This window comes from Parambassis ranga, chromosome 16 (assembly GCF_900634625.1).
Source record: "Parambassis ranga chromosome 16, fParRan2.1, whole genome shotgun sequence".
In the NCBI taxonomy this organism is placed as follows: Eukaryota; Metazoa; Chordata; class Actinopteri; family Ambassidae; genus Parambassis; species Parambassis ranga.
Window position 1 is genome coordinate 19,167,777 of NC_041036.1, and position 257,884 is coordinate 19,425,660.

The following is a 257,884-nucleotide window of genomic DNA, read 5'->3' on the forward strand; positions in this document are numbered from 1 at the left end:
ATTTTACTGTTTTGAATTTATTTTTTTAGTATTTAGGGCCCGAGCACCGAATGGTGCAAGAGCCCTATTGAAACCCTTAGGATTATTAGGGCCCGAGCACCGAATGGTGCAAGAGCCCTATTGAAACCCTTAGGATTATTATTAGGGCCCGAGCACCGAATGGTGCAAGAGCCCTATTGAAACCCTTAGGATTATTTTTTTTTTTTTTTTTTTTTTTTTTTCCCCCTCCGAGATCGCATTTTTGGAGGCCTTAACATGCCCAAAAACTCACCAAACTTGGTAGAAAAATTCATTCGCCCGAAAAATTTTGAAATTTGCTGACTTTTGAAATGCACATATAAAAATGGCTCTATAGCGCCCCCAACGCGTAGCCCCTCTGGCCGGTTTGACACAGGATTATGAAAATTGGCACACATATGTATCACCTCAAGACGCACAAAAAAGTCTCTTGGACCCCCCCTCCAAACCCAACAGGAAGTCCGCCATTTGAAGGTTTGTGGCCATTTTTGGCGATGTGTGACCCTGCTGCCAAACTTTTCACGCCTCGCATACTTCAACGGATTGAGCTGAAATTCGCCGTGTCCACTCAGGACACCATAGGGAATAGACGCATTCCAAAACTCTTACAAAAGTCTTACGGTGTGGCCGGGGCGTGGCCTCAAAGTTTGACCATTTCTGAGGACACAGAAAGTCTCTATAACTTCTTCGTTTTCTGTCCGATCTGTACGAAATGTCACATGTATGATCAGAGTCTGACCCTAAACACATCTATACAACAATATTGAGGCTTTGACAGAGCGCCACCTACTGGCTACACAAAATGTTGTGTTTTCATAGGTTTTTCTGCCTGCCCCCCTGGCCTGTTTTGAGTAGGGTCATGAAAATTGGTACACATGTGTATCACCCCAAGATGCACAAAAAAGTCTCTTGGACCCCCCCTCCAAACCCAACAGGAAGTCCGCAATTTTGAAATTTCTGTTAATTTTTGGCGATTTGTGACCCTCCTACAAAACTTTTCACGCCTCGCATACTTCCTCCAAATGAGCTAAAACTCACTGTGTCCACTCAGGACACCATAGGGAATAGACGCATTCAAAAACTCTTACAAAAGTCTGATGGTGTGGCGGGGGCGTGGCCTCAAACTTGACCATTCGCCATTACAAAGGAACTCACTGTATTTATTGCCCTAATGCGTAGCCCCGCTGGCCAGTTTGACACAGGATCATGAGAATTAGCACACATGTGTATCACCCCAAGACGCACAAAAAACTCTCTTGGACCCCCCCTCCAAACCCAACAGGAAGTCCACCATTTTGACTTTTGTGGCCATTTTTTGCCTATTTGTGACCCTGCTTCAAAACTTTTCACGCCTCACATACTTTGTGCAATTGAGCTGAAATTCACTGTGTCCACTCAGGACACCATAGGGAATAGACGCATTCCAAAACTCTTTCAAAAGTATTACCGTGTGGCGGGGGAGTGGCCTCAAAGTTGACCATTCGCCATTACAAAGGAACTCGCTGTGTTTTATGCAGTACTACCCATATACTTTATGCAATGTGGACAAAATCTTACAGTACTGCCATGGAGCCGAGTCTAAACAGATATATATGCTAATAGGATGATACGGTCATAGCGCCACCTACTGGTAGCAGGAAAGTTTGGTTGTAAACATGTGTTTGTTGTATATCTGTGGAAATGAGAGGAGGAGAGCATAGCACAGGAGAGTATAGGAGACGCGAGCATAGGAGAGAAGACTGCGATGACCCCACGGATCGCAAGGTGCGCGAGGGCCCGCAATGCTGCTTGCAGCTTTAATTTTTTTTTTTTTTTTTTTTTTTTTTTCCCCCTCCAAGATCGCATTTTTGGAGGCCTTAACATGCCCAAAAACTCACCAAACTTGGTAGAAAAATTCATTCGCCCGAAAAATTTTGAAATTTGCTGACTTTTGAAATGCACATATAAAAATGGCTCTATAGCGCCCCCAACGCGTAGCCCCTCTGGCCGGTTTGACACAGGATTATGAAAATTGGCACACATATGTATCACCTCAAGACGCACGAAAAAGTCTCTTGGACCCCCCCCTCCAAACCCAACAGGAAGTCCGCCATTTGAAGGTTTGTGGCCATTTTTGGCGATGTGTGACCCTGCTGCCAAACTTTTCACGCCTCGCATACTTCAACGGATTGAGCTGAAATTCGCCGTGTCCACTCAGGACACCATAGGGAATAGACGCATTCCAAAACTCTTACAAAAGTCTGACGGTGTGGCCGGGGCGTGGCCTCAAAGTTTGACAATTTCTGAGGACACAGAAAGTCTCTATAACTTCTTCGTTTTCTGTCCGATCTGTACGAAATGTCACATGTATGATCAGAGTCTGACCCTAAACACATCTATACAACAATATTGAGGCTTTGACAGAGCGCCACCTACTGGCTACACAAAATGTTGTGTTTTCATAGGTTTTTCTGCCTGCCCCCCTGGCCTGTTATGAGTAGGGTCATGAAAATTGGTACACATGTGTATCACCCCAAGATGCACAAAAAAGTCTCTTGGACTCCCCCTCCAAACCCAACAGGAAGTCCGCAATTTTGAAATTTCTGTTAATTTTTGGCGATTTGTGACCCTCCTACAAAACTTTTCATGCCTCGCATACTTCATCCAATCAAGCTGAAAATCACTGTGTCCACTCAGGACACCATAGGGAATAGACGCATTCCAAAACTCTTACAAAAGTCTTACGGTGTGGTGGGGGCGTGGCCTCAAAGTTGACCATTCGCCATTACAAAAGAACTCCCTGTATTTTTTGCCCTAACGCGTAGCCCCTCTGGCCAGTTTGACACAGGATCATGAAAATTGGCACACATGTGTATCACCCCAAGACGCACAAAAAAGTCTCTTGGACCCCCCCTCCAAACCCAACAGGAAGTCCGCCATTTTGACTTTTGTGGCCATTTTTTGCCTATTTTTGACCCTGCTTCAAAACTTTTCACGCCTCACATACTTCATGCAATTGAGCTGAAATTCACTGTGTCCACTCAGGACACCACAGGGAATAGAAGCATTCCAAAACTCTTACAAAAGTCTTACGGTGTGGTGGGGGCGTGGCCTCAAAGTTGACCGTTCGCCATTACAAAGGAACTCCCTGTATTTTTTGCCCTAATGTGTAGCCCCGCTGGCCAGTTTGACACAGGTTCATGAAAATTAGCACACATGTGTATCACCCCAAGACGCACAAAAAAGTCTCTTGGACCCCGCCTCCAAACCCAACAGGAAGTCCGCCATTTTGACTTTTGTGGCCATTTTTTGCCTATTTTTGACCCTGCTTCAAAACTTTTCACGCCTCACATACTTCATGCAATTGAGCTAAAACTCACTGTGTCCACTCAGGACACCATAGGGAATAGACGCATTCCAAAACTCTTACAAAAGTCTTACACTGTGGTGGGGGCGTGGCCTCAAAGTTGACCATTCGCCATTACAAAGGAACTCCCTGTATTTTTTGCCCTAACGCGTAGCCCCGCTGGCCAGTTTCACACAGGATCATGAAAATTAGCACAGATGTGTATCACCCCAAGACGCACAAAAAAGTCTCTTGGACCCCCCCTCCAAACCCAACAGGAAGTCCGCCATTTTGACTCTTGTGGCCATTTTTTTGCCTATTTGTGACCCTGCTTCAAAACTTTTCACACCTCACATACTTCATGCAATTGAGCAGAAATTCACTGTGTCCACTCAGGACACCATATGGAATAGACACATTCCAAAACACTTCAGAAGTATTACCGTGTGGCGGGGGAGTGGCCTCAAAGTTGACCATTCGCCATTACAAAGGAACTCGCTGTGTTTTATGCAGTACTACCCATATACTTTATGCAATGTGGACAAACTCTTACAGTACTGCTATGGACCCGAGTCTGAACAGATATATATGCTAATAGGATGATACGGTCATAGCGCCATCTACTGGTAGCAGGAAAGTTTGGTTGTAAACATGTGTTCGTTGTATATCTGTGGAAATAAGAGGGGGAGAGCATAGGACAGGAGAGTTTAGGAGACAAGAGCATAGGAGAGAAGACTGCGATGACCCCGCGGATTGCAAGGCGCGCGAGGGCCCGCAATGCTGCTTGCAGCTTTAATTATTTTTTTTTTTTTTTTTTTTTTTTTTTTTTTTTTTTTTCCCCCTCCGAGATCGCATTTTTGGAGGCCTTAACATGCCCAAAAACTCACCAAACTTGGTAGAAAAATTCATTCGCCCGAAAAATTTTGAAATTTGCTGACTTTTGAAATGCACATATAAAAATGGCTCTATAGCGCCCCCAACGCGTAGCCCCTCTGGCCGGTTTGACACAGGATTATGAAAATTGGCACACATATGTAACACCTGAAGACGCACAAAAAAGTCTCTTGGACCCCCCCTCCAAACCCAACAGGAAGTCCGCCATTTGAAGGTTTGTGGCCATTTTTGGCGATGTGTGACCCTGCTGCCAAACTTTTCACGCCTCGCATACTTCAACGGATTGAGCTGAAATTCGCCGTGTCCACTCAGGACACCATAGGGAATAGACGCATTCCAAAACTCTTACAAAAGTCTGACGGTGTGGCCGGGGCGTGGCCTCAAAGTTTGACCATTTCTGAGGACACAGAAAGTCTCTATAACTTCTTCGTTTTCTGTCCGATCTGTACGAAATGTCACATGTATGATCAGAGTCTGACCCTAAACACATCTATACAACAATATTGAGGCTTTGACAGAGCGCCACCTACTGGCTACACAAAATGTTGTGTTTTCATAGGTTTTTCTGCCTGCCCCCCTGGCCTGTTTTGAGTAGGGTCATGAAAATTGGTACACATGTGTATCACCCCAAGATGCACAAAAAAGTCTCTTGGACCCCCCCCCTCCAAACCCAACAGGAAGTCCGCAATTTTGAAATTTCTGTTAATTTTTGGCGATTTGTTACCCTGCTACAAAACTTTTCACGCCTCGCATACTTCATCCAATCAAGCTGAAAATCACTGTGTCCACTCAGGACACCATAGGGAATAGACGCATTCCAAAACTCTTACAAAAGTCTTACGGTGTGGTGGGGGCGTGGCCTCAAAGTTGACCATTCGCCATTACAAAAGAACTCCCTGTATTTTTTGCCCTAACGCGTAGCCCCGCTGGCCAGTTTGACACAGGATCATGAAAATTGGCACACATGTGTATCACCCCAAGACGCACAAAAAAGTCTCTTGGACCCCCCCTCCAAACCCAACAGGAAGTCCGCCATTTTGACTTTTGTGGCCATTTTTTGCCTATTTTTGACCCTGCTTCAAAACTTTTCACGCCTCACATACTTCATGCAATTGAGCTGAAATTCACTGTGTCCACTCAGGACACCACAGGGAATAGACGCATTCAAAAACTCTTACAAAAGTCTTACGGTGTGGTGGGGGCGTGGCCTCAAAGTTGACCATTCGCCATTACAAAGGAACTCGCTGTGTTTTATGCAGTACTACCCATGTACTTTATGCAATGTGGACAAAATCTTACAGTACTGCTATGGACCCGAGTCTGAACAAATATATATGCTAATAGGATGACACGGTCATAGCGCCACCTACTGGTAGCAGGAAAGTTTGGTTGTAAACGTGTTTGTTGTATATCTGTGGAAATGAGAGGAGGAGAGCATAGGACAGGAGAGCATAGGAGACGAGAGCATAGGAGAGAAGACTGCGCTGACCCCGCGGATCGCAAGGTGCGCGAGGGCCCGCAATGCTGCTTGCAGCTTTAATTTATTATTTATATTTTGTATTATGTTTAATTTTTACACTCAAATTTCTCAGATTTGATAAGTACTGTAACTATAATATTACCACGATTGCAATATTTGTAGTATTTACAGCATGTATGACAAAAATATTCATAACAATACAGGTGTCATTTAGCTAAAGCTGTTAAATACTATTGTTTTTTTATATATAAAAATCATTAGGGTCCATTTGGAATTTAATGTTGGCAAAAAAAAAAAGAAAAAAAAGCTGTGACTGGGAACCTTCATCAGATATGAGAGGTTCCACCTGGTGCAACGTCTAATGAGGTAACAGGTGAGTAAAGCAGAGCAAAAACAACACCTGCGATGCAGCGAAGCTTCTCAACCATGTGCACCACTCACTCTGTTAGAGGCTTTGTGGGAAAATATTATTTTTTTTTTTAAATAACAGCTGCAAAGAAACATCAGATGTGCCTGCACAATACCGCTGCAAATATGTCATTATATGACACATCAAAAATCATGATCATGCACACAAAGTGTTTCTGTTTAAAATCGGGCTACATGACATGTACACTATGTAACTGCAGATCAATGACATTGATTATTGATTTTTGAAACAATGAACCTCCTGCCTTCTGCAGGCGAGGTCAAAGGTCAGGGACAGTGACAGCCAAAGGTTGCTTCATGCCTGCTGACCTCAGTCTGCAGTGAAGTCACTGTTTCAGAAGCTCAACATAATGCTATAGAAAAAACTCACAAACAACACGTCCAATTAAATCAACAAGTCCTCCATGTGATGGTGAGGTGTCAAACTCAGTCATTATGTGATAATGAGTAAACAAAGCTTTACAGTATGTGACAAAAAGATGCAATTATTTATTCAAATTATGATTGCAGGTGTTTATTGATCTTCACAGAAGGAATAGTCCCGAGCTGCTACACCTGCCAATTAGATGCAGTCTATTTTTTGCTCTAACAATGAGTGAGTAGTGTGCACAGCACTGAGAAAATGACAGTTTTATGTTCATATTTAGGGCCTGAGCACCAAATGGTGTGAGAGCCCTATTGAAACCCTTAGGGTTCCTTTTTTTTCTCCATCTATGATCGCAAAGTTAAAGGCCTGAAGATGCTCAAATGATTTTTACTATACATTTAGCTCATTATATGCTTCAACAGTATTTCAATGTGACATGAAACCGGTTCAGGTTATGCACACCTGCGAATAAAACGTGCTTTGTTGTATTGATGGGACTGTCATATGCAAACACAGAGTTTTCCCCAGGAAACGCTGCTGTATCTCTCTGCTGATGCACTTTACTGCTACTGTCTGTGCTGTGGTTTTAGTGGGATATAAAACATGCCACATATATATAGCACAGGCTTTTCACTTGATAGTAAGTGTTGCAGTAAATAACACTTAGTGTTGATCCTTTATTACTAGAAGTTGTGAGCATCCATGGATGGATGGATGGTTTTGCCATCAGGGAACACTGTTTCCATGAAAGGGTGGACATGGTCTGCAACAACGTTAGCTGGGTGCTACGTGTCTTGTTGTCCAAAGTATGCTGCTTTCTTAGTGCATCCTGGTGCCATGTGTGTCTGTGTGTTCTACGTGTTCTGCTGTGTGCAGTAGGGTTCGATAATCTGTGCATCAGGTTCACTTCATAACCTTCGCTTGCTGTAGATTGGTCATGTGACTGTAGCCAGGGAAAACTCGGCGGTAGAGAAAACAAACATCCAAAACATCATGGCAGCGGCAGGTCGAGTTATATGATGAATAATACTGGCTATTTTTAGAACCAGTATCTTGAATTAATAATAAAAATGTGCAGTGATAGCAGTAGTAGTACATCATTTCACTCACTCACTCATTATGCTGATATGTAATATGAACAGCTCTCTTTTCCCTATGAATGTGCACTTATTTAACCAGAAAACCCAGGAGGACAATAGCAGCAGACATTTTGCTTCAAGTGAAAACTAGAAAACTACCCATAATTCTATGCAGTGGGGGACTGAGAGCTCTAGAGGACCTAGTGTGAACAGAAAGAGGACTGAGGCCCCAACAAATCTTAACTGGACCAGAAAGAGAACCCGGTCCAGAGTGTGAACACAAAAAGACCTAAGAACTTTTTCTGGTGGTCCACTTAAAGAGGACTGACTTTGGTTCTTTTACTGAAATGGACCAGGTGTGAAAACACCCTTACACATCACTGTTTGATCCTTTGAGTTTGAGTCTGACAGCTGCCATGGTAACCAGATAATCAGTCTCATGTACTCCACCTGCTCACAAAGCCACAGCTGATCTGAATCACAACTATGATCAGAGTGCAGTGACCAAAAAAGCTCGTTTTACACTTCCACCTCTGACTTCCTGTTTGAGTAAGACAAGAGCATCTTTAAGAACTTGGCCAAATATATATTTGTAGTTGTTTTTTTTTACATTCTTAACAACCATGATCAGTGGGAGGTAGGACTGTTTTTTATTTTCTTATTTTTATATATATATTTCTTTTTTTATTGTGTGTTTTATATGTGTGTTGCTATTTCTTCTGATGGACTGTTTTATTTTATTTTAATGCAATTTATTTTTGTCTTATGATTTTGTCAGACACTATATTGTTTTTTGGGTTTTTTTTAATGATCTTATCCTACAGGAATGGACCACAGAAAAAGAAAGACAATTGCTCACCCTGTCATCTGGTGCGGTCAGCTGGTTTTTGTCCGCAACAGCCGGTGGCCTCATGTCTCAGACAGACACACACACTCCTGGCTCAACAGGCCGCTAATAATAACCACACACACACATTCAGATGGCTCAATCAAAAGTCAAACTGGACAGTGTGGTGCATTGTCCATCATTAACATTAACTGCAGATGATGAAGACATTTGAGGTTAAAGGGTCTTTAAATGGTTAAGATTTAGCGCAAACACCTCCGTGTGTATTGATAAGTTGTGATGATGCTTTGTGGTCGATGTGAGTCATTGTCCTCTTGTTGTGTGTTCTTGGGTGTGGCCTGTCTGCATCTAACTTCGTTTCTGCTCACTGATTAGATTACAGTGTGGGCATCTGCTAGCAGACACACACACAGACATCAGAAGGAAGTGAGCCGCCTTTCCTCCTATGCTGCATGTACAGCTGAAAATGTCCTTACGAAGAAACCTGCTTTGGATCCATTGTTATGGCGATGATGATGTTGTCCCTGGCGACATCAAGTGTGGCTGTTGTTTCCTAGAGATACATTTCAGATGAGATATCAGGGTCACACCTCGTGCTAATATTGACCTCGTGGAGGATCGCTCCTCATGTCCTGCAGTCTCACTCATGCTGGATTACTGAAGCAACTTGCAGCTGTCATTAGCAGATTGCACACTGGGGTGCAACTTCTGTTCTATTTTCACAGAGCCTGGTGACCGGTGCTTTGATAGTGGTGTAATGTTGTTGGAGATAGACACAAGTGTTTGATCACTGGACGCTGGGAGGAAAGCATCTGAGAGAAATAAGCTTTTTATTCCTGGACTAGGTTCAGTAATGAGATCAGTGATCTGGTAGATGATATATAAAACACAGTTTGGTCACTACTTGAGATTATTAGCAGGATTTTATGTCATGAAATATTTCACATGGTACACACAGTGAGTCAGAGGCAGAAGTGAAAAACTCAAAATGTGTAAAGCATGACCTTTTTTTAGTCAGGTGAAGGCGATGATTATCTGGTTACCATGGCAGCTGTCAGTGGGTGGTTTACATGTTATAAGCAGAAGGATCTGAGTGACTTTGAAAAGTGACTGGATCAGAGCATCTCAGTATTGGTCTGCAGTAGTCAGTACCAATAAAAAATGCAGTCCACCCAAAAGGGGTGGAAAGAATGAACTAGCTCAAACTAGCTCTGAACAGTTCCTGCTGAACTAGACTATGGAAGAAAACAGTCTGATCTGATCAGGTTTTTTTGGCATCGCATGAGTGGTCATCCTCAATCTGGTCAAGGGGTTTTGTTTTATTTTGAAAGTTCTTCTGACTGTTTTACTTCCTTTTGTGTTTTACCTCCATTGTGATTGTTGGCCCTGCCCTGATGTGTTTCACCTGTGTTATGTGATCCCTCATGTATTTTAGTCTCCCCTTTGTCTCTGTCTGATCGTACTGTGTTCAATGTAATCCTCTGTTCTTGTGTGTTCCTTGTGTCCTTTAGTTTCAGTTTTGCCTTGGACTCTTTAGTTTGTATTTAGTCTATTTTGTATTTTCGCACCTGAACTCTAATACAGGTCAGGTGTGTGTGCATCACTTACCTAGTGAACACATGGTACCAGGATGTACTATCAGATGAAGGTGATGCTTTGGACAATGTTCTGCTGATATGTAGCACCTCACTAAGCATTGCTGTGGACCACGCCCACCCTTTTCATGGAGACAGTATTTCCTGATGGCCTCTTGCAAAAGAATAATGCTTCCAGCCACAAAGCAACAATGGTTCAGGAACGGTTTGAGGAACACAACAAAACCAGTTCAAAGAGTTGACTTCAAAATGACCACTAATTTCTCAAGACCTTAATCTATCCGTAAAGTTCTGGGATTTAAGGGTTCTGCTGCTAAGATGTTGGTGCAGATACCACAGCACACCTTCAGAGGTCTAGTGGAGTCCATGCCTTCATGGGTCATGGCTGGACTAGCAGCAAAACCAGGGGGCCAACACAATATTAGGTCCTAAAATATTGCTAATGGGTGTACATCTAGTGCTAAACATCACCTATTCATCCGAATCTGGCTCGATAATGATGGTTGGCATTTCCTGGAAGTCTCAAAACAAAACCGATTTATTTATTAAATAGCCCTATTAAATTAGCCCTCGTAAAAATCCCAAGTAGAGCTAAACTTGATGCCCTATCAGTAAAATCAGCTGCTAGTAGAACCTGCTTACTTGTGCTGTTCCACTGAATAACGGATGGGCTCTAAAGTGAACAAGTGAAAGCACATCCTCCTCTACTTCCCCAGTCTATCTCTGCAGCTCCTCCATCATCCACACTAATAACATCAGCACTAAATCAATGGAGATGGAAGGATGCTGGCAGATGGCTATCGGAGCACGCATGCGTGCTCACATCCCCATCCCCATCCCCAAAGACCTAAAAGAGGGTAATGTGTCCTTTAATGGACTCACACAAACACCCCCACCCCTCACCCACCCACCCACATTGATCAGAAGTGACCAATCAATATTAGATCAATGTTTGTGAGAAGTAGTTTTTTTTAAAAAATTAGATTATTTATGTTAAATGGATGCCTTTGGGAGAGAGATTTAGAACAGAAGACATGAGACCAGGATTTTTGGAACAATCAAACCTGAAAAAATTGTTTTTTGGTACCTAGGCTATGACACACTTTTGTGATTCTGTTAACAGGAGGCACAAAGTTTCCTGGCTGTTTGGAAATGGCAGCTTGTAGTGAATCTTTAGAGCACAATTAGTGATTGTATAGTGAGGTTCCTGTGTATGGAAGAGGCCTGTTGATGCTGTGGAGAATAGGAGCATGCCAGACAGCTGCCGTAATACCATTCCAACACTTGCGCCTTGTCAGGGTGAATACAGCCGGTTTCCTTCCTCATTGGGTAGAGGAGGCGAGCATACCCGCTAAAATAGCCGTCATTGTTTGTGAACACTGACTAAAGAAAGACAAGGACGAGGGGACGGGGGTGGATGGAGAAGGTGGGGGTGGGGATGGGAGGGAGAGGAGGTGAGGTCACACATTGTTCTCTTTCTTGCTTTTCTCTTCGCCCGTCTCATGGGGACGGCCGTTGGATTGCGGAGGGCCTCGGCCAGCTCTGCTTTGTGGACTCGCCTGCTTTGAGGTCAGGAAAGCTGGGATGCTGCCAAACACTCACACACACTGACATGCACAGAGCTTTACTGCCTCAGTATAAACCCCTCAAAGGAAACAGAGATGGATGTTGCTGGAAGGCTGTAAGCAGCTGTTATCTTGAGGATGCAACTGTATTTTGAGTCAAAGACGTGTTGTTTCAGGGCTGCCTTCAGTCACTGCAAATTTAAAACAAAAATGTTTAAAGGTAGGGTAGGAGATTTTGAAAACTCAGTGAGAGTCCACCAGATTTTGAAAGTAAACACACGCCCCTTTCTCTCAGAGCTCACCTGAAGCCATGCCTCCCAACCAGTCTGTGACTTCGGCCATCATGCACATACCTCTCTGGTGCACACAGAGCAGGAAGAGAGTGACAACCAGCCAATACTCGCAGGGGCGCCTCGCAGGATTGGCTGATGTTTTTAGCGTTTTATAGCTTCCACAGATGATTCATATTCTTTGGTTTAATGTGAAACTGCCGAACTAATCAGTTGCTATCGGATTGTAAAGACAAGTTACAATAATTTAACAAAAAGTGCATCAGAATGAACCTTTAATATCATAGTTTACACCATATTGGAATGTGCTTTTATGTATGACTTAACATAGTTTATGGGTCAGTCAAATGCCTTGAAAACATGTACAATTGTTGGTTTTCCTCATAACTAGTACACACCTACTCTGTTTTTTCTGTGTATTACAAAATAAAGTAGGTTGGCTTCCACCCTATACCACCATGGCTTTTTTTGTTTTTGAAGAAGAAGAAGAAGAAGAAGTTGTGACTGTTAGTACTGCCTTATTTTTCACTTGCGGTTGGGGTTACTAAAACAACATTATTAAAACAAAACCATAAGATTACGTTAGATTAGGAGATAAGGTTGTCATTCTGGCTGTCATAAAAATGACTTGTGTCACTCAATATTTGTCTGGGACAAAATGTAGCTGCAGTGCATGACTGAAAGTTTAATTCTATAATTGTGGAACTTTGTGATGCAATTGTGGCTAAATACTGTATTTATAATTTATGATTTTCTTTGACATATACAACCCTAAAAGTTTAGAAAATTATACCAGAACTTTTAAAAAAATCAATCATCATCTAAAATACATTTAGCATCTATTTACACTAACACAGTGGAAGGAAAAGAGGAATTAAACTCATGTTTGTGCAAGTAAATAACACAAAGACACAGAGCAGTTTTTTAGATGGTAAATGTACCACACTTTAATTGTTCTTTTTCCTACAGATCTTTGCTTATCTAATCATAATCAAAACATTCCTCCTACATGTTAAACATGCAAAGATGAGTCACATGTCACTAGCAGAAACAGCAGCTCTCTCTCTGATGAAATAGCAGCTCTATAAGTCGTCCTACCATCCCGCTCTCATTGATCCCCATCAGTCAGTCAAACCAGATTAGGCGACTATCAATAAATGCTTTGACTTTCAAATGACATCCTTTGTTCCCTCCTCATGCACAAACCCCTGCCACAACATGCACACTGAAACCAACAAACCAAAAAAAAAAAAAAAAACATTTAGCATCGAGCATGTCTCGATGAGAATTGGCACATTGGTGGTTAGCGACACTGAGGAGCGCACCAAGGCACGACTTTGGTTTTTATATTAAATGCATGGTGAAGAAAACACAAACTGCTTTAACTCCTCACTACACCTCATGCCTGTTCTTCTCCAGATGACCACAGTTCCCCCTCAGCTTCAGACTCCTCTGAGTGGATCAGCTCCGCCCCCACATTTCTGCGCAACGCCTGCTTCACTTCCACATTCACCTCCTCCTGCTCTTTCTTAGCTTTAGATGAGTCAACTTCCACCTTAATGTTTCCATTTACCACATTCTGGTTTTCCAAATTCCCCCAAACTAGGCTTTCAGCAAATCCTAGGTTCTGATTGGTTGGCTCAGCTGCCTGGAAAGAGGCAGCTGCCCATCTGGTCATCTGGTCATCCTGCCCATCTGGTTGATGGGCAGCACCACTCTCCAAGGAGGACACCCAGGAGTCGATCTTAACGGCAGAAGGAAAGTAACCATGGATGCTGTCGCCAGCTTCCTCTTTCACTGCAAAGATGTCGTTTTCGTCATGCATAGAGTCTGGAGAAATCTCTGGAGGCTCTTCTTGATGGGTCATCACATCCTCATCATCACACTTTTCATTCCCATCTCTGATTTCAAATCCCTCTTTTGGTTTCTCCGGGACTTCCCAATCCACTGCTTCTGGGGCTTCAGGAAAATCACTAAAGTCTGAAACTGGATATTGTTGAGACTCTGTGTTTGTTTCCACAGGTGCAGCCTCTTTCCTCTCATCTGAGTTGGCCAAATCCTGCAGGTCTTCCTGAACTTCTGGTAAGATTCCATCAGACCTTGTGACAAAATCCCCAAAACCATCTTCTGTGACATCAGGGTGTGTCACCGTGGATACATTGTGGTCATCCTCTTCTTCTCTTTTCTCTGTATCTTCTTGATCCTCATGCTGGCCCGCAGTGTCTGCTTCATCGACTACTGATGATGGATTACTGAATATCATTTGATCTGAATCTAAACGTTCATGGTTTACCCTCATGTCAGGCTCACAGGAAGCCCTGTCCTCTGTTTCTGTGTTCTCAGCTTCTTCTTCCTCGTTCATCTCCTCCACAGAGTGGCTCTGCAGATGCATTATCCTCTCATTGACCTGCTGCAGTGAAAAGTGAGTGCTGTAGCTGTCTGTGGACAGATTTTCTAGTTCCTGCTCTACAAGTCTGTCGGTGTCCAACTCTTCGTTGTAGTCTACATTTGTGGGTATCACAGGTCTTGTATGTTCTTCAGTCTCCTCCTCTGAGTGTTCCTCACTGACTTCTTCATCATCCACCAGCGTAGAGCGCTCACTTCCAGCTGCTCCTTGGCCATCATCCCTGTCTTCAAAATGAGTGTACCCCATGTTGTACTCCTCATCCATTGTTACCCCTTCAGCATCCTCGCAGAGATCCTCCATAGTTCCGAATCTCTTTGACGCTCCAGTTTCCATCTCCTTGTTTTTCTTGTCCTGCTCCCCTTCGCTGGACTCGCTCTCGTCCATGTGAGATGCCTGAGTGTTTGCATCAGTCTCGTCACTTTTGTATCGAATCAGAGGACGGGTATCGGCGACAGTGTTATCCTGAGCATAGCTGTCACTCTCCAGCTCAGTCCTCCACGACACAGAGACATTTTGAGAGTCGTCTTCATCGTCACCTTCTTGCCACTCTTCCTCATGTTTTCCTTGTACGACAATCTGTGAAGAGTCCACATTGTCATCATGATGTACTTCCTGCTTAGTCTCTGGTTCTTTTGGTGATATGTCCTCCTCCGGTTCAGCATGTTGTCCTTTTTCTTCATCCTTTTTGACACCTTCATCATTCAGATCAACCTTCTTCTCTATAACACTATCCCATGTATCCATCTCCTCACCATCAGGGTACAACTTATCTTCAGCACTTGCTCCTAGCATAGAGCAGCTCACTTCTTGTCTTGTCTCGGCTCCACCCTTATTAGAAATGTCTTCATCTAGGTTGTAATCGGTCTCTTGGTTAAAAACACTTTCTACAGGCTCCGACTCTGGACTGCTAGGTCTGGATTCAAAGGTTGGTTCGAGCATCGCCTCAGTCTCGGAATCTGAGCTCGCCTCCTGCTCCACCTCTTCTTCTGTGTGGTCCTTCGTTATCCATGTTTCAATAGAGGAATGTGTATATTGCACATCCTCTTGCTCAGAAGCTGCATCAGATTCATCTGAGATACCGCAGGCCTCCTCTGGAACCTGATGGTGGCTGACTTCAGGCTCACTGCTGAGGCAGGATTCCTGGCCTTCTAAAAAGATTCCATCAGGCCTGCTGACAAAGTCCCCAAAACCATCTTCTGTGACATCAGCGTTTGTCACCGTGGATACGGTGTGATCATCCTCTTCATCTCTTTTCTCTGTATCTTCTTGATCCTCGTGCTGTCCCACAGTGTCTTCTTCAGGGACTACTGATGAAGGATCACTAAATATCATCTGATCTGAAGCTAAAGGTTCATGGTTTACCCTCATGTCAGGCTCACAGGAAGACCTGTCCTCTGTTTCTGTGTTCTCAGCTTCTTCTTCGCCTTTCATCTCCTCCACAGTGTGGCTGACTTCAGGCTCACTGCCGAGGCAGGACTCAAGCTGATAACTTACCACTGACTCAACAATTTCACCATTAATGTTGTTCCAAGTTCCTTTTTTGCCCTCTGAAGTTGCTTCGGCCTCTTGTTCATTGGGAGGTGACAGAGGCTCGGCACATGTAACCTTCTCTTGAACCTCCTGAGGTCTGAAACTTTCCACAGCCCCATCCTGCAGGATTTTTGGATAAGGGGTCTGCCATGACTTTGATGCAACGACACAAGCAGGTTTCTCTAAAATCTTGGGAGTTACATGTACATTTTCAGGCCTTCTACTCCAGACTGGCGTAGCAGTTTTCAGTGGCGGTGTGCAGACAGATAAGAGGGGAGCAGACTTGTGGCGAGCAGACAGCAGGTCGTTCATTTTAACCCTCTGAGGACTGAAAGCTACATCTGCAGAAAAGGAAGAACAGAGCTCGTAAATACATAATGAACCAATGTAATGTACTACTAACAGCATGCGGCATTCTTTTTGATATCCTACCAAATTGGTTCTATAAACAGTTTTGTACATTGAATCTTATTTAGAAAATGCCATAGAAACTATTATTTAACTGTAACTGTCATCATAAGATTATTATGATTTACATACAATTTATAGAATACGTTTATTTTTATAAAATATTTATAAAATTGATTAGATTGTAATGATTACAGTAACACTAAAACTGATTAATATTGCTTATTTTTATTCATTTTTATAAAAATTAGTTTCCAAACTAGACCTCCTTTTTTTAAAAAAAGTGTAGAAACAAAACAGTGTTTTAACGGTGTATGTTCTTGATAGAGTTTGGGGACTAATGGGGAGATATTGATCGTCGTTCCCTTTCACTGCTGTCTAAGTTACCGGAAGGCAAAGCCATATGGCTCAATAACCTTCGGGGCCCGTCTTGTGTGGCTTGCATTACAGGACCTAAAGTGCCTGCCTCAGCTTCCCTCACCAATCCCCCCCACCCATTTCAGTGAGAGTAATGAGATGACAAATTGTATCAAACACTGTGAGAGGCTTTTACTTATAGTAAACAAAATAACGCCTTTAGAAAGGAGGGTGTGGATTTATGTGACACATTGTGGTTTTAAACAAGGCAGCAGCTAGGTCAGTACCAAGTTGTTTACTTTAATTACCTGTGATGGAAATGTTTCTTGGCTGTTTTAACAAAGACACATCCCCCTTGAGGCTCTCACCATCCAGCAAAGCTCTGCAGAGACAGACAAGACAGACCATCACCTTCTGAAGTTGCACAGCTTATACGCAGATTGTGATATAGATGAGTTGCGGTGCTGCAGACGCAATGCTGTGTGTGAAGTGATACTTCTGCTGCCTCAGACGGAAGTCTGTTGTCATGGTAATGAAGAAAAGGGCCAGCCATTTAGGAACCATCTGCAGCACACACACCTTCCACACACACACACACACACTCATGAACACACCCATTGACAGCACATATTGCAAGCAGCCCATGCAGCACTAAGACCACTGTTTCCATTCACACATGTGGACAACAGCAGTCTCCATTCCTACACATACTTGTGTATTGCAATTAGTTATTTTTAATGCAATTCTTCATCATATGGCTGTTTTCCACATAATTAATGATATTTTGCTATCACAGTACTTCTCCATGCAGTGAATGACATTGAAATTTGTCCTCTATTCTTGCCCTCCCTCCACCTGCTCCTCTGTGCTGTTATTCTAGACTCCCATAGCTCATAAATCGGTGGCTCTTCAATGAAAGGTGGGGGGTCAATTACTTTGAGGAGTGGGGGAGCAGCAGAGTGAGAAAGGAGACGCCACTATAAGGGATAAGTTACTCTGTCCAAGGCAATGCAGGCTGCTGCTGTCTCAATGAAGTGACCACATAGTCCAGACGGCTGCTCCTGCTGTTGATGTCTCTTTGTTTGTGTGAAGGGCATTGGTCTACCATGTTACAGCCTCTGAATGGGTTAAACTAATGGCATAAATTACACTTGACAATGGAGTGGTGATAGTTCAGCTGGTTGCATGTGGGGTTTTCAACCAAAATTATTTATTGAAGTGTCACTTTGCAGATTTTTAAGTTTATCTGCAATGCTTACATCTGTTATTCCACCAAGAACCATGCATAGGATATTATGGATGGGATACAGTGTATTAGATGACTTGAAGAATGTACAGCAGCTGATAAAAGACACAACAGATACATTTGTCTTATATGACAATATAGCCAGTGGGGACAATCCAGAAACTGAGCTGCTGAGAGAAAACTGGTGGTTCATTTTTTTCAAACTGCTTTTGTTAAACTTAAAGAAAATTGAATAATTCTGCTTCCAATGCCTGTTTTTGTTGGGACTACTGTTGGGCTCACTCAAAACTAGCCTACTAGAAAGCCCATTTGTGTGTCTCAAATTACTGGTAAATCTGCAAATCTACCATTTGATGAGCTGGGAAAAAAGCATTTTATTGGTTGACTGTCAAATCAATCTAATCTAATCTAATCTCTGCTGAGTGGTTGTTACAAATATGTGAAGTAATTTAAATACATATTCTCTTGCTGTATCAATGAGCTGACAGAAACAGATGCATTACTTTTGCAATACATGTCACAATGTTCATCTTGCAGTAGTGTGTGTGTGTTTGTTATTTTTGTAGCAATTGTTATTATATATATATTTCTACTGCTGTTATCTTTACATATTATCTTTCTGCTCTTATTTCTGCAACAAGCAATTTCCCTGTTGCTGAACATGTTTTATCTTGTAAATTTAGCATAATATTTTCGTGAAGTGTGCTTGCACTGACGTAAAGCTGCCATCAGGACTGCATACCTGTACGTTGCTACCTCCAGGCCCAGAGACATCTTCATCTGCAAGAGGCCTCTGTTCTCCAGGACAAGGTGTTCAATCTGCTGGTCCACCTTGTCTCTCTCCGCCTCCAGACCCTCCAAGTGCTCCTGCACAAAACAGGAAGTGGAACAGGAAAAAGGAAGTGGTTAAAACAAGCAAGAAAGAAATTCTCATGGGAGAGTGAAAGAAAATAAAAGTAAACACTGTTTTTTTTCTGTTCTTTTGTCTCATATGTGTGTGTTTTTACTGATCTAAGGAATTGTTATAACAAGTTACAGCCATCTAAGGCAGCATTGCTATAAAAAAAGCTTAGTTTGGGTGCTTCACCCCTTGGACCTCGCTGTGACCCAGAACTAATCCTACCCTATAAATATGCAGCCCCCATCCCTTTCACACCCAAATGTTTTCAGTCCAACAGAATATTAAATGAGGACAATTAAGTAGCAATGTCCCAGGGGGGAAGAACCCTATAGTCTCTATACATAGCCTTGAATATGTTTTTAATAATTTGATCTTTGGTCATACTCTATGTATTGGCACACGAAACTTCATACCTAAACTGAGTTTCAACCACCCTGTGGTTTTGTTACTTCAGTCTTCTAGACCTCAACTATGACATGGAACATTTCATTATCATGATCTTGTGGGGAGCATTTGTACACAAGTCAGACGTTCCTCTTTTTGAGCCTTTGACTGCACCAGTGAAGCCAAAAATAAAATGTCAAAGTACTTACAGAACAGTACAGATGGACTGATGCCAAACTAAACCATACAGTATGTGCACAAATATACAACGTGCTAAACAGTCATTCCCCACTGCCTCAGTAACATTTTTTAATGATACAGAGGCATACATTACTTCACTGACCTGGAGAAGCTTGATCTCATGGCTGTGTGTGTCTCTCTGCTGAGCTACAGCCTTCTCCAGATGTAGCCTGACATCCTGAGCTGAGGCGATCTCCTTCTCCAGGGCTTGGAGCTTCAACAGGCTCTCACGCTTCTCCTGTCCGACTTGTGTAAGACGGCTCCTGGCCTGTTCAAGAGACTCCTCAAGATGCACCAGTTGGCCCTGATAGGACTCTGCTGCCTCTTGCCATGCTCTGGTGGCCCTCTGAGAGTACTCATGCCCCAGCTGGAGCAAGTTTGGTGTCTGGTTGCACCTTTGAGCTGATGTGTGAGGCACTATGGTTCTGGAATGTGTCAGTGTGGCCTCTAAGTGGGCCACATCCTCTTGATGGTTTTGAATTAGGTGATTCATCTCGTGCTCCAGCTGACTGACCTTCTCCCTCAGCCATATCTGTGCTCTCTGCTCCTCTTCCAGCTCCTTCCTGTTGTGAGCCATCTTCGTCTTGGCCTTCATATGTGCTTGAGCCTCCTTCTGTCGCTGCAGGTCCAGGGCATGAAGCTCCTCCGTCAGCTTACTCACTTCCATCTCTGTGAGAACCCTGTCCCTCCAGGCTGCTTCCACTTCCAGTCTTGCCTGCCTCAGCTCTTCCTCCAGGCCCTTCCTGTGTGTCAAGGCTCCTTGGCTGTTGTGTCTCATAGCTTTGATCTCCTTCACAAGCAGCATGTTTTCCTCCTCTAGCAGTTTGACACGATTCAGGTAGCTCTCCAGGCGTCGGTTCAGGTCCAGCATCTGGTGCTTTTCCTCACCCATGAGGTTGTGGGGGGAGATTCTTGGCATGCTGTGAAGCTCCATGTCTGGATTTGAAAACAGAGAGATCTAGCCAACTGAGACCTCACACTCAGAAGTACACTGATTGGGATTTGGCCCTGTCTCTGTGTCCAGGCCTGAGTCAGAGAGTGTCTGTGTATGAGAGTTAGGCTCTGGCACTGTGACTGGAAGCAAGAGGCTTTCCTTTCATACTAGCCTAAATGAAGGGGCCGGGCACATGGACAGAATGGGAGGAGGGATGGTGAGGGAGGAGACTGAAGGCTCGAGACGGAGGGGAAAGGATATGAAGCAGGATGGGGGAGGGAGAGTGGGATGAAGGACGGAGTGTTAAAGGAGAGATGAGGGAGAAGGGAGGAGTAGGAGGGGCGGAATAGATGGGAAAATGCAGACAGTGGCAGTGATGTAATGGTCCGGATTCACTCTTTTGTAACTAGGATGTTTTCAAGTTTAGGATGCTGAACCAATGAGAACTCATTCAAATTATTATGTATGTTATCATATCTTTTAGTGTGCTGTTTGATAGGGGAAAACTGCTACTTTTGCCATTTGTTAAATGAAAGCTGTCTTTTACCAAGAACAACTTACCTGAAAAATGTAACATTTCAGGTACAAAAAAAAAGCAAAGATATTTTCCTGTCAATCAAGTTGTTTTGTTTTCACCCAGTGGTAAGTTTCATTATTGTGCTTAGATTTGGTTTTAGATCACGGTGTTGGCATTAAAAACAAGAGGTAACATAACATAAACACGTTTAACAAGTAAAACGACCTTTGGCCTCTTATGTTCAGTTTTCAAGGACCTCATATGACATTTTTCTGGAGAGGATGGACTGGCCGGGTTTCATCTCACAGTCACGGTATTACTGGGGTCTAATACACTGATCATGACACTGTTATGAGAGAAAGTCAAGATTTGAGCAGGGTAATAGTCCTTGTACCACACACAGATGGAGGATGGATTTCACTTTTTTTTTCTTGTTAATTTTAGTTTTAAAAAGTAGATCTGAATGGATAAGAAACACTAACAACCTGTAAGTTCCAATCAAATATACCCCCAGTAGGCACATTGTTGTGACATGTAACGTGAGCATCAGTGTAATTCTTTCCCCTATTTAAGCGCAACATGTGTAGTAATTGTGAGTAAAACTGTGTGCATGGTTTGCATGCACGTATATTACAAACAGCTTTCTCAGTCAAAAGCAGAAGTTGGTCATATTTAATTTATGATTGCCAAAGTTGGCAAGTCAAGGAAACAGCCACTTCTCTTATTATAATGTTCTGTGTTTAACTGCAGACTACTTCTCTCTCTGTCACTCAGATCAGACTCAGAGTGACTGCAGCAATGGCCGAGGAAGAGCTTAACTACGCTTCAGTTGTATTCAAGAAGAAAAACTCATCAAGACCAGAAGGTGAGTGGAACTTTGAAAAAAATAAAACAAGTCTCAATCTTTGTTTTTCACATCAGCATTAAGCTGGAACTCTAATCCAGCACTTTGCAGATGGTGAACATTTTACTGTAAATTCAACATAATCAAACTGTCAATAACAATTATGAATTCCAAAATAAAAGCCCTTATAAGTACTTCACACTACTTTCACACACAGCCGTGTTTGTTTTGAGTGATGATATGCAGTAGAACTGATCACTGCAGAGTTGACTGTGCTTACCTAAAACAACAGGAGGATGATTAATCAATGCTTTCCCATTAAAGGCCAGCTTTCCCTCTTTTTGGGGTAGGCATGTGAGAAAACATTATCAAGAATTAGAAGTAATAAATTGATTGGCCTGTGTATTTATTATTATTTTATTGTTTCTGATTTCAAATGAACTTTTGTTATAAGAACTACACATTAAATTAACATTTCAACCTTTCAGTTAAAAAAGAGGAAGAAACTGTGTATGATCAAGTCAAAGTCCACAATGATGGACGAACTGGTAAGATGAAAATAAAAAACTTCTTACTTTGCTTAAGTGCACCTTTGAACCAGTTGAATGTACATCTACCCACAAGACTTTTTCACTTCTTATTTATGTACTTATTTGTTTAGCTAACAAATTGATTAATTACTTAATTATTTATGCCACATTCACTTTTTCAGGTCTCAATATGAACATTACAAAACATTTCATAAAGCCGCATGACTTTTCAGGTTTTGCAGCTATATGATAGTGGCTGAAAATAAATGGTTAAACTATATTACCCTTAATACATGCTGTACATTAACTGATCGATACACAAGAAATCTGATACTAAGGTATGTGCGCCTCTAAAATACATTGTAAGTCCTGCTATGTTTATTTTATTCTTCACTTTTTTTGTTTTATTTTATTTTAGTTTTTTTTATTTATCTTTTTTTTGCTACTGTAATACAAATAGAAAATGTTGAGAGGTTACGATCTACACACTTTATTGTCGACTGATTTATTTTGTTGTTCACTCTCAGCAGAACTTGTGCCAGAAAAGAAAGCAAACAGCAGATGTTTCCAATATCAGCACTTGGCCTGTTGTTTGGGGACGTTCTGTCTCGTTTTGCTGTTTGGTATCATTGCATACGTCATCTACAGTAAGTACGCACAACAGACAGTCCCTGCATGTAACGCATCCTAATATTTCACATAAATAAATTGTGGCCACGAATTATGTATAACGTGCACACAAAATACTAATTTTTGGCCTTGAAATAGTATTTCGTGGAACAAACAGCTATTAAAGCTGCATGTACTCTTGGGTTCCTCATATTTAAAGACACATTTTGATAATGTAACATTAATCAATATTGTCCACATTTTTATTTAATTATTTGTTTAATTGACCTGTATCTCAGATTTGCTGGACTTATCTGCTCTGATCAATTGTTGCTCCAACATGCTTATAATTAAACATTCTTTGTAATAAAAGAAAAGACCTCTTAATTAATTAGTACACACACACATGAATTAAACAGGAAGGGACTTTTTCCTTCCTTTTTGATAAGTACAAAAAAAATAAATAGGAGAAAAAGAACGCTGCAATATTCCTCATCCTTATAAAGCTGTTTTTTGCAGTTGCTACATTAAAGCCTGATGTAACTCAGCTGGAAGAGTTAAAGCACAACCAAACAGTCCTGATCACAGAGAATGAAAACTTGAAGAGGGACAACAAAAATCTGACCCAAGCCTATACTGTCCTAGACAACAAGGTCACAAACCTGACTGCAGAAAACAAGAACCTTCAACTGAAGAACCAGCAGCTGGAGATGGACAAAAAGAACCTCACAGCACAACTGGAGAACAAGGAGACAGCAGAGATGGAGCTCAACATCAGTCGAGCTCAGTGGTCCTATGATCAGTACTGTAAGATAAATGATGGTATGTTCAGATCTGAATAATTATCAACAAAGATAACCAATAATAATATCAGCATACAGAGATGTTGGTTATTAGTTGGCCTCTGTTGTTTCAGAAACAAATCGGGGTTGTCAGGATGGCTGGAGAAGGTTCTTTCAGTCCAACTCCATCTGTTATGCTGTTAATAACGCTGCACCTTCTGATCAGAGAAGCTGGGAAAAAGCTCGAGAAGACTGCAGAGGAAAGGTTTCAGATTTGGTTGTTGTAGTTAATGACGCTGAAAAGGTAACTAGAAAACACATGTATATATCTGACAGTCTATATGAAATGAAGTCCTTACATCACAGTTTGTTTATTCAAATCAAATATTAAGTGTTCCTGATAACTTTCTCTCTGTTGTCCTCAGAAAAATGTCACAGAGAACAGTTGGCCCATAGATGGAGTAGATCATGGATACTGGCTTGGTCTGAGAGTTGAAGATGGGAAATGGAAGTGGGTGGATGGACATGATCTGACTGATGTGTAAGAGACACATTCATGAACACTTTGAAGTGTAAAAAGTATCAGACTTTATTTAACTGTCATGTTTATTCTTCAGCTCCTGGATACAACAACATCCTGCAACTGAAGGTCAATGTGCAATTTCTTTCCGTAATGGATGGAAATCAGTGAGCTGTACTGAGAAGAAACCATGGATCTGCAAGAAGAAGGGTTTAACTCTTTAAAGACTGCAGTCAAACTGAAAAAAACCTTAAAGCATTGTCTGTAAATATAACATCTGTGTAAGTTTAATATCGGTGATATATAGACTGCTGTGTCACAGTGTTATTGTATTCATAGCATAGGTATCAAAATAGATACCTGTGTTAATAAACACAATGTGTACATGCTGTTTGTGTTGTGACTGCTGACAGCAGCATGAAAGACAAACAGTGGCAGGCTCTCAGTGTTTATGATATTATTGAATAACTTTGAATCTTCAGAGCTGAACTTTGACACTTTGTGTTGGAGCAGATTGATGAAGGGACCAACAGGACTGATCAGTGTCCTGTTTCATAGAAACATTTTACATTGTTGCTGCCAGCAGAGGGCGCTGCAGGACATTCAGTCTTTAGTATTTCTATCTGATGGAAAAAAGGATTTTAATATCACTTCATGTTATATCTGTAAAGAAGATAATCTTTGTTTTAGTGAATAAAATGCTGCACTTTGTTGCTGTTTGTTGCTTCTTTAAAGTAATGTTTCAGAGAACAGGAAGAGTGTAGGGTTTTTGCAAACTAGTCATTCATTTTACTACTTCATTCAAAGCATGTGGTAGGACTGCACTGCTTCCAGAAGGTTCTTCCTGTTTTGCTGAAAATGCATGTTGTTCTCTACAGGCTCAGATCACTGCACGGTTCTTGAAGCTGCTGTGTGAGGAAGGTGCTGTCACTTTTGCATACTAGTCTTAATCAAGGGGCCAGACACATTGGCTGGATGAGAGGAGGGTTGTTGAGGCTAGAGAGGGAGGGGAGATGAGATGAAGGACAGTATGTAGAGATGAGGTAGAAGAGAGCAGACAGCGGCCAACCCAGTCACTTTTTTTCAATGGTGATGATTTTCTCCTTACACTTTACCACAGATGTTGGCTGTTTAATAAAAAAACTGTGTTATCTCTGCAAGTAACTACAGATATAACAATAAAAAATGTAAAAAAAAAGTTATTCATTCAAGAATAATAAAGGGAAACAAACAAAACACCCATACAAAAAATGTAAATGTTAACAGTAATGCTAAAAGAAACTGCATCAAAGCTGACAGTGGGTATGGCCTTAGTAAGAAGAGGAAGAAATGTTTAATGCTAGACCAGATCAAGACCAGAGGGGTGCAGAAATGAGAGAGAAAAGGTCAAAGGTCATCACAAAGCTGCCATACAGCTGCCATCTACTGATCAGACCACAGACCACCATTCATGGTAAAAGTTTTGCTGGAGTTAAATAGACAAAAACCAACAAAGACAACATTATTAACATCAAGAAGTACAAGACCACTCTTCAGAGCATCACAAATCCACAGAGGAGAACTTTAAGAAGCACTAAGTAACCTTTTAGAGAGAGGCATGTAACGTGTTAATATTCAATAACACTCTAATACACACAGATGCATACATACAGGGTGGAACTAACACATTCTCTGAGGTGTTAAATAACACACACACAAACAGAAGTCAGACAGTTTGATATATATTGTAGTGTTTGCATAGTGCCAATTGTAACTTGGTCTTTTAGAAATGATCTTTTTTCATAAATCATTGTCATAGTCAACAGAATGTGCACGTCAATGCTATGGAGCTGTTAGGATGTGTCAACGAGATCACGTGGACCTGTAGAGCAGTCATGATGGATATGATGGTTCTCATGGGGATTTGCCTAAACCTAGAAAATGGTTCATTATAGTCCCACATTAAGAAGAGACATTGTTATAAGCTAACTGTGGAGTTATGACATGGGTCAGGATGGGGTGAGGAACCCAATGGCCAAATAGGGGGGGACCTAAGGCAGGGCCTCACTACAACTGGTTAAAGTATGATCTTGGCAGGAAGCTGTAGTGATGCTTTGTATGGCCCCCATAGCATCAAAGAGGGGATTGTATAAGAAATGTCTGATGTTCAGTTCTCCCTGACACTACAAGCTGTTTTTTTTCTTTCCTGGTGCTAAATTTAATTTTCATCCAGGGTCAGGTTTGGTTTTTAATAGTGGATTTGGCATGAAAAACTGGTCAGGTTAGGCATTAAAAACATTAAAAACACTGACATAAAAAAGAAAAAGGGTCGCACTATTATTGACGCTGTCAGGGTTCGTCAGGAGGAGGACACAAATGCTGAGGCACAGGGCGGTTTAAGAGTTCAACAAAAGGTCTTTATTCAAAGATGGGAGGGCAAAAAGCAAAAACACCAAACTAAAAATCACACTTCATGTGGCAAAACTCCAAAGGCAAAAAGCAAAGTCTCATAACAAAACATCACAGCAGGTTCAAAAATCGTAGCATGACAATATTACCTAGGCTTGATGTCGAGACAAACTAGCAGAGAGTGCAGGGAAGACAAAGACTAAGCCCCGTTCACACTGGGGAAAAAATGTGGCTTAAGCAGGATTTGGCCGCATCCAGATCAATCCAGATGTGTTTTTTTCCTAGTGTGAACACCTCCAATCCAGCTGAATCCAGTTTGATTTCAAGCCGGCTAATATGGCTAATAATGTGGCTAGCAAATCCGGCTAGCCACATTATTAGCCATATTACGAGGCGCCACCTAGTGGTTTGGAGAACAGCAAACACGCTGGATGAAGCCGGATTGAGTGCGGACACAACTGTGTGCTAGCCAGATTTGAAAATAGGTCTGAACGCATCCAGCTTAAAGGCTGCCTGGGCTCAATCCTACTCTAGCTGGAATGACTTTCTCCAGTGTGAACGGGGCCTAAATACACAAGGGCCAGGGAATGCAACGAGACACAGGTGACACACATGAGGGCAGGGCAGGCAATCAAACAAGGAGGGAAACCACAGGAAGTAAAACTCAAGACAATGCACAGGGGGGACAGGACTACCAAAGTAAAACAGGAAGCACAAGACAAGACAAACAAGACACAAGGACTAAACAAAAACCCAGAGAAACCAAACACTAGAACTACAGGAAAATAACAATAACTAAACACAGATTAAACTAAAAACCCAAAACAAGAAAAGAAAACCAGAATTAACAGCAGGCCGTGGAGGAGGCCTTCTACACTGATCATGACATTGCAAACAGTCAAGGCATGCTTTTAAAAAAACAAACGAAAAGAAAAGAAATGAGCTTTTGCTCATGTTACACAACATATCTGATATGTTAATTGCCTTGAATTCCTGTAAACACAAATCCAAAGCATCATAAATCTCTCTGTAATACAGTAACACTGTGTACATAGTTTGCATATACATGTCATTCAGTATCGGATGCAAATGACTTTCTCAGGCAAAAGCAGAAGTTGGCCATGTGTAATTTAAGAGTGCCAAGGTCAACACAACAGAGGAAACATCAATCCACTTCTCTCTCTGAAAATCAGATCAGACTCAGTGACTGCAGCAATGGCCGAGGAACAGCTTAACTACGCCTCCATTGTGTTTAAGAATAAAAACTCATCACGATCAGAAGGTGAGTGAACCTTTTAAGAACAACATTCCATCGTCCTGTGTTTTTATTTGACTGTTTTTTTTACTGATTTCTTGAACTACACGCTAATTAACATGTTAACCTTTCAGTTAAAAAAGAGGAAGAAACTGTGTACGATCAAGTCAAGGTGCAAAATGATCGACAAACTGGTAAGATGAAAAAAAAACACTTCTTACTTTGCTCAAGTGCACCTTAGAACCAGATGAGTGTACATCTACCTATAAGACAACTTTTGCATTTGTTTTGCATTGATATCAACATTAATGTCATTATGTGAGCCTATGAAATAAAGTGTTAATACTGTACTTGATGAAACCATCATTTTACAGTTACATTAAAACACATTGATAATGATTTCATTTTTTATTATTTACATGACATGTTTTATATGTTTTCCCTTTTCTCCATTGGAAGAGCTTTGATAACATGCTCTAAGTTCTTGTTTTTGTTAAAGCGAACAGCTGACAAGGTGTTTTGACCCAGCACACACTTTGTAGTTGATTTTCTGTGAATCTTTTGACTGTTGTTTTAGTTTAAGTGCTGAACGAGAGTGAAACACAGCGAATCATGATTCATTCCCCTGAGGACACTGGGTGCTTTGTCCAGCTCACATTGTTTGAACTCTGTGTCATCAGGAGGAACAGATAAGCTTTATGAGATCATACACATGTAAACAATCCGGGTAGCAACAAATACACATTTTTATTTTTTTTTTGATGACACTCGACAATTTTTTTTTCTTTTGATTGAACACACGTTGCATTGAAGTACTTTAGGTACTGAAGTTACTGTTGTGGAAAAATCGTTCCAATACTTTGCTTGATATGGCGCCATTTTTTCAGTTTTTCTTTGGGGACAAAGAAAAGGTTGAGCCTATGCGCTCCTTGAGTCAGACCTAGTGAGTTACCTGCCTTACCCTGTTATTACAGTGTATGACTATGTTCAGTTAAGCTCCACAGTGTTACACTGATATTTGATTTGATTTTTTTCTCTACTATGACACAAATACTAACTGCAGTAAAATTCTACACACCACCAAGCTGCTAAATCTTCATTATTGACGTGTTGTTCATTCTCAGCAGAACTTGTGCCAGACAAGAAAGCAGATGGCAGAAGTTTCCAATATCAGCACTTGGCCTGTTTGGGGACGTTATGTGTCATTTTGCTGTTGGGTATCATTGCACTTGTGAGCTACAGTAAGTACACACAACAGGCAGCGCATGTACTGCTATCATGCATTTATTTGTAATCATAGATACTTAGTATAGGTATGTAGTAAACAATATTTTTTAGAAGTTTTCTACACAAAATATTCCACAAAGAGACACAAAATAAAAAGCATTCATTCCTTCATTTAAATCTGCTCTGTCCAACTGTTATACTGGCCTTATAATTATACATCCTTTATAAGACATGATTGTGAAGTAATCAGCACACACACATACAAATTAGAACAGGCAGGAAAGAAGTTTTATTAAATGAACAAAAGCAACGCTGCATTATTCCTCATTCTTATGAAGCTATTGTTCATTTTGCAGTTGCTACATGGAATCATGATGTAACTCAGCTGGAAGAGTTAAAGCACAACCAAACAGTCCTGACCACACGGAATGAAAACCTTCAACTGAAGAACCAGCAGCTGGAGGCTCTCAAGGACAATCTGACAGATATCAACACCAATCTGACCACAGAGAATGAAAACTTGAAGAGGGACAACAACAACCTGACTGCAGGAAACCAGAACCTTCAACTGAAGAACCAGCAGCTGGAGATGGACAAAAAGAACCTCACAGCACAACTGGAGAACATGGAGAAAGCAGAGATGGCGCTCAACATCAGTCGAGCTCAGTGGTCCTATGATCAGTACTGTAAGATAAATGATGGTATGTTCAGATCTGAATAATTATCAACAAAGATAACCAATAATAATATCAACACACAGATGTTGGTTATTAGTTGGTCTCTTCTGTTTCAGAGAATCGGGGTTGTCAGAGTGGCTGGAGAAGGTCCTCTCAGTCCAACTGTTATGCTGTTAATAACGCTGCACCTCCTGATCAGAGAAGCTGGGAAAAAGCTCGAGAAGACTGCAGAGGGAAGATTTCAGATTTGGTTGTTGTAGTTAATGAAGCTGAAAAGGTAACTAGAAAACACATGTATATATCTGACAGGCTATATGAAATGAAGTCCTTACATCACAGTTTGTTTATTCAAATCAAATATTTAACCCTCAGGCTTCACTTTAATTTACTACCCAAAAATGGAAGGGGGCATGTTTTTGTTTACTTGAAAGAGTGTTTGTATGTCTGTGGATGGTATATACTGAAGTAACTTAATCAGACATTACATACATAAGTTTTAACACCAACAATGACTACTGCAAAGACACATGAAACAGCACACAGATGCATGCACACACACACACACACACACACGTATGCACACACATGGACACATACACACGTGTACAAACACATGCACACACACTTAAAACAGCCTACTGAACACAATCCAAAACACATCCACAAAACACAAGGATTTTATGCATAGGAATATAATGGGTTAATGGCTGATTTTTGTGGTGAACAGTAGAAAATGTCAAATTTAACTATTTTTTTCAAAAATGAAACCCTTACATCAAGAAATGCATGGTTATATGTTGTTATAGTTATGATATTAAAAAATGTAGTATTATAATAGGAGTTAATGGGACCTACGTGGAAAATACCATTTTAAACTGCTGCTACACAAAAACTAATAATGCATCAAACTCAATATTTTGGCTCATCTTTGTCATATCCATGACAGATATAAAAATAATGCCTCAGCCATCTAACTTTTGTTTTGTGGAAAATGACTCATTTTTTGTGTTTTCTTCATAAAAAATTACTGTGACATCAAGTAATCAAACTGGCATTTAAAGGGTTAAATTCCTCAAAATGATTTAATGTTTGGTAGTTTTGAGCAGGGCTGAAGTTGTTTAACATATTTATGCAGAAAAAAGTAAGAAAAAATATTAATCTGTTAATTTTTTTATAGCAGTTTTTTGGAAGTGGACTTTGTTGTCCCCTAATGACACAAAAGGGTAGTAAATTTGTTTCACCATGTTCTGGTGATGTATTTGAAAAATTTAAATTGGAATTCTAAAATGTGTCTAGAGAGAGTCTTTGTTACAAAAAAGTTGTGCCATATGCACCAACACAGATAAAATGGTGGCCAGGTAAAGAGGCAAAAATTACCCAAATGGACAAAAAAGTCCCCAATGACGCCTGAGGGTTAAGTGTTCCTGATAACTTTCTCTCTGTTGTCCTCAGAACTATGTCAGTTCTATCAGTTGGCCCATAGGAGGAGTAAACCCTGGATACTGGCTTGGTCTGAGAGTAGAAGATGGGAAATGGAAGTGGGTGGATGGAAGTGATCTGACTGATCTGTAAGAGACACATTCATGAACACTTTGAAGTGTAAAAAGTATCAGACTTTATTTAACTGTCATGTTTATTCTTCAGCTCCTGGATACAACAACTTTCTGCAACTGAAGGTCAATGTGCAATGTCTGTTCCTGGTAATGGATGGAAATCAGTGAGCTGTAATGAGACAAAAGCATGGATCTGCAAAAAGAAGGGTTTAACTCTTTAAAGACTGCAGTCAAAATAAAAAAGACCTAAAGACCTGTCAGTAAATATAACAACATAAGTTTAATATCTGTGATTTATAGACTGCTGTTTCACAGTGTTATTGTATTCATGGGTATTTAAATAGAGCGAGGCTGTGTGAATACACACAGTGTGTAAGGTACATGTTTTAACTGTAAAGAGCATAATCTTTGCTTTGCGTGAATAAAAATGTTTCACTTTGTTGCTGTTTGTTGCTTCTTTAACACTTACATATTGTTCACATTCTTTCCTTCACCGTGGGCTCCAGACCAAGAACTCCCTCATAATAGTAATCTATACAAAATTCTGAAGCGCAGCTCTATTTAGAATGTATGAATTTTAGGGGTGGAACGGTTCACTAAATCGGTTCGGTTCGTATCACGATTCTGAGGTCACGGTTTTCGGTTCGGTTTACATTGTTGAGGTTTTTTCTACTTTTAACACTCTGCAAATACCAGATGAGCATAAAATACACATCCTATTTATCCAACATTCAACATATTTAAGAATCAGTTCAGTGTTTCCATCATTATATCAGGTCAAGTCAATTTCATTTCTTTTTAATTTCTATATAGCACCAGATCATAACAGAAGCTATTTAAGATAACCCTTCCTATAGAACAGGTCTACACCTGGTTCCTTTATTAAACAAACTGAACAGCTCATGTTATTTATTTTATTTGCACGGCAGCAGTCATTTCTGTCTGCGCTGCTGTCTGTGCAGAGGCCCGATGTGTGTACACACAGAGACACATGCACAAACACACACCATCGGACAGAGAGCGTGTGTTGCTTTGTCCACCGTTGACATAGTTGGATAGACTGAACTCTATAACTATGCTAGGCTAAGCTAACAGTAATGATGCCTGTGTTTTTATTTTATTTTTGTCATTGAAATATGCTGTGAATGCGTTGAGGCGGGGGAGGAGCTCACGGTCGCTGCTTGTCGAGGACAGTAGCCTGGCTGCAGAATGATTTCACATCAGTCTCCAAAAGTCACCAGAGAGAGTCACTAGTTGCTTTAGATAAAAAAAAAGTTTGGAAAGCTGCAAATGTACATGAATACATGGATGATTAATAATGTTTCAAAGAACAGGAAGTGTCATCAATTCAGTAGAGCATGTGGTAGGACTGCACTTCTTCCAGAAGGTTCTTCCTGTTTTGCTGAAAATGCATGTTGTTCTCTACAGGCTCAGATCACTGCACTGTTCTCACCAGAGCTGCTGAAGCTGCTGTGTGAGGAAGGTGCTGTCACTTTTGCAGACAAGGAGTCAGACGGAGTTTTTCCAAGCTCCATTTAAAACTACTATTTGTACAAATGTCAACATTTGTAGCATGTGTACAAAAATATAACAATATAAACTGGGTTTTGTGTGTTTTTAGAATTATTTGTAAAGTAAATAAAATAAATGGAACACAAAGTAACTCCAAGTCACTTGGAGTTACTTTGTGTCGTTCAAGTTCCAGAGCAGTGGCGGTTTTGGGCAGACCGGGCGGTCGCCCAGGGCGGCATCACACAGGGGGCGGCACGAGCAGTTGGAAAAAATTTCATCTGTTTTCTAGGTATGTTATAGATCACTGTATGGAGAATTGGCAAATTAGCGCCCCCTGCAGCTGCAGGCGCCCCGATGCTGAGAAGCTGCCATACAGAGGGGGACAGCTTCACCTCTGGGTCTTCAAACGGAATGGACAGGGAGAGAAGGAGGGAGGTCTCACTCTGTCCTGATAGCATGCGTCACTGCGTGTTTGTGTATAGCAGCGGGAATGGTCGAAGGAGTGAGAAGTCTTACCGTTAAGATCATTAAACAACACGGAAGTTTTGGGGCTAAACCGGACAGACAGCAGAGCTGCAGGCAGAGAGACAGAGGACTGAGAGTCTGATGCTGTAGAGTTTTCTTGAGCTGCTCATCCAAGCAGCTTCATCAGTTCTAACTGTTTGGTGGGGAAACATGGTTTATATGTGGTTACAGACCTATGTGGGTGGGTCTGGGTAAAAACTTATAAAAAAAACAATAGCACTAAATGTTTCCATACTTACCTGTGATGTTCTGGCTGACTGGGCCAGGTGTGTCTAATGACTGGCTAACGACTATGAAACTGCCGGAAGTGGACTGGTTTGCACTGCATTGTATGTGGTAGAAAGATGATGTCTGAGGCCACCACCTCTGGTTTTTCCAGTTTAACATAGATGGCTTCCTTGACTCCTCTTTCAAACCACATTTCCTCCCTGTCTAAAATGTGAACATTGTTGTCCTCAAAGGAGTGTCCTTTGTCTTTGAGGTGGAGGTGAACAACATAAGTTTAATATCGGTGATATATAAACTGTTGTTTCCCAGTGTTATTGTATTCATAAGTACTTAAATAGAGTGAGGCTGTGTGTGTCTGTGCTGTGTTAATAAACACAATGTGTACATGCTGTTTGTGTTGTGACTGCTGACAGCAGCATGAAAGACAAACAGTGGCAGGCTCTCAGTGTTTATGATATTATTGAATAACTTTGAATCTTCAGAGCTGAACTTTGACACTTTGTATTGGAGCAGATTGATGAAGGGACCAACAGGACTGATCAGTGTCCTGTTTCACAGAAACATTTTACATTGTTGATGCCAGCAGAGGGCGCTGCAGGAGTTTTAGTCTTTAGTATTTCTATCTGATGCAAAGAGGATTTTAATATCACTTCATGTTATATCTGTAAAGAAGATAATTAGTGAATTGAAAAATTTAGTGAATAAAATGCTGCACTTTGTTGCTGTTTGTTGCTTCTTTAAAGTAATGTTTCAGAGAACAGGAAGAGTGTAGGGTTTTTGCAAACTAGTCATTCATTTACTACTTCATTCAAAGCATGTGGTAGGACTGCACTGCTTCCAGAAGGTTCTTCCTGTTTTGCTGAAAATGCATGTTGTTCTCTACAGGCTCAGATCACTGCACGGTTCTTGAAGCTGCTGTGTGAGGAAGGTGCTGTCACTTTTGCATACTAGTCTTAATCAAGGGGCCGGACACATTGGCTGGATGAGAGGAGGGTTGTTGAGGCTAGAGAGGGAGGGGAGATGAGATGAAGGACAGTATGTAGAGATGAGGTAGAAGAGGGCAGACAGCGGCCAACCCAGTCACTTTTTTCCAATGGTGATGATTTTCTCCTTACACTTTACCACAGATGTTGGCTGTTTAATAAAAAAACTGTGTTATCTCTGCAAGTAACTACAGATGCAACAATAAAAAAGTGAGTTATTCATTCAAGAATAATAAAGGGAAACAAACAAAACACCCATACAAAATATGTAAATGTTAACAGTAATGCTAAAAGAAACTGCATCAAAGCTAAGGCCATACCCACATGGCCTTAGTAAGAAGAGGAAGAAATGTTTAATGCTACAGAGACACTAAATACAATGCTCCAACATTCTGTTTTATAAGAACTCCAATTCAAATTGTGTTCATCATATGTTAGTGTGCTGTTTGATAGGAGATAGAGGCTACTTCTGCCAAGTGTGTTATGTGAGGTGTGGGGTTTTAATAGGACCCAGGCGCAGACAAAAATAATGTTCAATAACGGGAGCTTTATTTAAAGCCAACACAAAAACCAGTCCTGAGGAGCAGGAGAACTAAAGGAGGGCTACTGAACACAGTGCCGGTCAAAAATGCAAAAAGTACAAATAAACATAAAACAATAACAAAACCAAACCTGAGGAGGGCAGAAAAACACGGAGGAAGAAGGAGGACGATGAGACGGTGGAAGGCAGGTAATCACAAGACAAGCAGGGACTCACAGGGGGTTCACATGGGGAAGAACTGACAAAGACAAAGGGAAAGCACAGGGTTTAAAAAGAGGAGAGACGACACAGGTGAACACAATTAGGGAGGAGCAGGTTTGACCTCTGTCATTGTCTTCAAAGGTAATGTTACAAAGTACTGAGTTATTTTGTTATTGACGAAATACTTAAGTTACAAAAGATTTATAAATAAATTCTTTGAAAATCCTTCAACGTGATTTCCTGGATTTTTTCTCCACATTCACAGTTGTAGTGTACCTATCATGAAAATTACAGACCTCTGTCAAGAGTTCAGTCAAACTTGTTGACTGAGATATAAAAACACAAACTTTGATCATGAAGTACTTTGCAAAACATGGTTTTCCAGGACTGTTTCATGGAAAGGAGCACCCGATGGACAAGCCCAGCTGCCAATGTCCTTCAGGGGCTGTTGGCAACATACAAGATCACAAAGAAATAGCTAGACAAGCTAGAAACAGAGGCAGTCTCTGCTCTCTGGATGCAGACGCAGCTCATGTATAAAACTTCCACCCCAGTGATACAATTGTGAAGATGCAAAGGGGACAGTTACAGAAAGATATTACCACTTTAAAGACAAATAATAGCTTAAGGAAAAGTAGAAGTGTTGATCTGGAAGACCCCAAGCCAGCATGCAGTTACCTGTCAAAAACACAGTGTGATTATATAAAACTCAGGACCTAATGAAGGTGATCCAGTTGTGGAGGAAACAAATGGCAGTAGAACAGATGGGGCCAGAGTCCATCTGCAAGACCAGAGGGGTGCAGAAATGAGAGAGAAGAAGGACAAAGGTCATACAGGGTGGAACAAACACATTCTCTGAGGTGTTAAATAACACACACACACAAACAGAAGTCAGACAGTTTGATATATATTGTAGTGTTTGCATAGTGCCAATTGTCAATGTCAATGTCAGTTTTATTTATATAGCACATTTATAAGGGCGTCGCTTAACATTAAAATACATAAAATAAACTCAAACTGATAGAATACATAAAAGAAACGTAAAACACAATAAAACAAAGATACAATCATGAAACATAAAATCCCAAAGAGCTGCCAATACTCAGGCAAAGGCCAAGGTGAATAAGTAAGTCTTAAGTAGAGATTTAAAAGTGGTGAGGCCATTTGCCGACCGCACAGCTAGAGGCAGAGCGTTCCACAGAGTGGGAGCCACGACTGAGAAGGCCCGGTCACCTCTAGTTTTTAAAAGAGATCGGGGGACCTCCAGAGCCATTTGGTTAGCAGACCTAAGAGCTCTGGAGGGCCGATGCAATACCAGGAGGTCTGATAAGTAGTCCGGGGCCAGCCCATGCAAGCACTTAAAAATGAATAAAAGAATCTTAAAATCAATTCTGTGCTTCACCAGTAGCCAGTGAAGTGAGGAAAGCACTGGCGTGATGTGCTCGCGCTTTTTTGTCCCAGTGAGAAGGCGAGCCGCTGCATTTTGGACCAGCTGCAGACGGTGAAGCTCTGACTGTCAAATTCCAATATATAGGGAGTTACAGTAGTCTAAGCGAGAGGTTATAAAAGCGTGGATGACTTTCTCTAAGTCACTCTGACTAAGGTATGGCTTTACCTTAGCAATAAGCCTTAGTTGAAAGAAACTAGCCTTGACCACTGAGCTCACCTGCTTGTCCAATTTAAAAGCACCATCTACAATCACCCCGAGATTCCTAGCATCAGTTTGTACACTCAACAAAAATATAAACGCAACACTTTTGTTTTTGCTCCCATGTTTCATGAGATGGACTTGAAGATCTAAACTTCATTCCAGATACACAATATTACCATTCCTCTCAAACATTGTTCACAAATCTGTCTAAATGTGTGATAGTGAGCACTTCTGCTTTGCTGAGATAATCCATCCCACCTCACAGGTGTGCCACATCAAGATGCTGATCTGACATCATGATTAGTGCACAGGTGTACCTCAAACTGCCCACAATAAAAGGCCACCCTGAAATGTGCAGTTTTGTCTCACAGCAAAATGCCACAGATGCCACAAGCATTGAGGGAGCGTGCAATTGGCATGCTGACAGCAGGAATGTCAACCAGATCTGTTGCTCGTGCATTGAATGTTCATTTCTCCACCATAAGCCGTCTCCAAAGGCGTTTCAGAGAATATGGCAGTACATCCAACCGGCCTCACAACCGCAGACCACGAGTAACCACACCAGCCCAGGACCTCCACATCCAGCAGGTTCACCTCCGAGATCGTCTGAGACCAGCCACTCAGACAGCTGCTGAAACAATTGGTTTGCATAACCAAACAATTTCTGCACAAACTGTCAGAAACCGTCTCAGGGAAGCTCAACTGCATGCTCGTCGTCCTCATCGGGGGCTTAACCTGACTCCAGATCGTCGCCGTAACAGACTTGAGTGGGCAAATGCTCACATTCGATGGCGTCTAGCACGTTGGAGAGGTGTTCTCTTCACGGATGAATCTCGGTTTACATTGTTCAGGGCAGATGGCAGACAGCGTGTGTGGCGTCGTGTGGGTGAGCGCTTTGCTGATGTCAATGTTGTGGATGGAGTGGCCCATGGTGGTGGTGGGGTCATGGTATGGGCAGGCATCTGTTATGGACGAAGAACACAGGTGCATTTTATTGATGGCATTTTGAATGCACAGAGATACCGTGATGAGATCCTGAGGCCCATTGTTGTGCCATACATCCATGAACATCACCTCATGTTTCAGCAAGATAATGCACGGCCCCATGTTGCAAGGATCTGTACACAATTCTTGGAAGCTGAAAATGTCCCAGTTCTTGCATGGCCAGCATACTCACCGGACATGTCACCCATTGAACATGTTTGGGATGTGCTTGACCGGCGTATACGACAGCGTGCACCAGTTCCCACTAATATCCAGCAACTTCGCACAGCCATTGAAGAGGAGTGGACGAACATTCCACAGGCCACAATAGACAATCTGATAAACTCTATGCGAAGAAGATGTGTTGCACTGCATGAGGCAAATGGTGGTCACACCAGATACTGACTGGTTCTGAGTCCCCAGACCGCCAATAAAGCAGAAACAAAATGCACATTTCAGGGTGGCCTTTTATTGTGGGCAGTTTAAGGTACACCTGTGCACTAATCATGATGTCAGATCAGCATCTTGATGTGGCACACCTGTGAGGTGGGATGGATTATCTCAGCAAAGCAGAAGTGCTCACTATCACACATTTAGACAGATTTGTGAACAATGTTTGAGAGGAATGGTAATATTGTGTATCTGGAATGAAGTTTAGATCTTCAAGTCCATCTCATGAAACATGGGAGCAAAAACAAAAGTGTTGCGTTTATATTTTTGTTGAGTGTATGTTTGGCGCCAGTGGGCCAAGGGAGCTGGCATTGACCTGGACTAGGTCGGGGCGACCAAACAAGACAACCTCAGTTTTGTTTTCGTTTAATTTCAGAAAGTTTAGGTCCATCCATTTCTTAATATCACCCATGCAGTTTAGCAGTGATTGGAGGGAATCTTTGGCAGAAACTCTAAGGGGCAAATACACCTACACGTCATCAGCAAAAACAATGGAAGGGGATGCTGTGTTTCCTGAATATGGACCCCAGGGGTAGCATGTAGAGAGAGAACAACAGCGGGCCCAGAACCGACCCCTGGGGCACCCCGCAGGTCAGAGGGGCCACTGAGGAAGAACACTGCCCTATCTGAACTGAGAAGGATCTGTCTGTCAGATAAGATTCAAACCACTTTAGGGCAGTGCCTTTTATGCCGACATAGTGCTCTAAGCGAGCCAAGAGAATCCTATGGTCTACCGTGTCAAAGGCCGCTGTCAGGTCGAGGAGAATTAAAATGGCACAGTTGCCAGAGTCAAGGGTTAGTAAGAGATCATTAAAAACTTTTAAAAGAGCAGTTTCAGTGCTGTGGAGAGGCCTAAAACCAGATTGAAACGGTTCACAGACATTGGCTGTTTTTAAAAATTCTTGGATTTGAGTAAGAACAGCTTTCTCTAAAACCTTTGACATAAAAGGGAGCTTGGAAATTGGTCTAAAATTGGTTAAAACCAAGGGGTCTAGGCATTTCTTTTTTAAAAGAGGCTGCACCGTGGCATGTTTAAAAGAGGATGGAACAGATCCAGAGCTCAGACACAGATTTATCAGAATCAGAATCAGAATCAGAATCATGTTTATTGCCATGTAAGTGAAGGGGGTTCACATTACTAGGAATTTGCCTTAGTGATTGGTGCATACAAAGAACATATGACAATTAACATGCAATAAGATAAAAACTAAGATAAAACTAAAACTAAGATAAAATTAAGTAAATAAACTAAAGTAAGGCTAAATGTACATGACAGACATGGCGTAACAGACATACAATGAACAGAACATAAAATACTGTGCAGATGAAATGGTAAACATAGACCCTTATATGATCGAATGGAACAGTGTAATAATGTAATAATGTAACAGGTACCACATGGATCGGTGAGGTGGTACTCGTGTGCAAGTAGTGCAAGATGGAGTAAACAGTGCAAATAGTCGTCATTGTGCAGTGACTATACTAAAGTGACCTTCTGAAGACAGTGCAGAGCAGTGCATTAATTACAGTTTAACAGTCCAACAGCAGAGGGGAAGAAGCTGTTCTTGTGGCGTGAGGTTCTGGTCCGAATGGACCGTAACCTCCTGCCTGAGGGGAGTGGCTCAAAGAGTCCGTGTCCAGGGTGAGAAGGGTCAGCTGTGATCCGACCTGCACGCCTCAGAGTCCTGGAGACGTACAGGTCCTCGATAGATGGCAGGCTGCAGCCGATCACCTTCTCAGCAGAGCGCACAACACGCTGCAGTCTGTGCCTGTCCCTGGCAGTGGCCCCAGCGTACCACACTGTGGAGGTGAGGATGGACTCAATGATGGCCGTGTAGAACTGAACCATCATCAATTTATAAATTGTAAGCTAAAAGTGTCAACTGTGCAGAAGACCTCTTTAAAAAAGACGGGATGGAATGCTGTCAGATTGGCAAGTGGCAGGCCGTAAATGTTTAACAATCTCAGTGAGGTGAGATAGTGACTTGTAACTTGGTCTTTTAGAAATGATCTTTTTTCATTTGTTAAATCATTGTCATAGTCAACAGACTGTGCACGTCAATGCTATGGAGCTGTTAGGATGTGTCAACGAGATCACGTGGACCTGTAGAGCAGTCATGATGGATATGATGGTTCTCATGGGGATTTTCCTAAACCTAGAAAATGGTTCATTATAGTCCCACATTAAGAAGAGACATTGTTATAAGCTAACTGTGGAGCTATGACATGGGTCAGTATGTGGGGTGGGGTGAGGAACCCAATGGCCAAATAGGGGGGGACCTAAGGCAGGGCCTCACTACAACTGGTTAAAGTATGATCTTGGCAGGAAGCTGTAGTGATGCTTTGTATGGCCCCCATAGCATCAAAGAGGGGATTGTATAAGAAATGTCTGATGTTCAGTTCTCCCTGACACTACAAGCTGTTTTTTTCTCCCCTGGTGCTAAGTTTAATTTTCATCCAGGGTCAGGTTTGGCTTTAATAGTGGATTTGGCATGAAAAACTGGTCAGGTTAGGCATTAAAAACATTAAAAACACTGACATAAAAAAGAAAAAGGGTCGCACTATTATTGACGCTGTCAGGGTTCGTCAGGAGGAGGACACAAATGCAGAGGCACAGGGCGGTTTAAGAGTTCAACAAACTAAAAATGGCACTTCACGTGGCAAAACGCCAAAGGCAAAAACCAAAGTCTCATAATAAAGCATCACAGCAGGTTCAAAAATCGTAGCATGACAAAATTACCTAGGCTTGATGTCGAGACAAACTGGCAGAGTGCAGGAAAGACAAAGACTAAATACACAAGGGCCAGGGAAGGCAACAAGACACAGGTGACACATGAGGGCAGGGCAGGCAATCAAACAAGGAGGGAAACCACAGGAAGTAAAACTCAAGACAATGCACAGGGGGGACAGGACTACCAAAGTAAAACAGGAAGCACAAGACAAGACAAACAAGACACAAGGACTAAACAAAAACCCAGAGAAACCAAACACTAGAACTACAGGAAAATAACAATAACTAAACACAGATTAAACTAAAAACCCAAAACAAGGAAACAAAACCAGAATTAACAGCAGGTCGTGGAGGAGGCCTTCTACACTGATCATGACATTGCAAAAAGGTGTGCTTTTAAAAAAAAGAAAAGAAAAGAAAAGAAATGAGCTTTTGCTCATGTTACACAACATACCTGATATTTTAATTGCCTTGAATTCCTGTAAACATTCAGTATCGGATGCAAATGACTTTCTCAGGCAAAAGCAGAAGTTGGCCATGTGTAATTTAAGAGTGCCAAGGTCAACACAACAGAGGAAACATCAATCCACCTCTCTCTCTGTGAATCAGATCAGACTCAGTGACTGCAGCAATGGCCGAGGAACAGCTTAACTACGCCTCCATTGTGTTTAAGAATAAATACTCTTCACGATCAGAAGGTGAGTGAACCTTTTAAGAACAACATTCCATCGTCCTGTGTTTTTATTTGACTGTTTTTTTTACTGATTTCTTGAACTACACGCTAATTAACATGTTAACCTTTCAGTTAAAAAAGAGGAAGAAACTGTGTACGATCAAGTCAAGGTGCAAAATGATCGACAAACTGGTAAGATGAAAAAAAAAACACTTCTTACTTTGCTCAAGTGCACCTTAGAACCAGATGAGTGTACATCTACCTATAAGACAACTTTTGCGTTTGTTTTGCATTGATATCAACATTAATGTCATTATGTGAGCCCATGAAATAAAGTGTTAATACTGTACTTGATGAAACCATCATTTTACAGTTACATTAAAACACATTGATAATGATTTCATTTTTTATTATTTACATGACATGTTTTATGTGTTTTCCCTTTTCTCCATTGGAAGAGCTTTGATAACATGCTCTAAGTTCTTGTTTTTGTTAAAGCGAACAGCTGACAAGGTTTTTTGACCCAGCAGACACTTTGTAGTTGATTTTCTGTGAATCTTTTGACTGTTGTTTTAGTTTAAGTGCTGAACGAGAGTGAAACACAGCGAATCATGATTCGTTCCCCTGAGGACACTGGGTGCTTTGTCCAGCTCACATTATCTGAACTCTGTGTCATCAAGAGGAACAGATAAGCTTTATGAGATCATACACATGTAAACAATCCGGGTAGCAACAAATACACATTTTTCTTTTTTTTTTCTTTTGCATTGAAGTACTTTAGTTACTGAAGTTACTGTTGTTGAAAAATTGTTCCAATACTTTGCTTGATATGGCGCCATTTTTTCAGTTTTTCTTTGGGGACAAAGAAAAAGTTGAGCCTATGCGCTCCTTGAGTCAGACCTAGTGAGTTACCTGCCTTACCCTGTTATTACAGTGTATGACTATGTTCAGTTAAGCTCCGCAGTGTTACACTGATATTTGATTTGATTTTTTTCTCTACTATGACACAAATACTAACTAAAGTAAAATTCTACACACCACCACGCTGCTAAATCTTCATTATTGACGTGTTGTTCACTCTCAGCAGAACTTGTGCCAGACAAGGAAGCAGATGGCAGAAGTTTCCAATATCAGCACTTGGCCTGTTTGGGGACGTTATGTGTCATTTTGCTGTTGGGTATCATTGCACTTGTGAGCTACAGTAAGTACACACAACAGGCAGCGCATGTACTGCTATCATTCATTAATTTGTAATCATAGATACTTAGTATAGGTATGTAGTAAACAATAATTTTTAGAAGTTTTCTACACAAAATATTCCACAAAAAGACACAAACTAAAAAGCATCATCTGTGACCTTCACTTAAATCTGCTCTGTCCAACTGTTATACTGGCCTTGTAATGATACATCCTTTATAAGACACGATTGTGAAGTAATCAGCACACACACATTACAAATTAGAACAGGCAGGAAAGAAGTTTTATAAAATTGACAAAAGCAACGCTGCATTATTCCTCATTCTTATGAAGCTAATGTTCATTTTGCAGTTGCTACATGGAATCATGATGTAACTCGGCTGGAAGAGTTAAAGCACAACCAAACAGTCCTGACCACACAGAATGAAAACTTGAAGAGGGACAACAAAAACCTGACTGCAGGAAACCAGAACCTTCAACTGAAGAACCAGCAGCTGGAGGCTCTCAATGACAATCTGACAGATATCAACACCGATCTGACCACAGAGAATGAAAACTTGAAGAGGGACAACAACAACCTGACTGCAGGAAACCAGAACCTTAAAATACAGAACCAGCAGCTGGAGATGGACAAAAAGAACCTCACAGCACAACTGCAGAACATGGAGACAGCAGAGATGGCATTCAACATCAGTCGAGCTCAGTGGACCTATGATCAGTACTGTAAGATAAATACTGGTATGTTCAGATCTGAATAATTATCAACAAAGATAACCAATAATAATATCAGCACACAGAGATGTTGGTTATTAGTTGGTCTCTTTTGTTTCAGAGAATCGGGGTTGTCAGAGTGGCTGGAAAATCTCTCAGTCCAACTGTTATGCTGTTAATAACCCTGCACCTCCTGATCAGAGAAGCTGGGAAGAAGCTCGAGAAGACTGCAGAGGGAAGATTTCAGATTTGGTTGTTGTAGTTAATGATGCTGAAAAGGTAACTAGAAAACACATGTATATATCTGACAGGCTATATGAAATGAAGTCCTTACATCACAGTTTGTTTATTCAAATCAAATATTTAAGTGTTCCTGATAACTTTCTCTCTGTTGTCTTTAGAGATTTGTCACAGATCACAGCTGGCCCATAGGAGGAGTAGATCATGGATACTGGCTTGGTCTGAGAGTTGAAGATGGGAAATGGAAGTGGGTGGATGGACATGATCTGACTGATCTGTAAGAGACACATTCATGAACACTTTGAAGTGTAAAAAGTATCAGACTTTATTTAACTGTCATGTTTATTCTTCAGCTCCTGGATACAACAACTTCCTGCAACTGAAGGTCAATGTGCAGTTTCTTTCTCTAGTAATGAATGGACATCAGTGAGCTGTAATGAGAAGAAACCATGGCTCTGCAAGAAGAAGGCTTTAACTCTTTAAAGACTGCAGTCAAACTGAAAAAGACCTGAAGACCTGTCAGTAAATATAACAACATAAGTTTAATATCTGTGATTTATAGACTGCTGTTTCACAGTGTTATTGTATTCATGGGTATTTAAATAGAGTGAGGCTGTGTGAATACACACAATGTGTAAGGTACATGTTTTAACTGTAAAGAGCATAATCTTTGCTTTGCGTGAATAAAAATGTTTCACTTTGTTGCTGTTTGTTGCTTCTTTAACACTTACATATTGTTCACATTCTTTCCTTCACCGTGGGCTCCAGACCAAGAACTCCCTCATAATAGTAATCTATACAAAATTCTGAAGCGCAGCTCTATTTAGAATGTATGAATTTTAGGGGTGGAACGGTTCACTAAATCGGTTCGGTTCGTATCACGATTCTGAGGTCACGGTTTTCGGTTCGGTTTACATTGTTGAGGTTTTTTCTACTTTTAACACTCTGCAAATACCAGATGAGCATAAAATACACAGCCTAATTATCCAACATTCAACATATTTAAGAATCAGTTCAGTGTTTCCATCATTGTATCAGGTCAAGTCAATTTCATTTCTTTTTAATTTCTATATAGCACCAGATCATAACAGAAGCCATTTAAGAAAACCTTTCCTCCAGAGAGAGTCACTAGTTGCTTTTGATTAAAAAATAAAAGTTTGCAAAGCCGCCAAATGTACATGAACACATGGATGATTAGTAATGTCCATCCATGATGCCCTGCTCTGGCTCGTGGGTTAGCGAACAAGTTCAGTTAAGTCCATAAATAAGTCTGTCCATCAATGACAGGCTGATTAACGTAGTAGCAGTAAGAATACTGCTCACTGTCAGCTGGTTTATGTGTTAAATACAGGGTAAAAAGTGGGGATGATTATTTTTCATCCATATTTATCATCCATTCAGCCTCTCTTCACTCGATGCCCACAGCCTGGACCATCACACAGGTATCAAAATCACTAGTTGCCCAAAGTGTTTACAACCTTTTATGTTGCTTTCTGAAATCTGAAAGCACTATCATTGCTAACAATGAATTATATTTATGTATAAAATGCAGCCCTATTGTAGTACAGTGAAATATTTTTGTTTTGTCTGAATAAGCAAGGACATATGATCATTTGATTCAGTACAACTCTGCTCTAGTTTACATGCCCGGGGAGTTATTCAATGTAGAACCGCCACATGGTATGAGGGCCTAACATCCAAAAGTTATTGGCATTTGCCAGAGAAGAAGGCATTTCTATGGAGGGCCGCACACCCCCCCCATGTGCTAGCCAGAGGTACCCTGCCATTAGGTACTAGGATGGGATCCTCAGGCCCATTGTGAGACCATATAACTGGGATATTTTAGTCATTGAGATCTAGAATGTGTTTTTAACAGTGTATTATGGCATTAACATTGATCATATTTTATAGTGTAAATCGAGGCCCACAAGCTTTAGTTTCCTTCAGGTATACATACATCACATACAGGTGATGAAGGGTTAAATATGTTTCTCTCTGGGTTACAGTGTGTCAGGCACTCTGCAGGGGGGGGGGGTAGTTTTATTGAAAGTCTTGGCTTTTCCTGTTTTATTTTGTAGTTTTAACATTGCCTCTTGTTTCAGGTGTCTTGTCTTCCCGTCCTTGTGTGTGGCCCCCCCCCCTGCTGATTACCTGCCGGCCCTAATGTGTCTCACCCGTGTCCTAGTGGGACAAAAACAACCTCAGATGAACAACAACATAACTTTTTTGTGCCATTATTTACATATGTAGTAAAATCAAGTCAAAGAAAACAAACATGTGGTCGACACTACCCTCCATGATTCAGCAGCTTGTAGCTCCACCTTTAGCAGCAACAACTGGAAGTAATGGTTTCCGTTTATTTTTCAGTTATTCTGATGTAGATTAGCTGCTGAGCTTTGGAGCTTTGTTCTGTTGTATGAGCCAGTTTCCACCAAGCTTTAACAGTCAGACAGATGGACTCACATTTGTCTCTAGAACACTCTGGTATACAGAGGAGTTCATGGTCCACTCAATGACTGTGAGGTGTCCGGATCCTGTGGCTGTAAAACAAAAACTAATCATCATCCCTCCACCACCGTGTTTGACAGTGTGTATGAGGTGTTTCTGCTGAAAGTAACGAGACCTGATTATGTTTTTACACAAAAAAGGAAAAAAACACATAGAATTCAAAGAGAGAAGGAAATAACTTATTTTAATGTTTGGTGCCTGATGAATAAATACTGTTTGTTCACATGTTAGTGGTGTTTGACTTTATGGGAAAAAGCTGAAAGCAAACTGTCATCATCTTTAAAGCAGAACTAAAAACCACACATCTGTGAAATATAAAGTGGTCAGACTGCAATCTGTAATGTTTCACTTTTAGCCTTCTTCTGTTCAAGATTGTTTTCAGACCTGTTTAATTGTGAACTTGATTAATGTTTCAAATTGAACAGACAAAAAAAACAACAATGGCTGCTTCTTCTGCAGGTAAGACACTTTAAACTTTACACATTCAAACTTTACAGTGTTTTTATCTTTTAGTGGAACAGTGCACTGTTTGTCTTTTCAATCACAGATGTTTTGAATTTGATTAAAGCTTCAACATCAATCTTTTCTACATCATTCATCATATTTCACATGACTAATAATAATGGATTATTGTATTTATTTATATATAGTTTTACATAGTTATTTGAAGTATCACGATCCCAGGCCAACTCCTGGGTGGTTCCTTTTAAACAAGTGTGAACTTGTATTCAAAGTGTAATTCAGCTACATTATTTTGATGCCCCATATGAGACATGCTATCTATACATGCATCTATCCAAAGTGTGTTAACGCTACAACTGCATACAGAGATGTTGGTTATTAATTGGTCTTATTTCAGGACAGCATCTGGGTTGTCAGAAGAAATCTCTTAGTCCAACTCTTACGCTGTACCTCCTAAACAGAGAAGCCGGGAAGAAGCTCATGGAGACTGCAGAGAGAAGATTTCAGATTTGGTTGTTGTAGTTAATGAAGCTGAAATCACAGTTGGCCCATAGGAGGAGTAAATCCTGGATACTGGCTTGGTCTGAGAGTTGAAGATGGGAAATGGAAGTGGGTGGATGGAAGTGATCTGACTGATGTGTAAGAGACACATTCATGAACACTTTGAAGTGTAAAAAGTATCAGACTTTATTTAACTGTCATGTTTATTCTTCAGCTCCTGGATACAACAACTTCCTGCAACTGAAGGTCAATGTGCAACTTCATTCCAAACCGAAGGACAGAAATCAGTGAACTGTACTGAGAAGAAACCATGGATCTGCAAGAAGAAGGCTTTAACTCTTTAAAGACTGCAGTCAAACTGAAAAAACCTAAAAAAAAGACTGTCTGTAAATATAATCTAAATTATTTTAAGACAATTGAATTATATCATTTTATGTCTCCTTTAATATTCTTTTTTTTAAAGAAATGTACTTAAATAGAGTGAGGCTGTGTGTGTCTGTGCTGTGTGAATATACACAATGTGTACATGCTGTTTGTGTTGTGACTGCTGACAGCAGCATGAGAGACAAACAGTGGCAGGCTCTCAGTGTTTATGATATTATTGAATAACTTTGAATCTTCAGAGCTGAACTTTGACACTTTGTATTGGAGCAGATTGATGAAGGGACCAACAGGATTGATCAGTGTCCTGTTTCATAGAAACACTTAAATTTTTGCTGCCAGCAGAGGGCGCTGCAGGACTTCTCAACAACATGTTACCTTATTATAACTATAGTAAATTTCTAAGCACAGATCTATTCACATTTTAACTAACATGAATACATGGATGATTAATAATTAAGTAATGTTTTAGAGAACATGAAGTGTGTTTTAGAGTCATGCTTATTACAAACTAGTCATTCATTAGTACATAAAACACCATGCATGCACCATCTGCAGAGCAGAAGGTGCATGTGTTCCATGCTCATCCTGACGTCATGTTTTGTTGCAGTGTTTGGTTATTTCCCGGTTTATTTTGTTCTCCTTTCAGATCACTTCCTGTCCTGTTCCGGTCTATGTGATTACCTGTAGCAGTCTGACATAATTCAGCTGTGTCCCATTGTCTGTGCTGCTTTGTGTATTTATCATGTGTGTGTCCTCTCAGTTGTTGACAGTGTCAGGCTCAGATTGCTGCACTGTCCTTAGCACTTTGCTCATTTAAACATAAAATAAGAAAACTATATTTATTTTATTTACAGTTCATTTCAAGATGGAGAATACTTTAAAGAAAACAAATGCCTGTCTAAAGACGTAGATGTAAGTCTGACTGAATATTGATGATTTGGAACTTTAATTGTGGTTACTTCAATAAAGAAGCACAACGAATCTGATTCAGATTGACGAATCTGTTAATATACTTCAGCAAACTGGTGGACATTGTGCTGATGATGTAAGGAAATATTGTCCTTTAAATAGACCTGTCCACTTTGTTGGAAGGAATTGTGCCTGTGGAACTTTGCTTATGCCTCATCTCTGATTGCTAAGGGGTGTTTTACCCTCTTTGGCCTTAACTGTGGAATAACTTCATCCCCTTTAAATTCCCACTGCTGTGTTGGTTGGTGTTGGTTGGCCACATTCCAGAGTGTGGCCAGTAATTCTTAAATTGTTATCCAGCCCTGCATTCACTACAACTCTGAGCTACAAATCTCTGACCACCAACTGTTACTTTTAGATGTTGTTTTTCTTCTACAAAATTGGGTCAGTAATTTATTTTATATATTTTTTCAGCAGTGTATTCTAAAAAGTTGGTGCTGTCTGTTGGACACACCAGTGGACTGCCAGATTTTGGCACAGTACTTGAGATCTGCTTAGTGGATGGACATATATTTTTCATTATTGAACTATTCACAGCTGGTTTGTTGGCACCCAGCATTAACACAACCACCTTCCCCTGACTGCATACCTGGCTGATGGGAAGCTTCAAATCATTCCAAAGATATTTATGATACAGTAGGTATCTAATTCCACTCTTACTAATAATATGTTCTCAATTATTATTCAAGACTATCTCTGCACTGTTAATGTATAAAATTATGCTGAATGTCACACTGCACCCTGTCGTGGTGGAGACGAATCACTGATTCAACGCCTGTCTTGTAGAAGTATTTACAGGTTATTCCCTGTACATATGAAATATGTAATAGAGTGGAGAGATAGTCTCTTCACTCAGAGAACAAGGGTTACACCGTAACAACACTTAAAGTTTAGTTCACACTGTCAGATCCTGTTTCTGGCTCCACATTAGACACTGCAAGCTTAAGTTCACAAAGTGGTGCTTCATCAGTGGAATGACCTGATCCATTTGTTGTTCCTTCTTTCTGTCATGATGTTGAACTTCAGCTGAAGGCAGCAAATGTTGCATAATGCAAGGGTGGGGACAGTGATGGAAAAAGTGTCAAGACTTAAATACTAAAAGACACAATATCCAAAATCACTGCATATCCATGGAAAGACCATTATGAAGCTAGAGTTCACCCTTATCCCATGGTTACGAGGTACCACGGGTTCACCACTTTCCTGAAGGAACAGCTGCCGCATGTGTTGACACTGCACCACATGCAGCTCCCACATAACTGTTTGGCGAGGCTGTGCAACTTGTTCCAAACAGTCCTCGAGTTCTACAGAGAGTCAGTGACATGATGTTGCACTGACATCCATTATGTTGCTCGTCTCTCTGAAACTCCAAGGAGGACACTTGTCCATTCAAAGGCCTCTGTCCGCAGTTTCTTGCCAAGCTGGAATTTGGTATTTTCTCAGTGAAATAATTTTCCTTAACTAACCAAAGATTCTTATTCTTATTTGTAAGGGAAAGCCAAACATTCATTTTTGGAATAGGCTGACATCTTCTACTTAAAATCAGGTGCTAGATGAGCTGCTCATCTGCTTCCTTACACTGATCACTTGAAAGCAGTTTTTTATATATATAAATGCTGATGGCGAGTTGTAGCATTTAAATAACAATAGGCAGAAGTAGCAGCTTTCCCCTATCAAACAGCACACTAACAGATGATGAACAAAAGTATTATTTAAACTTGAGTTCTCATTGTTATGAAACTTACTTTTGATACTTGTGTATTTAGATGTTTTCTTCAAAGGCTGCTATTAAAAAATAATGCTGATTTGTTTTTTTGAGTTCCCGAAATGTAAAAAATAATTTAGATTTTCTTTCTCTACATAGATACAGAGTGTTATACATACATACATAGTGTTATGGCACTGTTTCCTGGTGCTGGTGTTCTGCCAGCCTCAGAGGGTCTCACGAGGAGGACATCAATGGTATGACAGACTGCATCACAGAATACATCAAATTCTGTGAGGACACAGTTATGCCCACCCTGGACGGTTTCCATTTTTCCTTACAACAAGCCGTGGACCTGAACACTCTACTCAACAAGAAGAAGAGTTGCCTTGAGGTCTGGAAACAAGGAGGAGCTGCGGAGGGTGCAACACCAACTGAGAGACAAGCTGAGGGAGAGTAAGGACTCCTACAGGAGGATGCTGGAAGCCAAATTCCAGCAAAACAACATGAGGGAGGTGTGGACTGGAATAAAGAAGATCACAGGATGTGGGGGGAGAGGGAGACTGACTGATGGCAGCAGGAAGAGAGCTAAAAAGCTTAACATGGTGAGGAGAAACACAAGGCTGCAGGCCCTGATGGCATCAGCCACAGGGTCCTGAGGACCTGTGTCAGCCAGCTGTCTGCAGTTCTCCAGCATCTCTACAACCTGACCCTCTGCCTGGAGAGGGTGCCACTCCTCTGAAAGACCTCCTGCCTGGTTCCTGTACCTAAGAAGTCTTCTCCATCTGGCCTCAGTGATTACCGCCCAGTTGCCCTCACATCTCATGTGATGAAGTTGCTGGAGAGGCTGGTGTTGGCTAACCTTGGGCCGCAGGTGAGATCTTCTCTGGACCCTCTGCAGTTTGCCTACCAGCTGCATCTGGGGGTGGATGATGCCATCATCTATCTGCTGCAGCGAGCTCACTCACACCTGGATGGTGGTGGAGGCACCATGAGAATCACATTCTTCTCTAGTGCCTTCAACACCATCCAGCCTCCATTACTTGGTGAGAAGCTGCTGCTGACGGGTGCTGGTAGGTCCACTGTCTCCTGGATCACTGATTACCTGACAGACAGGCCACAGTTCATCCGGCTGGGTGGTGTCCTGTCTGATACGGTGATGAGTGGTGTGGGAGCCCCACAGGGCATTGTGCTTTCTCTGTTCCTGTTCACCTTATACACCTCAGATTTTCAGTACAACTCAGAGTCATGTCACTTACAGAAGTTTTCTGATGACTCTGCAGTTGGTGGGTGTATAAGTGGTGAACAGGAGGAGGAGTACAGGAGGCTGGTGGACAGATTTGTGGAGTGGGCTGGAGGGAATCACCTGCTGCTTGATATGGACAAGACTAGAGAGATGGTGATTGACTTCAGGAAGAAGGGAACAACATCACAGCCCCTTTGTATCCTGGGTAGGATGTGGAGATGGAAGAGGAGCATAAGTACCTGGGAGTGACCATCGACAGCAGACTGAGCTGGAGGACCAACAGCACAGCTGTGTACAAAAAGGCCTGCAGCAGACTTTTATACCTTCATTCCAAATTCTAAATTGCACACCTTTGTTTCTGTACCTATGTTTTATATATGTATTTGCTGTAAATAATGTTTATACTGTTTATTTCTACTGTCGATGTATGTTTTTAGTATGCTTGAGTGCCTGTATTTTTATTTTTTATTTTAGATACTTTAATAATCCCAGAGGGAAATTGTTTAAGGGTGCTGCCAAGCAGTGTCATATAATGACTAGCAAGGCGCTACACCAGTGAGTACACTGGAGGTAAAGTGCCTTGCCCAAGGACACACAACAGTGACTAGGGAGGAGTTGGGATCTTGCTGCTGCAATAGCAACATTTCCCAGCTTAGTATTTATATTCTATTCTATTTCTTGTTTTTTTGTAGTTCTCTGTTTATTCATGGTTCCTATTATTAGTTCTCTAGAGGAAGCAACCACCTGTCTTTTTACATTATTCTGTGGTTTATCTGCAGAGTACGTTTAGCTGTGTGAATCACATCAGACTCAGAGTGACTTCAGCAATGGCCGCGGAAATTGTGTTGAAGAATAAAAAGGCATCAGTATCAGAAGGTGAGTGAAACTTTTAAGAACTTTCAATCGTTGTTTTTCACATCAACATTAAGCCGACACTAATCCAGCACTATGCAGATGGTGAATGTTTTACTTTAATTTCAGCATTAAAGTAAAAGTTGCAAAAGGCCCCACCTGACTGTTTGATCATGTGCAGTATAGGAACTAATATCTCATCAGAAAGAGCCCATTAATTATTATCTGCTGCTTGTGATCACCAAGCATGTCGTCTTCCCAAATGTGCACATAAATGTAACAGAGTGGTTTTTTGTTTAGTATTTTCAATTTATGCAACCCTCACTAGAAATGACAACATACCTGTTCTTACTAAAAAAACAGGAGGAAGAGTAATGAACTGCTTTCCCCCTTTTTCTGCAAGGAAATATATATCCCTCATCATTTTTCCTCAACAAGCTTAATTTTACATAAATTTTGTTAATATGATTTTAAAATTTTTCATAGGTCAACGGTACACTGTGGGCAAATTTTACCCCCTAATGTGTTGTTTGGGGACAAAAACGTCCCCTAACTTTAACAGTTTTATAAATATATTAGATAAATATTTTTTTGAAATTTTTTTGCATAGACCTTTTAATTAACTTCAGTTCTAATCAACAGTAGTGAAAAAATCATTTTCCCCCAGGATTTTAACCCTTTAATCACCAATTTTATAAGGGGTGGTTCTGAAAATTGAAAAAAACACACACAAAATGGCTCATTTTTAATAGAAAAGGTGAATGTGGACTGGATTCTTTTTAACCTTTATTACAGTCTTGGTCATGTCAAACATCAGTAAAAAAATTGACTTTATTGCATTATTAGTTTTTGCACAGCACTGGATTTTCTTTTTTTTCTCCCATTTTGTCCCATAGACTTACATTATAAACACACTTTTTTTGACTGCACAGCCATGGCACTGCTCATGTAGTGTAGTTTCTGGCTTGTATATGGAGTTATAGGGAGTATTTTAGCACATAATTGTGTGTCTACACACTGTGTGTGTATGTTAGAGAGGAAGAGAGCCATTTGCACACTGATCTTGTTGTCTGTGAGTACACACAACCACAGAGTCTTCATAGTAAACAAAAACAAAGAAAGTGTTGCTATGCATGTGTGGCCCTTTGATGTCTACAAGTGCAGACTAAACAAAACAAAAAGGCAAGTGGTCTTACATGTAACCATGTGTGTGTTTTTTTCAATTTTCAGCACCACCCCTTATAAAATTGGTGATTAAAGGGTTAAAAACCTGGGGGAAAAAGATTTTTTCACTACTGTTGATTAGAACTGAAGTTAATTAAAGGGTCTATGCAAAAAAATGTCAAAAAAAATATTTATCTAATATATTTTTAAAACCGTTAAAGTTAGGGGACGTTTTTGTCCCCGAACAACACATTAGGGTAGTGTTTGCGAACAGTCCATGAGGGATATATGCGATTAGTCATCCTGTGTTTTTATTTTACTGTGAATTTCTTGATCTACACACTAATTAACAGTTTAACCTTTCAGTTAAAAAAGAGGAAGACACTGTGTATGAAAACATCAAGGTGCGCAATGATGGGCAAACTGGTAAGATGGAAAAAAAAATGCCTTACTGAAGTGCAGCTTAGAACCGGCTGAGTGTACATCCATAAGACAGCTTTGCCACATTTCTTAAAATAGATTGTTAAATAAAATGTTTTAATTTTTTATTACTTACATGAAATGTCTTATGTGTTATTCCTTTACTTTGGAAGAGCTTTGATAATGTGGTCTAAGTTCTTATTTTTGTTAAAGGGAACAGCTGACAAGGATGATTTTTGTTGGAGGTGACCTTCTGGATCTTTTTGGTCACCATCCTGAGATCTTTGATTAGGAAGAAGTGGACAATATCTGGTCTCAAAATTACTATTTATTTTTAACAATGCAGAAGCCAGTTCTGAGTCACACTAACACATCTCTCGGTTGTCCAACATCAAGAGAGGAGAACAACGTGCTCCTATTTTACACACACCTTTTATCCTATCTTGGGATCCCCAGTGGGTCCATACACTCAGGGGTACCATAAAGTCACATGTCCTCCCCCAGTTCTGCACCAAATGGGGTCAGCTCAGCTGCTGTTTATTTCACCTTATTTAGTCAAACCTGAGAGTCAGGAGCAAAGCAGGAAGGAAATGGAAGGAAGGAAATATCAACCAGAGCTCTCTCCAAAGAACAGAAAACAACTGACAGAGGGAGTGAGTTACCAAACTGGGCTATATGAAAATTCCACACTTCTTAATACATTCAGTATATATTAATTTTCTATAAACTACACAAACACTAACAAAACACATTATAAAGGATAATCACTTGTAGATATTAATACACATGCTTCATGGTAATTAGTTGCCTGCTAATAATTCTTTCAAAAAATTAATCACGATTATTTATGGCATTTAGCCGATAACGATTAATTTGAAGATTAATTGACGACAATTGCACTTATGAATCTCTGCCTGTTGTTTTAGTTTTATTTAAGTGCTGTCAGCATTCGTTCCCTGAGGACACTGGGTGCTTTGTCAAGTGCACATTGTCTGACCTCTGTGTCATCGGGAGGAACAGATAAGCTTTATGAGATCATACAAACACAATCTATCTGGGTAGCATCAAATAGACTCACACATTTATTTTTTTTGACAACACTCAAGGGCTTTTTTTTGGATCGAATACACATTGCCCTGAAGAGTCACTGTTAAAGCCAGGTTGAGCCTATAGGCTAGTCAGACCTAGTGAGTTACCTACCTTCCGCTGTTATTACAGTGTATGACTATGTTCTGTTAAGCTCCGCAGTGTTACACTGTTATTTCAATTGATTTTTTCTCTACTATAACACAAACTGCAGTAAAATTCTACAAACCGTCTTATTGGCTGCTAAATCTTCATTATTGACGCGTTGTTCACTCTCAGCAGAACTTGTGCCAGAAAAGAAAGCAGATGGCAGAAGTTTCCAATATCAGCACTTGGCCTGTTTGGGGACGTTTTGTGTCATTTTGCTGTTGGGTATCATTGCACTTGTGATCTACAGTAAGTACGCCCAACAGGCAGCGCATGTACTGCTATCATTCATTTATAGTCATAGACTGAATGCAAAACAAACGGCTATTGTCTCTCTGTGTACTCTCAGGCTTCTTAATCTGAAAGACTTTTTGCAAATGTACTAGTACACAATAATATTCAGAGGTTTTTTACACAAACATTCCATAAAAAGAAACAAACTGAAAAGCATCATCTGTGACCTTCACTTAAATCTGCTCTGTCCAACTGTTGGCCTGATAATTATACAACCTTTATAAGAAATCATTCTGTAATCAGTGATCAAGTAATCAGCACACACACATTACAAATTAGAACAGGCAGGAAAGAAGTTTTATTAAAAGAACAAAAGCAACGCTGCATTATTCCTCATTCTTATGAAGCTAATGTTCATTTTGCAGTTGCTACATGGAATCATGATGTAACTCAGCTGGAAGAGTTAAAGCACAACCAAACAGTCCTGACCACACAGAATGAAAACCTTCAACTGAAGAACCAGCAGCTGGAGGCTCTCAATTACAATCTGACAGATATCAACACCAATCTGACCACAGAGAATGAAAACTTGAAGAGGGACAACAAAAATCTGACCCAAGCCTATACTGTCCTAGACAACAAGGTCACAAACCTGACTGCAGGAAACCAGAACCTTCAACTGAAGAACCAGCAGCTGGAGATGGACAAAAAGAACCTAACAGCACAACTGCAGAACATGGAGAAAGCAGAGATGGAGCTCAACATCAGTCGAGCTCAGTGGACCTATGATCAGTACTGTAAGATAAATGCTGGTATGTTCAGATCTGAATAATTATCGACAAAGATAACCAATAATAATATCAGCACACAGAGATGTTGGTTATTAGTTGGTCTCTGTTGTTTCAGGAGGAAAGTGTCAGGGTTGTCAGAATGGCTGGCTGCTCTCTGGGTCCAACTGTTATGCTGTTCAGAACCCTCCACCTCTTAATCAGACAAGCTGGGAAGAAGCTCGAGAAAACTGCAGAGGGAAGATTTCAGATTTGGTTGTTGTAGTTAATGAAGATGAAAAGGTAACTAGAAAACACATGTATATATCTGACAGTCTATATGAAATGAAGTCCTTACATCACAGTTTGTTTATTCAAATCAAATATTTAAGTGTTCCTGGTAACTTTCTCTCTGTTGTCCTCAGAACTATGTCAGACAGAACAGTTGGCCCATAGGAGGAGTAGATCCTGGATACTGGCTTGGTCTGAGAGTTGAAAATGGGAAATGGAAGTGGGTGGATGGAAGTGATCTGACTGATCTGTAAGAGACACATTCATGAACACTTTGAAGTGTAAGAAGTATCAGACTTTATTTAACTGTCATGTTTATTCTTCAGCTCCTGGATACAACAACTTCCTGCAACTGAAGGTCAATGTGCAGTTTCTGTCCCTAGTAATGGATGGAAATCAGTGAGCTGTACTGAGAAGAAAGGTTGGATGTGCAAGAAGAAGGCTTTAACTCTTTAAAGACTGCAGTCAAACTGAAAAAACTTAAAGGACTGTCTGTACATATAACAACATCTACATAAGTGTGATATATATAAGTGTGATTTATAGAGACTGCTGTTTCACAGTGTGTTTTAAACATGTTTTTTGTGCTGTGAATATAAAATGTGTGTACATGTTGTTACTTTAAAGAAGATAATCTTTGTTTTAGTGAATAAAATGTTTCAATTTGTTGCTGTTTGTTGCTTCTTTAACACTTGTCATGAGTGTTTTGTTCATTGTTTTGTATTCATTTTGCTTTTGCTTATCATTTTTAGATTATTTAGTATATTCCTTCCTCTTATTTATTATTATTTTGAGATTATTTAGCATTTTCTTTCCTCTCTCTCCCTTCTGTCGTCTCCTTTCTTCTCTTCTCCTCCTGTCCTTTTTGCTGTTCTTCCTCCCTCCTGTTCTCTGATGCGCTTTGTAGTTCTGTCATGATTTGTAGTCCTGTGTTCCCTGTTTCTTCCTGTTGCGTCTTTACTTCCTCCTGTTTTCCTGCCTCTGTGATTACCTGCTCCTCCCTGATTGTTTCCACCTGTGTCTTGTCTCCCCACTTACGCCCTGTTGGCGGTATTATTCTACGGGCAAGTCAGTGTCCAATCGGACCATCGAGCGATATCACAAGGGGCTCAAATATCCAATTGTAGAGCCTTGTGCCTCTGACGTGATGTATCAAAGATGTCTTCTGAAGACAAGAGAAGTATCTCCACTAACTAGCTGAGTCGTCTACACATTGTCCTCATTGGATCATTGTTCCTCGTCCTGTGTAGCGGTTTACCTGTCGTCGTGTCCTCAGTGGCGGTTTTGGGCACGGGAAGACCGGGCGGTCGCCCGGGACGGCATCACACAGGGGGCGGCACGAGCAGTTGGAAAAAATATCATCTGTGCGGCGGTTTTCTAGGTATGTTATAGATCACTGTGTGGAGAATTGGAAAATTAGCGCCCCCTGCTGCTGCAGGCGCCCCTGATGCTGAGCAGCTGCCGTGCAGAAGCTGTGAGAGGAGGGGAGGGGGCGCGGGGGACAGCTGACCTCTGGGTCTCCAAACGGAAAGGACAGGGAGAGAAGGAGGGAGGTCTCACTCTGTCCTGATAGTATGCGTCACTGCATGTTTGTGTATAGCAGCGTGAATGATCGAAGGAGTGAGAGGTCTTACCGTTAAGATCATTAAACAACACGGAAGTGTTTGCCAAACCGGACAGACAGAAGAGCTGCAGGCAGAGAGACAGAGGACTGTAGCCTGATGCTGGACTGAGAGTCTGATGCTGGACTGAGAGTCTGATGCTGGACTGAGAGTCTGATGCTGGACTGAGAGTCTGATGCTGAAGCTGTCAGCTGGTTTATGAGTTAAATACAGGGTAAAAAGTGGGAATGATTATTTATCATCCATTCAGCCTCTCTTCACTTGATGCCACAGCCTGGACCATCACACAGGTATCAAAATCACTAGTGTGTAAATCACAACCTTTATGCTGCTTATTAAAATCTGAAAGCACTATCATAACAAAGAACTATATTTATGTATAAAATGCAGTCCTATTGTAGTACAGTGAAATATTTTTGTTTTGTCTGAATAAGCAAGGACATATGTTTGATCCAGTCCAGTTGTAGCGCTCTAGTTTACATGCCTTATGTTAGTTTAATTAAAAATAAAATAAAATATAGACAATGGGGAATTTATTTTTATACCATTTATCATCATATTATCCATTTTGCAACCTGTCATGTTTTGTTTTCTGTAATGATTGTGCATGTTTGTTCCTCTATCTCTCCTTCATCCTCTCGGTCCTGTCTCCCTCTTCTTCTCCTCCTCTACCCGGCCGACTGTCAGCAGGAAGGTTCTTCCATATGAGCCGGATCCTGCTCAAGGTTTCTTCCTGTTAAAAGGGAGTTTTTCCTGACACTGTGGCTCTTAAGGGGATTCTGGGTCTCTGTGAAGCGCTTCAAGACAATTTCTGATTGTAAAACGTGCTATATTAATAAAACTGAATTGAATTGAATGCAGCCTTCCCCCTTATTTCCCCCTTTTTTTTGGGAGGGGGGGGGGTCTCACCCGGGGACCGCACTGCGTGTCCTCCTTGTCCTTTCGTCCTCCTGGTTCTTGGTTAGGTTTGTTATTTTGTGGCCAGGTGGGTTAATTTCTCTCAGCTGCTGGGGAACTTATCTTGTTGTCTACCTATTTAAACAGGCAGGTGGCTGTGCTCCTGTCTCTCCTCTTCCTGTGTGGCAGAAGCCAAATCCTTGCACTGGCAGGTGCTGCTGTTCTGATCCTGATCTGCATTGTCGTAAGCTTATTGGTCCTCGTTCGTGGATTGTGGGTCAGGAAGTTCGAACATAGCCGCATCCACACCTGCATAAATCTGAGTTTCTGGATGTGGTAACTCACGGGAGACTTCTTGGTGAACAGGGCAAGATTTATTTTATCTTCCACAACAGTGACACACGTCTCTTGTCAACACACAGCACAGTGACTCTTTTTTAACAACGGGCTTCAGTTCTTCTTCTCTTCTGTTTACACCCAACTGGTAACAAGTCTACCAACCCCACCTAGTGGACAGGCAGCGAATTATACAATTAACCCCATTTTGCACATTTTACTACATACCTTCCCCCTTAAGCATTTACCCTACATCTTACAGGAATATTGTAAATGTTTTGGTTAAACTCTTTAACAATGCCAACAATACCATTTATACATTTGCCTTAACTCAACTGAAAGTCTTTAAGGTAACTGGGCAATTTAGTTTCCCTTTTTGATTGTTTCCTCACTGGAGTGGTAATAGTGACACTCTGTTGTTCAGTCTCTGAATTGCCTACAGCTACAATAGCTGCCGGCTCCTCCCACTTGTCACCACTAAGAACCACCTCCTCAGCTTCCAGCCATGCTTCATTCTGTTCTTCTGCCTGACTGGGCTGAACAAAGGCAGCCTGTTGACTGTTGTTGCCTTCTCTTGGTCTCTGATGATGAGTGTGAATTTGATCCACATGTCTCCTCACCACTCTCCCATCACCCAGCATCACCTTGTAGGACACTGGTCCAGTCACAGACTCAATAATTCCTAGGATCCATTTGGGTCCTAGACCGAAGTTCTGGGTCAGCACGGAGTCACCTGTTTTGAACCACTGTCCCTTTGCCTTTTTGTTGTGATCTTTAATTTGCCTCTCTTGTATTTCCTTCACCTTCCTGCTTAGGTCAGGGTGAATGGAATCCAGGGTGCAATGTAGCTTCCTCCCGAGAAGCAGCTCTGCTGGAGATAGACCTGTTGTGGTGTGAGGAGTCACTCTGTAGCTAAATAACACTCTAGCAGTGTGCCCTCTGAACATTTATTCATCATTCTCTTGAATGTCTGTACACCTCTCTGCTAATCCATTGCTGGCAGCATGGTAGGGTGCAGAGGTCACATGACGGATACCATTCTTTCTTAAGAAGTCTTGGAATTCAGCGCTGGTGGAACAAGTGCCATTATCAGACACCAGCAACTCAGGCAGTCCATGGTTACTGAAACTGGTACGCAGGCACTCAATTGTGGTGGCTGAAGTGGCAGGAGTTCACTGGGTACACATCCATCCATTTTGAATGTGCATAAATAAGCACAAAAAACATTTTTTCTATAAACGGTCCACATGATCCACATGAATGCGGCTCCACGGTTTGTCAGGCCAATCCCAGGGGTGTAATGGAGCTGGTGCAGGGATGTTGCGGTGTTCTTGACAGGTTTTACAACCCTTTACGTTTCCTCCACTTCTTTGTCCAGCTTTGGCCACCACACATAACTCCTAGCCAGTGATTTCATCCTGGACACTCCTGGGTGGCACTGATGAAGCTGCCTCATAACATGTTCTTGACCTGGCTTTGGCACAATCACTCTCGAGCCCCATAACACACACCCATTCTGGATGCTGAGTTCCTGTTTCCTCACCTCATAAGGGGCAAACTCCTCCCCTTGTAGTTTGGATGACCAGCCATTGTTTACCACTTCCCACACCCTCGAGAGTACAGGATCTTGGTCTGTCCATGCTTTCACTTGATCAGCTTGGTCAGAGCTCTCCAGCATGAGAACTCTCTCTTCCAGCCTTTCCACTTCTGCTTTCTCTTGTAAAGGAAGGTGACTCAGAGCATCTGCATTGCCATGATACTTCCCTTTCTTATACACTATTGTGTATTCATAGGCTCTCAAGGTTACCGCCCACCGTTGGATTCTGGGTGAGGCCATCTGTGGTACGGCCCGCATCTCACTGAAAAGTGACAACAAGGGCTTGTGAGCTGTCACTATAGTGAATTTCCGACCATAAATGTACTTTTATTTCAAACATCACTGCTAGTCCTTCCTTATCTAGTTGGGAATAGTTCTTCTCAGCCGTGTTTAATGTTAGTGAGGTGAATCCTATGGGTCTCTCAGTTCCATCTGGCATGTGATGTGACAACGCAGCACCTACTCTATGCGGTGATGTGTCACATGACAGCACAATGTCCTTCTCTGGGTCGTAATGCACCAGCACTTCAGCAGACTGCATCATTTCTTTTGATCTTTCAAAAGCCACTTTTTGTGACTCTCCCCACTGCCACTTTACGTCTTTTTGCAGAAGTTTGTGCACTGGGGCGATAACAGTTGACAGATTTGGCAGGAACTTGTTATAATAATGTATGCATTTGAAGGTGGTGGTGCCTCTTGGATGGCTTTCACCTTCTCATGGACTGGGTGCAATCCTGTTTCATCCACTTTGTGACCCAGGAACATCACTTCCTCTTTCATGAATAAGCACTTTGCCCTTTTTAGTCGGAGACCAGCTTCCTGTAGCCGTTTCAGTACCATGGCCAGAGTCTGTAGATGTTCTTTATCATCTTTGCCTGTGAGGAGGATGTCATCTAGGAAGATGGTCACATGAGGAATGCCCTGCAGCAGTCCCTCCATGGTCCGTTGGAATATCGCTGGACTTGATGAAACACCAAAAGGTAACACTTTGTATGTGAACAACCCTTTGAGTATTTATAGTCGCATACTTCTTGGCTTCCTCATCTAATGGAATCTGATGATAGGCGTGACTCATATCCAACTTGGTGAACTTCTGTCCACCTGAAAGTGTAGCAAACAGGTCCTCAATTCTGGGGATTGGGTATTGTTCCAGTTTTGAGATCTGATTTACAGTCAATTTGTAATCCCCGCACAGTCTTACTGTGTCATCAGGTTTTAACACTGGGACCACAGGTGCTGCCCACTCAGCATGCTTTACTGGTTCAATAACCTCCTGGGTTAGAAGACGGTTGAGTTCACCCTCAACTCTTCCTCTCATGGCATATGGGATTGGCCTGGCTTTAAAAAACCTGGGTGCTGCTTCCTTGTCCACATATATTTTTGCTGGCGGGCCTTTGAAACTCCCCAGTTCCTCTTTGAAGACTTCACTAAACTTCCCCAGTGCTTCCTCCAAGATCTCTTCTTTTCTCTGGTAAGTTTGGGGTTCCGTGCTCCCCTAGACCCTCTGGGGTCTCTTCCTGGACGTGATGGAGCTTGAGTACTGAGTTCCACTGTAACCCTAGCCTCCTAATCCAGTACCTGCCTACCAGACTAGGGCCTGAACCTGCTACAACTACCACCGGTAAGTCTTTCACTAGGCTTTTGTGCTGCACCTTAACCACAGCTGCTCCCAAACTTTTTACTCTGTCCCGTCTATGTAAGGAGTCTCACTCGACATGGGCGTAGCTTTGGTGTCTCTTTTCCCCCTAAGGTTTTGAATACCGAGTGGTTCATTACTGTAACCCCACAACCTGAGTCCATCTCAAACTGTGTGTCTATCCCATTAACTCAACGTCTCTATAAATGGCTCTTCTGCAGGTACATCCAGTTCATCTATTTTGTACAGTGTGAACATGAATTCATCTGTATCAACACCATCTTTGTCATTGTTCTATTGACTTACATAATTTGCTCCCTGAATTCTCCCCTGTTTGCCTGTGTGTACTCCACCCCTTCAAGTCTTTGAATCACTAGTCAAGCCCTTGGACCTACACACTTCCTACACACTACACCTACACACTTCATCTTTATTGGCTGTTTCAATGGCCTGGGCGAGCTTCAGTGCTTTGTCGAAGGTCAAGTCAGGCTCTAACAACAGTCGACGTTGTATACGGTCCTCCCCAATGCCACAGACCAGTCTGTCACGTAACATTTCTGCTAACTTGTCTCCATAGTTGCAGTCTTGTGCTAATTTCCTCAGTACAGCAACATATTCCATGACTGTTTCTCCATACTTTCTGTTTCTTGAATTAAACTTGAAATGTTGCACAATCTCGCTGGGTTTGGGGTTGAAATGGTCCTTTTAACAACTTTACGAGTTCATCGAACGTCTTGTCTCCTGGCTTTCCAATCCAATCCATCTTTATTTATAGAGCACTTTTTAAAAGACAACAGGGTCAGCCAAAGTGCTGTACACAGCCTATCAAGTGTAGAATAATTGACTAATAAAATAGAATAAAATGAAATAAAATAAATATAAGTTTGATAAAGCATAGGGATATAAAACCAGACAATAAAAGCACCAGCCAGGAGTAAGAACAATAAAACAAGTAAAAGTCAACAACTCAAAGAGAGTTAAAAGCCAGAGTAAAAAGATATGTTTTAAGTGATGACTTAAAAACCATAAAAGAATCAATCTAAGGTGCAAAGGCAGTTTGTTCCACAGTTTAGGACCTGCGACAGAGAAGGAGCGGTCCCCCCTGAGTTTTCTCTGCGTTTTTGGGACGACCAGGAGAGACTGGTCAGCTGACCTTAGAGAGTGAGCAGGGCAGTGGGGCTGGAGCATGTCAGACATGTACTGAGGGGCGAGACCATGAAGGGATTTAAAAACAAATAAGAGAATTTTAAAATCAATGCGAAAACGAATCGGGAGCCAGTGCAATGACTTTAAAATCAGAGTAATGTGCTCTCATTTCTTAGTCCCAGTTAAAAGCCGTGCAGCAGCATTCTGTACAAGCTGCAGTCGTGCAAGTGAAGCCTGGCAGAGCCCATAATAAAGTGCGTTGCAATAATCTAACCGATTCGTAATAAAAGCATGAATTAAAATCTCAAAGTGATGCAGGGAAAGGAACGCTTTGGCTTTGGCCAGTTGCCTCAATTGAAAAAAGCTCGCTTTGACAGCTGCACTGACCTGAGCATCAAGTTTCAGGTTGGAGTCCAATTTTACACCAAGATTTGTCACTGTGGACTTTTGATATTGTGTCAGGACACCCAAATCTACATCAGCAGCAGAGGCATCACCGGGCCCAAACAGTATGACCTCTGTCTTAGTGTCGTTAAAATGTAGCAGATTTGCTGACAGCCAGGATTTAATTTCCTCAACACAGTCTAAGAGTTTTTGAACAGAATGAGTTTGGTTTTGTTTTAAGGGCATGTAGATTTGTGAATCATCTGCATAAAAATGGAAAGAGACACCATGTTTATGGAGAATGGACCCAAGAGGAAGGAGGTATAGGGAGAAGAGGAGGTGCATAGCACTGGGAGAGACGAGCCAAGCTCAAACACATCGACTTCAAAGCTGGAGTAAGACAATGTCGGAGTGAGTTGTTTACAGATATATTTATCTTTGTAAACAGTCGCTATGCCGCCCCCGCGGCCAGTTGTCCGAGGGGAGTTGAAGAATGTGCAGTCGGATGGTAAAAGTTCGCAGAGAGCACTCGACTCACCGACAGACATCCAGGTCTCTGTGATGCAGAGGAAGTCCCAACTCATTTGTAGTAAAGAAATCCTTTAAAATGAAAGTCTTGTTGGCTAGCGATCTAGCATTCACAAGGGCCACCCTGACAGCGGCAGGCTCCGGTGCTTCTGCCGCCAGTGGAGCACGAGGAAGAGGCCGCAGGTTGTGGAGGTTCACCCCGCGCCGGACCAGGCGACAGGGAAGACGGCGATTCACTGGCCCTCCATCCAAGCCGACCACTGGGAAGAGGCTAGATTTGATCGGGTCTCGGGAGCACCAGGGCACAAAACGGTGACAGTTACTACACTGGGTGTTTGGATTCCTGTTTTGGGGTATTTTTATTGTCTTTATTTTGGGGTTATTGGTGTGTGTGTGTGGATGGGTGCTCCTATGTTGGCATGTTGTCGATGTGGTTGGGCCCCTGTGGTCTGTGATTGATTTTCTTTTGTTTGCTGTACAGGAGCTGTGGCCCAGCGGTGGTGGTTCCCCTTCCCGTTTGGAGTGTAGTGTCACAGGTGTAGTTTGATCCCTCGGTTTGTTCCTCTGCCCCGGTGAGCCTCAGTCTTGTCAGTATATTTTGCGGGGCCATCTCAACCCATCTTATTTGCTAAACTGGCAACTTATATTATAATTAGTTTTAAACATGGTCTGTGGATCTTACTCTTCTTGTAATTAAATAAATCTTCTATTTTTGGTACCTGATCCTTGCCCTGCGTGTGATTCTAACCTGTGTCCTTTTCTTATTTCCTGGTTTGAGGCCCTCGCCTCCCTGGGTGGCGTTGTTGGCACCCTTAAATACCCTAAATAGCCTCCCCCCTCCCTCCTGAGCTCCGTCACATTCATTTCTGTGTTTTACTTTTGTTCTTGAGTCAAAGTCCTTTTTTCGTTCTTAGCATAGTTACTGCCTTTTGATGCACTGTAGTTGTGTCGTTTTTGCCATGGCTTTGAATAAAGCTCACCTTTAGTTTTCTTCAACTGTTGTCCTGCATTTGGATCCTCCTTTTACCACCACACACAACAACACTTACATATTGTTCATATTCTTTCCTTCAGTGTGCTCCAGACCAAGAACTCCCTCATACTAGTCTATACAAAATTCTGAAGCACAGATCTACAGTATTTAGAATGTATGAATGTCTCTGACATGAACACATGAATGATTATTTATTCAGTAATGTTTCAGAGAACAGGAAGTGTGTGAGGTCTTTGCAGACTATTCATCCATTCTCTAGTTTATTCAAAGCATGTGGTAGGACTGTACTGCTTCCAGAAGGTTCTTCCTGTTTTGCTGAAAATGCATGTTGTTCTCCACAGGCTCAGATCACTGCACTGTTCTCACCAGAGCTGCTGCTGAAGCTGCTGTGTGAGGAAGGTGCTGTCACTTTTGCAAAAAAGAAGTCAGACGGAGTCTTTCCAAGCTCCATTTAAAACTACAATTTGTACAAATGTCAACATTTGTAGAATGTGTACAAAAATATAACATTAGTTTGTTTTTTTGTGTAATTTTAGAATTTTTTGTACAATGCTTATAAATATATATTTTATATTATATATAAAATAAAGGCAACACTTGAACAACATAAGTAACTCCAAGTCAATCATACTTCTGTGAAATTGTGCAGGGGGCCAACAACCCAGCAGCAGGACTGCTACCTCCTCCTTTGTGCAAGCAGGAGCAGGAGGAGCACTGCCAGAGCCCTGCAACATGACCTGCAGCAGGCCACTAATATGCATGTTTCTACTCAGACTGTCAGAAACAGACTCCATGAAGCGTCGTGCACAAGTGGGGCTTGTGTTTACAGCCCGACACCGTGCAGGGTGATTGGCATTTGCCAGAGAAAGAGGCATTTCTTTGGAGACACAGCCCTCCATGTGCTAGCCAGAGGTACCCTGACTGCCATCAGGTACCAGGATGAGATCCTCAGACCCATTGTGAGACCATATGCTGGTGCAGTGGGCCCTGGGTTCCTTCTGATGCATGACCATGCTAGGCCTCATGTGGCTGAAGTGTGTCAGCAGTTCCTGCATGATGAAGGCATTGATGCTATGGACTGGTCCGCCCGCTGACTCAGTGAGAGTCAGCCAGATTTCGAAAGTAAACACACGCCCCTTTCTCTCGGAGCTCACTCTGAAGCCACACCTCCCAATCACACTGACGCGCATTACCTGAAGACGAGCTGCGGTCTGTCACTCCGGCCATCATGCACGTACCTCTCTGGTGCGCTCAGAGTGACAACCAGCCAATACTCCGCTCAGGGTCGTCCCAGAGGATTGGCTGATGTTTTTAGTGTTTTATAGCTTCCACAGATGATTCAGATTCTTCGTTTTAATGTGAAACTGCCGAACTAATCGGTTGCTATCGGATTGTAAAGAGAAGTTACACCAAATTAACAAACAGTGCATCAGAATGAAATCTCCTACCCTACCTTTAAACAACTGTCTGTAAATATAACAACTAACAACAAGCCGTGGATCACCAGCGACCTGAACACTCTACTCAACAAGAAGAAGAGTTGCCTTGAGGTCTGGTAACAAGGAGGAGCTGCGGAGGGTTGATGCCGTCATCTATCTGCTGCAGCGAGTTCACACACCTGGATGGTGGTGGAGGCACCATGAGAATCCCATTCTTCTCTAGTGCCTTCAACACCATCCAGCCTCCATTACTGGGTGAGAAGCTGCTGCTGATTGGTGCTGGTGGGTCCACTGTCTCCTGGATCACTGATTACCTGACAGACAGGCCACAGTTCGTCCGGCTGGGTGGTGTCCTGTCTGATACGGTGATGAGTGGTGTAGGAGCCCCACAGGGCACTGTGCTTTCTCCGTTCCTGTTCACCTTATACACCTCAGACTTTCAGTACAACTCAGAGTCATGTCACTTACAGAAGTTTTCTGATGATGGGTGTATAAGTGGTGGACGGGAGGAGGAGTACAGGAGGCTGGTGGACAGATTTGTGGAGTGGGCTGGAGGGAATCACCTGCTGCTTGATATGGACAAGACTAGAGAGATGGTGATTGACTTTAGGTAGAAGGAAACAACATCGCAGCCCCTTTGCATCCTGGGTAGGATGTGATGGTAGAGGAGTATAAGTACCTGGGAGTGACCATCGACAGCAGACTGAGCTGGAGGACCAACAGCACAGCTGTGTACAAAAAGGCCTGCAGCAGATTTTTATACCTTCATTCCAAATTCTAAATTGCACACCTTTGTTTCTGTACCTATGTTTTATATATGTATTTGCTGTAAATAATGTTTATACTGTTTATTTCTACTGTTTTCCTTGCCACAGTGCTCTTAGGGGGGTTCCTGTGAAGCGCTTTGAGACAATGTCTGATTGTAATATGCGCTATATAAATAAAACTGAATTGAATTGAATTGAATTGTTGATGTATGTTTTTAGTATGCTTGAGTGCCTGTATTTTATTTTTTTTTATTTTAGATACTTTAATATTCCCAGAGGGAAATTGTTTAAGGCTGCTGCCAAGCAGTGTCATACAATGACTAGCAAGGCGCCACACCAGTGAGTACACTGGAGGTAAAGTCCCTTGCCCAAGGACACACAACAGTGACTAGGGAGGAGTTGGGATCTTGCTGCTGCAATAGCAACATTTCCCAGCTTGGGATAAATAAAGTATTTATATTCTATTCTATTGTATTCTATTCTATTTCATGTTTTTTGTAGTTCTCTGTTTATTCATGGTTCCTATTATTAGTTCTCTAGAGGAAGCAACCACCTGTCTTTTTACATTGTTCTGTGGTTTATCTGCAGAGTACGTCTAGCTCTGTGAATCAGATCAGACTCAGAGTGACTTCAGCAATGGCCGCGGAAATTGTGTTGAAGAATAAAAAGGCATCAGTATCAGAAGGTGAGTGAAACTTTTAAGAACTTTCAATCTTTGTTTTTCACATCGGAATTAAGCCGACACTAATCCAGCACTATGCAGATGGTGAATGTTTTACTTTAATTTCAGCATTAAAGTAAAAGTTGCAAAAGGCCCCACCTGACTGTTTGATCATGTGCAGTATAGGAACTAATATCTCATCAGAAAGAGCCCATAAATTATTATCTGCTGCTTGTGATCACCAAGCATGTCGTCTTCCAAATGTGCACATAAATGTAACAGAGTGGTTTTTTGTTTAGTATTTTCAATTTATGCAACCCTCACTAGAAATGACAACATACCTGTTCTTACTAAAAAATCAGGAGGAAGAGTAATGAACTGCTTTCCCCCTTTTTCTGCTATATATATAAATGAGATTGGTCGTCCTGTGTTTTTATTTTACTGTGAATTTCTTGATCTACACACTAATTAACATTTTAACCTTTCAGTTAAAAAAGAGGAAGACACTGTGTATGAAAACATCAAGATGCCCAATGATGGGCAAACTGGTAAGTTGGCAACAAAAATGTCTTAAGTGCAGCTTAGAACCAGCTGAGTGTACATCCATAAGACAGCTTTGCTACATTTCTTAAAATAGATTGTTAAATAAAATGTTATCACCATCCTGAGATCTTTGATTAGGAAGAAGTGGACAATATCTGGTCTCAAAATTACTATTTATTTTTAACAATGCAGAAGCCAGTTCTGAGTCACACTAACACATCTCTGGGTTGTCCAACATCAAGAGAGGAGAACAACGTGCTCCTACTTTACACACACCTTTTATCCTATCTTGGTATCCCCAGTGGGTCCATACACTCAGGGGTACCATAAAGTCACATGTCCTCCCCCAGTTCTGCACCAAATGGGGTCAGCTCAGCTGCTGTTTATTTTACCTTATTTAGTCAAACCTGAGAGTCAGGAGCAAAGCAGGAAGGAAATGAAAGGAAAGAAATATCAACCAGAGCTGTCTCCAAAGAACAGAAAACAACTGACAGAGGGAGTGAGTTACCAAACTGGGCTATATGAAAATTCCACACTTCTTAATACATTCAGTATACTTGAATTCATTTTCTATAAACTACACAAACACTAACAAAACACATTACAAAAGATAATCACTTGTAGATATTAATACACATGCTTCAGGGTAATTAGTTGCCTGCTAATAATTCTTTCAAAAAATTAATCACGATTATTTATGGCATTTAGCCGATAACGATTAATTTGAAGATTAATTGACGACAATTGCACTTATGAATCTCTGCCTGTTGTTTTAGTTTTATTTAAGTGCTGTCAGGATTCGTTCCCTGAGGACACTGGGTGCTTTGTCAAGTGCACATTGTCTGACCTCTGTGTCATCGGGAGGAACAGATAAGCTTTATGAGATCATACAAACACAATCTATCTGGGTAGCATCAAATAGACTCACACATTTATTTTTTTTGACAACACTCAAGGGCTTTTTTTTGGATCGAATACACATTGCCCTGAAGAGTCACTGTTAAAGCCAGGTTGAGCCTATAGGCTAGTCAGACCTAGTGAGTTACCTACCTTCCGCTGTTATTACAGTGTATGACTATGTTCTGTTAAGCTCCGCAGTGTTACACTGATATTTCAATAGATTTTTTTCTACTGTAACACAATGACAATCTGGAGTAAAATTCTACAAACCGTCTTATTGGCTGCTAAATCTTCATTATTGACGCGTTGTTCACTCTCAGCAGAACTTGTGCCAGAAAAGAAAGCAGATGGCAGAAGTTTCCAATATCAGCACTTGGCCTGTTTGGGGACGTTTTGTGTCATTTTGCTGTTGGGTATCATTGCACTTGTGATCTACAGTAAGTACGCCCAACAGGCAGCGCATGTACTGCTATCATTCATTTATAGTCATAGACTGAATGCAAAACAAACGGCTATTGTCTCTCTGTGTACTCTCAGGCTTCTTAATCTGAAAGACTTTTTGCAAATGTACTAGTAAACAATAATATTCAGAGGTTTTCTACACAAAACATTCCATAAAAAGAAACAAACTAAAAAGCATCATCTGTGACCTTCACTTAAATCTGCTCTGTCCAACTGTTATACTGGCCTTATAATTATACAACCTTTATAAGACATGATTGTGAAGTAATCAGCACACACACATACAAATTAAAACAGGCAGGAAAGAAGTTTTATTAAAAGAACAAAAGCAACGCTGCATTATTCCTCATTCTTATGAAGCTAATGTTCATTTTGCAGTTGCTACATTAAATCCTGATGTAACTCAGCTGGAAGAGTTAAAGCACAACCAAACAGTCCTGACCACACAGAATGAAAACTTGAAGAGGGACAACAAAAACCTGACTGCAGGAAACCAGAACCTTCAAATACAGAACCAGCAGCTGGAGACAGACAAAAAGAACCTAACAGCACAACTGCAGAACATGGAGAAAGCAGAGATGCAGCTCAACATCAGTCGAGCTCAGTGGACCTTTGATCAGTACTGTAAGATAAATGCTGGTATGTTCAGATCTGAATAATTATCGACAAAGATAACCAATAATAATATCAGCACACAGAGATGTTGGTTATTAGTTGGTCTCTGTTGTTTCAGGAGGAAAGTGTCAGGGTTGTCAGAAGGGCTGGCTGCTCTCTGGGTCCAACTGTTATGCTGTTAATGATGCTCCACCTCCTAATCAGACAAGCTGGGAAGAAGCTCGAGAAGACTGCAGAGGGAAGATTTCAGATTTGGTTGTTGTAGTTAATGAAGCTGAAAAGGTAACTAGAAAACACATGTATATATCTGACAGGCTATATGAAATGAAGTCCTTACATCACAGTTTGTTTATTCAAATGAAATATTTAAGAGTCCCTGATAACTTTCTCTCTGTTGTCCTCAGAACTATGTCACCAAGAACAGTTGGGTCATAGATGGAGTAAATCCTGGATACTGGCTTGGTCTGAGAGTTGAAGATGGGAAATGGAAGTGGGTGGATGGAAGTGATCTGACTGATCTGTAAGAGACACATTCATGAACACTTTGAAGTGTAAAAAGTATCAGACTTTATTTAACTGTCATGTTTATTCTTCAGCTCCTGGATACAACAACTTCCTGCAACTGAAGGTCAATGTGCAGTTTCTGTCCAAAATGAAGGATGGAAATCAGTGAGCTGTACTGAGAAGAAACCATGGTTCTGCAAGAAGAAGGGTTTAACTCTTTAAAGACTGCAGTCAAACTAAAAAAACTTAAATGACTGTCTGTACATATAACAACATCTACATAAGTGTGATATCTGTGATTTATAGACTGCTGTTTCACAGTGTGTCTTAAACATGTTTTAAAAACAAACAAGCCTGTGTTTTGATCATTGTTCTGTATTCATTTTGCTTTTGCTTATCATTTTTAGATTATTTAGTATATTCCTTCCTCTTATTTATTATTATTTTGAGATTATTTAGCATTTTCTTTCCTCTCTCTCCCTTCTGTCGTCTCCTTTCTTCTCTTCTCCTCCTGTCCTTTTTGCTGTTCTTCCTCCCTCCTGTTCTCTGATGCGCTTTGTAGTTCTGTCATGATTTGTAGTCCTGTGTTCCCTGTTTCTTCCTGTTGCGTCTTTACTTCCTCCTGTTTTCCTGCCTCTGTGATTACCTGCTCCTCCCTGATTGTTTCCACCTGTGTCTTGTCTCCCCACTTACGCCCTGTTGGCGGTATTATTCTACGGGCAAGTCAGTGTCCAATCGGACCATCGAGCGATATCACAAGGGGCTCAAATATCCAATTGTAGAGCCTTGTGCCTCTGACGTGATGTATCAAAGATGTCTTCTGAAGACAAGAGAAGTATCTCCACTAACTAGCTGAGTCGTCTACACATTGTCCTCATTGGATCATTGTTCCTCGTCCTGTGTAGCGGTTTACCTGTCGTCGTGTCCTCAGTGGCGGTTTTGGGCACGGGAAGACCGGGCGGTCGCCCGGGACGGCATCACACAGGGGGCGGCACGAGCAGTTGGAAAAAATATCATCTGTGCGGCGGTTTTCTAGGTATGTTATAGATCACTGTGTGGAGAATTGGAAAATTAGCGCCCCCTGCTGCTGCAGGCGCCCCTGATGCTGAGCAGCTGCCGTGCAGAAGCTGTGAGAGGAGGGGAGGGGGCGCGGGGGACAGCTGACCTCTGGGTCTCCAAACGGAAAGGACAGGGAGAGAAGGAGGGAGGTCTCACTCTGTCCTGATAGTATGCGTCACTGCATGTTTGTGTATAGCAGCGTGAATGATCGTAGGAGTGAGAGGTCTTACCGTTAAGATCATTAAACAACACGGAAGTGTTTGCCAAACCGGACAGACAGAAGAGCTGCAGGCAGAGAGACAGAGGACTGTAGCCTGATGCTGGACTGAGAGTCTGATGCTGGACTGAGAGTCTGATGCTGGACTGAGAGTCTGATGCTGGACTGAGAGTCTGATGCTGAAGCTGTCAGCTGGTTTATGAGTTAAATACAGGGTAAAAAGTGGGAATGATTATTTATCATCCATTCAGCCTCTCTTCACTTGATGCCACAGCCTGGACCATCACACAGGTATCAAAATCACTAGTGTGTAAATCACAACCTTTATGCTGCTTATTAAAATCTGAAAGCACTATCATAACAAAGAACTATATTTATGTATAAAATGCAGTCCTATTGTAGTACAGTGAAATATTTTTGTTTTGTCTGAATAAGCAAGGACATATGTTTGATCCAGTCCAGTTGTAGCGCTCTAGTTTACATGCCTTATGTTAGTTTAATTAAAAATAAAATAAACCATTTATCATCATATTATCTATTTTGCAACCTGTCATGTTTGTTTTCTGTAATGTTTGTGCATGTTTGTTCCTCTATCTCTCCTTCATCCTCTCGGTCCTGTCTCCCTCTTCTTCTCCTCTCTCTCCTTCATCCTCTCGGTCCTGTCTCCCTCTTCTTCTCCTCTCTCTCCTTCATCCTCTCGGTCCTGTCTCCCTCTTCTTCTCCTCTCTCTCCTTCATCCTCTCGGTCCTGTCTCCCTCTTCTTCTCCTCTCTCTCCTTCATCCTCTCGGTCCTGTCTCCCTCTTCTTCTCCTCCTCTACCCGGCTGACTGTCAGCAGGAAGGTTCTTCCTTATGAGCCGGATCCTGCTCAAGGTTTCTTCCTGTTAAAGGGAGTTTTTCCTGACACTGTGGCTCTTAAGGGGGTTCTGGGTCTTTGCTTTAAGACAATTTCTGATTGTAAAACGTGCCCTTATTTATTTATTTATTTATTTATTTATTTATTTTTTTGGGGGGGCTCGCCCGGGGAGTAATTCAATGTAGAACCGTTGTGGCCAGGTGAGTTAATTCCTCTCAGCTGCTGGGGAACTTATCTTGTTGTCTACCTATTTAAACAGGCAGGTGGCTGCGCTCCTGTCTCTCCTCTTCCTGTGTGGCAGAAGCTCGCAGCAGTAGCCTGCAACGGGGGCTGTGGTGGACGCGGGCCCGTGGTGCCTTTGCACCCAGGTATGCTCAGTTCGTCCTGTTTGTTTACCGAGATGAACTGAATTTAATGCCGCGTGACATGCGGCGGGGCTGCGCTCCTCTTTTGCCTTGGTTCCACCTGTGGCGTTGGCGCGGTGAGTTGACACACATTCCTGTAATCAATGAGATCTCCCTGTGCTGACGGTGCTCTCTGATCTGCTGCAGTGGTGGTGGCGGGACTGGCGCACCGGACATCAGCGTGGCCGCGCAGCGCGGTGTGGATTTCCTCTCCCTCTGCTTCATCCTTGCACCGGCGGGTGCTGCTGTTCTGATCCTGATCTGCATTGCGTTCGTGGATTGTGGGCCAGGAAGTTCGAACATAGCCGCATCCACACCTGCATAAATCTGAGTTGCTGGGTGTTTGGATTCCTGTTTTGGGTTAATTTTATTGTCTTTATTTTGGGGTTATTGGTGTGTGTGTGTGGATGGGTGCTCCTATGTTGGCATGTTGTCGATGTGGTTGGGCCCCTGTGGTCTGTGATTGATTTTCTTTTGTTTGCTGTACAGGAGCTGTGGCCCAGCGGTGGTGGTTCCCCTTCCCGTTTGGAGTGTAGTGTCACAGGTGTAGTTTGATCCCTCGGTTTGTTCCTCTGCCCCGGTGAGCCTCAGTCTTGTCAGTATATTTTGCGGGGCCATCTCAACCCATCTTATTTGCTAAACTGGCAACTTATATTATAATTAGTTTTAAACATGGTCTGTGGATCTTACTCTTCTTGTAATTAAATAAATCTTCTATTTTTGGTACCTGATCCTTGCCCTGCGTGTGATTCGAACCTGTGTCCTTTTCTTATTTCCTGGTTTGAGGCCCTCGCCTCCCTGGGTGGCGTTGTTGGCACCCTTAAATACCCTAAATAGCCCCCCCTCCCTCCTGAGCTCCGTCACATTCATTTCTGTGTTTTACTTTTGTTCTTGAGTCGAAGTCCTTTTTTCGTTCTTAGCATAGTTCCTGCCTTTTGATGCACTGTAGTTGTGTCGTTTTTGCCATGGCTTTGAATAAAGCTCACCTTTAGTTTTCTTCAACTGTTGTCCTGCATTTGGATCCTCCTTTTACCACCACACACAACAACACTTACATATTGTTCATATTCTTTCCTTCAGTGTGCTCCAGACCAAGAACTCCCTCATACTAGTCTATACAAAATTCTGAAGCACAGATCTACAGTATTTAGAATGTATGAATGTCTCTGACATGAACACATGAATGATTATTTATTCAGTAATGTTTCAGAGAACAGGAAGTGTGAGGTCTTTGCAGACTATTCATCCATTCTCTAGTTTATTCAAAGCATGTGGTTGGACTGCACTGCTTCCAAAAGGTTCTTCCTGCTTTGCTGAAAATGCATGTTGTTCTCCACAGGCTCAGATCACTGCACTGTTCTCACCAGAGCTGCTGCTGAAGCTGCTGTGTGAGGAAGGTGCTGTCACTTTTGCAAAAAAGCAATCAGACGGAGTCTTTCCAAGCTCCATTTAAAACTACAATTTGTACAAATGTCAAGATTTGTAGCATGTGCACAAAAATATAACATTAGTTAGTTTTTTTGTGTAATTTTAGAATTTTTTGTACAATGCTAAAAAAATGAAGGCAACACTTGAACAACTAAGTAACTCCAAGTCAATCATACTTCTGTGAAATTGTGCAGGGGGCCATAGGAGGGCAACCACCCAGCAGCAGGACAGCTACCTCCTCCTTTGTGCAAGCAGGAGCAGGAGGAGCACTGCCAGAGCCCTGCAACATGACCTGCAGCAGGCCACTAATATGCATGTTTCTGCTCAGACTGTCAGAAAAAGACTCCATGAAGCGTCGTGCACAAGTGGGGCTTGTGTTTACAGCCCGACACCGTGCAGGGTGATTGGCATTTGCCAGAGAAAGAGGCATTTCTTTGGAGACACAGCCCTCCATGTGCTAGCCAGAGGTACCCTGACTGCCATCAGGTACCAGGATGAGATCCTCAGACCCATTGTGAGACCATATGCTGGTGCAGTGGGCCCTGGGTTCCTTCTGATGCATGACCATGCTAGGCCTCATGTGGCTGAAGTGTGTCAGCAGTTCCTGCATGATGAAGGCATTGATGCTATGGACTGGTCCGCCCGCTGACTCAGTGAGAGTCAGCCAGATTTCGAAAGTAAACACACGCCCCTTTCTCTCGGAGCTCACCCTGAAGCCACACCTCCCAATCACACTGACGCGCATTACCTGAAGACGAGCTGCGGTCTGTCACTCCGGCCATCATGCACGTACCTCTCTGGTGCGCTCAGAGTGACAACCAGCCAATACTCCGCTCAGGGTCGTCCCAGAGGATTGGCTGATGTTTTTAGTGTTTTATAGCTTCCACAGATGATTCAGATTCTTCGTTTTAATGTGAAACTGCCGAACTAATCGGTTGCTATCGGATTGTAAAGAGAAGTTACACTAATTTAACAAACAGTGCATCAGAATGAAATCTCCTACCCTACCTTTAAACAACTGTCTGTAAATATAACAACTAAATTAATTTAAGACAAGTGAAATATAAAGACTGATGTTTTATAATCTTTTCATGTCTCCTTTACTTTAATATACATATTTAAATAGATTGAGGCTGTGTGTGTGTCTGCTCTGTGTGAATAATGTGTACATGCTGTTTGTGTTGTGAATGAAAGACAAACAGTGGCAGGCTCTCAGTGTTTATGATATTATTGAATAACTTGAATCTTCAGAGCTGAACTTTGACACTTTGCATTGGAGCAGATTGATGAAGGGACCAACAGGACTGATCAGTGTTCTGTTTCATAGAAACATTTTACATTGTTTCTGCCAGCAGAGGGCGCTGCAGGACTTCTCAACAATGTTTCCTCATGATAACTATAGCAAATTTATAAGCACAGATCTATGTACAGTCGATCTAACATGAATACATAGATGATGAATAATTGAGTAATGTTTCAGAGAACAGCAAGTGTGTTTTTAGAGTCATGCTTATTACAAACTAGTCATTCATTCATTCATTAAATAATACATACAACAGCTTGTCCATGTCCCACAGAGTCAGCAGGTCTGCAGAGCAGAAGGTGAATGCGTCCCATCCTGCTCATCCTGACATCATGTTTTGTTGTATTGTACTAGTATATGTAGCATATCATTATTTCCTGTTTTATTTTGAAAGTACTCTGCTTTGTTCTGCTTCACTCCCTGTTGTCGTGTTTTCTGTCTGTGTGATTACCTGCAGCAGTGACAGATGATCCCTTTTGTGTAACTTGTTGGTCAGTGTCAGGTTCTGATTGCTGCACTGTCCTTACCAGAGCTCCTGTATGAAGAAGGTAGTTTCACTTTTTCATGCATGGGGCCTTTCCAAGCTCCACTAAAGTCCAGCTGCCAACAACCAAACTGTGCTGTCATCATCTTCAAAGCAGAGCTAAAAAAGCATGCACTTCTGTGAAGTATACAGTTTTCAGGCTTAGATGTGTTTGACCTATTATGATGTGTTTAAAATAGCTGAAGACAAACTAACTCTCATACAGCTTTAAAACAGTAGCTGTGTGCTGGCTGACTGTTAGCAATGATCATCCTACCTGTCTGCTGTGATTAAACTCACTCTAAAGCAGCGGCTCTCAGTTATTTTCTGTAGTATCTCCCTGTATTTTCCTGTAAATTAGGGTTTCACAGTGGTACTATCCCCCAGGTGGCATTTTGAAAAAGACAGCTAAGAGGGGGGATGCGTAGGGATGCGTACTGTTATTCATTACAATGTATATCAAAACATACTTTGCTCATTTGAACTTGAAACAACACTATGTTGTTTTTTATTTACAGTTCATGTCAAGATGAAGAATACTTTAAAGAAAACAAACTCCTGTCTGAAGAAGTAGATGTAAGTCTGACTGAATATTGATGATTTTGAACTTTTTAATTCTGGTTACTTCAGTAAAGAAGCACAGTGTTTGTGGTGTCTATTGGGTAGTAGCCAACCTTCCTATAAGAATTCAGTCTACTTTATCATCTATTTATGTGGTTGTGTTGTGCAAAACAATTGACTTAAAATAATCATATGGATACCGCAGGGTTCTAGAGCATTAGGTATCTTAAAGGTTGCTGGATTTCAAGAATCCTTTAAAAGTTGTAGAAAAGTTTTGTAGATTTAGTCTGATATTCAACAATATAGCCTAAGAAGTGGGGTTTTAACTTTAAGACCAGAATTGTTTGACGAATCTGTTAATATACTTCAGACTTGTCCACTTTGTTAGAAGGAATTGTGCCTGTGGAACTTTGCTTATGCCTCATCTCTGATTACTTGGGGGTGTTTTACCCTATGTGACCTTAACTGTGGAATAACTTCATCCCCCTTTAAATTCTTAGACAAAACTAACGGACCCAGACCATTCAGCCAAACTTAAAAAAAATGGAACTATAGGTGGCACTGCTTAGATTTCTTCCACTGTTGGTTGCTCACCACATTCCAGAGTGTGAAAAAATCTGGCCAATAATTCTTGAGTTGAAAGACATTGTTGAATTGTTATCCAGCCCTGCATTTACTACAGAAACTCTGAGCTACAAATCTCTGACCACCAACTGTTACTTTTAGATGTTGTTTTTCTTCTACAAGATTGGGTCAGTAATTAATTTTATATATTATGTTTTCAGCAGTGTATTCTAAAGGGTTGGCGCTGTCGGACACACAGGATGGACATATATTTTTAATTATTGAACTATTCACAGCTGGTTTGTTGGCACCCAGCATTAACAGTTTCAGTTTTGCTTCAGTTTGGCCTTTGTGTTTGCTTTGTTATTTTTGTTATTTATTTTATTAATGCACAGTCACCGTTTCGTCTGCTGTCTCTTCCTCAGGCCTGGGTAATATTAATGTTGCTTCCCCTCATCCATTGGGCTAACCCGGGGAATGTAACAATTCACAGAGTAGAATCCTCTTAAGAGGAAGTAACAAAAATACAACCCCAATTATTTACAGGTAAATATTTTTGCCTGTTTTGTTTTTGTACCTGAAATGTGACATTTCTCAGTTTAGTTGTTCTTAGGAAAAGAGCTTACTGTGCTGTTTTACATATAACTAAAAGAGGAGTTTATTCCTATTCTGTGCAGCGAAAGCAGTTACTGTATAGAGGATGAATATAGCAACAAAATGGACGAGCTGACACTGTTGATGGGAAGGAACAGGGACTTTTCTTCATCTTGTGTGTTGTGCTTCACGGAGACCTGGCTTTGTGAACAGATACCGGACTTCGCGCTGCAGCTGGAGGGATTCCAACTCCTCCGAGCGGATCGCCACAGGGAACTCTCCGGTAAAACCAAAGGTGGAGGTGTCTGTTTCTATATCAACAGTGGTTGGTGTACTGATGTGACTGTGATCTCCCAGCACTGCTCTCCTGCTCTGGAATACTTATTAATTCACTGTAAGCCATTTTACTCTCCACGTGAGTTTGCTTCATTCATTCTGGCCGCTGTTTACATCTCGCCCGGTGCGGACGTGCACGAGGCTCAGCGTGCACTCGCGGATCAGATCCTGTGTTTGGAGCAAACATATCCGGACTCCTTAATTATTGTCCTTGGTGACTTTAATAAAGGAAACCTGAGGAAAGAACTCCCGAAGTACAAACAGCTGATCCAATGCCCGACCAGAGAGGAGAACATACTGCAACTTGCACTTACTTTAGTTTATGTTAGGTTCAAACCCCAAACATTTGTATTACACAACCTGTACAAAAGAGACACAGAGAGTTAGATATCTTTTTACTTGCAAGGAGAGTGACCAGAGACTGCTCAGTTACAATCTCCCACGCCACTCTGAGCAGCTCTGGGTTCTCCAAGCCTTTTATTAGTTGGGAACGCCCTAATACATAGTTTACTAAGGGAAAAAGGGTTCATGTATCACAAAGTTTGTCTCAGCACTCCTTATCTTAGTTTCGTTTTACAATGTCCTTGAACATCTTTAACAAGCTCTGTGTGAAAGTGTGTGTGTGTCTTCTTCGGCCTCTGTTCTTTCTCCAGTCTTGACCTGTTGTAAAGTGGTTAAGCTGCACATACCATGCTGTATAGACATGTCAAAGTTCAACTAGGTTAAGCATACCTTCAAACATAAACACTTATGTGATTTAGGTTAACTCAAATATAAAACACTCATGTGATTTAGGTTAACTCAAATAGAAGCATAAATCAACAGGTTAAATGATACTACACACAGCAAGATACTTAAATCATTAGGCACACATAAAGAGTAAGATGTAACTCATATAACGACGTAAGATGTAACTCATATAATGAAGTAAAAGTAGGATAACTTATGTACATTGATTCCAACAGTTTATTTACTTAATTTTATCTTAGTTTTTATCTTAATGCATGTTAATTGTTATATGTTCTTTGTATGCACCAATCACTAAGGCAAATTCCTAGTAATGTGAACCCCCTTCACTTACATGGCAATAAACGTGATTCTGATTCTGATAACAAGTCTGTGTTTTAAATAACTGTTGGCAATAAGTTTTTTTTTATATAAAAGCTGATGGCGAATTGTAGCATTTAAACAACAATAGGCAGAAGTAGCAGCTTTCCCCTATCGAACAGCACAATAACAGATGTTGGACAAAAGTGTTATTTGAATTTGAGTTCTCATTGTTATGAAACAGAACTGGATTAGTGAACTTCTACTTTTGATACTATTGTCCGTAGTTTTCACATGTTGTAATGTCTTTCTTTTTCTAAAATTCAAAAATCTGAGAATGTTGGAGCACTGTACATAACCTCAAACTTTTTTTTTATTTTTTCTTTGGAGTGTGAGTGTTTCTTTTTCGGAACTGGTTTCTCCATCTCTCATAAGTTGCAGATACATTTTGGTCCATGTATCTGTTTTTGGTATTTGGATTTTTTCTTGGCTGATATCAAAAAATAATCTTTATTTGTTTTTAATTTAAATAATAAAATGAATATTGAAATATGAGGCATTTTACTTATTTGGGTTTAAGGAGAGTTCCCAAAATGTAAAAAAAATTTTGATTTTCTTAATCTACATAGAGATACAAAATCGTGAAGAGGAAGAAACGATCATTTTTTTTCTATAGGTTTTTCATATCTAGAGACCGAACGTTGTTGTTCCGGATGTGTTTTCTTCTTCTTGTATTTAATGGAGACCTGCTGCCTGCTAGAGCATTGTAATTGTATTGTATTGTACATTAATTGTGTGAGGGTCAGTTCCTGACCCCCAGTAACCAAATTTTGTAATTTATATTTTAGTACTGCTGGAGGTCGTCAACAATATGCCTCAATTGCCTCAATAACAATTTAGAAAAAAAGGCACTCAAGTTAGTGTGAACCCTTTAAGTTATGATTGCCAAAGTGGACACAACAGAGGAAACAGCCACTTCTCTTTTTACAATGTTCTGTGGTTTAACTGTAGGGTACTTCTCTCTCTGTCACTCAGATCAGACTCAGAGTGACTGCAGCAATGGCAGAGGAAGAGCTTCACTATGCTTCCATTGTGTTTAAGAATAAAAACTCATCACGATCAGAAGGTGAGTGAACCGTTCAAGAACAACTTTCCAACTTTGTTTTTCACATAGACATTCAGCCGGAACTTTATTCCAGCACTTTGCAGATCATGATCATTTTACTGTAAATTCAATATTAAAGAGAAAGTTGCAAAAGGTTAAGCTGTCAATAACAATTATGCTGTGTGTGAACTTTCAAATTAAAATCCAATAGAAATAAGGGCTTTTTATTTAAGAGTTGATGATGATTTCTTTAACCACAACCAGCTCCACCTGACTGTTTGATCATGTGCAGTATAGGAACCTCTGATCAGAAAAACCCCAAATTATCTGCTGCTTGAAATTTGCACATAAATGTAATAGAGTGGTTTTTTGTTTAGTATTTTCAATTAATGCAAACATCACTAGAAATGACAACATAACTGTTCTTAATAACTGCTTTCAGTCTGCTTACAGGCCAGCTCCCCCCTTTTTCTGCTATGATATATATATATATATATGAGATTGATCATCCTGTGTTTTTATTTTATTGTTTTTGATTTCTTGAACTAATTAACTAATTAACATTTTAACAACTGTTCATCTTTTTTAAACTGTCAGTTAAAAAAGAGGAAGAAACTGTGTATGATCAAGTCAAAGTGCGCAATGATGGACAAACTGGTAAGATGAAAAAAACACTTCTTACTTTGCTCAAGTGCTTTGTCATGATCATGATTTGCTTGCCCTTGTTTTCTCATTAAGTTGTAGTCTTTGGTTATTTTTGTTGGTTTTTGGGTGTGACTGGGTTTAATGATGTGTTTCTGGTTGTTTTGTTGTTTGGTGTTCCTGTTTTATTATGGCCCTCGTTCTCCCTGTACAGTATATATTTCCTCGTGTTTTTCCCTCCTTGTGATTGCCTACCCCGCTGATTGGGTTCACCTGTTCCTTGTTGCTTTTGTCTATTTGGGACCTGTGCTCCCCTTTGTCTGTGTCGCGTTGTCTTGTTACCTTGCATGTGTTCCACTACCCCTCATCCTTCCCTCGTTTTTCTCTGTAAAGCCTCCAATACACTGTGCGATTTTGGGGAAGTCTGTGTTTAACACCAAGTCACATGGCTACAACGGCACTGCTCACACTACACGCAACTTCAGGTGCTTAGGTGTTCACATTGAACCGGAAACTAAATATGTCTAACCCGGAGGGGCGACAAACAACATGTCAGAAATTCAACCAATCATCCAATCGCTGTTCGTGCAATGTTAATCGCCTCTCGTGAGCCCCAGTACACTGTGTGAATAAAGACGCACGACAAAGCTGAAATTCGGCCCGACCTCCCAAAAATCGTAAGACTCAAAATTCAGGTCTCAGCTGTATTTTGAGTTCAAGTTTTGGAATTTATCTCTGTTAGTGTTTTTGCTTGTGTTGTTTTGCAATAAATCAGCAAAATAAATCCAAAACCCTGATCCAGCGCCATCGGTGTCGCAACGTCATCCTCTTCGGGGCCGCTTGTAGGCGGGCTCCATACAACACCACCTGTTCTGGAGTTTTCCTGTGCTTCCCTGGGTGGAGTATCTGCCAAGACTGGAGTTCTTTTACCTTGGAACTGTCCTGGCACTGACTTGTCCCAGCCTCGGGAGCAGTCTTGCCTTGACCCTGATGGACCTCCAGCTCAGGTTCCCGGCATGACCCAGAAGGATCTTCAGCTCTAGTGACCTGTCCTGTCACTAGAGGATCCAGTGACCCGTGATGGGCCCCTGTTCCCAAGTTCAGTGTTACACTGATATTTTATTTGACTTTATTGCTACTATATCACAAACTGGAGTAAAATTCTACACAGCTTCTTGTTGGCTGCTTAATCTTCATTATTGACTTGTTGTTCACTCTCAGCAGAACTTGTGCCAGACAAAAAAGCAGATGGCAGAAGTTTCCAATATCAGCACTTGGCCTGTTTGGGGACGTTTTGTGTCATTTTGCTGTTGGGTATCATTGCATTTGTGATCTACAGTAAGTACACACAGCAGATAGTCCGTGCATGTACAGCTATCATTCAGTTATTTGTAATCATAGACTGAATGACGATTGCAAAACAAACAGCTATTATCACTCTGTGTACTCTTTCTTAATCTGAAAGACACATTTTGCAAATGTAAACTGAAAAGCATCATCTGTGACCTTCACTTAAATCTGCTCCATCTGTTGGAATTATAATTATACAACCTTTATAAGAAATTATTCTGAAGTAATCAGCACACACACACATACAAATTACAACAGGCAGGAAATAAGTTTTATTACATTGGCAAAAGCAACGCTGCATTATTCCTCATTCTTATGAAGCTAATGCTAATGCTAATTTCACAGTTGCTACATTGAATCATGATGTAACTCAGCTGGAAGAGTTAAAGCACAACCAAACAGTCCTGACCACACAGAATGAAAACTTGAAAAGGGACAACAAAAACCTGACTGCAGGAAACCAGAACCTTCAAGTGAAGAACCTGCAGCTGGAGGCTCTCAATGACAATCTGACAGATATCAACACCAATCTGACCACAGAGAATGAAAACTTGAAGAGGGACAACAGAAATCTGACCCAAGCTTATATTGTCCTAGGCAACAAGGTCACAAACCTGACTGCAGGAAACCAGAACCTTCAACTGAAGAACCAGCAGCTGGAGGCTCTCAATGACAATCTGACAGATATCAACACCAATCTGACCACAGAGAATGAAAACTTGAAGAGGGACAACAGAAATCTGACCCAAGCTTATATTGTCCTAGACAACAAGGTCACAAACCTGACTGCAGGAAACCAAAACCTTCAAATACAGAACCAGCAGCTGGAGACAGACAAAAAGAACCTAACAGCACAACTGCAGAACATGGAGAAAGCAGAGATGGCGCTCAACATCAGTCGAGCTCAGTGGACCTATGATCAGTACTGTAGGATAAACACTGGTATGTTCAGATCTGAATAATTATCAACAAAGATAACCAATAATAATATCAGCACACAGAGATGTTGGTTATTAGTTGGTCTCTGTTGTTTCAGGAGGAATGTGTCAGGGTTGTCAGAATGGCTGGCTGCCCTCTGGGTCCAACTGTTATGCTGTTAATAACCCTCCACCTGTTAATCAGACAAGCTGGGAAGCAGCTCGAGAAGACTGCAGAGGGAAGATTTCAGATTTGGTTGTTGTAGTTAACGGCAATGAAAAGGTAAGAAGAAAGGTAGAAAACACATGTATATATCTGACAGGTTATATAAAATGAAGTCTTTACATCACAGTTTGTTTGTATATTTAATAAAATATTTAATTGATCCTGATAACTTTCTCTCTGTTGTCCTCAGGACTATGTCAGAGAGAAAAGTTGGCACATAGATGGAGTAAATCCTGGATACTGGCTTGGTCTGAGAGTTAAAGATGGGAAATGGAAGTGGGTGGATGGAAGTAATCTGACTGATCTGTAAGAGACACATTCATGAACACTTTGAAGTGTAAGAAGTATCAGACTTTATTTAACTGTCATGTTTATTCTTCAGCTCCTGGATACAACAACTTCCTGCAACTGAAGGTCAATGTGCAATTTCTGTCCCTAGTAATGGATGGAAATCAGTGAGCTGTAATGAGAAGAAAGGTTGGATGTGCAAGAAGAAGGGTTTAACTCTTTAAAGACTGCTCTTTAAAGGACTGTCTGTACATATAACAACATCTAGAAGTGTAATATCTGTGATTTATAGAGACTGCTGTTTCACAGTGTGTTTTAAACATGTTTTTTTGTGCTGTGAATATAAAATGTGTGTACATGTTGTTACTTTAAAGAAGATAATCTTTGTTTTAGTGAATAAAATGTTTCACTTTGTTGCTGTTTGTTGCTTCTTTAACACTTGTCCTGAGCCTGTGTTTTGATTATTGTTTTGTTTTCATTTTGCTTTTGCTTATCATTTTTAGATTATTTAGTATATTCCTTCCTCTTATTTATTATTATTTTGAGATTATTTAGCATTTTCTTTCCTCGCTCTCCCTTCTGTCGTCTCCTTTCTTCTCTTCTCCTCCTGTCCTTTCTGCTGTTCTTCCTCCCTCCTGTTCTCTGGTGCGCTTTGTAGTTCTGTCATGATTTGTAGTACTGTGTTCCCTGTTTCTTCCTGTTGCGTCTTTATCTCCTCCTATTTTCTTGCCTCTGTGATTACCTGCCCCTCCCTGTTTCCACCTGTGTCCTGTCTCCCCACTCTTCTTAAGCCCTGTGTTTCCCTTGTTCTTGGTTGGGATTGTTATTTATTTTTTTGTTTTACTTTTGTTCTTGAGTCAAAGTCCTTTTTTCGTGCTTAGCTTACTTCCTGCCTTTTGATGCACTGTAGTTGTGTCGTTTTTGCCATGGCTTTGAATAAAGCTCACCTTTAGTTTTCTTCAACTGTTGTCCTGCATTTGGATCCTCCTTTTACCACCACACACAACAACACTTACATATTGTTCATATTATTTCCTTCCTTCCTCATACTAGTCTATACAAAATTCTGAAGCACAGATCTACAGTATTTAGAATGTCTCTGACATGAACACATGAATGATTATTTATTCAGTAATGTTTCAGAGAACAGGAAGTGTGTGAGGTCTTTGCAGACTATTCATCCATTCTCTAGTTTATTCAAAGCATGTGGTAGGAAGGTTCTTCCTGTTTTGCTGAAAATGCATGTTGTTCTCTACAGACTCAGATCACTGCATTGTTCTTACCAGAGCTGCTGAAGCTGCTGTGTGAGGAAGGTGCTGTCACTTTTGCAGACAAGGAGTCAGACGGAGTCTTTCCAAGCTCCATTTAAAACTACACACAGAGGTAAATGTTCACTTTCACTTTCTAAAGATTCTTTAAAATCACCTTTTTGTCTTTGATGAACCCAGCACTGGTGGATGTGATCAAGAGTTATTCATTCAAAAAATATTATAAGTGTTATGTGTATTTTTAAAATTATTTGTATTGCGGCATAAATTATGGCATTAACAATGATCATATTTTACCAATATAGTGTCAAATCAGGGGCCACAGAGCTTTAGTTTCCTTTGCATATACAGGTGATAAGGGGTTAAATATGTTTCTCTCTGTGTTACAGTCATGTTTAAAATGTAGTACCCCCTCTTAATTGTATGTTTTTTTTGTCTAAAAAGATGATAAAGATCACCTGATTGTGAAAACAAACACGTGGTCAACACAGTACCCTCCATGATTCAGCAGCTGGTAGCTCCACCTTTAGCAGCAACAACTTGAAGTAATGGTTTCCTGTTTGACTTCATCAGTCTCTCACATCATTGAGGAGGAATTTGGTCCATTCTTCTGATTGATTCAGTTCATTGAGGTTTTTGGACATTTACTTATTCACAGACCTCTTAAGGTCCCACCACAGTGTTTCAGTGGGGTTGAGGTTTGGACTTTAACTGGACCACTCTGGAACCCTGATTCTTTTATTTTCCAGTCATTCTGATGTAGATTAGCTGCTGAGCTTTGGATCATTGTTCTGTTGACCCCATTTCCACCAAGCTTTAACAGTCAGACAGAGGGACTCACATTTGTCTCTAGAACACTCTGGTATACAGAGGAGTTCATGGTCCACTCAATGACTGTGAGGTGTCCAGATCTTGTGGCTGTAAAACAAGAACAAATCATCATCCCTCCACCACCGTGCTTGACAGTGTGTCTAAGATGTTTCTGCTGAAAGTGACGAGACCTGATTATGTTTTTACACAAAAAAGGAAAAAAAACACATAGAATTCAAAGAGAGAAGGAAATAACTTATTTTAATGTTTGGTGCCTGATGAATAAATACTGGTTGCTCAGTTGTTTTATGTTTTATGGGAAAAGCTGAAAGCAGACTCTGTCATCATCTTTAAAGCAGAACTAAAAACCACATGTCTTCAAATATAAAGTGGTCAGACCGCACACATTCTGTTATGTGAGTGTGTTTCAGAGGAGATTGAGGAAGATGCTGACTATTATAATGCAGCTGCATGCACTGTGGAGAAAAGGGAAAGCACTGCAGGTACATTATGAAGGCAGTGTTCAAAAATGTGTTATTGTTTTGTTACAGAGTGACATTAATGGAAGTTGGACATGTGAGTGTTGAACAAACACTTCCTTTTCTTCATACTTCAAAGGTCTTTCTGGCTCTTTTAAATGTTGTTGAGATGTTTCCATTAAATTCTTCTTTTCCTGTCAGATCACAAGTTTCCATCCTTCAGTGGCTCTTTTCCAAAAATAACAGTGTGCTGGCTGACGCTGTTAGTAATCATCGGCCTACGTATCTACTGTAAGTATGAACTCAATAGTAACTCTATGGCAGCTGTGACAAACACTTGTTCTGTAAGATCCCTGATTTAAAACACAATTCATCTAACTCCTAGCTTGAGTCAAACTTGTTGTTTTTATGAACTTGCAGCCTGTCAGCTCACCTCCAACATCTGACTCTGTGTTTGACTGTAGTTACCTCTGTCATTGCTGCAACCAATGACAAGCTGATCACAGAACTCCACAACCTTCAACTGAAGAACCAGCAGCTGGAGATGGACAAAAAGAACCTAACAGCACAACTGGAGAACAAGGAGACAGCAGAGATGGAGCTCAACATCAGTCAAGCTCAGTGGTCCTATGATCAGTACTGTAAGATAAATGCTGGTATTTTATTTGACTTTATTGCTACTATATCACAAACTGGAGTAAAATTCTACACAGCTTCTTGTTGGCTGCTTAATCTTCATTATTGACTTGTTGTTCACTCTCAGCAGAACTTGTGCCAGACAAAAAAGCAGATGGCAGAAGTTTCCAATATCAGCACTTGGCCTGTTTGGGGACGTTTTGTGTCATTTTGCTGTTGGGTATCATTGCATTTGTGATCTACAGTAAGTACACACAGCAGATAGTCTGTGCATGTACAGCTATCATTCAGTTATTTGTAATCATAGACTGAATGACGATTGCAAAACAAACAGCTATTATCACTCTGTGTACTCTTTCTTAATCTGAAAGACACATTTTGCAAATGTAAACTGAAAAGCATCATCTGTGACCTTCACTTAAATCTGCTCCAACTGTTGGAATTATAATTATACAACCTTTATAAGAAATTATTCTGAAGTAATCAGCACACACACACATACAAATTACAACAGGCAGGAAATAAGTTTTATTACATTGGCAAAAGCAACGCTGCATTATTCCTCATTCTTATGAAGCTAATGCTAATGCTAATTTCACAGTTGCTACATTGAATCATGATGTAACTCAGCTGGAAGAGTTAAAGCACAACCAAACAGTCCTGACCACATAGAATGAAAACTTGAAAAGGGACAACAAAAACCTGACTGCAGGAAACCAGAACCTTCAACTGAAGAACCAGCAGCTGGAGGCTCTCAATGACAATCTGACAGATATCAACACCAATCTGACCACAGAGAATGAAAACTTGAAGAGGGACAACAAAAATCTGACCCAAGCTTATATTGTCCTAGACAACAAGGTCACAAACCTGACTGCAGGAAACCAAAACCTTCAAATACAGAACCAGCAGCTGGAGACAGACAAAAAGAACCTAACAGTACAACTGCAGAACATGGAGAAAGCAGAGATGGAGCTCAACATCAGTCGAGCTCAGTGGACCTATGATCAGTACTGTAGGATAAACACTGGTATGTTCAGATCTGAATAATTATCAACAAAGATAACCAATAATAATATCAGCACACAGAGATGTTGGTTATTAGTTGGTCTCTGTTGTTTCAGGAGGAAAGTGTCAGAGGGGCTGGCTTTCTTTGAATCTTCAGAGCTGAACTTTGACACTTTGTATTGGAGCAGATTGATGAAGGGACCAACAGCAACCAAAGTCCTACAGCCTACAGAGGGCGCTGCAGGACTTTTAGTTTCTATCTGATGGAAAGAGGATTTTCATATCACTTCATGTTATATCTGAAAAGATAATGATTCTTGTTTTTGTCTATTACACTCAATGAAAATGTTGTACTTTGTTTTCATTTATAATTACCTCGTTTAAACTGTCAGATAAAAGTTGATGTTTGTGATGAAAGTGACAGACAGCGGATGTAAAGTCAGGTGGAGCAGCAGGAGAAGATGCTGAGGTCACACTAACCTCATTACAAGAACAGATTTCCTCTCACAATATCTCAACAGGAGCTCTAACCAAAAATAAGTTGGTCCTGCATGTTCCTCTGGATCTGTCTCATTCTGGTCTCAAACTTTTTAAAAAAAGCTTTCATTTCATTGCAAATTTAAAATATATGCAAGTGATGAAGGTTAAAATATGTGTCTGTGTGTAAGTCATGTCTTACATCATCTATCTATGAGCATCACGTCCAGAGCTGTTTACTTGTCCACACGTGGAATCTTCCATATTAAAGTGTAACATAATAATTTAAACTCACTAACACTAAGTTTCTCACAAGCGCACAACCCGTCCCCCTTCTTCTGCACTGTCTAACTGCTATTTTAGTTAATGAAGCATAGTATTGATGAAAGTGACTGTTGTGTGTTAACTCTGTGATCTATTGAAGCAACAGGACGTGTGTTAACAAACTTCCTTTGTGTAAAGAATGACAAAAAAGGCAGCAATATAAATACTGTGGTGCTCCCTCACTTGGGAGAGATGCAACAGGTGAGAGTGGAGCCTAAATACACACCAATCAGCCACATTAAAACCACTTTACATGGGTCAGATGTCATTAAGCACCTACCTAAAGTTGTCTAAGCTAGGACAGTTTGAACCAGAGAATCTCATTGCTTCTGTGGCTGCAGACCAGTCATAATGTCTGTGGTGATCCATCCACCACAGAAAAGACCCACAGTCATAGACAGTAGATGGGCATGAGTGCCAGACATGGACCACTGAGCAGTGGAATCCAAAGATGGCTGCAGGACGCACTGTTGGAGGACAGAAGTCAGGGGCAGAGGGATGCTCTGCTGGTACATGTATCACCTACATAAACATGCTGAAGACCACATGCAGCCCCACATGACAACAGTTAGGTGTTTTTAATGCTGTGGATAATGAGGTTTTAGCTGTCTTCATTATGGTCTGATGATATAGGAATTTTAATTGCATCCAACTTAGGTTATGACAGAAAGAAAAAACAATGAGTGCCCCATGAAGTCCCATGTGTTTTTCTTTGTTGGCTTCATTTTTGCTAAATCAATAATGGCATGGTGACAAACTAAGCCCCAGCATATGATGACCTGGGTTATATTACGTTTTTATACACACACACAAAATCCCATGAAGAGTTCCCAACTTGTGAACATGATTGTATATGCATCCATCCATTTTTGTGGTTTAGTCTGCTTTATTTAATGTTTGTTTTCATGGCTGGTCACTAATAAATGAGTCCTTTTGATCATATTTTATTATGGCAAAGTTGAAAGTAAACTCTGTCAACATCTTCAAAGCAGAAGTAGCTTCTTTAGATTCAATTTTCAGACTGTTCCAACCAAAACTACACATATTTACACTCCCCCTAAAAAAACAATACTTCAATTTCCTTAAAAAACAAAATGGCCGTTCTTTCCAGTTGATTAGTCTTTATATGTTTTATCCACAGTAGCGGTCTCCAGTCCAATGCTGGTCAACCCAAAAAAAGATAATCCACATAAAAAAATGAAACAAAAAAGACTGATCACTTTTCCCTTATGGTATACCAGCAAACAGAAAAACCCAACAAAACTAGAGCAATCTCATTGATCCTTTTGCAGCTCCCTGTCAGGGAATCAAACCCCAGCCTTCCGGGCGGAAGGCAGCGGTACTATACACTGCATCATCCAACAGACCTCGCTGTGTTTGCTGTCTGTGGAGATGACATGTGTCATCTCCGTGCATCCCCAGGGCCGTAACCAGAGCTGTGAAATCGAGTCACAATGGACTTGAGTCTAACTTGAGTCACTAATTTTATGTCCTGAGACTTGTCTTGATAAAATGTAAAAAGACTTGCAACTGCCCTTGGACTTGACCCTTATAACTTGAAAAGACTCTTTACCCAAAACCTGAAAGAGAGAAGTATGTTATTGTTTTGTTTATTTAGAAGTTAGCACGTGCTAATCAATTTGTTTTATTCGCAGTGCAGCACAGTCTCTCTCCCTTATGCACACCTATGTAGGCCTACGTGTGTGAGAGCACACAGTGCGAATCCAGGAATCCAGGAGGAGCTTGCAACAACTTTGCAAAAATGAGTGTGAAATGGTCAACAACAAACGAAACACACCGTGACGCAACAACTTCCAAGTTTGTTCATCATTTCAAAGAATGTTCCCGTAACAAGCAGTTCATGTGAGGAAACCCACCAACATGTCAGACCTGAAGCTACTCTGTAGTGAAGAAAGGGCTATAATTCCTCCAAACCTTTCTGGTTGACTGAGCAGCGTCCTACAAAAAACATTGGTTGCTGCTGTACAAGGAGTCACAGATGATACCGACAGCAAAGGTTCACATACCTCTGCAACTTACACATCTGTAACATTGGGTCATTTTCTTAAACAAGGGTCATATTTATGTAGAAATACAGGAAATTCTAAAGGGTTCACAAACAAGCAGCACTGGAAGTACTGAGCCACTCTCTGATGCAATTGACTTTCTCATTTACTTCCACTCTTGTGAGTTCCAGAGGAAACAACCACTCCTCTTCTCATCTTACAATGTTCTGTGGTTTAACTGTAGGGTACTTCTCTCTCCAAATCAGATCAGACTCGGAGGGACTGCAGCAATGGCCGAGGAAGAGCTTAACTATGCTTCAGTTGTATTTAGAAATAAAAACTCATCACGATCAGAAGGTGAGTGGAACTTTGTTTTTCACATAAACATTAAACATTTGCAGATGGTGAACATTTTACTGTAAATTCTAAATTAAAGCAAAAGTTGCAAAAGGGTTAACTGTTAATAACAGTTGCGCTGTGTGTGAACTTTCCAACTAAAAGCCCTGATCAAATACAAAGGACCTTTTTTATAGGGTAAGAGCTTAAATTAAGAGCTTAACCACAACCAGCTCCACCTGACTGTTGTCATGTGCAGTATAGGAACTAACCTCTGATCAGAAAGAGCACAAATTATTATCTGCTGCTTGTGATCTCCAAGCATGTCGTCTTCCTAAATGTGCACATAAATGTAACAGAGTGTTTTTTTGTTTAGTATTTTCAATGTATGCAACCATCACTAGAAATGACAACATACCTGTTCTTACTGAAACAACAGGAGGAAGAGTAATGAACTGCTTTCCCATTAAATACCAGCTTTCCCCCTTTTTCTGCTATGATATATATGTATATATGTGAGATTGATCATTCTGTGTTTTTAATTTAACCTTTCAGTTAAAAAAGAGGAAGACACTGTGTATGATCAAGTCAAAGTGCGCAATGATGGACAAACTGGTAAGATGAAAAAAAACTTCCTACTGTGCACCTTGGAAGTCACAGACTGGTTGGGAGGCGTGGCTTTGGGGTGAGATCCAAGAGAAAGGGGCGTGTGTTTACTTTCAAAATCTGGCTGACTCTCACTGAGTTTTCAAAATCTCCTACCCTATCTTTAATAATAATACTACCTGACATGCATTTTATTTTATTTCATTTTTTTCTCTACTACAACACAAACTGCAGTAAAATTCTACACACCTTCTTATCGGCTGCTTAATCTTCATTATTGACGTGTTGTTCACTCTCAGCAAAACTTGTGCCAGACAAGAAAGCAGATGGCAGACGTTTCCAATATCAGCACTTGGCCTGTTGTTTGGGGGCGTTGTGTGTCATTTTGCTGTTTGGTATCATTGCACTCATCGTCATCTACGGTAAGTACGCACAACTGACAGTCTGTGCATGTACAGCTATCGTTCGTTTATTTGTAATCATTTGTTATTCACAATTGTAAAATAGCTAGTAGTGAATGTACCCATAAACAATAATATTCACATTCACACGTTTTCTATAGACACACATAGACATAGCTCTGTCCAGCTGTTGGCCTTATAATTATACATTCTTTATAAGAAATCCGCACACACGTACACAAATTAGAACGGCAGGAAAGAAGTTTTCTAAAATTGACAAAAGCAACGCTGCATTATTCCTCATTCTTATGAAGCTAATGTTCATTTTGCAGTTGCTACATTAAATCCTGATGTAACTCAGCTGGAAGAGTTAAAGCACAACCAAACAGTCCTGATCACAGAGAATGAAAACTTGAAGAGGGACAACAAAAACCTGACCCAAGCCTATACTGTCCTAGACAACAAGGTCGCAAACCTGACTGCAGAAAACCACAACATTCAACTGAAGAACCAGCAGCTGGAGATGGACAAAAAGAACCTAACAGCACAACTGGAGAACAAGGAGACAGCAGAGATGGAGCTCAACATCAGTCGAGCTCAGTGGACCTATGATCAGTACTGTAAGATAAATGCTGGTATGTTCAGATCTGAATAATTATCAACAAAGATAACCAATAATAATATCAGCACACAGAGATGTTGGTTATTAGTTGGTCTCTGTTGTTTCAGGAGGAAAGTGTCAGGGTTGTCAGAAGGGCTGGCTGCTCTCTGGGTCCAACTGTTATGCTGTTAATAACGCTGAACCTTCTAATCAGAGAAGCTGGGAAAAAGCTCGAGAAGACTGCAGAGGGAAGATTTCAGATTTGGTTGTTGTAGTTAATGAAGCTGAAAAGGTAACTAGAAAACACATGTATATATTTGACAGTCTATATGAAATGAAGTCCTTACATCACAGTTTGTTTATTCAAATCAAATATTTAAGTGTTCCTGATAACTTTCTCTCTGTTGTCCTCAGAACTATGTCAGTTCTATCAGTTGGCTCATAGGAGGAGTAGATCCTGGATACTGGCTTGGTCTGAGAGTTGAAGATGGGAAATGGAAGTGGGTGGATGGAAGTGATCTGACTGATCTGTAAGAGACACATTCATGAACACTTTGAAGTGTAAAAAGTATCAGACTTTATTTAATTGTCATGTTTATTCTTTAGCTCCTGGATACAACAACATCCTGCAACTGAAGGTCAATGTGCAATTTCTCTCTCTAGTAATAAATGGAAATCAGTGAGCTGTAATGAGAAGAAACCATGGATCTGCAAGAAGAAGGCTTTAACTCTTTAAAGACTGCAGTCAAACTGAAAAAAATAAAGGACCGTCTGTAAATATAACATCTACATAAGTTAAACTTTGACGCTTTGTATTGGAGCAGGTTGATGAAGGGACCAACCAGGTCATCAGTGTCCTATCTAAAAGGAACATTTGTTGCTGCCAGCAGAGGGCGCAGAGTCACTTCCCATCTACATGTTCATGAGCTTTTTGTCTTTAGTATTTCTGTCTTATGAAAAGAGGTTTTTCATATCCGGTCATGTTATCTGCCTGTAAAGAAGATAATGTTTGTTTTAGTAAATAAAAATGCTACACTTTGCTGATGTTTGTTGATTCTTTAACAAGTGCTTTTATCTACCAGCAAATGTAATGAGTTTGCCTTATTTTTTAACAACAAAGTTTAAGGCCTTAAAACAACATCTAGTGGAAACTCGTCTCCTGTGTGTCAGGGGTCGTCAGGAGGGAGGACACAAAATGCAGAGGCACAGAGCGGTTGCAGCTAACAAAACACTCCTTTATTCAAAGCCAGGAGGGCAAAACAATACAAAAAATCAAAAATCACCCTTAGCGTGGTAAAACTACATAAACAGGCACAGGGCGTAAAAAGGCAGGAACAAAAACTTAACAAGAACAAAGCAACTACCTGGAGCACCCCGAGGTCAGGCAGAAGTGCATGGCTTGGACAAGACTTAGAAACAAACCTTACACCGGACGAGACGAACTAGCAAAGACAGAGGGGAAGACACAGACTATATACAAAGGGACCAGGGAAGACAACGAGGCACAGGTTGCACACATTAGGGCAGGGCAGGTGATCACACAAGGAGGGAAAACACAGGAAGTAAAACACAAAACAATACACAGGGAGGACAGGTGTACGTGTACAAGCATATAACCTTTTAAAATGTTTTGTGTGTTTTCAGTAACTTTAGCATTGATATTCAAAGACATTTAGTGTATTTAAATTCAATCTAAACAATATGTAAGGCTTTAGGAACTGTGTTAATTGCTTTTTTTGCTAATATGGTGCAAAATAAAGGGTCAAAGAAGACCAACGAGCTTAAGTTTCCTCCAAATCACATACAGGGGATGAAGGGGTAAATATGTTTCTCTCTGTGTTAGTGCTGTCAAGACAGACAGACAGCAGACAAATTCAAATAACATTTCCATAGTGGCAGTGCAGCAGCCACTAAAAAAACAACTCTTTCAACATCTTCAAAGCAGAACTTAAAAACCCCATGCACTGGTGAAATATAAGTTGGGACATTTCTAACATTTCACCATTAGATTCGATGTTTGGTCTTTGTATTGGTGCTGAATTTGAAACCCAAAACCAACAATGGCTGCTACTTTTAAAAACCCAAATGTTTCTTCTTCTGCAGGTAAGTAACTTCAAACTTCATACATGTTTTCTCCAAACATGGAGGTGAGGAAACCTCAGTCATACTTCCATGCATACACGATATATATATTTTCTCTTTTTTGGCTATATTTTTGCTAAATAAATAATAGCACAATGAAAAAAAATGATATGGTGTTGTTCATGTAAAGTAATTTGCCTAATGTTACGACCCACTGTATGATCCAACCATTTATAGAATGTTTGTACAGTAAAGGAAAAAACTGAATTAAAGGAGGAAGAGGAAGAACTTTTGAACGTAACTGTATATACATCTACCTGATTTTGAGGTTTAGTCTCCTTGTTTAATGTTTGTGTTTACCTGTTAAGAGCTGTTTTGTTATTGTGTGTGATTAATTATGTCAACATCTTTAAAGCAGAAGTTGCCTCCTTAAGCTCAATTTTCAGACTTTAGTTTGATGGTAAAGCAGTGCACTGTTTGTCTTTTTAATGAGATGTTTTACATGACCCACAGAAATGTATTTAGATTAAATGAAGAGATCGTAACACTGGATCTGTACATGTTTCAGAGGAAACCCCGGAAGAAGCTGAATATTATAATGTAACAGTATGCACTGGGAAGAAACTGGAAGACACTTCAGGTACACTCATCAACATTGAAGTTAAATGTGACATTTTGTGAAAGTTTTGAAGGAAACGTTTTGTTTGTTCTTAAAATGTTTTCTCTCAGATCAGAAGTCCTCCTCCACTTCATGTGTTCTTTCAGTCGCTGTGTGCTGGCTGACTCTGTTAGCAATCATCATCCTACGTATCTACTGTGAGTAAACTCACTCTAAAGTATCTGTGACACTGTGAACAAACATGTACATACCTCTGCTCTGATGGACTGATTCTTATTTTCAGGATCTCTTGACTCACATTTGTAGAGGTTGCTGCATCTTTATGTATGTTTGACTACAGTTACTGCTGTCATTGCTGAAGACAACATGAGGCTGACTGCCGAACTCCACAACCTTCAAATGAAGAACCAGCAGCTGGAGAAGAACCTCACAGATCTACTGCAGAACAAGGAGACAGCATGGAAGGAGCTCAACATCAGTCGCTCTCAGTGGACCTTTGATGTGTATTGTAGGAGAAATTACAGTATGTTCAGATTGAAATCATTTTTAAACAGAAGTATCCAGTTTCAGTATATCAATAATACCGTGTAGAGGTGTTGTTTATTAGTTGTTTTTTGTTGCAGGAGGACAGTGTCATGGTTGTCAGAGCGGCTGGGAGATCTACCAGTCCAACTGCTATGTTGTTATTAACCCCGAACCTTCCAAACAGGGAAGCTGGGAAGAAGCTCAAGACGACTGCACAGAGAAGATTTCAAATTTGGTTGTTGTGGTTGATGAAGCTGAAAAGGTTAAAAAAAAAAACATTTTCCGATTAAATGAAATGTATAGACGTATTGTCTTCCCCTCACAGTGTGTTCATTCAAGATAAATATCTAACTGTCCTCAGACATTTGTCAGCAATCACAGCTGGGTCATTAGAGGAAATGATGGATACTGGCTTGGTCTGAGAGTTGAAGATGGGAAATGGAAGTGGGTGGATGGAAGTGATCTGACTGATCTGTAAGAGACACATTCATGAACACTTTGAAGTGTAAAACGTATCAGACTTTATTTAATTGTCATGTTTATTCTTCAGCTCCTGGATACAACAACTTCCTGCAGCTGAAGGTCAATGTGCAGTTTCTGTCCAAAATGAAGGATGGAAATCAGTGAACTGTACTGAGAAGAAACCATGGATCTGCAAGAAGAAGGTTTTAACTCTTTGAAGACTGCAGTCACCTGCAGAAGGTTAGAAGGGAATGTCTGTAAACATATCAGCAGGTCATTCAGTTAAAACAATGTATGAAGACTTCCTCAAGTTTTTGGTCAACATTGCAGGTCATGAAAAGTGACACAGCAGGAGAAGATGTTGCAGACACTAACCTCAGTAAAAGAACATAATCCATTGGTAGTGCAGGGCATGTTTCTCCTGATGTGCTTACAGCTGTGAGGAGAAAGGAAGAGAAGAAAGAACACTGCAGCCCTGAAACAGTCTGAGCATCACTCAGAGAAGCTCAATGGAAATGTCTAAAGAGTCCTAACTATGTATGTCCTGCATGTTCATTTAAACCTCTGTCTCACTCTGGTTAGAAAACATAGACAGCTTAAAACACAATATGTATTGTTGCACTGTTAATGATCATGTTTTTCTAACATACTGTAAATATTAAAGGTCACAGAGGAAAAAAGAGCTTTAGTTTTGCCTATATGTTTAACTCATATGCAGGCGATGAAGGGTTAAATACGTTTCTCTGTGCCCTGTCTTACATCTCCTTATATTCCTTCAGTCTGCTGTTTAAATGTTTGAGTTCATCATCACTGATCACTAACTACATGAATGCTGTTTGTTCACATGTTAGTGCTGTTTGATCTATTGTGGGGAACCATTTTTGTAAGTAAGTGCAGCAGCCACTCACCAAACAACTCTGTCAACATCTTCAAAGCAGAACTAACACCCACATCCTTCTGTGAAATATGAAAGTTGGCACACCGCTTTCTTTTCACACCACCCAGTCGGTCCATGTATGACCTGGGTACCACAATTACAGTGGCTGCACTTTGTTGCTGTTTTTCATGTATAAATTCTTCATTAAAACTGGCAGATCAACATTTAGGTTCATGACAAATTAAATAATACAACAAATAAAATAAATAATTGTCTTTATATGCTGCTAACAAGAGCTTCAAAGGCTTCCCATCTGTGAATGAATGGTCTGTTTTTAAAATTCAAGACAGACTAATACATGAACACTGTCTGCTCACATGTTAGTGCTGTTTGATCTATTGTGGGGAAAAATGCATGCAGACTGTTGGAGCTTCAGAGTAGAACTAAAAACCACACACTGATAAATATAGAGGTGACTGACTGTACACAGTAACATTCCTCCTTTAGACTTTAAATTGAGTTCATCTAGATTGATCCTGAACTTAAACAGGATTTAACAGACAAACAACAACAATGTAGGGAATAGTATCTTATGTCCAGACTGAATAATTATCAACAAAAATACCAATAATAATATCAGCATACAGAGATGATTGTTGGTCTCTGTTGTTTCAGGGGGACAGTGTTCATCTTCTCAGTGGGCTGGGAAATCTCTGGGACCTGATCAGTGTCCAACATGTCACATTGTTGCTGCCAGCAGAGGGCGCTGCATCACTTCTCAAAAACATGTTCCAGAGCTTTTTCAGATTCAGATTCAGACAACTATATTTGTCCCCGAGGGGCAATTTAAGGCATAAGTGAGCAGCTTGACATATAAAATACAATAAAAATAGATACAAAATATAAAATATGAAGTATGTACAGGTTGCCATGTTATGTCTATCCAAAATGTCCTTAAACAATGTAAACATATAGATAAAGTGAAATGTAAGCAGAAACCAGTTGTTTCAGGGAATATATATGCAGTTTAAAGCTGAGGTAAAATAGGTAATAGGTAATTTTTGTCATATGTTTCAATTAAAGCATCAAAAGACATGCAAAAAAATAGAATGGTAAATCCATGAAAATGATCAATGATATCAATAATAAAGGGAGCCATTAATCCATTCATTATAAAGAGATGAAAGTTAAAAACTTACAGTATGGGTGAGAGTGAAGAGTCATTTAGAAGCCAGTGCATGCAAATGTTTGTGTCCATAACACAATCACAGCACATGTGTAAAAATATTATAAATTCTAATTCTAATTCATTGGGAGCAGTTAAAGAACGTGCAGTGTATTTCAGATGAGTTCCTTCTTCTTTTTTTCGCCAGATCCTTCCTTCACTCAGTCTGTGCTACCACCTGCACCGTGCTGGCTGACATCATTGGTGGCTTTCTCCCTACGTATCTACTGTAAGTGTAAAGTCAATTCCTTTATGTGTCCGTCAGGCCCTGTTAAAGTGATTTTGGTTCCTCCATCATCTTGTATGTTTGATTAGACATACATCACCTGTTATTGCTGCAAACAACTTAAGGCTGACTGCAAAGTTTCAACAAATGGACAACCAGAGTCAGCTCCTGGAGGGCAAAATCAAGATGATGCCTGCAGACACCCAAATGAAGCAACTGAGGAGACAAACCAGCAGCTGCAGACAAAGAAAACATACGAAGAAAGAAATAACTGAAAATACTGACTGAATATGAATCTAACACAGTATGGTTGCGCCTGCGTCCTTTACTGCGCCTGCGCGAAATGTTTGTCCCGGAAGCACTGTGGTTGTTTTGGTGGCTGCCACCAGTGTAGTCATTTGACAAAAGGTAAAACGAAACTTTAAAGTCGCCAGTTTTGGGACCTGGTTTGAAGACGCTCATACGGAATACCCTCATTATGCTTCGTCCGAGCTGATGAAATGAACTGTGTGGCGATAGAGAGGCAGACATTTGGTTAATTTTGGTGAAGTACGGTAGTTAGCAGTTAGCTAGCGTGGCCAACCTGAGAGGTTGTCACTTTGTCAACAAGTTTTGTTCAGCATGGACTGCACGGCGCTGGAGCTCGATGCTGTCAAATTTGCCAAAACAGCTGTAACCTATGACCAGAATGGAAAATATAACGAGGCTGTATTTTATTATAAGGTAGGTGGCTAACTGTCAGCTGCTACCTGTCAAAATTAGCGTTCAGCTCTGCTTGCATTGAAGTTAAAAATCACTTTCAGTTTTATGAATGATACATAGTTACGTCCCATAGTCTATTAAGAAATGTCTACTCTATTTATAATCTTACAGTATATTATTATTATACATATTGTTGTAAACCGCTGATTTCACAATTGCTACAGGAGGCAGCCCAGGCTTTGATATATGCTGGCATGGCAGGGTCCAAACTGGAGGGAATCCAGGACAAAGTGAATGAATATTTGGATCGAGTCCAAGCCCTCCACAATGCTGGTAAGCTAACAGTATCAGATACACTGCTTTTCATACCTGTCACTAGTGCTCTTTCTGGGAAAGTACAAATGAACAGCAACTGGAGTAACAAAGAATTTACTGTTTAAGGTGATCACAGCTTCCTATAGTTTGTCAGGCCTTGCCTTGATTATTTTTATTTGTCATCGGGAAGTTTTCTGTTGCTATGTAGTCAAATTAGGCTTCCAATTACTAATACTTTCCAGATCCAACTGGGGGAAAATAACACAAACAAAAGTTAACACATATGTTGTGGAAATGTCTGTCACTGTTGATTCATTTAAAGTCAGTCACTTGTGTCAGCTAGATGACATATTACTAATATATATTACTCTATACAGTACAGGTTAAAAAGGAGAGGAAATGTTTGTTCTTGAAAATTATTACTCAGTGGGCCCTGAGGGCATAAGTTTCTCGGCTGCTGCTTGACTGCTTTTTTCCATGACTATCCTCTCAGTATGGATGGATGTGTGTGTGTGTGTGTGTGTGTGTGTGTGTGTGTGTGTGTGTGTGTGTGTGTGTGTGTGTGTGTGTGTGTGTGTGTGTGTGTGTTTAACATGGGTGTGACCACAGACTGTGGGAGTGTCCTGTTTTGTTGGACACACAGTGGATGACATGTGCATGTATTCATGCATTTTCTGGCCTATGTAGACCTATAACTCTATACTTTCTCACCACAGTTCAAATATTTAACTCATTGACAAAAGTCAAGTCCTAAAACAATGAGATTTGAATCACCAACTCTGAATCAGTGAAGTTATTTGTAAGCTTTTGTATCAGGCTGTTCCGGCACAATTTACTGAATACAAGAATATAGGCAGAGCTTTGGGTTCAGTCATTATTGTGGCAATTCGGGTCAGTCAGAACTACACTAAAGGAAACCTGCCTCTATTCCAATTTTACATTTGACCAGACCTTATTAGCCTCAGAAGCTAATCGCTAACCTTTGACTCCAGTCCAGGCAGAGAAGATTGACCCACTGAAGTCAAGGCAGCAGGTGGATCTGGAGCGTGCTCACTTCCTGGTCACTCAGGCATTTGAGGAAGATGAGAAGGGTAATGATGATGAAGCCATTGAATTGTACACTCAAGCTGTGGAGCTGTGTATCAAGACAGTAGGTATCCTCTCTGTTTGCCACCACACACAGTAACTAATATGTTCTTCCCGTGTATTATTCCTGATTTTTTTCCACATTTGTGCCTTCTCTGTTTTTGGTGTAGTCCAATGAGACATCTGATCAGGCGCTGCAGACCAAACTGAAGCAACTAGCACATCAGGCTTTAGACAGGTAAAATAAGTATTATGGATAGATTTAGATTTATAATGCATACATTAGTTCAAAAAGTTGTGTTATTTGACCCCACAATGTACCTTTGTTTATCAGGGCGGAAGGTCTTAAAGAATCCCAGTCCAAATCCGCTTCAGCCCAGACTCAGGACAGGACAGGGCCCTTTGGAACCAAACCTAGCAGCTGTGCCGGTTCTGGGGGTCCAGTCCGCCAGTTTTTCCCCCTCGGGCCTGACTTTTCCCTGCAAGACCGACCACAGCCCCAACCTGTCCGGGCAGTCCAGTCCAGTGAGCCCCAGGGTCAGCGCTACACGTCCGAGGAAATTGAGGTGCTCAGGTGAGATGGATAATAAAATGAGGTGATGCTATGTCAGAAAAGCCCTTATAGACTCTTAAACCTCCTACAAAAGACAACATTGATTGACAAGTTCTCATTTTACTAGTAGAGAAGTGTTTTAACAGTTTTATTGCTGTCTTTAATCTTCAGGAGTACATCTACTATCAATGGCATAGCCTATGTGCCCTTCATGAGTGTGGACCTGAAGGAGAGATTTGCCTTTCCTGTACCTTTTTCGTGAGTTTATTTATCATTATCAGTCAGTTTTTATAATGGTAGGAGTATCCAACTGCCCTGATCTGTATGATTTTACATTTCAAAGTAAAATTATCTACCTAATAATTTTTCTGGTACAGTATCTTTTGCATCCGTCATGTGGTATTGATTTCTAATTGCACATAGAAAAAATGTGAGTGATTGAGTGGACAGTATAAAGCTTCATTGCTGGGGTTTTAATGGCTTTTGTATTGACATCTTGCTTTTAGTATACAGGATAATAAAAAACTATATAGAGAGTCAATTTAAGGCTAATATAGCACTGTACCTGTTTAATAAGTGATGAGATGAAGATACCTAACACACAGCTTCTGACTGAATATTTTTTTTTATTCCTCTCAATAGGGACAAAACTGGGAAACTGGCTTTGTCACCTAAACAGAAAGCCATCTTCTCCCGCTGGGTCCGGCCAGACGAGATCAGCAATAACCCCACCATGATCATGTCCGTGTCCAGCTTCAGCATCAAACAGGTCAGCTGTCATTGAATCCAGGCTTTACCTTTTAAACTAATAATTGATTGTCAGCTAGTCTCTCACATTGTAGCAGTTTTTATTCCTTGATAGATGTTTGGGTCATTATTAGAATTTTTCTGGCTCATATTAGCACCCTAACTGAGATTTGTTCCTGTGATGTCCATTCGTGTTGTCCAGACAGTTGTGTCTGACTGTTCATTTGTGGCATCCCTGGCTATCAGCGCGGCCTACGAGAGGCGCTACAACAAAAAACTCATCACCAGGTACTGTCTTCTGTTGTTTGTTGTTGTTTTTTAATGCTGGTACATAATTATGTGGCTTTCTGTCTTGAAGCCCCCAGCATTTCACACTGTGAAAAGAAAAATATTTACTTCATAATATTTCTAATACTTGTTGAATTATTTAAAGAATTAACATAATCATGCAGAAAACCAACTGAAAGGGAAAATAAGATGTCAGAAACAGAAAAAAGTCACATGTCTCTTCATGTCTTCTAGCCTTCTGTGGGCAAATATAAGATCTTATATTGTATGAATAAATATAAAATGAGCTAGGATTCAAATCTGAGACTTTAGCGTGTTCATGTTATTTTGTGTTTCAGCATAATCTACCCTCAGAACAGACGAGGGGAGCCAGAGTATAACCCCTGTGGGAAGTACATGGTCAAGCTTCACATCAACGGAGTTCCCAGGAAGGTAAAAGACAAATATCTATGTGTGTAGCACAAAGCATACAGTCCTAGATTGTAGTACCAGTGCATGGACATTCTGCACACATGATGCAAATAGCATTAATATTTGTGTCTCTCCAAGCCACTTATTTTGTTAACCTGTCGCTGTTGCAGGTGATTATAGATGACTTCCTGCCAGTGGATCGTAATGGAGAGTTGCTGTGCTCCTATTCCAGCAACAGGAACGAGCTCTGGGTCTCCCTGATAGAGAAGGCCTACATGAAGGTGATGGGTGGCTATGACTTCCCTGGCTCAAACTCGGTGAGTGATGATGGCAAAATGAAAATATTTTAATCTAGCTTTTTTTATCTGCTGCAGGACTGCTCTCTATCATAGAGACTGAAGAAGTCTTCTAAGAGTCTCTGTATTTGTTTTGTTTTCCAGAATATTGATCTACATGCACTCACTGGCTGGATTCCTGAACGCATCGCTATGCACTCTGACAATCAGTCATTCAGCAAGGATGACACCTTTCGCATGCTCTTCCAGAGGTGAACAAATTATTCTATTTTATGACTTCTCCACTATGTTTCTTCTCCTTGCTGTGTTCATTCTCTCTCTCTCTCTCTCTCTCTCTCTCTCGCTGTATATTTTGCATCATTCCCTTCTTTCCAGGTTTCACAGGGGTGATGTTCTCATCACCACGGCAACAGGGGTGATGACAGAGGAAGAAGGGGAGAGATGGGGCTTGGTGCCAACGCACGCCTACGCTGTTCTCGACATCAGGGATTACAAGGTTAGTGTTATTAGCATAGCATTAGCATGTCATCATAAGCAGTGTGGAATCTGGCTTTATGACATTGGGAACTCAGTGGTTTGCCGAAGGCTTGTTTCAATGTTTTCAATAACTAATATTCCTGCCCTTGACCTGTATTCAACCTCTTGTCTGTGGGTGTGTGTCGCACTTGTAGGGAATGCGTTTCCTACAGCTGAAGAACCCCTGGAGTCACCTGCGGTGGAAGGGGCGCTACAGTGAGCGAGATGAGAAGAACTGGACACCTGAGCTGCTCAAATACCTCAACTTTGACCCCAAGACAGCACAGAAATTTGATAATGGTATACACATATTTTATTTTTCTAGAATAATAAAGACATCACTTTTAATGAATTCTACCACCCTTTTGCTCCAGGTGTTTTCTGGATTGCATGGGAGGACCTTTGTCAGTACTATGATGTCATCTACCTGAGCTGGAACCCTGCACTGTTTAAAGACTCTTCCTGTATTCACAGGTGTGTGTGTGTGTGTATTTCTCATGTTTTAGGGACATAAATGTGTGCACAGTTCTATACTCAGATACTTTATTTGAACTGTGACAACACCTAATCGAGTTAAGAATATTGCTGACTATAATACCAATAATACTCAGTGTCAAGTGTGTGTGTTCAATCTGCAGTAGCTGGGATGGAAAGCAGGGCCCAGTGAAGGATGTCTACAGTCTGGCTAACAATCCCCAGTACAGGCTAGAGGTCCACTGTCCAGCAGGGGGAGCTGCTGTGTGGGTGCTGCTCACCAGACACATCACTGACAAGGTAAAGCAAAGCTGTGAGAGACTGGCAAAGCAACATCGTGGTACATTTGTATTTTTCATTCTAATGAATTTTCATTATTTATTTGTCCAGGATGACTTTGCACAAAACAGGGAGTTCATCACCCTGGTTGTTTACAAGACAGATGGCAAGAAGGTTTACTATCCAGGTGAGGTTGGACAGATGCCTTAGTAGACAAACTTTTTCTCTTTGCCTCTGAGCAGTGGGATTTGTGCTGCAGAAGACTGTGACAGCATGAGTTTGATGGCAACACTCTGCAGGCCTTTATCTCCTTAACCTACAGTCGCATGCAGCAAGGTCAGATGCCACAAAGAAAGATTAGTGGAGTGCAGACCCCAGTTTTCCAGGTGCATTACTCAAGTTACAAAGACTAGAGGCTTTAGAAGAAAATTGTCACTCTAAACTAAAATAAAGCTTTTACACAGGAAGTGTCTTTTAGGATAAAGTCTTCACTCACCTGTCTTCCTCCACAGCGGACCCTCCGCCTTACATTGATGGCATCCGCATCAACAGTCCCCATTATCTGACCAAGATGAGACTGACCAGTGCAGGAACACACACCTTTACCCTGGTGGTTTCCCAGTATGAGAAACAGAACACCATCAACTACACACTGCGGGTGAGAGGCTAGAGGCTTGTTTATGCTCATATACATGCAAAGTCTGTGTGTACATTACTGAACATGGTACAAGTTCTGTACACTAATACACAAACATTCCTATCTCATACCACATCATCCCATGAAATGTGTAGGCTGAAGTTAGTGCACAGCACGTGTGACCTGGTTATATTTTTTTTTAGTTATTTATAATTCATGGACTCCCTTTGCCAACTGCTGTGAGGACTGTGGAAAACTCTTCATAGTGTAGGCACTCATTAAAAATCAACATAGTCTTTGTGCTGCTGTGAGCTGTGTGTTTACAGTGTGTGGATAAATTCTATGTGAACATGTTGTGGCCACTGCAGCTTCTCCCTCTCTCTCCACTAGCTTTCTCTCCCTTTCACTACCAAGTCAACTATAAACATGATTTCCCCTCGGCACAGATCAGTGTTTCTCTTTCACTTAAGAATAACTGACTGAACTCTCGCTGAGTTTTTAGCAGAGATCAAAGCAGGAGGCAGGAAAATGTGATTCTCCTTTGCAGAAAAACACTGTAATGAATGAAGCATTTTGTGAGCAGATAATCATGAATAAATTAATAGCTTTGTGCTACATTTAGTTTTACAGCTTCGGTGATGATGAAAAGGCAATATTTGATGCTTGCTTCTTTTGTTCTTCTGTTCAGAACCTCAGATTATGTTTACTGTGTAAAGTAATTGGGTGCCATTTTCTGTTCATACTGTAGGTGTATTCTGGATGCAAATTCACCTTTTCAAAGATCCCAAACCCCTTCACTCACACCAAAAGGGTATGTACAACAAACAAACAGTGTCTGTGATTAGACCTGTAAAGAAGGGTTGTCTAACTCTTCTTCTGTCTCCAGATCAATGGCCAGTGGAAGGGGCAAAGTGCTGGTGGTTGTGGAAACTACAAGGATTCATACAAGCACAACCCGATCTATCAGATTAACCTGGAGCGACCCGCACCGCTGCTCGTCGAGCTCCGGGGATCTAGGTCAGACTCATGCCACAGCCATCATAACAAATCATCTGATTCAGTATATTAAGATTTTGCTTTAACCATTAAATCCTGTTATAATCTCCTAATTGCGTTAAAATCATCTGACTTTTGTTGATAGGTGGTGGAACGACACAGCTATAAAGCATTTGCTTTGTGTATATCACTTGTATTAACATTCTGTGTCACTGGAGTTTTTAAAACTTGTATTAGCATTTTATTCCACTTCATTTGAAGTGAATGTGGCCGAGTTTTTAAAAGACTCTGCAGCAGTGGGATGACTCAGTGGGTTAAAACGTAGCATTAAAACATAATGAACCTCTGGCACCTGCTCTCTATCTGTCTCTTGCCTCCTCTCTCTCTCTTAAACACACACATTAGGATGACTCAGTGATTGCAGTGTGTATAATACTTAGTTCTTATGACCTTTAACACGATCTGCCATTATGTTTGCATAATTATTTTCTAACATTAAATAAATGACCAATCGAAATACTGTAAATTCACTGTCATGTACACACTGTAAAAAAGGTCAGGAATGTGTCAGTTACTTCCATCATAGTAAGCTTGTTGTGGTGCGGAGCTGGGCTCAGCCGTAACAAGGTTATTATCTCTGCGTCTACAGGCAGTACAGTGTTGGTTTCGAGATGGTGATGGTGTCAACCATTGGTGATCCAGGCCCAGCTGCCTTCCAGAGGAAAAGCAGTGGAGATTACAGGTATGTCAGAGAACCATCGCAGTGACAGGCACACAGGCTACCTTAGTGCAGAACGCAGGCAGAGGTGGTGCATTCTTAGGTGTGATCTGATGGACTCTGCCCTGAGGTCTTGGCACAGAAACTCAGTTCACTCTCTGGTCATCAGAGCAGTAACATGAAATGAATTTCTGATTATACAAGTATCAATAATTGATGAGAAATGACAGATTTCAATGCGTACAGAGAACAGAAGGACATGTATAATTTTAAAATACCCAGAAATGCACGTGAATCATGCTGAAACTGCAGAGAATAACACCACTGTCTGCTGTCTTTAAATGGATAGTGTTCTTGTAGGGCACAACATATAAACACATTGACTAATCCTACACATTCTTGATAGTGTGTATTAAATATTTGATTGTGGCCTTGGCCCAGTATCTACTAAAGGTGATCTTCTATTTGGACGTGGTCTGATGCCAGTCTTGTAAATGCCTCAGATATTGATCAAATGCTGGTCAATGCACTGATCCAATATCATGGGTTTTCAGCATTAGCCAGTTGTTGACATTTTGCTGGCAGCCAGTGCAGCAGCAGTCTATGTTTATGTATGCAATGACTGGTTCAGTGTTGACAATTTTAATAATGATGATAATGAAGATGCATTGTGCAAAACAGCTCTTTTCTTTTGTTGTTTTTTACAACTGTGAAATTAAGGAAATTGCTATTTTTTTCTACAAAACTTCAAAGACCGACCCTGTTAGTGTGTTCCACTGCTCCTCCAAGCAGCTTCATCAGTTCTAACAGTTTAGTGGGGAAACATGGTGTAGCTCTAATTACCTCATACTTATCTGTGTTTGCTGACTGACTGTGTGGTGTGTCTAACGAGTGGCTATCAACTATGTGACTACAGGAGGGGGACAGGTTGTTCTTGCCTCACTGTTCGTGAGTCACTGCACTGGACTGCATATATGAAATTATAAGGAGCTTTGTTCTTCAGGTGAACCAGTTTACGTGTTGTTAGTGTTGTCATGGGTTTAAAATGGACCGGGATGTCATGGTTGTTAAAAATCCTGCAGAGTTTCTCTGATCCTCCTGACACGTATGGGACGACAATATTCTTTTTCAGCCTCCCTTTTTCTGTTGTTGGTGGGTCTTATTTTTGTGGCTTTGATGAGTGCCCAGTTGGGAGAACCACAAGGTTTCAGGGCCTTCCTGATGTGGTGTTGCTCCTTCTTCCTCCCCTCTGAGCTGGTTGGTACAGTTTGTGCTCTGTGCTGCAGGGTCCTGATGACTCAAAGCCTATGCTCCAGTGGGTGGTGTGAATCAAACAACAAGTACTGGTCTGTGTGTGTGGGTTTCCTGTACACTTCCACATTTAGGCTCCTGTCCTTCAGTCCAGATTGTTGTCCCCTGGTGTCCTCCCCAGTGAACTTGATGTTGTTGTCCTCTGCGTTGATGTGTTCTGTGAACATTTCCACTTCATTTTGACCCAGGTGTCACCCACACATCTAAACCAGTGGGTGGGGGTGGTTCCAAGAAAGGAACTCAGGGCTCTTCTCTCCACTCCGTCCATGTAGAGGTTGGCCACAATTGGAGACACAGGTGATCCCATTGCACAGCCGTGCTTCTGTCTATAAAAGTTCCCATGGAAGTGAGTGGTGTTGTTCAGGCAGAGGTCCAGCAGGTCACAGATGTGGTCTGGCATGAGGTTGGTTCTTTCCTTAAGTGTGCTGTCTTGTGTGAGACGTTTCCTTACCATCTCTGTGGCTTCTGAGGTTGGGATGCAGGTGAAAAAGGTGACGTCAAATGAGACCATGGTGCCATCTGGGTCCATTTGGATCTTCTTCACCTTGTTCACAAAGTCCTGAGAGTTGTGGATGTGGTGTGGGGTGTTTACCGCCAGTGGTATCAGGATTTCAGCCAAGTGCTGTGTTTCCCACAGATCCACCCACTGAGGTCCTCCACCACATATAAACCATGTTTCCTCATCCAAACAGTCAGAACTGATGAAGCAAGGCCAGAGACTTCTCTTCAACCGTCTGAATGAAAATGACCTGATGACTGAGAATCTTCATCAACAAACAAACACTTAAAAATTATGTTTATGATTTCTCTGCTTTAATTACATGTCAGTTATTGGCTGTCAGACGCAGTCCACTTTATCAGTTATAAGTGTATCTATCTCAATAAGTGTATCCATTTTGACTGAGTCATTAAGACTAGAGCTGTTCTTGTGACCGTCTCCACAGGAATTTCATTACTAATAAGCATGACAAGAATGTCAAATAGGTCAGCCACGTGTGTCTGGAGATAAAAATGTGCCTTTGTATATGCTGTCAGCTCCCCTCTCTGTATAACTTTAGTCACAGTAATTGAAGATGAGACGCAGCGTAGCAATCTACCAATTAGTCCCTTCATTTGTGGTGTTCTAATCTCCAGTGAGACCGAGATGCTGATGTTATGTTCTCTCTGTTTATAGATGTGGTTTCTGCTACTTGGAGTTAGACCACGTCCCCGCAGGCATCTACAATGTCATCCCCACCACCTTCCTGCCCAAGCAAGAAGGACCCTTCTTTTTGGACTTTGCCAGCACTTCACCCCTCAAGGTCTCCCAGCTCCAATGAAGGCGGAACTGGAGAGAATACAAGTCAGAGATGGGGAAGGAAGTACACTTTGAATATTTCTGTACTATGGATAAAATCCCCCAAGAAGCCCAGAATATGACAGCTGGTACCTTCTCTCACAAAGGACAGCATTTTTTTTTTCAAAATAGCTATTATGAAGAATTAAATTATTAATTAATAGGCACTTCAGTGTAAAATAAACCCCACAAAGCACTGGGGTGTGAGCAAAACCCTTCCACCTAGAATTAAACAGCCGGCAGAGTTTATGAATAGCAGTAGCTTTGTTTACAACAATAACATCAACACATTGATGATATGAGCACATCCTGGACTCAGCAGGAAGTAATGGACTGCAAACTATGTTGCCAAGGCTGCTTTAGATGCAGCAGATTCTTCTTCTGTTTTCCCCACAGTGAGCATCTGTAATTTTTGGGTCTCATATTCACCATATGGATGGAATGTTAAGATGTCCACACGCTTGTTAAAGAATCATGCTTCAGGTCAGGAGAGGAGAAGCTCTCAATCATGCATTCAGTGTAACACTAAAGTGCAAATAGTAAAATAAGTACGTGAAAAATAATACTGCTTAATTATGTAATCATTACTGCACAGCTTTAGAAGACGTTGCCACAAAACAAAACATGACATAATGAGACTTCAAATCGAAAGTTTTTTTATCATCTGATATAGTTGGAAGGTACAGTTAGTTGATGACCGTGAAGGTTTTCTTATCTCAGGAGTAGTGCAGCAGAGCAGCACCACAGGGAATCCAGTATGGCAGCAGTTGAATGATGTCACTACGTGTTGTCTGTGGATGTGACGGCTGAGTTAGAACCATCAGCCTGATTTCACTGACCGGCCTCACGTACTCGAGCACTGCTTGAGACCGGTATCGCACACCGTACAGTATGTGTCATACCTGTGTGAGTGTGTGTATGTGTGCATGTGTAAATATTTGATTGTCAACGTTTTACAGGTTCAAAAAAAATGAAATGTATTGCCAAGTACTCATATTCTGTTTATTTTATTTTTCTTTCAAGTCCTGCACTTTTTTATGGCATTTTTCCACAAACAAAATATATACAGAATAATACTTTCAAAGCAAGTAGCAGCAAGATGTTTAAAGTCTTCAGTGTTTCTTTTGGGCGACTCCACCCATCAGCAGCCTGTGATGTACTGTACAGATGTAGCTGCTATACTGTATGCTGCTTATCTCTGCATAGCTTTGCTGTTGCATCACAGAACTCGGCACATTGTAATTGCAACCTTGGAAGTACTTTGCTTTTAGATTTCAGTGACTGATTTGTATCTTTGAAATGCATCACGAGTCAGATGTCTTGGAGGTAGTGGTGCCAACTGGACTATCTCCATGACAACTGACCATCAGATAATGGAGAAAAAAATGTAAATGCTTGTATTGACCTTGAGTTGCTGCAGTCCTCATCCCCATTCGGTAAAGAGATATCGCACAGAAAAGCAGTAAATACATATGTGTATTCGGCCCTTTCTTTACACAAAATATGATTTAATCATCTAAAATGTTGACCTGTACAGTCTTTCACAATGGTTTTTTATTTACAGACAGACAGGGGCACTGAATGTGAACAATATGCTTTTACAATATAGCACACAAAGCTATATTTAATTATCTTGTAGTAGTTCCACTTTTAGGTGAGTCACAATTTAAAATGTTTAATTTTAAATCGTGACTCACCTAAAAGTGCAACTACATCTTCCTGTTTCTCTGCCATTATGTCATGCGTAATGGAAGCTGGTGTGCTAAAATTGTAGACATGATCAGCTGAGAGAGCAATATAGCTTTAAATATCCACTGCCAATCACCTTACCTGTTAGGAATTCATAATTTATCATTGTTAATATTGAGTCCTTTATGTTTAAATTGCAGCAGGACAATCTTGCAGCAACCTGTTGAATGAATGACTGATGATGTAATGGTTGCAGAAGTTGCACTAAATGTTGGGTGTGTGTTTGGAGTTTGAATACATCAAAATATGTCTGCTTCACGTCTGGTTTATTTTCTGTTTTCAAATAATGACACAAGAAGCTGGTTCTTATTAGATCTTATTCACAGACAGTTCACACAAGTTTGATAAATGCTTAAAAGTGTTTTCTGGAAAATGACAACAAAGTAATTAGTGAGTAAGAATAAAAAACACAAAGGTTTGGTCTAGCTCTGCCATACTTTTACCTAGAGATGTGATTTAAGGTCCAAAAGGGCCGGCGGCCTACGTTTTTTAAGGAACGTTTGTGTTTCTTTTTTTTAAAACATTTTCTAGGTAGAGCAGGTTACATTTTAGGAAGCTTTTGGAGTGCAAAAAAGTGATGTCACCCACTTCACCCTTCAAAAAACACACAAAAAATGCAAACAACAGTAATTTGTGGCCTTATGGTGTACTTCACACACATAATTATACATCTAACAGTAGGGACTTTTGTTTAATCCCGGTCTGGGAGGAGATCCCTCAGGACAACATCCACCGCCTCATCAGGAACATGCCGAGGCACTGTAGGGAGGTCATACAGGCCACACACACTACTGAGCCTCATTTATAATAATAAAACAAATTTCTATATATTTAAATTCAAATACATTTTAATGTAAAAACAATGTCAAGAAACGGAACAGCGTCACAGGTGTCTTTCTACTGTGTACTTAAAAGTTCTTAAAAAGAAATAATTATAAGAATTAGGCTTAATAAACTTTTTTTTTTGTCTGGCAGTCGGTTTTCTGAGGCCTAAAATAACATGTTTCCTTGACCCCTAACTCATATTAACATCATGAGACCAGCAGCATGAGGGGTCAAAGGTCAGAGGCAGCTGGTTATATGAGGGCAGTAAAGCCATTTCCTAATTTACAAGCAGGAAGAGAAATATTTTCTGTTCTGACCTTTTAATCAGAGCAATAGAATAAAAGGATTTTTAAAACCATTCTGTTCACACAATAAACAAACAAAGCAGAGGATGGCCATGGAAAAGTAAAGTGTGAGTGAACAAGTGAGTGAGTGGCCTGTTGAGGCACATGTGAGGAAACAACATGCAGTCTCAGTAATCTGCATTCCTAGGTCACTGTAAAAATGAGAAGTAGTCTGAGCATGTAAACGTATTTAGAACAAGGTCTCTTTGTGTTAATGCAGTCTTTCTTATAAGCTAAATGTGATGACTATGTACGTCCTCAGCTTCACTTAACATGCCAGATAGTGGTTGATGCTAATGCAATTCCAACTGGTCGATTGTCGATTGAAGTCAGATTGCTTAATGACCCTTTCTAATCGTCCAAATCACCAAGCGAGACATCATGCTTTTAATTTAAAGGAACAGTGAGCGTTTCTTGGAGAGTGAGCCGTAACCTTCAAAAGACCCTGGAACCAGAGTGATTCAATTCAATTCTATTCTGATCTACGTATAACTCTTTTTACAATCACAAGTGTCTCTAGGCGCTTCACGTAAAAAGAAGAGCCTGGAATCCCAGCACTGCAGTAAGCACTGGAAGACGAAGACTGGAAAGGAAAAACTCCCCTTTACCAGGAAGAAAGGACTGAGCAGGACTCATAAGAACTGATAGCAGGCCGGGTAGAGGAGTAGAAGAAGAGGTAGACATGACACACTACTACAATGAATACTGGACACACAGTCAGTCGATATTGGATCATAGGTCGGCCTGATGAGAGTGAGGAGGGGAGAGGAAGAATAGGAGAGAGGAGTTGGGGGAATAGACCACCACCACCACCATAAAGTTGGTGGTGGTGTTGAGTAGGTGGGGGAATTATTTAGTGGATCATGTTTGTGACCTCCAGCAGTGTAGGCCTATAGCAGTGAAGTTATGATAAAGATTAAAGACTTAGTCAGCCTGTTCTACCCATGGCTGTATGTCAAGAAGTGACTGCATCTATACCTAACTTCTCTACACACTATAGTTTAGACTAGATATACACCTTACTAAACAGAAAGGTTTTAAGCCTGGTCTTAAAGGTGGAGGTTGTTTCTGCCTCCTGAACCAAAGCTGGTTCCATAGTAGCGGTGCCTGATAGCTAAAGGCTCATCCTATTAAACTTTTATGAATTCTAGGAACCACAAGTAAACCTGCACTCTGCGATCTAGAGTGTTCTAGTGGGAACATATAACTATCAGGTCCTGCAGATATAATGGAGCTAGTCCATGTAGAGCTGTAGGCTAAAAAGAATTTTAAAGTCTATTCAGAATTTTAGCCAGTGAACAGAAGATAAAATGGGAGAGATATGATCCCTTTTGCTGATTCCTGTCAGAACTCTAGATGCTGTGTTCTGGATCAGCTGCAGGCTGTTGATGGAGTAATGTGGACATCCAGACAGTAATGAGTTGCAGTAGTCCAGTCTAGAAGAAACAAAAGCATGGACGGGATGCTCCTAATTTTACGGAGGTGAATGAAGGTGGACTTGTTCAATGTGAGGGATAAACGACATGTCTCGGTTTAAGATAACTCTGTGGCTCCTCACAGTCGTACTCGTACTAATGCCATCTGGAGACAGAATGTTATCAGATAATCTAGATGTTTAGGTCCAAAAACAATGACCTCAGTCTTGTCCGAGTTTAATAGTAAAAAGTTGGAGGTCATCCAGTCCTTTATGTCCTTTATGTCCATGCCTGTAGTCTGACTAGCGGCTCCAGTTTTTCAGGCTTCATGGGTAAGTACAGCTGGGTATCATCAGCATAACAATGAAAGTTTATGCCGTGCTTCTGGATGATGTTTCCTAGAGGGAGCATGTAAAGGGTGAACAAGATCGGTCCGAGCACGGAACCCTGTGGAACACCATGATTAACCCTTGTACATGAGGAGGAAACATCATTAACATGAACAAAGTGAAATCTGTCAGATAAATGTGAGTTAAACCAGCGCAGTGCTGTTCCTGTAATCCTAATCTTGTGTTCTAATCTGTGTAGCAGGATACGATGATCTACTGTGTCAAAGGCAGCACTAAGATCCAGTAGAATGAGTACAGAGACGAGTCCACGGTCCGATGCCATGAGGAGGTCATTAGTGACTTTAAGCAGGGGCAGCATCGAGCAGACTGTTCCTATGCAGGTGGTCATTTAGCTGACTTACAACAGCTCTTTCAAGTGTCCTAGAAATAAATGGAAGGTTGGAAATTGGTCTATAGTTTGCTAAGATGACTGGGTCAAGTGAAGGTTTTTGAAGTGAAGGTCTGATCGCAGCAGTTTCAAACACCTGTGGACAAGTTGATCTGATCTAACAAGGAAGTGCCAATTAGAGGAAAGACTTCCTTGAGGGGCTTAGCTGGGATGGGGTCAGAGATGTAGCATGTAGTTGGCTTAGATTTATTAATGCTGGAGGTCAGATGAAGAAACGCATGAAGTATTCACAAGTGATGCAGGGATACAAGGCTCAACAGAGCTGTGGCTCTTTGTCAGCCTGGCTACAGTGTTAGGGAGAAAATACAAGTTGTTCTTCTGATTCTTGTGTACTTGTAATTCTGCTGTTCTGGCTTTATGAAGGGTCTTTTTAGGTCTTGTCATTAAACTGTCTCTCCAGGCCCTCTGATTCGACTGATTTAGAGGAGTACCACTTCTTCTCCATCCGTCTCGATACCTGCTTTAATTTTCTTTAAGTTTTAATTATACCACGGAGCAAGATGATTTGTAACCTTTTTTTAGTGGTGCAACCATGTCTGAAACTGTGTGTAGTGTGGCTGCAGTGTCGTTGCAAACGATCAATTTCTCCCGGAGTAATATTTAAATCAGTACGTTCTGGTGTACTGGTGCACGGTGCTGAATTAAAAAAAAATAAAATAAAACCTTTATTAGTCCCACAATGGGGAAATCGATTAAGGCAGCCCAGCAAAGACACACAACAGTGACTAGGGAGGAGTTAGGATCGAACCACCAACCTTCCGGTTACTGGACAACCCTGCTATACCACTGAGCCACTGCTGCCCAAAAGGAGCTGTGATGGGATTACATCCCTAAATCAGTACAGTATTCTCAGAGAAGTGTCTGCTATAAACAATTTTTGTTGTGTGCTGTTTGTTCAAAAGTTATGAGTGGTCTGTAAGGAGAGGGTTTTGAGGGGGTTCCCAGTTTTAAAGCCAAAGGTGAGAACCAGATCGAGGGTGGGATTATGACAGTGTGTGGGTTCATTCACCATCTGTGAAAAACCTCTAGGAGTGATTGTTACGATCCTTTTGATGGAACTTAAGGGTTTTAAGGACAGTAACACAAGAACATAATTGAGAGTAGTCCGTGTATAGGCAAAATTAATGTTTACCATTTTTAATTTAAATAACCAAAATTACGTTTAATTAATAATTAAAAAATATATAAAAAAAAAAAAAACATGTGAGAGATGTAAACCAGCAGTTATACCAAACAAAACCTAAAAGAGGAGATACAATAAAACCATACCTAAACTTATCTGAAAACAACCAATCTAAGAAAGTTGTCTTTGGAGATCAAAAATTATAAATCAATTACACATTTTTAGAAATTATTGGGAGGAAAAACAAGATTACTTAGTCAGCATTTCATTTAGGATACTTAATAAGGCCATGAAGAAATACGACATGTTACATTTCAACTTTAAATCATTTCCACAATACAACAAAAATCAAAGTGCATCGTTGTCACCTTTGCAACACTGTACAACAACCACCGTGCCAGCAGATGAGAATTATATACTTACCGTATCAAGTAAAAAATGAAAAAAAAAAGTTCAGTGACTCAATAATGTGCACTTAAAGATCGCATTCATTAACATGTGCTTACATTTATTATTTACTAGTAAGTCATTTGTTTCAGGAAACAGATGAAACACACCTTTCAGTTGCCACCATGACACTTAATATGTATTTAATATGTTTTGTAATGAAATGTCATTTTTTGTGTTTAAATATTTGAAATTTGTACATTTACACAGTGAATGCTAGTTGATTTTTGGCAAAAATAACATTTTAACCCCTTACACTTAATGTCAAAAAATAAAGTAGTCATTTATTGTTATTTATCTCCACATGTGAATTTTATTCAGCTTTATCTGTTGAACTTAACAGGACATCACCTCTGCATGTTTTACTGCATGCTTTGTGCCATTAAACAGTATTATACTTTATAGAGCAGATCCAAGTTAAACGGTTATATGCTGGCTACTAGTGCACATTTGCAAAGCCTTTTTCAGCTTATGGCGAAAATGATAAACTAAAACAAACATGAGACAATAATTTACCCAGTTCTCCATTCATCACCTATAATCAAGTGCTCTTTATTTCTCAGTCCAAATGGTGCATTGTCCTTCATAAAAGACACGGCGTCACATCGCTGCCAAGATGCAAAGGAAATGTTTATATATATATATATACACACACCAGAATGTGGTGGCAGCTAGCTTATTAACAGTTTCTCAAACTCCTTTGACCAGGACAACAGTCTGCCCGCGCTCCGTCTTCTGCGAACAGCTGTCTGCGCTTCTGTCGCCTCGGGGGCGTCTCAGGTTCAGAAAGCTGAAGCGCGACTCCAGGCTGAAGCTCCTCTTGGTGCTGAATGCAGAGCTGCTGCTGCTGCTGCTCCTGCTGCTGCTGCCCCTGTTGCTACTGCCCCTGTTGCTGCTGCTACTGATGTTATTGTTGCTGGCCGGAGCGTTGTCCAGATCCTCCTCTGCACCTTCGGCCCGGTCACCTGCAGCACAGGACAAGCTCAGTGAACTAACAGGTGGACAGACAGACACAGCTTGGAGGTCATTTCCTCTGTGCGGAGGACTCTTACACGTGAGGTGCTCGGCATGCTGTCACTTTGACTGATATTCTCTATTGGTACAGCAGGTGTGAGGCACAGGAGAGTGTACGTTTTACCCAGAATAGATTCCCAAGCATCATCCATCTCACTTCTATGTGGCTTTCCCCTGTGCAACCGCACGTGCTGCGGACAAATGGACTCATTTCTAGCCTATTTTTTCATGTGATTTCTTCCACACATTTTGTTGTGCACGGCTATGTGAAACAATGCAGCCCATTTTATTAGTAATCTATTTATACAGTAAAACTGAATCACAGATTACAGTTAAAGATCGAATTACTATAGGAAATCTTTCCAGGCTCATGCCATAAGACTGTACAACACCTCATCTCTGTGCCAGAGATAACACGGACTCACTGCTGTAAGGGACACATTCTGCACAAGGTTTAGGTTTTTAACTTTCAAATTGCACACTGTTGTTCTAGTATCATATCATTTCATATCTTCATACCAAACTGCACAATCCGATTTAGACTTATGTATACCTGCACTACAAATTGCACATTTTTGCTTCTGCACCTATGTTTTGTTTTTTATCTTGCTGTAAATAATGTTTATACCGTTTAATTTTTACCGTTAGGTTTATTTTTTAGTTTGCTTGAGTGCCTGTATTTTGCTGCTGCAATAGTGAAATTTCCCAGCTTGGGATGAATAAAGTATTTAGTATTCTATTCTATTCTCCATTACATCCCCTTGTGAAAACTGCATTCAAATATTTCCCACATTCTGTTTGAAAGAGCAAAGAAATGTTTTAATGCCACAGCATTTCCTTTAAGAAAGCTTTAATTTGTATAGAGAACCCAACCAAGGTATGCCATGATACTATGTAGTCCCTGCTTTAACCAAGTGACCCTATAAGCATTTCACATGCACTTGAAGTGAGGAGTGGTGTTATCAAGAAGTTCAAAGACAGTGAAACAGAATGAGGCTGGCAGAAAAGAAAACATTTGGGAGACAGAAATGTCTAAAAGAGCTGGGAACAACTGCCAAGATACTTAGTGAATGTAGTCTGGAACTGAAGAGTCACTAGAGTCCTGCACTGGTATGGACTGCCAGATTGCAGACCAAGAAAAAAATCCATGTCTGCAGAAAATACACCTCTAACCCAGACTGATGACCCTGGAGAGGGTTTTGTTTCTGTGTACAAGCTAACATTATGTAAGCTTCCTACATAAAACTATTATGTTTGAAAAATGTGTTTAAAAAAGTATTTGCTTGAGTAAACAGAATGTGGAATATATAAAAAAGAATTACATTTTCATTTAATCAATTTTGTCTCTAGTGCAGCACAGATTTAATTATATTTAGCAGCCATGATTCCTTCAAATGTAAATGTACCCTTGGATTGCAGTAGTGTTTGTAAAGGATCCTATCCCAGCATTCATTGTGTACTGCTGAGTAACTGCTGCAGTTACAGGCCAGATGACAGAGCATACAGTCTCACTCTTTGACACACAAATTATAATATATTAGAAAGACAAAACACTGAGGTCGTCACGGCATCCAAAGTAACAAACAATGACACGAATACAGCATGGCCCAATACGAACAATGAGCCTCTGTTGCTACTGTTGCCTCCAGGTCTGGTTGTGCTGACTGAAAATTACATACAAGCAGCATAGGAAATACTTATTATATTTCAAGATCTGCCATGCTCACATGGGTTTCCTTTTTATGACAATAGTTTTTTTGTTTTTCTGATCATATCCCATACATGAGCCTTCTTAAAAAAATACCTTGTTAGGCCACTCATTTTGCTTTGTGGTACATTCCGGTGTTTTTATTATCATTCTAAAACATATAGTTTACTACATTAATTTAAGTTTCTTGTCCTTACCTCTCTCCAGGTCACACTCAGGCGACGACGCCCCGCTGCACTCACTGCGAGGTCCGAGCACCGGAGAGATGAGGCCGAAGTCGGACAGCGACACGGTGCTGGGGAGATCCAGACTGCAGGGCCTAGACAGAGGAGCCGGAGAGGACGTGGAGGAAGAGGACGAGGGAGTTGGCGAGGGAGATGAGGAGGAGGACATGCAGGAGGAAGAGGAGCTGGCGAAGGGGCTGGGCGACAGGAGGTCCTGAGGGCTGCTGGGAGACGAACCCAGGCTGCAGGTGGACCGAGTCTCAGAGTCCTCTTCGGACATGATGCTGCCGCCGGCACACGGCTCGTCATCAAAACACACTGATGCCACTGCAGGGGGGGAAAGAAATGGAAAGAGGACGGATGAGCAGGAAAGTGGACATGAAGTGTCTCATCATGTTTAGACGAGGTGTTTCATTTTACCTACATAATTCAGAGCACACGAGCACATGTCTTATTCTCAGCAGCACATCTGCTCTTAACATGAAAGTGGCAGAGGCTAGACTGCTGTTACCATGGTGATGTTAACCTAGTATTCTATAGGCAGTATTGTGACATGAACTTATAAATGTATATAAACATTAACGATACACAGATATTAATTATACATATCAACACTGTTGGATAATTTGAATAAAGAACATTAAGTGAAGTTTATAAGTCTACAAATACATAACATGAGACAGGCCTAAAGTGAAATCTACTTCTACATATTTAAACCGATGGAAGTTTTTCTTGTTTACACCATCAGCTCTCCTGTTTACTTAGAAACCCTTTAAAACCATGGCCTTGATCAGATTTTCCAGGGATTATAACCAAGTATTGGAAGAAGCTGACAGGAGTTCAGTGTGTGTCCCTGATTTCTCATCCAGATAGACTTATATGAATAGTTGCTTGTTCCCAGCCAGGACGGCAACAAACATCAACAGCAAACCTTTGAAAGATGTCTGAATGTTCCTACACTTGTTTTAACATTAAGAGAAGCACCAGCTCTGGGACTTATCCTCATCACAGCCACCCCTGACATTTAGAGGGTCACCAGGTGAGCGGCTCTGACTGCAGGCAGACAGGGGAGCAACACGCTGGGAATGTTTGCCCTTTACTAATTGGCCTCGAATCGTCTGCTGCACACTTCAAAAGGCAGACAGATACCTCACCACGATTAGAACTAACATTCAACTGCACTCACTGGAGATTCCGTCAGACTCCATCTTAAAGCTGGAGATGTCATCCCCAGAAATGCTGTCTCCCTCGGCACCGACTCCGCGCCCCCGTGGGCCCATGGCGGAGCTTCGGCGACGCTCGTGGATCTCGTCTGAGATCATCTCCAGGTTCCGGAGGGCCGCCTTGTACTCGCCTTTGGCCTGAGAGAGCTTGGCCTGTCGCTCGTCCACGTTCTTCTTCAGGTTCTGCGGGAAAGACAGGAGAGGAGGATGCTTGGGAGGGCTTCAGATCAGTGATGTTGAGAGCAGACTTGCACTAAAGCTAAAGCTCTGTATTACAGAGGTGACCCTCAGAAGAAGAGAAAAAAGTAACTATAGACAAGCTATTTGATCAGGATCAACACTGTGGGATCAATAACTTTTGAAGACTAGTGGTAAATTACAACTGAGTAGTCATCACGTACCTCCAGCTGCAGGTAGTACTTTGCCTTCATCTCAAAGTAGGGCCTGTGGAGGAGGAAGAGAGGTCAGGTAAGAGAGAGAGAGGGTGATGAGATCAGAGGGGAAATAATACAGAGCAAACCAGAAAAAAAGTGGTACCCACATCATCTCCATGGCAACCAAGCAGAGGAGAGGGAGATAAAGGGGATGTGATGTTGGATGAGCAAATGATGCAGAATGGATTAACACCCTGCTGAGGCGATGCGCAGCAAGGCTGCAGCTCAAAATACAGTTAGAGTTGGTCCAATAAAAAAAAAAAATAAAAACAGTTTGAACTTTTAAAATTCAGACTGTTTAGGTGGTGAGAGGTTTATTGCTTAGAGGGCCGAGAGCAATAAACTGCAACGTTCATCGATGTTGCTCCTTTGGGTTTGTGGTGCAGATGAATAAAAACTAAATTATTTTTTCCAGCTTATAAACTGCTTAATTTAAATAATATCTATATAATAAATCATTTGAAAAAAATCACCTCCATGTGAAGAAATCCTGACACAGACACTGTTTAATGTGTGAATTTCCGGTGGCAGCTGTATCGGTTATTCTTTTCAGGACAAGAGCTCGTGACTGTATTTCACTTTTGCCGACTTCCCCTTCAACACCTGACTGCTTTTTTAATAAAACAGACCACTACACCATGTGGTTGCTACTGAGCCCTGTAGTTTCACCGCTATAGAAAGCAGCCGCTTTCAGCTGAATAGAGAAGTATACACACAGATTTAATCTTAAGGGACAAAATCAGTTGGTAGGGTTTTTGCATTCAGTTCAAGATAAAAGATTCAAAATAAAAGGCTTTAATTCTTCATTTGCATTTGTCAGTCGTGTGCTGACAGTCTGCTTTAGAGGCTCAGCAGCTTGGGGCCCCCGCTGTGTCCACGTGCCAGTCCAGCAATGGACACACAGTCCAAACATACAATACATCCTGGCTTGTATTGTGCATTTAGATCATCAGTCATATTTTGAAATTGTGCTGGGTTCTTACTTAGATTTGTTGATGGTGCGTTTGAGTTTCTTCTCCAGCTGCTTCATGCGACTGATCGCCGCTGTGTATTTGGCTGCCGTCTCCTTGTGCACCAGCTCACTTTTGGTCTTAGTATGCTCCGCCTCCATCACCTATTAACAGCCAATCAACACTCACTGTCAGCCACCGCTTTATTTTCAGATCACGATAAAGATTTTATAGACATTTTTTTTTTAAAATTATACCCGCTGTGTGGCGTGGTTCAGCATCTCCTGCCAGGCTGAGTCGAACTGCCGATTGTCTTCCTCCAAGAGCCTCTGCTCAGCCAGGGAGATGGTTTCCTTCGCTGCCCGCAGGACCTCAGTGGCTCTCTGGAAATCTTGGGTGGCCTTTTGCGCCTCCAGCTGTGCCTGCAGGATAAACAAAGAGACAGTCATCGTCTCCATCGCACACCAAAAGCCTGAATTTACACCTTACAATCAGTGCAAGGTCACACACTGCTACAAATGTGCACCTGAAGGTTTCTATTTACAGGTAAATAAATAGAAATTACAGGACTGAATGTTAACACTAAAGCTCTTTGCCTGAGCGGTGTTACATAAGATGATGCTGACATCACTTGTCTGCTTCACGTGAATCTGTACAGCCGAGAATTCACATGCATGCAGGTTCACGGTGTGGATGACCGTGTTACATGTGGAAGCACGGTCACTGCAACATGTGCTCCCCGTGGATAAAGAACAGAGGTCCGACTCACGGAATACCATGTAAGAATGCATGACGCACACATCCCTCAGTAAATATTAACTGAACTGAGAAAGCCTTGTAAAAAAATATATTTTAATTTAAAACATGCACTTTCTTTAAGAAGCATAAAAATGATCAGTCTGTATTTTGTACAATTAATTTAAAGCAACTTTTTGTGTGAACGTTTGCTTCATTGGGCACAAGTTAGAGACATATTCACTCTGTCAGTGTTATCGGCTGCTGTCAGCTCTGCCTGAACACATTAGCCGCAGCCTTCAACTCACACTGTTATGCAGGCCGATAAAAGATACATAGAGAGACCATAAAGGCTCAGAGCTGCTGCAGCATCTGTGCTGCAGCATCTCACTCCTATTTGACTCCAGCTGTTACAGCTACGCAGCAAAGGATCCCACTGTTTGCATCAAGAGATGTGGAGAGTCACATTTCAATCCCTCACATCCCCTTCTGTGAGGTCCACATTTGACTTTCAACCACTTTTGAAAGGCTCACTTACATCCAGCTGATGCACCAGCATCACATTTGTTCTAAATATATATATTTTTTTCTTGGAATAGATCCAAAAAGATGCGAATGTCTCTAATCTTTTACCTGTCAATAAAACAGCTGCAATAACAGCTGGTAGTTTGCAATGTCAGGGGACTTCATGATGGCGAGTGACCATCATGAAAAGAGCACTTCAACAGTTAACCAGCAAGTCAGGAGAAGCTCATCAACGAACAACTCTTAAGCAGCCATGAAATGTAAACTGTCTTATGTGTCTTTATGTGTCTTATATTCAGAACGATGCAGTGAAAGTACTTTGCAAAGCAGTTGGATTCTCCTGATAGAACACACACTCTTACAAACCCATCTTTGCCAGGATTTGGCCATGAGCTGTCCGCCAACCACTAATTACTTTGTTGCATAATAGGGGAAAGGAAAGGAAAGACACTTTATCTTTCCCCACCACAAAAATGACTAAGATGTTTGGATGGATTTATCAATATGAATTTTTGAGAGAAATCACCAGAATTATCTGAGATGTTTTAATTTCTCAGCTGCACTACCAACACTTATGAATAATTTGTGCATTAGTACACCTACAGTGGTGACAAATAAGACAGAAATGTTGGGTTTACATTTCAGGCTGTACCAGGGCCAGATGCAGCAACATAGGCCCAAACACCGTGAGACTAGCACTACCGTGTTTCACAGGAAGGATGAGGTTCTTATGTCAGAATGCAGTGTTCCTCTTTCTAAACTAAAATAATGCTTCTCATTTCAAAAGCTGATGTTTGGGGGTCATATTTATGTAGAAATTATAAAGCACCACTGTACATTGTACTCAGACCACACCTTTAATGGCTAACTACTGAAAGATTGTCCAAGGAGTGGTGGGAGTGTGTGCAGTAAGCCGTCACTCAAGCTCACTGTATGAACTTAATAATACATAACAAGAAGTGTGTGAGCAGCTTCATACAGCCCATGAGAGGAGAGTATATGCATAATCCACTGTACAGTACAGTGCATAATGTGATGAATCATCACTGATGTGCTGCAGTAAGCAGGCTTATCTCTCCCTCTCTTTCCGCTGTCAGCATTCCTCAGTTTTTTGATGTTTTGAAGGAAACACAAAATAGCATAGCAAAAAGAGGGGACAGTGAAAATCAGTATCTCTGACTCAGGCAGCTGGGGTTTGCTGAATGATAAATCAAGAGCTGATTCTACTGACCTAGTTTGCCCAAGTCAAGTTACTGCACAAAGAGTTGCTGGATATCAGCTGAAAACAGGCTAAATGTCAAGGCAGCAGTTTTGTTTTGTCACAAACAGGCTAAGATTAAGACAGACTTTGTCATATTTATAAGACACAATAAGAGTTCTCTTTAACGACTTATACTGAAAAGTGAATAACTGGGACTGCCTTTACAGAAGCTGCACACAATTTAAAGGTTTTTTGGTTTTTACTTTGGTATGGATGTTGGTATAGATTATGTTTACATTGTCCTGATGCAGTCACATGAAGCCATATTTCCAAGAATGTGTCTATCTGCACTTCCATTCCACAGATTCTGTATCTGTCCTACAGCAGCCTTTTCCGTTAACCTCTGGTCTGCAGACGCTCTGACTTCACCACATGCTCGCTACTAATTTCATTATCGATGGCGATCAGCATGCCAGCACAGCAAGATCCTAACAGCATCTGCCTTGTTGCCGTCATGTGCTCGGCTTTGTGTTCTAGGCTGCCTAGAGGGCCATGTGCCACCTACAGTAATGTCTCTTATGTTGCGTCAGGCTCATATACATCAGTATTAAAGCACAACTTCACCGTCGTTGTGCAAATAAAGTATTTTACATTTTATCAAAGCTCGTAAATAACTAGAATTTGGACTTTTTCTTTGCCTTTTTTTGGCTGCCTTGAGCACCCAAACCCATACCTTGTAAAAAAGCCCATCTAAAAATCCTACTCCCATACTCCTATCATCCACTCACACATACACCAAGCAAGCAATGATGCCAGCAATCAAGACAAATTAAAACATCTCGATGCTATACAATGTCTACGCAGCAACCAAGTACATCAAATTAATACATACGCATGTTGGACACAATACAGAGAGACAAGAGAAAGGAAGCACATTTAAAGATGTAGAGGTGGACATGGTAGTAAGATGTTATAGCAACATCTGTGAATCGTCTGTCCAGCAGGAATATCACATGCACATACCATGTGCTGCTGACTGCCTTACATTTGAATAAACTGTCACTGATATGGGGCCTTGTATAGTTGCAACTTGTAAAACATTCTATGGGCAAAAAAATGACATGAAATGCAACAGAACACTTCTGCCTCACTCCGACTGACAGGCAAAACAACCAGCAACATGGCTGCTAAAGACAGATGGACCTGACAGTGATCCTCAATACTGGGAAACTACACAAAGCAAAACCTGAGGGCCTTGAAGCAAAAGAACTAGTGTGCAAAGGCAAAGAACACCGACGCCCTCTCTCCATCTCTCAGACTGTCTGATTACTGCCTCACAGTGCTGGAGTTTTAGTCATATTTTTCTTTTCTACCTCCTCCCCTCCTCCCCTTCTTCATCACGTTGCCCACTAGAAACCCATTTTACACGTGCTCACCCCCCCCCCCCCCTCCTCCCTCATTCTGTCAGGCATCACACACTCTGCTTCTTCTGAGAAATAAACCATCCAGGCGGCATAAGGAGGTCTTTCTGCTCAACTACGGTACTCAGCATGTTTGTTGACTGATTTAGCTTGTGACACATACACTTCTGTGTATGTTTTTTTCCTTCTGAAAGCAGAATCTTTCATGGCATTGCAATGCAATGCGTGCAAACAAATGAAGCACAGAGACAAACCACTAAATGTGTGAAAGTGTTCTAGCCTGCCTCTTTTATCCTAGTTTTCCTATACAGAGGCCGGCAAGTCTGTGCCGACTAAGCTCCGTTATACCTACTACACACCACCTCCACCTTTAACATTCAGCTTGGCTCACATCAACATGTTGGTGCTACTTCCTGTCAGGCTGTAATAAAGGTGTCTGCACCACAGCAGCTCTTCCTCTTAATAATGTGGTAAGAATAAGAAAAAAAACCCGCAAGTCTCATTTCTCCTTGTTTCCAGCCCTTCATCTCCTCATTTCACCTCCTTCATTTTATTTCTGGTTTTTATACTCTCCCCCCTGCTTTATCACCCTGCCTCTTTCACTCATGCTCCCCCTCTTTTATCTTTATTCACATGTCTCCTTCCATTTATCACCAGGACTCACTCCTATCATCACCCCGTCTCTCTCTCTCTCTCTTCTGCATCCATGTCTCTCTCTCTCTCTCGCTCCCAGTCCATCGCTTTCTATATCTCACTTAATCACTCTGATTTTCTGTTCCACTTTTTATCATCACTTGAATCCATCCTTTAGTTTCCTTCTACACCTCTCTGCATCTCAGCAGTGCAAGGGTTTCATCTCTTCCTCTCGACTTTTCTTAATCACTCCGCACACAGCTGTATGAAAATCAGGCAATTCTCAAGGGAGGAGCTGACGTGTAACTACTGCAGGACTTCACAGACGGATGTGCCGTTCCCTCCATTGCTTTGCTAAGAGAGTATACATTGTAAATGAATTTGTAGAGTCTCACCGCACTTCCATAATGCCCTTCAGATCTGTGTATCGGAAGGGAAAGGAAGAGGGATGAGAGGACAGGAGAGAGGACGATTGTCATCATCAGTCAGAGCTGTCGAAGAAAGGCATTCTGGGGAAATGAGCTGTTAGATCATAAAAAGACTGACCCACTGACCTTCACTTTGTCCTGTGAAGATGAAAAGAAGACATGCTTAGACTTCAAAGTCTTTTTTACCAGTTTGTTTCTTCTTCACTTCTTCTTCGTACTAATCTAAGAGGAGATATTTTCCCAAATCTCCTGGTCCTCCACTAGAGATCGGTGCTCAAAGTGACCCGATTTGGCCAATTTTCCCTAGGAAAATGTAATTATGTTTATCTCTTATCCTCGATCGAGTCTGGCAATTAATTTCCACTGAGGAGGAAACATTATGTGGGACAATGATTTCTTTCAAAGAGCCGTTTTCAAAGGGTCGTAAACATGTTGTCCTTTCCATCTTGGCATGCCCACCTAAACCTCAATTTTATGCCGCTGTTTATTTCAAAGGATGGGTGAGGTAACTGTGGCTGGCCTAGATATGTGTGAGAGTGTTGTCACAGCAGCAGGGAGGAAGCCTTTGCCACTGATCTCCACTTCATGGACTTTAACATGGAAATTAACCCAGATTCAACTACTGACAGTTCAATTTTTCCTTCATAATGCAAAACTAAAAACTGTGACCACATATGTACTGAGAGCACACACCCTTCCGCGCCCTTAATGAGTCATCGTCTAAGGAAACCAGTCACCAACCAAAAAAAACTGTCTGTCAAAGGCTGGTCCAGGGACGTGCCTGCCAGAGCTATTATGAAATAACGGACAGGCCAATGGTGCTATAACAATACAATGCACATCCTGCACACTCACATACACACAAACACACACAGAATCCCAGGTGGTCATGGCAAAACCAGATGGCTCTGACCTTGCAGCAGCAGCAGCTTTCTCTACTGCTCCCTCCTGTGAATCCCTAAATCCCTCTATCTTTCAATCCATCCATCCATCCATCATCACCCTCCCTCCTCCATGTGTGCACCTGCAGTGCCTGCCAAAAACACAGCCAGCAGGGGAGGGAGGGAGATAAACAGAGCGAAAGAAAAGGGGATGACAGGAAATAGGAGACTTTTTAATTATGATTAATATATTGCAATAAAAACTAAAAACAAAACACATTCTCTGAATGCAACTGAAAATGTGTAAATGTGTAAACTCATCACCAGGTTAGCACTTAAGCTAGCCTGCTTCTGTGTTACAATTTGCAAGCTACCAGCTGTGGTACTTCACTCTGATGGTTTAAGTCTGGGTAGGAAACTAAAAAAAAAATGCAAGGACAGCTGTACGGTTTTGTGTGTGTGTGCTTTATTGAGATTATATATTAATCAAGACTATGTATTCTCTTTCCCATCGTCTCACATAAACCAAACCCATTTCCAGCTTAGCATCTCCTCCCACCCCTTTACACGCACCCCTCCTCTTGTCTATATGAGCCTCATCTGTCTAATGGGACTGGGACAGGACTGCACAGGTTTTGTCCCTCACTGCTGACACAGAGCCAAAACAATCCCATCCATTAAGTCAGGCATGTAATTGTTGCTCTTTCTCACCATCACATCCCCAACCCCTACCCCACCTCCACTATGTGCCCACAGCTTTCACTCCTAGCTGTATAAAATCTCCTTCTAGCATGTCATCTTAACAGCCAGGGATTTGCTTGGGCTTACCCCCTGCTTCACTAACCCATTTCTCTTTAAATCCTCTGACATCTGTTCAGGCCATCATTAGACATTGAGAATGGATCCACAGATCACAATATGACCAACACCAACAAAGTGGCAGTTGATCCTCCTAACTGCAAATGTACTCCTCACTGTCTCCACGGCACATCCCCATTTTGACCTCAGAATGTCTTTTCTTTTAAACACGTAGTCTGTTTCTCATATCAAGAAACTTTGCATCTACAGCATGAGAGGTGAAGTGGAATAAATTGTGAGTCCAATGAATATTTCATAGATTAAAAAAAAACTTCTGAAAGTTCAACATGAGCTCCCTCCAGAGTCAGCACTCTTAAACCGTGCGTCTTTGAAGCGATGTGCACTCGAGCAATCGCTCGCAAACTTTTTAGCTTGGTCGCCCTGACCCACTTCCTCCGTGAGTGTTCAGGTCACCCCAAGTGCAATACCCGCCTGACAAACCTTTACAAGCAAGATGAAAGGGAAAAGAGTTTAAAGCTATTAAAGTCCAGAGACACAGAAAGGTCGGTTTGATTCATGCAGCCTTTATGTGCGTTCACCAGGAGCGTCCTTGAGGGACAAAGTTCAGCCTGATCACAAAGAGCTGAATCACACATGTACTTAAGAGAGAGATGTTTCAATTACTTTTAATCACCATGTCACCAAGCATCCAGCACACTTTAGAAGATGTTTGAATACATGTGGAATCATGCAAATACACCTGTATGTTAAATTGTTGTCACATGACTGCTGGGTGTGCAATCATGACTTCCTAAGGGTGCTATGCAGATATATAATATATATAGAATGTTACATGTGGAAATGTCTAATTGTAGAATAAAGCATTTCATAACAATTTTAAGCTTAAGATTGGTAATATATTTTGGCAAATGTCACATATGTTGCATTAAAGTACCATCAAAATGTTCAAAGTCTGGTAATTCTGCCCGTTTATGTAGTTTGGTGACTTTATTGTTTGAGTTTATTGTTTTTTCTACCAAGCCCCTGGCAGAATGACGAGCTATTGATGCATTTGACACTAAAAATCAGGAACCACTGCATTTATGTTACATATGGTGCATTCAAATACCATGATTATGGCTGTTTTTGAAGCAGTTTGAACCTGGTTTGTATTGGAAAGTTTAAAGTTCTGTTAATGAAGCAGTTAAAATCCACTGGCAGGATAGTGGGGTCTGATATGTTTGAATGTATGTATGTATGAAATATGAGCAAATATTTACATGACTTCATTAAGTTCGTAGTGATTTTTGCCTATTTTTGAGGCAGTGAATCTCAGTTTATGGGTGGTGGTGTCTACTGGAAACCTCAGTCCTGGGTTAAAGGGTTCCAAAGCATCTAACTTGTTTTGATACTCCGATTACAATAGGAGCTCTATTTTACAGCCTTCTATTGTTTTCAATCCAATTTTAATGATTTTTCAAACCCCACTGAAGAACGCAGCGGGGAAGCCCTTAATGTGCTCCTGCATGACTCATGTATCATCTGCTGTCAGGAAGATGTCTAATATTCTAATGAAGATAATCAAATAACTCAGAGTTATAGGTCTGTGCTTTATCTGCTGTTTAGAGTCAAGGTTAAACCGAGTCATTTGTCACTATCTGCCATCACAGCCTCCGTCGCCGTCGCTCCCTGGGCGCTGCCTGCTCCTTATCTACAACTGCAAATAATGTTTCTTATCAAACTGAGTGGGACAGTGATGGGGGGAGCAGGAAGAGAATGATTTTCTGAATGTGTGAACAAAACAGGCATAAAGAAAAAAACACACAAAAGAAAGTTTATAACAAGGCAAGTATGTATTGAATACCCTGATTACATCATCCAAACTCCGCCGACTAATAAGCTCACAAAAAAGCCAAACGCTCTGCTGCATTGTGTCGTAAATAAAGGGCGAGTGGTGGAAGGCTACGCGGGGACGGTGACAAAAAGTCCCAGTGTTTGGAGATATTTTTACTTGGCACATCATTAGAGTAAATGACATCAAGGGGATTGTAAGTGAGTTTTGTCTAACTGTGTCAGGATCCATTTCCATGATGCTCTAGCTGGAATCAGCTTTATTAAAGACATTAGACACCTCATTGAGAAGCAGGAAAGCGTTCAAAGCCTCCGACATGCAGCTACTCTTACTTGATTCAGGCGCTTTCTATTTTGGTTCCAATAGCCTTTTTCAACCTTTTCACAGACTAACAGTGTAGCATTTGCTAAATGTATATCCTCCAAATCTAAGAAATTGTTAGCTCTCTCATTTAAATCAATGCTGGTCTGTAAATTAAATAGAACATTGTCCCTTTAAGGGATACATGAGTAATACCAGCACACTAATACTCACATTCAAATCTTTGTCTTTAGTTGCTTGGATGCAGACTAGTGATGCTAAATGAGTGCAGAGATCTGACAAGAAAAGAGACCTTAGAGAGAGAGGGAGGCACGTGTGATGAAAGGCATCCAATAGGACACAAAACCAAAAGTAAACTTAACAACAACTAAATCTGCCTGGCACTGCAAGGCATTTAGAGAATACACAAATAGATACAGTACACCAGACTGGGAAATGTTTATATAGGCCACAGTATTCAGTCAGTGAGCTTAGAGACGCAGGCTCGGATTTCAAGCTTCAGCTTTTCCAAACATGATTGAGGGCAAATAAAAAAGTATTTCAATTAAAATCTTAGAAAGCATCAAACATCAACACAGCGTTGTTCTACACATACTTAATACATGAGACGACCAAAAATAAAACTAGGCCAGCAGGTGAGCTGACAGGCAGGAGGAAGCAACAGAGCACCGCACGGATCCTCATCCTAGTTCCCTCAGTGCTCATTAATATCTAGGTACACCACAGCCACAGAGATCACTTTCTGCATGTCCTAATTTGACCAACACAGAAATGGTGAAAGCTGCAGTTCCTCCAGTAGCCACCTGAGACAAACTCGAAATGTCAAAATGTCCAACAGCAGAAACAAACAGTGGTGGGAAGGATACTTTGAAAAAGTATTCAGTTACAGAATGCAGATTACAGATTACATGTCCTAAAATGTCGTTTGTAAAGTATTCAGTTAGTAATGTTTTCCAAAAAATATCTTTAGTTCCACCCTTAATAACCCTTACTCTTACAGCTGTGCCTATTATACAGTATAAGGGTTAAAAAAGGACATAGAGCTGAAAAAAGGGGAAGTCCAACTGAAGTGTCACTATACAAAAAATCCTTAACCATTCATTTCAGCACAGTGTGAAAAAATCCCCTTCACATTGCATTTAAGCATATTTTGTATCTCTTCACGAAAACGTGAGTGTAGCCGTCTGGCTGAACCATATCCAGGGTGAGACTACACAATGAAGCCCTTTTAGCATGTCTGCGCTTCCTGGCTAAGCTTACAGCTGTACAGGCTCTTATCGAGATGTGCAGGTGGCTCCTTCCCCTTTTATTTACACACATCACGCAGCCACCCTTTTAGCCCAGGCTTAGCTGAAAAGGGAACTGAGATCTTGATCTAGCATGATTGTGCAGTTCTCCTTCCTCGCTAGTTTAGGTAAATATGTGAATTTTACACATCAACCTTACTGACATGGATAGAATGGAATCCCCCTTTCTCTTCGACATGAAAAAAACAAAGGGCTATTATAACACAGGAAGACAACAGGAGGAAACATTTATACCTGAACTAACAAAACAAACTTTGCCACATCATCAGGCCAATAGAAGAACACTAATTATCTCAAATGGATTGTAAAAAGGGCATTTTATGTCCTTAAATTTAGGAGGATCTGTTTGATGTCAAATTCTCTGTGTATTTTTGATGCTAGGGAACAAGCTATGCATGGACCAGAGAACACTGCTAGCTGCTAAAAGAAGAAGCAAAGTGAGGGCCAATGTAGTGTGTATCTTTTAGAAGAGATTTTGTAGATTTTGTCATAAAAACAGACCACATGTCTATTTAACCCGATTCATATCCACTCTGCATATATAGGCTGCCAGCACCTGGCAGGCTTAAAATAGAACGAGAACACCTACATGTCCATGAAATCTCATGATGTCCTCTGTGTGCACCTGCACAAGGGATTATAATCCCAGTTTTAGTGACAGCGGTTTTAACTCAATAACAATTTAAGCCATGAAGACTCACCTGAGACATGACCTCATTTGAAAGCAAAAGCAGCGAAGTCTCAAAGTACAAAATAAATGACAACAACCAGGCCATGCATTAACGCACTGAATATATAATGGGTAGGCCTGTGTAGTGTGTAGTTGTGTGGACACAACTGAGACTAGATTTAGCCTTTGCTTTGACAAGATATGTAAAGGCGATCCCTAATGTTTTGACCTGTGTTCACACACTGTTGACTGACCTGTCGGGCCAATCTGCGGGCTTCCCAGTAAGGCTTGGACTCCTCCACGGCTTTGCCGATCTTCTTCACCAGCTCATCCAGCTTCACCGTGGCCTCCACGAGAACCGAGCGAAATTTCTGCCTCGCATCCTAAACAAAAGGAGACACTTTTAAAAATTGAAAATAAACTGCATGTGTGGGCATTGAAGAAACTGATGAATCAATGTTTCGCTGCCTGGTTTTCAAAACACAGAAGGCAGCTTCAATTAAAAACACAGACTGCTGCACTTCTTTCTACAGGGATTTGAGGGTTCAACACAAACAGTGAACGCTGCCCTTGAAGTTCTCCAACAAACTCGCCTGATAAAAGCTGCATTTTAGACCTCAGCCAAAGAGCCACTTAGTGAAAATCAGCTATGCAAAGCACTTAAGATAAGAAAGGAACCAACCAATGGCAAAACAAAGCCAGGATCATAGTGCTCCATGTGTATTTGTCTCCTACCCTTTTGGCAATGGTTATATCTTTTGACCACATGTTGTATAGTGGTGCTTGAAGGTTTGTGAAGCCTTTAGAATTTTTTGTATTTCTGCCTTTATACAACCCAAAACATTAGCCACATTAGAAACACTCACAGGTGGACACTATCAATGAAATATGCAAGTGCCCTGTTTTACTTAAACAGCAGTGATATAATAAAATCCGTATCATGGCAGAAATAAAAGAATAACTATCATCAGGTTGAAAATGGTTGGAATGGTGACCTGTCCAGGGTCCCAGCTGGGATAGGTTCCAGCCCTCTGTGACCCTGTACGGCAGGACAAAAGTGGGCTCAGAAGATGGATGGATGGATGTTTTGAATGAGAAGCATAATATTAAGACAATTACTCCATTCTATTATAAGAACTTTACCACATTTGTAAAACATGGTGGTGGTAGTACCATGGTTTTTCCTGTTTTGCTGCTTGTAAGCCAGGGAATTTTTTTTTTTTTTTTTTTGGGGGGGGGGGGGGGGGGGGGGTTAGACCTTGCGGACAACTGATCAGGAGTTAGCAGAAATTGGTAGTTGCTGCACAAGAAGGTCACAGCAGATACAGAAAGCAAAGGTTCACATACTTTTGCCATTCTCACACATGCAATGAAGAATCATTTTCAAGGGTAAATACATGACAAAGTCAAACATTTGTGTTTTTGTTTGACTGGGTTCCCCTTTTCTTCTCTTTTTTCTGTCAGGACTCATGTGAATATCAGCTGATGTTTTAGGTCTTCCAATTCAGAAATATATACAAATCTTAAAAGGTTTACAAACGTTTGAGTAGCACTCTAGTTCCTGACCCCTGACTTCTATTCAGCTTGAAAAGTGGCAGGTTGAAGGAAATGAAACTCACCACTGTAGAGCTGCCTCAGCTATGAGTCACATACAGGAAGGACGCAAATAAAATAAAAGATAATGCCACTAAAACTCTATGGCTTAATAATGCATAGGAAACATTAGAGACTATTTAATCTGGATAAAGTCGTCACTTCATGGGCCAGATAAAGCTGACACAGTTTTCAGGCCAAAACCCTGGCAGCAGACTGTGAAAATAAATGTCTGATAAAGTTTAGTAAAGTGACAAGAAGCAAAGCGTTTGTTCCATCTTTGAGAGCTTTGTTTATTTCTACTCAAAGGGAATTTCTTAGACTTTATGGTCAACCAAATTTAATCATGGTAATCTTAACTGGCATAAGAGGGCACTGAAGATCCCAATGGCAAGAAACAAGTGGAACAAAAACAAGTCAGAAATATTACAAATCCACACAGGGTATTCTCTTTAAGGGATGGAGATGAGGTCACATTCTACCGTATCCATAAAATCCCTGACCTGGCTTTTAATGGTTACTAACAAACACTTCTGTAAACAAGTTGTTTTGAAGCAAATCACCAAGGTACAAAAACAAAACAAAATAGCTTTCATGAAAACTCTATGGACATGGCTTAAAGACGGTTCATTCGTGGGTTGCAAGCATTGTTTTGCCATGTCAAAATGAGCAAGAGGAAGCGATGTTATGTTGCAAATTATGGTACGCATGTTGCAAGTCTGTTGAAGCAGAACGCATCTTAGCCAGCATTGGGACACAAGGAGATCACCACTGCTAAAGTCCATCCAACCATGATATGTGTAATCTTGATCATGGATCCTGGATGCTTTCTAAACAAACTAAGAACTTTGTACAGTAAATAGCAAAAGCAACATGAGAAACTGCATTTGTGTACATTTAGTGGTTCTGACATAGCTGAACATGAGAAGTAACTAAGGCTCACATGGAGGCGAGATGTCCTCAGGGCTTCAGATCACTGGGTGCAGGTTGTATTAGGGAATCATCATGTATTTTGGTCCAGTTTAATCCAGTTAAGCTTTCATTGCAGTTGAATCCAATTTTACTGATAGAAAACAATATTCTAAAGTGAATTTCTTGAAGTTCAATGAGTGAAAAGGGAACCTCATGACATGAAAAGTCCCAAAATCAAAACTTTATTTGATTCTTCTGGCAGCATCCTTTCATTGAAAAATGATATTAGTGTTTCATGCTCCTGCACTGACAAACAAGAAAACAAACACACTTGTTGTTGTGTGTTGTCCCCCTCCCCCCTTGCATCTACAGATCTTCAGCTGGTCTGGAACAAACAAGTTTTCCTCAAGATCAAGAAAGAAAATGTGTGTATTTTTGATCAATGGTTTGTGTTCTAGGATATCATCTTCATGAGGTAAGTAAGCACCACTTTAAAGGTGCTATTGTGCTTCAGACAAAGATATTCAGGCTGGATATACAAGAGCAGAGAGAAGTAGAAAATCTGCTACAAAAAAATGAGCTGGATTATTTACAGTATATTCCTGCTGGCTCTGTGAAACAGTGACTATGAGGTTAAAAGTGCTGACTTTCAACTTTACAGGAAGGGAGGAATGGTGACCCTTTTCACCCTTGGCTGTGTATAAAAAAGTGACAGTTACCACATCAGATCCAGATTACAGCTTAGAATTAAAGAGGAAAGCGAGCACTTGAAAATAATTAAACCCACAGTAGGCCAAATGCAAGAAACAAAAGCCAGCCAAACAATAATGTAGCAGAGGCATATCCCTTTGTTCCCACCTCTGTCCTTTATTCTGTATCTCACTGTCTCTCCACTTATACAGACTGCAGTGCAGAGTCTCTGTCCTCCCACTCGGACGCTGACACCGTGACGCACTTCAGCTTCAACAGCCCGAGGCATTGTGTCTGGGTATCCGACACATTAAAATATCATTTGCATCTCCACTGTGGAGGTGCATCATCTTTTACTCATTAGTGAAGCTCTCAAAACATGGGGATGATTATCACTCCACATTTTACAAGAAGAAGTACGGCTAATTATGTTCTGATTATTCAGAAAAGTGCTTCTGTGCCTCGACTGTCTGAGCTGACGGGAGAAATCTCACTCAGATATGAAAACTACAGAAAACAAAAATCAGTGGTAGAGAATGAACAAACCGATAAGGTTTTTGCATTTGACCTTATTTTAGCATGCTAACAGGCTTACATGTGTGATTTTTTAACATAAATAAGTAAGCTCAGACTCTGACGTCACATGATGTTAGACGATCTTTATATTCAGTCTATGTAGGAATGCACCAATCCTCAGCTTTGTTCATGAGCCAGCACCCAAACCTGATCCCATTTCCTCTGCAGATACAGCAAGTAGCTATTGAACTTTTCGCTTTATGTGCTCGTTACACGTCAAGTCTACTTGCATGATGCTGCTAACACAGAATTTTAGTGAACAGATTGGCCACATGGGGGAGCCCTATTATCCAATCTATGTAATCAATAGTGGGGCCAATATCTGATATGATATTCTTGATCATAACACAAACCCTACATGTTGTTGAATTTCTAGATAGTATTGGTCAAATCCACCTGTTGGTCTCACAGGTCTGCACTGCTGCCCTACCACTGATCACAGTAACAACCATCACTGTTAAATCCCTCCATCAGCGTTTCATGACACTAAACAGACACGTCGTTTAAAACAAAACCCCGTAAAAGTGCACACTTGTGAATCTTTAAGCTGCTTGAACCAATGCACTATTCTCTCAAGACTTTGGACTTGCGCCTCTATAAAGCTGCATGCAGTGTTGCTGACCTATATAAATGTGAGCCATCAGCCTTTACTGGTTTCTAATGAGATTCAAAGATCAGTTATGCAAGTTAAAAGGCCTGCATTAGTTCTGTTTGGGTCATGGGTTCAGGCCTTCACAATTATGTTACTCCTTTCCTCTACTGTGAAATGTGCCTGCTTGATAGCTTAAATCAGTTTATTGTAACATAACACAGTCTGTCAGTGTGTCTCACAAAACAACTCCTTGTGTGTTGAAACTTGCTGACAGAGAAACAATTTGGCCTGGAGACAGAGCAAAGGTCCAGCTGTAGTTCAGTGAAAAAACTGCTGCATCTGCACGCAGTGACACCTCTAAGATGCAAACTGACAGCCTGAACAAACAGCAAACAGTGTAACAGTGCACTCTTATCAGTCTGCCAACAGACCGCTCCAATGCACGGATAACCTGCAAACACACGTCGCTCACTGTGTACAAAAACTGACCTCGAGCTCCGTCTCACATCTGTTGATGTCATCAGTGGACTGGTTGAGCTTCTCCAGCTCCCCCTGGAAGAGAGGAAACAACACTGAGATGAAGCAAGTTTGAAGAAAAGGTAACCCCAAGATCAAGTCAGAGTCCTGGAACAGAAAATAACCAACTGGGACACAACAAGGGCCACTGTTAGCTGATGGCCAAATCCACATGTCAAAGCTAAAACTGATACCTCAATTACTTGTACCAATCTATATTCAGTTTGATTTATGCTGCAGTACATAAGAAGTCTCCTGCTCACCATGACTGGACAGCACACTGAATTTTATGCAGTGCATTACTGAAAAATCTGTATCAATTCAAGCTATGAATCTGGCCAGAGCCTGGCATAGTTGATGACAAACTGCTCCAGAGAAATGAGTCAATGCAGCCCTAATTTTAAATATAGTTCTAGTAAATACAACAATCCTTTAAATCACTGTAAATTATACAGATCCACTGCCCATGCAGACCCTACTCTAAGGCCTTGGACCAAAAACAAAACGTAGCAAGGGATACAGACAAATGATTCAAGGGAGGACGTGTTGCTCTGACCACGACCGGCTGATGAGACCTAATGAGACACTAAGCAGTGTGCAAGAAAATAGAATTAACCCAAAAACTTTGAGACAAACCTAGTTATGTAAAAACAAAGCATGTGAAAACAGTAACTGTGCAAATGACCTCATCATCATATTAATTAAAGCAGGAAGAACTAGTTTCTCAGCAGACAACACAAGCAGCACACATTACCTTGCTTTGTTTTATTTTTACAGTTTTTATAACAATGACTTTATCTACCGTCAGATCACCATCTACAGAGATGTTTAAGTAGAAAGAAATAACAAACAAAACCTAAATATAATCTTATTATTTAGCATTAGCTTCATCTTCAAGTTATAATGTTTTCTTTAGAGAATATTCCAGTTTATTCACATACTGCAACAGAAATTGAAATCAGAATTAAACCGTCACATACACAAAATAAACAAAAATCATTGTTACTTTTATTTTGGCTACAATAAACTAAACAACTAAATTGTGTTAAACTGGGCTACAGTTGACCATTAGCGATGTTACAAAAAATAATAATAATAATTGTCTTATTTTGGGGAAAAAAACACGGAGGTCCAAACACCTGAATTCTGGGGTCCACCTCTTCGTCTTCGTATTCAGCCTCATCGTCTGACCTGTGCTCTTTATCTGTAGAATCCATGGTGGGGTGACGGAGAGATGCCACCGCCGAACAAAGACGGACGTGACTACAGCCGGGGACACCGCAGTATCTGCACGCTCATCTGTCTCTGCAGGTCACACCGCGAAACCGCCGCCACCTCCGCTCCTCTGACACCTTGATTTTAAAACAAAGGCTTTTCGCAGAGAAACATCCTGGCTTGTCTGCACCGCGCCGAGCAGCTGCGTCCCTCCTCGCTCAGCTCTCCCTTCACACTGAGGCTGCCTGCTGCTGCTGAAATGACCGAGCTCAGCTGCACACAGGGAACGCCCCCTTCTGAGAGGCCGTGGACTGTAGGAGGGGTGATTAGCGCCGTGTAGCGGCGAGGCTTGGTAGTGATTATGAATATTTGAAAATACCACGGGCGTAGATTTGGTCTCACAAGTGTGGTGTGATCAATAATTCTTAGCAGCTGGGTGTAGTATAATGATACTTTGGCCCAATCAGCCTGGTTATATCGCCCCCTGTGGATGCTTTTATATCCTAACATCTACAAGAAACAATCACAATCATTGGTTTTTTATTTGTCTGACCAAGCTCACCATTTTGAATTGTCATGTGGGCTAATTTAAGAGAGGATGTAACTTCACTGTCAAGAATTTAACTGTTATTTACAGTGGGTACAGACATTTTTCAGACCCCCTTAAATTTTTCAGACCAGACAATCTTTTTTTTTTAAGCAGGCTTTCATGTGTCTCTTGCACCGAGGAGAGGCTTCTGTCAGACCATTCTGCCATAAAGCCCCAACTTGTGGAGGGCTGCAGTGATGGTTGACTTTCTCTTATCTCTGGAGCTCAGCCACAGTGATCTTTGGTTCTTCTTTACCTCTCTCACCAAGGCTCTCCCTCTTTTAGCCCAGTTTGGCTGGACGGCCAGCTCTAGGAAGGGTTCTGGTCGTCCCAAATATCTTCCATTTAAGGATCATGGAGGCCACTGTGCTCTTAGGAAGCAGAAATGGCATTTTGGCACAATGGAAATTTTTGTAACCTTGGCCTGATCGGTGCCTCAATTCTGTCTCTGGGCTCTTCAGGCAGGTCCTCTGACCTCATGATCCTCATGTGCTCTAACATGCACTGTGAGCTGTAAGGTCTTATATAGACAGGTGTGTGTCTGTCCTCATCAAGTCCAATCAGTATCATCACACACAGCTGGACTCAGATGAAGGTGTAGAACCATAAGAAGGATGATCAGAAGAAATGGACGCACCTGAGTTCAATATATGAGTCACAGCAAAGGCTCTGAATACTGAGGACCATGTCATATTTCTTTGTTAATAAATATTAAAAAATGTCACCAATTCTGTGTTTTTCTGTCAATATTTCAATTCAATTCAGTTTTATTTATATAGCGCATTTTACAATCAGAAATGGTCTCAAAGCGCTTCACAGAAACCCAGAGCGTGAGACCCAGAACCTGAACACTAAGAGCACTGTGGCAAGGGAAAAACTCCCTTTTATGTACATTAATGAGTAAAAAAAATAATTTTAGCAAATGGCTGCAATATAACAGAGTGAAAAATTTAAGGGGGTCTGAATACTTTCTGTACTCACTGTAAATGTAACTTAAGGGTAAGATTATCATGTTATGTTATCAGAAAATACTTTGCATGTTCTAGTTCACCATTTTGAATTTTAGAATAGTAACACTCACCTGGGCCATTGACAGTAAAAACTATAGACAAAGCTTCCATGACGTCACCTGTTTGTTTCTGAAGAGCCTTCTTGAGGCTCGGGGACACTCCGATCGCCGCCATGTTTGCAACGCCACAGTCCTGACAGCTATAGTGAAGCTCGACATTAGACCAACACCTGAAGCGTAGAAACTGCTGGCTTCCGAGAGAGCTTACCACTTTCAAGTATCGTACACATCATTTGCTTTTAAATCTGTCTCCAGTTATGTGTAGCTTAATCTATCAAGCTGTTGAGCGTAAATGTGCACAGCTGTTTCTGTGAAAGTCGCAAGTATGGTGGCAACGATTCAGGGGCAAGGAGATCTGTGCCAGGCCTCTGCTACACCCACAGAGGTGTTTTGGTAAGGAGACAGGTTGTTCAGGCTATTATTACTGTAATCCCTTCTGACTGCACCTGTGATAAAGTAAACCTGTCGTCTATGAGCTAGAATTTTTCCTTTAAAGCAGCCCAGTATTTTATGTTCTTGTGACACTTTTAACACTTTTTATCTCTGTATTTTCCCTGACCTGCACATATCTTTGTTTGAATGATTGATGATGATTGATTTTTTCTAACTCTGCTATATTTTTGATAGAAGTTGAATCTGCCATGGCAAGCACTGCCCATTTAAGTTGTCCTGTGTGTATGTGAGAGAGAGAGAGAGAGAGAGAGAGAGAGAGAGAGAGAGACCTGCTTTGGTGCATAAAGAAAAAATATTAGTACTTAGTACTCTTCTGGGAACTACATTCTTCACTCAGACTTTCTGATACAGGCAGCGATGCCATAACTGTTCCTAGAAGAAGCTGCACATTAACATCATGTTATGAAACAAATGCTGCTGTGCAAAGTATAGCAAAGAATTGAATGTATTATCAGTCTGATGTGCAAAATGTACTTAAGATATGTCTGGATGATTACTGTGTAGAGACAATCATCTCTTTCTTGGACGCAAACACCAGCTAATCTCTGTCCTAACTGGATTCAATTTCAACGTCTTTTCCTCGTCATCAAGCAGAAATGTTGTTAAGCAAAGCATAGTTTGCCCAAAATAAGTTGCTCTTACAACAAAAACATGTCTGTTAACCTCATAAGTGTTTGTTTCCTGTTTCTCAGGCCGCCTGTAAAAACCACAGGCTGACTCATTCCTATTAGAAAACCACAGAAATGTATACTTAGCCTAATATCTTTGACTTTCTTAGAAAAAGATCCAAGTTCCAAAGAATATTACATAAAAATGCATAAAAAGATACCACAGAACATTTCCATTTACAGCAAGTCATTTTCATATTAAAAGGCATTTTCACAGCCAAATGCAGACTGAAACTTTGACTTCATCTGATATAAAATGGAACAAAAACATCCATATCACTCAAAATATGTTCAATATGTGGATCTGTATAGACACATTCTGTTATCTTCCCTTATGTCTGTTGTTTTCATTCCTGCTGCTCACCGAAGGGAGAAAGTACTGAAAGCACAGAGATTGAAAAGACAGGAGCCTGAGGTGCCACTATACAAGTTGCATAACCGACACTGCTTCCCTCAAGGGTGGAGGCTGATGGAGCAGCATGGACACAAAGCATTCAGATGCTTATGAAGTGCATAAATACATGAAAGAGAAGTAGCAGCAGTCTCTGTGTCAGGATTATTTTTACCGCTTTCCTTATGAGAACGCATAACAATGGAAAAAATCCTTTACATGAATATAATACTGCACATTTTTCATCATTGTCTGGCAGCCTTCCACGATACAATATCTTATGCCCATTAAACAGCATGTGTTCATGACAGTAAAAGGCACTTTAGATAAAAGCATCCATTCCAGAGTCCTGAAGGACTGTCTCAAACTAGTTTTTATATTGTACAAAAATATTTCCTAACAAGCAAACCAATATGAAACCCACTTACAGTGGGTACAGAAAGTATCCAGAGCCCCTTAAATGTTTCACTCTTTGTTATATTGCAGCTATAAAATCATTTAAGTTCATGTTTTTCCTCATGAATGTACACACAGCACCTCATACTGACAAAACACAGAACTGTTGGCGTTTTTGCAGATGTATTAAAAAAGAAAAAGTGAAATATGACATGGTCCTCAGTGTTCAGAGCCTTTGCTGTGACTCATATATTGAACTCAGGTGTGTCCATTTCTTCTGATCATCCTTCAGATGGTTCTACTCCTTCATCTGAGTCCAGCTGTGATTGATGATACTGATTGGACTTGATTAGGAAAGACACACACAAGATAATTCCTATACACAACACCATCAGTAGCACAACCCAAGGGCTACAGTGGACCCACAGCTACACAATAACTATGTCTGAGAAACATCAGGTCCACACGTCTCTTGTGTCATGTCATCACAACACAGAGGGTGGAGGTACCAACTACATGTCTACTCACTGCAGGACATGCATCCCCAATGTGGCTGCAGAGAGAGACCAAGGCATCCTGTGGAGCCTGGAGGATATCCAGAGTCTTATCAGCATATTTTGTGTCGTGTTGGGCTGCTGGTGATTTGTCTGAATAACAGGAAGTGTCCTGTCAGTGCTCTTAAACCTCGGTCACAGCCCTGGCTTACTGACCTGTCAGAATGTGCGTGTCATTGTGATGTACCGCTGCTTCCAGACAGGAAGATTTGTCTTTGGAAAGTAAACTGACACTGAAATATAGACTACTGGGGATGAGTCTGTTGGCTATATGTGTAGTTTTCTATAGATACATACCATATTTTCCACTATAGGTCACACTGGAGTATAAGTCGCACCTGCCAAAAAATGCCTAATGACGAAGAAAAAAAACATAGATAAGTCGCACCGGAGTATTAGGCGCATCAGCGGGCCAGCGTAAATCACTACGTTGCCTCCTGAATTCCTCTTAACTTAAGTGGTAGGCTACGGCTGCAGGGCATTGAGAGTGAGACACACACATTTCAACAAGTCCTCAGGTGGAGAAATGATTAGCTTCACTGCAGAGAAACTCCTATAAACGTCCTGTAGCCTAAATGAGTAAAGGACTACTGTGCGCTCATATAGCTGTCTGGAATTAGCGACCTATCGGCCTATCGGCTCAACGTTCCATGAACAAGCATGTCACCTATGCTCTGAATGCAACGTGTGGACAAGCTGGAGGTGGAAGAGAACCATCAGGAGAGGCACAGAACAGCTGCCATTATATTTGTAATGGGACGTCAGGACACAAGCCTAACAATTTTTTTCATAGATAAGTCACACCTGAGTATAAGTCGCACACCCAGCCAAAGGATGAAAAAAAGTGCGACATAGTATAGAAAATACGGTACATAAATAAGCCAAACATCAGGAGATTGTTAACTAGAACAGAAAGCATGCAGAAAGAAATAGGGGTCTATTATCTACTGTATGTAATCACTTTTCTCCATAAAATGTAAAATATTCCAACCCTCATGTGGACATGCCAGGACAGGACGTAGGAAATCTCACTGAAAACATGGAGGATTTTTCCTAATAAAATGTATGTTATGTGCTATGCTCCTCTACAAACACTGTGGTTTTCTATGTAACTTTCTATCATATATTTCATTATAGACCAAACTGCAAATGTGAATGAGCTGACAGTGTGAGCTCTGTATGTCAAACAGTGGTGACATTCATGGCAGAGGAGAAGCATGTTGTATCTGTTTAACTGTGTTTAGGTCTACTCTGCTGTGTGAGTGTCAGCTAAATGCCTGGAGCAGCACTAACCCTTAAGGATCTCTACTTTACATACAGTTTTATCAGGCATCAGTCTATAACATATCCCTTATACAAAAAAAACCCAGTCTATTATTTCAGAGTGAGGAATAGCTTGTTACAGTGTTTAATAAGGGTGTGTGCCGGGTTAGGATGTTACATAACAGCATAGAGGCATTAATGCAGCTTTGTGCTGAATAGGGAGACCTTGATGGGTACCTGACCTCTTTGACTTCCCCCCTCCGCTTCCTGAGGACAGGATGCGGAACTGGGACGTGCTGTTCTTTTCAGGGACAGCTCACGGGATGCAACAATGGTCACAGTGCATTTCTATTGTACATGTTAGTCAACAGCGGTATTAAACGGTGATTAAAGGTGTGTTCAACCAATTTCATGCATCAGGTTCAGTAAGCTTTGGCTTGAAGTCTGCATGCATACTTCAAAGAAATACTTAAAATTCACGATGCAGGTTAAGTAAGAGAGACAGTGTCATAAAAAGTCCTCTACGCCCAAAGAAATAGAATACTAAATCACTGGAGTACCTTATGATGCATGACACAGGGGATGCACAGTGGTTGTTGATGAAGCCCAAACAGCACTCTGTTTGCCATGGTTGTCACCTGCAAAAAGATGTTTTTTTTTTTTTTTTTTCAAGATATTCTAGTCTTAGATATTCAGTCTTCTTTTTTCATGATTCCTTCCACACTGACAAACTTCCCAGTTCCAAACTCAAGCATCCTGACATCACATTACACTACATTACACTTTTTCCCCCTCCAAACACATGTACTTTCTCAACTCTGTGGCCAAAGAGCTCTAATTTTTTCCAGGTTGACCTTAGAGTAGTTTTCTTTCCAGAGTTTCTTAAATTCTTCTCTCTTCCTACCTTTGCCAATTTTGTTCTGTTTGACTCTCTTTCAAATTCTTGATAATACCTTCAAACCAGTTCTTCTCCACAACTTAGAATCACTTTGATAAGCTAGTATATCCTTCACCTACTTAGCAGCCATTAGCAATACTTTTTCTCATGTCTAAACTGATTTCTTTCACCATGTGTTACGGCAGAACAGAATGCTGCCACACACCAATCATCACTTTTAAAGGTAGGGTAGGAGATTTTGAAAACTCAGTGAGAGTCAGCCAGATTTCGAAAGTAAACACACGCCCCGTTCTCCCGGAGCTCACCCCGAAGCCACGCCTCCAATCACATAGACGCGCATTACCTGAAGGCGAGCGAAGTCTGTGACTTCGGCCATCATGAACGTACCTCTCTGCAGAGCAGGAAGAGAGTGACAACCAGCCAATACTCCACGCAGGGTCCACTTGAAGGATTGGCTGATGTTTTTAGCATTTTAAAGCTTCCACAGATGATTCATATTCTTCGTTTTTATGCGAAACTGCCGAACTGATCGGTTGCTATCGGATTGTAAAGAGAAGTTACACTAATTTAACAAAAAGTGCATCAGAATGAAATCTCCTACCCTACCTTTAAATGCAAATGAAACACTTTTTATATTATGATGATTTGTGCACTGTAAATTTGCTGTTTCAACTTAAAAATTAGTAAAATTTTAAGTTAGGTTAAAAAAATGTTCTTCTAACATCACCTTATGTTATCTTGATTAAATATCCCTTGTTGAGAAACCCTCTGTGTTTGGGTTTGTTGATAGTTAGTAAAACTTGGAAATCTATTTCAGCTTATTAAAATTGTTAGTTGTAGAAACCTTTACTGTTCACTCATGAACAGTTGTCAAGACAACGGTCTTGTACCAGTCTTAAGATTCTGAAAACTGCAACCTAAACATCACACTGGTTTTTAGCTTTGAGGCCAGAAAATGTGTTACATATAGTGACACCTGCTGGTGAACGTTTGGTACTGCACAGAAGACAATTTTTTTTTGTCATAATCTGAAGATCAGTGAGCAAATCAGTGGAGAAATGTTTATTAAAAACTGCAGTAGCACAAAAATGTTTTGTACATGAATATGAATGTATTTGTCAGTAAAATGGCAAAAAGTTTTTTATTTATTGTATACTTGATTTTTTTTTACAAAACGGATCCATCAGAATTTCAGTTGTAACAATTCCAAATGTTCAAATGATTTTATTTTTGGATTATAGATCTGCAATTAAATGGATTTTCTACATACATTTTATTTTGTGATGACAGATTAAACATATAAAGAACTTAGTGCATTTATTTTATTTAAACATTTAGGACACATTTCAGTCGCAACAGTGCAGTTCCACTATGAAGTAAGTACACTATGAGAAGGTATATCTACTTCAGTTGTATTAACAGTGTTACTGCTCTTACTTTGAGTCACTCACATGGTTTTTATTCAGATACTCTCAGATATATAATGACAGCTATATGGCATTTTTTAGGATAACCCCCAGGATTTACAAAAAAGTCAAGCATGTTTTTTTTTCTGTGGAAAACCATCCAGTCAACTGGAAATCAGAAATCCTCTAAAAAAACATCCAGTCACCAGGAACCGTGCAGCCAAGAGCATATGATGATTATCATACAGATTATATAGGTGATTAGATCACCTATATAATCCATCCATGTTCTCTGTTGGTCTATAGTCAGGCCTGAAAAAGGAAATCACCTCATTCTTGCATTGCCTTATATTCATATTTTTATACCACTTCACTGCTGATGTCATCAGTGTGGACAGAAACTGTGTAAACAGGCTACAGAACTGTCAGGAAAACAAGCAGTCTGACACACAGCAGCATGATCTGGATACATGTACATAGGAAAATGACACCAGCCATCAAAAAGTGTTTGTGCAGTACGCCCCCTGGTGTCTGTCTGCAGTATCTATTTATGTCCTAGAATATTAAAAGAACGTTTTATCTAGCATCCCTCCACACACACACACACTGTTGATAAATAAATATGCTGATTTAATTTTTTGGTTTTATCGTCATCTCTAACTTCATGTTACATCACAGGGACAGTTGAGAAAAAACGTATTGTATTGTACAATTAAAAATAATCTCAAATTCAAATAAATAAATGTATTAATAATGTACTCTCACTATAACATACATCATATTTATTTCAACAAAATGCTTAGAAACATTAAAAAACAAATAATTACATTTGAGTATGTGTCACCATGGTGATGGAAAGCTGCATCCCTATAAATAGCAGGCAGCACGTTTTAAACTTTCTTTGCACCTGAGCTACTGACTGAAGCAGATCTTTGCCAAAGTCCTGAGCAAGTGCTGAAAACCCTGAATCCTGAAAGCTTGGAGATTCCAACTCTTCTTTCAACTCCACATCTTCTGCAGTGAGGACAATGACTCCCCGCCGCCAGAGGTTCCTGCTGACCTTCAAGACCACCAGCGTGGACGCCCGCTATGGTAAAACAGACAGATGAAGTTTCATATATTTCTGAGGCCAAAAAAACCTTGAAGCTAAAATTCAGCTTTGAAAATGAAATGATGGATTATAAATAGATGAATCTTTAGCAGATCAGTCCTCAGAGTAACAGCCAACTTTAGACAGCATGGATCATTTTGACACACAACATTCACACACAGTCAGTGAACTGTCAGTCGAACCAGCTCAGAGCATGACTTTATTTTACATTTAAACACTGCGGATCACTATGAATGCTCCAAATGTGTTGTGTAGTTTGCTGCACTTTATAAATGATGAATCACTTTGAGATGTTCGAGCAGAATTTGTGATGAACTGTATGAAAACCATGATTCCTGACGAGGTGTCTTTGGTTTGTTTTTCTTTTCTGTCCTTGTAGGCTCTCTGCTGAGGTCCACGGTCTATAAGATGTTCCTGACCAACTTGAGGAACCGACCTCTGAGCAGTGCGGACATCCAGTCTCTGACTACAACCATCCCCAGCCTGTTCCACAGCCTTGCCACGGGCAGCAGCAGCTTCCCAGTCATTCCTTGTCGGGCAGTTCTCACGGCAAAGCAGCTGGTCTCTCTCTTCCCTGCAGCAGAGCAGCAGGAGAACACCCTTCCTCCTCTGCTCTCTGCGGGACCAGCGAGCCTGATGGCGCCGCCTGCTGGAGCTGCTGTGAGACCTATTCTGACCCCAGTTCTCCCAGACATAGCTGATCTGGGACTGCTGAAGGCGGACCGCAGAAATTCTGTCCGCACAGTCGAGCTGGATGGACGCACTGTGGTCAGGGTCATCTCCCCCGTTTACCTCAGTGAGGAGACCAAGCTGGAGAACCGGTGGAGGGTGACGGACTACAGTACAGATGGCATCGTACTGATGGCGGTCCTCTGCCGGTTCAAAGTCCCTCGCAGCGCCAAGAGGAAGACCACGGAGACCGCGGCCATCGTCCACCACAGAAGGGCATCAGAGTGTGACGAGTGTGAAGTTGTTATTGCTGTTGTTTGTGTTTCTCCTTCTTTGTTCTAGATACATGGAGAGAAGACAGAGACTTAAAGAAAAGCTGCACAGGTACTGATGGTGTTTGTGTAGTGTACTCATATAAATAATAACACAGTTTTAAACAGTGTTTCTGGTGATCTGCTGTGATTAATATGTGAATGTGTCCTTTAGAAGAAGAAGAAGAGGCTGAGGACTAGACACCACCTGCATTGTGAGCTATGATTATTAAGATTTATTATTAATATTTTACAGTTGTTAACAAAGTTGTGTTTGTCTGACATTTGCCTTTTAGAAAGAGAGGAGACGTGAAGACCAGAAGAAAAGCAGCCAGCATGCATGGAGAGCCCTCTTCTTCCAAAAGATAAATATCCATTCATCTGTGACATTATTCATCCCCTGCACACATCAATAAGTCACTTTATTAATGTTCACTTTTTATTTGTCTTGTAGAGAAAGGGAACCAGAGACAGAGCCAGAGAGACAGGCAGCGTGTACAGTGAGCCCTCTCCTTCTAAAAGATAAGTTCATATTTACAGAACATTCTGTTTTATTAGCAAACACTGACGTGTTGTTATGTTCACCCCATGTTCTGTCCTCTGTCCTCAACAAAGACTCTGAGCAATAATGCTTATTTTTCTATATTTCTGATGAAGCCATTAACTGTTCTGCTCCTTTGTCATCCTTTAGAGAGAAGAGAGGGAGAAGCACGCAGCACCAACACAGATCAGTACATTTATCTACTGTTATCAAGAGAATTCAATACGTAACAAGTATTTCTTCATGGTTGAGGTCACTCATTAACTTTATATTTTCTTTTTACAGAAAATGAAGAGCAGAGGATTCAAAAAAGATAAGTATACTTTTATTCTGTGTTTAATCAGCATTCATTCACTGATGTCGCCCCCTGTGGGCTCTCCTGAACATTTCAGTTCTTCTGACTGTGTGTTTCTCCACAGGTGCTCTGATGAGGCTGCAGTGGCTGCTGGGTGGATGTGTTTAGTTACCTTTGTTCTTAAATGAACTGTTAACCCTTTTCCAGACCTGCGCCTGGATCCTCCCTGCTTTCACACACATGTTTGTGTAGCTCAGACACATCCAGCTTTATGTTTTTGATATTTCTTGTAAACATATAATATTTTAAGCAGAGCTGAGTAACAACAGACAGACCATTCTTTATATTAAAGCTGTGACATGAAAATAATTTTACAGCCACGGTGCTTAAACTATAAGAACAAAATGTTGCATATTACACAGGAACTACTGACACTGTGTTACAGTAAGGTTGTGAATGCCTCTCCTGTCATACTTTATTTTAAAAATAAAAATATATGTCTATTTCCGAAGTGTAAATGATGTTTAAAAACATAAATAGAAGTAGGTATCCTAGTGTGTCAGCCTTCAGAGGCCCTTGACTTACCTGTGGCCCCAAGCAGTACAGGCTGCATTGCCTACTAAAGAAGAAGAACAAAGAGAGGAAACACCACAGGAAGATTTCATTCAATGGATTATTTCCAGTCCATCTGTTCAGGCTTTAGACCCAGGACTAAGCTCCCCAAAACTCCCCAAAATTTCTCAGGACAGATATGCAATACATGTCAGAGTATGTACATTATGATCCAGCAGTCAGAACACAGACACACCTTTTCACACAGAGAACAGGCCGCCTGGATGCTGACACTAAGATCCTGTTCAGCCTGCTCTAAAGGATGAGCACACAAATGTCAAATCCCCAAAATAATAAAACTCAACAAGTGTGTCATAAGCATAAATGTGACAACTTTGTTGTTTAAAATTATTATTATTATTATTATAGCACTATGACAACAGTTGGCCAGCAGAGGTCTCTGTAGATCACACACACATTGTATTCAGTGGCTTGTAAAACATTAAAAAGAGCAAAACAAATGTACGATATGTTTATTTATTTCATGCAGTGAAATGACTAGTGATGGTTCTCACTGAGGGTTACATGAGTTTAGATTCTTTTGTTGGAATGTGGCATTTGTACAAAAATGAATAAAATCAGGTTGTACAGAATGCTGATAATAATATGCCATGATGTTAAAAGTCTGGTTTGTCCCTTAGGTTACTCTGGTCCTCTTCATACACTCATGGTCATGTTTTGATTCTGCTGATGCCATATCAGATTCAATAAATTACCCACAAGATGATCTATATTTACCCTGTGCCTTTTTAAAATGTCTAGGATTGGCTTTAATTACCTACTTGTTACACCAAATATTTCACCAGTGTGCAGATACAAATAACATAAGAAATGAAACAAATAATACACAAAAGTTCAAAGAAAACCAACAACACAAACACGTTCACTCACATGGATTTAGCCAGTTAACCATGTCTTTTATGAAAAAAGGTTTATTTGTGCTACATTTAATGCAGGTTCCTGTATTGTTGTTAATTTGTGCATGCTTGTGTAGCTCACCAATCCACCTTTGTAGTGTGTATTTTTCTTTCTTTAATACAAGCAGAGTTCAAAATCAGCTGTCACAATTCAGTAAGAGTAAATATTTCATTTTAGATCAAAGCTGTGACATAAGAATTTTACAGCAAGTGTAAAATAATATAAATAAATAAAATAAATATAATTGTAAAGTTAAACTGTACAACCTATCACATTTCATAGATATTTGTTATGAAAAAGTGGTGAATCTGTTCAAAGTGATGAGACTACAACATGTTTGCGCTCGAGGAGTGTCGACTTGTGTACAGAAGTTAAAAATCAACTTGGTTAGAACAGTGAAAGCAGCAGCTTTTTGCCAAGTATCATGTGTCCATTTCCAGAGTCTGAATGACCTGGGGTGTGCAGGCATCATTACACAGTAGCACACCACAATCAATATGTACGACTGTTGCAAGCAGATACATTTGTTATTCCATCCTCTGTCACTAGAAGTTTGCTCCAGTGCTGGATGATTAAAGCAGAGGACATCACAGTGGCACACACTTCACCCCCACTGCATCCAAAATCCTGATGTGATACGGTGTTATATGTGACACAAAGACAGTGACGAGTTAAATGGCTCAGTCCTGACCCTGAAAGCAGGGTAGACTGGTTCGGTGAATGTGGTGTGGAAGGTATGAAGGTGGATCAATTTGTTAGAGGAGACACTGAAGAAGGACAGTGTGCCCACAAACCAGTCCAGATACACTCCCACTCTGCTGGACGGGGTAACAGGGATTGAGGTTTCTTTGTTATTATGCAGACCGGAGTAACCGTCTTTGTAGCACTGCAGACTCCAGGACTGTGCATTCTTTCCAAGACAGCTGTCTTCCCCTTCTCCGTTTCTTCTGATTCCTTTGTATGTCACTGCAATATAAACATGTCCTTCCCACTCGACCTCCCAGTAACAGCGCCCTATCAGACCATCTGTACACATCAGCTGTTTCCAGTAGTCAAACCTGTCTGAGTGATCAGGATAGGACTGCTTCTCCCTGCTGACTGTCACTTTTCTGCTCTGGTTCGACAGGACAAGTTTTCTGTTTACTGTGTTTGTGTCCACTGTGACTTTACAGGCATCTGGTGGAGAATTAAAACACATCACTTTATCAACTGTTATAGATTTTGTTCTAAAAGTGGTTTAAATAATTTTTAACAATAATTTATAACATTGATTTGAACAAAAAGAAATAGTTACTAGTTCAAAACTGTATGTACCTAATCACATACATGCATGGTCAATGGGTCATCATCAGTTAGTCTTTTGTCAATATATATAAAAGCATACTTACACTTCCCCAGACCAGGTTTTATAAAGAATGATCCTTCAGGTTCCATGCTGGTAAAATAAATAAATAAATAAATAAATAAAATAGAACAGCAACCAATATCTAACATCTAGTTAATCAAGAGAATCCACTGATAAACAACTGTTAAATTTAGTAAAGTCCCTGGAGTGTTCATAGATGCTTCTGAAAAGTGTTACTGTCACGTTTTTGTATTAACTTATCTTATTCTGAATATTCTGACGATACAGTGCTCAGAAAAATAAAAGGAACACTAAAATAACACCTCCTAGATCTCATTGAATGAAATATTCCTGTTTAAAATCTTCATTCATTACATAGTGGAATACATTGAGGACAAAATAACATAAAAATGATCAATGTAAATCAAAATCATTAACCCATGGAGGTCTGGATTTGGAACCATACTCAAAATGAAAGTGGAAAATCACATCACAGGCCAACTTGATCCAACTTGAGTGGAAATTCCTCAAGACAAGTCAGAATGATGCTCAGTAGTGTGTGTGTGGCCTCCACGTGCCTGTACGACCTCCCTACAATGCCTGGACATGCTCCTGATGAGGCGGCAGATGCTCTCCTGAGAGATCTCCTCCCAGAACTGGATTAAAGCATCAGTCGGCTCCTGGACAGTCTGTGGTGCAATGTGGTGTTGGCGTATGGAATGAGACATGATGTTCCAGATGTGCTGGATTGGATTCAGGTCTGGGGAACGGGCAGGCCAGTCCATAGCATCAATGCCTTCATCAGGTAGGACCTGCTGACACACTTCAGCCACATGAGGCCTATCATTGTCATGCATCAGAAGGAACCCAGGGCCCACTGCACCAGCATATGGTCTCACAATGGGTCTGAGAATCCCATCCCAGTACCTAATGGCAGTCAGGGTACCTCTGGCTAGGACATGGAGGGCTGTGCGGCCCTCCAAAGAAATGCCACATCACACCATTACTGACCCACCACCAAACCGGTCATGCTGGAGGATGTTGCAGGCAGCAGAACGTTCTCCACATCCTCTCCAGACTCTGTCACGTCTGTCACATGCTCTCCTCTGTGAAGAGCACAGGGCGCCAATGGAAAATCTGCCAATCTTGGTGTTCTATGACAAATGCCAATCGCCCTGCACGGTGTTGGGCTGTAAGCACAAGCCCCACTTGTGGACGTCAGGCCCTCATACCACCCTCATTTCCACCTCTTGTCTGTTCCATTTGCACAACAGCAGCTGAAACTGATTCACAATCAGTGTTGCTTCCTAACTGGACAGGCTGATTTGACAGAAGTGTGACTGACTTGCAGTTACATTGTGTTCTTAAAGTGTTCCCTTTATTTTTTTGAGCAGTGTATAATATATATATATATATATATATATATATATATATATACACACACACATATATATATAATATATATAAAATAATAATAACACAGTCTACACCATTGTCTGTTCGTACCAGAGAGTTTGCATTCCACAGCCCTGCAATGATCCAGAACGCAACCTTAATCCAGAATTTCCTGTGTTATTGTAGCTCAGGTCCAACACTTTCAAATGAGAGGGGCTGTTACTCAGAGCCGATGACAGTGAAGCACAGCCTTTCTTTGTGATCAGACACCCTGAAAGTCTACAAACACAGAATAATGACAAAAATCTATGTTTAAAAAGGAGATAAAACAGAAACTGTAGTTAGCACTTTGGGGAAATGTGTCACTAAAATTGTGGTCACTGACCTGAGAGTTTCCAGTGCACAGTGCGGACTTTTCAGTCCTTCACAGAGCAGCTTCACTCCTGAATCCTGCAGATCATTGTTACTCAGGTCCAGCTGTCTCAGACTGGAGGACTGAGAGCTGAGAACTGAGGCCAGAGCTTCACAGCTTCTCTCTGACAGATTACAGCAGCTCAGCCTGAAGAAACAAATGCATGATTGAAGAAAATGTTTTCAGTGTTCGATGTAGCGACTTAAAGTATATATTTAAACTCACTGAGCTTTGGTGGATGCTTTGATCACTGGCAGCAGCCTCAGCACAGCCTCATCTGAAGCAGAGTATTTCTTCAGGTCCAACTCATCCAGCTCTTCTTCTGAAGACAGTAAGATGAAGACCAGAGCTGACCACTGAGCAGGAGACAGTTTATCTGTGGACAGTCTTCCTGATCTCAGGTATTGTTGAATCTCCTCCATCAGAGAACAGTCCTTCAGCTCGTTCAGACAGTGAAACAGGTTGATGCTTTTCTCAGGAGACAAATCCTCACCTAATTTCTTCCTGATGTACTCAGCTGTATTCTGATTGGTCAATGCGCTGCTTTTTGTTTGTGGAACAAGGCCATGTAAAAGACTTTGATTGCTTTGCAGTGAAAGACCCATAAGAAATCTGAGGAACAAGTCTAGGTGTCCATTTGGACTCTGTAAGGCCTTATCCACAGCACTCTGATACAGAGATGCTGGATCTCTAAACAGTCTGGGCCACAGGGAGGATTGTTGTTCTGACAGCAGGTTGAGTCCAGTGTTGATGAAGGTCAGGTGGACATGAAGAGCAGCCAGAAACTCCTGTACACTCAAATGGATGAAGCAGAACACCCTATTTTGGTGCACCCTGCTCTCCTCTTTAAAGATCTGTGTGAATATTCCTGAGTACACTGAGGCTGCTCTGATATCGATGCCACACTCTGTCAGGTCTGATTCATAGAAGAACAAGTTTCCTTTCAGCAGCTGCTCAAACGCCAGTTTTCCTAAAGACTCAATCATCTTCCTGGTGTCTGGACTCCAATGTGGATCTGTCTCAGTTCCTCCATCATACTTGACCTTCTTCACTTTGGTCTGAAACAACAGGAGTTGGATATATAGCATAGTAGGAGTGTTGGGCAGCTCTCCCTCCTGTCTGTTTTTCAACACATTCTCTAGAACTGTAGCAGAGATCCAGCAGAAGACTGGGATGTGGCACATGATGTGGAGGCTTCTTGATGTCTTTATGTGGGAGATGATCCTGCTGCCTTTTTCATCTTCTCCAAATCTTCTCTTGAAGTAGTCCTCCTTCTGTGGGTTGGTGAACCCTCTGACCTCTGTCACCATGTCCACACAGTCAGATGGGATCTGATTGGCTGCTGCAGGTCGGGTGGTTATCCAGAGGCGAGCAGAGGGCAGCAGCTTCCTCCTGATGATGTTTGTCAGCAGTACTTCCACTGAGGTGGACTCTGTGACATCAGTCAGGATCTCAGTGGTCTGGAAGTCCAGAGGAAGTCGACACTCATCAAGACCATCAAAGATGAAGACCACCTGGAACTCTTCAAACATGCAGTTTCCTGCTTCTTTGGTTTCAGGAAAGAAGTGATGAACAAGTCCTATCAAACTGAACTTTTTCTCCTTCAGTAAATTCAGCTCTCTGAAAGAAAATGGAAGTATGAACTGGAAGTCCTTGTTGGATTTACCTTCAGCCCAGTCCAGACAGAACTTCTGTGTTAAGACTGTTTTCCCGATGCCAGCCACTCCCTTTGTCACCACTGTTCTGACTGGTTTATCTCCTCTAAAAGATGGTTTAAAGATTTCTTCACATCTTATTACCATCTCTGATGTTGATGGTTTCCTGGATGCTCTTTCAATCTGTCTGATCTCATGTTCCTTCTTGACCTCTGTAGCCTCTCCCTCTGTGATGTAGAGCTCTGTGTAGATCTGATTCAGAAGGACTGGATTTCCTGCTTTAGGGACTCCCTCAAACACACACTGGAACTTATTCTTCAGGTTTGATTTTAGTTTATGTTGACACATGACCATAAGAGCTTCTACAAAAAAAAGACAAAAAAGACACATTTTATTGGATTACACCTATTTGTAAGGGCACCTACATTTAAGCACAAATACTGAAATTTGACCAGATAGAAATCCCTTACAGAGTTCCTGTATGGGGAACTCAAGTAAGTCAGATCAACAGTACAGTACAATACATTACATACAAGCTGGTGAGCTGAGAAGTTAATATTCATTTTAACCGAATATAGCAGACTATAGTAGACTCCTATCACAGTTACATGCTGCACCTGCTGTATTGAAAGTTACTTACTACTCTCCAAAGAGTCAGCCAGCTCCTCCTCCTTCATTCTCCTCATGAACTGCACAGTGAAATTGAGAACAGCCTCTCTGAACCTCCTCCTCTGTTCCTCTTCTTCTCCATTTATCACCTCTTTATTCTCACCTTGGCTTTCAAAGCATTCTGGGTATTCTAGACTCAGACACTTTTGAAGAATCTTCAGCTCATTCTTTACAAAGGTGATAATGTTCTCCTCAAGAAGCTGTGGTGAAACAATATTTTTAATCATCTGCTTTAGACACAAAAACTCAACTCTGTCAAAGTCTAATGGTCTGTGATACTGACATTTTGAAAAACAATACTTGATTCTCTTTCACCCCTAACACTAATGCAACATGTCTCACTGTTAGAGATGCTGTGATAAAGCTACTAACCATAAATAAAGTGTCCAGTATTGCCTGATGACCAGCAGGAACCTCTGATGACCGTTGTTGGCATCTGTAGAGAAGACATAGTTCAGTAGTGTTGACAGCTACACTAAACTGGGTCATTGACCATTTTTAAAAATTGCCATGCTAAATTAACTTACATTAAATTTGAACAGTCCTTGCTAAACACAAGAGGGTTATCCATGGAACTCTGACTTTTTAAAGACACAACAGAGTCCTTTTTTTCTGTTTAATCCTGAAAGAAATGAAGAAACGGACTGTGACAATAATCAGCTGAATAAGAGTAATGATTCATCACACATACAGCAACCAACATAATGATTCATCCTAAAGAATACGTAATATAATTTATAACTTTACAGACACTTCCTGCCATTAAAAGTGAACTTGCTTTGAAGATGTATCTTACTGTTTGAAAACAAGTGGGTTATCCATGGAGCTGTCACTCTTCCTGGATACACAGCTTGGTGAAGGATCGTTAGGTTTCCCCGGCTCTGTCCTAAAAGAGACATTGAAAGTCATGAACCTCAGTGAATATAAAGAAAGACAGTGTGTGTGCAGTAATGCCCAAAATCAGAGTCAAAGGTGCTGAATGAAGAAACCATTATAATAACATAATTTGAAATGCTGCTCACCCATAATGATTATTTAATATTTACAGAACACCAAATCTGAAGACTAACAGCAGCATGGACTCAGTTGATTTAGTTGCTTATTTTTGTGGTCTTGGGGACTTTTTTAAGAAATATGAAATTCTTTTATGAAACAATGTGAAGTGTGAAACCCATCCTGATCCTTGGCATGTAGAGAAATCAGCTTCCTTTGAATTCTAAAATGTTGTATTTCACCAATCACAGATGAATTGTGATTTTACCTCTGAGCATTGGATTGGTCATGTTCCTCTGTCTCTTCAAGCTGGGTCATGGTAACATATATACCTTTTGAAAAACATAAAACATGGTGCATCAGCTTGATTTATACAAGGTGGTAAACCTGAACACAAAAGACTCTTACATGACTTCAGCATTCAGTACTATCATCCCCCAACAGCCAATAAACTGGGCTTTGTGGCTCAAATCATAATGAATTAAATCCTGTGTTAATATAATCTAAACTAAGCAAATTTATATTTCATTTAAATTTAGCATCACCTTGCTTAATTGTCTATGAACTCAGATTATTAGCTTATATATTTGCAGTTTTACGGTGACAGGTTTGCTATTGGTGTAGATGTAGTAAGGCATCATTGTTCTGTAGCCTATTAGATAAACAAATTACGTCATGCTTTCTATTTCGTTTTTTAAGTGTGTAAAGAGTGTGTTAAAGTGTGTGGAGTTTGACTTTCTATTTTGTATTTCTTAAGTGAGTTACGGTTTGTTAGTGTTTAAATGAAACACGATTACACAGGTTAGTCCTGTAGGAAATGTCAAACTCTCAAACGTAGAGCTCCCTTAATATATTCTTAGTATGTAATGAATAACTTCAAATACATCCATATGCACGACGTTATTTTGTACGACAGCATTTTACACGACTATCGGATTCGTTACAGTCTAGCCTTTCAATTATTTATTGCATTTATCTTTGCCATTTCCGCGTCTCATCTTATCGTTAAAGACAGTTTTACAGTACAAATACCACACGGAATAACAAGCATGCAGTAATGCAAAAAATACAGAAACAACAGTATAAAATAGTGTGAGATACTTTTTATAATCTGAACCAACGTACCTGATTGTATGGCGGCAGCCGCACAATAGAAGCAAAAGTGAAACTATCCCCAAAAAAGGCGTGGGCTATGTATAAATAGGTACGATCAGCTCCCACAGCAGGTCACTCTGACAGCTTATTACTGAGGGAAAACAGCTTAACGACAACGAAAAGCATCTTTTTGTGGATGTATCAGGTAAGATGACCTCATTTCAGCCAACTACAACAAATTATTTCACTTCCGTATTTGACGACAAGTCTAACAGCACTGCGCTTCTTTGCTCACCAGCTAAGACAGTTTCAGCAGGTTTGTATTTAATATCGAATAAAAGACAAACTGGCAGAAATATTATCTAATATAGTCCAGTTGAGCTAAATATAAAATTCAAGCGTTATAACTATGAAAACATTTGTCCACCAGATGTCTCTGTGGATCAAGTATTGTAGTTGTAAGATTAGACTGAAAATACAATGCAATAAACTGCATTTGTCTCTTAAACTGAACAGTAGTCCTGACTACATAAAAAATACAAAAATACATTTGGTTACCTTACTGTTTCCGTTTGTTTACAAATGTTTTAATAAGATTTGTGTTTTTTTTATAAGAATACGTCAACATCAACAACAGCACAAGAACAAATATGTATATTTATTTCATATAGTAAAAATACTATAGTGGTAGTGATATTATATCCTGCAATGTGCAGGCACTTCAGTGTACTGAGGCAGATTGAGGTTCTATGTGAGATCAGGGCCGGTTCTAGACAGGCATGTATGAGGGGGCAGTCAGAAATGTGAAGGGGGCATCATGTGTACACTTCATGTTAAAGCACTTTTTTCCTCTGGTCTTATAGTGACAATACGTTCCTTGCTGAATTGGGTTGTTAGCTGTGTCCAAAGCCAGCCTGGAGAAGTGGACTGCACTTTGTCAGGCCTTTATCTTCAGACCTGTCCAACTTGTGAGTCCCACCTGAAGACTAAGCTTCTGCTGGTCTAGCACTGAGGCACGCAATCCCCCTGACCACTATAAGGTGGCGATCCCTCAGGGGAAAAACATGAACATTATGAACATTAACAATGAATAAATAAAATATCCTTAATCCAGATTTTATTAATCAACAACATAACATTTATCTGGATGGTCTCATTCTCAAAAACATGTAATCTAAGGTAAGTTCAAGTTTACAAACCTAAAAGGTCTTATGAATAAAAGTAACACTAAAATAAATAAAGCACAGCAGATAGGCTATAGATCATGTAATGTTTTCTCCTTTTTATTATTTGTTTGTTTTATTTGTATTTTTTAAAGCACTGTACTCCTGTCCACTTTACAACCACAGTCTCCTATTTCCCTTTGCAAAAACGTTCACATAAAATGGATACATTGCAGTGTCTGTGTCCTGCTAGAGCTGGAGTGGAAATTAAGTAAGCTGGCTTTGTAGAAACTGCAGTGGTGATCAAACAGAACAGTGTAGAACTACAGTGTGAGGTGGGGTTTTAGTAGGGCTCTGTCAGACAGCGGTCATTTGTCTTCAGTCTGTCACATTCAGCGGACATGGACACGTCTCTGTGCTTGTTGTAGAGCTGGGAGCATGCTCCACGAGAACAAAGAACTTTCTCCTCGCTCCCGAGGTGGCAAGAACAACAACAAAGTTCATTTCGGCGCGGAGTATTCACACTCCCTGAGATGCGTGTGTGCAGCTTCTTCTATGTCTTTCCTCTCCGTAACCACTGAGACCTGTCACTACACCGTTACGTGTTGACTCATTTGCATACGGACGCTGATTGGATGTTTACTCAGGGTGTGTGTGTGTGTGCGCTGCAGCCTGTGAATACCCAAGCGGCAACCTTCGGGGCTCAAAGTGGAAGCCCATGCGGAAGTGTCAAAACTTGTAATTCACGCTGCAACAGCTGGGGGCTGGCTCCAAAAGCGAGTAATTTCCCATAGACTCCCATGTTAAAATGGCCGACTTCACAGCAGAAATTAACAAGTTTACGGCCTGGTACAAAAAATCACTGTGGTCTCAGATGATAGGTTCTCTTCTAGTGTCAGTTGTACTTGACTTAAAATTACGCCTAATTACGGGCGTTGCCGCTTGAGTGACAGACAGTTGACGTATCACAGCGTGAGTTTCCTGCTCCCACGATCGCCCGCCCCCCTAAACCCCGCTCGTGCTCCCCCTCTTTGTCCATATTTGGAGTTTTGGTGGACGTGACGCTGTCAACATGGCGGCGGTCATCACGTCCCGGAACCTCCCACCGAGCCTCAGAACGGCTCTTCAGAAACAAACGGGTGACGTCACAGAAGCTCTGTCCATAGTCTTTACTGTCAATGGTGAATACACACAGTGGACGGACAGACACGCTAATAAAAAGTGCCCCTTCTTGTCGGATTTTTCCGCTACCGATGATCATTTTGTCAACGCGTAATATATTAAATTTGTGAGTATATTAACAGGGGGCAAGACATTTATTTGAGGGGGCACTGCCCCCTCTTGCCCCTGCCTAGAACTGGCCTCGTGTGAGATTATATTTTTTGTCAAAATATGAATTAGTCAAAAAGATGGAATGTGACAGTGACATTTGTACAACAATGATTAAAATCACAGAATTAATTACACACAATGTTAATAATAATATGAGATGATGTTAAAAGGCTGGTTTGTCCCTTTGGTTTAGTCTTCTTTTGACTCTTTCATACGCTCATGGTGACCTGAATAAACTAGGAGACAGAAATGAGTGAGTGTACCAACACATCAACAGTTTGTCACCTACTCAATCATATTTGCTCAGAAAGCATCTTGCACATTATATAAACAAAATCTCATATATATATATATATATATATATATATATATATATACTGAAATGTGGCATTGCCAGTCTGGCTTGTGTCCCTCCTTCGAAACTGATCTGAAAAACACACATTGTAACAGCCTCCTTGAGTTGAGTTTGACAATCATCAGACCTGATTTTGGGCAAACATTTTCTTTCTGTATAACCTGATTTATAGAATATTTAAATTCTAACTCACCAGTCAGAGCACGGAGTCTCACACAACAGCTAATGAAATCATCAAAGCGGATTCTTCCCCCGTTGCTGTAGCGCTTCATAATGCAGTTCATAGCCTGAGGGCTCAGATGGTAACCTGCACAGGAACACACACACACATTATCTAATGAAGTCTGTTTAATACTTAAATAGACAAACATCTGCTTTTAAAAACGTGACTCTCAGCTAGCAGGAAGATCTAGCTTTGTGAATAATATCTTGGCACTTTATTTATGTGTACCAAGCATATCAAAGCATATTTGTATCCTTGATGTTACACATTTGTGTATCAGTTTACTTTTTCATATCTCATCAGTTATGTTTTTCAATACACTGATTAAAAATTAATCTGAAACTATAAGAATGGAGCAATGATTACAGCGAGCACCAGCTACTGCAGTTTTTTTATCTATCTATCTTTTACTGTGCTCTTACCCATGGAGGCGATGGCCAGCTGCAGCTCGCAAAGGTCATCCTCAGATGCCTGACTGAGTGAGGCAGCGCTGCAGCTCATCCGCTGAGATCTGCCCATCCTGCCAAGAAAACAGAAGGAAGGAATATATGAAATACAAACAAGTACCAGCTATTGCACAAAGGTTTAAAAACACATCTCAAACTCTGAACATGCTTTTTATCAGGCTAAATTACACATATTTGGACATAATTGTTTAAATGCTTGTGTGAGTGTCTTACCTGTCCAGCAACTGCTGAAAAATATCCAAAGAGAGGATCTTGTTGATGCAATAGTCACAAAGAGAGAAACATAAGCCTTTAAGAAACTATTACACAAACAAAAGTACACTTGTGGTGATGTATCCTCCCCTGCTCTAGGTAGAGCTGCTGACTGCAGCTTTGAGCCAGTCTGTTTCCTGCTCTGTCCCTGCTGTGGTACTGAGGGCTACATTGCTTGTGAGAGGTTTGACATAAGCTTTGTTATATCCTGTGGTGAGTTAACCTGCAAGGTGAGGAGGCCCACAAAAGGAAGGCCACGAAGTATCAATCTCTAGCCCAAGACTGTAAAGCCAAGGGCTGGCAAGCATGGCTGTTCCCTGTGGAGATAGGGTGCAGGGGCTTCCTGGCTAAGTTAGCATGGAATTTACTCTCTGCTCTAGGCCTAGATGAGCAAAGTAAGAAGCAAGCTGTCCGTCGAATGGGGGAAGAGGCACAGCGTGCCTCGTGTTGGATCTGGAGTAAGAGAGAGGAGAAATGCTGGAGGCCAGGGGCAGATGGGCAGTGAGCTGGCCACTCACTGCCAGCCCACCAACTGGAGGGTGTTGTGGTTGAGGGCCGAAACACCCAGTGAAGGTTGCGTACAACCTGACTAAATCTGCTTCTGGCCAAAGCTACCTGCTAAGGGAACAGAGGATAGCACCAACAGGTGTATAAAACAAATATATCTGTAAAAATCTTAACCCACTCTGCCTCAGTAATGAACCTGTGCGTCTTACATTTCAAATAAATGTGTTAAGAATTTCCTAGGGTGCAAGTCTCCAGGTGGCGTTGTTGCAACCTTCCCTTCCGTATCCCCGTATTGTATTCGACAAAGATAAAAAAAAGTTACCTGAAATCATTACTGCACTATTATAGAAATAGAAAATTAACCAATTTCTTCAGCTGTAAAGATGGCATACCTAAGTGTAAGCTATATGTCACAAACCACACAGGGCACCAAATCAATCACACTTTTGCATTTTTTTCAGTGCTCTCACCCCTAGAGGCAGCATGAGGTGGTGTCTACAACCCACACAAGTTACTCAGGTAGTGCAGCTCATCCAGGATGGCACATCAATGAGAGCTGTGGCAAGAAGGTTTGCTGTGTCTGTCAGCACAGTGTCCAGAGCATGGAGGAGATACCAGGAGACAGGCCAGTACACCAGGAGACGTGGAGGGGGCCGTAGGAGGGCAACAACCCTGCAGCAGGACCGCTACCTCCTCCTTTGTGTAAGGAGGAACAGGAGGAGCACTGCCAGAGCCCTGCAACATGACCTGCAGGCCACTAATATGCATGTTTCTGCTCAAACTGTCAGAAACAGACTCCATGAGGGTGGTATGAGGGCCCTTGTAAAGTGAGTTTCCACTTTTATTTTGAATATGGTTCCAAATCCAGACCTCCATGGGATAATAATTTTGATTTACATTAATCATTTTTATGTTATTTTGTTCTCAACTATGTAATAAATGAAGATTGTTAACTGGAATATTTCATGATAACACAAGGATGTTTTATTTTAGTGTTCCCTTTACAAACCCTTACTAAAACAAAACAAACTAACAAAATAAAATTCAGGAACTTGGAGAACCAACAAAGACCATCAGGTAGAAACAGGCACCAATACAATCTGGCACAGACCAAGGGGAGCACAGGACTTACATAGACAAGACAACAAGACACAGGTGAACACAATCAGGGCGCGGCAGGTAATCCAAACAGGCTGGAAACACAAAGAAAAGACAAAGGCAGACAGTACTTTCAAAGTAAAACAGGAAACAGACTAAACTACAGAGAACATCACACAGTCAGAAACACATGATGACACAGGGAACACGAAGAGAAAACCCAAAGAATACAAAGATAAATCCATAAGATCATGATAACCCACACACCGATGCAAGGACACACACATCTCAGGTATGGCAGGAAAGGACTGTCACAATATTGATAAGGTAAATGTCTTTGTCACCAGCACTGAGCTTGATTACCGTATGTAGAATGATGCAAATGTTTCTGTTTCACTGTCATGGCAACGAAAGATCCTGGAATGACTATTAAAAAGTTATGTTTTATGCATGGGGAGAAGCACATCAAACAGATTTGACAGTTCTCTGTGGTTCTCTGCAGAGCAGGAGGCGGTTACATCCTTTAAAACCTTCATGTGCATCACAAAACACAAATCTAACCTTACACTGGGCAAACCGGGCTGTTTATAGAGACAGACACAGTAATTATACACACACACTCCTGTGGAGCACTCAGGAGAAAAACACATTCCTATAGAATCTGGCTTTTATCATGTCACAGGTCCTGCTGTCCTTGGTCTGAATTTATGACTATCTTGTACCATCCTCCATATCCCCAGAGAGCAGAAAAACAACTGATCTCATCTGCCACAACCTGAACTGCAGAAAACAAAGTTATATTATATGACACAAAATGAAATTAAATCTTAATACATTCAGTATAATTACTTTGATTTTCTATAAAATCTACTAACACATTAAAAGTAATAATAAATATAAAAAAATAATAATAGACACTTATAAAAATTAATACTTCATGTCCAAGGATCAATAGACATTTAGGGTTTTTCAAGCAAGCATGGGATCGCCATTCCATCGGAATACGGAACACAGAAGAGCACATCAACAACTTTGGATTCAGGGACAATTACAAAGCAGCAATCCAATCTCAGCCATGTTATAGAAACTGATTAACTCTATAAGGCCATTATGTGAGTACATGCACTGATAATATGGCTTCATTGCCACAAACTACTTTGCAAGTGGTGCCATTAGCGTTCAATGTATCTTATTGAGCACATGTCTTTTTCTACATAGGAGTATCTGGAAGACTATGGAATTGATTGGGAGGGACCAGAACTAGCAGATGAGGGAGGACGAAGGGACTGTTAATGTTCTGAAGGCACCAAGGCCTCTAAAAAAACCTTTTTTACCAACACCTTCAGGGAAGAATCAACCCCTAAGATACAGCACAAGCTTTGGAAAGGAGATTCTGTTGGGGGCTGTGTGAGATAGTTACACAGTCATAAACAGGCGGTCTTCATGGTCCAGACAAGATGGATCTATTGCAACCTAAGGCTAAGCCCACTGTGTATGAAGAACAGACCCCCTGAAGAACTGGGACCAAGCTTTTGTGTTCTTGCAGGAAACATGTACTGTCCACATTGTGGAACGAAGTATGTGCCATTGTCAAATTTCTGCATGTCGTGCAGAAAGACATTTAACTAGATTATAGTTAAGATTATAAGATTATATGCATGTCACTCATGTAACACATGGGGTACAAAAACACAACAAAACTAGTTTTTCTCTGTTTGTGTTGCTGCGTTGAATGCAGCCCCAAAAATGCCATCATTGAAGAGCGTTGAATATAGAAGGAACAAGTCAGAGGAAAGGCTGAAGTTTGCTTCAAATCAAATGATTGTGTCTAAATTTTAGATCCTGTATGTTGTTCACTCTAAAATGTCTTTGTCATTATAGGCTAATTATCAAAATATTGTCTTTAATATCGTCACGGTTATTTACATTAGTGGAAGATCATCTGTGGTTGAGTATGTCAGTTGTGTGATGTATCCTCGTGGAAGAAAAGATGTGTTTCCTGTTACTTATGAAGGGTTTTTTAAGGTATAGAAAAGAAGCATTTCTTAGCTTAATCAAGCATGATTTGTTATGAGTATTGACCACCGGGACTCAATGTGCTGTTTACTAATAGAAGAACCAAACATATGGCTTCTGGCACTAGCATAGCAATCGCTATGGTCATGGTGAAGGGTGCTGAGAGAGTACTGTACGGCAGCCATAACCCCATTCTCTGTTCCACAGTCTGTGCGAGCTGTGAGTATCTCTCTCTTGTCCCTGAAAAGAGTTTTGTATTTGCTGAAGCTTCACTCACAATCAACTGAGCTGACTGGGAAGTAGATGAAGGGCACATCTCAGCAACTCTTCGGAATCTTGCACTCAGGTCTCTCCAGTAGTTTTCAAGCTCCATATCAGTTGGGGTTCCCTGGAAAGACATTGCTGATAGGCCATCCACTTTGGATTGAGCTCTGCTGAGGGGTTAGCCATGGGCTTCAAGGTTGAAGGTTGCTTCAATCTGCTTTTTCATTGCTGGAGCCTGTCTGGGAACAAAGACCGTTGTCAGCCTGTACACATCTCTGGCTGGATGTGTGTCCCAGTGCCAACTGGCATGCCTGAATAATACTTGACAGCCTCAAACCAGCTATTCCATCTGGTACACACAGCCTCAGGAGGAACCTTGGCCTGCACACACTCCTTGTTGATGAGGAAGGCCACCCATCTTCGCTTTTTGGCAGGCTTCTTGAAGAAGACAGATCTCATCCATGTTACAAGTGAGGTAGCATCAGAGAAGTATTTGTAATGTTGCCAGGTCTCTCCCACCAGATTGAAGATATGGCAGAGGCAGGTGACATGGACACTGTTTGGCATCACTCCTTTCAGGACCTCCCTGTATGCCATTTAGACATTAGGTGGCATTATCTGTGACCACTGCAGACTGTTGCTATGGAGGGAGGCTAGTATGGCTTGGGAAGCGATTGAGTAGTTGCATCTTTCCATGAAGACAACATCCACAAGAAAGTTGTAAGGGTTTCAGTTTAGGATCCAAAAGCAGGACAAGAAGGGTGGCGTTTTGCTGTGATTTTAATATTTACAAGTGAGTGCAAAATATTGGATGTGAGGATGAGGTGGCGAGGCGCAGACAACTGGCTGGAGGAGCACAACAAATCCAGAGGTTCGTACCTGAAAACAGAGCGGAGAGCACCGTGAGTTTTCTCAAAAAGATCTCTTTCCAAAAATATAACTGATCATAGAAAATCATTCCTAAGAACCACGAGAGGAGACAATCCAGTGTCGAAGGTAAGTCGCGCTCCAGCTTTGAAGGAGGACCGACAGGAAGTGAGGTGCCATAGATCCGCCTCCAGCCAAACTCCACTGTGCTCCCACCATGGGGACCGAGAACCCCTTTCAGGAAGGAGGACCAACCAACAACCCCAAAACACAGAACACCACTACCCTCAACACATATACACAACAAAACTATTGGTTTTTAACTCCTTTGATAAAAGAAAAAACTTTAGCTTGCAGATGTAGTGTGTCTGTTTTATCATTAATGTAGATTAAAGATAATAACACTAAAATATATATTGTGTGGCTGTACTGACATGACTTTGATTTGATTATTTTATTTTGAACATGTAAATTAAAAAACTAAATAAAAAATAGGGAAAGCAAATGGACAATGTTTTCACTTCTGTTACAATTTAATAGTTTGATTTACATGTCCAGAAAGTAATCCTTTCTAATCTTATTGTATGTGCATGTCAGCCAGATTCCCCCGGAACCAGGCGTTCTACGGTCTTACTATTTTGCAGAGTGAGTGTAGTCAACGCTTACGTTCCTCCATCAGCTGATGCCGAGGCCGCCGCTGACATCATCCGCACTACGCAGACGCAGCAGCCTAATGCCTTCATGGTTATCACTGGAGATTTTTATCATGTTAACAGAACGAGACCCCGAGATACACAAACTCCTCCAGTAATGTGGTCGCTGTACCGGTCTGTTGTGGTGAAGAAGGAGCTGAGCCGGAAGACGAAGCTCTTGATTTACCGGTCAATCTACATTCCTACCCTCACCTATGGTCATGACCTCTGGGTAGTGACCGAAAGAATGAGATCACGAATACAGGCGGCCGAAATGAGTTTCCTTCGAAGGGTGGCTGGGCGCTCCCTTAGAGATAGGGTGAGAAGCTCAGTCACCGAGAGGAGCCACTGCTCCTCCACATCGAGAGGAGCCAGCTGTGGTGGCTTGGGCATATGGTCCAGATGCCTCCTGGACGCCTTCCTGGGGAGGTGTTCCGGGCATGTCCCACTGGGAGGAGGCCCCGGGTAAGACCCAGGACGCGGTGGAGAGACTATGTCTCTCAGCTGGCCTGGGAACGCCTCGGGATTCCCCCACAGGAGCTGGAGGAAGTGTCTTGTGAGAGGGAAGTCTGGGTGTATCTGCTTAGACTGCTGCCCTTGCGACTCAGAATGCTGGCTGACTTCACTCAGTATGTGGACTGCTCCTCTAGGGACAAAAAAACTCTGGACTTGCTGTATGCTAATGCACAGGATGCCTGGGTCCACAAGGAGTGTGAGGAGGTGGACACAGGAGGCTGCAGGACTGCTTTGAGTGCACAGGCTGGGATGCACTCTGCCAGCCTCATGAGGAGGACATCAATGGTATGATGGACTGCATCACAGAATACATCAAATTCTGTGAGGACACCGTTATGCCCACCTGGATGGTTTAAAGATTAAGAAACCTTTATTAGTCCCACAATGGGGAAATTGCATTTTTTCAACGGCATACAGACAGCAAGGGATAAGTTACATACATTATAAAATAGACTACCAACAAAAAGATATATACATTATAAAATTTACATATTAACAGTTATTGCACAGGTGAGAGGAGGTAGAAGTGGTTTATAAGAAAACTGTACATAGTGCATCAAAAACTAAATAAATAATTTATTGTACACTGTGGTGTGTGAATATTCCACCTATCAGAAGTGTTTATTATACAGTCTGACAGCAGCAGGAAGGAAAGACCTTCTGTATCTCTCCTTCACACACCGAGGGCGGAGCAGTCTGCCACTGAAGCTGCTCTGCAGTGCAGACAGGGTGTCCTGCAGGGGGTGGGACTCATTGTCCAGCATGGATGTCAGTTTTGCCAGGACCCTCCTGTCACCCACCTCCTGCACTGAGTCCAGAGAGCAGCCCAGGACAGAGCTGGACTTCCTGATGACTCTGTCCAGCTTCTTCCTCTCCCTCTCAGTGATGCTGCTGTTCCAGCAGACCACACCGTACAGAATGACTCTATGTCACCACAGAGTCATAAATAGTCTTCAGGAGTGCCCCTTTCACTCCAAAAGACCGCAGTCTCCTCAGCAGGTAGAGCCTGCTCTGGCCCTTCCTGTACAGTGCAATGTGTTGTGAGTCCAGTCCAGTTTGTTTTGAGGTGAACACCCAGGTATTTGTAAGAGTCCACCTGCTCAATGTCCATGAGCCGCTTCATGCATTGTTGCGCTGGATGTTGTTGTAAAAGCAGAAACACTGCAGGGACACAGTACCATACTATACAAGTGTGTAGAGAGAAGTTTTGTACAAAAATAAAAGTGAAGAATAGCAAAAAGTAGGAAAAAAAAGAGACCGTAAGCAGGAGCCGTTGCAAGCAGCAGTCGGTCTCCACCAGTGCCGGAAGTTTGCCGTTTTCCTAACAACAAGCCATGGATCACCAGTGACCTGAAGACTCTACTCAACAAGAAGAAGAGTTGAGCTGCGGAGGGTGCAACACCAACTGAGAGACAAGCTGAGGGAGAATATATGCGGCCAATTATGCAGAAATTTTTAAAGGTCTTAAAATTTAATGAACCAAACTATATATTTCACTTTTAAGTCACTATTGGTGTTCATCACTTCTATTTACATCAGTTTTACTTGTATACATGCATTATTACACATCTAGAGGTTATAATAGATGTATAAAGCAGATAGGCCACGCCCACCTAATGCTAAGCTAATACCTCGACAAATATGCAGGCTCATAACTTCGCAATGGACGGGTTGATTACGGTGATTGACACCTTTATCAAAAGGTCAGAACCAATAGATTTGACAGGTAGTAGTAATATACCCCTATTGGATCTGTGCACTTGGTACATGCCATGCTAAAATTTAAAGGCTTGGAAAATAAGCCCTAAGGAAATGAACGTTAGTGGACTCAAAACCAGTGTGACTGCAAGAGCTAAATGTTGGAACACGTTAAAAAATGGTTACCTAGAATTTTACTTCCATGAGACTACCACTAGGGAAAACAAGAGAATTTCTGAATTTTAAAAATATTTATTTTGTATGCAGGTTCAGCTTCAAGCAAAGCAACAGCTCGTAAAATCAAATTGAGTAATTCCCGAAATCTGAATAAATGCAAACAAATAAATCAGTAAAATCATCAAAAAAGTACTCAAATTAAAATGTATTTTAAATCATCATGATACAGATAAAAATCATCATCATTTCTCAATAAAATCGATTCTGCATAAAATCATTCAAATAAGATACTCATGAGCTGGCTGGGGGATGAGGGGTAAAAAAGTCCAATTCTGTTCGAAAATCCTTTTGGAGAATTGAGTGTGCCACGGGCCCAGAGCAGCCACACCCGATCAGTCACTGCCGTGGCGAAGTCGGTTCGCGGACCTGTAAGTCCGCACTTCCCCAAAGTCCAAGATGTCTTCTTCTTCTTTTCTCGACTCAGTACAAAGTCCAAGAAGTGCTAAGTGCTAAGAAGTGTCCAACTTCGCCTGCTAAGCAGGGGGAATACAGACAAAACTTTTAAAGCCAAAATAGCACTGCAGAGGGGTTGGCTCAGTCTGCACGCAGCACAGTCCTCGTCCGGTGTAGAAATCCAAGGTTAAGCCCTTTTACTCAAACTTTTATAGTCCTTGGTGCAAAGACAACCTATTTTCCAAACATCATCATACTGCGGATGTTTCTTGACCAATTGAACAATATTTTGTCCCACTGCAAATGTCCTATCACATACTCTTGCATTATTCATTAATTTATTCTTTCCAACTTTCCATTGAACATTAATCTGGTCACGTAGACCTAAGTTTCAACTCCCCATTTAGTAACTCCTCAGCCAGATGTTACCTTTGAAACAGACGATTATATAAACCTTTTTAAAGATTAACAGAACAGATATAACATGGTTTAGATTGTTATAAAAACTGTAAAAGATTAAAAGTACATATCACACCATTTCAACTCCACTTGACAAGAAGGGGAGATTTCTTTGCCAAATATGGAGAATTATTATAAAGCAGCACAGGTGAGAAACTTAATTTACTAGTGCAACCCAAATTACATTGCTAAATGGAAGAACTTAGAAATATCCTAGTTAGATATAACCTATCAATAGGAGATAAGAATATGTACCGTACTGGACCTTCAGAGAAATCACTACATACCGTCTTATTTCCAATAAAGAAGGATGACGATAGCTTTCATAAACTGAAAGATAAATATGACCTAGAAAAGCAGGATTTCTTTAGGTACCTACATGTTAGAGCCCAGTTTAATGGTGATATAAAAACAGGAAAAGGTTACACATATCTAATTATCATACTGATAGACTTACTTACATTACATTAATAGAAAATTGATCACTAGATTTTATTGGTGCCCACAGTCACCACATTTGATGTTAAATCCAAATAAGGAAGCAAAAATACCAATTTTAGAAAAAGAATGAAGGAAGATTTGGACATCACAAGCATGAACATGAAAAATATAGATTTTTCATTACACCAAAAATAAAGAAAACTCCTGGGACTGCCCAGTCATTCGACCATACTGGTTAGAAGTAGTAGAAAACATCAATTCAGTAATGGGCTGCAGATTCAAGCATGATTTTTTAAGCAGTATCGGGTGTACAGAAATAGAAGGAAATCATTTGTATAGAAACTCATCAGATAGATACTAACAAAAAGACAGTTACTAGCAGATTCATACTAGGTCCTTTTACATTTCTTCTTCTTCTTTACTATTTTTTTTACTGTTTTCAGAATCAGACTTCTTTCAGTGGTTCAACTTTCACAGGTCAGCAAAACCAAAAATGCCAGAGATAAAAAAGTAGCTGACTGTGAATTGTATGCATTTATTTAAGTCTAAAGGGACTGCTCTGCAACTCTTTCTCACACACCCAATAGTGTAGAGCTTGACAGTTGTCTGGGATCAAGCCATTGTGTACAGGTGTATGGAGATATATGCACCAGGCAAATGAACCAGGCAAATGAGATATCTGAAATATCTCCCTAGAAAAGGAAGATAACAGGTTTGGTTATTTTTCTCATAAATGTATGAGTGTAATTTGATTTCATTTTTAAATACGGCTTCCATATGCCAACGCCTTTTGAGAAAAATACAAATCTAAAGTGCTTACGGGTTGTTGAACCAACTTCCATCCACCCATTTCCATATCCATGAGTAGGTATCAGGGTCATAGTGACTACTCACGCCGAGCCACATTGTGACACCACTGAAGTCAAAAGACCCAATGGTTCTGATGTTGCTCTATTGGGAAGGAAGTGTGGTTGAAAGCTTTATCTGTTTTAGTCACATGTCATTCAAGCACGTCAGAACAAGGCAAGACAAGATGGCTTAAAAAGACAATGTGCAGGGAAATAAACATCACAAATACCTCTTCCTGTTGACCATTAATAATCACCAAATGAGCACCTTTACTCTCACAGTCTTGTTTGGCAAAGTACCAGGTGTTTTCATGAGAGGAAACCTGGTAACAGCTCAACTGGAATCTCACCCATCCTTGGGGACAACCTTGGGCATTTGGTGCTGCAAGGAAATGGACACAATGTCATAATGGCCAAAAGAAGGGATACATGTACAACAACACAAAAGATGAGAGGACTGATTTACTGGTTAAATATACATTATAAGGGTTTGTAGTTATAACTTTTTTGGACACATATATTTAAACATTTTAGTCTGAGATAAAGTATGTACAATATGCAGAGGGACTTACCTGTGTTTTGTGCTCTGAGTTCCTGTATCTGAAGCTGTTGGTTGGTGTTAATACCTTGAAGTTCTTTCTTGTCCTTTTCCAGTTGATCTTTATCTTGATGCAACTGGTTTTTCTCTTGAACCAGCATCTCTTTTTCACGATTCAGCTGCTCTTTTTCTTGAACCAGTGTCGATTTTTCACGTTTCAGCTGCTCTTTTTCTTGAACCAGTGTCGCTTTTTCACGATTCAGCTGCTCTTTTTCTTGAACCAGCGTCTCTTTTTCACGTTTCAGCTGCTCTTTTTCTTGAACCAGCGTCGCTTTTTCACGTTTCAGCTGCTCTTTTTCTTGAACCAGCGTCGCTTTTTCACGTTTCAGCTGCTCTTTTTCTTGAACCAGTGTCGCTTTTTCACGATTCAGCTGCTGTTGTATTTCATTCAGTTGGCTGTTCATTTGAAGCAGTAGATTTTTATCTTGATTGAGCTGATTGGTTTCTTGGATCAGTTCGTCTCGCTCCATGATCAGGTTGCTGATATCATCAGATGACATCATGGTCACATTGCTAGGTATTTTGTTTGAAATCCCTGCTAGAAACACAACAATAATATTAATAATAATATTAATAATAATAATTATAAATACCTACTCTAAATCTGTTCAGAATGATCTCAGTGAATACTGCAACAATGAGTTCAGAATAATCCCAATGATGCAGTTAAAATAGCGGACATTAAAGAAACTGTTTACACGACTGTTTAATTCCTACTTTAATTCATGGGTCTGCCATTTTGTGGAGTAAAAGAGCCACTCGGCTGACAGAAGCAGTGCGACTCTACGCATGTGCAGATTGTGCATATGTCTCTGATGAGACTCGACAGTGACAGCTGATGGCAACACTTGAGTCTGATTTATGCAGAATCTCCTGTGTAAAGTGAGTCAGTGAGGGTGAACAGGAATAATCAGCTCTACTATATATAGCCATATGAAAAGGGATTAAGTTCGAGAATCTGCATAACTTCCTGTTATTTTTGCTGTAATGTGGAAATCATTACTCACCAGCTTGCAGTCGTAGAGAAACATTGAGGGCAGCCTGTATGATGCAGAGCAGGCCAAAACTCACTCCTACTAACATGAAGATTTTGGATCCTCCTTAAAACAGAGAAAAACATTAAGATTATTCCATTTAACATCAAACTAATAATGTATTTGCTTGTCTTTTATTTGCTGTATTTAATCAGTTTACAACACAGAGTTGTTGTGTCACAAAAGAGGAAGTTGAGAAGTATTTTTAGATTTCTTTGGAAACTCCTGAGACTCACTGATGTTACATTTTCCCACAGTAGCATTACTATTATTGTTATTGTTATTTTTATAACAATGTGAATTAAGTTGACAAGATTTAGAACGGACAAGAAATGAGGAAGAAATAAGTAAACTATAAAAAAAACATGAAAAATCATGTATGTCATACACACATAAGATTTGTTAATTTTTCGTTTGACGCACAAACACACAAACACACACACACACACTGCTGACAGATTCCATTTTTGTATATTTCCATTACCAGTCATTATTGTATAAGTCTACAAAATGTTATTGTATTGTATGTATTCTGACCTGATGGAACATTTTCTTTCTTCGTCTCTCCTCTTCCATTATCACCTGTGTTGACATAGTGAACATTCTCCATCCTTCTTACACTTGATGGTCTTGATCCAGTGCTGGCAAAACCTACTGGGTCCCTAAGTGTTGTCTTCAGTTCCCTTTTTCATCATTACCAATTTATACCAGCAGATTATGATGCAATGCAGCAGAGATGCTGTCACCATCCTGAGAGAGAGAAAAAAAAACGTTAAAGAATCAAGCAGGTACTTTCCAAATCGGCAGCCATAGTGGGGTGAAATTATAGTGCCCCAGTGCTCTCCTTCTCTATTTAGGTACAGAGGACAGAAGCATTAACTTACACCTGCTTTGAGAGAGCTGTGTGCAATTACACACATGGCACTGGAGATCAGGGGCTAACCTCACTGTTTATAACATAGTTTAGAAAACACAGTGTACTGGACTTACAGGAGAATATTTAACATCTTTATTTTGGAAAACAAATCTATTTTTAAAAAGCTGTATACAATTAAAGGTAGGGTAGGAGATTTCCTTCTGATGCACTTTTTATTTTTAGTGTAACTTCTCTTTACAATCCGATAGCAACGAATTAGTTCAGCAGTTCAAATCCGTTGAAACACAGGACAAACTGACAAAAACAAAGGGCACAGGCATGTGCAGAAATTCACAAAAGGGCACTTTGGGCATCAAAGGTATGCCCAAAGTTCCCTTTTGTGAATTTCCTATCCTTATATCCTAATTGCATGTGACAGTCACTCTGTGTGGTCCTAAATAATAGTAAGCGCAGCAGATGTTATGGCATATAGGGCAAGCCAGGAGTGAAAGACAGGGAGCGGGTTTCCTTCTATATTGATCCCTGCCTTTGTGTTTCAGTCACTTCTTTTGAACTGCTTGTGTGTGCTGATCAACACAAGCAGACAAATCAGCACAGATTCATTGTGAACTAAGTTAGCTGTCGTGCAACTCTTTGCAGCTTTTTTGGAGGCTTTGAGTAATCTGTTTCTAATCTGTTTAATCTGATCTGTGTTGTGAAGTCTGTCTCTAAAATCTGACAGTCCAGCTGATGGTCTCTTTGGGAATACAGTGAAACAGAAATGTGTTTTTGTGGTAAAGTCATGGTGGCACAGAGGTTAAAGAGTAACAGAAGTAAACATATTTTGTTATAATAATCTGTTAGTGTAGTGCCACCATGAGGCTGACAGAAATGTTTTGTTTTCAGTTTGTTTTGTATTTGTCATCATTGCTTGAAATAAATAAGGAGTTATTATTGAATCTCTCAGTAATAGTTGTTGAGTTAACCCTTTACGTCTGTTGGTAAAATAGCTGTTGAAATCCACCAGAATGCAGGAAATGGCTTCTACTTTATTAAAAATTTGGAGGAGTGAGCGTCTGAAAATAAAGGTATGTTACATTATGTTCCCCTCCACCTTACTGTGGTGGAGGGGTTTGAGTGCCCAGATGATCCTAGGAGCTATGTTGTCGGGGGCTTAATGCCCCCAGCAGGGTCTCCCAAGGCAAACAGGTCCTGGGTGATGGGCCAGACTAAGAGCGGTCCAAAAACCCCCTTATGAGGCAAACAAAATCAAGGACCGTGACGTCGCCCGGTATGGCGCAGCCGGGGCCCCACCCTGGAGCCAGGCCCGGGGTTGGGGCTCGAATGCGAGCGCCTGGTGGCCGGGCCTTTCCCCACGGGGCCCGGCCGGGCTTAGCCCGAAGGAGCGACGTGGGGCCGACCTCCCATGGGCCCACCACCGGTGGGAGGAACCGTAAGGGGCCGGTGCAGAGTGGATTGGGTGGCAGTCGAAGGCGGGGGCCTCGGCGACCTGATCACCGGACACAGAAACTGGCTCTGGGGACATGGAATGTCACCTCGCTGGGGGGGAAGGAGCCTGAGCTTGTGCGGGAGGCCGAGCGGTACCGACTAGATATAGTCGGGCTCGCCTCCACGCACAGCTTGGGTTCTGGAACTCAACTCCTTGAGAGGGGTTGGACTCTCTTCTATTCTGGAGTTGCCCATGGTGAGAGGCGGCGGGCTGGTGTGGGCTTGCTTATAGCCCCACAGCTTAGCTGCCATGTGTTGGAGTTTTCCCCAGTATGTGAGAGGGTCGCCTCCCTGCGCCTCCGGGTTGGGGAGAGGTCTCTCACTGTGGTTTCGGCGTATGCGCCGAACAGCAGTGTAGAGTACTTGACCTTCTTACAGTCTCTGGGAGGGGTGCTGGATGGCACCCCAACCGGGGACTCTGTCATCTTGCTGGGAGACTTCAACGCCCACGTGGGCAGTGACAGTAACACCTGGAGAGGCGTGATTGGGAGGAACGGCCTCCCCGATCTGAACCCGGGTGGTGTTTTGTTATTGGACTTCTGTGCTGGGCATGGTTTGTCCATAACGAACACCATGTTCGAGCACAAGGTTGTCCATCGGTGCACCTGGCACCAGGACACCCTAGGCCGGAGGTCGATGATCGATTTTGTAATCGTGTCAGCCGACCTTCGACCTTGTGTTTTGGACACTCGGGTGAAGAGAGGGGCTGAGCTGTCAACTGATCACTACCTGGTGGTGAGTTGGATCCGTTGGCGGGGGAAGAGGCTGGACGGGCCCGGCAGGCCCAAACGTACTGTGCGGGTCTGCTGGGAGCGTTTGGCCGAACCCTCCGCTAGGGAGATCTTCAACTCCCACCTCCGGGAGAGCTTCACCCAGATTCCGAGGGAGGCTGGAGACATTGAGTCGGAGTGGACTATGTTTTCCACCTCCATTGTCGATGCAGCAGCCCGAAGCTGCGGCCGCAAGGCCTCTGGTGCCTGTCGTGGCGGCAATCCCCGGACCCGGTGGTGGACACCGGAGGTCAGGGATGCCGTCAAGCTGAAGAAGGAGTCCTATCGGGCCTGGTTGGCTTGTGGGACTCCTGAAGCAGCTGATAGGTATCGGCAGGCCAAGCGTGCTGCAGCGAGGGCAGTTGTAGAGGCAAAAACTCGGGCCTGGGAGGAGTTCGGGGAGGCCATGGAGGAGGACTATCGGTCAGCCTCAAAGAGATTCTGGCAAACCGTCCGGCGCCTCAGGAGGGGGAAGCAGTACTCTGCCAACACTGTATTCAGTGGAGGTGGGGAGCTGTTGACCTCGACTGAGGGGGTGGTTGGACGGTGGAAAGAGTACTTTGAGGGCCTCCTCAATCCCACCAACACGCCTTCCATTATGGAAGCGGAGGCTGATGACTCAGTGGTGGACTCGTTCATCACCTGTGCTGAAGTTGCCGAGGTAGTCAAAAAGCTCCCCGGCGGCAAGGCACCGGGGGTGGATGAGATTCGCCCTGGGTATCTTAAGTCTCTGGATGTTGTGGGGCTGTCTTGGTTGACACGCCTCTGCAACATCGCGTGGCAATCGGGGGCAGTGCCGCTGGACTGGCAGACCGGGGTGGTGGTCCCTCTTTTTAAAAAGGGGGACCGGAGGGTGTGCTCCAACTACAGGGGGATCACACTCCTCAGCCTCCCTGGGAAAGTCTACGCCAGGGTACTGGAGAGGAGAATTAGGCCTATAGTCGAACCTCGGATTAAGGAGGAGCAATGTGGTTTTCGTCCTGGCCGCGGAACACTGGACCAGCTCTATACCCTCCGCAGGGTGCTGGAGGGTTCATGGGAGTTCGCCCAACCAGTCCACATGTGTTTTGTGGACTTGGAGAAGGCGTTCGACCGTGTCCCTCGCGGCATCTTGTGGGAGGTGCTCTGGGAGTATGGGGTCCGTGGCCCTCTGTTGAGGGCCGTTAGGTCCCTGTATGGCCGGAGCAGGAGTTTGGTTCGTATTGCCGGCAGTAAGTCAGACCTGTTCCCAGTGCATGTTGGACTCCGGCAGGGCTGCCCTTTGTCACCGGTTCTGTTCATAATTTTTATGGACAGAATTTCTAGGCGCAGTGAGGGACCGGAGGGGATCTGGTTCGGGAACCATAGGATTTCATCTCTGCTTTTTGCAGATGATGTTGTCCTGTTGGCTTCATCGAGCCGGGACCTCCAGTGTGCACTGGGACGGTTTGCAGCCGAGTGTGAAGCGGCTGGGATGAGAATCAGCACCTCCAAGTCTGAGGCCATGGTTCTCGACCGGAAAAAGGTAGTCTGTCCTCTCTGGGTCGGAGGAGAGCTCCTGCCCCAAGTGGAGGAGTTTGTGTATCTCGGGGTCTCGTTCACGAGTGAGGGGAAAATGGAGCGGGAGATTGACAGACGGATCGGTGCAGCTTCCGCAGTAATGCGGTCGCTGTACCGGTCTGTTGTGGTGAAGAAGGAGCTGAGCCGGAAGGCGAGGCTCTCGATTTACCGGTCAATCTACGTTCCTACCCTCACCTATGGTCATGAGCTTTGGGTAGTGACCGAAAGAATGAGATCGCGAATACAGGCGGCCGAAATGAGTTTCCTTCGAAGGGTGGCTGGGCGCTCCCTTAGAGATAGGGTGAGAAGCTCAGTCACCCGAGAGGAGCTCGGAGTAGAGCCGCTGCTCCTCCACATCGAGAGGAGCCAGCTGAGGTGGCTCGGGCATCTGGTTCGGATGCCTCCTGGACGCCTCCCTGGGGAGGTGTTCCGGGCATGTCCCACTGGGAGGAGGCCCCGGGGAAGACCCAGGACGCGGTGGAGAGACTATGTCTCTCGGCTGGCCTGGGAACGCCTCGGTGTCTGGTGAGAGGGAAGTTTGGGTGTCCCTGCTTAGACTGCTGCCCCCGCGACCCGGCCCCGGATAAGCGGTAGAAGATGGATGGATGGATGGATTATGTTAGGATGGCCGTGTAGAGGCTTGACTTTACAAGTAGGAGGCTTGAGACAGAGGTGGAGGTGCAGTCTACATTGATATTTATTTTAGCAGGCACAGTACAAACATCAAAAAATGTACCCACATGCTGGGAACCACAGGCAGCATGTGGTCCTGACAGCACAACAAAACAATACACCCCCCTAAATAGCTGCTGCCACACCTGGAGCCCTTGCCCATCCCCTGATAGGTGATCTCCTTCTCCCTCCATTTTACAATTACCCAACTATGCACCTTACCCATTAGCTGACTAAGATCAAGGCGAGGAAAGCTACAGGTCCGAACGGCATCAGTGCCAGGCTCCTGAAGTCCTGTTCTGAACAGCTGTGTGGGATCTTTGAGCACATGTTCAACCTAAGCCTGAGGTTGGCAAAGGTACCACTACTGTGGAAAACATCATGTGTGTTGCTGGTGCCAAAGATTTCCCAGTGCTTTCCTCACTTCACTGGCTACTGGTGAAGCACAGAATTGATTTTAAGATTCTTTTATTCGTTTTTAAGTGCTTGCATGGGCTGGCCCCGGACTACTTATCAGACCTCCTGGTATTGCATTGGCCCTCCAGAGCTCTTAGGTCTGCTAACCAAATGGCTCCGGAGGTCCCCCGATCTCTTTTAAAAACTAGAGGTGACCGGGCCTTCTCAGTCGTGGCTCCCACTCAGTGGAACGCTCTGCCTCTAGCTGTGCGGTCGGCAAATGGCCTCACCACTTTTAAATCTCTACTTAAGACTTACTTATTCACCTTGGCCTTTGCGTGAGTATTGGCAGCTCTTTGGGATTTTATGTTTCATGATTGTATCTGTGTTTTATTGTGTTTTACTGCAGTTTATTTCTTTTATGTATTCTATCAGTTTGAGTTTATTTTATGTATTTTAATGTTAAGCACTTTGGTGGGCAACGCCCTTATAAATGTGCTATATAAATAAAACTGACATTGACATTGACATTGTATGGAGTGGTCTGCTGGAGCAGCAGCACCTCAGCAGCAGACAGGAAGAGACTGAACAGACTGATAAAGAAGGCCAGCTCTGTTCTGGGGAGCCCACTTGATCCTGTGGAGGAGGTGGGAGATCAGAGTATGCTGGCAAAGCTATCCTCCCTGATGGAGAACACCACCCACCACATGCACAGCACTGTCACATCACTGAGCAGCTCCTTCAGTGACAGGCTGCTCCATCCATGCTGTGTGAAGGAGCTCTACCGCAGGTCCTTCCTACCTGCTGCCGTCAGACTGTACAATCAGGCCTGCTCACAGTAGCACATGTGTATATGTGTGTATATATATCCACTCCTAGCTAAGACCACACTACTTCCTGTATAATAACTTGGTCATGCAATACAATAACTTTATTTTTTTGCAGCTGTTATTTATATAATGTAATTTGTTATCTTTTCCATACCAGATCGTAATGTGCATAATAATAAAAAATAACAGTTCAGTACTGTCACTTTATTCTGTTATTATTCTGTTAGTCACTTTATTCTGTTAATTAATCAAACATTAATTCACCTTGTGTTCATTTTGACCATACCAGATCATCATGTGCACTAACAGTTTAGTACTCAAGTCACTTTATTCTGGTATTTAATCAAGCATTCATTCACCTTGTGTTCATTCTATTTATCTATTTTTCTATATATTTTTTCTTCTTACATGTGCTGTTGCTGCTGTAACAGTGTGAATTTCCCCTGCGGGGGAATGATAAAGGATTATCTTATCTTATCTTACACCAAATACAATGCAATACATATGTGCAATAAATAAATGGAATTCCTTTTTATTATGTTAAAAGCTAGTTTAAAACTCATAATTATAATTGTCACTCAATCAACAAATACACTCCCCCCTGCACCTATTTCCTGACACATTAGCACTTAAAACATTCAATTCACATTAACCCTCACACAGTCCAATCATTGTATAGTTAATTTAGCAATCTGTTTTTGTGTCTTACAGGTAATGCCTACAGCCAGAGAAAAGTCAAACAATTCAATAATAATAAACAATTATTCTATGTTACGGCGTGCTGTGATTTTATTTTATCGATCATCATACTGCAACTACACAAACAAAATCATGTTCCCTACATGTTAAAGGTGAACCAACGATCAGCTAGCAGACACTGCTAGTAGTAATGAAGAGGCCCTTCATTACAGATTATATCATCTGAAATTGCACAATAAGCTTCTAGGCCAGCTTATATCCTTGTACCGTCTGAAAGTGATGCTATGTGGTTGGGTTATTCCTTGTCTGTGGTCAGCACCTGCAGAACCTCTCCTTTATAGGGCTTGTCTTGATAACTGCCTCATTTCCACCTGTTGTCTGTTCCATTTGCACAACAGCAGCTGAAACTGATTCACAGTCAGTGTTGATCCTAACTGGACAGGCTGGTTTCACAGAAGTGTGACTGACATGGAGTTACATTGCGGAATGTTCATGTGATGTCATCGTCAAAATGACAGAAGTAAAAAACTAAACCAGGTTACTGTCTCTTTAACCTGCTCTCACACCTGCAGCTTCATTCAAAGAGGGATATTTTTTCACAATTTCAAAGGAAAATCTATTGGCTTTCTTGTGTTGTGGCTCAAAGCTGAAACCTTTTTGGTTTAGGAACATGTGTTCAGAACAAAGTCCCTTGCACTGCCTCATAGAGTTCCAATTAACTGACAAGGATTTTCCAAGAAAATCTCACACTTTTCTAACGCGCTCCGGTCTCCACATCTTTTACATCAGTAATATAAAAATTGTACACTTGTAATAGCAAAGCTTTGCTATTCATACAGTTTTGGATTTTTTTTCGTATGTTTCCATTTTGTTCCACTTCCAGGTTCCTGTAAGCGGTTGTTTGGGAGGTTGCAAACCCGGACATCTGCATTATAACTGCCCCGAGAGGGAGAGAGGGGCTGCAGGAAGGGATGCACACGTTGCCACCGACACACACAGGCACACACAGAGGAGCTTTAACTGCTCAATTATCAAATGATGTAACATGGACTTTGAAAACAAGTCCCAGGAGTCAAACAGGAGTTAACAGTAGGACATTGACCAATGTCAGTCTATAAAAAATTAAAAGTTGTTTTTTAAATGTCCTCATTTGAACATTAAAATGATTCACCACCAGGCTTTTCAGGTTCAGATACAACTTCAGCTGATTGCCAAATCAGAAAATGTTTTATCTCCTATATTATACATTTTAACATGAACATTATTTAACTTCTTTTCAGCTTCAGATACAGTGCCTTCTATTAAACTTTAATATAGAAAACTTCTTCAACAATTCACCTCCAGCTTTTTCAACAGCTCAGATTTCAGCAATTTAGAGCAAATACTTTCACAATACAGTTTGTTCTTCCTCTAAAAATGCTTTTTCAGTTATTATTTTTTGTTTTAACTTGAAAGCATGCAATGAATTGGTTGTAAAGAGAATATTAGGTAATGTAGCACCAGCTTTAATCGCTCTGGCTCCTGATATTGTTTTGATAACACTTTAGTTCCCTAAATTCCATTTACATTATTGCTGCCTTTTAAGAATTTTAAATTCATATAAAACACTCAATATGAACCTTAACCCCCAAACAACTATAACTGATACCCATAATAATGATGCAGATTTTATAGGAGCCTTTAATTGCCTTAATGCAGGGGATCACTGTCCCTTACTTGCAGCAAAATAAGAGTTTGAAAGGTAAAAAATATAGTAGAAATTATTTTATTCACAAAAACAAACTATATGTGCCAAGAAGTTAATATTAAGGTGCAGCATCTTCGTAAAACACTGAGATTCAGTTTTACTGCACCAGACTGACGTCTAGCAGACACATACAGCAGGTATAACTTTGTAAAACAATCAAATGGCCTGAAACAGTACATAGCTTCAGTCAACTGGTCCCTGCAGTAGAAAGCCAAAAATGTTGCTGATTGACAGGAGATCAAACTAACAAACTTATTTCATTCATGAAAATGTGAATTAATTTGAGTACAGAGTGGAGATTCCTCAAACTGTTTTTAAAGTACACATCGGAGTACAACATGGATCGTGCAGATTCCTCAGCTGACACACCAGACCAACCAGTCAGACTGGAATGAACTATGTCGAAACCTGCACGGAGAAAAACATGTATATCCTCTGCATTCCTCTGACAAAGCCTCACCCCTTCAACTGAAAAATCAGGAAACAAGATTTTATTCCACATCACAGAGGAGAGCTGGACACATGCTGAGAGACAAGACGAAAACACTTGACCACAAGACAAAATATTTGCAGCAGTGGGGACAGGAGGGGACTCTGGGAACTCTGAGACTACTGACACTGGAAGCTGCTGTCTGAGCTGAGGACAGTGTGGAAGTGTAACTTTCTGAAGGAGAATAACACAGAGACTGGTTTCCTGGTTGCTGGTCTGCTGCTGTGATAAACAGAATAAATGGCTTCCAGATCAGAGGAGGATCTCTGCTGTCCCATCTGTCAGGACATCTTCAGACTTCCTGTTTTTTTGTCATGTAGCCACAGCTTCTGTGAAGATTGTCTGCAGAGCTGGTGGAGAGAAAAGCCAACACATGAGTGTCCAGTGTGTAAGAGGAGATCTTCGAAGTCTAAACCTCCTGTAAACTTAGTTCTGAAGAATCTGTGTGAGAGCTTCTTACAACAGAGCGATCAAAAACCTTCAGAGGCTCTCTGCAGTCTGCACTCTGAGAAAGTCAAACTCTTCTGTCTGGACGATCAGCAGCCAGTGTGTCTTGTCTGCAGAGATTCAGAAAAACACTCCAAGCACAGATTCAGACCCATCGATGAAGCTGCACAACAACACAGGAAGGAACTTGAGGAAACTCTGCAGCCCTTAAAGGAGTGGTTAAAGGTTTGTGAAGAAGCTAAAGAGAAGTTTGATCAAACAACAGAACACATTAAGGCCCAGGCCCGACACACAGAGAGGCAGATTAAGGAGCAGTTTGAGAAGCTCCACCGGTTTCTAGCAGAAGAAGAGGAGGCCAGGATGGCTGCACTCAGGGAGGAAGAGGAGCAGAAGAGGAGGCTGATGAAGAAGAAGGTGGAGGCTCTGAGCAGAGAGATAGCAGCTCTTTCAGACACAGTCAGAGCCACAGAAGAGGACCTGAGAGTGAAAGATGTCTCATTCCTGCACAACTACAAGGCTGCAGTGGAAAGAGTCCAGCACTGCCCCCTGTTGGAGGATCCACAGCTGTCCTCAGGAGCTCTGATAGACCAGGCCAAACACCTGGGCAACTTGACCTTCAACATCTGGAACAAGATGAAGGATATGGTCTCCTACACTCCTCTGATCCTGGACCCAAACGCTGCTCATCCAGACCTCATCCTGTCTGAGGATCTGACCATCGTGAAAGGAGGACAGACACAGAAGCTTCCTGATAATCCAGAGAGGTTTGATCATTACTCATCTGTCCTAAATTCTGAGGGCTTTAACTCAGGGACTCACAGTTGGGAGGTCCATGTTGGAGACAGCACACACTGGGAACTTGGTGTGTCAGCAGAGTCTATGAGGAAGGGGAAAAAACTGTCTGGATTGTGGGCAATATGGTTCGATACAGGTAAATACGGAGCACGGTCAGGAGCTTCAGGCACTATCCTCCCCATCCAGAAGAAGCTGAAAAGGATCGGGGTGACCCTGGACTGGAACAGAGGAAGGCTGGTATTCTCTGATCCTGATACTAACACATGCATACACACCTTCACACACACTTTCACTGAGAGGATGTTTGCACACATTCACACTACGGATAATTCTACTCTGAAGATTTTACCAGTGAAAGTCTCTGTGAGTGTAGATCAATTCTGAACATGAGACTCTGAATCTATTTCAGCTACAATGCTAATGTTGATATGTTTAGTTTTTTGTCATGTTTCAAAATAAAAGTAGAATAGAATAAAATTACTTTATTCATCCCAGGCTGGGAAATGTCACAGCTTGGAATGTCACAATAACTGGACCTAAAAACTACTTTGGCTGTTTAGAAAATTTCTTAAAAGTTCAGACCTAACAATAAACTAGTGTTATCAACAAACTGTAAGTTTTTTGTCTTATTTTGAAATGAAAAAATTGACTGTTTAGATATTGTTTTAAAAGTCCTAACAATGAACTAGTGTTATCAACAAACTGTAAGGACGTAACATGTATTGAATCTAAAATTGCCCCCTACTCACCATATTTGTCATGCTGTAGTGCTGTGTAATCTTGCAGTTATAATTTTTAGACCCTGTATACTCTCATCAATGTATCCCAGAATGCATCCTTAAAATGAGTGTACAACCAATGGTCACTCCAATAGCAATATGTACTGTCATCCATTGTATTGAAGGTTGAATAAAAGTAAGCATTAGGCAGTGGTTTGTTTTTTTTCCCTCTAGGTGGTGCTGTTTCTCTCACAGCAAGCTCAACAATTGTTTGGTGTCTGAAGGCTGCAATTAAGGACCCAATGTCACATATTTATGCATTTGTGTATTTCCATGGAGACATACATAAACACATTAAACATTATATCTGCTATATTCATACATTCAATCGTATAAGCTTCAGGTATTATTCCAGCCTCAGACCATTCACATGGTGGATATTAAGGCTTTTCTTTAAAGACATCAAGCTTCATATTATTCAAAAAGTCACCAGTTTTATCAGGTTATAAGATTCTTCAGCCTTTTTTCAACAAGTTTAATTCAGATGTCAGGTTCTCAAGCAGTTCAGGGTGATCATTCAGCTAACAATTAAAAGCAATGCTTCAGCAGCAGCAATCAAACTCACATTTCCTTCGGGAAATGCATTTCTAGTGTGTATCATACACCTTATATTCAACCAGGTTTAATTCCCTTTGAATGTGTAAGAAAGCAATGCTGTATTTACAGTACTGTAGATTCCAATGATATCAAAATAAAATAACACCCTCAAGTGGTCAAATGTGGTTGATACAACTCCATATTTGAGTGACTAAGTGACCGAGTGACGCTGTATAAATACATCTGTAAACAACTCACTCCGACATCGTCTTACTCCAGCTTTGAAGTCAATATGTTTGAGCATGGCCCGTCTCTCCCTGTGCTATGGGCTTTTATTTACAGACCACCAAAATACAACAAAGACGACTTGGAAGACTTTTTTTAGCTGGAATTAGTAGCTGGTGTATCTATTAGAAAACTGTAAAAACTGAAAGAACTAAATATTTCTCTGACATTATTGCTTCCAATTGTAACAATCCCTGTGTTCGGTTTACAAACATCAACAATGTTATTAATGCCCCAAAAACAGCCTGCTTGGAATCTTCAGTTGAACTATGTGAGAAATGCACTTTTTTATTAAGAAGGTTGAGAGCACCAGAGCCATCATACACCTTGCTTTACCTACACTACTAAGTTTTTAACGACATTCTTTTAGCCACAGACTCTGGCCACTGTGTCATCCTGGTCCTGCTCGACCTCACTGCGGCCTTCAACACAGTGGACCATGACATCCTCCTGTCTCGACTGAAACACTGTGTGGGAATCCAGGGCAGTGCGTTAAGAGTGGTTTAGGTCATACCTGACGGGGAGAAGTTTTAATGTCCGTGTGGGGTCTGCTGAGTCCTCTGCTGCCCCTCTCACCTGTGGAGTGGTCCAAGGTTCTATTTTGGCCCCACTCATCTTCTCCCTATACCTCCTTCATCTCGGGTCCATTCTCCACAAACATGTTGTCTCTTTCCACTTTTATGCGGATGACTCGCAAATTTACATGCTCTTAAAACGAAAGAAAACTCATTCTGTTCAACAACTTTTAGACTGTTGAGGAAATTAAATCCTGGCTGTCAGCAAATTTGCTACATTTTAACGACCCTAAGACAGAGGTCATACTGTTTGGGCCCAGTGATGCCTCTGCTGCTGATGTAGATTTGGGTGTTCTGACACAACATCAACAGTCCACAGTGACAAATCTTGGCGTAAAATTGGACTCTGATCTAAAACTTGATGCTCAGTTCAGTGCAGTTGTCAAAGCGAGCTTTTTCTCAACTGATACAAGTGGCCAAAGCCAAACAATTCCTTTCTCTGCATCACTTTAAGATTTTAATTCATGCTTTTATTACGAATCGTTTAGACTATTGCAATGCACTTTATTTTGGGTTCAGCCGAGCGTCACTTGCACGACTGCAGCTTGAAAAAAATGCTGCAGCATGGCTTTTAAACAAGAGCACATTACTCATCTCACTAGCTCCTGATTCGTTTTCGTATTGATTTTAAATCTCTTCAGGGTCTCGCCCCTCAGTACATGCCACATGGCATGCTCCAGCTCTATTGCCCTGCTCGCCCTCTCAGGTCAGCTGACCAGTCTCTCTTGGTCATCCCCAAAACACAGAAAAAACTCAGGGGGGACTGCTCCTTCTAAGTCGCGACCCTAAACTATGGAACAAACTGCGTTTGCACCTTAGACAGATTGATTCTTTTATGGTTTTTAAGTCATCACTTAAAACACATCTTTTTACTTCGGCTTTTAACTCAGTTTGAGTTGTTGACTTTTGTTTTATTGTTCTTACTCCTGACTGGTGTTTTTATTGTACTGTTTTATAATACTGTGTTTTGATATTTTCAAAACATTCAACAAAAGGTTAGCAATTGGTGATCAAAGCAGATTCATCAGTCCTAAAAATAAAAATCTAAAATCCTAACCTGCCATAGAATGAACTTCCATCCACCCATCTCCATGTCCATGAGGAGGCATGAGTGTTATACTGACCACTCCAGCCGAGCCACATTGTGACAACACCGAGGTCAGCAGACCCAATAGCTCTGACGATGTTCTATTGGGAAGGAAGTGTGGTTGAAAGCTTTATTCATTTTAGCCACCTGTCATTTAGGCAGACAAGGACAAGGCAGGACAAGAGGGATAAACAAGATAATGTGAAGGAAAAAAATAATCACAAGAACGTTTTGATTGTTATAATAATATATAATATTATAATATAATAGTAATCACCAAATGAGCACCTTTACTCTCACAGTCCTGTTTGGCAAAGTCCCAGGTGTTTTCATGAGAGGAACCCTGGTAACAGCTCGACTGGAATCTGACCCAACCTTGGACATTTAGTGCTGTGAGGAAATGGACATAGGACAGGACACAACAGGACAAGATGAGACAGCAACCATAAGACTGGAGGATTAAGACGAGTGAACAATGACACAATGGGTCAGAAACAAGGCACAAAAGCACAACAATACAAAACAGCAGAGCACTGATTCATTGCTTAGGTAGTTCATACAAACGAGAACAATACTGGTAGGTGTTAATGTTCATCATCTTTCTTAGACAGTTCATATTTATTGAGACATTTCAGTCCAGACTAAAGTGATTCAGTATGTGCATTATGTCGTTACAGGGACTTACCCATTTTTATTTGTGCTCTCAGTTCCTGTATCTCTAATTGTTGCGTGGTGTTAATGACCTGCAATTGGCTGTTCTTTTGAAGCAGCCGATGGTTCTCTTGGGTCAACCTGTCTCGCTCCATGATCAGGTTGTTTCTGACATCATCATCTGACATCGTGGTCAAATTGCTATTGTTCAATCTGTCTGAACTCCCTGCTACACAGACAAACAAAAGTTATTTGTGACTAAGAACACTTAAACTTGGGTTAACATAACTTAAAAAACAAGTTTCTGTTGCAATTAGAATCTACGGAGCTTCCTGGGAATGTTACTCATATATATATATATATATTTGCTGTAATGTGGAAATCATTACTCACCAGGTTGCAGCCGTAGAGATACATTGAGAGCAGCCTGTATGATGCAGAGCAGGCCAAAACTCACTCCCACTAACATGAAGATTTTGGATCCTCCTTCAAACAGAGAGAAACATCAAGATGATTCCATTTAACATTAAAAATATTAAATGTGGTTGTATTTGCTTGTCATTCTTTTGGCTTCTTTAGTATGTATCTTTAGTATGTAACAAAACAAGAGGAAGTTGAAGCATTTTTACATTTCTTTCACTGATGTAACATTTCTACACAGTAGCTTTACTATTGTATAACATTTTGCCTGTTACCAACTAAACAGTGATGAGTCACATACAGAAAAAAACAAGTAATCATGTGACATGTCTTCTGAAATCTATGTCCCATGTTTTTTTTCTTTTAAATAAAACACAATAAAATACACTGTTGACAGATTCACTTTTGGATATTTCCATTATCAGCTATTGTTGAACATAAATGTACAATATTTATTATGTGTTCTAACCTGATGGAACATTATCCTTCCTCCTCTCTCTTCTTTCATCCACAGGTGAGTTGACATACTGAAAAGTCTCCATCTGTCATGTGCAGTGCAGAAATCAGACCCAAATGCAGACAACGGTAAGTTAACAAAAGGTGAGCTTTAATGAAAGCCAAAACACAGTCCAGGGTACAAGAAAAACTAAACTAAGCTAAGACTTGAACAACTAAAAGGTACAAGAGAAAAGGAAAATCAAAAACCAACTAACCGAGGAGATCTGATCCAGGGGAGGGCGGGAGGATGACAGGACATAAGGAAACCAGGAAGACGACGAACACGGCACGGGGAGTGACAAACAATGAACTGACAAAGACAAAGGGGAGCACGAGACTTAAATAGGGGAGAGACAGCACAGGTGAACACAATTATGGAGGAGCTGGCAATCAGGGAGGAGGAACAGAAGGGAAGACAGGAGGAGCAGAGAAAGAGGAAGAGGAAAACACACAGGGAGAACAGAGAAGAAATAAACTAACTAAATAACAAAATAAACAATGTGAAGGATCAAAACCCAGGATCATGACACCATCCATCTTACGCTGACAGTGATCCAGTGCTCAAGTGTAACATTCAGTTGCCTTTCACACACACCCAACAGTTTTTTAGTTTTGGCATACCTTCAGTGGGAGAAAACATTGTTTCTTTGATCCTCAATCCCGAGAACCAATTAACATGATTAATTAATACGACCAGCTCACATCACGGTGAAGGAGCGCATCTGCAACCCGGATGTGGAACTATGTGTTGTCGGACTACATTGAAATTTTATTTACCCCGGGAGTTTTCTCATGTCGTCCTGGTGATTCTGTATGCTCCACCCTCTGCTAACCCCAGCACTGTATGTGACATTATCCACTCTGCAATAGCACAGATACAGACTCAGCACCGAGTGCATTCATTGCTATCTCAGGTGACTTCAACCACATCAACCTGGACAAAACTCTCCCGACTTTCACTCAGTTTGTGAACTGTCCCACCAGGGAGGGAAGAACAATAGACCTGCTGTATGTCAATGTAAGGGATGCTTACAGCTCTTCCCCCCTCTGGGCCGGTCGGATCATAATCTGATTCATCTCACACCCTGCTATGTGCCTCATGTTGAGGGTCTGCCCGCAACTTCAAGGACTGTAAGGACATGGACAGACGAGGCAAATGCGACACTTCAGGGCTGCAAGTTGCTTGTCAGCACCTTTCCAGATTTCAAATTAAAACTGAAACACCATTTCAATGACCACTACTCAGACCTCATCCTCCGTTATGGGCCTTTGGTCAAACTGTGGACAATGAGATTCAAAGTGGAACATAGCTTCTTTAAAAAAGTGATCCATGAAACCCATAATTGGAAAATGTGCTGCTCACTCATTCCTCAAAACATCAGCAAATGATAGCATTGCATTTAGACAGAAACTTTCCAAGCCACAAATGTTGAATCTGTGTTGAATCTTCAGTCAGGGCAGTTTCCCCAGGCCCTGAAAACTGCAGTAATCAAACCTCTGCTCAAAAAATCAAATCTGGATGCTTCAGCAATAAATAACTACAGGCCAATATCTAACCTTCCTTTTCTGGGAAAGGTCATTGAAAAGGCTGTTTTTCAACAAATTCATTGCAAAACAATCTTTTTAATGAATTTCAGTCTGGATTTCGAGCACACCACAGCACTGAGACTGCACTTATTAAGGTCTTAAATGACATACATCAGAATAATGATGCATCCAAAGTCTCTGTCTTAGTGCTGCTGGACCTTAGTGCTGCATTTGATACAGTTGATCACAACATACTGCTCGACAGGCTGGAGCAGTGGGTGGGAATTACTGGCACTGTGTTAAACTGGCTCAAATCTTACTTACATGATAGGGACTACTTTGTGTCAATTGGTAACTATGAGTCTGACCGAACTAAAATCACATGCGGGGTTCCTCAAGGGTCCATTCTTGGACCACTTCTGTTCAACAGCTTCATGCTGCCCCTAGCTCAGATCATAGAACAGCACAACATCTCCTACCACACCTATGCAGATGACACACAGCTTTATATATCAGTGTCATCACATGACTACAGTCCCTTACACTCACTAAGTAAGTGTACTCAACAAATCAATGAGTGGATGAGCCAGAACTTTCTCCAGCTCAATGCTGACAAAACAGAGATGATTGTTTTTGGCCCCAAAAATGAAAGAGCTAAGATCAGTGCTTACCTTGACTCCATGTCACTGAAGGTCACAAACCAAGCCAGAAATCTTGGTGTAATACTCGACTCAGACCTGAACTTTAACACCCATGTAAAAGCCATTACTAAGTCTGCCTATTACCACCTGAAAAACATTGCTAGGATCAAGGGCTTTCTGTCCAAACAAGACACAGAAAAACTTATTCATGCATTTATTTTCAGTAGACTAGATAGATATAGATATTGTAACGGCGTCCTCACAGGTCTTAGCAAAAAATCAGTCAGGCAGCTGCAGCTGGTCCAAAATGCTGCTGCCAGAGTTCTGAGTAACACCAGGAAAATGGACCACATCACACCGGTCCTCAAATCACTGCACTGGCTTCCTGTGAGTCAAAGGATACATTTCAAAACTTTACTCCTGGTCTACAAAGCACTGAATGGTCTTGGACCAAAATACATCCTGGACTTATTGGTTCCCTATGAACCATCCAGACGCTTGAGATCATCAGGGACAGGCCTACTGTGTGTACCCAGGGTCAGAACCAGACAGAGTGAAGCAGGATTCAGTTACTCTGCCCCTCACCTGTGGAACAGCCTTCCTGAACACCTGAGGTCTGCTCAGACAGTCACTTCATTTAAGTCAGGCCTGAAAACTCATTTGTTTACTGCAGCGTTCTCCTAATTTCTTGACTGCACTCTTCTCATTTAATCATCCTGATTTTATTTGATGTTTTTATGATTTTATGATTTTATTTTTTTTATGATTTTAATTTCCTTCCTAATTTAATGTTTTAATATGTTTTTATTCTGTGATTTCATCTTATGTAAAGCACTCTGAATTGCCTTGTGTATGAATGGTGCTATATAAATAAAGCTTGCCTTGCCTTGTGGTCAGGACTTCAGAATTCGAAACATCACTTAAGTGTGAAGTGTCCACACTTTGACAGTGTGTCTTTGTCCATGTCAGTTCACCTGCATGGAACTGCTGGACATGGCAGCAGCATCCCAGAATTCCACAAGATTGTCCTGAGCAAGTGACATTAAAATGTAAAAGACTTTCCTCCTGGTACAGTACATTGAACATTTCAGGTTTTATGAGCTGGTTGAAAGTTACTGTGCTTAATTCATACTCCTTGCTGACAGATTACCCATCTGCAGCCTACACAGTTGGTGGAAATCTAATAGTAACCACAAGGACATTCATTCAAGGAACTCAAGATTTTTTTTAATCAAAAGTAACTAGTGACTCTCTCTGGTGACGTTTGGAGACTGACGTGAAAGCATGTATCATTCTGCAGTCAGGCTACTGTCCTCGACAAGCAGTGACCGTGAGCTCCTCCCCCGCCTTAAAGCACTCACAGCCGGTCAGTCTCACTGTAGCTTCATGCAGCAGGTTCAGCTGCAGGCAGAGCAGAGAGACCCACAGCACTCTGCGTCCAACCGTGCGCAAAGCTGCCACTGGTCCCGTCAATGACTACAGAGCGGGATGTAAATAGCATTTTTCAATGGCAAAAAGAAAAAGAAAACCACGGACATCAGTACTGATAGCATTGCATAGCTTAGCATAGTCATAGAGTTAAGTCTATCCGACTTATGTCGTTCTCTGTCCGACGGTGGGAGTATGTGCGCACACGTGTCTGTGTGTGTACACACATCGTGCTTCTGAGCGCAGACAGCCGCGCAGAGAGAAATGACATGCTGCCGTGCAAATAAGATAAATAACATGAGCTGTTCAGTTTGTTTAATAAAGGAACAAGGTGTAGACCTGTTCTATAGGAAAGGTTATGTTGTTATGATCTGGTGCTATATAGAAATAAAAAAGAAATTAAATTGACTTGACCTGATATAATGATGGAAACACTGAACTGATTCTTAAATATGTTGAATGTTGGATAATTAGGATATATATGTGCTCATATTTCCAGAGTGTTAAAAGTAGAAAAAACCTCAACATTGTAAACTGAACCGAACGGAAATCTGTGACCTCAGAACCGTGATACAAACCGAACCGTGGATTTAGTGGAACGTTCCACCCCTAATCCAGACCAATTTAGGGCATGTCACAGAGTGGCCCTCTTCTTTTCCTATCACTAAATTCTCATAATGTTGAACTAAAATTGTGAAACAGCAATGAGACATACAGTAATGAGAAGTTTAATCAGTTCAGTGTGCTGCCATCAGGAAAGAGACTTAAAAATGATATCTATACAGGAAGAAATAATAATTGTTCAGGCAGTACCCGTGGAAGCTAGGACACACAGTGTTCATGCATGTCCTAGCTGCTCATCGATGTACGCTGACATTAGAAACAGGGATATAAGGATGCACAGGGACATGGGTTTCTGTTGCAGTGGTCTAGCGACGCCAGTGATTTTGGTTAAAGAACATTTTTTTTCCACACACAGGTGTTTTTTTGTTTTGTTGGACACAGCCTCGGTTTTGGTGATGTGCAGGTTACACTCTTTTGAACAGCAGGAAAAGAAGACAAAGGAGTTCCAGTTTTTGGACTCTGACCTGTCTTTGGTAGAAGAGGACGTGGAAACGTTTCTGCAGCCTCTGCACAGAGTGTTCACTCTGTTGTTAGATGTGACAGATACGATGGTTCCATCTAACTGGACATCATGATAATCTTCCTGGATACTGACTGGTGGAGCTGCATCATTTGCAGGAACTGGTTGAAGGTGAACCTCTTCAGATGAAGCAGCAGGAATCTGCAGACACAAAACAGTAAGCGGCAGCAGTGAGAGAAAATCAATACAGACGGGATGGACAGACTTATGAACCAAAAGCACTCATTACTGTACAGAAGACAAATGAATATGGAAACTCTGATAGATGTGCTGTCACTGACCTCAGCAGGGTCCAGAGAGTGTCCAGATCCTGAGTCTATAAAACAAGAACAAGTCATCATCCCTCCACCACCGTGCTTGACAGTGTGTATGAGGTGTTTCTGCTATATTTGTTGTATGGTTTTCAGCAGACACGGTGGTGAACCAAGACCAAACAACTCCCCTTTGGTCTCATGTGTCCATAGGACATTGTTCTACAAGTGTTGTTCTTTGTTCAGATGCAGTTAAGTTTTTTCCCATCCAACTGGCCCAAATTTATGATTGATCCCATCAGGAATCATGCCAAATCTCTGGCAGTGAACAATAAAGGTGTTTGTATTAATGTAGCACCAGCTTTAATCGCTCTGGCTCCTGATCTTATTTTATTAACACTTTAGTTCCCTAAATTCCATTTACATGATTGCTGCCTTTTAAGAATTTAAAATTCACTTAAACCACTCAATATGAACCTTAACCCCAAAAAACTATATTACATATATATATTCCTCAGCTGACACACCAGACCGACCAGTCAGACTGGAATGAACTATGTCCAAACCTGCACATAGACAAATTATGTATATCCTGTGCATTCCTCTGACAATGCCCCACCCCTTCAGCTGACATACCTGAGACGAATAAGGAAATAAGGTTTTATTTTGCATAACAGAGAGCTGGACACATGCTGAGAGACAAGACGACAAGACTTGAAAACAAGACAAAATATTTGCAGCAGCGGGACAGGAGGGGACTCTGGGAACTCTGAGACTACTGACGCTGGAAGCTGCTGTCTGAGCTGAGGACAGTGTGGAAGTGAAAGTAACTTTCTTAAAGAGAATAACACAGAGATTGATTTCCTGGTTGCTGGTCTGCTGCTGTGATAAACAGAATAAATGGCTTCCAGATCAGAGGAGGATCTCTGCTGTCCCATCTGTCAGGACATCTTCAGACTTCCTGCTTTTTTGTCATGTAGCCACAGCTTCTGTGAAGATTGTCTGCAGAGCTGGTGGAGAGAAAAGCCAACACATGAGTGTCCAGTGTGTAAGAGGACATCTTCGAAGTCTAAACCTCCTGTAAACTTAGTTCTGAAGAATCTGTGTGAGAGCTTCTTACAACAGAGCGATCAAAAAGCTTCAGAGGCTCTCTGCAGTCTGCACTCTGAGAAAGTCAAACTCTTCTGTCTGGACGATCAGCAGCCAGCAGCGATCAGTGTGTCTTGTCTGCAGAGATTCAGAAAAACACTCCAAGCACATATTCAGACCCATCGATGAAGCTGCACAACAACACAGGAAGAAACTTGAGGAAACTCTGCAGCCCTTAAAGGAGAAGTTAAAGGTTTGTGAAGGAGCTAAAGTGGAGTTTGATCAAACAACAGAACACATTAAGGCCCAGGCCCGACACACAGAGAGGCAGATTAAGGAGCAGTTTGAGAAGCTGCACCGGTTTCTAGCAGAAGAAGAGGAGGCCAGGATGGCTGCACTCAGGGAGGAAGAGGAGCAGAAGAGGAGGCTGATGAAGAAGAAGGTGGAGGCTCTGAGCAGAGAGATAGCAGCTCTTTCAGACACAGTCAGAGCCACAGAAGAGGACCTGAGAGCGAAAGACGTCTCATTCCTGCACAACTACAAGGCTGCAGTGGAAAGAGTCCAGCACTGCCCCCTGTTGGAGGATCCAACCTGTCCTCAGGAGCTCTAATAGACCAGGCCAAACACCTGGGCAACCTGACCTTCAACATCTGGAACAAGATGAAGGATATGGTCTCCTACACTCCTCTGATCCTGGACCCAAACACTGTTCATCCAAACCTCATCCTGTCTGAAGATCTGACCATCGTGAAAGGAGGACAGACACAGAAGCTTCCTGATAATCCAGAGAGGTTTGATTGTTATGCATCTGTCCTAAATTCTGAGGGCTTTAACTCAGGGACTCACAGTGGGTACTGGGTGTGTCAGCAGAGTCTATGAGGAAGGGAGAAAAACTGTCTGGATTGTGGGCAATATGGTTCGATGAAGGTAAATACGGAGCACGGTCAGGAGCTTCAGGCACTATCCTCCCCATCCAGAAGAAGCCGAAGAGGATCGGGGTGACCCTGGACTGGAACAGAGGAAGGCTGTCATTCTCTGACCCTGATACTAACACATGCATACACACCTTCACACACACGTTCACTGAGAGGATGTTTGCACACATTCACACTACGGTTAATTCTACACTGAAGATTTTACCAGTGAAAGTCTCTGTGAGTGTAGATCAATTCTGAACATAATACTCTGGATCTACACTCAACAAAAATATAAACGCAACACTTTTGTTTTTGCTCCCATGTTTCATGAGATGGACTTGAAGATCTAAACTTCATTCCAGATACACAATATTACCATTCCTCTCAAACATTGTTCACAAATCTGTCTAAATGTGTGATAGTGAGCACTTCTGCTTTGCTGAGATAATCCATCCCACCTCACAGGTGTGCCACATCAAGATGCTGATCTGACATCATGATTAGTGCACAGGTGTACCTCAAACTGCCCACAATAAAAGGCCACCCTGAAATGTGCAGTTTTGTCTCACAGCAAAATGCCACAGATGCCACAAGCATTGAGGGAGCGTGCAATTGGCATGCTGACAGCAGGAATGTCAACCAGATCTGTTGCTCGTGCATTGAATGTTCATTTCTCCACCATAAGCCGTCTCCAAAGGCGTTTCAGAGAATATGGCAGTACATCCAACCGGCCTCACAACCGCAGACCACGAGTAACCACACCAGCCCAGGACCTCCACATCCAGCAGGTTCACCTCCGAGATCGTCTGAGACCAGCCACTCAGACAGCTGCTGAAACAATTGGTTTGCATAACCAAACAATTTCTGCACAAACTGTCAGAAACCGTCTCAGGGAAGCTCAACTGCATGCTCGTCGTCCTCATCGGGGTCTTAACCTGACTCCAGATCGTCGCCGTAACAGACTTGAGTGGGCAAATGCTCACATTCGATGGCGTCTAGCACGTTGGAGAGGTGTTCTCTTCACGGATGAATCTCGGTTTACATTGTTCAGGGCAGATGGCAGACAGCGTGTGTGGCGTCGTGTGGGTGAGCGCTTTGCTGATGTCAATGTTGTGGATCGAGTGGCCCATGGTGGTGGTGGGGTCATGGTATGGGCAGGCATCTGTTATGGACGAAGAACACAGGTGCATTTTATTGATGGCATTTTGAATGCACAGAGATACCGTGATGAGATCCTGAGGCCCATTGTTGTGCCATACATCCATGAACATCACCTCATGTTTCAGCAAGATAATGCACGGCCCCATGTTGCAAGGATCTGTACACAATTCTTGGAAGCTGAAAATGTCCCAGTTCTTGCATGGCCAGCATACTCACCGGACATGTCACCCATTGAACATGTTTGGGATGTGCTTGACCGGCGTATACGACAGCGTGCACCAGTTCCCACTAATATCCAGCAACTTCGCACAGCCATTGAAGAGGAGTGGACCAACATTCCACAGGCCACAATAGACAATCTGATAAACTCTATGCGAAGAAGATGTGTTGCACTGCATGAGGCAAATGGTGGTCACACCAGATACTGACTGGTTCTGAGTCCCCAGACCGCCAATAAAGCAGAAACAAAATGCACATTTCAGGGTGGCCTTTTATTGTGGGCAGTTTGAGGTACACCTGTGCACTAATCATGATGTCAGATCAGCATCTTGATGTGGCACACCTGTGAGGTGGGATGGATTATCTCAGCAAAGCAGAAGTGCTCACTATCACACATTTAGACAGATTTGTGAACAATGTTTGAGAGGAATGGTAATATTGTGTATCTGGAATGAAGTTTAGATCTTCAAGTCCATCTCATGAAACATGGGAGCAAAAACAAAAGTGTTGCGTTTATATTTTTGTTGAGTGTATTTCAGCTACAATGCTAATGTTGATATGTTTAGTTTTATGTTCTGTTTCAAAATAAAAGTAGAATAGAATAGAAGTACTTTATTCATCCCAAGCTGGGAAATTTCACAGCTTGGAATTTCACAATAACTGGACCTAAAATCAGTTTTGACTGTTTAGAAAATTTCTTAAAAGTTCAGACCTAACAATAAACTAGTGTTATCAACAAACTGTAAGGAAGTAACATGTATTGATGTGTCTGAAATCGCCCCCTATCAGTATATAAGATGCTTATAGTGTCTTTGTCATGCTGTAGTGCTGTGTAATTGTGCAGTGGGAACTTTTAGACCCTGTATAGTGTTGGGTGTATGTGCTTCAGGGATATTATTATTATAATGTTAATTAAATGTGATACGTTTGAATATAATCTGTAGTAGAATAGGTAAGATCTTAGGAGATATATATATATATATATATATATATATATATATATCTCCTAAGATCTTACCTATTCTACTACAGATTATATATATATATATATATATATATATATATATATATATATGTGTGTGTGTGTGTGTGTGTGTGTATGTATGTAAGATGATATAGTAATTTTTTGTATGTGTTTTATACGGCTGATTAGAGGGAGCTGGCAGTGGTTAAACTCAGCAGATTTAAACACCTCCTTTTAAGGAGTTAATATTTAACCTCAAAACTCTGCCTTAACCTGCACCAAAATGAGAGTTTAAAAGGAAAAAACAATAAGCAGAAATGATTTTGTTTACAAAAACAAACTAAATGTGCCAAGAAATAAATATTAAGGTGCAGCATCTTCCTAAAACACTGAGGTTCAGTTTTACTGCACCAGTCTAGCAGACACATACAGCAGGTACAACTTTGTAAAACAATCAAATGGCCTGAAACAGCACATAGCTTCAGTCAACTGGTCCCTGCAGTAGAAAGCCAGAGATGTTGCTGATTGACCAGTGTTGAGATCAAACACTTATTTCATTCATGAAAATGTGAATGAATGTATAACCTGTTTGAAATGCACTTTTTCTGGATTTTTTGTTATTGTTCTGTCTCTCACTGTTCAAATAAACCTACCATTACAATTATAGACTGATCATTTCTTTGTTAGTGGGTAAACTTACAAAATCAGCAGGAGTTCAGTTTTTGTTTTGTGCTGTTAATGTTAGTTTCTTCATATATAAACTATGACTATGTCACTCATTACCCTTAAGACAGTATTTGTCTGCGTATGCATGAGTGAGACGGAGAGAGACTGTATACAGTATGTGGAACACATTATCAGAGTACAGAGTACAGATTCCTCAGTTGACATGTCAGACTGGAATGAACTATGTCCAAACTTGCAGGTAGAAAAACTGATGTATATCATGTGCATTCCGCTGAAAAAGCCCCACCCCTTCAGCCGACAAATCAGGAAATAAGTTTTTAATCTGCGTCACAGAGGAGAGCTGGACACATGCTGAGAGACAAGACGAAAACACTTGACCACAAGACAAAATATTTGCAGCAGCGGGACAGGAAGGGACTCTGGGAACTCTGAGACTACTGACACTGGAAGCTGCTGTCTGAGCTGAGGACAGTGTGGAAGTGAAAGTAACTTTCTGAAGGAGAATAACACAGAGACTGGTTTCCTGGTTGCTGGTCTGCTGCTGTGATAAACAGAATAAATGGCTTCCAGATCAGAGGAGGATCTCTGCTGTCCCATCTGTCAGGACATCTTCAGACTTCCTGTTTTTTTGTCATGTAGCCACAGCTTCTGTGAAGATTGTCTGCAGAGCTGGTGGAGAGAAAAGCCAACACATGAGTGTCCAATGTGTAAGAGGACATCTTCGAAGTCTAAACCTCCTGTAAACTTAGCCCTGAAGAATCTGTGTGAGAGCTTCTTACAACAGAGCGATCAAAAAGCGTTAGAGGCTCTCTGCAGTCTGCACTCTGAGAAAGTCAAACTCTTCTGTCTGGACGATCAGCAGCCAGTGTGTCTTGTCTGCAGAGATTCAGAAAAACACTCCAAGCACAGATTCAGACCCATCGATGAAGCTGCACGACAACACAGGAAGAAACTTGAGGAAACTCTGCAGCCCTTAAAGGAGAAGTTAAAGGTTTGTGAAGAAGCTAAAGAGAAGTTTGATCAAACAACAGAACACATTAAGGCCCAGGCCCGACACACAGAGAGGCAGATTAAGGAGCAGTTTGAGAAGCTCCACCGGTTTCTAGCAGAAGAAGAGGAGGCCAGGATAGCTGCACTCAGGGAGGAAGAGGAGCAGAAGAGGAGACTGATGAAGAAGAAGGTGGAGGCTCTGAGCAGAGAGATAGCAGCTCTTTCAGACACAGTCAGAGCCACAGAAGAGGACCTGAGAGCGAAAGACGTCTCATTCCTGCACAACTACAAGGCTGCAGTGGAAAGAGTCCAGCACTGCCCCCTGTTGGAGGATCCACAGCTGCCCTCAGGAGCTCTGATAGACCAGGCCAAACACCTGGGCAACCTGACCTTCAACATCTGGAACAAGATGAAAGATATGGTCTCCTACACTCCTCTGATCCTGGACCCAAACGCTGCTCATCCAAACCTCATCCTGTCTGAGGATCTGACCACTGTGAAAGGAGGACAGACACAGAAGCTTCCTGATAATCCAGAGAGGTTTGATCATTACTCATCTGTCCTAAATTCTGAGGGCTTTAACTCAGGGACTCACAGTTGGGAGGTCCGTGTTGGAGAGAGCACATCGTGGTCACTAGGTGTGTCAGCAGAGTCTATGAGGAAGGGAGACAAACGGTCTGGACTGTGGATAATATGGTTCGACGAAGGTAAATACAGTGCACAGACAGGAGCTTCAGGCACTTTCCTCCCCATCCAGAAGGAGCTAAAGAGGATCAGGGTGACCCTGGACTGGAACAGAGGAAGGCTGTCATTCTCTGACCCTGATACTAACACATGCATACACACCTTCACACACACTTTCACTGAGAGGATGTTTGCACACATTAACACTACGGTTAATTCTACACTGAAGATTTTACCAGTGAAAGTCTCTGTGAGTGTAGATCAATTCTGAACATAATACTCTATTTCAGCTACAATGCTAATGTTGATATGTTTTGTTTTTTGTCCTGTTTCAAAATAAAACATCCTAAGCCATTTCACAGCTTAGGATGTCACAATAACTGGACATCGAATCAATTTTCAGGAAATTCCTTCAAAGTTCAGACCAAACAATGAAGTAATGTTATCAACAGACTGTAAGGAAGTAACATGCATTGATGTGTCTGAAATCGCCTCCTACTCACTATATAAGATGCTTTGTAGTGCCTTTGTCATGCTGTAGTGCTGTGTAGGGAGACCGGGGCTTGTTGTCACATGAGTAAGTTGTCACACTTGCAATAACTTGACCACAAAGGGGGTCTACTCAAACGTGGAATACTAGTTTTGTGCTTAAACATAATTTGATGTCACATCCTGTATGGGAAAACCAAAGCACACTGTCAACTGAGGTGAGGACAAATTTCCCATTTTTCACATGTCAAAGTAAAAAATACCAACTTAATATTTTTTGTAATTGTCTGCTTAAAGACACAAATATCAATTATTTAACATCTGAACCTGTTAGAAGAGAGAATAAAGTGTTTGGCCAGACTTGAGTTACAGTGCTGCTTCAAGCTAACTTTAAAATATGGCTGATATTAGCAAACATGGCTGTTTTGGGGCAAATTGTCTCAACCAATTTGGGGCAACCTGTCACACTACTTGAGTATATGCAATAATAGACACAGAGAATCTGCAGGTTAGTTGTTGTTCAATTTGTCATTGTTTTTTGAAAGAACAAAGAAAAAACTCACAGGAGAAGAAATTGTCAGGAATTACACAAGAAAAACAACAAATGGCAGCACAGCACCTGACGTGATGGAGGGAGGTGAAGAAACCAATTTTTATTCAAGTTCATTGATTAATCTTTTTCTAACTTTTTCTAGCTAAATTTAATTTGGAATATTAATTAAACTGAAGTGTTCTTGTTTTATTTATGCCAAACATGTGTGATGTATGGTGTGACAACTTACCCGCTAATGGGGCAGCATGTCACATGTGTGCACCCCCTAATTAAATGCTATTAGTCTGCACAGAAAATAGATATCAAAACAAAATGAATACACAGTTTGTGCCCAAGACTTTGTTCTTTCATTTGGTAAGCATTAACAAATGAGATATGTGTAAAAAGTGTGAGAACAAGTCCCGGTCTCCCCTAATTGTGCAGTGAGAATTTTTAGACCCTGTATAGTCTGATCAATGTATCCTAACCAGTGGTCACTACATTAGCAATATGTACTCATCGATTGTGTGGAAGGTAAATAGCAGACCAGTGAGATAAACTTGAACAAATGTAAGCATAAGGCAGTGGTTTATTTTTTTCCCTCTAGGTGGTGCTGTGTCTCTCTACTTAACCCACTGCAAGCTCAACATTTGTTACACAATGAACATGAAATCGCACAATTTTGTAGAGCCAAGCCTGGGGTTTCACACTTTTTAAGTTTTTTTTTATCTGCTTTATGTGCTTGGTGTCTGAAGGCTGCAATTAAGGGCTCAAGGTCACATATATATGTGTTTCTATGGAGACACACATGCACACATTAAACATTATATCTGCTATGTTCATCACTTTTCTGATCCCACCTGTCCTGTACAGGGTGTACATTCAATTGAATAAGCTTCAGGTATTATTCCAGCCTCAGACCATTTACATTAAGCTTCATATTATTCAAAAAGTCAAATTCAAATATGTTTTTTCCTTTAGCATTCAAGTCGTTCACGTCTTCAGAAGTTTAATTCAGATTTCAGGTTCTCGGGCAGTTCAGAGCGATCATTCAGTTAACAATTTAAAGCAATGCTTCAGCTGCAGCAATCAAACGCACATCAAATATGGTTATTAAAGTGTTATTATTGCTTATAATGAGGCATACACAAGGTACTACATTAACACAAACAGGATTTTACATTTAACATTTCAGATGATGCTGTCTGTGTTCACAGTCTGTCCTTTTAAGCAGTACCAGGTGTACAGAAATAGAAGAAAATCATCTGTATAGACCCTCACCAGACAGATACTAACAAGCAGATTCATACTAGATCTTTTTCTTTTCTTCTGTTCACTTATTGATATTTTTCTTAGTCAGACTTCTTACAGTGGTTCAACTCTGATACTCTGAAACTATCCAGACCAAATTGTATAGTTACCTAAAATAAAAGTTTCTCTAATTGGAATGTGAATTGTTGCGTTACAAATGTAAAACATTTAGCATAGGTTGTCTTTATTTAGGTCTAACAAAGCTGCTCTGCAACTCCATTTCACACATCCAGTGGTGTTGGTCTTGGCAACTGCCAGGGGTCCAATTAACAGATAATGATGGGTGTGCAACATGTACGCAATTGCGATACAAACTCTGTCTACCCTTCAACTTAGAGGGGAAAAATGAACTTCCATCCACCCATCTCCATGTCCATGTGGAGGTACGAGTGTTATAATGACCACTCAAGCCGAGCCACATTGTGACAACACCGAGGTCAGCAGACCCAATAGCTCTGACGATGTTCTATTGGGAAGGAAGTGTGGTTAAAAGCTTTATTCATTTTAGCCACATGCCATTTAGGCAGACAAGGACAAGGCAGGACAAGAGGGATAAACAAGATAATGTGAAGGAAAAAATAATCACAAATACCTTTTTCAGTTGACCTTTCATAATCACCAAATGAGCACCTTTACTCTCACAGTCCTGTTTGGCAAAGTCCCAGGTGTTTTCATGAGAGGAACCCTGGTAACAGCTCGACTGGAATCTGACCCATCCTTGGGGACAACCTTGGACATTTAGTGCTGTGAGGAAATGGACATAGGACAGGACACAACAGGACAAGATGAGACAGCAACCATAAGACTGGATGGATTAAGACGAGTGAACAATTACACAATGGGTCAGAAACAAGGCACAAAAGCACAACAATACAAAACAGCAGAGCACTGATTCATTGCTTAAGTAGTTCATACAAACGAGAACAATACTGGTAGGTGTTAATGTTCATCATCTTTCTTAGACAGTTCATATTTATTGAGACATTTCAGTCCGGACTGTGATTCAGTATGTGCATTATGTCGTTACAGGGACTTACCCATTTTTATTTGTGCTCTCAGTTCCTGTATCTCTAATTGTTGCGTGGTGTTAATGACCTGCAATTGGCTGTTCTTTTGAAGCAGCCGATGGTTCTCTTGGGTCAACCTGTCTCGCTCGCTGTTTCTGACATCATCAGCTGACATCATGGTCGAATTGCTATTGTTGAATCTGTCTGAACTCCCTGCTACACAGACAAACAAACAGAAAAGTTACAGATTTTCGCTAACAAGCGCTTACCCATTCTTCAGATACTTATTCTAAACTCTTAACACAGACACACACCGACAAAGCACAATCGGCCAAATGGCTAATTTTATTCTCAAAAACACATTTTGTTAAATATACACTAACTCTTCTTTTCAAAATACAATACATCTTTCTCTAACACACTTACTTCACCAAAACACTGGAAATCAGACTCAAAATGAAATTATTCTCTCACAAAAAAACACGTGTTTTCAGTTCACAAGGTACATGCAGTCAATCAAAGTGCACCAGGCTTAAAAATACTGGCAACTGTTAGCATTACAAAAACTGCATGGACTTTCATGTTTCAGTTTTACAGGTATTTGCATGCAAAACATGCAATCCACTGTTTTTAACACTACATGTCTTGGTTGGGAACTGGATGTCCATAAGTAATGTTCACATTCTAAAGCATTCCAGTAAAAAGCATGTGTTGTGTCCATGCTTGCCAGTCTTCAACTGCAGTGTCCCTGCATCCATGGCATCAAGGAGTGACGATTGGTCATGTGGCTGATGGTCAAAAAACTTTCCACCTCCATGCAGAAAAAAAAACTCCTCTATGGGATTGAGAAAAGGTAAATAGGGTAGAAGGAAGACACGGACCAGTCTTGGGTGGACTTCAAACCATGTTGTGATGGCTTAAGAGTGGAAAGCCACATTGTCCCAGATGATGACAAAGATCCTCATGTCCTCTCCCTCCTGATTCTGCTCTGGAACCAGATGCTGGTGAAGGTCATTCAGTATTGTAGGTCCAATCTGACATCTATGATAGATCAACCCAGTATTTCCAAGTGCTGCACACATTGTGATGTTTGCCCCTCTCTGTCCTGGCACTTCAGCTGTGGCCCTTTTACCTATAACATTCCATCCTCGCCGACGCCTTTTGGGCATATTGAACCCTCGTTTCAATTTTTTGTTTTTCTTTTCATGTGTACGCTCCCAAAAACATCACTCCTCAAGGTCCTCCTTTATGTGTCAATTTCTGTCTCTGCAATCCAGTCTACAATCAGCTGTGTTTGGCCCAATGTATCCAACATAAATCAGCTGTTTGTCAGTTATTGAACTGTTAATTATCAGCTTATTTTTGAGCTAAAGTGTTGTTTTTGAGCTGATATAGTTGCAGACGTGGAGGTTTTATACTGTAGCTAAGGTTTGGAATATTGTTGTTTTTATTGTGGTGTGTTGTGTGCTAACATTTGTAAAAAAGACAAAAATGATCCATCATTTTGGTGGTGGGTATAGCTTATCTGTTAAGAAAATGTAAGCATTGTAGAAATGTGTTTACTGACTGCATATTGTGTAAAAGCGACAATGAAATTTGTGAACGGTATGGTCACAAAACACCGATGCTGTGCACGTGGACAAATGCTTGTTAGCGACTGAAAAAAACTGTTTGTGACTAAGAACATTTTGGGAAATTTGTTAAACTTGGGTTAATATAACTTGAAAAACACCAAGCTTCTGTTGCAATTAGAATGCAGAATGCAGAGCTTCCTGGGAATGTTACTCATATATATTTGCTGTAATGTGGAAATCATTACTCACCAGCTTGCAGCCGTAGAGATACATTGAGAGCAGCCTGTATGATGCAGAGCAGGCCAAAACTCACTCCCACTAACATGAAGATTTTGGATCCTCCTATAAACAGAGAGAAACATCAAGATGATTCCATTTAACATTAAATTATTAAATGTGGTTGTATTATCTTGTCATTTTTGCCTTCTTTAATCTGTAACAACACATGTTGAGGTATTTTTACTGATGTAACATTTCTACACAGTAGCTTTACTATTGTATAACATTTTGCCTGTTACTAACCACACAGTGATGAGTCAAAAACAGAAAAACACAAGTAATCATGTGACATGTCTTCTTTTTTTTTTGTTTTAAATAAAACACAATAAAATACACTGTTGACAGATTCACTTTTGGATATTTCCATTACCAGCTATTGTTGACAATAAATGTACAATATTTATTATGTGTTCTAACCTGATGGAACTTTCCTCCTCTCTCTTCTTTCATCCACAGGTGAGTTGACATACTGAACAGTCTCCATCCTTCTGACAGTCTTGATCCAGTGCTCAAGTGTAACATTCAGTTGCCTTTCACACACACCCAACTCCACCTCCCATAAATTCATCATGACCAATTAAGGCAAAAAGATTTATGATGCAATGTAACTGAGATGCTGTCACCATCCACGGAGAGAAAAAAGCATTGGTGACAAAAGAAAAAAACACATAAACATTAAATGGGTTCTCTTCCCCTTTTGAAATATGCAGCAGGGCAGGTGTATGGATCATTATTAGTTTGTATTTTTTTTGGCTGAGCGTAACATGGGCATACGAAGAGTGAGAATTAGAGGAAGAGGATGAGGAAGTGAAGAGGAAGGAGGAAGGGTAAGAAGAAATAGAATTACTGATGTCATCAGAGCTACAATAGTGGATCATGTGATCAACCATGGAATGACCCTGAGGGAAGCTGGACAACAGGTTCAGCCTGAGCCGCTACACTGTAGCAAGCATCATAAGATGAGAATCGGTTAGTACAGTTCCCTCACACTAAGTTTTGTAGCAGTACCATACTCTAATGAGAAAAACAACAATACTGTACATGTAAACTGTTACTCCACAGAATTGCTAGACATCCAGCATCTGGAAGGAGGCATGCGAGGATATGGACCAGGCACCCTGGATACAACACTCCAGGAGACATGTTCCCCGGTGCCTTGGACTAGAAGACATTGAATGCAACGTTGATGAAATTCTGTGGAACCCAGAGAGACAATGAGACTGATTTTCTCTCTCTCTCTCTTTCAGTGAAATTGTATGTTTTCTTGTGTTTGTTTTGATGTGCGTGAATAAACATTCATACTTGAAATTTGAATCCCAAACAAAGGTTTGACCTCAAATGGACAGACCGTGTGCACAGAGAAAGCAAAAGCCAGATGTGTTTTCAGTTAATACCATCAGTGTGTAGTTGGCACATTGTGTGCTTAGTAATGTGATGGTTTGTGTTAACTGTTTGGTACAAAAATACCATTTTTACAAAGGTTTGAAGAGTTAAGCAAGATGTATTAGCTTTTGCAAAAGATCTACAATGTTTTGCTGATTTGGTGTAAGGTTTTTTTTAGTTAGTGAGTCTTTTTAGTCCAATAGTTACTGAAATGTGCTTAAGCAATCAGAAAAAACTGTAAAACCATTCAAATGTCATACAGTGTTTTTCAATTGCTTACACACTAAAATGAAAACTTCCCCACAATTAACAAAACCTTACACTCAAGGAGCAAAACACTGGCCTAGATTTGCACAACTGTAAGCACGATGTCAGCTTCACACTTTTTGCAAAACGTTACACACAGTGATTTGCAAAACACTAAACACACTTGTATGCATTTGACACCCCATGAACCAATTGGTTAACCACAGCCACCAGGCGCGCACACACACTGGTGCTTAATTTTAGACACACCAATCAGGTTTAAGCACTATAAAAAGGCAACAGGCAAGTTCAATGCCAATAATGCAATCAGACTTCAAGAAATTCAATTGTCAATTATCACCAAATGTTCAATGTCCAACAGGTCTCTCTGTCAACAAAAGGCCATATTTGTTGCCTTAAAAAACATCAAGTTGTGATGAAACAACTATATAAAGTGTCATTTGAAAGAAATTCAGACAGGGTGAAAGTCCTGTGGCCTGAATATGTGGTGGTATGTTTTGTTCACTGACTGTAGCATTGTGTACACATAACCTTTTTACAGTACATGTCATTTTACTGTATAGCAGACCTACTGATTATGCAATGCGATATTTTGCTGTATTTCAGAGAGTTTTGCAAATGGAAGAAGTCCTGCATGGGTTTACATACATTGATGAGGCTGGATTCAACCTGACAACAGTGAGAAGAAGGGGAAGAAACATCATTGGCCACAGGGCTATTGTCAATGTACCAGGGCAACAGGTTATTGGAAATTAATCAGCACTGTATTGGATGATAAAAATTATTATAATATTATTAAACATATATTTAACAGAAAGGAAATGAATTCAATTCAAAAATGGTCACAATTAAACACAGCAAAGAAATCAAGAAACAAAAAGCCAATAAAATGAATTCCCTATTAAATCAACTGCAGTTATTGTCACGACCTGGTGTTTAGTTCTGGTTTGGTTTCCTTGGTTTGGGTTTTCTGTTTATCCTGTGTCCTGTTATCTTTGTTAGGTTGTTGTTCTGTCCCCTGGGTTTCTGTTTTTGTAATGTTATATTTTATTTTGATAGCCTTCTCCTCCTTGTGCATTGTCTTGTGCTTTACTTCCTGTGTTTTCCCTCCTTGTGTGATCACCTGCCCGGCCCTAATGTGTGCCACCTGTGTCTCGTAGTCTGTGTCTTCCCCTCTGTCATTTCTAGTTCGTCTCGTCTGGTGTAGGGTTTGTTTCCGTCTATGTCTTGTCCATGCCATGCCCCGCCCCGTTCCTCGCCTACCAATGTCGCCATGTTCTTCTGCCTGACCTCGGGGTGCTCCAGGTAGTAGCCTTGTTCATGCTTTGTTTTTTGTTCCTGCCTTTTTATGCCCTGTGCCTGTTTTCCATGCAAAGTGTGATTTTTAGTTAGTTATTTTGTACTTTTCCTTTTGACCACGCTGAGTGAGATTTTTGTTTTTTTGTATTGTTTTGCCCTCCTGGCTTTGAATAAAGGAGCTTTTGTTAGCTTTAACCGCTCTGTGCCTCTGCATTTGTGTCCTCCCCCTGACGAACCCTGACAGTTATTAAGTTCCAAACACAACCTGAGGAAGAATTAAAAATACTAAAGAGTCTCAGCGAAGAACTAGATAAAATGTATGTGAATTTAGCTAAAGGTGCTTTCATCAGATCTAGAGCCAAATGGTTAGAGGAGGGAGAGAAAAATTCAAGTTACTTTTATTGCATTAGAGATAAGAAATAGAGTGTTATAATATTACATCTCTTACAGTTTTTCTCGATTGTTTACACACAATTTCTGGTACTTGAGACACAATGACCACAACATGTAACTCATTTACCAACCCCCTGAACCAATTCTGCTAAACTACAAGCACAATTCCTGCTTTACACTCAAATTGCAGTTCTAAAACACACTTTTTTCAAAACAGTACACACAATTCTCTGCTTTTGGCACAATTTCCATGCAGAACAGATCTTGTTTTCACAAGGAACACACTGCCATTCAAATATGCACACTGACTCATCACGGGCAAACACCCATCACACCGTTTTACAATGAGCAATCAGAGCTTTAGCATAAAAGGGCAACAGGTGAGCTCCTCTGTTTTGGAGCAATGGATTGGTGTGTGTACTCTCACTAGAAAGTTATAAACTCATCTGATGTCCCGTGAGCTTTCTGACCGAAGCCCTGCAGTGGTCAATCAGGCAAATTCAAATCAGCATCAGAGGTCACAATCCTCAACAGCCTTCATTGACTCCTCTTTCAAACCACCTGTCCTCTCTGTCTAGAATTTGAACATTATTGCCTCAATTTAAACTCTTGGAAATGACTATGGCCTGGATGAACGAGAGCATCCACAATTTCTTACATTCCAGGTGCTCCATGCAAAAATAAGGTAAGATCATACATCTCGACGCACAGATGACATGTTTTTAGGGCTTTTTGGCATTTATTCAAAGAGGAAAAGAGAGAAAAGAGAGAGACGTGCACATTTACACACATGGCACAGCAGCGTAACAGAAAAACTGCCATTAGTACTGGCACTGACATTTTACACTTCTCTACACTAGGAGTGGTACTCTTACTGACAGTGGAACTGCAATGGCACTGATCATGGAACATTACTGGCACTGAATGTACAGTCATATAAAAGGTTCTTTGAACCCCTGCTGATTTTGTAAGTTTTCCCACGAACAAAGAAATGATCAGTCTATAATTTCAATGGTAGGTTTATTTGAACAGTGAGACCCAGAACAATAACAAAACACAAAAATCCTGAAAAATGCATTTCAAACAAGTTTATTAATTAAAAAATGTATTCATATGTAAGTAAATTCAGATAATATGTAATGTAAACCATAATACAATTATATACTGTACACACATGTCAACCAAGTTTAATTCCTTTTGAATATGTGAATATATGAAAACAAGGCAATGACACACTCTAGTGGTTGAGTGTTTACTACAACTCAAAATTCTTATTGGAAATTCTTCCATTTGTTTCATAGAGAAAATACTGTTGTTAAATATATTATGAGGCACTACAAACAGGGCTTTATAAAATCAGACTAAAGGAAGTAAGATGCCTGAAATATTTTGTTCTGTAATAAGTGATGCCCGGATCATGTGAATATTAAAATATTGAGTATCTCTAGTTTTGACCTGTTTGTTAGAAAAAGAAACGTTACTGTTTTTGATCATTCATAAGTTTTAAATGTCTTCTCTGTTACAAAATGCTGATTTTATTTTTTACATTAGTGATTACATGATAAGTCCCAGTCAGATTAAAGAATATATGCAGTATCACCCATTTTAAGATATATTGATAGATTTCTGCAGCATTATTTAAAAATATATACAGTACATGTCATGTTTTTAGGGTTTTACCTATTTGCCTGAGTGGATTCTTATTATTTATTTTCGTGTGATTATAGTTTACAGATATATATAGACTACTATTGTGAGGCTTCATGAGCAGTAAAGACTGCAAATTAAGTCTTGCTTGTCATTTACATGTGTTCATAATGTGATCACTTAAATTCTGCTACCCTTCAGGCCCAACGTTATGATATGACAACACTTGATTTATGCATCATAGACCTCCCTATGACAACATCTACAAGGGGATTTTTTCTAAATTATTTTTACAATTTTCCTATATTTGGATCTCTGGGGGTGTACAGAAATAGAAGAAAATCATCTGTGTAGAAACTCCCCAGACAGATACTAGCAAGACAAAAGACCAAAGTCAACACAGCCAATTATGTAAAATTGTATAGTTCTCTGTAATGACAAAGTTGCTGTGATCTGAATGTGAATTGTGGAGTTACAAATATTAAATAATTTTGCATGGTGTGTCTTTATTTCGGTGCAACGGAGCTGCTCTACAACTCCATCTCACACATCCAGTGGCGTAATTCTCTACAATTGGTAGGGATCAAGCAATTGTTTATATGGCTATAATATACGCAACTGGGAGACCATGTGAAGCCATATGGAATCTGCAACCTAGATGAGAAGAATAATAGTTTTAATAATAATGTTTTTCATACATTTACACCTTCAATCTCGTGACAATATTTTCTTTTTAAATAAATACTACCCCTCCCTCTTTATTATTATTATTTATATATTTTATTTTTAAATGTGTTTCCAATATGTTGACAACTACTCTATGTCTATAAAATCAAAATACTTACGCAATGTTGCACAGACTTCCGTCCACCCATCTCCATGTCCATGAGTAGAAATCCCTGTCAGGCTGACGACTCAAGCCAAACCACACTGTGCCACCGATAGCTTTGATAACTCTCTGTTGGGAAGGAACAGTGGTTGAAAGCTTTATCCATTTTAGCCACATGCCATTCAGACCCCCACAAGGCAGAGCAAAATGGCTAAAAGTCTTTTAATTGTAAATTAAGCTAAGCTAGACACAACTGTAAGAAAACAGATGAATGTGAAGAATCACAAATACCTCTTCCAGTTGACCATTAGTAATCACCAAATGAGCACCTTCACTCTCACAGTCCTGTTTGGCAAAGTCCCAGGTGTTTTCATGAGAGGAACCCTGGTAACAGCTCGACTGGAACCTCACCCATCCTTGGGGACAACCTTGGACATTTAGTGCTGTGAGGAAATGGACATAGGACAGGACACAACAGGACAAGATAAGACAACGACCATAAGACTGGGTGGATTAAGACAGGTGAATGATGACACAATAGGACAAAAACAAGGCACAAAAGCACAACACAATACAAAACAGCAGAGCACTGATTCATTGCTTAAGTAGTTCATATAGTCATAATTTTTTAGTTCAGATACTGTATAGTTTCAGTCTGGACTAAAGTGATTCAGTATGTACAGTATGTTGTTAGAGGGACTTACCAATGTTTGTTTGTGCTCCAAGTTTCTGTATCTGAAGTTGTTGGTCGGCGTTAATAACCTGCAGTTCCATCTTGTCCTTTTCCAGTTGATCTATAAGTTGATGTAACTGATTTTTCTCTTGGGCCAACACCTCTTTTTCTTGATTCAGCTTATCTTTGATATTATTTAGTTGGCTATTCTTTTGGTTCAGCTGATCGTTCTCTTGATTCAGCTGATGATTCTTTCGGTTCAGCTGATCGTTGTTTTGGTTCAGCTGATCGTTCTTTTGTTTCACCTGATCAATCTTTTCTTTTAGCTGATCATTCTCTCGATTCAGCTGATCTTTCTCTTGATTCAGCTGATCAATCTTTTGGTTCAGCTGATCGTTCTCTTGGATCACCTGATCAATCTTTTGTTTTAGCTGATCATTCTCTTGATTCAGCTGATCTTTCTCTTGATTCAGCTGATCAATCTTTTGGTTCAGCTGATCGTTCTCTTGGATCAGCCTGTCTCGCTCTATGATTAGGTTTCTAACATCATCAGCTGACATTATGGTCAAATTGCTAGTTGAGACATTGTTGAGACAGTCTGAAAACCCTGCTAAAAAAAGAAAAAAATTGTTATTGGTGACATCAAAAGAAAGTTGAATATTTTGGAAAATGTGTTTTCAAAAGTAAACTATGTCATGGTCTGAGCCAGGGCTTTTATTTTGTAGTTCATTTTCTGTTGAATTAGTTCTAGTTTTACTGTTATTTCCTGTTTTATTTTGTATTCACTGTCTCCCTTTTGTTTCATTGTTTATTGTCTTCCCGCCCTCCTTTGTATAAAGTCTGTGTGTTTCCTCCCTCTTGTTGCCAGTTCATTTTGTGAGTGATCCAATTGTTCCAGCCTTCCAAGCAGCCTGTAAGCTTTTGTGATTTCTTGTGAGTTTTTCTTGTGTTTGACCTTGACTGGATTTTGACTACTGTTTTGCCTTTGCCCTTTTGGATACTTTTGCTATGCAGACTGAATTCCTGTGTACCGAAACTTGGCTTGTATTAAAACACTGAGTTTTGCCTTTTACTTCTGGCTCTGCTGGATTTGTGTCCGCCATTAAACAACCCCTGACAAACTAGGCTCATTATGGCAGTCAAAACCAATCACATGTTTAATTCTGATTGCTCAGTTACAGCATTTAGTGGTCAGCCTTGGTTGAAAAGATGGATGGTTGGATATTGATTTACAATTAACTTTAAGTATATGTGCATAATGCAGGAAGTGACTGGGTCAAAGTTAACCCTCTTTTAAGCCAGAGCCAAGCATCACCCTGCCCAGTTACATATGTGGATCATGGCACAATAACCCTTCTATGAATTAAAAAAGAAAGAACTACATTCTCTTTGAAAACTGTATTCAACCAAAGACTGCAGCAGACACACATTTAGAACACTAAGTTACAGAGCTTCCTGTTATTATTGATCATGCTATATTTGTGCTGTAATGTGGAAATCATTACTCACCAGCATGAAGCCAATGAGACACATTAAGAGCAGCCTGTATGATGCAGAGCAGGCCAAAACTCACTCCCACTAACATGAAGATTTTAGATCCTCCTTTAAACAGAGAGAAACATCAAGATTATTCCATTAAACATTAAAGTATAATAAAATAATAATTAAATCTGGGTTGTTTTTTTAATCACTTTACGACACAGTGCTGTGAGGTCACTGAGGAGGAAGTTGAATTATTTTTAGATTACTATTACATAAATACAAATGTTTTGCCTAAAAAGCAGTCAAAAAGTCACATATGTAAAATACAGGTAAATTATATAACATATACTAAAACCATTACCCATTATTGTTGCAAATAACTGATGAATAAATACAAATGAAGAGTATTCTGACCTAATAGACCATTTTTGTCCCCCTCTCTTCTCAATCTTCTTTCGACGGAATAGTTGACATAGTGAACATCCTCCATGCTTCTTACACTGACTGTCTTGATCCAATGCTCACAAAAAACACTGTGTCCTTGAGTGTCACCTTCAGTTGCCTTTATTAGCATCGTGCGAGGCAAGAGTGTGAATTGATTATGACCAATTTAGACAAACAGGTTATGATGCAATACACCATCCACAGAGAGAAAAAAGCATCGGTGAAAAAGATAGAGCAGTAGCAGAATACAATAGAGGATAAAGATATACACAATCATATATACAGTTGGAACCAGTGTTAATTTTGGCAGCAATTTCTGATTTAGTTTTTATTTTAGTCTTGTGACTAAAATGTCATTTGATTTTAGTCACGTTTTAGTCATCAACATTTTTTAAATTTAGTCTAGTTTTAGTCGACTAAATATCAAAGACTAAATCCACGGCAGATTTAGTCGACTAAAATTCTATGATATATATTTTTTAATGAAATAATTAAGGTTTTATTGTGCAATAAAACAGGCACAGCTTTAACGTTATTTGAAACAAACACCTCTATATTTAATTGCTATGATATTTTCACAAAAGAACAATGAACAGTGAGCTGCTCTCCCTGAATACACTGTTCAGTCATGACCTTCTTCATGAATCCTCCATAACTACAGCAAAACACTTCAGTGACAACTTAGAAACAGTGCACATGCTGTAAAACCATCAGCAGCGGGGTCTTCATTTATAGATTTTGTCACGTGTATGAATGAATTAAGGCCTATTTTTAAGTCTTTTCACCTTTATGAGCGTGGGATCTGAATTTTCATTTTATACATTATAATCAGCACAACACTACAGTGAGATTTGGCCTAAATGAGTACAAATCTCCCAAAATTATCAGATTGAAGTGCTTTATTCTAGTATTCTAAAATAAATAACTATATAAAAATCTAATAATGCAAACAGTCAACTATATCTATACAGCTGTTTTGAATATAGCCAATGCCTGACAACCCTCACAAAATGAAAACTATATAGAATAAAATGGTTAAGTGCTTAGTCTTGCATGGTGTTGCATCAAACTTCATTTATATGTTCAGCTGGCACTTCAGATTTTATAGCTATAAATGCTATAAATAACACTTTTTTATTAAAGTTTTAAGATGAGTTTTTTTTTTCTTATAGTGGGAGGTACTAAGATTCAATGAAATGTAAACTAAAGGTTTACTCTGTATAAAACATGGTTGCCATCTTGTTTTTAAGCCTAAACAAGTCAGATGAGAGCAGCAGAATATGCAACGCCTTTATGTGCAAAACAAAACCCATCAAAGGAAACAGTGATGTTAACAGTGATGTGTTTGCAGTGGTCCGAGGGGTACGCAGACACTGCTGTATAACTGCACACTGAGACACATATCCTCCACCCACACGTCAGCGTGCAAAGTGCAGCCAGCTGCATCTCAGTAAATGTGGCATCTGTAAGTGTGTCTGCCATTTTTTTCTTAAGTCGTGGTCTGGTCCTCTTTGTGATCTCCGTGCGTGCTTGTAAAATGGCTCGGCTCATTGGACCTACGCTGCTGTTACTGACGGCTTCTTGTCTGTTGTCTGCTCAGGAAAGAGGTTAGTAAAATGATTTGTGTCCGTCAATCAATTATCAGAAGTAAAACTTCTTGGATCCAGAACACACAGTTACAGTTCTGAATATAAAATGTCTGGCAATGTGCTTTGAAATTACACATTTAAAAAAAAAAATCATTGCAAGAGCAGAGAAGCCATTATGTTATTGTGCCAAATAATGTAGTCATGTTTAAGCCTTAGTAGTGGAGGTGAGCTGCTGTGCTTTGGTTCATCATTGTTCTGTTGGATGAGATGCTACAAGTGATCACGGGGTCAAATCAGTAACTGACAGGGACCTTTGTGTCTGAGAGGAATCATCTATTAATCTTAATTTCCAAGCATGTAGAAATCTCAGTATGCAAGTTGCCTGTTTTAAAGATCTCCTTCCTTCTCTTCATTGTGCTAACACACACTGGAGTGCTCCAAAATGTCTGCTTTTAAAGAGGTCTGTACACCTGCTGATGATCAATTCATCATCAGCAGCACCTGCTGCAGCTCACACAATTAAATCCTATGGAAGCAGTAAGAGGGGACAGGATGTAGGAAACATGTTTTTCTGATTTTTTTTTGTTTCATTTTTGTTAAATAAATAATGGCACAGTCAAAAAAGTTGTAGTGCTTTTTACAATCAGAACTGTCTCAAGGCACAGCCTGAACCTCCCTTGGTAAAATTGTAAATGACATGTGAAATATTTCTTTGCAAGGTGGTATTTCCCGGTAGAGACATATTACCACTATAATTGTAACAAATACACTCCGTCTTCCATATTTACAGACCAGTGATGCATAAAGGTTGGACAAATGTTTGCATTTTTTCTGCCATTTTTAGACATTTATCACAACCAAACTATTCGAGATAGGAAATATTTAATTAAGTTTTCTGATTCTATGGGAAAAGTTAGCCCTATGAATCAAACACCACATTTCTACATGCAACAGAGGCCATGCAGTAAATGTTTGAACCTGGCCAAAAGCAAATGAAAATAACATTTAAATGGGCTGTATTGTGTAAATGGTTACACTTGCATACCTAAAACTCTGGATTTTTCCATAATATTAATAGATGTAAATCTGAAACAATATGTTTTGAAAAAATATCTGAGGGGATCGTCCGGCTGATGTGCCTGAAGCTGGATAAGTTCATATGGAATGACCAAGCTGGGTATCATCAGCATAACAATGAAAGTTTAAGCCGTGCTTCTGGATGATATTCCCTAGAGGAAGCATGTAGAGGGTGAACAGGATCGGTCCGAGCACTGAACCCTGTTGAACACCATGATTTTGTACGCGAGATGAAACATTATTGACATTAAGTGAAATGTGTCTGTTAAGTACTAAGACCCACTATGATAAGATGATTTTTTATACAAAAAGGAAATGTTTACTAAAAAACGTATATCCTTAAATAAAAAAAATCTAAAACAAGACTCTCTATAATAAGATTTTGTATTATGTTTTTATACAAACATTTTTATATTGTTGTCATTAACAGAAGGAAAAAGGAGGAAAACACAGAAAAAAACACTTATTTTGGAGTGAAGTTATAAAATAAAGTCATATTATTATGTCTTATATCCTTGTACCAGATCTGCACCTGATGTTACAAATGTTTGGGATATTCCTTCATGTTGCTTCCTTTGTGTTTTAGATGCGGTAGTGGTCCTGTACCCACAGGGAACCCTGACTCTTTCCAGAGGCTCTGTGGCCAAACTATCCTGCGAGGCACAATACTACTTGGTAGAATGTGGTCTGCTGCATTTGGTGTGGTGGAGGAGCGGTAAAGAAACTGAGCTGACTGACCCCACAAAGTACTTCACCTCAGTGAATGAGACGACGATTAATGCCAACAGAAGACGCAGACAGGTGGTGACTGAGATTCTGAGCTTGACACGAGAGGATGAGGGTGATTTCCAGTGCAAGGCTGAATGTGCGACCGGAGAGAAAGCAATGGGGCATCTGATCACAATCAAAGTCAGAGGTACTGGCAACAAAAAAAGGCTTATTATTGTAACGTAAAGTAATGCCTGCATGTTTATGTTGTTAATATTTCCCTACAGGTTGATCATCTGGTTGAGTGGATTCAGAGGATGGGAAAGAAGTTGGTTCCCCCAGTTCAAAAACATATCTAGTTTTAATTCAAATTTGTAAAAATTTAAATAAATAATCATTAGTAGCAACATTTATGTCCACCTTTGTAGCGTCGCTGCTTTAGTTTTCAAGTTACTCCACCAATCAAAAATGTACAGCACGACAGTCCATGCAAAGTGAAATTACAACCACACAGCCTCAGAGTCCTGAGGCAGCAAAAGCAACACAGTGAAACCAACTGAACCTTCCTGTGTTATGTGAGGGTTTGTCTGTGCTGATCAGATGTGCAATGAAGGAGCGTGAAAAAAATACAAGAAGCCACGGCAGCTAAAATTAGCACCTAGATGCGACCCTGTTTGTACCACAGCCCTCTGTGCACTTTCATTATTTCATTCTCACAGTTTTTGTACCAAACAGTACAAAACCACATCCGCTACAAATAAAGAATCAGTCTGTCTATTTTTTAATTTACTACTTCAACAATTTTCCAAATTGCCAGATTTACTTAAATTGAAGGTGCACATCACCTAACAATATTAGAAATACTGTTTACATAAAGTCCTACTCATGTATTTATTATCTATGCAACATACATATTGTTACATAGTCTAGGAAATTCCATTTTAACGGCAGCACAGGGCAGTCTGATGATGAAAGGAGCTGTACACTTGTTCTACGGGAGGAAATCAGGGGGAGGACGACAGACAGGGCTGCAGAACAGGAAGCCACATGTACAGCAGGTTGTTGCTAGATGCTTTAACCAGATCACCGGAGTGGTCTCACTTAGCAACAGGATGTGTGCAGGACTATACACTGCATGCTGAGACATAGTAAAAGGTTACTTCTGAAAGCTAGTGAACTCTCTCTTCAATCATTTTCATTGATCGATGTTTAAAAGGCCTTTAGCCTTATGATGATCCAGTTATAAAATAGTAATAAAAATGTTGCAAAGAAAGTCTGCTGTGCTCTAAAAAAATCATCACACAAAAAACATACCTGTACTTTTATGGTATTAGTTCTGCAATGAGCTTCTTAAATTAACCATTAAAAATAGGTTTATTATTAACCATGAGTCACTGAAGGTGACAGACTGACCGGATCTTTAGCTCATACATACAACTTGTTGACACGACACCCTAAATATATTGACACCAAAATAGACACTTGAGCGCACGCTACCAGATGAGGCGAGAAGTAGGAAGTGTTTCATTGTCATCTACACTGAAGGACATGTGTTATTTCTGTTGTAAAGAAATTCAGTGTTGAATGTTAAAACACACTTAAAACCAGCTAAAGTTTCAATACGTTTTATTCTTAAAAAGTCAAGAAGTGTGTTGTGATCTGCCATCGGGACACAGAAACTGCTCTGTAAGCCTGTGTGCAACTGAGGATTTCTAGGAAACGTTGTACATCAAAGTGTATTTTCCTCCTAAATATGTTTAATATAAGGCGGAGACATTTACTCTAAAATGCTTAAACTATCTGTTTGTATATAAAAGAAATTAAGGATCTAGTTTAGATACGTTTCGAGAGTATCAATACATTTCTCAGGATGACCGCAGATACCAGACTTTTACAAAGGCATTTAAATGGGAGATAAAGTTTTCCCTCAAGGTCCCACAATGTCCCCATTGTGGGAAAAATAAAAGTTTTCTTATCTCTTTCTTACACATATTGTGTGTCCACCTGTCAGAGTGATGCTTGCAAAAAAGCTGAACCAGTGTGTCCACAGACCGTAATAAAAAGCCTGACTTATTGGTTCATTAGTGGGTGGAGGCATCTTTAAACTACACCCACCTGCAACTCCATCATGTTCTGACAGATTTACAGCCTGGGGGTGTCACAAGCCCCTTTCTGGTGATATTTTGGCCTCCAGTTCCTCCGAGGTTTAGGATCATTTTTCCTTTCAGTCGGATCGCAGGTGGAGATCAGGAGCTCTGTGATTGGCCAGGCTTGGTGAATTTACTCTGCAGGAACACTCTGGGAACGCAGAGTCCCTCCTTCTTGTTGACAGTCTCTCTTAGGACGTAGTCGTTGGCAACAGACTGGAAGCCTGTCTCTTCAAACAGCTCGGCCAGGAACTCTGAAAGCAGTTAACAGAAAGCATTCAAACTTCTGAAGGGAGGCAACAATGCGGTATGAATGGATGAAACATTGATATGTTTTACATAACTTTCATAAGTTAGTCATTTGAAATTGTTTTTCTTGCCTTCTTCCGCCTGCCATGTGATTCAAGTCTCTGTTTTTCAGACTCTATGACAAAAAAAAACATTCTTTAAGTATTTTACTGACCCTTAGAGAAGAAGTAGGACCTGGTCCCGTCTTGCCGAACATAGAAGTTCTCCCCCAGCTTACTACCGGATTTAAATCGGAGCATGGCATGGTCGTACAGGCCGTAGTCCCTGAACAGTATGATGCCACCAGGCTTCAGCACCTTAAAGTCACATGCAGGTTACAATAAACTACTCTGAACAATTTGTATGACAGCTATGAGAAACCAGATACAGCTTTAAAGGTTACCACATCAGATACTTAAGTAAACACCGAGCTGCAAAGGGGTTCTTTCCACATGACTCTCACCTTTCTAATGTTTTCCAAAACAAGCTTCATCTTGTCAGGATGGACAGCCGACAGGACGAAAATGAGAGTGACGACATCCACGCTGTCTGCTGGGACGTTTTCTGTGAGATCGTCTTTAGTTAAATCACACTGGAAAGCAGAGCAGCGCTCAGGGCAGTACACAGGGTTTTGCTGTCAAAAAACAACAACAACAAAAACAATCATTTAAAATGATCCTTTTTTTTTTTTTTTACTACGAAAATGAAGATTTGACGTCTTACTTTGACAAATTCAACAGCCCGTGGTGAGAAGTCACAGGCGTAAACGAAGATGCTGAGGTCGTCCTCCAACAGAGGGAAGATGCAGTTTCCCACACCGCAGCCAGCCTCCAGCAGCACCAGCCTCTGGGACTCAAACTGCAAATCAGACATGATGGAGACAGACAGTATGAAGACATGGCCGCCAACACAGGAGCATGCTGCTTTTGTGACTGTGACTAGCTTCATATTTTATAAAATGAGGTTTGGCAGGATGTTCACTAAGACAACTGTGTGTAGCTGAGATAAAATTGATTTATTGTCCTCACCTCTCTGCAAGCTTTGAGTTCCTCAAATTCTCTGGTGGTCCAGTGTCTGTCTTTGAAGAAATTAGTCGTATTTCTTTTGTAAAACAAGTCCCAGTTTTTCTGAGCTTCTTTTTCCAGCTTCATCTGTTTGAATTCGGACACCAGAGCCCGCTCACCGTTCAGCTGCTCCAGCTCCTCCTGGCTTAAAACTTTCGCTGTGGAAGTTTTAGTTTGTCCAAAGACACATGAAGACATTTCTTCTTTTGGTTCTTCGAGCTGTGTGGCACTAGCGTCACAACTAAGGGTTTCACGTTTAGACAGAGACATGCTGCGTTTTCAGGTTTTGCGGACCCTTTTTTTTAATAGTTGTGAATTTATTTCTAAATTTTTCAGAACCCCTCCTTTGTGCCACAATTGTATTAAAGTAATTGACAAACCATGATAAACTACTTTAAAGTTTAAAAACGCTGGGCTGCATTTTAACACACTTTGCCTTCATCTTGTCCGTTAATTAAATTCTTCCGTCTAGCGTTTTCTGTTTGGTTCCGCTTCCCACCGGCTGACGCTCTAAACAAGTGTCACTACTGCTCATAGAATCAGAATCAGAATCGTGTTTATTGCCATGTAAGTGAAGGGGATTCACATTACTAGGAATTTGCCTTAGTGATTGGTGCATACAAAGAACATATAATAATTAACATGAAATAAGATAAAACTAAGATAAAATTAAGGTAAATAAACTAAAGTAAGGCAGTTCCGAATGGACCGTAACCTCCTGCCTGAGGGGAGTGGCTGAAAGAGTCTTCTGGGCATTCAGCTCCAGGTTGTTGTCAGCACACCAGACGGTCCACCTCCATCCTGTAGGCAGACTCATCCCCATCTGAGATGAGTCCAATGAGGGTGGTGTCGTCAGCAAACTTAATCAGCTTGACAGACTGGTGGAGGTGCAGCAGTTGGTGTACAGGGAGAAGAGCAGAGGGGAAAGTACACAGCCTTGGGGGGTACCGGTGCTGATGGTCCAATTGTTTCCGAGACATTCGTCCCCAGCCTCACATGCTGTCTCCTGTCTGTCAGGAAGTCAGTGATCCACCGGCAGATGGAGTCTGGAACATGCAGCAGGGACAGCTTGTCTTGGAGGAGAGCTGGACGGATTGTGTTGAAAGCAGAGCTGAAGTCCACAAACAGGATCCTAGCATAGGTTCCCGGGGAGTCCAGATGCTGCAGGATGTAGAGAAGGGTCAGGTTGACAGCATCGTCCACAGATCTGTTAGCTCTGTAGGCGAACTGCAGGGGGTCCAGGAGGGGGGCTGTGATGGTCTTGAGGTGGGACAGTACCAGGCGCTCAAAGGACTTCATGACTACAGACGTCAGTGCCACAGGTCTGCAGTCATTAAGACCAGTGATCCTTGGCTTCTTGGGAGCTGGAACTATGGTGGAGGATTTGAAGCATGACTCCAGAGAGGTGTTAAAGATGTCAAAAAAGAAATTCAAAGCAATAATCCCGCCTCGGATAAACCTCATAGGCTACGATACTGCCACTGCGCAAAGCAAACATAAATGGAAACATACATAATTATTATTTTCGATATATTATTTGTATAAATGCATTGCATATTTGTAATAATAAAAAAAATTGCAGCTACTAGCCCACTTGCGGTGGTATTTGACAGCCGGACCAAAAGCGGAAGAGGAGTGGCCGAATGCTGGATGTTTTGCTAATGGTTAGCCACAACAAGCTAACTTTGTCTTACAGTTGACTGCTGATTCTCGGCCCACATCTGAAGTTGCCAGTGAGTGAAACTGGACTCTTCGAACTAAATATATACGTAAATGTGAGTTTTAATCACTTCAAACTAACGGAGCCGCCATGAACGGGAGTACGAATCCGCTGCTGGACAAAGAGGAGCATGTTTTGAAGCTCGGAGAAAGCTTTGAGAAGAGGCCAAAATCGTCCTTTCACACTATCCGATGTGAGTGTGACAGACCGCGCTGTGTTGTTTAACAAAGTATGACAGCAAACGAAGCACAGTGTTAAAGAAGCTGTTGTGTGGGATTAGTTTAGCTCACGTGGACGGGGAGGCTGCCTTACACAAGACATTAGCTGGATAAGTACTGGAAACTGCTTTGGATAGAACACATCGTTCTACGCGTGTCTTTAATGCACTGCTAGCATCGGGATAGTTACTTTACATTGTGATAACTGAGTTTGTTGCTTCTCATAACGCATTTATTGATGTCATAGTGGAGAATACAAAACAGTGCCAACACTGTTTGTTATTGTTATTATTTGTTATGTTACATGTTTACTGAATGTGAACTTCACTGTCCACATTAAAGCTCAGTTTATTAGAGCACTGTCCATGTTTTGTTACTCCTCCAATAGGAATACCCAGCATAGATGTGATATTATTATGTAACCTCTGTTTCAGATGACTTTAAACCAGCCTCCATTGACACGAGCTGTGAGGGAGAGCTACAGGTTGGGAAAGGAGATGAAGTCACCATAACGCTACCTCACATTCCTGTAAGATGTCTATTTATATCCTACTGTAAAGTAAACAGAGCAGGACATCTTCTGTACTTTATCCCCCTCTCCCATTATTAACATATAAATGCTTTGGTGTGATCCAGGGATCAACACCTCCAATGACTGTATTTAAAGGAAACAAACGGCCGTACCAGAAGGACTGCGTGCTCATCATCAACCATGACACTGGGGAGTTTGTATTAGAAAAGCTGAGCAGCAGCATCCAAGTGAAGAAAACCAGGTGAGACGTTAATGTCTGAGAAATTCAAAACAATACATGAGAGATGTCAGGTTGGAAGGCAATCCTGTGAGCCAACAAAAGAATCTGGTCACAACATAACTTTTTTTTTCGGTGTGTGTTCTTATAAGGGCGGAGGGCAGCAGTAAGATCCAGGCCCGTATCGAGCAGCAGTCTGTGCGGTCCAGTCAGCCGAGCCAGTTCCGAGCCCCAACCAAGCCTGGGGCTGGCATAAAAACGTCCCCTTCCCCCTCTAAGGATAACCCCTCCCCGGAGCCTCAGCTAGATGACATCAAGAGAGGTGAGCGTGTTCAGTCACAGACACAGCCCATATAATAGAATAACACTCGCTGGATACGTACACGGTAGAACCTGACATGTCTCAACCTTGCTGACTCTCTGCTGCTGTCAACAGAGCTGCGAGCGGAAGTGGAGGTGATAGAGCAGATGAGCAGCAGCGGCAGCAGCAGCTCATCCGACTCAGCCAGCGCCTCGGGGAGCGGTGATGACAGCAGCAGCAGCGACGGCGAACATGACGCCCCTCGACCGCTCAGCCAGACCTCCCCCAGTCGCCACCCCATGGCCAACGGAGGAGCCGACCGGCAGCAAGGCAACAACCAGCTCATGAACACACTCCGTGAGTAGCTGAGAGTCTCACATCATCATCCTGTACAACCATAACACATAATATGTCTTCAGAACTATTATTCCAAACAGCCTTTGTCTGATCTTTACAGGTAATGACCTTCAGCTCAGTGAGTCTGGCAGTGACAGTGATGATGACTGAACTCAAACGGTCAGCCTTTCTTTCTCTTCACACTCCCTTTGCTGTGATAGCTGACTCCACCTTGGTTTGATTTTTTTCGTTTAAAGTTTTATTTTAGTATATCTCCAAAGCTGGCCATGGTGGAACTTTTAAGAGTGTATTTTTATTAGATGTATATTTTGTTCTGTATAGAAAAACACTAGAAAAAAAATTTACTTGAGAGGTTTTGAAGATTATATATTAGAGTGCACATACATATTTTCTGTACTTTAGAGTTTGATCTAGTTTTATCTACTTCTTCTTTTTTGTTGGGTTTTTGTCTTTTGTGATAAGGTACATTGCAAATATCAAACCTCATCTTGTTTTCAGTTCAACAAGAACACAACAATAATGCAGACTTGCACAGATACACAGTGAATGAACAACACATGACAGGACAGAACAAATGCTGACTGGTTAGTCTCTTCCTTAAGCTAAAGTCAGAGGGCCTTTGTTAAAGAGTACAGGAAAAAAATATGTCTGACCATCCCCCACTTATTGTGACATTCAAATCAATTAGTTCTTACTAAGACAGAGCGTTTTGAAAATGGTTCAGTGAGATCATGATAATGGTAATTTGCTTGGAGACTATTTTTTTAGTAGATCAGGACGCAGGACAATATTTCTTATTACAATGCTTTTTTACTTTTAAACTAATTAAGAGACTTTACTGTTTGGGTTGCTGTACTGACTACCAAAGGCTGTAGAAAGGCTGTACTCCCTTTGGTAGTGAGTTCCTGAAAGCCGTTTTCCCATTTTTCTCCACAAGGGGGCAGAAAATACAATCAAATACACAAACACAGGCACGTACTGACTCTGCTGGTATGGATAGTACAGTATGTTATGAAGCTATTGAATATAAGTCTAGTAGAGTCTTCTTTTAACTCTATGTTCTACTTTCTTCACCAGTTACTTATTTACTGCAACTCTTCATCATACAGGGCAGCAAAGACTTCTACAGCTATAAACAGGGAGGCGTCTAATTATTGGCATTGTTACAAAATAAAAGCAAAGGCAGCTGTTTGAGTGTATACTACATGCCCACATACATTTTCTGAGCTGTGTAGGCATTTGTTGGTGTCACTTTTGGTCTGACAAGCTGATTTAGTAAAATCAATTACAGCAGCATGGGAATGTTACTGGGAAATAAACAAACATATATCTCATTAAAAAAAAATGCAGGCTTAAGTCTGAAAAAAGGAGGATTTAGTTTTTTATTGTTGTCATTTGCAGGTGTGATGTATCAGTTGCGTGTCGCTTACTTTTCAATCATAGAACATTTTATTTTTTTGAATCATACCATAGCACCATCCCATGCCTTACAGCATCGCAGGTTGGAAATGAAGGTGAATGTGTCATTTTCTGACAGCGCCAAAGAGTTGAAGTCGTGTGCAAAAGATGTGCAGGAATGTTCACAGTGTAACAATGTCAGCATTTATATCACACTGTGTGTGTGTGTGGTGCAAACGTTTGGTGAAAAAAAATATCATTTTAGTTGTGAAGAATCACAACATATGACCAGACTATATATATATATATACTCTATATAGAGACTTTGTGTGTATAGTTTTAAAAATGAAATGAATCAATTATGGTCATATTTCCTCTGCTTGTCTGTTAATACAGTCCTTGGGAGATTAGACAGAATAGGATACACTTCACTGTATGCATGACATAGGCATAAACACAGCATTGTACATCCAATAGCACGCTATTTTTTTATTTTGATAGCTGTGTTTTCTTCATTCACTCACAGAGGAGAGGTGGCATGATTGTACTGTACGTTTTAATGCAGTCACTGACACCCTGCTTCTCAGATTGCTGGTTACTGTTTAAGTATTTCTTCTTTTTTGTGTGTAAAATGAACCATTTCAAGTGTTAAACCCGCACCCTGCCGTATTCTGCTCTTAAACTGTACTTGAAATCAGAGTGGATGGTGAATTATTAGAGGCAGATGGACACAAATTTTCCACTCTGGTATTTTCCCTAAAATCTGTATAACAATGTTGTTGTCTAAAGTGTACTCTGTAGTATTTGTTGGTGCTTTTATTCCTATGTTTTTTATTATTATTATTTTAGGGTTGTATTTGTGTGTATATGTTTGTACAAAATTTGAAGTGTATTAAAAGTGTGCAAATATATTGGGAGGGTTGCGATTTTCTTTTCTCTCCGCCAAATATAACTGCTTGTATTTCTTTGATGAAACTTTTCCAGACTCGAACCGGATTCGAACCGAAGACCTCCAGGTCACGCATACTCCAACGCTACAAAGAATAACAACGTCAGGTCAAAAATGATCTTTGAGAAAAGATTATATTGCTGGTCTTAAATAATTATCGTCAAGTGAAACATATGCTTTACAGGAACACCTTCAGTTTGATAGAAGCCACGACAACCTGTACATGGAGCATAATACAATACAGTACTTTTTCCCTGCGATGGTGTAACAGCTGAGTCACATTTGGGCATTTCTCTTCAATACGTAACACAAAAAAAAAGAAATACACAACAAATACATAAATAGCTTTTGTTTCCCTTTAAATCATTTATAACTCAATTATATTCATGATTCTGGCTCTTGCTACAACATGTCAAATGACGATATATAAATTAACATCAACAACAAATAATAATAATATTAATAATTAAAACAATAATAATATAAAAGCTGTCTGTCTTTCATATAAATCTGGCTAGCTTACAGTATGAAATGATGGAATAGAGATCACAAGGGCATTTTGATATGAGAGTTTCTCCACTTTGAAATCTCGCTATTCCAGATGAAGGCTCCCAAGAGAAGTTATTCCGGTACCATCTTAGCTCTTACAGGAGTTCTCTGACCCACATTTTTTTCTGAGGGTCCATGGCGATGTCTCAAATGTTCTCACATGGGTGTAAAACCTCCAGCCCTGAGTTTTCTCCTGGGATTTCAGGTCTTCTTTTACAAGACTAAGATTAACGCCTCTTGTGGTCATGACCGGTCTAGTAACACTACAAGGTATAGCAAGAGGCACAAGGAAGTCAGAAGCTGAATGTGACGGTGACACACATCCAATCCAAGTCCATCACCGTATAGTTTGTATCTCTGAGTCACTGCAACACGTGTCCCTGCGAAGATATAGACCCTGAGTACCTTTTTGCATCTGATCTGTCGACTTGAAGCCCTGCAGCGTCCTCCCAAACTCTTCTCGGCTAGTTTGGACCCTTAGTTTGGATACTACAGATGACCCTCCCTTATTTAACCCCCCTCCCGCCTGGCTCACAAGGGTCACCGTCCTGGGCAGGTGATGGGTTTGATGCAGCGTCCCTGGAACAGCACCAGGTTGGCAGGGCAGTGGCAGCCGGCCACGCAGGGCTTGTGGCACGGGCCGATCTCGTTCCAGTTGTCGCAGGTTTTTGTGCAGCCCGGTCCGCAGGTGTCGTACACGGCGCCGTGTCTGCACTGGGTGGCTGAAGGGAAGACGGGAAGAGGAGGTTGAGAATTAATGGTGTTAAAATTAATGAACACTGGGGTGGGTTCTGGAATGCTCTGAAAGAGTACAACTCTGAGTTACAGAGAGGTTCAAAATACCATTGTGAGGACATAAAAAAACATCTGCCAAGCAGATTTCCACCAAAGAAGCCATGTTGTTAGCAGTCGTAGTAAATGTATGTCATATTATCACTCTGTCACTAACCCATACAAACGTTGTCGGGCTTCCAAAGAATGGGCACTCCTTCCCTCTCGCAGGCTCGGCTGTAGGCGATGAAGGACTCGCAGTAGCAGTTTTTATGAACTGGACACTCGCACATGTCCGTCACACACGACCTACAGAGGGCAGCGTTTGCTTTTGTTGAGGTAAGTGTATGGTACATTGCCATGGAAATAAGCAGGCCCAGCCTTGCCCTTACCGGTAAAAAGGGGCGAAGTCCACCACACGGTGGCACCTCTGAAACTCCCATGACTTTATCTTCTGGCACTCTCGATGGGCCCGGAACTTGACTTTGACACTGCCCGGGCACAGGAAAGAAGTTGGCCTGCGAGGTGGATGTTGTTGGGAGCAAACCTCGTTTCCATCAACGCGCCACGACTCTGCAAACTCATCCACATCGAACTTAAACTGGCCGTCACCTCCCATGGTGTCGTCACGCTTGTGCCCGTTGTAGTTACCGCAAAGGCCACAGAGACGACCGCGCAGGTGTGGAGCAGCTACAACCTCCACAAAGCTGTCACCATCCCATGTGATCTCCAGACCTGGAATGGAACAAAGCTTGATTAAAGTTTGGAGCTGCTTTACCATCAAGGACCAGGACCAGAGTTTCTGCTGACCTGCGATGGTGGTGAGTTTGAGCAGGTATCCATCCAGGTCGATGTGCACCCCTGGGCCGTGGTAAGGCAGGGCGATGCGGGTGCCGTTCTTCCGGACTGTCAAGTGCTGGTGCAGGCTGAGGATCGAACTGCCCAGCCTCACCTCAACAGACTGAGTCCAGGAGAAGGAACGTGTCCGCCGAGCATCGTTCTTCACCAACACCTGGGATTAAATAAAGGTATCTTGACCTACCTATTTATATCTGTGTATTCAGTAGCCAAGCATAACACAAAATCTAAAACCAGAGTTCCACTGAAGGCCTGAATTTTGAGTTTTTCTTGTATATTTAATAAGAAACAAATGATTGAACTGTGTGCAAATCTGAGCTGCTGGAGCTAGCTAACAGCAGAAGAGGGTGATCAAGGGTAGCACTCCAGTCAACATGAATTTGTCGTGCTTGTTTCCTAAATCTGAACAAAAAAACCGGTGACTAGACTGTACACTTTTAAGATCAACCTACCGTGAAGCTGGAGTCTGGGCTGTTTAGGTTCACGCCGTTCCCAGCCCCACCAGAGGGGGTGCCGCCACAATCACGAGTCAGCACATACTGACAAGTACCCTGAAAGTTAAAGGTCCTGCCATCGAAGGTGTTGTAGTGAGGGTCGCCGAAGACGGTACATACCCCTGGCTCTAGAGAAGCACAGAGACAAAAACAAAGATGGGGTCAATGTTGAGGAGTCATTTTGATTTATAGGACTCAGCAGTGGATCATTGGACCGTCTATACCCCAGGATGGCAAGAAACAACCCTAAAATTCAGGGCTTTACAAGGATACATGAAACCTGACAGCCAGCGGCATAAAAAAAAAATCATTTATAATTAAGGCTGAAATATATGGCACCGATCTGACCGACAGATCCTGCTTCCAAAAGTGGAAGCAGGATCTGTGGTGTGGTAAAACGTCTGCCTTACCAACCCGAGCTGAACTCTACATTATATACAAGTGAGGTTTATGGAGTATCTGTAGTCCTGAAATAGAACATTTACAGTCATTCTGGGTATTTTTTTCTTTTCAGAAGCCAAAAAAAAAAAAAAGTAAAATGACCTGAGGGCAAACCACAGTCTGGACTGAAGTTGATGGGGAATACTGTGCAGAGGCTGGTTTTGTTTCTTATGATACATGCAGGAGGTTTTGCCTTTTAATTACCTTTCTATATATAATTTAATACAAATAATAAGCCAATAATTCAATTAAAAGCTGCCAATGCTGAAAATGTACCGTAACTATAAACAAAAAAAGATTAGAGATTAGATTAGAGTACGCTCTGTGGCACTTTCCAGAAGAGGGAGACTTACTCACTTTCAGTGCAAACTGGACAGCAGCCGGTTCTGTTCAGGATCTTATTCTGCAGGAGACGAGACACACTGCATTAGATAACTCTCAGAGGAGCCACAAAGATGAAGAAAAGATGGCCAGCTTAAAGAGAAACAGAAACTTTTTGACAGAATGCAGACCCGTCCTATCTTGCGAAAAAAAAAGCTTAAAAACCCCAAAAAATCAAATATATAAAAAAAAATATATGAATGCTTTTACACAGTTTAACAAATGGCTGACAAAAAGCAGTCAAAGCAAAACACTCTCTGGAGAATGGAATACACATATCATATGTCCTGCCCTATTGTTGTTATTGTTGAAAGGTCATGGCAGGTACTTAAAGTGAATTAGTGTCAGGTTCAGTTTTGAATTGCCTTTTGTATATCATGCAATAGCAGAGCTGAACCTAAACTTTAAATGTTGCACTTCAAAAAAAAAAAACTAAATGATGTCGATGAAGCACTAACCGGATTTCTGAGGCATCCTCTGAACAAACCATTAAGCCAAGGCAGGAAGAAAAACACAACCTTTTCTGACATTTTGTTGGCGGAGAAAACAAAGATAACAACTCTGTTTTCATGCTGTCATTCAGAGAGAAGGAGCAGAAATGAAATGAAAGATGGAAATGCAGGAAAAGTTCACGTTTTGACAAGTTCACAGTCAAAACCTGGAAAGCCTGTGAGACACCGATACTCCCAACTTCAACCGTTGAACTATGTCTGTGTAACAGGACCCGCTGCATGTGTGTGTGTGTACAGTATGTTTCCATCAGAAGTGCAGATCAGAGGACTCTTTCACACACCTAGTTTTTGTTGCCTCAGGGAAGCCCTTCATTAGCGCACACACATTTGTACTTCCATCTTTGTGAGGGCCCTGACTGACAGAAGCGCTCCTTTTACCATCGCACCTGAACGCCTCAAACATCACCTCAAACCACTTCCATCCTTAATCCTGAACCAATGTGGCGTCCTCGTTTTGTAAAACTGCCACTAAAACTGGAATGGGTCCTCACAAATATAGATGTGTACACACCTTTTCCCACACACACACACACACACACACACCACTCATCTGTCATCACATACAGATGCCCTCTGTACGCTCAATACACACTCCAGAGTCCTAACCTGTGCACAAAGGCCACTCTCTCTCTTTGAAGAGGGTTGCCTTTTGACAAACCGAGGACACACACACTCTCATTCAAACACACACACACTGACAGAGATTGGTTTTCAGGGGCCTAAATATAGGGAACCTCTTCTTTGCTGTCACTCATACGCCACACAGACAAAAGGCAGTGAGGAGACACACTGTCTCCAAAGGACACACACACATACACACAGCCGACCTGCTGCTGACCGCAGAATGACGGCATGGGAGAGTGTGTGTGTCTGCGTGTGTTTGGAAGGGGTGATGTGGGCCGTGATGACCTCTGTGGGAGCGATGAGTCTCACTCATGATAACTCAGGACAGGTGTGCATGTTAATCTGCTTTACCTGTTTAAATCCAGGATCTTTGATGTGAAGGTGAGTGACAGGTGAGCTGAGAGTTTGACAAGTGAAGTGTAACACCACTTTATACCTTTATGATTATCTAAGGCCACCTTAAACCCCACGGCACGAGGTTGTGTGAGAGAGCACTGTTCTCCTCCTCCGTCTCCTTTCTAATGCTCTTTTTTTCAGTTTTATTTATATCATAAATTCCATCCAGCCATTTGCTTATTCCTGCTGATAATATTGCGATTTTAAACTATTCCACAGTCGCCTCATCAAGATGTTAAAGTTGTTTTTTTTATATCACACTTTTTTATATTACAGTTTCTTCCACTGTTTTGCTCTCTTGCCACCATTCTTAATTCCCTCTTAGACTCGCCCCTAAAAGGAGTCCCACAAAAATGTATGTTCAAAAGTCTGACTATATATGAAAAGTGTCAGGTTTCATTCACTGACATCACCTCCTCACGGCTGAGCACAGGCCCTGTCATGTTTTCCAAGGCTGTGTTTACATTCTTTTATCTAATGTGTGATGTACACACAGTACAGTATACTACTACAACTAAGGACCTACTGTCTATGATGTCACACAGAGGTTTCTAAAGAGCCCTGAGTCTGCCTAAACATTCTGTTAATCCAAAAGAGGTGGAACATCGGTGCAGATGAGGTGGGCAAGTCAGCCACAGAAGAAGCAGGAAGCCGGCCAAGCAACTCAACCTGCCTGTCACTCAAAGCAGCCATGCCCCATAATTATGACCATACAGGTGTCATAATTACAGAATTTTCTAACTTACATTGGGAGCCATTCCCTGAGGCCATGGGGGGAACTGCAGTTTTTGACACTTTGGCATGGGGCTTCATTTCTCAGCCCTGAAGGCTGTTGCTTGGTGACACATAGTAACAGAGTTCCATCCATTTTCAACAACTTCTACTCAAACCGATGGCCAGTTTAGAATCCCTAGTAAACCTAACATGATGGGAGAACATGCGACCTCCACAAAGAAAGGCCCCAGTCAGATTTTCACCAGGTTTCAACCCACTCTGGTAAATTTAGAGATGTTAAGGAAAGTAGCCAATGGCCTTCCAGGCTGCCGCCTGTGCAGTGATACTGTAAAAAATATTTCCTATATGAACTTTTTTTAAGCACTAGTACGAGTGCCATTTAGTTTTATTACGTATATATTTGAGAGTAGGCAGGAATCTCTATGGCTATATGGCTAATATCCAGACCAAACTCACTGCAGACCACCTACATCACGTTGCAGCGGCCTGTTCTGACCACAAACAACAGGTGAGGGCTTGTTGTAACTGCTGGAAGCGTGTGAACTTGGACTAACATTGACACCGGCTTTGATTGCGTGACCGCCACCGGCTGGCGGTATGCGAGGAATCCACTCCATCACCCGCCGCCCGACAGATGACCTCAAAGCGACCTCTGCGACAGGTGAGCGCAGCACAAACCTTCCCACTGCCAGCAGTTCCCAGGCTTAAACAGCCAACGCCACGCTTCAGCTGCATGAAAGGTCTCTAATGTACAAAAACAACACCTTTATGTTATTGGCTCATGTCCTCTAATGACAAGCCTTAAACCTGGATCCACAAAGAAAAGAGAGAGTTTTGATTTTTCAGTGACTACCGATTGCAAATGATTCAGTTTGATGATGAGATGTTTCAGTTATGTTTCAAACGCTACACCGTCTATTAAAAAAACAGCTGAACTTGTAGCTGACAGCTCCACACATAAATCACAGTAGTATCATCGTTTTCAGGCGTCACGCATGTGAAGTGCAAATGACAGAGTTAGTCATGGGTTGTAAAGTGTGAGTGTCAAACAGAGTGACAGAGACAGAGCTGTAGGGTATCTATATGCAAACCTGCAAAAAAAAACAAAAAATAGGGTAAGTTACTGATTGGCTGCCTGGACCTGTCACTCACCGAGGGGCAGCTGGTGATTGGCACACACTGTTTGGGCCGACACTCGATGTTTCCTTTAACGCAGGCGCAGAGAGAGCAGTTAACTGACGACCACATGTCTCCTTCCTGCATGAAAGACAACACAGGATCACCCTTTCATCCATAGGTTCATTTGTCCACCCACCTGCCCATCTGTCTGTCTGTCTGTCCATCCATTTATATTCATATGCCCATCAGTCCATAATCCATCCTTCTATCCATCTATAGCTTTGTCCCTGCATCCATCCATTTACCCACCCATCAGTCCATCTTACTTCAGTCCATCCATGCATCAAGCAACCCATCTATTCATCCATCCATCCCTCTATCTATACAAACATCTATTTACCTATTCAGACATCTATCCATCCACACATGCATACATCCATTTGTTCATCCATCTATAAATCCACCAACTGATCCTTTCATCAATCCACAAATTCTTCCCTTTATCATCAGAATCAGAATCAGAATTCTTTTATTTATCCCCTATCATCCAGCATCCTCCTTCCATCTGTCTATCCATACATCCATATATATCACTGACCCATCCATTTATCCATCCATCCATCGTTCGTCTCTCACCCTATAGATCTTGTTCCGGACTCTGCAGTACTTCACTTCCTCCACTTTTACATAGGAAAAACACTCCTCACAGCACTGGTTGCCCTGGCAAGTTCCCGGCCGTGAGCACCGCCTCTTGCACAATACAGTGGAATCCTAAAAGCAACGAGGGCACAGCAAGGACGGGTTATTTTGTTTTGGTCTATAGAGGAAACATAAAATGAACTGAAAATGAGAGAGAGTTTTTAAAGCCAGGACTGGCACCTTGCAGGTACAAGTGGTACAGTTGTCATGTATGAAGCATGTGCCATTCTCATGGACTTCACTGTGGAAGAGACAGCTTCCTAGCGACAGGTCAAACACCTTCCTCTGACCTGCAGAAGGAAGAGAGAGACACACACACCAAAAAATACGAATTACTGGCTGTTATTTTGTGAGGTTCCGGTTAAAAGTGGACACTAAAAGACAAATACGTCATTCAAATCCAGTCTGACAGAACAGAAGCTTCTCCTTTTCCCAGACATGTGAAGACTTTACATCATGATTAAAGAAGTGATTTCCGGATTTACCGAGACATTTGGGGCAGCACTGTCCAGGCGGGATGTGACTGAGGTGGCTAGGACAGGACAGGACAGGGCATACCTCCCTCATGCACAGAGTCCGTCCTCCCTAAAACAACAACATAGAACCAACAACTAACTCAGCTAAAGCAGTAAATCAGCAGGGCAAACTGTGTATGTGTTTATATTTGTTGAAAAACCCTACAGGGTGCCCCAACTAGGCGTCAGCACATTAATGCTGTAACGTGTTTATGGACGTACCTGTAGGGATTGTTTGTCCAAAGGGGGGAGAGGAGGAGGGAGTAGAGAAGGACAGGGGGGGGAGAAATATGGAGGAAATGAAGGAAGAAGAAAAAAAAATCAAGGGGTAGAATGTTGTTCTAACCAAAACCTTGCGACTCCCAGGAGACTCCAAGCCGAACTCCCTGTTCAAAGGTGTGAAAGCAGTGTGTGTTCACGGTACTCACGGTGCAGGTACACTTGATGCAGGGTTTGCCTTCTGGACTGAACTCCTCCTTCTCTTTATACAGACGACCCTCAAAGATACAACCTGCGCATGAAATCAGACATTTTTGATGATGTGGAGCTGTTTTAGCCGGGTTTATTTTATTACACTTTTATTTTATAAATACATTTAAGATTTATTCAATTTTTTATTGCGAACTGTATTTTTTCAATTACACATTTGTTAAATGCCACATTTATTTATAGCTATATTAATTAATCTAATGCTACATTTATTTACTTCATGCCGCATTTATTTCATGGCTGTATTCATTTCTATTTCTGATGTGCAAATAATATGGACGGGAATTAAACAAATAAATGATTATTTAAGTGGTTATTGCCATATGTATCTAATTTAGAGTTTATTTTATGCTGTTTCCTTATTTCTGTATGTACTCACTGGGACAGGTGGGGCAGCACTTCTTCGGGTGGATTTTGGGGTTCTTGCAGTGGACGACACACTGCACTTCTGCCTCTGTGACGACACCTTCCTGTCACAAAAAAGACAAATACTTTGAGTTTGTGTGGGGGTCTCGTTCCACACTGGCCTCATACAATGCCTTTGTTCATCCCTCACTCCCTCAATCTCTGCTTCCCTCTGACAATGTTTTTTTTCGGATCAGAGATCAGACGTTTCACTGTGAACTCTGAGCAGAAAAAACAACGTCAACTCTCATCTGCTGACAGCGCAGCCGCACAAACACACGCAGACACAGACACGCACACACCTGACAGCGCTTGGTTATGCACGGTTTGGTGGTGGTGGTCCAGGATACTGAGCTGTTGTAGGAGTGTCCATCTAACATGCAGCCTAAGACAGAGAGAGAGAGAGAGAGAGAGAGAGAGAGAGAGTTATATAATCACATGAATCATTTTGTTTTCTTTTTCACAAGAAAATTCACAAATTTTTAACAGCACTGATACAACAATTGGTTGTGTATCACTTTCCCTCATTTGTCTTCTATTTTACTGTACAGTCACATCCTGTTTGGTTTCTGGTATTGTTCATTCAGTCTACATTCATAGAGAATTTGAGATATGTGCTGTTAATGATGGACATATTTATTTTGCTCCTGTAGAAAACAATACACCTGGGAGAAATATTTGGTGCCTTGTGTTTGGATGCTTGTGTCCAGTTTTTGCAGTTGATTGATTCCACCTGTGTCTCCTTAGCTCCTGGGCTGTGCCTCTACTCACTCTATAGGGACCTATAGTATACCTATAGTATACCTATAGTATAATATAGTATAGTATACATATAGTATACCTATAGTATACCTATAGTGTCCTCACTATTATATAGCAGAATGCATAGTGAGAATGTTTAGACCCTACAGTGTGCCCTTACAGTTTCCCACAATGCATCATGAAAAGTAGCATACAACCAAAGGTCACTTAATGAACAATATGTACCATCATCCATTGCAGGAATGAACGTGAATGGACGTGTTAAGTAGTCACCACATGATGACATGTTTAGTAATTAAATGATCCTTTAACACCATTAATTACAATTACAAGCGATGTAGCTTGTTTAGCAGGCAGAGATCAGCACGTTTTATTTCCACGACAGCAATGACTTTGTGTCTGAAATAAAAAGTGTTTCCCTGATGACCACACTGTATATGCTGTACCCTACACTCAAATTCATATTTTCACAGCTCTTATTTATTTAATGAATAGATAAATATATGTTTTATTAGGGTCCTAATAAGTCGCATGTCACAGCAGTTAGGTGATTTAATCCTGAACTGACATGAGTACATGAACTCTCTCTCCCACACCAAACACAACAACTGCTCAGACCCGCTGAGCTGTCAAACACCATCCACTACATGAATAGCCTATTCATTTCATCCCATTTACAGTAAGTGGTCTCAGATCAATGATTAACTTTTCATACAATGAAACCTGATCACAGCCATTGATCTACTTTCCTCTGTGTAAACCGAAACCATGCAGATTCTGTACCACAGCTGCAAAAAGAGCTCCCACAGATCCTCTTTATAAACAGACCTTCTGATTGGTTGAAGAGTTTTAACAAGTACTGTACATTGTAAAGATCTCAGTAAGTGATGCAGTGTGATGAATCTTGCAGTGTTGGTGACAAAAGCCTTATAATCCATTCCAAATGTCCTTCTGCTGCACTCTTGCATGTATAAACTGCTTAATTAAAGCGGTTGTAGAATACATTGTTCCCCATAAAGTGATGCAGTGTGGCTGCGATTCTCTTCAGCTGTGTGTGATTTCATAAAATGAGAAAACAGAGATATGACACGTCGGGAGTCGTCGTGCTTTTCCAAAGCAGACACACAGAGGGGTCCTAAATTTGGCCACAGCGACCACAACTCAGCTGCACAATAGAAAAGTTAACGCTGGCTGCCGTGGCGACGTTGGGGCTTTCCGTCTCCGAATTGAACTGGTTCCACCTCTCTTAACGAAGTGTGGTGTCGTAAAACGGCGAACCGCAAACAAAAGAACCGCGCCCCTGCTAACAGTTGAGGAGGTATGAGTGTGTGTGTGTTTTTATATCACTATAGAGCCTTATAAGCAGAGAAAGAGGGAGGACGTCCCCCTCTTTCAGGTTCACTCAGGGTTCTAAATGTCAAAGCCAAAACAGAAGTGTAGCAAATATGTGATTTTGGTGTTGACTGGGTTGGATGCTGTACAAGATAAATTAAAAACAAATTACCACCTGACAAAAATAGACTGAAATACACAATATATACAATATATATAATAATATAATATACAATAATAAAAGATAGATGAAGTCTAGACAGACAATCTGAGTCCACAGACCTTCACCCAGGAAGCCCAGGCTCCTTTTTAATGTTACTTTTAAACTTTATTTTACATACTCTTGTTGACTAGGTTTTCTCTTGGTGAACTTTCAAAATACACTTCTTCTAATCGTGCTGTCACATTAACACTGAGCATGCTCAGTGAGGTCTGTAGACTCTGACATGTAGCTCTTAGGTTTTTTGGAATCTCTCTGAACTTTCTGGGACGTCCACTCCTGTGAAGACTGACAGCTGTCTTGAATGTTTTCCTCTTGTGAATAATCTTTCTCACTGTAGAACGTTGAACTCCAAATAGTTTGAAATGGTTTTAGAAGTCTTTCCAGATGTGCAGCAACAGCTGCTTCTCTAACACCATTTTTATTACTAACCAGTGTTTCTATCACAAGCAGCCACAGCGGACAAATACTGCTGTCAATAAAATCAGATATGTCAAAATAGATGTCTTTGTCATACCCTGTAGGTGTGTTCTGTTACACCTGACAGAGATTCAGTTTGCTTCATAAATCTGCATTAATAGAACCTGCTGCAGAGCAGGAAGATCTGAGGAGAGTCTGGATCGTAAAAGCAACTGTATTTCTGTGTGCAGTAAACCCACAGTGAACCCCTGCAGCAGTCACACCGCCTCCACACACTGCAGCTCTATATGCCTAAACATCAGGTAAATAATATGGCTATACTCCCGCAGCTCATATTTAAGGCTAGCCGTTTAGATACAGTGCATGAAAATGGTCCCTGGAGGGTGTGTGTGTGTGTGTGCTGACAGACTCTGGTTAGCATCTCTTTGTTTCTGTGTAACAACAGTCCCTCATTAGAGCAGTGCAGCTGCAGGTCCCACAGCCCAGCCATAAACTGTCCTCAGGGTATTATTGTTGTTATTAGCATCACTGAATGTAAAGTATAATATCATGGTAAAAACAAAAACAAACAAACAAACAACAACAAAAAAACACAAAGGTGTATTCTGGCTCCATCTATGTCCACCTGTCTGTCTGTCTTACCTTTGCACCTCTCGCAGCAGGCTCCGACCTGTTTCACCACCAGAGCACAGTCCTCAGAGACCAGGGGACATTTTTCCTGTTTACAGTCTGCTTTCCCATCCTGCAGGAGACAAAAAGACAATAAATAAATAAATAAATCAATAAATAAATAAAAATGAAAAAAATGAAGATATATTTTATATTTTGCTTCCTACACTTTCTTTGTGTGTTAATTTATAACCAAAAACAGATTTATTGCCCCACATATATTTCACATACAACGAATTTTGTCTTGGCATGTGGTATACAAAAAAGTGGTATATATATATATATATATATATATATATATATATATATATATATATGAGAATATATATACAATATTAAAACATAGGAATATTACCTGATATATACCTGAACGACTCTTATCATGACATTCTGTCGTAAATTAATTTTTAAATTAATTTTTTAATAAAATTAGAATTGTTATTAGGATTTTCTTGAGCAGGTAAAGAAAAAGGAGGTTAAGGAGATGTAATATTTATTACATTTATTATATGATTTTTATGATTTTTTATATAATATATATTGCAAAAGTATTTAATATTATTTGGAATATTTTATGCATTTCTATTTATTTGTATGAAAAAAGCATTATATTATATTATGACAACACTGTACAATGAAATAAAGATAAATTCAACAGGAAATATGAGAATAAGAAAGAAAGAGGCAAAAATATATATTTCAGTGAGCACATGAGTCTTGCACCTGATTTGCCTCCTCTGCTATCCAATGTACTTGGGTCTGAACGACTTTGTCTCCATGTGGATGGATCCTGAATTTTGCTGCTTCCCTTACTACATCAAAGTGACTCAGTTCTCACAGTTCAGCTGTGAATTTTCACACCAGCTCAACAATCCCCCCGTCACCTTCAGAAACACTGCCTCCGTCATCGCCACTAAACTGCGCCTGTGGCACTGGACAGAATCCGCGCTGGTTTAATTCAACTTTCACACCCAGGTTTTACTGCTGATTCTGTCCACATGCTGTGTGTATGTGTGTGTTTTATTTTACACACTGCCAGGGTTTATAAAGTGGAGGCTGGCCCTGCGGCACTGCGGCAGGCGGCCCTAATGAGGACGGATCAAAGTAGGGCAAAAATAAATCAGGGTGGTTTAATATAGCTGCAGAGCTCCAAACTAAACCCCAACCACACTGAGGACAGATGATGTCATGACAGGAGAGGAGGGAGGAGAGAGGAGGTGCAGGGATGGAAAAGAAGGGACAGAGGAAGCACAATAAGAGCGAGGAAGAAGAAAGAGATAAAGAAAAGCTATATCTGTACTGCAGCGTTTATTTTTGTGGAGGTTGGAATCATTCCAGCCCACAGAGGTGAGAGACAGGTCAGTCAAATAATGAGGACAGAAAAGGAAGAAGCAGCTAAATGTCATGAGAAATGGATGAGAAATATCATCACATCTTCAGGCAATTTAAACAACAAGATGTTAGAAAATAGGAAACATAAGGTTTTGGATGACTGCACGACAGCACCCTGATAATGTGACAAGTATTAATGCGTTCTTTAACATCTGTGACGGTTAATGATGGATTGCATGAGCCAGACAAGGTTAAAGAGTCCACTGACAGATTTATGTAATTCTGAGAAATGACTGTCTGGCACAGAAGCAAAAATACGCCAGTAATTTTACCTCTGGGAAGAAAGTTATGAGATAAAACTAGACTGTCTACATAGTGGAAAGGTGGAAATCATTCACTAACAATACAAAAAAAAATCCTACATGTATTTATATCATTGATCTATTTAAATTAATGTGCGTCTGTCCAAAAAAAGCCCTTTGAAAAACACAGGAATAGTCCTTTAAAGCCCAGTTTGGTCAAAAGGCCTTCAAGGTCATGTCATGTCTATCCTCTCTCTCTCTCTCTGTTATCCATTAGCACAAAGTGGTGTTAGTACATGTGACCCCCCCTCCACTAACTACCCTCTGTGTCTCTAGGTCAAAGGTCACAATGGGTCACCACGCCTTATAAACACTCGACATACCACGGTGGCACCGACGACTGTCTGTTGCACAGTGACGACCTCCTCCACACCCACACACACACACACAGAGGGATGAAGCGTTGGTATGCTCATAAGTGTGTTTGTCAGGAAAAAAGAAAGTGAGTGCAATTATGGCATTGTGTATGTGCATCTATATACTATATACTATAATCTGGGAAGTTGTACCCTGATAGTGATAAAGTCAGAAAGAAAAGCCATAAAGTTGTTATTTCAGTGACGTACGGGGGCAAAAGCTGTGTAATCTGATTGTGTCTGCGGCATTTTTAAATTCAATAAGTTCAATTTAATCATTGGGCTAAGTTGATTAAGTGAAGGTTAAAGTCACCTACAGTAAAATTATTGAAGAAAAGCACATGAATGTTAACTGCTCAGTTGCAGAGAAAGCCTGCAAATTCAAACTGCATATATATACTTATATGACAGGCTGCCTAACAGCTAACAAGGTGTCATTTTCTGTTGTATATTATAATTTTCATTGACATAGTCAGTACATTATTATTTAACCAAATATTGTAATTTTTTCACTAGTTTAACATTGCAAGGACTTTTTCTTTACTTGAACACATACACTGGTCTGTGTCCTGTACCACCACTAGGAGGCGACAATGTTCACTCCTTCTCATCATTATAATATAATATATATATATATATAAACTCAGTCAGATCCTGCCTTTTCACATCCATCACTTTCTCTTGTTCTCTTGGCCAAAATCAAGCTTAGCTGTAATTTCCTCTGATGTGCTGAGTTGTTTCATCAACCATCTCACGTTCCTCCCCTTCCTGTTTTTTGAATGACAGAGATCACCTCTAGTCGAAGAGGAGCTCTCAACTTAAAGGCCCACTTAAGCCCTTAGACTCTAACCTGAGCCGACCCCTCGAATGCCGCTGTGACCTTTCACCTTTCACCCTTCCTCTAAAACATATACCCCCCCGGAGAGCAGGAGCCACAGTAAGCTCGGCGTGTAGGTGGGTGGAGAAAGGATGGAGAAACTTTTAACCAATCACTCTTTTTTGTGCTGCTGTGTGCAACAGTTACTGACATTTCAGACATACTTCCTCATAGAGTCAGTGTTTGTTCAGTGTTATCTCCCCTGTATTGATCAGCTACTGTTTGAGCTGACACAGGAAACGACCTTTGACCTTAACAGATCGATCACAACTACACAGAGTGTAAAACACCACGCTGGCAAACTTCTACGCGTAACTCCGGAGGAATGTTTGTTTGATCAATTAACAGGCGACCTTTGACCTCCCACATACTGAGCTAAGCTTATTGTGCTGAATAAAAGTAGCCAAACAAATAAACATTGGACAGACATTTAATCTGAGTTATATGCTGCCCAACACAGCTTTATCAATAATATTAAAAATCAAATAAATGGTCATTAAAACTCTTGTTGCTGAGAGTAAAGTGTGGTTTGGTGGATGAGCGAGTGATCTGTAACTACAACGAGCGATGGTTTGGAAAAAGGAGCAGCCAATCTGAGAACAAGCTGATGAGAGAGTGGAAAAAGACACAGAGATGGACAGACAGATAGACGGGGACGATGAAGAGCGTGACGGAGATGGACTGACTGCCTCCGAGATAACGGATCGTCATGGCGACCTGCCTGTCAGTCAGTCTGTCAGCCACATCCACTCCTGGCCCCATTACAGCGCTCTGCCTCACCCGGACACACACAATAGATCTTCTGTGTGTAGCATACATGTGTGTGTCCATACCCACAGGGCCATTAGCAGGTACTCTGGACCCCCCCACCTCCACTCCTCCATGTATGAGTGACACTGGAGCCCTGATGGCTCCAACGCAGTGACACTGAACTTGTGTAGGTCATGCACATGTAAGGAGCTCAGTGTTTTCTGTTTTTGCAGGTTAACACAGAAAACAAACTATTCTGATTCCAACAAATACACTTCTAACTTTTAACTCTACATATGCACGCTTCACGTGAATCGGGCTGGTACAATCGTCAAAAATGTAGAAATATAAATAAACTTTATTAAAAGACTTTTATCAGCAAATGGTTTGATATCTGACTCGAAGGCAAAAAGGCAACATAGGTGAGGTTTAATTTTTTTAAATAATTTTTTTTTAAATAATTTTAGATAAACAAAGGCCAAATTCAATAAAGAAGGAGCTCTGAATGTATGCAGGACTGTGTGTGTGTGTGTGTGCAGGGTGGGGGTGATGTGTGTGAGTGTGTAGGAGGGGGTTAAAGTAGAGATGAAAGGGCGGCCATTGCCTGCTGATGACTGATAGCATTCAGCAGGGCTTTGGCTGATGTCTGCCTGATAACAGAGAGGACGGCTCAGTCAGTCTTCAGGCAGAGGGGAGCCTGAAAGAGCAGCCTAACAGGAGCCAGTCAACCCAGCAGACAGAAGCCGGGGCCCAGTACGGACATAATTCCTGGGATTTGTGTATTTTATACCAACATTTTGTGCTAATTAGATTAGAATGTATAGATTTCACTCAATATTCTTTTAAATTGTCAAAATATTCTTTTCAAATCTCAGCCTTTAAAATAATTGATCCGTTTGGAAAACATGATGCTTTTATGTAGATTGATACCACTGTTACGTATGTCCAGATGTGTCTCTGGGTTGCCTAGCAACCACACAGCTAGGACAACTCTCCTCCATTGTATTTAATGTGAACTGGAACATAGAAGTTTGTAAATTCCAGTAGGAAATGTAAACCAGGTCGCCCCCGAAAAGTCCTCACCAATCCCTAACCCTAACCGGCTGCTGTGTGGCTTCATATTTAAGATTAAGTTAGGATTTACTTTATTAATCCCCGTGGGGAAATTAAGTAGTTCCCATAGTAACATCAATTCACCCATCTGACAACAACAAATATTTCGCAAAAATGGATGAACAATCAATGTTGTTGCTATGGCAACTCAGACGTAACAATAGTAGCTAAACTGCACACCTGAGATCCAATCATAACTGCATTTTGGTGAGATATACATGGTGGATATGGACAAACACATACATCAACACACACCTCTCCAGTTCACGCCTGCATGTTTCCTGCTGTGGTCACATGACACCTTATAAAAACCAAAAACTCTGAGAGCAGTGACACAGAAAAACCTCGCTGGACCATTCTGATCCACTAAAACAAAGACCTCTATAGCAGTAAAGGGGTGGATGGGGGTGGGATGGGGAGGGGTGAGTCAGGGGGGTCAAAGAGCACATGTTCCAGGAAAGAGTTCTCCCCTAATGTTTTGTGGGCTAGTTTTAACAGCCGGGGCCGAGCCAAGACAGCGTGACGACAGGCATGTCTGTTAAAACAAACAATCCCCACTTCATGTTTCACTGCAACCCTGCTGTAAATCCTCTGAAAAACTGTAAAAAGGTTGCTTTCCTGCAGTCGCAGATCAGTTTTCCACCTAACACTTAGCATCAAATCAAACGTGTGGCCTACAATCCTGATAAATCCGGTGTGTGTTACAAATCTTTCACAACATTCTGATAACAAATGCCACACACAGCTCAATAATCGGCTTTACAAATATTACTATCAGGGTTTAAAGAGGTCATTTCATCCAGTCAGTCTGAGTGGAAAAGCCGCATGAACAAACATTCGGCTGATAAAATCTAAGCGTCACGAGACAAACGGCGGTCTGTGCAGCAGAAACTGTTCTTACCAAGCAGACGCAGGTGATGCAGGGGTTGTCTGTGATGTTAGGGATGTGGAGGACTTCTCCTTCGTTCTCACAGCTGGCTTCGGTACCTGGTGGAGGACGAGAGAACTTAGACCTCGGAGCAAGATTACGAACAAAAGTATAAATTCAACCAGAAAAAATGGCTCAAATAGTAGGGTACATTCTTTCAGTCTGACATCCAAACCCAGGTCTTAAAAACATGAGTCTGTCTCTCTGTTACGAGCGCAAATGTAATCCGAACCAACTACAGGAAACAACCCCAAACACGTGGGTTTATGGGTAGAAGCAGACAGATGTCAACATCTCACAGGCAGCAGAAAGAAGCTCGACCCAGCTTCTTCTTTTGTCAAATTTGTTTTGACTCTTGAAAATGAAAACTTCCTTCTCAGTAGGAACTTATGGTTTTGAGCTAGCAGCTGAACTGGGGTCATCGGAGGTGAAGGCCGCTGCTTCCTGTGGTGAAAAATACACTACGCACCCTGAGACTTTTAAATGCAATGTAGTAATGTTTATGCTAACAGAACATATGATCGTATTGTCTGATGTCATCCGATCACAGTCTATGCTAGGAGGTGGCAGTACGTGCATTCAGTCCAAGGTTTGAGTCCCCCCTGACACCAGGAGTTGTTTTGTTTTCATAGACAGATGGAAGTTGGTGTTGGCATAAAAACTACTGGGTAAGGTTAGTCATTAAAAAACAGGGTAAGGGGTTAGGTGAAGATCTTAAAATCACATGAATCCATAACATTAGACACATTTTACAAGAAAACTATTCCCTTCAGAACTCTAGCCAACACATAAAGATGTATTTTTAAGGAGTGATATATCACTGAGAATGTGCCTGTAAGGCTGTTGCAGTGTGAGCTAGGCTAACTGTTAGCACCTCTGCTCTGAATTTGTAGGCTACACTTCATGTTAGACACATTTGACATTTGTTTTGAAGCAGCTGTGATCTTTAGGCTGTGTGTTAAACGTTATGCATGATAATGTAGCCATCATGTGCAGATGTATTTTCATTTCAACAATAAATATCTTATGAATGTAATATTATAAACCTGCTTCACCTGCTACCAACGGGTTTTGACAGCAAAGCTGGAATTTATAAGAAAACTTTCATAAGGCCAACATTTCTCTGATTTTGGAATACATTTGCCACTGTGATTAAAAAATATATATATAAATAAAAAGCTTTTAGCAACATCAGCTTCTGTGTGAAAGTCCTTCAGCAACAGATCCTTACAGCAGCGAGTCGAGCCGTCTGTTTTTGTCCTTCGGCAGTAAAGCAGCCTGTGGATTCGGGCAGAGCAGACAAACCCTGCCGACTCCACCACACCACTGTAAAATTTACAACCTTCGAGCGTAATTAAACTGGCAGGCCTGTAAGTGTTGGAGGGGAGGGGAAGGAGGGATCGATCTCGGAGGCCTCTTTAGTGACAAAATACCCCAGGCTCTCCTGTTTCTCAGCATTAACATTATATATTTCATTGTAAATGTGACCTCTCCTCAGCTAGAGGTCTATTTCTGTGATTAGGAACAGTCCATTTAAAATCTTTATCTTTATAATAATCTAAAAACGTAAAATAACCAAGAGATCAGCAGTCCCCAAAGCAAATAATTATACATTATAGCAAATGTTTTGATTGCCTGAACAAGAGTGGGGAGGAAGTAAATTACTAACTTAGCGTATTAAAAAAAATCTGATGAAACTGTACATGCTGTGCTCAATTAACTTCAAATGTTGACATATTACACATTTGCCCGAGGAAGAGGATTTAATAGCACAGTAGAGAAATACTCAAAAAGGTCACGTAAGGTCATTGTTGTAGCTAATGAAGCTAACGCTTTAGCATTGTGTTCAGGTTTTCAAGCTCATTTGGGATCAAGGGATTCATCTATTACGCCTGACAGATCCTTCCTGATGCCACACAGAAATCAGAGATGAACAACTCAAGGCGGGAGAAGAGATGCAGGAGAGTGCTCCATCCCATCCCTGCTCCACCTGCTGCACCGACACATGTTAACCAGGCTGACAGGTTCAGGAGCTCCTGGTTGGCGGAGACAACAGACCCATGATGAGAGTGCATAGCTAAGGATACAGAGATAACTGAGCAGCCTCCTCAGCTGAGAGGGGTGCTTCCTCTGCTGCTTCAAGTCAAACAGATACACATGTTTGACCACAGAGAGACATCTGTTCCAGGTTTCCTCATCTGATTCCTGTTTGCTTCAGGAACAAAAAAAGAGAGCGCCCTAAAATCTGAATTATTCTTATCAGCGATGTTCAAAGCTGAACACAAAGTGAAACTTCCGTTCTGAGTCAGACCTTTTTTTCTGTTAATGAATTGAATGCAAACTCAACCCCTGTCGTCATGGAAACCGTCTGGATGAGAGGTTTTGAAGATTGACTGACTTCCAGGTAAAGTAAAAGCAGGTCAGCCTTCACGCTGCTGTTTACCCAGGCGATAAGACGCGTGTTAGACCAGTCTGCTCCACCTCCACCACCACCACATCCACCTTTCATTCACTCCACTTCTATTATTCTCATTCCTCAGCAGCGCTACAGGGCAATCAAACGATATCATATATGATACAAAAGAAAGAGCGAGAACGAGCGCGTCACAGACCCAAAGAGGCCGCTCAGGAGGGAGGACGCAGTAATACTGTTCAATTAGAGCCGGTTGAAGAAAGTGATTTACACTTTACAGCCTGTTTTTAACTAAAAATAAAAGTGCGCTAATTATAACCCAAAGTGGCGCAAACAACAATTTGGGCAAAGATCGCTTATAATTTCACGCAGACCTTTCATCCTGCAAGGTTCACATCCTTCCTTAGGTTTAATATGAATTGCTTTGATTTTTCAGTAATGTCATTGTGATGTGTGTGAGGCAGGAAAATGACTTTGTGGCCCAAAGAACATGCGTGCTATAGTGTGGAGCTCTTGGTTTGGTTTCTCTGCAGAGAAGATAACCCGGGTAAAGTTCATTATCCAGTGCCAAACTCTGCAAGAGTAATGTTGCTTTCACTGACATAAACACAAAATTTGGATATCTACATTATGTTGACGTGATACATATTATCGGGTGCTTTTCTAAAAAAATTGAATTATAGTGGAGCCAAGAACCAAAGACAATCATCTGGGGATCAGTATCTTGTGTGCGCTTCCACGGGCTGCAGGTACGCAGAGGCAGACTATAGAACCGGGGGTTTGGGTAGATTTTTACGCACGGTGAGTGAAGCCGTGTCCCCTTTAATCTTACCTGTAATTAACGGAGAGGAAGAGCGGGGCGTTTGGAGCAGCAACAGAAAGCAGAAGAAAAACCTACAGGTGGACCAGGAGGGAGGGTTCAAGCAGCGGGGCAACATCCTCGGTTTTTTTCTCCAGGGACCAAAAAATAAAGAAATCAAAGCAGAAGAATAAATAAAAGAAATCCAAACAGATCCACGGTGGTTGTTTTATCTCGCGCCTGCCAGGAGGGAAACTTTCATCAGTTTGTGCTGAAATGCAAAGCGACCATCAGCCAGACGCGCGGTGATTACAGACGCATTAAAATGACAAAGACGCTCCGGCAGACAGGAGACAGCGCGGCTGCACATGTCCTGCGCAGAAAACTGGGAGTCCGGGGAAGGATATAAGAGGAAAATCAGTCCCAGATCCGGCAGGTATGAAGACTCCAAAGGAAGCAGGGTTAGTTTTTTAAATGTAGTTCAGTCCACTCAGGTTGTCAGGAGAGCAGAGCAGCTCAGACAGAGGCGCACTGGCACACATGAAACAGCCGGAGAGTTTTAAAACGCTCTCAACTCCAAGTCAAGTGAGTCTTATTCTGACGGCGGACACCCCTCAGTCCTACCCTAAAAAGTCCGTTTGGCACATGTATGCACGATGCCGCCTGTCCGGGATGGAGGATTGGACTGCAGCTTCTCTCTCCCTGAGCTGTGTAAAAAAGCCGATCTCCTCCTCTTCCTCCACCACCACCACCACCTCCTCCTCCTCCTCCTCCTCTGGTATTGAAGCGGACCTTTGGTGTCGGAGCGCACCGCGGAGCCACAAAGTCCTGCCTCCTCTGTGAAACCCGGGACCTCCTCCTGCTTCCAGACTCTACAGACCCTGTCCAGTCTTCTACTCCAAGTCTCCTGCAGGACACACACACACACAAAAACTCCAGAGCTACTTTTGTTACTTTAACTTTTCAATAATGACTGCTTCTGTTTGACTGCTGTGTAACCATAAAGCTGTGTGTGAGAATAAGAATAGAGAGTGAGGGCAGCCTGCCTCTGTGGGATCCAGTTTCATTACCAAAAAGCTGCAGGAGCTTTATTGTAAGCAGCCATTTTTTTAAAAGTAGAAAAAAAAACAAAGAGGGACTAAAGTTAGGTGCACTTCCTTTTAAATCCTTTCATTCATGTTTCTAATTGTCATTATTCCTCTTGCCTATAGACAATAAATGTTTCTGTGTTTTCCAACTGTCTTGTCCTTAAATGACAGCGTCCTCATGGACAAACCTGTCTCAACGAAGAAGTGAAGTGCAACCAATGCTCTAGTGATGTTTATGGTGACAGGTTCCAACATCCAGAGGAAAGCCTGCAGGAGCAGAAGTTGTCAGAACAATCATGTAAATGCAGTTTGCAATATGCTTTTCAAACATTCTGTAAAGACAGCAACATCATCAGCGTATGTGACATTCCACTCAGCATAGATCATAGAATCTTTTGTTGTTGAAGAGCCACAGAGAGAAGGTTATAAATAAATAACCTGTGTTACATCTCTATTAGCTCCTATATGAAGGAAGGGGACAGACTCATATTAAAGTACTCAGCTGTACATAGATACATTTGCTGCTCTGTGTTGTGCAAACATTGCTTCTGTCCATAAATCTGCAGTCTGGATTCAAAATTAAAGTCTTATGTGACAAACGAGGAGGGTTGCATGACAGCGTTTTGTGTGTGTGTGTGTGAGTCTTGCCTCTTTAAAGTGAAGCTCGTCAGAAGCTCAGACAGGGAGGAAAAGCGAGTCTTCAAAGAAATAATTAGGACCCACCCAGCAGCTTTTAACTGAGCATCAGCTGCTGCTCCGAGATCTGTGCTGCTGGAAACACACACACAGGCAGGGGCAGAGAGAGAGGAAGCACCCAGAATAGACAGGAGCCAAGAGTGTGTGTCGCAGAGGGAAGCTTAAGAAAAGTAGTGTGTCTCAAAAAGTGAAAAAAAAAAATAATGTGTAAAATTAAAACATGTCTGTGTTACAAGTTTAATGTGTCAGCGTGTGTGGTTGAATTTCAGTATTATTAACCACTAGATGGCAACAGAGAGAAGAAGGGGTTGACCTGATCTGACCGCAGACACACACACACACACACACACACCATCCTCTAATGGTCCTCCACACACACTGTGCAGCTCTTGACACAACGATGCTGCAACTCACAGACCAGAAGGTATTAATAGTTGTTTTTAAGTCATTCTGAATAAATGAAAACATAATTGTATATTTGGTATAAGTAGCTATAATAATCACAGGTCTGATGAATCGTCCACAGGAAGCAAACAGCAGGAAGTGGAGGCTGGAAAACAAAGTGTTCTAAAGATGTCAGACTGTAGGGAATGTTTGAGAAGGGGAGAAATTAGGATGAAGACAGGCTGTGCTCCTGCTGCAGGAGCGTTCCGAGGCTGTCCACCGACTAAACCAGCCATGAACTCTGGTTTGGAGAGGGGGATAGGGGGAAAGGGGGAGATGTCTCTCCAGCTGTCTGAGGTGAGACACACCAACATTTATAGACTATTAGTGTTAGTGCGTCCCACCTCAGACCACCACAAGAACCTTTCTAGGAACTGTGGACCAACATGTTGTAAGCAGCACTTAAATGTAAAAAATATGTAAAAATATTAACAATGAGAACAAGTTAAACTACAAATAGGGTTAATGTGCACAAAATAAAGTAACAACATTATGTGTGTCTGTGTAAATGATAATCTTAAAACCTTTTTTTTCCCCAAACGCCAAGTTTGGACCTATAATAATACACCATTTAACCAAAAGTAAATGGACACCATGTGCAATTATAGCATTCTACCAGAATGCTTTTAGTTTTAAAGGTGTGCGATCTTAAAGCTGCCATTTACAAGATCTGCATCTGATGATTTTTTGCTTTATTGATTTCTTTTTTTAGGATTAATCAATCAGTGTATTTATTATTCACAAAGCAGCAGAAATCATCTTTCAAATCATTGACCAATTGTTGCTTGCTTTAGAGCATAAAATGAGTATTTAGATGTAAACATCTGTGTGTTTGTAGGCTTTCTGTAGCACAAAGAAATAAGCTGAAAGACATGATCTTTCTAAACCACCTACGTGTACATAACTCATATGCCGTATTTTGTAATTAGCAAAATCGAAAAAATCAAATGTGCAAAGTGAAATTTGACGAATGAATATTTCTGTATCATGTACCAGCATGGCTGTAAATAACAATGATGCTAAGAGACAAATGTAAGTTAAGTGCCAGCGTGTCTGCCTGCTAAAGGGGACATGGCTTCCTCCTCTGTGTGGATCAGACGGAGCCGCCGGCACAGAGGGTGGAACTACACAATAAAAGCACAAATTGTGTCATGTAATTGTTTGCATTTTACATCCTTGTAAGTACATAAAGTACAGATATTTAAGATGTTTATGGAGCTTTTAATGGACTATTTTCTGTGCTTTTACTGTGGAAACTGAGTAAACACTGCAGATTAGATGTTGTGTTGTATTCCATAATGCAGTGTCTTACAGAGGGCAGGGACGCATGTGTTTTTAGAGAGCTGCTGAAGGGCTCTGGGATCTATCACACTGTGCGCTCTCCTGGTTTTAAAGGCTTCTTACAGAGAACTCTGGCTACAAGTTAATCTCTTGGCATGTGTCACTGCTGTCGGACAGAAGCCACGTATCTGCAGAACGGACATAATGCAGGAGGGAAGCAAGGAGAGCTTTTCTTACAGGTTTCAAGGGCCCACAGGTCATGGAAGTCACTCAGCACATAATTGACTTTGTAAAACTTCAACTCAAGGAAGGAAAAAGGAAAACAGACAGATTGCAGCGGTGGTGAGGGATTTTCCCACCGTGATTGGAGCAGGGTTTCGTTTTCACTTCCTCACCTGCTGATCGAGACCTGGACAGGAACTGCCATGAGACACACACTGACAAAAAATGACTCATTTTGTTATCAGAATTTGATCCAGTTGGTACAATAATATTTGTAAGTGTAGAAGGCTCACTTGATTATATTTTCATCTCATTACTGTGTGCAGGAAATCCATCAGGAAGTCAACTGACTCTCTTAGACACTAAAACGAAGGATGCTAATATCTGAGGACCAAAAGCAGATAGCCCAGAATGAATGAGATCCTATGCAGCACAACATTGTAATATTCACTTTTGTTTATAATTATTTGTTACTATAATAATACTCATAACATTTGACCCTATTCATAGTGAGGTTATGTAGGAAATTCCAGTCCAGAAGTAGATAGGCCCCGATGGGACTGGTTCTGGTACCTCATGGTGCACAATGGGAAGCTTGGACAGAGTTTTTTTAGTACATTTTAGTATTTTTAGTTTACTATACTGTTGAGCAACTTCCATAAAACAAAAGCTGTGTTAGTGTTGTAGTATTTGACATTGGTCTTGGGTTTTATAAACACAAAAGAGTCCACATTATTATGGACCTGGAGTGGATTCAGTCTCAGCCTGTCTGTCTTAGACTTGACTCAGCCTCCACCCCTTAAGACCTTAGTACTCTGGTCTAGGTCACTGTGGTGTACAAATACTAAGATCCACATCTTGAAATCATCGAGTTTCTAAATGATGAAGACCATAGAAATGATCAGAATGGTCTTGTTGGCAATTTTTCCCAGTTGTCACTCATTTTTGATCTGCAGTCTAGCAGTCATATGTGTGTATGTCATTTGTTGATTCTAGTCTGGTTGTCTCTGTCTTTGTCACATGGATCATTTCTCTGTTCGGTTGTTTATTCAAATGTCTCCAGAGACAGTTCAGTCTGCATCTGTTGGTACTGCCACATAGAAACCTGACTCAAACCCACAGAGACCAGAATGATTTTTTGCATAGACATATATAGATGTAACAGAATAGATAAAGAATTAGGAGGACTGGCCAGGCCAACACTGTAACAGTTCTACAGCAAATTTTATCACAGTGTCTAAAAATGTCAGCTTCAACAATGAACACAAACTGCGAGCTGAAAAGTAAGAAGTGAGTATAAAAATGTCTACAAGAGACAAAATGTTGTAACATCTCTGAGGGGAATAAAAGCATAATGTAACTGCGAAAGAAAACAAAATATAATTTCTAGTAATTTTCCCCAGGTATCAAAACATGGGATCAGTATTGTTCACACACACAAAAAAGAAATCTGAGCCACTTAAGTTCCCTGTGGCAGAGGTGAAACGATGCTGACGCTTCAAATCTGCACTAAGAGTAAAATGATGCTGCAATTATCTAATCCGGTTTGTTACGCCTTAAACCCCCGAGCTCTGAAATAAACTCTAGAGAGAGACAAATCCAGATCCTGCTTTGACAGTATTCTAGGTCCAAACCGCTGCTCCATGTTGATTGTTGCAGTATTGTTGTTTGATGTTTTTAAGAGGTGGGTGTGTGCCGCTACGTTATAGTGTAAGAAGTTACTCATGAAGTCTGGAAAAGTGTTTAAGAGACATAAATGAACTTAAAGGAAAACAAAAAAAGACAGAGAAGCAAGAACAAGAGCAAAAAAGCAAGCAACGTTTGCTGTATCTTCCAAACATATTGTAATGTGATTTCATTCAGGTAATGAAATCAACACTGGAATATACCAGAAGAAATGCGAGCACTATACAATACTGACATCCAAAAAAAAGCAACAAAATGTGAAGAAATAACACAACTATGTATCTTTTTTTTTTTAACCTCCCGCAAGCTCATCACCTGAAGGAGGAACCGTAAGGGGCTGGTGCATAGAGGATTGGGTGGCGGTCGAAAGCAGGGGCCTCGGCGACCTAATCACTGGACACAGTGCGGATGCGGTAGGCTGAGCAGTACTGACTAGATCTAGTCGGGCTCGCCTCCACGCACAGCTTGGGCTCTGGAACCCAACTCCTTGAGAGAGGGTGGACTCTCTTCTATTCTGGAGTTGCCCATGGTGAGAGGCGGCGGGCTGGTGTGGGCTTGCTTATAGCCCCACACTTTAGCTGCCATGTGTTGCAGTTTTCCCTAGTATGTGAGAGGGTCGCCTGCGCCTTGGGGTTGGGGAGAGGTCTCTCCCTGTAGGTTCGACCGAACGGCAGTTTAGAGTACTAGACCTTCTTACAGTCTCTGGGTGGAACCCTGACTGGGGACTCTGTCATCTTGCTGGGGAACTTCAATGCCCACGTAGGCAACGACAGTAACACTTGGAGGGGTGTGATTGGGAGGAACCCGAGTGGTGTTTTGTTATTGGACTTCTGTGCTGGTCGTGGTTTGTCCATAATAAACACCATGTTTGAGCACAAGGTTGTCCATCGGTGCACTAGGCACCAGGACACCCTAGGCTGGAGGTCAATGATAGATTTTGTAATGGTGTCATCCGCCTTTGTATACTTGATGGGCTAGACGTAGCATGTAGTTCTGTCTAGTATAGAAATCATTGAACAACCAAACCAGCAGGACGGGTTCCAGTCCCATCATGCTTCGCACCTCTCCATGACATAAAAGAAACTACAGCGGAACTACTGTGGAACATTTCCTTAGGTGTGATTCTGAACGGCTTAAGAAAATCTCAGTTTCCCATGAACACGTCTCTTAGCTGGCACCAAAGGCAGTGGTTGTCTAACACACTAAGAGCGTATTCATTCATCCAGAGACGTTTATTATTCTAACCTGATATCAAAAACAAATTCTGTTTATGGCCCCCCGGATGCAAGAAGGTTGGAAATATGGTCAAAGATCTAAAGCTGGAACTTCTTATGGACAAAGGGGGTAAAGTTCCTGAGTTCTTGAAAAAAATAGAAGACTTCCGGGAAAAAGGTTTCTGTGGGTTGAGAAAGGGGGTACAGAGCGCTGAAAGGAGGAAAGAAAATAACAAAGAGAGGCTGGCAATTTTGTGAGGACTGATAGATGGAGGGATGGAGTGGGAAGGAGGATAAAACACACACACACGCACTTAAGCAAGAGAAAACGGAGATGAAAATCCAAAGATAGGCAAAAAGAAGGGAGGAATGTTGACAGATGAGATTCTGGAGAATTTAAACAGAAAGACGACAGAGAAGGGACAAATTGAGCTGAAGAAAATGATTCTTTTTAACACTACAGGATGGCACATATGAGCTGAGAGAGAGAAAGACAAATATTTAACCAAATGAGAAAGAGAAACAAAAATTGAGAGACTTTTGCGCTGTGGTGTAACTCTATCTTCGGCTCTCCTACACACACTGAGCGCTGCTGCCAAATGAAACAGCAGCAGCTCCGCTTCAGCACCGTTACCCAATCTGCAGCTGATGTGGCCGCAGTGCCCAAATCACAGGAGACAAAAAAAAAAACAACACAAAGCAATCACTTCTAAAGTCGTCACGCTGAGCCCCTGTTCATCAACTTGACAAGTGTTAGGTTGGCTTTTAACTCTTTGTCTGCAGCTCTCTTAAGGAAACAGAGAGGTGTAGGAATCGTGCTGCATTTGAGAGATGATGGAAAGTCAGAAATTCAAACGTTTGCCAACGTGAAACGGGTCTTTATGTAAAAACTCCAAGGAGGAAGCTCAGAAAAGATGCTGATAAATCAACATGATGCATAAACACTGTATTCCATTTAAAAATTAAATGAATATGTGAAGGCATCTTTACTGAAACGACACCGTTTTGGGCAATTGATGTGGCCAAGAACTTCTTATTTTGTATCTTGTGTCAGGCACATGTTAAAACCAAGCAGTCACCCAAAGGACAGAGAAGTTAAGCTAATCCTCCAAAATAGTGCAGTTCCTCTAATGGCCACTTGATTGAAGATTAATAGAAACATGTATTGTCCCTTGTGCATTAAGTGTTAAAGCTTCCATGTGTGTGCTTACCTTAAACCTTACCATACCGTGGTCCTCCTGAACGAGAGCATCATCCGTTAGCCACTGTTAGCTCGGACTTCACTCTTAGTGATCTCCAGCTGCGTCGGAGTATGTGCCACTTCTGTTGTGGTGGTTTCAGTTGTTGGACTTCAAACATCTTCTCTACTGTAACACAAGTGCTCTCCATGCTAGCGACATCACAATCATGGTGCATTTTTATAATATCCAGCCTGCTAGCATTGTATTCATTCCCCCAAACGTGACAGCCAGTAATTGGTGCAAAGAGGTGCAGTGCCAACACTAAGATGCTAAGACATGTGAACACTTTTCAGAATTATGA

At 41.2% G+C, this 257,884-nt stretch overlaps 18 protein-coding genes, 1 long non-coding RNA gene and 1 pseudogene across 35 annotated transcripts; 11 read left to right on the plus strand and 9 right to left on the minus strand.

Annotated features, from left to right (window-relative positions):
• Positions 1-12,807: 12,807 nt before the first annotated feature.
• Positions 12,808-20,443, minus strand: nes (nestin). Of its 2 annotated transcripts, XM_028426536.1 has the most exons (5): positions 19,466-20,443; positions 18,580-18,704; positions 16,900-16,973; positions 13,581-16,167; positions 13,470-13,539 (listed from the first exon to the last, which is right to left on the minus strand). In XM_028426536.1, exons 1-5 carry the CDS (start codon positions 20,294-20,296, stop codon positions 13,530-13,532), a joined length of 3,627 nt encoding a protein of 1,208 aa, XP_028282337.1. In that variant the 5' UTR covers positions 20,297-20,443; the 3' UTR covers positions 13,470-13,529. The 2 variants fall into 2 exon arrangements, with proteins under 2 accessions (XP_028282336.1, XP_028282337.1); XM_028426535.1 differs by having other exon boundaries at positions 12,808-16,167.
• Positions 20,444-21,563: 1,120 nt separating this feature from the next.
• On the plus strand, positions 21,564-24,338 carry LOC114449149 (CD209 antigen-like protein E). Of its 3 annotated transcripts, none has more exons than XM_028426577.1 (7): positions 21,564-21,678; positions 22,146-22,205; positions 22,715-22,834; positions 23,316-23,618; positions 23,713-23,882; positions 24,004-24,119; positions 24,196-24,338. In XM_028426577.1, the coding sequence occupies exons 1-7, from the start codon at positions 21,612-21,614 to the stop codon at positions 24,320-24,322; spliced, it is 963 nt and encodes a 320-aa protein (XP_028282378.1). In that variant the 5' UTR covers positions 21,564-21,611; the 3' UTR covers positions 24,323-24,338. The 3 variants fall into 3 exon arrangements, with proteins under 3 accessions (XP_028282378.1, XP_028282381.1, XP_028282380.1); XM_028426580.1 differs by having other exon boundaries at positions 23,442-23,618; XM_028426579.1 differs by having other exon boundaries at positions 22,718-22,834.
• Positions 24,339-27,664: 3,326 nt separating this feature from the next.
• Positions 27,665-31,543, plus strand: LOC114449146 (C-type lectin domain family 10 member A-like). Its single transcript, XM_028426569.1, has 7 exons — positions 27,665-27,768; positions 27,876-27,935; positions 28,866-28,982; positions 29,325-29,669; positions 29,762-29,922; positions 31,098-31,213; positions 31,290-31,543. Exons 1-7 carry the CDS (start codon positions 27,702-27,704, stop codon positions 31,417-31,419), a joined length of 996 nt encoding a protein of 331 aa, XP_028282370.1. The 5' UTR covers positions 27,665-27,701; the 3' UTR covers positions 31,420-31,543.
• Positions 31,544-41,588: 10,045 nt separating this feature from the next.
• On the plus strand, positions 41,589-85,974 carry LOC114449142 (asialoglycoprotein receptor 1-like). 11 transcript variants are annotated; one of them, XM_028426553.1, is made up of 9 exons: positions 41,589-41,702; positions 41,810-41,869; positions 42,762-42,878; positions 43,226-43,374; positions 56,036-56,203; positions 84,075-84,522; positions 84,617-84,780; positions 84,914-85,029; positions 85,106-85,974. In XM_028426553.1, the coding sequence occupies exons 1-9, from the start codon at positions 41,636-41,638 to the stop codon at positions 85,233-85,235; spliced, it is 1,419 nt and encodes a 472-aa protein (XP_028282354.1). In that variant the 5' UTR covers positions 41,589-41,635; the 3' UTR covers positions 85,236-85,974. The 11 variants fall into 11 exon arrangements, with proteins under 11 accessions (XP_028282354.1, XP_028282356.1, XP_028282362.1 ...); XM_028426555.1 differs by having other exon boundaries at positions 42,765-42,878; XM_028426561.1 differs by lacking the exons at positions 84,075-84,522; positions 84,617-84,780; positions 84,914-85,029; positions 85,106-85,974 and adding exons at positions 56,410-56,573; positions 56,696-56,811; positions 56,888-57,048 and having other exon boundaries at positions 56,036-56,315.
• A 2,263-nt stretch (positions 85,975-88,237) lies between these two features.
• Positions 88,238-89,066, plus strand: LOC114449156 (uncharacterized). The gene is made up of 2 exons (XR_003671949.1): positions 88,238-88,448; positions 88,806-89,066. It is a non-coding gene; the product is annotated as an uncharacterized LOC114449156 (long non-coding RNA).
• Positions 89,067-92,220: 3,154 nt separating this feature from the next.
• Positions 92,221-95,003, plus strand: LOC114449148 (CD209 antigen-like protein E). Of its 2 annotated transcripts, none has more exons than XM_028426576.1 (7): positions 92,221-92,376; positions 92,911-92,970; positions 93,261-93,383; positions 93,821-93,997; positions 94,092-94,255; positions 94,378-94,493; positions 94,570-95,003. In XM_028426576.1, the coding sequence occupies exons 1-7, from the start codon at positions 92,310-92,312 to the stop codon at positions 94,697-94,699; spliced, it is 837 nt and encodes a 278-aa protein (XP_028282377.1). In that variant the 5' UTR covers positions 92,221-92,309; the 3' UTR covers positions 94,700-95,003. The 2 variants fall into 2 exon arrangements, with proteins under 2 accessions (XP_028282377.1, XP_028282376.1); XM_028426575.1 differs by having other exon boundaries at positions 92,224-92,376; positions 93,695-93,997.
• Positions 95,004-95,978: 975 nt separating this feature from the next.
• On the plus strand, positions 95,979-97,896 carry LOC114449153 (CD209 antigen-like protein C). Its single transcript, XM_028426585.1, has 7 exons — positions 95,979-96,066; positions 96,614-96,685; positions 96,775-96,861; positions 97,005-97,187; positions 97,288-97,451; positions 97,551-97,663; positions 97,740-97,896. Exons 1-7 carry the CDS (start codon positions 96,024-96,026, stop codon positions 97,867-97,869), a joined length of 792 nt encoding a protein of 263 aa, XP_028282386.1. The 5' UTR covers positions 95,979-96,023; the 3' UTR covers positions 97,870-97,896.
• A 2,441-nt stretch (positions 97,897-100,337) lies between these two features.
• On the plus strand, positions 100,338-112,651 carry capn7 (calpain 7). The gene is made up of 21 exons (XM_028426145.1): positions 100,338-100,702; positions 100,906-101,014; positions 101,989-102,146; positions 102,253-102,320; positions 102,417-102,656; positions 102,807-102,893; positions 103,278-103,404; positions 103,585-103,670; positions 104,009-104,102; positions 104,252-104,398; positions 104,522-104,628; positions 104,753-104,873; positions 105,049-105,193; positions 105,268-105,367; positions 105,532-105,667; positions 105,758-105,833; positions 106,159-106,304; positions 107,032-107,094; positions 107,170-107,300; positions 107,929-108,021; positions 110,483-112,651. Exons 1-21 carry the CDS (start codon positions 100,601-100,603, stop codon positions 110,625-110,627), a joined length of 2,481 nt encoding a protein of 826 aa, XP_028281946.1. The 5' UTR covers positions 100,338-100,600; the 3' UTR covers positions 110,628-112,651.
• A 4,337-nt stretch (positions 112,652-116,988) lies between these two features.
• On the minus strand, positions 116,989-139,998 carry sh3bp5b (SH3-domain binding protein 5b (BTK-associated)). The gene is made up of 9 exons (XM_028426343.1): positions 139,689-139,998; positions 138,523-138,585; positions 133,925-134,053; positions 123,156-123,320; positions 122,932-123,062; positions 121,916-121,958; positions 121,478-121,697; positions 120,265-120,618; positions 116,989-118,310 (listed from the first exon to the last, which is right to left on the minus strand). The coding sequence occupies exons 1-9, from the start codon at positions 139,764-139,766 to the stop codon at positions 118,036-118,038; spliced, it is 1,458 nt and encodes a 485-aa protein (XP_028282144.1). The 5' UTR covers positions 139,767-139,998; the 3' UTR covers positions 116,989-118,035.
• Positions 139,999-151,548: 11,550 nt separating this feature from the next.
• LOC114448498 (NLR family CARD domain-containing protein 3-like) lies at positions 151,549-159,536 on the minus strand. 2 transcript variants are annotated; one of them, XM_028425475.1, is made up of 11 exons: positions 159,503-159,536; positions 158,646-158,709; positions 158,181-158,270; positions 157,912-158,006; positions 157,757-157,820; positions 157,356-157,584; positions 155,286-157,077; positions 155,034-155,207; positions 154,760-154,927; positions 153,297-153,343; positions 151,549-153,084 (listed from the first exon to the last, which is right to left on the minus strand). In XM_028425475.1, the coding sequence occupies exons 4-11, from the start codon at positions 157,953-157,955 to the stop codon at positions 152,552-152,554; spliced, it is 3,051 nt and encodes a 1,016-aa protein (XP_028281276.1). In that variant the 5' UTR covers positions 157,956-158,006; positions 158,181-158,270; positions 158,646-158,709; positions 159,503-159,536; the 3' UTR covers positions 151,549-152,551. The 2 variants fall into 2 exon arrangements, with proteins under 2 accessions (XP_028281276.1, XP_028281277.1); XM_028425476.1 differs by lacking the exon at positions 157,356-157,584.
• A 2,620-nt stretch (positions 159,537-162,156) lies between these two features.
• On the minus strand, positions 162,157-163,270 carry LOC114448424 (sorcin-like; the record flags this gene model as incomplete). The annotated part of the gene is made up of 5 exons (XM_028425347.1): positions 162,157-162,203; positions 162,516-162,629; positions 162,968-162,983; positions 163,015-163,065; positions 163,226-163,270. Coding segments are annotated over 5 exons (273 nt in total), but the record flags the coding sequence as incomplete, so codon positions are not given.
• Positions 163,271-171,400: 8,130 nt separating this feature from the next.
• On the minus strand, positions 171,401-175,595 carry LOC114448795 (oxidized low-density lipoprotein receptor 1-like). Of its 2 annotated transcripts, none has more exons than XM_028425978.1 (6): positions 175,470-175,595; positions 174,906-174,998; positions 173,873-174,433; positions 173,531-173,682; positions 173,273-173,403; positions 171,401-173,144 (listed from the first exon to the last, which is right to left on the minus strand). In XM_028425978.1, the coding sequence occupies exons 1-6, from the start codon at positions 175,540-175,542 to the stop codon at positions 172,988-172,990; spliced, it is 1,167 nt and encodes a 388-aa protein (XP_028281779.1). In that variant the 5' UTR covers positions 175,543-175,595; the 3' UTR covers positions 171,401-172,987. The 2 variants fall into 2 exon arrangements, with proteins under 2 accessions (XP_028281779.1, XP_028281778.1); XM_028425977.1 differs by having other exon boundaries at positions 173,873-174,436.
• An 8,866-nt stretch (positions 175,596-184,461) lies between these two features.
• Positions 184,462-186,212, plus strand: LOC114448278 (nuclear factor 7, brain-like). The gene has a single exon (XM_028425130.1). The coding sequence runs from the start codon at positions 184,681-184,683 to the stop codon at positions 186,064-186,066; it is 1,386 nt and encodes a 461-aa protein (XP_028280931.1). The 5' UTR covers positions 184,462-184,680; the 3' UTR covers positions 186,067-186,212.
• Positions 186,213-196,330: 10,118 nt separating this feature from the next.
• LOC114448426 (nuclear factor 7, brain-like) lies at positions 196,331-197,769 on the plus strand (annotated as a pseudogene).
• Positions 197,770-200,878: 3,109 nt separating this feature from the next.
• LOC114448277 (nuclear factor 7, brain-like) lies at positions 200,879-203,517 on the plus strand. The gene has a single exon (XM_028425129.1). It carries the CDS (start codon positions 201,102-201,104, stop codon positions 202,485-202,487), a length of 1,386 nt encoding a protein of 461 aa, XP_028280930.1. The 5' UTR covers positions 200,879-201,101; the 3' UTR covers positions 202,488-203,517.
• A 1,215-nt stretch (positions 203,518-204,732) lies between these two features.
• LOC114448427 (C-type lectin domain family 4 member G-like) lies at positions 204,733-207,900 on the minus strand. The gene is made up of 5 exons (XM_028425349.1): positions 207,826-207,900; positions 207,379-207,471; positions 205,586-205,768; positions 205,141-205,292; positions 204,733-205,014 (listed from the first exon to the last, which is right to left on the minus strand). The coding sequence occupies exons 1-5, from the start codon at positions 207,890-207,892 to the stop codon at positions 204,733-204,735; spliced, it is 777 nt and encodes a 258-aa protein (XP_028281150.1). The 5' UTR covers positions 207,893-207,900.
• Positions 207,901-212,835: 4,935 nt separating this feature from the next.
• LOC114448989 (killer cell lectin-like receptor subfamily B member 1B allele C) lies at positions 212,836-214,001 on the minus strand. Its single transcript, XM_028426280.1, has 4 exons — positions 213,931-214,001; positions 213,518-213,669; positions 213,243-213,355; positions 212,836-213,051 (listed from the first exon to the last, which is right to left on the minus strand). Exons 1-4 carry the CDS (start codon positions 213,998-214,000, stop codon positions 212,928-212,930), a joined length of 459 nt encoding a protein of 152 aa, XP_028282081.1. The 5' UTR covers position 214,001; the 3' UTR covers positions 212,836-212,927.
• A 5,640-nt stretch (positions 214,002-219,641) lies between these two features.
• On the minus strand, positions 219,642-223,152 carry mettl6 (methyltransferase 6, methylcytidine). Its single transcript, XM_028424797.1, has 5 exons — positions 222,663-223,152; positions 222,358-222,492; positions 222,098-222,268; positions 221,810-221,951; positions 219,642-221,600 (listed from the first exon to the last, which is right to left on the minus strand). The coding sequence occupies exons 1-5, from the start codon at positions 222,966-222,968 to the stop codon at positions 221,446-221,448; spliced, it is 909 nt and encodes a 302-aa protein (XP_028280598.1). The 5' UTR covers positions 222,969-223,152; the 3' UTR covers positions 219,642-221,445.
• A 1,181-nt stretch (positions 223,153-224,333) lies between these two features.
• On the plus strand, positions 224,334-228,352 carry eaf1 (ELL associated factor 1). The gene is made up of 6 exons (XM_028424798.1): positions 224,334-224,611; positions 225,071-225,165; positions 225,273-225,409; positions 225,538-225,707; positions 225,822-226,043; positions 226,144-228,352. The coding sequence occupies exons 1-6, from the start codon at positions 224,509-224,511 to the stop codon at positions 226,191-226,193; spliced, it is 777 nt and encodes a 258-aa protein (XP_028280599.1). The 5' UTR covers positions 224,334-224,508; the 3' UTR covers positions 226,194-228,352.
• Positions 228,353-228,386: 34 nt separating this feature from the next.
• On the minus strand, positions 228,387-250,466 carry bmper (BMP binding endothelial regulator). Its single transcript, XM_028424796.1, has 16 exons — positions 249,745-250,466; positions 246,473-246,558; positions 240,755-240,854; positions 237,681-237,763; positions 237,353-237,443; positions 236,913-236,995; positions 236,455-236,554; positions 236,150-236,259; positions 235,907-236,041; positions 235,304-235,408; positions 231,861-231,906; positions 231,021-231,190; positions 230,521-230,722; positions 230,103-230,445; positions 229,889-230,019; positions 228,387-229,661 (listed from the first exon to the last, which is right to left on the minus strand). The coding sequence occupies exons 1-16, from the start codon at positions 249,848-249,850 to the stop codon at positions 229,480-229,482; spliced, it is 2,073 nt and encodes a 690-aa protein (XP_028280597.1). The 5' UTR covers positions 249,851-250,466; the 3' UTR covers positions 228,387-229,479.
• Between the last annotated feature and the right edge of the window lie 7,418 nt (positions 250,467-257,884).

Bases quoted from the DNA above. Each gene is read 5' to 3' on its own strand.
- LOC114449142 (XM_028426553.1), top strand. From the start codon at position 41,636: ATGGCCGAGGAACAGCTTAACTACGCCTCCATTGTGTTTAAGAATAAA. The intron at 56,204-84,074 runs ATGGACAAAAAG...CTGCAGCTGGAG, and splicing joins TGAAGAACCAGCAGCTGGAG to GCTCTCAATGACAATCTGAC. The intron at 84,523-84,616 runs GTATGTTCAGAT...CTGTTGTTTCAG, and splicing joins GTACTGTAGGATAAACACTG to GAGGAATGTGTCAGGGTTGT.
- LOC114449146 (XM_028426569.1), top strand. From the start codon at position 27,702: ATGGCCGAGGAACAGCTTAACTACGCCTCCATTGTGTTTAAGAATAAA. The intron at 29,923-31,097 runs GTAACTAGAAAA...TGTTGTCCTCAG, and splicing joins TAGTTAATGAAGCTGAAAAG to AACTATGTCAGTTCTATCAG. The intron at 31,214-31,289 runs GTAAGAGACACA...TTTATTCTTCAG, and splicing joins GGAAGTGATCTGACTGATCT to CTCCTGGATACAACAACTTT.
- LOC114448278 (XM_028425130.1), top strand. From the start codon at position 184,681: ATGGCTTCCAGATCAGAGGAGGATCTCTGCTGTCCCATCTGTCAGGAC.
- LOC114449148 (XM_028426575.1), top strand. From the start codon at position 92,310: ATGGCCGAGGAAGAGCTTAACTATGCTTCAGTTGTATTTAGAAATAAA. The intron at 93,998-94,091 runs GTATGTTCAGAT...CTGTTGTTTCAG, and splicing joins GTACTGTAAGATAAATGCTG to GAGGAAAGTGTCAGGGTTGT. The intron at 94,256-94,377 runs GTAACTAGAAAA...TGTTGTCCTCAG, and splicing joins TAGTTAATGAAGCTGAAAAG to AACTATGTCAGTTCTATCAG.
- eaf1 (XM_028424798.1), top strand. From the start codon at position 224,509: ATGAACGGGAGTACGAATCCGCTGCTGGACAAAGAGGAGCATGTTTTG. The intron at 225,410-225,537 runs GTGAGACGTTAA...TGTTCTTATAAG, and splicing joins ATCCAAGTGAAGAAAACCAG to GGCGGAGGGCAGCAGTAAGA. The intron at 225,708-225,821 runs GTGAGCGTGTTC...TGCTGTCAACAG, and splicing joins GCTAGATGACATCAAGAGAG to AGCTGCGAGCGGAAGTGGAG.
- capn7 (XM_028426145.1), top strand. From the start codon at position 100,601: ATGGACTGCACGGCGCTGGAGCTCGATGCTGTCAAATTTGCCAAAACA. The intron at 104,629-104,752 runs GTGAACAAATTA...CCTTCTTTCCAG, and splicing joins TTTCGCATGCTCTTCCAGAG to GTTTCACAGGGGTGATGTTC. The intron at 107,301-107,928 runs GTCAGACTCATG...CTGCGTCTACAG, and splicing joins GTCGAGCTCCGGGGATCTAG to GCAGTACAGTGTTGGTTTCG.
- sh3bp5b (XM_028426343.1), bottom strand. From the start codon at position 139,766: ATGGATTCTACAGATAAAGAGCACAGGTCAGACGATGAGGCTGAATAC. The intron at 123,321-133,924 runs GTCAGTCAACAG...TTTATCCTGCAG, and splicing joins CCCGCAGATTGGCCCGACAG to GCACAGCTGGAGGCGCAAAA. The intron at 121,959-122,931 runs GTAAGAACCCAG...CCTCCTCCACAG, and splicing joins CGCACCATCAACAAATCTAA to GCCCTACTTTGAGATGAAGG.
- LOC114449153 (XM_028426585.1), top strand. From the start codon at position 96,024: ATGGCTGCTACTTTTAAAAACCCAAATGTTTCTTCTTCTGCAG. The intron at 97,188-97,287 runs GTATGTTCAGAT...TTTTTGTTGCAG, and splicing joins GTATTGTAGGAGAAATTACA to GAGGACAGTGTCATGGTTGT. The intron at 97,664-97,739 runs GTAAGAGACACA...TTTATTCTTCAG, and splicing joins GGAAGTGATCTGACTGATCT to CTCCTGGATACAACAACTTC.
- LOC114449149 (XM_028426577.1), top strand. From the start codon at position 21,612: ATGGCCGAGGAAGAGCTTAACTACGCTTCAGTTGTATTCAAGAAGAAA. The intron at 21,679-22,145 runs GTGAGTGGAACT...TCAACCTTTCAG, and splicing joins AAACTCATCAAGACCAGAAG to TTAAAAAAGAGGAAGAAACT. The intron at 23,619-23,712 runs GTATGTTCAGAT...CTGTTGTTTCAG, and splicing joins GTACTGTAAGATAAATGATG to AAACAAATCGGGGTTGTCAG.
- bmper (XM_028424796.1), bottom strand. From the start codon at position 249,850: ATGTTGCCCCGCTGCTTGAACCCTCCCTCCTGGTCCACCTGTAGGTTT. The intron at 231,191-231,860 runs GTGAGTAAGTCT...GTGCTTCTCTAG, and splicing joins CTGTCCAGTTTGCACTGAAA to AGCCAGGGGTATGTACCGTC. The intron at 230,723-231,020 runs GTAGGTTGATCT...ATTTAATCCCAG, and splicing joins GCCCAGACTCCAGCTTCACG to GTGTTGGTGAAGAACGATGC.
- mettl6 (XM_028424797.1), bottom strand. From the start codon at position 222,968: ATGTCTCTGTCTAAACGTGAAACCCTTAGTTGTGACGCTAGTGCCACA. The intron at 222,493-222,662 runs GTGAGGACAATA...TCTGATTTGCAG, and splicing joins AACTCAAAGCTTGCAGAGAG to TTTGAGTCCCAGAGGCTGGT. The intron at 222,269-222,357 runs GTAAGACGTCAA...GTTTTTTGACAG, and splicing joins GGGCTGTTGAATTTGTCAAA to CAAAACCCTGTGTACTGCCC.
- nes (XM_028426535.1), bottom strand. From the start codon at position 20,296: ATGGAGCTTCACAGCATGCCAAGAATCTCCCCCCACAACCTCATGGGT. The intron at 18,705-19,465 runs GTCAGTGAAGTA...TGTTTTGTGCAG, and splicing joins ATGAGATCAAGCTTCTCCAG to GAGCACTTGGAGGGTCTGGA. The intron at 16,974-18,579 runs GTATGCAGTCCT...CTGTCTCTGCAG, and splicing joins CTGGAGGTAGCAACGTACAG to AGCTTTGCTGGATGGTGAGA.
- LOC114448795 (XM_028425977.1), bottom strand. From the start codon at position 175,542: ATGGAGAATGTTCACTATGTCAACACAGGTGATAATGGAAGAGGAGAG. The intron at 174,999-175,469 runs GTCAGAATACAT...CTCTGTTTTAAG, and splicing joins GAAAGAAAATGTTCCATCAG to GAGGATCCAAAATCTTCATG. The intron at 174,437-174,905 runs GTGAGTAATGAT...TTGTGTTTCTAG, and splicing joins TTCTCTACGACTGCAAGCTG to CAGGGATTTCAAACAAAATA.
- LOC114448277 (XM_028425129.1), top strand. From the start codon at position 201,102: ATGGCTTCCAGATCAGAGGAGGATCTCTGCTGTCCCATCTGTCAGGAC.
- LOC114448498 (XM_028425475.1), bottom strand. From the start codon at position 157,955: ATGGATAACCCTCTTGTGTTTAGCAAGGACTGTTCAAATTTAAT. The intron at 157,078-157,355 runs GTAAGTAACTTT...TTTTTTTTGTAG, and splicing joins GGCTGACTCTTTGGAGAGTA to AAGCTCTTATGGTCATGTGT. The intron at 154,928-155,033 runs GTCAGTGACCAC...CTGTGTTTGTAG, and splicing joins TGTGCACTGGAAACTCTCAG to ACTTTCAGGGTGTCTGATCA.
- LOC114448989 (XM_028426280.1), bottom strand. From the start codon at position 214,000: ATGGAACTGCAGGTTATTAACGCCGACCAACAACTTCAGATACAGAAA. The intron at 213,670-213,930 runs GTAAGTCCCTCT...ATTTCCTCACAG, and splicing joins TGGAGCACAAACAAACATTG to CACTAAATGTCCAAGGTTGT. The intron at 213,052-213,242 runs GTAAGTATTTTG...CTTCTCATCTAG, and splicing joins GGAAGTCTGTGCAACATTGC to GTTGCAGATTCCATATGGCT.
- LOC114448427 (XM_028425349.1), bottom strand. From the start codon at position 207,892: ATGGAGACTGTTCAGTATGTCAACTCACCTGTGGATGAAAGAAGAGAG. The intron at 205,769-207,378 runs GTGAGTAATGAT...TCTGTGTAGCAG, and splicing joins ATCTCTACGGCTGCAAGCTG to GGAGTTCAGACAGATTCAAC. The intron at 205,293-205,585 runs GTAAGTCCCTGT...ATTTCCTCACAG, and splicing joins GAGAGCACAAATAAAAATGG to CACTAAATGTCCAAGGTTGT.